We start from the raw sequence: 225,000 nt of genomic DNA on the forward strand, positions 1-225,000 counted from the left end.
TCCCAAATTTCCCTGATGGAATTAATTTCCCTGATGGGATTTGGGCTCTTTTTCCTGATGGGATTCATTTCCCTGGTAGGATTCAGGATGGTGCCCAAATTTCCCTCATGAGATTCACTTTCCTGCTGGGATTTGGGATGGTTCCCAAATTTCCTTCATGGGATTTATTTCCCTGAATGGGCTCATTCTCCTGGTGGGATTTGGGATCTTTTTTCTCATGGGATTCATTTCCCTGCTGGGATTTGAGCTGTTTTTCCTGGTGGGATTCATTTCCTTGGGATTTATTTTCCTGGTGAGATTAATTCCCCTGGTAGGATTTGGGATGGTTCCTGAATTTCCTTAAAGGGATTCATTCCCCTGGTGGGATTCATTTCCTTGGTAGGATTCAGGATGGTTCCCAAATTTCCATGACGGGATTCACTTTCCTAATGGGATTTGAGATCTCTTCCCTGATAAGATTCATTTCCCTGGTGAGATTCAGGATAGTTCCCAATTTTCCTTGAAGAGATTCATTTCCCTGGTGGGATTCGGGATGGATCCCGAATTTCCCTCATGGGATTTATTTCCCTGGTGGGATTTGGGCTGTTTTTCTTTGTGGGATTAATTTCCCTGGTGGGATTTGGGATGAATCCCAAATTTCCCTGGTGAGATTCGGGATGGATCCCAAATTTCCCTCATAGAATTCATTTCCCTGGTTGGATTCGGGATGGTTCCCAAATTTCCCTGGTGGGATTCACTTCCCTGGTGGGATTTGGGATCTTTTCTCTCATGGAATTCATTTCCCTGCTGGGATTAATTTCTCTGATGGGGATTAATTTCCCTGGGATTTATTTCCCTGGTGGGATTTGGGATCTTTTCCTTCATGGGATTTAATTCCCCTGCTGGGATTTGGGCTGTTTTCCCTGGTGAGATTAATTTCCTTGGGATTAATTTCCCTGATGGGATTTGGGATGGATCCCAAATTTCCCTGGTGGGATTAATTTCCCTGGTGGGATTCGGGATGGATCCCGAATTTCCCTCATGGGATTTATTTCCCTGGTGGGATTAATTCCCCTGGGATTTATTTCCCTGGTGGGATTTGGGCTGCTTTTCCTGGTGGAATTAATTTCCCTGGTGGGATTTGGTATGAATCCCAAATTTCCCTCATAGAATTCATTTCCCTGGTGGGATTCAGGATGGTTCCCAAATTCCCCTGATGGGATTCACTTCCTTGGTGGGATTTCTCCCAGAAAAAAATGGGATTTCTTTGGGGAAAATGGGATTTCTTTGGGGAAATGGGATCTCTCCCGGAAAAATGTCATTTCTCCCAGGAAAATGGGATTTATCTTGGGGAAAATGGGATTTATCTTGGGAAAATGGGATCTCTCTTGGAAAAACGGCATTTCTCCCAGGAAAATGGCATTTCTCCCAGAAAAATGGGATTTATCTTGGGAAAAATGGGATTTCTCCCAGAAAAAAATGGGATTTCTCCCAGAAAAAAAATGGTATTTCTCCCAGGAAAAAAATGGAATTTCTTTGCGGAAAATGGGATTTCTTTGGGAAAAATGATATTTATCTTGGGTAAAATGATATTTATCTTGGGAAAATGATATTTATCTTGGGTAAAATGATCTTTATCTTGGGTAAAATGATATTTATCTTGGGAAAATGATATTTATCTTGGGTAAAATGATATTTATCTTGGGAAAATGGGATTTATCTTGGGAAAAATGATCTTTATCTTGGGAAAAATGGGATTTATCTTGGAAAAAATGTTATTTATCCTGGGTAAAAATTATATTTATCTTGGGAAAATGGGATTTCTTTGGGGAAAATGGAATTTCTCATGGGAAATTGGGATCTCTCTTGGAAAAATGGGATTTCTCCCAGGAAAAAAAAAGAGATTTCTCCCAGCAAAAAAAAAAAAAAAAAAAAAAAGGGATTTCTCCCAGGAAAAAAATGGTATTTCTCCTGGAAAAATGGGATTTATCTTGGAAAAATGGGATTTCTTTGGAGAGATGGCATTTCTCTTGGGAAAATGGAATTTCTCTTGGAAAAATGGAATTTCTCCCAGGAAAATGGGATTTCTCTTGGGAAAATGGGGTTTCTCCCAGCAAAAAAAATGGAATTTCTTTGGGGAAATTGAGATTTATCCTGGGAAAATGGGCTTTATCTTGGGAAAAATGATATTTATCTTGGGAAAAATGATATTTATCTTGGGAAAAATGATATTTATCTTGGGAAAAATGGTATTTATCTTGAGAAAAATGATATTTATCTTGGGAAAAATGATATTTATCTTGGGAAAAATGATATTTATTTTGGAAAAATGATATTTATCTTGGGAAAATGGTATTTATCTTGGGAAAATGGTATTTATCTTGGAAAAATGGAATTTCTTTGGGGAAAATGGTATTTCTCCCAGGAAAAAAATGGGATTTCTCCCAGAAAAAAATGGGATTTCTTTGCGGAAAATGGGATTTCTTTGGGAAAAATGATATTTATCTTGGGGAAAATGATATTTATCTTGGGAAAATGATATTTATCTTGGGAAAAATGCTATTTATCTTGGGAAAAATGATCTTTATCTTGTGGAAATGTACTTTTTGACCCCGTGTCCCCCAGGTGCAGGCACAGCATGGCTGCCACGGCCGCCGTGAGCCCCAGCGAGTACCTGCAGCCCGCGGCCTCCGCTCCGCAGGTGAGACACCACACGGGTCTCATTGGGGTGGGCCAAGGAACAACAAAGAAGTAGGAGAATATTTTATTTTTTAAATTAAACAAATCTAGATTCTTATTTTTTTAATTTTTAATTTTTTTTTTTAAATTTTTTTAATTTTTTAATTTTTAATTTTTTCTTTATTTTTTTTTTAATTTTTTAAATAAAAAATAATATTTATAATGTTTTAAAATGTTTGTTTTTTCAATTTTTGAATATTTTAAAAATTTTAATGCTTTTTAAAATTTTAATATTTTTTTATTTTCGATAAAAAAAATTTATTTTAATTTCTTAAATTCTATTCTTAATTTCTATTAAAATTTTATTTTAATTTCTAATTTTTAATTTTCAAAATTTTTTTAATTTTCATTTCTGTTTTTAAATTTTCAATTTTTTATTTTTTATTTTAATTTCTAGTTTTTTAATTTCCAATTTTTAATTTTTTTAATTTTAATGTTTAATTATTTTAATTTTTTTTATTTTCAACTTTTAAATTTTTTAATTTTCAAAATTTTGAATTTTTTAATTTTAATTTTTTAATTTTAAAAAATTGTATTTATCTTAATTTAATTTTTTTAATTTTTAATTTTTAATTTTTAAAATTTTCAAGCTTTAAATTTTTAATTTTATAGTTTTTAAATTTTAAATTTTTTAGTTTTCAAATTTTTAAATTTTTTGTTTCATTTTAAATTGTTTTAATTTTTAAAATTTTTAATTTTTTAAAAAAATCTAGATTTTCAAAATTTTTAATTTTTTAAAATGTGAAAATGGTAAGATTTCAGGCTGGGAATGGGAAGATTTCAGACAGGAACTGGGAAAATTTGGGTTTGGAAACAAGAAGATTTGGGGTGAAAATGGGAAGATTTCAGGCTGGGAATGGGAACATTTGAAATTGGAACTGGGAAGATTTTGAGGCGGGGAATGGGAAGATTTGGGGATGGAAATGGGAAGATTTTGGTGTGAAACTGGGAAGATTTGGGTCAGGAAACAAGAAGATTTTGGGGTGGAACTGGGAAGATTTTAGGCTGGGAATGGGAAGATTTGGGGGCTGGAACTGAGGAAAAATTGGGGCTGGAAACGAGAAGATTCCAGTCTGGGAAAGAGAAGATTGTGGGGTGAAACTGGGAAGATCCTGAGGCTGGAACTGGGAAGATTTTGGGCTGGAAACGAGAAGATTTGGGGCTGGGAATGGGAAGATTTCAGGCCGGAACTGGGAAGATTCGGGGCTACAAACAAGAAGATTTCAGTCTGGGAATGAAAGATTTGGGGCTGTAAACAAGAAGATTTGGGGTAAAACTGGGAAAATTCTGGGCTGGAAACAAAAAGAAGGTTTGGGGCTGGAAACAGGAAGATTTTGGACTGGGAATGGGAAGATTTGGGGGTGAAACTGGGAAGATTCTGAGGCTGGGAATGGGAACATTTGGGGCTGGGAATGGGAAGATTTAGGGCTGGAAACAAGAAGATTTTGGGGTGGAACTGGGAAGATTTGAAGTTGGAACTGGGAAGAATTTAGGCTGGAACTGGGAAGATTTGGGGCTGGAACTGGGAAGATTTGGGGTGAAAATGGGAAGATTTCAGGCTGGGAATGGGAACATTTGAAATTGGAACTGGGAAGATTTTGGGGCGGGGAATGGGAAGATTTGGGGATGGAAATGGGAAGATTTTGGTGTGAAACTGGGAAGATTCTGAGGCTGGAACTGGGAAGATTTGGGTCAGGAAACAAGAAGATTTTGGGGTGGAACTGGGAAGATTTTAGGCTGGGAATGGGAAGATTTGGGGGCTGGAACTGAGGAAAAATTGGGGCTGGAAACGAGAAGATTCCAGTCTGGGAAAGAGAAGATTGTGGGGTGAAACTGGGAAGATTTTGAGGCTGGAACTGGGAAGATTTTGGGCTGGAAACGAGAAGATTTGGGGCTGGGAATGGGAAGATTTTGAGGCTGGAACTGGGAAGATTCGGGGCTACAAACAAGAAGATTTCAGTCTGGGAATGAAAGATTTGGGGCTGTAAACAAGAAGATTTGGGGTAAAACTGGGAAAATTCTGGGCTGGAAACAAAAAGAAGGTTTGGGGCTGGAAACAGGAAGATTTTGGACTGGGAATGGGAAGATTTGGGGGTGAAACTGGGAAGATTCTGAGGCTGGGAATGGGAACATTTGGGGCTGGGAATGGGAAGATTTTGGGGTGGAAACAAGAAGATTTTGGGGTGGAACTGGGAAGATTTTGGGGTGGAACTGGGAAGCTTCCAGGTTGGGAATGGGAAGATTTGAAGTTGGAACTGGGAAGATTTTAGGCTGGAATTGGGTAAATTTGGGGCTGCAAACAAGAAGATTTCAGTCTGGAAATGGGAAGATTTGAAGTTGGAACTGGGGAGGTTTCAGGCTGGAACTGGGAAAATTTAGGGCTGTAAACAAGATTTTGAACTGGGAATGAGAGGATTTCAGGCTGGGGATGGGAAAATTTGGGACTGGAAACAAGATTTGGGGCTGGGAATGAAAAGATTTGGGGCTGGAAACAAGATTTGGGGCTGGGAACAAGAGGATTTGTGGCTGAAACTGGGAAGATTCTGGGGCTGGGAACAAGAAAATTTTGGACTGGGAATGAGAAGATTTTGGGGTGGAACTGGGAAGATTTGGGGCTGGGAATAAGAAGATTTGGGGCTGAAACTGGGAAGATTTTGGGGTGAAACCGGGAAGATTCTGAGGCTGGGAATGGGAAGATTTCAGGCTGGAACTGGGAAGATTCGGGGCTACAAACAAGATTTCAGGCTGGGGATGGGAAGATTTGAAGTTGGAACTGGGGAGGTTTCAGGCTGGAACTGGGAAAATTTAGGGCTGTAAACAAGATTTTGGACTGCGAATGAGAACATTTCAGGCTGGGGATGGGAAGATTTGGGGCTGGAAACATGAAAATTTTGGACTGGGAATGAAAAGATTTTGGGGTGAAACTGGGAAGATTTTGAGGCTGGAACTGGGAAGATTTTGGGCTGGAAACGAGAAGATTTGGGGTAAAACTAGGAAGATTTCAGGCTGGGAATGGGAAGATTTCAGGCTGGAACTGCGAAGATTTGGGGCTACAAACAAGATTTCAGGCTGGGGATGGGAAGATTTCAGACAGGAACTGGGAAGATTTGGGTCAGGAAACGTAGAAGATTTGGGGTGAAACTATAAAGATTCCAGGCTGGGAATGGGAAGATTTGGGGCTGGAAACAAGAAGATTTTGGGGTAGAACTGAGAAGATTCTGAGGCTGGAACTGGGAAAATTTGGGGCTGTAAACAAGATTTAGGACTGGGAATAAGAAGATTTCAGGCTGGGAATGGGGAGATTTGAAGTTGGAACTGGAGAGATGTGAGGCTGGGAATGGGAAGATTTGGGGTGGAACTGGGAAGATTTGGGGCTGAAACTGGGAAGATTTCAGGCTGGAACTGGGAAGATTTGGGGCTACAAGCAAGATTTCAGGCTGGGAATTGGGGAAAATTTCAGTCTGGAAATGGGAATATCACTAAAAATTAAGCAAGGAAGTCTGCCTCAGGGTGCCCAGCACTAACCCCCCGCTCTCCCGCAGGACTCCCAGCCCTCTCCCCTGGCCCTGCTGGCCGCCACCTGCAGCAAGATCGGCCCCCCGGCCGTGGAAGCCGCCGCCGCTCCCCCGGCCCCTCCGCAGCCCACCCCCCGCAAACTGGTGCCCATCAAACCCGCCCCTCTGCCCCTGGGCTCGGCCAAGAGCGGCAGCATCGGCATCCTCTCCTCCAAAGGGAACCTTTTCCAGATCCAAGGATCTCAAGTCGGGGCTTCCTACGCGGGAGGGCAGCTGGTTTTCGCCATCCAGAACGCGGCCGTGCTCAACAAAACCTCGCGCTCTTCGTCGTCTTCATCTTCCTCCTCCTCGTCGTCTTCTTCTTCCAACATCCAGTACCAGGCGGTGCCACAGCTGCAAGCTGGAGGTGCTCAGACCATCCAGGTGCAGCCCAACCAGATCCAGATCATCCCAGGCACCAACCAAGCCATCCTGGCTCCTTCTTCATCATCCTCATCATCGTCTTCATCCTCACACACCAAACCTGTGCCCATCAAACCGGCGCCGGCGCAAAAAACGGCGTCGCCGGGGACGGGTGGGGTGGTGAAACTACCCGGAGGTGGCAACGTCACCTTAACTCTACCCGTCAACAACTTGGTGAGCTCTGAAGGGACGGGACAAAACCAACTACTCACAGACAGCCCTTCCAAACCGAGCAAAAAACCACGGAAAAAACCAGTATCGCCCACCCAAACAACCGCCGTGACCGTGGCCGAACAAGTGGAGACGGTGCTGATAGAAACAACAGCTGAGAACATCATCCAAGCTGGAAACAACTTGTTGATTGTGCAAAGCCCGGGCTCGGGGCAGCCTGCAGTGGTGCAGCAGGTGCAGGTGGTGCAGCAGCCCAAGCAGGAGTCGCAGGTGGTGCAGATCCCTCCGCAGGCGCTGCGCGTGGTGCAGGCGGCCTCGGCCACGCTGCCCACCGTGCCCCAAAAACCTTCGCAGAATTTCCAGATCCAGGCGGCCGAGCCCACCCCCACGCAGGTAAAGAGTCACCTTTGGGGGTTTTTTTTTGGGTACTTGGGGTTTGTTTTTTTTTTTTTTCCCAGTGTTGGTTTTTTTGTTTGGTTTGGAGAGATCGCGGTGGGTTTTTTTTCTCATCTTGATTTCTCCGTTGTTTGGGTTTGGAGGGATCAGGGGTGTCTTTTTCTCCCCCCTGTTTTTCTCCCCCCGTTTTTCTCCCCCTATTTTTATCCTCCTTTTTTTTTCCCTTTTTTCCCTTTTTTTTCCTTTTTTTTTCCTTTTTTTCCCCTTTTTTTTTCCCTTTTTTTTCTCCTTTTCTCCCCTTTTTTTCCCTTTTTTCCCCTTTTTTCCCCCCCTTTTTTCCCCCCCTTTTTTTCCCCCCCTTTTCCCCCCCTTTTTTCCCCTTTTTTTCCCCTTTTTTTCCCCTTTTTTTCCCCTTTTTTTCCCCTTTTTTCCCCCTTTTTTCCCCCTTTTTTCCCCTTTTTTTCCCCTTTTTTTCCCCTTTTTTCCCCCTTTTTTCCCCTTTTTTTCCCCTTTTCCCCCCCTTTTTTCCCCCCTTTTTTTCCCCCCTTTTTTTCCCCCCTTTTTTTCCCCCCTTTTTTTCCCCCCTTTTTTTCCCCCCTTTTTTTCCCCCCTTTTTTTCCCCCCTTTTTTTCCCCCTTTTTTCCCACCCTTTTTTTCTCCCCCTTTTTTTCTCCCCCTTTTTTTCTCCCCCTTTTTTTCTCCCCCTGTTTTTTCTCCCCCTGTTTTTTCTCCCCCTGTTTTTTCTCCCCCTGTTTTTTCTCCCTCTTTTTTTCTCCCCCTTTTTTTCTCCCCCTGTTTTTCTCCCTCTTTTTTTCTCCCCCTTTTTTTCCCCTCCTTTTTCTGCCCTTTTTTCCCCCCCTTTTTTCTCCCCCTTTTTTCTCCCCCTTTTTTCCCCCCTTTTTTCCCCCCTTTTTTCCCACCCTTTTTTTCTCCCCCTTTTTTTCTCCCCCTGTTTTTTCTCCCCCTGTTTTTTCTCCCCCTGTTTTTTCTCCCCCTGTTTTTTCTCCCCCTGTTTTTTCTCCCCCTGTTTTTTCTCCCCCTTTTTTTCTCCCCTATTTTTCTCCCTCTTTTTTTCTCCCCCTTTTTTTCCCCTCCTTTTTCTGCCCTTTTAAACACAAATTGTCCCATTATGAAATGACATAATTTCATAGGTCATCATGAATACATATGAAATGTTCATATATGTTCACATATGAAATTATTTACTGAAACATATCAATAAGTAAATTATTTTTTACTTTTAACCCAATAACCAACCACTCCGTGGCCCACAATGGGGATTTTTCTGCCCAATTACAAAAAAAAAAGAAGGTGAAAAAGAAACAGCTCAGCCTATACCCTAAATCCTCCATCTCACTTTATATATGTATTTATATATATGTATATATATATATAAATATAAAACCTATATATATATGTGTATATTTTATATATATTCTAAACTCTTAAACTATATATACTCTAAACTCTATATATTCTAAACTACATATATTCTATGTAAGAATATATATATATTCTATGTAAGAAAAAAAAAAAATATATATATATATATTCTTAAACTCTGAAGTTTTCCACCCTGTGATATCACACACTTCCATTCAAACCACACACTCATAATCCCAGTGCTGTCACTCAATTTTGGGAACCTATTCCACAACCTCAGGTCAAATTCAGTGTTTTCTTGGTCAGCACAAGAAATGTTTACATTACGTGGCAGATATAGATTTATTTTTACATTATAATATGTATATATATATATATAATATTAAAAATATAGATATTTTTATATAATATAGAATATTTTACATTATACATTATTATTTACATATTGTTCACATTTCATGGCAGAGAGAGTTTTTTACATTATTATATATTATATAAATGTATGTATTTTATATATTTTTATATATTATAGATAATATAGATTATTTTTTCATTATGCATTATTATTTACATATTGTTCATGTTACATGGCAGATAGAGATTACTTTTTACATTACAATATATATTTTATATATCTACATAACATAAATATCTATATATTTCTATATTTTATATAATGTAGATTATTATGATATTATACGTTATTATTTACATATTGTTCACATTACATGGCAGATATAGATTATTTTTTACCTTATAATATATATATTTTAATATATTATATAAATATACATATTTTTGTGCATATATATAATATAGATTATTTTACATTATACATTATTATTTATATATTGTTCCCATTACATGGCAGATATAGATTATTTTTACATTATAATACATTTTCTATATATTATAAATATATATATTTTTTACATATACATAATATAGATTATTTTTACATCATACACTATTATTTACATATTGCTCATATTACATGACAGATACAGATTATTCTTTACATTATAATATATATTTTATATATGTGTGTGTGATATAAATATACATCTTTATTTTTTTAATATACTATATATTATATATATATATTCTATATATAATATAGAAAGTATCATGTCCACATCATCCCAATATTCTCTTAAATGCCAACAAAATAAAACCCCAAACCCCTCACTGTTCCAACCCCACCTCTCTCCCTTTCCTCCCCTCCAGATCTACTTCAAAACCCTTCTGGTGACCTGCAGAACGTTCTGAAAAGTTTTCCTTGGGCAGAGCTCAGAAAATATCCCAGTCCACGTAATCCCAATATTCTCTTAAGTGCCAACAAAATAAAATCCCAAAATCCTCAGCGCTCCAACCCCACCTCTCTCCCTTTCCTCCCCTCCAGATCTACTTCAAAACCCTTCTGGTGACCTGCAGAACGTTCTGAAAAGTTTTCCTTGGGCAGAGCTCAGAAAATATCCCAATATTCTCTTGAGTGCCAACACAAGAAACCCCAAAATCCTCACTGTTCAACCCCACCTCTCCCTTTCCTCCCCTCCAGATCTACTTCAGAACCCTTCTGGTGACCTACAGACTGTTCTGAAAAGTTTTCCTTGGGCAGAGCTCAGAAAATATCCCAGTCCACGTAATCCCCATGTTCTCTTGAGTGCCAACAAAATAAAACCCCAAAATCCTCAGCGCTCCAACCCCACTCCTCTCCTTTCCTCCCCTCCAGATCTACTTCAAAACCCTTCTGGTGACCTGCAGAACATTCTGAAAAGTTTTCCTTGTGCAGAGCTCAGAAAATATCCCAATATTCTCTTGAGTGTCAACACAAGAAACCCCAAAATCCTCACTGTTCAACCCCACCCCTGTCCCCTTTCCTCCCCTCCAGATCTACTTCAAAACCCTTCTGGTGACCTACAGACTGTTCTGAAAAGTTTTCCTTGGGCAGAGCTCAGAAAATATCCCAGTCCACGTAATCCCAATATTCTCTTAAGTGCCAACAAAATAAAATCCCCACTATTCCAACCCCACCTCTCCCTTTCCTCCCCTCCAGATCTACTTCAAAACCCTTCTGGTGACCTGCAGAACGTTCTGAAAAGTTTTCCTTGGGCAGAGCTCAGAAAATATCCCAATACTCTCTTAAGTGTCAACACAAGAAACCCCAAAATCCTCACTGTTCAACCCCACCCCTGTCCCCTTTCCTCCCCTCCAGATCTACTTCAAAACCCCTTCGGGCGACCTACAAACCGTCGTGCTCCAAGAAACCTCCTCCCTTCCCGTGGCAGCTCCGTCCTCGTCGGGCACCTCGGGGACCCCGTGCAGCAGCCCCGTGTCGGTGTCGGTGTCGCGCAGCCCCGGGCGCAAAGCCGGCCCCCGCAAGGAGCGCCCGCTGCCCAAAATCGCCCCGGCCGGGGGGATCCTCAGCCTGAACGCGGCACAGCTGGCGGCGGCCGCACAGGCAGTGCAGACCATCAACATCAACGGCGTGCAGGTGCAGGGAGTGCCCCTCACCATCACCAATTCGGCAGGTGGGTAGGTGGGGTGGGGGTTTTGGGGGGTTTTTGGGGGATGTGGTGAGGGTGAGGTGGTGATGGAGTAGGGTGAATGGGGTTTTGAGTGGTGGGGAGGGAGTGGGCGGCTCGCTGAGTGTCTTGAGGATGGGAATGTGGAGTGGAATCCTCTCCTGATCAGATTAAATAGGATCCTGAGTGCTCCTGAGAGAGTGGGCAGCTCACTGAGCATCCTGAGGATGGGAATGTGGAGTGGAATCCTCTCCTGATCAGATTAAATAGGATCCTGAGTGCTCCTGAGAGAGTGGGCAGCTCACTGAGCATCCTGAGGATGGGAATGTGGAGTGGAATCCTCTCCTGATCAGATTAAATAGGATGCTGAGTGCTGGTGAGGGAGGACAGGGACAGTGGGCAGCTCCCTGAGCTTCCTGAGGATGGGAATGTGGAGTGGAAGACTTTCCTGATCAGATTAAATAGGATCCTGAGTGCTGGTGAGTGTGGGCGGCTCCCTGAGCTTCCTGAGGACGAGAATGTGGAATGGAATTCCCTCCTGATCAGATTAAATCAGATCAGATTGGATTCCTTGTGCTGCTGAGAGGACACAGGGACAGTGGGCAGCTCCTGAGCTTCCTGAGGTTTGGAATGTGGAGTGGAATCCTCTCCTGATCAGATTAAATAGGATGCTGAGTGCTGGTGAGTGTGGGCGGCTCTCTGAGCTTCCTGAGGATGGGAATGTGGAGTGGAATCCTCTCTTGATCAGATTAAATCAGATCCCTCATGCTCCTGAAGGAGGACAGGGGCAGTGAGCAGCTTGCTGAGGATGGGAATGTGGAGTGCAATCCTCCCTGGATCAGATTAAATCAGATTCCTCGTGCTGCTGAGAGAGTGGGCAGCTCCCTGAGGAGGGGAATGTGGAATGGAATCCTCTCTGGATCAGATCCCTCGTGCTCCTGAAGGAGGACAGGGACAGTGGGCAGCTCCCTGAGCTTCCTGAGGATGGAATGTGGAGTGGAATCCTCCCCGGATCGGATCAGATCAGATCCTTCATGGCCCCGAGGGGTTTTGCAGTGTCAGCACCTTCTGCAGTCACTCCAGCAGTCCAGGAGTGTTTCCCAGAGTGTCCTTTGGGTGATTCCCAGCACATCCTGGAGAGCTGTGGGTAACTGTGCTGGCTGCGTGTCCAGCCAAACTGCAGGAACACCTGAGCTTTCCTGGGAGCCCAGCCCAGCCCTGTCCAAACCCTTGGGATGCCTTTTTCCCAGAGAACTGAAACCCAGCCAGGCAGAGGGGCACGATTGTCCCTCCTCCTGCAGCCACCCCTGGCACGGATCCCATTCCAGATCCTCATCCCAGGGCTGGAACTTCTCCCTTGGATCCCATTCCAGATCCTCATCCCAGGGCTGGAACAGCTCCCTTGGATCCCATTCCAGATCCTCATCCCAGGGCTGGAACATCTCCCTTGGATCCCATTCCAGATCCTCATCCCAGGGCTGGAACATCTCCCTTGGATCCCATTCCTGATCCTCATCCCAGGGCTGGAACATCTCCTTTGGATCCCATTCCAAATCCTCATCCCAGGGCTGGAACATCTCCCTTGGATCCCATTCCAAATCCTCATCCCAGGGCTGGAACATCTCTCTTGGATCCCATTGCAGGTCTTTATCCCCTTGGATCCCATTCCAGATCCTCATCCCAGGGCTGGAACATCTCCCTTGGATCCTATTCCAGATCCTCATCCCAGGGCTGGAATATCTCCCTTGGATCCCATTCCAGGTCCCAGTCCCAGGGCTGGAACATCTGCCTTGGATCCCATTCCAGGTCCTCATTCCCTTGGATCCCATTCCAGATCCTCATCTCCCTTGGATCCCATTCCAGGTCCTCATTCCCTTGGATCCCATTCCAGATCCTCATCTCCCTTGGATCCCATTCCAGGTCCTCATTCCCTTGGATCCCATTCCAGATCCTCATTCCCTTGGATGCCATTCCAGGTCCTCATTCCCTTGGATCCCATTCCAGATCCCCATCCCAGGGAACATCTCCTGTATCCTCTGGGAACGAGGAACTCTCCCAAGTTCCCAAACCTCAGAGAGACACATTCCCAGCTCTGTTCTCCCAGCTCCATGGCCAGGGATCACCATTCCGGGGAGTGAACCCCTGATTCCAGAGATCACCATTCCGGAGAGTGAATTCCTCATTCCAGGGATCACCATTCTGGAGAGTGAATCCCTCATTCCAGGGAGGGAATCCCTCATTCCAGGGATCACCATTCCAGGGAGTGAATCCCTCATTCCAGGGAGTGAATCCCTCATTCATTCCAGAGAGTGAATCCATCACTCCAGGGAGTGAATCCTTCACTCCAGGATCACCATTCCAGGGAGTGAACTCCTCATTCCAGGATCACCATTCCAAGGAGTGAAATGCTCATTCCAGGGAGTGAATCCCTCACTCCAGGATCACCATTCCAGGGAGTGAACCCCTCATTCCAAGGAATGAACTCCTCATTCCAGGATCACCATTCCAGGGAGTGAACCCCTCATTCCAGGGATCTCCCTGAACCCCCAACCAGCCCGACACGACCCCGGTGCTCCCAACCCCAGGAACGTCACGTCCCTGTGGCCACCCTGTCCCCGTCCCACGGCCCAGCCCTTCCCTTGGAGGCTCTGAGGGCAGGGAGCCGTGTCTGTGAGGAGTTTTATCTCCCTCCTGAGCCAGCCAGACCTGCTGCCTGCCGTGGTTTGGGCGCAGGGAATTCCAGCTTTGGCACAGGGAATCTCCTGCTCCTCCTTTGTCAGCACAAATCCCATCACGGCGCGGTTTCCCCTTCTCCCAGGATTGGCTTTTGTGGAGGAAGGGGGATTAATTAAAGCCCCTAATTAACATTTTGGAGAGGACTGGTAGGACCTGCTGCCCACGGGGGTGAGTGTGAGTTTGTGCCAGGGCTCAACCACAACATTCCCACCTCCTCCCAATCCCTCCAGCTTGGCGCTGTCCCTGCTGCCTGCTGCTCCCTCCCTGCTGCTCTCTGCTCCTCCTGCTGCCAAATCCCATTGTTTTTCCCTTCCTCCTCCTCCTCCTCCTGCTGCCCTGGGAGCAGCCATCCCAATCCCAATCCTAATCCCAATCCCAGCCCCGCTTGCTGACGCTGACCCCGTCTTCTTCTTTCCAGCCCCCGTCACGGCTGCCAGGGACTCCCGAGCCTGGAGCGGCCCTTAGGCTGCGGGGTAAGTCCCTTTTTTTTTGCTCAATATATTGCACGTTTTTTCAAAGTTTCTTTTTTTTTTTTTTTTTTTTTTTTCCCTCTTCGAGCCTTTTTTTTTTTTCCCCAGCCCCTCCCTTTTTTTTTAAAAAAAAAAGGGTCAAAAAAAACCAAACAAAACCCAAAAAAAAAACTTTTGAAAACTTTGAAAAACCGCACAGTATATTCAGAAAAAAGGGACTTACCGGGAGCGGCGCGTGGCAAAAAAGGGGGCTGTGTGTGCTGCATGCAGGGCTGGATAAATTTGGGATAAATTTGGGATAATCCCTGCTCCAAAGGGTCCAGTGGGAGGAGCGTGGATGGATCTTGACCTCCCCTTTCCCCTCCCCAGGCCAGCAGCAGCTGACGGTGCAAAATGTGTCCGGCAACAACGTGACCATCAGCGGGCTGAGCCCCACCCAGATCCAGCTGCAGATGGAGCAGGCGCTGGCCGGGGACGTCCAGCCCGGGGAGAAGAGGAGGAGGATGGCCTGCACCTGCCCCAACTGCAAGGATGGGGACAAGAGGTGAGTGAAAGGGGTGGGGAGGGTAAATCCTGATTGGATGTGGCTCTTCTGGAAAGGTTTGTCCTGCTTGGATCTGCCCATCCTGCTGGATCTGCCTTTTCTAGAGAGGTTTGTCCTGCTTGGATCTGCCCATCCTGCTGGATCTGCCTTTTCTAGAGAGGTTTATCCTGCTTGGATCTGCCTCTCTCAGAGAGGTTTATCTCGCTTGGATCTGCCCATCCTGCTGGATCCGCCTCTTCCAGAGAGGTTTATCCCGCTTGGATCTGCCTATCCCAGAGAGGTTTATGCTCCTGGATCCGCCTCTCCTGGAGAGGTTTATCCTGCTGGATCCGCCTCTCCCAGAGAGGTTTATCCTGCTTGGATCCACCTATCCCGGAGAGGTTTATCCCGCTTGGATCCGCCTCTCCCGGGATAAGTCAGAGCGGTTCATCCCACTTGGATCCGCCTCTCCCAGAGCGGTTCATCCCTCCAGATCCACCTCTTCCGGAATTACCCGGAGCGGCTCCTCCCGCTTGGATCCGCCTTTCCCAGAGAGGCTCATCCCCCCTGGATCCTCCCATCCCGTTTGGATCCGCCTCTCCCGGGCTAATTTGAATCTGTTCGTCCCACTTGGATCCGCCTCTCCCGGGATAACTCAGAGCTGTTCATCCCACTGGATCTGCCTCTCCCTGAGCGGTTTATCCTGCTGGGATCCGCCTCTCCCAGAGAGGCTCATCCCCCTGGATCCGCCTCTCCCTGGGGCTCATTTAAATCATTTTATCCTCTCCAGTCTCACCCCTCCTCTCCCCGCAGGCCAGGGGGTGATCCGGGGAAGAAGAAGCACATCTGCCACATCCCCAAAAACTGTTTTATCCCCCCATATCCACCTCTCCAGGCTAACTCCTCCTCTCCCCGCAGGCCGGGCGATCCGGGGAAGAAGAAGCACATCTACCACATCCCCTAAAATCATTTTATCCCCCCTGGATCCGCCTCTCCCGGGGGCTCATTTAGATCATTTTATCCCTTCCATATCCTCCTCTCCCTGGGGCTCATTTAAATCATTTTATCCCCTCCGGTCTCACCCCTCCTCTCCCCGCAGGCCGGGGGGCGATCCGGGGAAGAAGAAGCACATCTGCCACATCCCCAAAAACTGTTTTATCCCCCCAGATCCAACTCTCCAGGCTAACTCCTCCTCTCCCCGCAGGCCGGGCGATCCCGGGAAGAAGAAGCACATCTGCCACATCCCCTAAAATCATTTTATCCTCTCTGGTCTCACCCCTCCTCTCCCCGCAGGCCGGGTGATCCCGGGAAGAAGAAGCACATCTGCCACATCCCCGAGTGCGGGCGGACGTTCCGCAAGACGTCCCTGCTGCGGGCCCACGTGCGGCTGCACACGGGGGAGAGGCCCTTCGTCTGCAACTGGGTCTTCTGCGGGAAGCGTTTCACCCGCTCCGACGAGCTGCAGCGGCACGCCCGCACCCACACAGGTCTGTGAGACCCCCTGAAGGGGCTGGGGGGTCCCTGTGGGGTCCTTGGTCCTGGGCAGGGGTCTCAAATGGGTCTGGGGTGTCTTAGGGTATCCCTCATTCACAGGGCACAACCCACAAATGGGTCTGCGGGGTCCTTGTTTCCTGAGCAGAGCACCCAAATGGGTCTGGGGTGTCCCTGCAGGGTCCTTGTTCCCTGGGCAGGGCACCCAAATGGGTCTGGGGTATCCTAGGATATCACTCATTCACAGAGTGAGGCCCCCAAATGGGTCTGGGGTGTCCCTGCGGGGTCCCCGTCCCCAGGGCAGGGTTCCCAAATGGGTGTGGGGTGTCCCTGGATATTCCCTGTTCCTTGGGCAGGACTCTCAAATGGGTCTGGGGTGTCCCAGGGTATCATTCATCCCCAGGGCAGAACCCCCAAATGGGTCTGGGGTATCCCAGCAGTGTCCCTGTTCCCAGGGCAGAACCCCAAAACTGGAGGATTTTGGGGGGTCTCTGCTGCTTTGGGGTTGTCCCAGTGACAGAGGTGTCACAAGAAGGGGATGGGGACATCAAGGGGACGTGTCCTGGGGGTGTCATCACCTTGGGATTCTGGTGGCACTGGAGGATTTTTTGGGGTCTCTGGTGACAGAGCTGTCACAGGAAGGGGATGAGGACATCACGAGGACATGTTCTGAGGGTGTCACCACTTTGGGATCCTGGTGGCACTGGAGGATTTTTTGGGGTCTCTGGTAACAGAGGTGTCACAAGAAGGGGATGAGGAGGATTAATGGGGACATGTCCTGGGGGTGTCACCACTTTGGGATCCTGGTGGCACTGGAAGATTTTAGGGGGTCTCTGGTGACAAAGCTGTCACAGGAAGGGGTGGGGACATCAAGGGGACATGTCCTGGAAGGTGTCACCACCACCTTGGACACTGGAAGATTTTTTTGGGTCTGGTGACAGAGCTGTCACAGGAATGGGATGGGGACATCAAGGAGGACATGTCCTGGGGGTGTCACCACTTTGGGATCGTGGGGGCACTGGGAGATTTTGTGGGGTTTCTGCAGCTCTGGTGACAGAGGTGTCAGGGTAAGGGATGGGGACATGTCCTGGGGGTGTCACCACATTGGGATCCTGGGGACAATGCAGGATTTTTTGGGGTCTCTGGTGACAGAGCTGTCACGGGAATGGGATGAGGGGAATTAACTGGGACATATCCTGTGGAATTGTCACCACCTCCATTCAGCCTCTTGTCTGGCACTTTAGGGTGACACTTTAGGGCTTGCTTTGGGCTGTCCCAAACCCCACAAGTGCCACCCCTGAGTGTCCCCTGTCCCCTTTGTCCACAGGTGACAAACGCTTCGAGTGCGCGCAGTGCCAGAAACGCTTCATGCGCTCTGACCACCTGACCAAGCACTACAAAACCCACCTGGTCACCAAGAACTTGTAGGGCCTGTGGGGGGGAAACTTCCCTCCCTCCCTTCCCTCCCAACCCCACAAAAATCCCAAATTCCCCAAATCCTGGAGCACCGCAACACTCCCAGGAGGGACTTTGGGGACGTCCCCAACTCTCCCGACAAAAGGGGCAGGGGGGTTGTCCCTGTGACCCCAAAGGTTCTGTGACCCCACAGGTTTAGGGGGTTGTCCGTCTGACCCCAAAGGTTCTGTCACCCCACAGGTTCAGGGGTTGTCCCTGTGACCCCAAAGGTTCAGGGGTTGTCCCTGGGGCCCCAAAGGTTCTGTCACCCCACAGGTTCAGGGGTTGTCCCTGTCACCCCAAAGGTTCAGGGGATCTCTCTGTGACCCCAAAGGTTCTGTGACCCCACAGGTTCAGGAGTTGTCCCTCTGACCCCACAGGTTTAGGGGGTTGTCCCTGTGACCCTAAAGGTTCAGGAGTTGTCCCTGTGACCCCAAAGGTTCTGTGACCCCACAGGTTCAGGGGTTGTCCCTGTCACCCTACAGGTTTGGGGGTTGTCCTTGTGACCCCAAAGGTTCATGGCTTGTCCCTGGGACCCCAAAGGTTCTGTGACCCCACAGGTTTCGGGGTTGTCCCTGTCACCCTACAGGTTTGGGGGTTGTCCCTGTGACCCCAAAGGTTCAGGGGACCTCTCTGTGACCCCACAGGTTTCGGGGTTGTCCCTGTCACCCTACAGGTTTGGGGGTTGTCCCTGTGACCCCAAAGGTTCAGGGGATCTCTCTGTGACCCCAAAGGTTCATGGCTTGTCCCTGTTACCCCAGAGGTTCAGGGGATCTCTCTGTGACCCCATAAGTTTAGGGGTTGTCCCTATTACCCCAAAGGTTCAGGGGATCTCTCTGTGGCCCTACAAGTTCAGGGGGTCTCTCTGTGACCCTACAGGTTTCAGGGGGTTGTTCCTGTGACCCCAAAGGTTCTGTGACCCTACAGACCCTACAGATTTTGGGGTTGTCCCTGTGACCCCAAAGGTCCAGGGATTGTCCCTGTGTCCCCAAAAGCTCAAGGGGGTGACCCCAAACCCCCCCAGGATATGGGGCAGGATCCGGGCAGAGAAAGGAGCGGCCCCACAGCACATTCCTACTTTATATTTAAAGTCTATAAATAGCTATAAATATCTATATTGACCCCCCCTTTGGAGGAAAAAAAACCACAAAAATCCCTTTTTTTCTATGGAGATCGTTGCCTTACACTCCCCTTTTCTCCTCCCAGATCCCTGTGGATCATGAGTGCTTTTTTTATTCTATTTAATCCCTTGGATTTCTCTCCCAAAAATCGATTTTTTTCCCCCTTTTCGTGGTAAATTCCTCTTTCCTAATTTTTGTTTCTGAGCAACGTTGGTGTTTTCCCTTTTATTTTTTATTTGTTTCTTTTTGTTTGTTTGTTTGTTTTGGTTTCTTGGGTTGTTTTTTGGGGGTTTTGGGGGTTTTTTTTAAGTTTTTTTGTTTGTTCATTTTGGTTTTGGGGTTTTTTTTTGGTTTTTTGTTTGTTTGTTTTGAAGTTTTTTTGTTTGTTCATTTTGGGTTTTGTTTTTTTTTTTTTTTTTTCTTTGTTGTCGTTGCTTTTTTGTTTTTTTGTTTTTTTGTTTTTTTCCCTGGATTTTCAGGACTTCACCCCGAATTTTTTATTTTATTTTTCCCCTTTTTTTCCTTTTCCCTTTTTCTGGAATTTCAGGACTTCACCCCAATTTTTATTTTTTCCCTTTTTATTTTTTCCCTTTTTTTCCCTTTCCCTTTATCTGGAATTTCAGGACTTCACCCCAATTATTTTTATTTTTTCCCTTTTTATTTTTATTTTTTCCCTTTTTTCTCTTTCCCTTTTTCTGGAATTTCAGGACTTCACCCCAATTATTTTTATTTTTATTTTTTCCCTTTTTATTTTTATTTTCCCCTTTTTTCCCCTTTTCCCCACGTGTGTGAATCCCCCCTGTCCTCGTGTACAGTGTACATTGTATCATAGATTATATTGCTTTGGAGCTTTTAAATTAAACAAAACAAAGACAAAAAAAACCCAAAACAAAACAAAAAAAATCCACTTTATTTTTTAGGTTTTTTTTCCCTGGATTATGTGATGGATTTGTTCCCGTTTTTTGTTTGTTTTCCTTGCTAAAAAAAAATAAATTTAGTCACCAGAGGCAAATCCAGGCTCCCTTTTTTAATTTTTATTTTACTTTATTTATTTTATTTTTTCTCTCTTTTTATGTTTTTTTTTCTGGGAATTTCCTGGGTGGGAAAAGTGGGATTGGTGAGTGGGAATGTCCCAAAAAAAAAAAAAAAATCGATGGGATTTGAGTTGTTTGGGGGAAATTTTGCTGCTGTGCTGAGGATGGTTCTGGTGTCCCTGTTCCAAAAATCCCAAATGTCCCAAATGTCCCATTTGAGCTTTCCTGTCCCCAGTCTCCCCAAATTCCTGTTCCTTGTCACAGCATCCCAAATGTCCCAAATATCCCATCCCAAATGTCCCAAATATCCCAAATGTCCCATCCTGACTGTCCCATCCCAAATATCTCAGATGTCCCGTCCCAAAAATCCCAAGTATTTCATCCCAAATTTCCCATCCCAAATGTCCCGTTCCCAACTTCCCTGTGATGTCCCCAAATCCCTGTCCCTTGTCATGGTATCCTGAATGTCCCATCCCAAAAATCCCCAATGTCCCACCCCAAATGCTCCATCCCAAATAACCCAAATGTTCCATCCCAAATATTCCATCCTGACCATCCCATCCCAAATATCTTAAATGTCCCATCCCAAAAATCCCCAATATTTCATCCCAAATATCCCATTCCCAGCCTCCCTGTGATGTCCCCAAATCCCTGTCCCTTGTCATGGCATCCTGAATGTCCCAAATGTCCCATCCCAAAAATCCCATCCACATCTTCCTTATGCCCAGTGTCCCTAAATCCCTGTCCCTACATCTCCCTGTCTCTTGTCACAGCATCCCAAATGTCCCAAATGTCCCAAATATCCCAAATTTCCCATCCCAAATGTCCCATTCCCAACTTCCCTGTGATGTCCCCAAACCCCTGTCCCTTGTCACAATGTCCCAAATATCCCACCCCAAATGTCCCAAATGTCCCATCCCAAATATCCCCAATGTCCCACCCCAAATGTCCCATCCCCACCTTCCCTGTCCCCAATGTCCCCAAATTCCTGTCCCTTGTCACGACATCCCAAATGTCCCATCCACATCCTTCCTGTCCCCAATGTCCCCATCTCCCTGTCCCTTGTCACTACCTGGCCCAAGTGTCCCATTGACACTGTCCCCAATGTCCCCAGATCACTGTCCCCACATCTCCCTGTCCCCAATGTCCCCAAATCCCTGTCCCCACCATCTCCCTGTCCCTCTCCCTTGTCCCAAATGTCCCATCCCCACCTTCCCTGTCCCCAATGTCCCCAAACCCCTGTCCCCACATCTCCCTGTCCCTTGTCCCAATCTCCCTTGTCCCAAATGTCCCATCCCCACTTTCCCTGTCCCCATTGTCCCCAAACCTTTGTCCCCTCATCTCCCAGTCCCTGTCCCTTGTCACCACCTGGCCCCAATGTCCCATTGTCCCCAGTGTCCCCAGTGTCCCCAAACCCCTGTCCCCACATCTCCCCGTCCCTCCCCGTTGTCACTACCTGGCCCGAATATCCCATTGTCCCCACAGTCCCCAAATCCCTGTCCCCACATCTCCCTGTCCCTTACCCCAGTCTCCCTTGTCCCAAATGTCCCATCCCCACCTTCCCTGTCCCCAATGTCCCCGAACCCTTGTCCCTTATCCCAATCCCCCCACCCTACGCCCACTGTCCCCAATCTCACCTGTCCCCTCATGTCCCCACTTTTTGTCCCCGATGTCCCCAAATCCCCGCGTCCCCCCCCACGAGGTCGTTGCCCCTTTAACACCACCTGCTCAGCCTCAACACTACTTCCGGGTCTCTCCACCACGCCCCTTCCTCCTCCTCCAATGAGCTGCCAGCTCTTCGCTCTTCTCCTCTTCCTATTGGTTAGTGATGAGGGGGCGTGGTCATGTTTAGCCCCGCCCCCGTTGCGGTGGGGGCTCGGCGGGGCCGCCATGGAGCTGGGGGACCTGCGGAAACGCTACCGGGGGGACACCGAGGTGGGGACACGGCGACACCGCGACACCGGGGGCTGCTGGCACCGCGGGGGCCCCCCGGGCTGTCCCCAAGGCTCCGGGAAATGCCTCGGTCCTGCCCCGAGCCAGGAGAACGTCCCACGCGGCCGCTTCGCAGCGTTTGTCGCCGAGGGTTGGGGACAGCTCCGGGGTGTCCCCAAGGGTTGGGGACAGCTCCAGGGTGTCCCCAAGGGTTGGGGACCTCCCCAGTGTCAGAGTGACCCCCCAGGATGTCCCCAAGGCTCAGGGACTGCCCCAGGATGTCCCCAAGGTTCGGGGACACCCCTCACAGCCAGGATGACCCCCCCAGGATGTCCCCAAGACTTGGGGTGGCCTCCCCAGGATGTCCCCAAGATTCTGGGACCCCCTTCCCAGGATGTCCCCAAGACCTGGGGGTGGCCTGTCTTGCTGTCCCCAAGACCAGGTGTGATCCCCCTGAGACTGTCCCCAACCCTCCCGACAGTGTCCCCAGACACCCCCTGACTGTGTCCACGTGTCCCCAGGCGTTCCAGGAGTGTCACCTGGTGTCCCCAAACCCCCTGACAGTGTCCCAGTGTCCCCAACCCCTGAGAGTGTCCCCCAAGCACCCCTGACAGTGTCCCCCATGTCCCCAAACCCCCTAAGCAGTGTCCCCAAGCCCCCCCGACAGTGTCCCCGTGTCCCCAAACCTCCCTGACAGTGTCCCCGTGTCCCCAAGCCCCCTCAGCAGCGTCCCCATGTCCCCAACCCCCCCTGACAGTGTCCCCAGACCCTCCTGACAGTGTCCCCGTGTCCCCAAACCCCCCTGACAGTGTCCCCGTGTCCCCAGGCATTCGAGGAGTGTCACCTGGTGTCCCTTGACCCCCTGGAGCAGTTCCGGGCCTGGTTCCAGGAGGCGCTCGAGTGTCCCGAGGTCGGCGAGGCCAACGCCATGTGCTTGGCCACCTGCACCAGGTGACACTGGTGACACTGGGGGGTGACACTGGGGGTGACACTGGGGGTGGAGTGTCCTGACATCCCAACGCCATGTGCCTGGCCACCTGCACCAGGTGACACTGGTGACACTGGGGGGGATAGGGGTGACACGGGCACTGGAGTGTCCCGACATCTCAATGCCACGTGCCTGGCCACCTGCACCAGGTGACATTGGTGACACTGGGGTGACACTGGGGGGTGACACAGGGTGACAGGGGTGACACAAGGGGGTGACACAGGGAGTGGAGTGTCCCAACATCCCAACGCCATGTGCCTGGCCACCTGCACCAGGTGACACTGGTGACACAGGTGACACAGGGGGTGGCACAGGGAGGTGACAGGGAAGTGACAGAGGTGACACTGTCACTCACAGGGGCAGGAAGCCCTCAGTGCAGATGGTGACACAGGGGGGTGACACAGGTGACAATGTCCCCGCAGGGACGGGAAGTCCTCTGCGCGGATGGTGGTACAGGGAGGTAACACTGGGGGGTGACACAGGAGGTGACAATGTGACACTGTCTCTCACAGGGACGGGAAGCCCTCGGCGCGGATGGTGACACAGGGGTGACACAGGTGACACAGGGAGGTGACAGAGGTGACACTTCCCCTGCAGGGACGGGAAGCCCTCAGCGCGGATGGTGACACAGGGGGGTGACACAGGTGACACAAGGAGGTGACACAGGGAGGTGACAATGTGACAATGTGACACTGTCCCCGCAGGGACGGGAAGCCCTCGGCGCGGATGGTGACACAGGGGGGTGACACAGGGAGGTGACACAGGTGACACAGGTGACAGAGGTGACAATGTCTCACAGGGACGGGAAGCCCTCGGCGCGGATGGTGCTGCTCAAGGGTTTCGGGCCTGACGGGTTTCGTTTCTTCACCAACTACGAGAGCAGGAAGGGCCGGGAGCTGGTGAGGGAAAATCCCCAAAATATCCCAGAAAATCCCAAAAAAATCCTGAATTTCTGGAGCTGGGGGGAGAATTTGGGGGGAAAATCCTGATAAATCCCAGATTTCTGGAGCTGAGGGAGGGAATTTGGGGGGGAAGATCCCAATAAACCCCAAATTCCTGGAGCTGGGAATGGGAATTTTGGGGGAATCCCAATAAATCCCGGATTCCTGGAGTTGGGGAGGGAATTCGGGGGGAAATCCCAGAAAATCCTGAATTTCTGGAGCTGGGGGATGGAATTTTGGGGGGGAAATCCCAATAAATCCCAAATTCCTGGAGCTGGTGAGGGCTGGGGGGAAAATCCTGGAAAATTTCAAATTCCTGGAGCTGTTGGGGGGAATTTGGGGAGAGAAAATGGGGGAGAAATTGGGGAATGGGGGAAAAATTTGGGGAAAATTCCAAATTCCTGGAGCTGTGGGGGGGGCGGGGTGGGTGTGAATTTGTGGAAGAAAATCCCAATAAATCCCGAATTCTTGAATTTAGGGGGCAAATCCCAATAAATCCCGAATTCCTGGAGCTGTTGGGGGGAATTTGGGGAGGGAAAATCCTGATAAATCCTGAATTTCTGGATCTGGGAAGGGAATTTGAGGGAAAATTCCAAATTCCTGGAGCCGGGAACGGGAATTTTGGGGCAAAATCCCAATAAATCCCAAATTCCTGGAGCCGGGAATGGGAATTTTGGGACAAATCCCAATAAATCCCAAATTCCTGGATGTGGGATGTGCCCACACCTCCCTCCTCTCCCTCCCAGGATTCCAATCCTTTCGCTTCCCTGGTTTTCTATTGGGAGCCGCTCTGCCGCCAGGTGAGGAAAATCCTGGGAATAAATCCTGGGAATAAACCTCAGGAATGGGAATTTGGGGTCAGGAGTGGGAATTTGGGGCCGGGTGGGGTCAGGGCTGTGGGTTTTTTTGGGGGGTGGAAAAGTTCAGGGAATGAGGGTTTTTTTTGTGTGTGTTTGGGGAAAAGGTTTGGAAGGAAAAAAAAACAAACTTGGGGATAAAACTTCATGTCATGTGTGATCCTGGGATTTTTTGGGTGGAAAAGTCAGAAAATGAGGTTTTTCTGGGCTGGGAGCAACTTTGGAGCCACTGGTCAGATCCTAAAGGATGGTGGACCCCACCAGGAATGTGATCCTTGCAATTTTTGGGTGGAAAAGTCAGGAAATGGGATTTTTGTGTGCTCGAGGACATCTTTGGAGCCGCTGGCCAGATCCTAGAGGATGATGGACCCCACCAGGAATGTGATCCTTGCAATTTTTGGGTGAAAAAGTCAGGAAATGAGGTTTTTCCAGGCTCAGGAGCACCTTTGGCTCCACTGGCCAGATCCTAAAGGATGGTGGTCCCTCATTTTGGGGTGGAAAAGTCAGGAAATGAGATTTTTCCAAGCTCAGGAGCATCTTTGGAGCCACTGGCCAGATCCTAAAGGATGGTGGTCCCTCATTTTTGGGTGGAAAAGTCCAGGACTGAGGTTTTTTCCATGTTCAGGAACTCCTTTGGAGTGGCTGGTCAGATCCTAAAGGATGGTGGACCACACCAGGGATGCAATTTTTGCATTTTTTGGGTGAAAAAGTCAGAGATGGAGGTTTTTCTGTGCTGGGAGCACCTTTGGCACCACTGGCCAGATCCTAAAGGATGATGGACCCCACCAGGAATGTGATCCCGGCATTTTTTGGGTGGAAAAGTCAGGAAATTAGGTTTTTCCCGGGCTCAGGAGCACCTTTGGCACCACTGGCCCAAGCCCAGGGGATGTTGGACCCTGAATTTTGGGTGGAAAAGTCAGAAAATGAGGTTTTTCTGTGCTGGGAGCATATTTGGCACCACTGGCCTGATCCCAGGGGATGGTGGACCCCAGCAGGAATGTGATCCCGGCATTTTTTGGGTGAAAAAGTCAGAGAATGAGGTTTTTCTGTGCTGGAAGCACATTTGGAGCCACTGGCCAGATCCCAGGGGATGGTGCTCCCTGAATTTTGGGTATAAAAATCCAGGATTTGGGGCAATCCCATCCCAGAAGCCATTGGCCAGACCCCAGGGGGTCGCGATTTCTGAATTTTGGGTGGAAAATTCCGTGATTTGGGGCAGTCCCATCCCTGGGAGCCACTGCCCAGACCCCAGGGGATGGTGATCCCTGAATTTTGGGTATAAAATTCCAGGATTTGGGGCAATCCCATCCCCAGGAACCACTGGCTGAACCCCAGGGGATGGTGATCCCTGAGTTTTGGGTGTAAAATTCCAGGATTTGGGGCAATCTCATCCCAGGAGCCCTCGGGAACCATTGGCCAGACCCCAGGGGATGGCGATCCCCGAGTTTTGGGTATAAAATTCTGGGATTTGTGAATTTTTGGAACCTGCCTGCCCCCCAGGTGCGCATCGAGGGCTCGGTGCGGCGGCTGCCCGAGGAGGAGTCCGAGCGCTATTTCCAGTCCCGCCCCAAGGGCAGCCAGATCGGGGCCCTGGTCAGCCGGCAGAGCTCCGTCATCCCCGACAGGGAGGTCAGTGGGGCCGGGGGATCGGCCATGGGACCCCCGGTTATCCTCCTGTTCCCTTTGGGATTGGCCATGGGACCCCCGGTTATCCTCCTGTTCCCTTTGGGATTGGCCATGGGACCCCCGGTTATCCTTCTGTTCCCTTTGGGATTGGCCATGGGACCCCCGGTTATCCTTCTGTTCCCTTTGGGATTGGCCATGGGACCCCCGGTTATCCTTCTGTTCCCTTTGGGATTGGCCATGGGACCCCTGGTTATCCTCCTGTTCCCTTTGGGATCCTGGGTCACCCTCCTGTTCCCTTTGGGATCGGCCATGGGATTCCTGGTTATCCTCCTGTTCCCTTTTCCTTTGGGGATTGTCTATGGGACCCCCGGTTATCCTTCTGTTCCCTTTGGGATCGGCCATGGGACCCCCGGTTATCCTCCTGTTCCCTTTGGGATCAGCCATGGGATTCCTGGTCATCCTCTTGTTTCCTTTGGGATCAGCCATGGGATTCCTGGTTATCCTCCTGTTCCCTTTTGGGATCGGCCATGGGACCCCCGGTTATCCTTCTGTTCCCTTTGGGATCGGCCTTGGGATTCCTGGTTATCCTCCTGTTCCCTTTTCCTTTGGGATTGGCCATGGGACCCCCGGTTATCCTTCTGTTCCCTTTGGGATCCTGGGTCACCCTCCTGTTCCCTTTGGGATCAGGCATGGGATCCCCTCTCATCCTCCTGTTCCCTTTGGGATCGGCCACGGGATTCCTGGTTATCCCCAGTCATCCTCCTGTTCCCTTTGGGATCCCAGCTCACCCTCCCCTTTTCCTTTGGGATTGGCCATGGGGTCCCTGGTTATCCTCCCCTTTTCCTTTGGGATTGGCCATGGGATTCCTGGTCACTCTCGTGTTCCCTTTGGGATTGGCCATGGGATTCCTGGTTATCCTCCTGTTCCCTTTTGGGATCGGCCATGGGACCCCCGGTTATCCTTCTGTTCCCTTTGGGATCGGCCATGGGACCCCCGGTTATCCTCCTGTTCCCTTTTGGGATCGGCCATGGGACCCCTGGTTATCCTCCTGTTCCCTTTGGGATCGGCCATGGGATTCCTGGTTATCCTCCTGTTCCCTTTTCCTTTGGGGATTGTCTATGGGACCTCCAGTTATCCTCCTGTTCCCTTTGGGGTCGGCCATGGGATTCCTGGTCACCTCCTGTTCCCTTTTGGGATTGGCTATGGGGTTCCTGGTTATCCTCCTGTTCCCTTTAACTTTGGGATCACCATGGGATTCCTGGTCATCCTCCTGTTCCCTTTTCCTTTGGGATTGGCCATGGGACCCCCAGTTATCCTCCTGTTCTCTTTGGGATCGGCCATGGGATTCCTGGTCACTCCCGTGTTCCCTTTGGGGTTGGCCATGGGATTCCCCGGTTATCCTCCCCTTTTCCTTTGGGGTCAGCCTTGGGATTCCTGGTTATCCCCAGTCATCCTCCTGTTCCCTTTGGGGTCAGCCATGGGGTCCCCGGTCATCCCCCTGTTCCCTTTGGGATCACCATGGGACCCCCGGTTATCCCCCCCTTTTCCTTTGGGGTCGGCCATGGGATTGCTGGTTATCCTCCTGTTCCCTTTGGGATTGGCTATGGGATCCCTGCTCACCCTCCTGTTCCCTTTGGGATCCTGGCTCATCCTTCCCTTTCCCTTTGGGATCGGCCATGGGGTTCCTGGTTATCCTCCTGTTCCCTTTTCCTTTGGGGTCGGCCATGGGATTCCTGGTTATCCTCCTGTTCCCTTTGGGATTGGCCATGGGAGCCCCTCTCACCCTCCTGTTCCCTTTGGGATCCTGGCTCATCCTTCCCTTTTCCTTTGGGATCGGCCACGGGATTCCTGGTTGTCCTCCTGTTCCCTTTGGGATCACCATGGGATTCCTGGTTATCCTCCTGTTCCCTTTTCCTTTGGGACCGGCCACAGGATCCCTGGTCACCCTCCCCTTTTCCTTTGGGATTGGTGATGGAATTCTTGCTCACCCTCCTGTTCCCTTTCCCTTTGGGATCCCCATTCCCTTTGGGATCCCCATTCCCTTTGGGATCCCCGTTCCCTTTGGGATCCCTGTTCCCTCTGGGACCCCGCTGACTGTCCCTGTTCCTGTTGGGGCAGTTCCTGAGGAAGAGGAGCGCGGAGCTGGAGGAGCGTTACCGGGACAGCGCCGTGCCCAGGCCGGACTATTGGTGAGTCTGGGGGGCTGAGACCCCCTGAGCCCCCCAGAGCCCCCAAAAGCCCCCTGAACCCCCCAGAACCCCCTCTGAATCCCCTGAGCCCCCCGACCCCTCCCAGCCCCCCCCCCCCGAGTCCCCTTCTGAGTCCCCTGGGATCCTCCAGAGCCCCACAAAGCCCCTTCAAAGCCCCCGGAGCCCCCCCAGAGCCCCTCTAGGACCCCCAGAGCCCCACTCAGCCCCCCTTTAGACCCTCCTGAACCCCCCAGAGCCCCACAAAGCCCCCAGAGCCCCTCCAGAACCCACCAGATCCCCCTTCAAGCCCACCAGAGCCTCCCAGAGACCCCAGAGCCCCCCAAATCCCCTCTCAGCCCACCCAGACCCTCCCAGAGTCCCCTGAGCCCCTCCAGACCCTCCCCAGACCCCCAAATCCCCACTCAGCCCCACCAGAGCTGCCCAAATCCCTCCTCAGCCCCCCCAAATCCTTCAGCCCCTCCTGACCCTCCCAAAGCCCCCCAAATCCCCTTTCAGCCCCCCCAGAGTCCCCCCAATCCCCCCTCAGCCCCCCCAAATCTCCCTTCAGCCCCATCGGAGACCCCAAATCCCCCCTCAGCCCCCCTAAATCCCCCCTCAGCCCCACCGGAGACCCCAGATCCCCCCTCAGCCCCTGCAAATCCCCCTTCAGCCCCTCCCAACCCTCCCAAAGTCCCCCAAATCCCCCTTCAGCCCCCCCAGAGTCCCCCCAATCCCCCCTCAGCCCCACCAGAGACCCCAAATCCCCCCTCAGCCCCCCCAAATCCCCCTTCAGCCCCACCAGACCCCCCCTAAATCTCCCCTCAGCCCCACCCAGACCCTCCAGACCCCCCCAAAATCCCCTCTCAGCCCCTCCAGCCCCCCTGACCCCCAGTATCCCCTGTCAGGGGGGCGTACACGGTGGAGCCGGAGGTGGTGGAGTTCTGGCAGGGTCAGACCAACCGTCTGCACGACCGGATCGTGTTCCGGCGGCTGCGGGACCGCGGGGCACCCCTGGGGGCCATGACCCACCCCGGACACGGGGACTGGGTGTACGAGCGCTTCTCCCCCTGAGACAGCCCCTGCTGCCACCCCGAGGGTGTCCCCATGGTCCCCATTGCCCCCATTGTCCCCTCGGTGTCCTTTGTGGGGTGGATTCGGAGCTGCCCCTCAGTCCCCAAATCTGTCTGCAACCACTCCTGGTGGTTAATTAATTGTGTTAATGATCGTGCAGGGTCTGGTTGTGACCCCCAGTGGTGTCACTTTCCCTGTCCCTGTCCTTGTCCCTTTACCTGTCCCCTGTCCGTGTCCCCTGTCCCTGTAATTAATCACGTTAATAATTGTGGAGGGTCTGGCTGTGACCCCCCTGTCCCTGTTCCCATCTCTGTCCGTGTCCCCTGTCCCTGTAATTAATTGTGTTAATGATGTGGAGGGTCTGGCTGTGACCCCAGTGACTCTCCTGTCCCATCCCTGTCCTTGTCCCAGTCCCTTTCCCTTTACCTGTCCCCTGTCCCATCCCTGTCCCTGTAATTAATCATGTTAATGATTGTGCAGGGTCTGGCTGTGACCCCAGTGACCCCCCTGTCCCAGTCCCTGTCCCTGTCCCTTTACCTGTCCCCTGTCCCATCCCTGGCCCTGTAATTAATCATGTTAATGATTGTGCAGGGTCTGGCTGTGACCCCAGTGATGTCCCTGTCCCTTTACCTGTCCCAGTCCCATCCCTGTCCCCTGTCCTTGTAATTAATTGTGTTAATGATTGTGCAGGGTCTGGCTGTGACCCCCCTGTCCCTGTTCCCATCCCTGTCCCTTGTCCCTGTCCCATCCCATCTCTATCCATGTCCCCTGTAATTAACTGTGTTAATGATGTGCAGGGTCTGTGACCCCCCTGTCCCTTGTCCCTGTCCCAGTCCCTATCCCCATCCTTTTACCTGTCCCCATCCCTGTAATTAACTGTGTTAATGATGTGCAGGGTCTGTGACCCCCCTGTCCCTTGTCCCTGTCCCAGTCCCTATCCCCATCCTTTTACCTGTCCCCATCCCTGTAATTAACTGTGTTAATGATGTGCAGGGTCTGGCTGTGATCCCAGTGACCCCCCTGTCCCTGTCCCGTCCCAGTTCCTGTCCCATCCCTGCACGTGTCCCCTGTCCCTGTAATTAATCGTGTTAATGATGTGAAGGGTCCACCTGTGACCCCAGTGACCCCTCTGTCTCTTATCCCTGTCCCATCCCTGTCCCGTCCCTGTCTCTGTCCCCTGTCCCATCCCTGTCCCGTCCCTGTCCCTTAATTAATCATGTTAATGATGTGCAGGGTCTGGCTGTGACCCCAGTGACCCCCCTGTCCCTTTACCTGTCCCCACCCCATCCCAGTCCCTGTCCCATTCCATGTCCCCATCCCTTTACTTGTCCCCTGTGCCTGTCCCATTCCTGTCCCTGTAATTAATCGTGTTAATGATTGTGCAGGGTCTGGCTGTGACCCCAGTGACCCCCCTGTCCCTGTCCCTTGTCCCAGTCCCTTTACCTGTCCCTGTCCCACCTCTGTCCCTGTAATTAATCATGTTAATGATTGTGCAGGGTCTGGCTGTGACCCCAGTGACTCCCCTGTCCCTTTCCCTTTCCCTTGTCCCAGTCCCTGTCCCTGTCCCAGTCCCTGTCCCTGTCCCTGTAATTAATCGTGTTAATGATGTGAAGGGTCCAGCTGTGACCCCAGTGACTCCCCTGCCCTGTCCTGGGTGTCACCCCAATGACTCCCCTGTCCCTGTCCCTGTCCCTGTCCCTGTCCCTGTCCCGCCACCTCTCCCTCTCCATGTTTCACCTGGAATTGTGGAACGTGCTCAATTCCCAATCCATTCCTGCCATTCTTTAATTACCTTCAATCCTGTCCTGGCCTCTCCCAGGGCTGTGAGACCCCAACCCTCACCTCGTTCCCTCCTCCAAAAAAAAATAATAATATATATATATATTGGAATGCTCAGAGAAAAATAAAATAAATTGAGATTTGTGCAGAGGCCTGAAGGCTCCAGGTTAATAAACACCAGGTTAAAATTGGATTAAAATCGGGTTAATGTTTACCCAGGCAGGGCTGGGCTCTGCTGGAGCTGCAGGAAATCCCCAGCCTTGACCAAACCCATCCCTAAAAACCTGCCCCGGTTCCGGGAAATCCTGGCCCTGACCAAAGCCATCCATAAAAACCCTCCCCGGTTCCGTGTTTGCCGTCCCGGGATTGTCCCTGGGGGGTGACACCGGAGCTGTCACAGCCTTGGTGGCACTGTCACAGCCCCCCGAGGGGCTCTGTCCCCTCCCTTGGGAGGGGGATGTCGCAGGAAGGGACAGCCGGGTGTCCCAAATTCCAGGGGGAGGGGGATAAAGGGACAGAGGGGCTCTGCTGGGACAGGATCCCAATGGGACACGATCCCCATGGGACACCAGGACATGATCCCGATGGGACACGATCCCTCTGGGAGAGGATCCTGCTCTGGATAAATTGGGACTGGGACTGGGGAGAGTGTCCTCATCCCAGTACAGACCAGTCACTGCTGGAATCCCGCTCCTCCCTGAGCTTTATCCTGGTTTATCCTGGGATAAATCCCATCCCGACTCCTCTCTCTGCTCCTGCAGATCTCTGTCCCCAAAACGGAATGGGATACATTGGGAATGGGATTGGGAATGGGATTGGGATTGGGAGAAACTGAGAATGGGATTGGGGGGAGTGTCCTCATCCCAGTACAGACCAGTCACCACTGGAATCCCACTCCGCTCTGAGCTTTATCCCGGTTTATCCCGGGTTTATCCAGGGATAAATCCCATCCCGACTCCTCTCTCCGCTCCCGCAGATCTCTGTCCCCAAAATGGAATGCGATTGGGAATGGGATAAATTGGGATAAATTGGAAATGGGATTGGGATTGGGAATGGGATAAATTGGGAAAGGGATTGGGAATGGGACTGGGGGGAGTGTCCTCATCCCAGTACAGACCAGTCACCGCTGGAATCCCGCTCCTCCCCAACCTTTATCCTGGTTTATCCTGGTTTATCCTGGGATAAATCCCATCCCGACTCCTCTTTCCACTCCCGCAGATCTCTGTCCCCAAAACGGAATGGGATAAATTGGGAATGGGATTGAGAATGGGATTGGGATTGGGAATGGGATTGGGAATGGGACTGGGGGGAGTGTCCTCATCCCAGTACAGACCAGTCACCGCTGGAGAATGGGAGGGAAATCCCGCTTCACCCTGAATTTTATCCCACTTTATCCCGGGATAAATCCCATCCCAACTCCTCTCTCCTCTCCAGCAGATCTCTGTCCCCAAAATGGAATGGGATAAATTGGGAATGGGATTGAGAATGGGATAAATTGGGAATGGGATAAATTGGGGATGGGATTGGGAATGGGATTGGGGGGAGTGTCCTCATCCCAGTACGGACCAGTCACCACTGGAATCCCACTCTGTCCCGACCTTTATCCCGGGATAAATCCGGATAAATCCCATCCCAACTCCTCTCTCCTCTCCAGCAAATCGCTGTCCCCAAAACAACAACAGGATGGAGAAAAGGAGGCCACACGTCCCCCAAGGGTGTCCCTTGTCACTGCTCCTCCCCATCCCCGGCCCCGCAAAGCTGCGGGTGCTCAGCCAGAGTCGCCCGGACTTTCTTCTTCTCCTTGAACCTCCCCGAGTGCGAGACTTTGACGTGTTTGCCTTTGGTGCTTTTGTCCACCAGTTTCTCCAGGCGGGCGGCGAAGGCCGGTGTCCCCTCCGGGCCTGTCCCCTCGGGCTCGGGGCTGTTGTCACCTCCCGGTGTCCCCTGTTGTTGTCCCCCCTCGGGGCTGGGGTACAGCAGAGCTGTGGGTGTCGCCTGTCGCTTCCGCAGGAAGGTCAACTTCCACCAGCCGTGCCCCTCCGACATCCCTGGGAAATGGGGGGTTTTGGAATTTTGGGGGAGTTTTGGGGATTTTCTGGAGGGTTTTGGAATTGAGTGTCCCCAGAGTGTCCCCAAGGGGGGTTCTTGTGTCCTCAGAGTGTCCCCAGAGTGTCCCCAGAGTGTCCCCTGGGGGTTCTCATGTCCCCAGAGTGTCCCCAGAGTGTCCCCCTGGGGGGTTCCTGTGTCCCAGAGTGTCCCCAGAGTGTCCCTGGGAGGGTCCCACATCCCCAGCCTTGTCCCCAGAGTGTCCCCAGAGTGTCCCCAGAGTGTCCCCGGGGTCCCCAGCACAGACCCCTCATCCCAGTACCTGCTCCTGTCGTGGCTGGGGGTCCTGGGGGTGTCCAGGGGTGTCCTGGGACCTCCTGGGGTGTCCTGAGAGTGTCCTGGGGGTGTCCAGGGGTGATGCAGGAATGTCCCAAGAGTGTCCTGGGGGTGTCCCAAAATGTCCTGAGAGTGTCCTGGGGTGACCCAGGAATGTCCTGGGGGTGTCTAGGGGTGTCCACAGATGTCCAGGGCTATCCTAGGGTGTCCTGAAGATGTCCAGGGGTGTCCCAAAATGTCCTGCAGGTGTCCTGGGGTGACCCAGGAATGTCCCAGAGGTGTTCTGGGGGTGTCCTGAGGAAGTCCCTCGATGTCCTGAGGATGTCCCCCGATGTCTTGGGAGTGTCCTGAGAGTGTCCCAAGGGTGTCCCAAGGGTGTCCCGGGGTGACCCAGGAATGTCCCAGAGGTGTCCTGGGGTGTCCCCAGATGTCCTGGGGGTGTCCAGGGGTGTCCCAAGGATATCTGGGGGTGTCCTGGAGTGACCCAGGAATGTCCCAGGAATGTCCTGGGGGTGTCCCCAGATGTCCTGGAGTGTCCTGAGGAAGTCTCCCGATGTCCAGGGGGTGTCCTGAGGGTGTCCTGAGGGTGTCCCTGGATGTCCTGGGATGTCCTGGGGTCACCTGGGGGTGTCCAGGGGTGTCTCCGGATGTCCTGGGGTGTCCCGGAGTGACCCAGGAATGTCCCGAAGATGTCCCCTGATGTCCTGGGGGTGTCCTGAGAGTGTCCAGGGGTGTCCAGGGGTGTCCCAGGAATGTCCAGGTGTATCCTGGGGGTGTCCTGAGTGTGTCCCGGGCTGTCCCGGGCCCGCAGTGCGGGGCAGGTGCCGCTCTCTCTCACCTGCGGCCCTTCCAGGTGTTCCCGGTCAAGGTGAAGCCGCTCCCAAACCCCTCCCGCGGGAGCAAACAGCGGGGCCGGGCCGGGCACGGCTGAATATTCATGACAGGGAGCGGTGCCAGACCCGGCCGGGCAGCCACGGGTGGCTCTGGGTGGCTTTAGGTGGCTCTGAGTGGCTTTTGGTGATCTTGAGTGACCTTGGGTGGCTTTGGGTGGCTTTTGGTGACCTTGGGTGACCTTGGGTGACCTTGGGTGGCTTTAGGTGGCTTTGGGTGACCTTGGGTGACCTTGGGTGGCTTTAGGTGGCTTTGGGTGACCTTGGGTTGCCTTGGGTGACCTTGGGTGACCTTGTGTGACCTTGGGTGGTTTTAGGTGGCTCTGGGTGGCTTTGAGTGGCTCTGGGTGGCCCCGGGTGGCTTTTGGTGGCCCCAGGTGGCTTTGGGTGGCTCTGGGTGGCCCCGGGTGGCTTTTGGTGGCCCCAGGTGGCTTTGGGTGGCTCTGGGTGGCCCCGGGTGGCTTTTGGTGGCCCCAGGTGGCTTTGGGTGACTGTCTCCCAGGGGTCCCCAAAGGGCTGAGATTCCTTTTGGGGTGGCTGATGAGGGTCCCAGGGGGGTCCTGGGGCACCCAGTGGTTCCCAAGGGATCCGGGATCTGCTGTGGGGATCCCTGAGGGGTCTGGGATCCGCTCCGGGGGATGCTGGGGATCCCTGAAGGGTCTGGGATCTGCTCTGGGGGATCCCTGAGGGGTCTGGGATCCGCTCTGGGGGATGCTGGGGATCCCTGAGGGATCTGGGATCTGTTCTGGGGGATCCCTGAGGGGTCTGGGATCTGCTCTGGGGGATCCCTGAGGGATCTGGGATCTGTTCTGGGAGATCCCTGAGGGGTCAGGGGGGATCTGGGATCCCCGCAGGGATTCAGATCTGCCCGGGAACCTCCCGAGGAGTCCGGCTGGGGGGGAATCCAGGGGATTGAGACCGGGACTGGGCAAAAACCGGGATTGGGATCAGGTTTGGGATCAGGTTTGGAATAAAGTTTGGGACCGGGACCCCCAAATTCCCACCGCCCGCACCCATTGGTCAGAACCGCCACCGCCCCTTTCCCCTCCAGCCAATCGAAACTCCGTCACGTGGCGCTTCCTCCGCGGCGCCGCCATCTGATTGGTGGGAGGGCGGGATCTCTGCGGGGAGCGCGCTTTCATTGGCTGAGGCGCTGGCGCTGAGGCAGCGATTGGCTGGGGTGGGGATAAGCGGAAGTGGAGAGGCGGCGACGGCAACGATGCAGGTGAGGGATGGGAACGGGGACGGGAGCGGGGAGAGGGAACGGGGACGGGGAAAGGGAAGGGGACGGGAGCGGGGAAGGGGACGGGAATGGGGACGGGAGAGGGACTGGGGAAAGGACCGAGAGAGGGAACGGGAGCGGGGAAGGGACGGATAAGGGGCTGGAACCGGGACCGGGATAGGGATCGGGATCCGGACCGGGAGAGGGAAAGGGACCGGGATCAGGTAAGGGGATGGAACCAGGAGTGGGACCGGGAGCGGGACAGGGATCGGGATCCGGACCGAGACCGGGATCAGGGAATGGACCGGGACCGGGATGGGGATTGGGACCAGGACTGGGATCAGGACCGGGAGCGGGTCCGGCCCAGGGGAGCGGGGACAGCAGCGGAGCGGGGGGTCCCAAGTGCCGCCCCGGTTCCGGTGCCGGTTCCTGTCCCGGTGCCGGTCCCGTTCCCGGCCCGGCAGCCCCGGTGCTCCCGCAGGTCTCCCCGCAGGACTATCAGAATGTGCCCATCGACATCCAGGCCGGGAAACTGCTGGGTACGGGACCGGTCCGGGTCTGGGCTGTCCCCGCTCCGCCAGACCGGGGAGGAAAAGGGGATTTGTTCCGGTTGTCCCAAACCGATCCTCCTGTCCCTCCAAATCGTGTTCCCAGGTTTTGGAGGGTGTCCCCGTGTCCTCAGAGCCCCGGTGGTGTCCTCCAGCCCGTGTCCTGCACCGTCCCCGTGTCCCCCAAGCCCACATCCTCGTGTCCCCTGCCCACATCCCTGCACTGTCCCCATGTCCACATAGGCCTGGGGAGTGTCCCCCACCCGGTGTCACCCTGCTGTCCCCATGTCCCCAGAGCTGGGGGACATCCCCAGAGCCTGAGAGTGTCCCCAGAGCCTCGGGGTGTCCCTCAGCCCATGTCCCCTGCTGTCTCCTTGTCCTCACGCTGTCCTGTGTCCCTGTCCCCAAGTCCCCGCTCTGTCCCCACACTGTCCCAGTGTCCTTTACCCCATCTCTCCATGTCCCTCACCCCATGTCCCCTGGCTGTCCCCCGGCTGTCCCCTGTCCCTGACCCCCTGTCCCCATGTCCCCTGGCTGTCCCCAGACTGTCCCCTGACCCGGTGTCCCTGTGTCCCCCGGCTGCCCCTGGCTGTCCCCGTGTTCCTGACCCCATGTCCCCTGGCTGTCCCCTGGCTGTCCTGTCTCCCTCACCCCATGTCCCCTGGCTGTCCCGTGTCCCTGTCCCCATGTCCCCTGGCTGTCCCGTGTCCCTGACCCGGTGTCCCCTGTCCCTGACCCAGTGTCCCCTGGCTGTCCTGTGTCCCTGTCCCTCACCCCGTGTCCCCTGGCTGTCCCGTATCCCCGACCCGGTGTCCCCTGCACTGTCCCCTATCCCTGAGCCAGTGTCCCCCAGCTGTCACCGCTGTCCCGTGTCCCTGACCCAGTGTCCCCTGGCTGTCCCCTGGCTGTCCTGTGTCCCTGTCCCCATGTCCCCTGGCTGTCCCCTGGCTGTCCCCTGCTGTCTCCTGGCTGTCCCCTGACCCGGTGTCCGTGTCCCCAGACTGGCTGCAGGACCGGCGGCACTGCGGGCGGCGCTGGCAGGGGCAGGTGCAGCAGGTGCGGGAGCGGATCCAGGCGGCGCTGGGGGACATGCCCGAGCACCCCGAGATCACCGAGCTGCTCCGGGGCTCCTGTGAGTGTGTGGGGTTTGGGGTTTGGGGTTTGGGATCACCGAGCTGCTCCGGGGCTCCTGTGAGCGTTTGGGGTTTGGGGATTGGGGTTTGGGGTTTGGGGTTTGGGATCACCGAGCTCCTGCGGGGTTCCTGTGAGCGTTTGGGGTTTGGGGATTGGGGTGTGGGATTGGGGTTTGGGATTTGGGATCACCCAGCTGCTGCGGGGCTCCTGTGAGCGTTTGGGGTTTGGGGTTGTGGGGTTTGGGATCACCGAGCTCCTGCGGGGCTCCTGTGAGCGTTTGGGGTTTGGGGTTGTGGGGTTTGGGATTTGGGGTGTGGGATTGGGGTTTGGGGTGTGGGATTGGGGTTTGGGATCACCGAGCTCCTGCGGGGCTCCTGTGAGCGTTTGGGGTGTGGGGATTGGGGTTTGGGATTGGGGTTTGGGATGTGGGATTGGGGGTTTGGGATCACCGAGCTCCTGCGGGGCTCCTGTGAGCGTTTGGGGTGTGGGGATTGGGGTGTGGGATTGGGGTTTGGGGTGTGGGATTGGGGTTTGGGATGTGGGATTGGGGGTTTGGGATCACCGAGCTCCTGCGGGGCTCCTGTGAGCGTTTGGGGTTTGGGGATTGGGGTGTGGGATTGGGGTTTGGGATTTGGGATCACCCAGCTGCTGCGGGGCTCCTGTGAGTGTTTGGGGTGTGGGGATTGGGGTATGGGATGTGGGATTTAGGGTTTGGGGTGTGGGGTTTGGGGTATGGGGTGTGGAGTTTGGGATCACCGAGCTCCTGTGGGGGTCCTGTGAGTCTGGGATTGGGGTATGGGGTTTGGGGTGTGGGATTGGGGTGTGGGGTTTGGGATCACCAAGCTGCTCTGGGGATCCTGTGAGGACTGATTTGGAGTTTGGGATTTGGGGTTTGGGGTCGCCGAGCTGCTCCAAGGGTCCTGTGAGTGTTTGGGGTTTGAGGTTTGGGGTTTGGGATTGGGGTTTGGGATCACCGAGGGTCCTGTGAGTCTGGGATTGGGGCGTGGGGTTTGGGATTGAGGTTTGGGGTTTGGGATCAGAGAGCTGCTCCGGGGGTCCTGTGGGAGTTTGGGGTTTGGGATGTGGGGTGTGGGGTTTGGGATTTGGGGTTTGGGATCATCCAGCTCCTCCAGGGATCCTGTGAGGGCCACTCTGGGGTTTGGGGTGCAGGATTGGGTTTGGGGTTTGGGGTGTGGGATTGGGGTTTGGAGTTTAGGATCACTGACCTGCTCCAGGGGTCCTGTGAGTCTGGGGTTTGGGATTGGGGTGTGGGATTTGGGGTTTGGGATTTTGGGGTTTGGGCTTTGGGGTGTGGGATTGGGGTTTGCAGTGTGGGGTTGGGATCACTGAGCTGCTCTGGGGATCCTGTGAGTGCAGGATTGGGCTTGGGGTGTGGGATTTGGGGTTTGGGATTTGGGAAACTTCCTGGGAACCCCCCAAAACCACCTGGAGATGCCCCAGAGTCCCCTTGGGACCCCCCAAGGCCCCCCTGACCCCGTTGCTGCCCCCAGACCTGCACTATTTCCACTGCCTGCGCATCGTGGAGATCCTGCGGGGCACCGAGGCCAGCACCAAGAACCTCTTCGGGAGATACTCGTCCCAGAGGATGAAGGTGGGAACACCTTCCTCTTCCTCTTCCTCCTCTTCCTCCTCCTCTTCCTCTTCCTCTTCCTCTTCCTCTTCCTCTTCCTCCTCTGCCTCCTCCCCTTCCTCTTCTTCCTCCTCTTCCTCCTTGTCCTTCTCTTCCTCTTCATCCTCCTCTTCCTCTTCTTTCTCATTTTCCTCCTCATTCTCCTCATCTTCCTCATTCTTCTCTTGTTCCTCCATCCCCCTCTTCCTCTTCATCCTCCTCTTTTTCCTCCTCCTTCTTTTCCTCCTTCTCCTCTTTCTCTTCCTCCTCTTCCATCTCCATCCTCCTTTTCCTCCTCCTTCTCTTCATTCTCCTTGTCCTCCTCTTCCTCCTTGTCGTCTTCTTCCTCTTCCTCCTTTTCCTCCTCCTCTTCTTTCTCCTGTTCCTTCTCATCCTCCTCACCTTCCTCATTTTTCTCCTCTTCCTCCTCTTCCTCCTGTTTCTCTTCATCCTCCTCTTCTTCCTTTCCATCCTCTTCTTCCTTTTCCTCCTCTTCTTCCTCTTCCTCATTCTCCTCATCTTCCTCATCCTCCTCATCTTCTTCATCCTTCTCTTTTTCCTCCTCCTCCTCCTCCTGGTCCTGCTGACCCTCCGTGTCTGTCTCCAGGACTGGCAGGAGATCGTGTCCCTCTACGAGAAGGAGAATGCCTACCTGGGTGAGGGGTGGGGATGGGAATGGGATGGGGATGGGGATGGGAATGGGATCGGGAATGGAATTGGGAATGGGAATGGGTATGGAACGGGGAATGGGAATGGAACAGGAATGGGAATAGGGATAGGAATGGGAGTGGGGATGGGAATGGAACGGAATGGAGTGGAATGGAATGGAGTGGGATGGGATGGAGTGGAATGGGATGGGATAGGAATGGGAATGGGAACGGGAGTGGAAGTGGGATTGGGAATGGAAGTGGGAATGGGAGTGGGAATAGGGATAGGGATGGAAATGGAATGAGAATTGGAATGGGAATGTGACTCAGGATGGGGATGGGGATGGGGATGGGGATGGGGATGGGATAGGACGGGAGTGGGATGGGAATGGGAATTCCCCGAGGTGTCCCAAATAACCCCATGGGTGGGTGGAATTCACTCCCCAACCCGGGATGGGATGGACTGGGATGGGAAAGGGGAATCCACTCCCCAAACTGGAATGGCAAAGCCCAGGATTTATGAGCACCCCAAACCCCATCTGGGACAAGCCCCCTGGGCTGTGTGTGACCCCCAATCCCCTGTGCTGTGTTTGATCCCTGGGATGTGTGTCACCTCCATCCCCCTGGGCTGTGTGTGCCCCCCTGGGCTGTGTGTGACCTTGATCCCCCCAGACTCTGTGTGACCCCCTGGGCTGTGTGTGACCCCTGGGGTGTAATGTCACCCTCAGACCCCTCTGTGTGACCCCAATGTCCCCCCAGCCGAGCTGAGCAGTGTCCTGTGGCGTGGGGTGAGCTATGAGGTGCCAGCCCTGAGGAAACAGCTGTGTGTGACCCCAATATCCCTGGGCTCTGTGTCACCCCCTGGGTTCTGTGTCACCCCCTGGGCTGTGTGTCACCCCCTGGGCTGTGTGTGACCCCAGTCCCCCCAGAGTCTGTGTCACTGTCACCCCTGGGCTGTGTGTGACCCCAGACCCCTCTGTGTGACCCCAATGTCCCCCCAGCCGAGCTGAGCAGTATCCTGTGGTGTGGGGTGAGCTATAAGGTCCTGTCCCTGAGGAAACAGCTCTGTGTGACCCCAATATCCCTGGGCTCTGTGTCACCCCCTGGGCTGTGTGTGACCCCAGACCCCTCAGGGTGACCCTGGTGTCCCCCCAGCCGAGCTGAGCAGTGTCCTGTGGCGTGGGGTGAGCTATGAGGTGCCAGCCCTGAGGAAACAGCTGTCCCGGTGCCAGCAGACACAGCAGGAACTGGCCCGGAAAGAGGACGAGACTCAGCTCGGGGCCAACGAGCTCCGGGAGAGGTTCCTGAGCTCCTGCCGCCAGTACGGGATCGCTGTGAGTGACAGGGGTGAAAATAACCCCAAATGGGGATGGGGTGACCCCAAATGGGGATGGGATAACCCCAATGGGGATGGGGTAGGGGAAACAGGGATGGGGTGACTCTAAATTGGGGTGGGATAACCTCAGTGGGGATGGGGTAACACCAAATGGGGATGGGGTGACTCCAATGGGGATGAGGTGACCCCAAATGGGAATGGGGTAACACCAAACAGGGTGAAAATAACCCCAAACGGGGATGGGGTGACCCCAAACGGGGATGGGGTGACCCCAAATTGGGATGGGATAACCTCAGTGGGGATGGGGTAACACCAAACAGGGTGAAAATAACCCCAAATGGGGATGGGGTGACCCCAGTGGGGATGGGATAACCCTAAACAGGGATAGGGTAGAAGAAACAGGGATGGGGTAACCCTAAATGGGATGAAAATAACCCCAAACAGGGTTGGGATAAACCCTAAACAGGGATGGAGTAACCCTAAATGGGGATAGGATAACTCCAGTGGGGATGGGGTGACCCCAAACAGGGATGGGATGACTCCAGATTGTCCCCAGGGCTAGGGCATGCACCAGGAGCTCCTGGCTGTGTCACCCCTCATGTCCCCAGGGTGTCCCCAAGTGTCCCCTCAGTGTCCCAACATGTCCCCTCGGTGTCCCCACGTGTCCCCTGGTGTCCTCAGGGCAAGGACGTGCACCAGGAGCTGCTGGCTGTGTCACCCCCCATGTCCCCAGGGCATCCCCAGGGTGTCCCCACGTGTCCCCTTGGTGTCCCTAAGTGTCCCCAGGGCGAGGACGTGTGCTGGGAGCTTCTGTCTGTGTCACCCCCCATGTCCCCAGGTTGTCTCCAAATGTCCCCGGTGTCCCCAGGGCAAAGACATGCACTGGGAGCTGCTGGCTGTGTCACTCCCTATGTCCCCAGGGCGTCCCCTCAGTGTCCCTAATGTCCCCAGGGTGTCCCCAAGTGTCCCCTCAGTGTCCCCAAGTGTCCCCCGGTGTCCCCAGGGCGAGGACGTGCGCCGGGAGCTGCTGGCTGTGTCACCCCCATGTCCCCAGGGTGTCCCCAAGTGTCACACCCCATGTCCCTACGTGTCCCCTGGTGTCCCCAAGTGTCCCCTCAGTGTCCCCCCGGTGTCCCCAGGGCGAGGACGTGCGCCGGGAGCTGCTGGCTGTGTCACCCCCATGTCCCCAGGGTGTCCCCAAGTGTCACACCCCATGTCCCTACGTGTCCCCAGGGTGTCCCCAAGTGTCCCCTCAGTGTCCCCCCGGTGTCCCCAGGGCGAGGACGTGCGCCGGGAGCTGCTGGCCCAGGTGCAGGCTCTGCCGTCGCTGCTGTCCCGCGTTGGGGACGGTGCCAGCGCCCTCGGGGACGCCATCGAGCTCTACCAGGCCTGCGTGGCCTTCGTGTGTGACAGGTGGGGACATGCCCTGGCACCCCAAAACGGCCCAAACCCACCCCAAAACAGCCCCTAAATATCTCCCACATCCCAGAAACAACCCCCAAATGGCCCCAAAACAGCCCTGACAGCCCTGTCCCCATGTCCCCCATATTCCAAATATCCCCAGTGTTTCCATGTCCTCATGTCCCCATGTCCCCATATCCCTGTGTCCTCCTGTCCCCATGTCCCCATCCCTGATGTCCCCGTGTCCCCATATTTCCATATCCCATATCCCCATGTCCCTCATGTCCTCATGTCCCAATGCCCCTATGTCCCCCATATCCCAGTATCCCCATGTCCCTATGTACCCGTGTCCCCATATCCCCACATCCCCATGTCCCTGATGTCCCTATGGTCCCAATGTCCCGGTGTCCCCAGGACTGATGTCCCTCTATCCCCATGTCCCAATATCCATGATATCCCTGATGTCCCCATATCCCCATGTCCCCATCCCCAATATCCCCATGTCCCCATGACTGATGTCCCCCTTGTCCCCATGACCCATGTCCCCATCCCTGATGTCCCCATCCCTATGTCCCCATGTCCCTGATGCCCTCATCCCCAATGTCCCCATATCCCCATATTCTTGATGTCCTCATCCCTGATGTCCCCATTCCCATATCCCTGATGTCCCCATCCCCATGATCCCGATGTCCCTGATGTCCCCATGACTGATGTCCCTGATATCCCCGATGTCCCCATGTCCCCATCCCCAATATCCCCAATGTCCCTCCCCATGTCCCAATGCCCCCATGACCAATGTCCCTGATGTCCCCAATATCCTCATGCCCCCATATCCCCGTGTCCCTGTCCCCATGTCCCCAATGTCCCTGATGTCCTCGTGTCCCCATGACCGATGTCCCCATATCCCCATGTCCCTGATATCCCCAATGTCCCGATGTCCCCATATCCCCATGTCCCTGATATCCCCCATGTCCCGATGTCCCCATATCCCCATGTCCCCAATGTCCTGATGTCCCCGATATCCCCCATGTCCCCATGTTGCCATGACCGATGTCCCTGTCCCCATGTCCCTGATATCCCCCTGTCCCCATATCCCCATGTCCCTGATGTCCCAAATATCCCCATGTCGCTGTATCCCTGATGCCCCTGATGTCCTCATGTCCCCATGACTGATGTCCCCATGTCCCATATCCTCATCCCCATATCCCCATGTCCCTGATGTCCCCAATGTCCCCATGTCCCTGATGTCCTGATATCCCCAATGCCCCCATGACCAATGTCCCTTTGTCCCTATGACCAATGTCCCCAATATCCCCATGCCCCCATGTCCTCATATCCCTGATATCCCCCATGTCCCCATGACCGATGTCCCTGTGTCCCTATGACCCGTGTCCCCAGTATCCCCATGTCCCCATATCCCTGATATCCCCCATGTCCCCATGACCGATGTGCCCGATGTCCCAATGTCCCCATGACTGATGTCCCTGATGTCCCCTTGTCCCCATGACTGATGTCCCCAATGTCCCAATGTCCCGGTGTCCCCAGCCCCGGGTCCGAGGTGCTGCCGTTGCTGCGGTTCGTGGCGTCCCACGGGAACTGCTCCGTGTTCCGGTGGCGGACGGGCCGGGACCCGCTGAGCCTGGAGCGCCCCGAGCTGCGGGAGGAGCCAGAGCCACCCCGGGAGGACACGGTGAGACCTGGGGGGACATTTGGGGACATTTGGGGACATTTGGGGACATCTGGGGACATGGCCGGGTGGTTTTGGGGTCGGGTCAGGGCTGGACCCGCTGAGCCTGGAGCGCCCCGAGCTGCGGGAGGAGCCAGAGCCACCCCGGGAGGACACGGTGGGTCCCAGAGGGAGCATTTGGGGACATGAAGGGGACCCTTGGAGACATGGAGGGGACATTTGAGGACATCTGGGGACATGGGGACATGGCTCTGCCGGGCAGTTTTGGGGTCGGGCCGGGGCTGGAACCACCCCAGGAGGACACGGTGGGTCCTGGGGGGGACAGGAGGGGACATTTGGGGACACGGAGGGGACATGTGGGGACCCCAAAGTGTCTCTGCTGGGCAGTTTTGGGGTTGGGCTGTGGCTGGAGCCACCCCAGGAGGACACAGCAGGTCCCAGAGGGGACATTTGGGGACCCGGGGGGTTTTGGGGTCGGGCTGGGGCTGGATCCACCCCAGGAGGACACGGTGGGTCCTGGAGGGGACATTTGGGGACCCCAAAGTGTCTCTTTGGGCGGTTTTGGGGTCGGGCTGTGGCTGGAGCCACCCCAGGAGGACACAGCAGGTCCCAGAGGGGACATTTGGGGACCCGGGCAGTTTTGGGGTCGGGCTGGGCTCAGGCTCTTTCCCCACAGATCGATTGGGGCGATTTCCCCGCGGAGCCGCCCCAGGGCGGGGACATCGACTGGGGCATCACCGTGGAGGACAGTGCCCAGGTGGGTGACAGCCCTGTGTCCCCAAACCCCCTGTGTCACCCAGTGGCACCTTTTGTTCCTCAGGGGGATGGTGGTGTGGAGTGGGGCAATGTCCCTGTGTCCCCAAACCCACTGATGTCACTTTGTCACCTTTTGTTCCTCAGGGTGACAGTGGCATCAATTAGGGTGATGTCCCTGTGTCCCCAAACCCACTGATGTCACCCTTTGTCACCCTGTGCTCTTCAGGGGGATGGTGGCATCGATTGGAGTGATGTCCCTGTGTCCCTGTGTCCCCAAACCCACTGATGTCACTTTATCACCTTTTGTTCCTCAGGCTGACAGTGGCATCAATTAGGGTGATGTCCCTGTGTCCCCAAATCCCTCCTGATGTCACCATTTGTTCCTCAGGGTGACGATGGCATTGATTGGGGTGACGGAGAGAAGGGACAGGAGGGGACAATCCCAGCAGAGCCCCGTGCCCAGGTTTGTGACACCGCCAGGGCCAGGAGTCTCCCTGTGTCCCCAAACCCCCTCTGATGTCACCTTTTGTCACCCTCTGCTCCTCAGGGTGACGATGGCATTGATTGGGGCGACGGAGAGAAGGGACAGGAGGGGACAATCACTGTGGTGGAGGCTGGAACTGAGGGTGAGCAGGGCTGGGCAGGGGGTTTTTGGGGGCCCCCATCATTTGGGGTGATGCTGAGATGGGGTTTGGGGTGCCATCCCTGTCCCCTCATCCCTGGACACCCCAGAGGGATTTAGAATGAGGGGGAAGTTTTTTGGTGCCCTGGGGTGACACTGAGCCCCCTTTGGGGTCCCATCCTGGCCCCTCTCATTCCCCTGGACACCCCGGAGGGATTTGGGGATTTGGGTGCTGGGCAGGGGGTTTTTGGGGGCCCCCATCATTTGGGGTGATGTTGAGCTGGGATTTGGGGTCCCATCCCTGTCCCCTCATCCCTGGACACCCCAGAGGGATTTGGGATGAGGGGGAGGTTTTTGGGTGCCCTGGGATGATACAGAGCCCCCTTTGGGGTCCCATCCCTGTCCCCTCATCCCTGGACACTCCAGAGGGATTTGGGGATGGGCAGGGGTTTTTGGGTGCTGGGCAGGGGTTTTTGGGTGCCCCCATCATTTGGGGTGAGCTGGCTTTGGGGTCCCATCCCTGTCCCCTCATCCCTGAACACTCCAGAGGGATCTGGGGATGGGACAGGGATATTTTGGGTACCGGGCAGGCATTTTTGGGCACCCTGTGGTGACACTTTGTGACCCCACCCTCAGCCCCCGAGGACGTGGCGCGGGGCTCGGACGCGCTGACCCTGCTGGAGAACACCGAGACACGGAACCAGTTCATCGACGAGCTGATGGAGGTCAGGGGGGACACCCTGGGGACACCCTGGGGGCACCCAGGGGACACCCTGGGGACACCTAGAGTACATCCAGGGGACACTCAGGAGACAGATACCCAGGGGACACCCGGGGGACACCCAGGGGATACCCAGGGGACCCCTAGGGGACACCCAGGAGCCATCCAGGGGACACACACCCAGGGGACAGCGGTGACACCCAGGGGACACCCTGGGGACACCTAGGGGACACCCAGGGGACAGACACCCTGGAGACACCCAGGGGACAGATACCCAGGGGACACCCAGGGGACACCCTGGGGATACTCAGGGGACAGGCACCCAGGGGACACCCAGGGGACAGACACCCTGGAGACACCCGGAGGGCACCCAGGGGGACAGACACCCTCAGGACACCCAAGGAACAGCGGTGACACCCAGGGGACAGCGGGGACACCCTGGGGACCCAGGGGACACTCAGGGGACACTCAGGGGACACCCAGGGGACACTCAGGGGACAGAGGGGACACCCAGGGGACAGACACCCAGGGGACACTCAGGGGACAGACACCCAGGGTGGAGACACTCAGAGGACACTCAGGGGACAGAAACCCAGGAGACACCCAGGGGACCCCTAGAGGACACCCAGGGGACACCCAGGGGAGAGACACCCAGATACCCCCAGGGGACAGACACCCTGGAGACACCCAGGGGACACCCAGGGGACAGAGGTGACACCCAGGGGACACCCAGGGGACACCCTGGGGACAGACACCCTGGGGACACCCGGAGGGCACCCAGGGGACATCCAGGGGACACACACCCAGGGGACAGCGGTGACACCCTGGGGACAGCGGGGACACCCTGGGGACAGCGGGGACACCCTGAGGACACCCAGGGGACACCCAGGGGACACTCAGGGGACAGACACCCAGTGGACAGACACTCAAGGGACACTCAGGGGACAGCGGTGACACCCAGGTGACACCGGTGACACCCAGTATGACCCGTGTCCCCCCTGTCCCCACAGCTGGAGCTGTTCCTGGCGCAGCGGCTGCTGGAGCTGGAGGACGAGGCCGACGTGGTGGCCATGAGCCAACTGCAGCTGGCCCCGGCCCTGCTGCAGGGCCAGAGCGGCCCCCGGGTGCGGGCACAGCTGGCCACCGCCAGGGAGCTGCTGGCCCAGCTCTGCTCCCGCAGCGTGCAGCACCTCTGCATGATCCTGGCCTCGCCCAGGTGAGGGGAAGTGTCCTGAAAATTATCCCCAAAAGGATCCCTGAAATAGCCCTAAACAGGCCCCAAACGGCCCCAAAAGTGTCACAATAATTATCCGTAAAATAGGTCTAAAATAGACTCAAAACGGCCCCAAACAGTTCCAAAACTACCCCAAAAATATCTCCTAAAATGGGCCTAAAATAGGTCTAAAACAGCCCCCAACAGCCCCAAAACTGCCCTGAAAATATTCCCTAAAAGTAGCCTAAAATAGCCCCCAAACTGCCCCAAAACTGCCCCTAAAATGTCCTATAAATAGGCCTAAAATAGCCCTAAAACAACCCTAAAATAGGCCTAAACCAGACCTTAAATAGCCCCTAAAATAGCCCTAAAACCATCCCTAAAATAATACCCCAGGTGACGGCACTGCCCTCGAGGTGACCCCACAGACCCCAAGGTGACCCCACTGTCCCCAAGGTGACCCTGCAGTCCCCGAGGAACAGTGCTGTCCCCAAGGTGATGGCACTGTCCCCGAGGTGACAGTGCAGTCCCCAAGGTGACCCTGCCATCCCCGAGGTGACAGTGCTGTCCCCGAGATGGCAGTGCTATCCCCAAAGTGACAGTCCTGTCCCCAAGGTGACGACACTGTCCCCAAGGTGACGGTGCTGTCCCTGAGGTGCCCCAGGGGCGAGGTAACCGAGGTGACAGTGCCATCCTCGAGGTGGTAGTCCTGTCCCCAAGGTGACAGTCCTGTCCCCAAGGTGACGACACTGTCCCCAAGGTGACAGTGCTGTCCCCGCAGTGACTGTGCAGTCCCCAAGGTGCCCCAAGGGCAAGGTCACCGAGGTGACAGTGCCATCCTCGAGGTGGTAGTCCTGTCCCCAAGGTGACAGCACCATCCCCAAGGTGACGGCGCTGTCCTCAAGGTGACGGTGCCATCCCTAAGGTGACAGTGTCCCCGAGGTGACAGTGCCATCCCCAGGTGACCCCGCTGTCTCCAGGTACGGGGAGCGGGTGACAGCGCTGTCCCCACGGTGACAGCACTGTCCCCGAGGTGATGACCCCGCTGTCCCCGAGGTGACAGCACTGTCCCCGAGGTGATGACCCCGCTGTCCCCGAGGTGATGGCACTGTCCCCAAGGTGACGGTGCTGTCCCCAGGTACGTGGAGCGGGTGACGGCGCTGCTGAGGCAGAAGCTGCTCCAGGCCGAGCTGCTGGTGGCCAAGAGGGACACGCTGGCCCAGAAACGTCACCAGGCCCTGGCCGAGCAGGCGGCCCTGGAGCCCAAACTGCAGCAGCTGCAGGACAGGATCAAGGAGCTGCAGAAGCTGGTGAGGGACACCCCAAAAAACCCCAAAAAAGACCCCAAAAAAACCCCTGCCTGGTCCTGAGCCCCTCCCGGTGTCGTTGCAGATCGAGGCCGACATCTCCAAACGCTACGGGGGGCGCCCGGTCAACCTGATGGGGGTCAACGTGTGACACCCCCAGAGGGACAGGGAGGTCCCCAAAGGGGTCCTGACCCTTCTGTGACCCCCCCAGAGGGACAGGGGGGGTCCTGAGGGGGTCCTGACCCTCCCAGAGGGACAGGGGTGTTCCCAAGGGGGTCCTGACTGTCCCCAAGAGGGTCCTGTCCCTCCTGTGACCCCCTCAGAGGGATAGGGGGTTCCCCAAAGGGGTCCTGACCCTCCCAGAGGGGCACGAGTGTCCCCAAAGGGGTCCTGTCCCCCCCCAGAGGAACAGGGGGGTCCCCAAAGGGGTCGTGCCCCTCCTGGGACACCCCCCGGAGGGACAGAGGTGTCCCCGAGGGGGTCCTGCCCCTCTCACCCCCCCGTGACCCCGTGGGCGCTGTCGGGTTTGGGGGTGTTGGTGAATAAAAACGCCAAATTGTGTCTGAAATGGAGCTGGGGATGAGCCGGGGGAGGGGACGGGGACAGGGACATGGGGACAGAGATGGGGACAGGGACACAGACAGGGATGGAGACAGGGACATGGGGATGGAGACACAGGGACGGGGATGGGGACGGGGACACGGACACAAGGACAGGGACACGGGGACAGGGACACGGGGACAGGGATGGGGATGGGAACGGGGACAGGGATGGGGACACGGGGATAGGGAACAAGGGACAGGGATGAGGACAGGGACATGGGGATAGGGACATGGGGACAGGGACGGGGACAGGGACAAGGACACGGGGACAGGGACACGGGGATGAGGACAGGGATGGGGACAAGGATGTGGGAAAATTTGGATCGGGGATGGAAGGAAACTGGGATTGGGGATGGGGGAAATTGGGGTTGGGGATGGGGGAGATTGGGATCAGGGGAAGGGAGAAATTGGGATTGGGGAGAATTGGGGTTGGGATGGAGGGAATTGGGATCTGGGATGGGGGAAATTGGGATTAGGGTGGAGGGGAATCGGGAACAGTGGATGGAGAGAAATTGGGATTGGGGATCAAGGGATGGGAGAAATTGGGATTGGGATGGAGGGGCCATGGAAAGAGGGGACACGGACCAAAGGGACACCTGAGTGGACGGGACAAAGACCGGGGGGACACGGAGGGGACAAGGACAGGAGGGACAGAAGGGACAGACAAGAGGGACAGGAGGGACCCACAGTCCCAAAAACCCGGGATCCCCCCCTGTGTGTCCCTGTCCCTGCTGTGACTGTCACCAGACAAAGGGATGGGACAGGACGGGCAATGGGGACCCTGGCGGTGTCACCTCCCCCCTGCCAGCGGTGTCACCTCCCCCCCAGCAGTGTCCCCTCCCCCCCGGGCCCGCTGCTGTCCCCTCCCAGCTGCCGGGGCTGATTTAATGACCAATTAATGTGGCTCCATCTGTGCTGTCCCCGTGTCCCCGCTGCTGTCGCATCGCGCCCGGAGCCGCTCTGGGGCCACCCCCGCCAGCTGCGGGCCGGCTCCTGCTGGCCCCGAGTGTCCCCAAGTGTCCCCGAGTGTCCCCAAGTGTCCTCGCGGCCACCCGGCCCTGCCTGTGCTGTGCGCTCCCTGTCCGTCTGTCTGTCTGTCCGTCCATCCCTGGGTCTCTCCAGCTCTCCTGGCATTGTTTCCTGCATCCCTCTGTCCATCCCTCTGTCCATCCCCTCTGTCCATCCCTCCATCCATCTCTCTGTCCATCCCCCTGTCCATCTCACTCATCCCTCCGTCCATCCCTCCGTCCATCCCTCTGTCCATCCCTCTGTCCATCCCCCTGTCCATCTCTCTTATCCCTGTGTCCATCTGTTCATCCATCCCTCCCTCCATCTCTCTGTCCATCTCCTCTGTCCATCCCCTATCCATCTCTCTCATCCGTGTCCATCCCTGTGTCCATTCCTGTGTCCATCCCTCCCTCCATCTCTCTATCCATCCCCCTGTCCATTTCTCTGTCCATACCCCTGTTCATCTATCTCATCCCTGTGTCCATCCCCTCTGTCCATCCCCCTGTCCATCTCTCATCCCTCTGTCCATTCCCCATCCATCTCTCTCATCCCTGTGTCCATCCCTCCCTCCATCCCCCTGTCCATCCCTCTGTCCATACCCCTGTCCATCTCTCTCATCCCTCTGTCCATCCCCTGTGTCCATCCTCCTGTCCATCTCTCTCATCCCTCTGTCCATCTCTCTGTCCATCCCTCTGTCCATCTCTCTCATCCCTCTGTTCATCCCCTCTGTCCATCTCTCTCATCCCTGTGTCCATCCCCTGTGTCCATCCTCCTGTCCATCTCTCATCCCTCCGTCCATCTCTCTGTCCATCCCTCTGTCCATCCTCCCCTCCCCGATCTCTCCCCGCTTCCCTCCCCACACCCCCGAACCCCAATCCCCTCTCCCCCTCCTCACCCTCTCCATCCCCTCCCAACCAAATTTTCCGGCTCAATCAAACCCCTGCCATGTCCCCGGCGGGGTGGGTTCAGCACAGGGACCCCCCAGCCCTCCCCTCCCGCCTGTCCCCGGGGCAGACGCTGCAGCTGCTCCGCGGATTCCAAATTTCCTCGTTAAAACAACGCGGAACGAGGCGACAGCTGTCCCCGGTGTCACCCAAGGGACCCGTGTGTCACCCGGGCCGGTGACAGCTCTGCCCGCCCGGGGGGGACACGCTGGACGCCGGCCCAGCTGGAGCCGGTTGGGGGGTCCCTAATGCTGGGGGGTCCCTAAAGCTGGGGGGTCCCGGGTTTTGGGGGGTCCCCAATGCCAGGGTTGGTCCCTTGTGGAGCAGGGTCCCCAATGCTTGGACACCCTGGAACAGGCACCCAAAACCAGCCATCCCAAAATAACCATCCCTAAAATGGGCACCCCAAAACAGCCATCCGAGTATGTGGATCCCAAAAGAGCCATCCCGGAATGGGCACCCCAAAACTGATACCCCAAAAGGGGCACCCCAAACCCCTGGTGCCCCGCCCTGTGACCCCCGGCACCCCCAAACCCCGTCCCCGCTTTGCTGTGGGGTGTGTGGGGCCGGTGTCCCCTCCCCGCTCGGTCCCTTTGTCGCCGGCAGCGGTGCCTTTGTCCCCGTGTCACCCGGGGGGCACCGGCTGTCACCGCCGGGGCCTTCCCGCTCCTCCTGCTCCTCCTCTTTGTTCTGCGGAGGGGACACGGGGGGGACCCCCGGCCATCCCAGGGACAGAGAGGACACTGGGGGGACACCCTGGGCCATCCCCGGGGACAGAGGGGACACTGGGGGGACACCCTGGGCCATCCCTGGGGACAGAGGGGACACTGGGGGGACACCCTGGGCCATCCCCGGGGACAGAGGGGACACTGGGGGGACACCCTGGGCCATCCCCGGGGACAGAGGGGACACTGGGGGGGGGACCCTGGGCCATCCCCAGGGACAGAGGGGACACTGGGGACACCCTGGGCCATCCCCAGGGACAGAGGGGACACTGGGGACACCCTCGGGCATCCCCAAGGACAGAGGGGACACTGGGGGGACACCCTGGGCCATCCCCAGGGACAGAGGGGACACTGGGGGACACCCTGGGCCATCCCCGGGGACAGAGGGGACACCCTGGGCCATCCCCAGGGACAGAGGGGACACTGGGGACACCCTGGGCCATCCCCAGGGACAGAGGGGACACTGGGGACACCCTCGGGCATCCCCAAGGACAGAGGGGACACGGGGGGGACCCAAAGTCGCTACCCCGAGGGACAGAGGGGACACAGAGCCCCCCCAGGGATGGGGACAGCAGGGGACGGAGTTGGGGTTTGGAGGTCCCCCCGCCACCACCGAGAGCGGGTTTGGGGTCAGGGGTGCCTTTGTCACCCATGGAGGGGGTGACATCCAGGCCAGGGGACACCCAGGGGACACACAAAGGTTTTCTTGGGGGTCCCAGCTGCGGTCGGTGACATCTGTGGGTCCCCCTGGGGGGACACTGAAGCTCCGCCCGGCCCTGGGGGGCTCCCAGTACCCCCAAACCCCCCAGATCAGGGCAGAGTTTGGGGGGTCACTCGTGGTTTTGGGGTGCGGGTGAGCACAGGGGGGGTGTCCGTGGTTTGGGGGGTCCCGAGGGGGTCACCAGGTTGTTGGGGGGTCCCAAAGGAGGAGACCCCTGCGATTGAGGGGGAGTCCCCAAGAGGAGCCTTGTGGGAACCCCAAGAGGGAGTGGGTTTATTTGGGGCAGAGTTTTGGGGGGTCTCAGGCAGGGGGGTGGTCCTGGGTTGGGGGGGCTCAGAGAGAGCGTGAGGGGAGGGGTCTGGGGTTGAAGGGGGCCCAGAGGGGGTCCGGGATTGGAGGGGGTCAGGATGGGGTGTCAGAGGGGGTGTCCGGGATTGGGAGGCTCAGGGTGGGGGTTCCAAAGGAGGGGTCCGGATTTGGAGGGGTCAGGACGGGATTTCAAAGGAGGGGGGGTCCTGGTTTGGGGGATCAGGTAGGGGTGTCAGAGGGGGTGTCCGATATTGGGGGTGTCAGGAAGGGGTCCCAGAACGGGGGGTCCGATATTGAGGGGTCAGAAAGGGGTCCCAGAGCGGGGGGTCCCTGTTTGGGGGTGTCGGGACAGGACCCCGCGCACTGCCCAGAGCCGCCGGCAGGTGGCGCTGCAGCACAGCGAATGGGCGACAGGGGCGGGGCACGAGGGGGCGGGGCTAAGGCGGGGATGGGCGTGGTCTCGTACCTTATAAGGGCGTAAGGGCGTAACAAGGGGCGGGGCTATGCAAATAAGAGCTCGGTATCGCAAGGAGCATTGGGAAAGAAGCGGCTTTGGGCGGGGGGGGGGGGGGGGGGGAGCAGGGACGAATTTTGGGGTCCCCTTGGAGGGTTGGGGGGCCCTGTCCCAGCCCGGGGGGCTCTGTAGGGTTGGGGTTACCCGGGTAAGGGGCAAAACACAAATGGGTGGGAGTTCCCAAAAAAGGGGGTGGTCCCAGTTTGGGGTGGGGTCTGTCGGGTTGGGATTCCCTAATGAAATGGGACGGATTTTGGGGTCCCATGGGGGGTCTTGGGCAGGCTGTGCCAGCCCAGGGGGCTCTGTAGGGTTGGGGTTACCCAGGAAAGAGGCAAAACCCAACTGTTTGCGGGTTCCCAAAAAGGGTGTGGTCCCAGTTTGGGGTGGGGTCTGTAGGGTTGGGGTTCCCTAATGATCCCAATGTGGGGTGGGGTCTGTAGGGCCAAATAATTCCAACCCTTCCATGTCCCTGCTCCCATTCCCTGACCTCTCCCAGCCTGGAATTTTCCAGTGATTCGCTCCTTGCACCCAAATTTTTCCCTTGTTTGCTTTAATTTTTGGGGCTGCAGCATTTTCCTGGGGGAGAGAAAAATGGGGAAAGGGGCTCCAGGATCCATCCCAAATAATCCCACTCCCTGACCTCTCCCAGCCTGGAATTTTCTGGTGACTCACCCAAATCTTGCCTTGTTTATTTTAATCTTTGGGGCTGGAGCGTTTTCCTGGGGAGATAAAAACGGGGAAGGGGCTCCGTGCCCACCTGAATGGCACGAGGTGGGCACAGGGACAGGCCCAGCTGTCCCCACACCGTCCTGGGGGACACTAAAAATAACCCGGGAGGGACAGCCCGGCTCGAGTTCCCGGCTGGAAACTGCCCAGAGCCCTGGGGAGGCTCGGGAGGGGTTTGGGGGGGCTGCCAGACACCCCCTTTGCCCTGATGGGGGGAGTTAGGGTGGAAAAGAACCCCAAAATACAACTCAGGGAAGTCTTAGGGTGGAAAACAGCTCCAAAATCCAACCCAGGGAGGTTTCAGGGTGGAAAACAACCTCAAAATACAACTCAGGGAAGTTTTAGGGTGGAAAACAGCTCCAAAATCCATCCCAGGGAGAGTTTGGGGTGGAAAACACCCCCCAAATCCAACCCAAGGAGGTTTTAGGGTGGAAAACAGCTCCAAAATCCAACCCAGGAAAGTTTTAGGGTGGAAAACAACCCCAAAATCCAACCAGATGGGTAATTCAGGGTGGGCATCACCCCTAAAATCTAATCCAGGGCGGTTTAGGGTGGCAACACCCCTAAATCTCCACCCTGGGGGGGCTTTGGGGTGGGTAACACCCCCAAATCTCCAATTTAGAGGGGCTTTAAGGTGGAAAATACCCCTAAATCTCCATCCCAGGGAAGGTTTAGGGCCGAAAACAACCCCAAAATCCAACCCAGGGGGGTTTAGGGTGGAAAACACCCAAAAATCTCCAACCTGGGGGGGAGCTTTGAGATGGGCATTACCCCAAATCTTCCACCTGGGTGGGTTTAGGGATGGGCAAATACCCCCCAAATCTTCCACCTGGGTGGGTTTGGGGTGGGAAATACCCCAAAATGTTCCACTTGGGTGGGTTTGGGGTGGAAAACTGCCCCAAATCTTCAGCCTGGGTGGGTTTAGGGTGGAAAAGTCCCCCAAATCTTCAACCTGGGTGGGTTTAGGGTGGCAAATACCCCCCAGATCTTATACTTGGGTTGGTTTAGGGTGGAAAACAGCCCCAAATCTTCCGTTCCAGCTGCTGTGGGCTGAGGGGCAGCTCTGAATTCGGAAGGTTTCTCTCCTGCCAGGGCAATTCCTGGCTGTGGCAATTCCCGGGCACGCCCAGGCTCCAGAGGGTGTTCCATGGGCTGATTTCCAGCAGGAGATTAGGGAGAGGCAGCAGCTGGAGCAGAGCAAAGCTGTAACTCAAAAAATCCCAGGGATTTGGGGACTTCCAGCCTCCCAAAACCCTTCCCTGGAGTCCCTGGATTCATCCCTGAAGACATCACCCCTAAAATCAAACCCAGGGAGGACTTGGGGTGGGAAACAACCCCAAAATCCAGCCCTGGGGGGGTTAGGGTTGAAAACACCCCCAAAATACAACCTGGAGGGGCTTTAGGGGCTTTATTTTGGAAAATACCCCCAAAATCCAACCCAGGGGGAGTTTAGGGTGGGTAACTCCCTCAAATCTTTAACTTAGAGGGCAAGACCCCTAAATCTCCATCTCAGGAGGGTTTGGGGTGGAAAACACCCCCAAATCTTCAACCTGGGTGGGCAAGACTCCCCAAATCCAACCCAGGATGGGTTTAGGGTGGAAAACACCCCCAAAATCCAACCCAGGGAGGGTTTGGGGAGGGCAAGACCCAAAATCTCCAAAATCTGGGCACTTCCAGCCTCCCAAATTCCTTCCCTTTTCTCCCTGGACTTATCCCTGCCTTCCTGGATCTCTCCAGTTTTTTTGGGGGGGCACAAACAGCCTGGAAAACCCTGGGAAAACCTGGCCAGGCTCACCCTGCTGCAAGGTGTGGGGATCCCACGCCGATTTTTCCGTGTTGTTTTTTTATTTTTCCCCTCGGATGAACCATCCTCTGTGGCATCCTGTTTGTCCCGGCAGGTTTCTGGGGCAGGGGAGAGGTGTCTGGGACGGGCAGGAATGGCAGGATCTGGGTGGTGCTGCCCAGGAGCCTCCCAGGGCTGATGGAAAGGGTTTGGGATGGGCAGGAATCCTGCAGGGATCCTTGGGGGAAGGGGTGAAGGGGCAGGAATCCCACAGGGAGAGGAATGGGCAGGAATCCCATAGGGATCCTTGTGGGAAGGGGAAAACAGGCAGGAATCCCATGTGGATCCATGCAGGAAGGGGTGAAAGGGCAGGAATCCTACATGGATCCATATGGGAAGAGGTGAAGGAGCAGGAATCCCATAGGGATCCTTGTGGGAAGGAGGAAACAAGCAAGAATCCTGTGTGGAGCAGAGAGGGGTAGGAATCTCACACAGATCCATGTGGGAAGGGGAAAACAGGCAAGAATCCCACAGGGATCCATGCAGAAAGGTGTGAAGGAGCAGGAATCCCACATGGAGAGGGATGGGCAAGAATCCTGCAGGGAAAGGATGAAGGGGCAGAAATCCCACAGGGTTCCATATGGGATGGGGAGGACAGGCAGGAATCCCCCTTGGATCTATGCAGGAAGGGGTGAAGGGGCAGGAATCCCATGTGGATCCATGTGGGAAGGGGTGAAGGGGCAGAAATCCTGCAGGGATCCATGTGGGAAGGGGTGAAGGGACAGGAATCTCACAGGGATTCTTGTGGGATGGGGAGAATGGGCAGGAATCCCACTTGGATCTATGCAGGAAGGGGTGAAAGGGCAGGGATCCCACAGGGATCCGTGTGGGAAGGGGTGAAGGGGCAGGAATCCCAGAGGGATCCATGCAGAAAGGTGTGAAGGAGCAGGAATCCCACATGGAGAGGGATGGGCAAGAATCCTGCAGGGATTGATGTGGGAAAGGGTGAAGGGGCAGAAATCCCACAGGGATCCATATGGGATGGGGAGGACAGGCAGGAATCCCGTGTGGATCCATGCAGGAAGGGGTGAAAGGGCAGGGATCCCACAGGGATTGATGTGGGAAGGGGTGAAGGGGCAGGAATCCCACATGGAGCAGGGATGGGCAGGAATCCCGTGTGGATCCATGCAGGAAGGGGTGAAGGGACAGGAATCTCACATGGATCAGTGCAGGAGGGGGTGAAGGGACAGGAATCCCATAGGGAGAGGAATGGGCAGGAATCCCATAGGGATCCTTGTGGGAAGGGGAAAACAGGCAGGAATCCCATGTGGATCCATGCAGGAAGGGGTGAAAGGGCAGGAATCCTACATGGATCCATATGGGAAGAGGTGAAGGAGCAGGAATCCCATAGGGATCCTTGTGGGAAGGAGGAAACAAGCAAGAATCCTGTGTGGAGCAGGGAGGGGTAGGAATCTTGCACAGATCCATGTGGGAAGGGGAAAACAGGCAAGAATCCCACAGGGATCCATGCAGAAAGGTGTGAAGGAGCAGGAATCCCACATGGAGAGGGATGGGCAAGAATCCTGCAGGGATCCATGTGGGAAAGGGTGAAGGGGCAGAAATCCCACAGGGATCCATATGGGATGGGGAGGACAGGCAGGAATCCCGTGTGGATCCATGCAGGAAGGGGTGAAAGGGCAGGGATCCCACAGGGATTGATGTGGGAAGGGGTGAAGGGGCAGGAATCCCACATGGAGCAGGGATGGGCAGGAATCCCGTGTGGATCCATGCAGGAAGGGGTGAAGGAGCAGGAATCCTACATGGATTCATACGGGAAGGGGTGAAGGAGCAGGAATCCCGCAGGGATCCATATGGGATGGGGAGGACAGGCAGGAATCCCGTGTGGATCCATGCAGGAAGGGGTGAAAGGGCAGGAATCCTACATGGATTCATATGGGAAGGGGTGAAGGAGCAGGAATCCCACAGGGATCCATGTGGGGAGAATGGGCAGGAATTCCCTGTGGAGCAGGGATGGGCAAGAATCCTGCAGGGATTGATGTGGGAAGGGGTGAAGGGGCAGGAATCCCATGTGGATCCATATGGGAACGGGTGAAGGGGCAGAAATCCTGCAGGGATCGATGTGGGAAAGGGAGAAGGGACAGGAATCCCACAGGGATCCATGTGGGACGGTGAGAATGGGCAGGAATCCCACTTGGATCTATGCAGGAAGGGGTGATGGGGCAGGAATCCCATCTGGAACAGGGATGGACGGGAATCCCACAGGGATCCATGTGGGAAGGGGTGAAGGGACAGGAATCTCACAGGGATTCTTGTGGGATGGGGAGAACGGGCAGGAATCCTGTGTGGAGCAGGGAGGGGCAGGAATCCCACAGGGATCCATGTGGGAAGGGGTGAAGGGACAGGAATCCTGTGTGGATCCACGCAGGAAGGGGTGAAGGGACAGGAATCCCACAGGGATCCATTCAGGAAGGGGTGAAGGGACAGGAATCCCGCCCGGATCGATGCGGGAACGGGTGAACGACCCGCGACAGGTTTGAACCCTGCTCCGCGCTGGTTTAATTGGGTTACGGGGTTTTCAGTGCGATCAGGGGTTGATGACCCTTGGAAGGGAAGGGAAGGGAAGGACAGGGCTCGATGCCAGCGGGGCTTTTCCACCGCTTTTCCTACAGATCCAGCGGGGGATCCCGGCCTGGGGCAGATCCTGAGGTGGTTGGGAAGAGCCACAGGCTTTGAGCACCCAAAAGTCACCAAAATCGCTCCTGGCCGAGGCTGGGCTGTCCCTGTATCCCCCCGGAGCCCATCCAAGTGGCATCACCCCCAAATCTTCCCACCAGGGAGGGCAGCGACCCCAAATCTCCCTCCCGGGTGTCCCCAGGTGTCCCCAGGGGGGGACGGGCGACGTTCACACCATCGCCATCCCCAAGGCCTGTGGCGGCCCCGGGTGGGCCCCGCGGTGCTCCGGAGGGAAACAAGGCAGAGGAGCCGCCCGGGAAGCGCCTCCCGGCCGCGCCCCCCGAGCCCCGCCGGGGTCACCGGGCCCGCCATGGCGGCCTCGCCCCGCTGAGGGCCCGGGTCGCCCGTTGCCGTGGCAACCGCTGCGGAGCGAAGGGGCGGGGCCGCCGACCTCCAGCGATTGGTGGGCGCAGCTGTCACTCAAGCGCGCGGACCCTGCGCTTCATATCATTGGTTTATGTCATGTCACTCAGTGAAGGCTTTGCGCGCCATTGGACGGCCGTGCTGTCAATGAACCGCGCAGCGAGGCGAGCCGCGCTTCCCCGCTTCTCATTTCCCATTGGCTCAGCCGCGCCGAGCTCCAGGGCCGCCCGCGCCTCCTCGCGCGTCCATTTGTCAGTTCGCCCGCCAATCAAAGCGGCGCCGGGAAGGCGGGACCACCTCTCGGCCGCCCACTCCCTATTGGTCCGCGCCTCGCTCCCGCCTCCCTTCGGCGGGCGGTGATTGGCGGGGGCGCCGCGGGAGGCGGGCGGGGAGGTGGGGGGGGCGGTTGGGCCGGGGCGGGGAGCGGGAGCGGCGGCGGCGGCGGCGGGGCCGGAGCGGCGGCGGCGGAGCCCGGCGGGTACCGGCGGGGGCGGATCTGTGGCGGAGGCTGTTGGTGGGGGAGGCGGGGGGGTTGTGTTGGAGTGCGGTGGCGGCGGCGTGCGCGGGGCGGGGCGGGGCGGGCGGCGCTGAGGGGAGAACGGCGGTGAGGCCGCGGGAGCGCGCGCGGGCGGGGCGGGGTCACGTGGCCGCGCGCGCGGCCCCCCCCCCGAGGTCACGTGGGGTCTTAAAGGGCCCCCCCCCCCCCCGAAAAAAGGGACACAAATCCCCCACTGGGGGGACCCCCCCACCCCAAAATCCTGAAACCCCAAAAAAACCCTCCTCGGGGCACCCCCGGGATCCACCAGTTTGGGATTCCCCCGGAGCCGGCGGGAGCCGCCCCGGCGCTGCGGGAGGAGGGAGCGGGGCGGGCCCGGTGTTTTGTGTGCGGTAAAAAAACCCCCGGGCCCGGCGGCGAGCCCAGCACGGGCAGCCGGATCCCTGCAGCCGCCGGGGGAAGTTGACGCACCGGCCTAAGAATAGCTCGGGCTATTGGAGGGGAAACACGGACAGCGTTGTCACCGAAGGTAACTCGGCCCAGGCAGCAAAATCGGCAATTCCACCGAAATTCTCTCGGTTATTTTTTTTCCTGGGAGGGGAGAAGGCGCTGCCTGTGCGGGCAGGGTGGTGCCCCGGCGTTACCGTGTTTGCTCTCTGGTTACATTTCAGCCGCTGATGAAATCGCAGCCGGGAGCGGAGGAGTCTTTGGACCTTCCCATGCTCGGGACCTTTGACTCATAAAAGGCTCCTTCAAAAAAGCGTCGGGGGAGCAGAAGAGGGGAGAGGAGAGGAGCCGGAGGAGGGGAGAAGAAGGAGCAGCAGAGCCGGAGCGTGGGCAGCTGCGGGGGGACAGAGGAAGGCGCTGCATGTGGAGTTTTCGGACAGTAAGTCACATGGAATTCCTCCTCTCCGCGTGGTCTGCGGGATAAAAACAAAAGGGAAGGCGAGGGTGGAGCTGCCGGGGAGTTCCCGGCTTTAAACTTTGATTTTCTCCGCTTTTCCACGCACCGATTTCCTGACTTTCCAGAGGAAAAAAACGAGCCTTGTTGAACAAAAACCCTCTTGAGCGTTCTTTAAACTTTTATCCCGAGTTTGTAGCCCTGCCCTGAACGGCAGAGACGGGTCTGGTGGAAAGTGGGGCAGAGCAGGGCCAAACCCACCCAACCTGTTGTGTGGAGGCTGCAGCCTCTGCCAGCTCCTCCTGTGGATTCCTTGGGGTGGATTCCCAGCCCTCAATCCTCATTGTGAATTCCTTGGTGTGGATTCCCAACTCTCAATCCTTGAACCTTCAATCCTCGGGGTGGATTCCCAACCCTCAATCCCTGAACCCTCAATCCTCAGTTTGAATTCCTTGGTGTGGATTCCTAACCCTCAATCCTTGAGCCCTCAATGCTTGGGGTGGATTCCCAACCCTCAATCCTCAGTGTGAATTCCTTGGTGTGGATTCCCAACTCTCAATCCTTGAACCTTCAGTCCTCGGGGTGGATTCCTCAGTGTGGATTTCCACCCCTCAGTCCTTGGTGTGGATTCCCAAACCTCAGTCCTTGAGCCCTGAATTCTCAGTGTGGATTCCCAACCCTTAAAATCCTCAGTGTGGATTCCCAACTCTGAATCCTGAGTGTGGATTCCCTGCTCCTTGGTGTGGATTCCCACCCTCAGTCCTCAAACCCTGAATCCTCGGTGTGGATTCCCACCCCTGAATCCTCAGTGTGGATTCCCAACCCTTAAAATCCTTGGTGTGTATTCCCACCCCTCAATCCTTGGTGTGGATTCCCACCCTGAATCCTTGATATGGATTCCCAACCCTTAAAATCCTCAGTGTGGATTCCCAACCCTCAGTCCTTGAACCCTCAATCCTCAGTGTGGATTCCCAACCCTTAAAATCCTTGGTTTGGATTCCCATTCTCAATCCTCAGTGTGGATTCCCATTCTCAATCCTCAGTGTAAATTCCCACTGTGAATCCTCAGTGTGGATTCCCAACCCTTAAAATCCTTGGTTTGGATTCTCACTCTCATTCTTCAGTGTGGATTCCCAACCCTTAAAATCCTTGGTGTGGATTCCCAACCCTCAATCCTCAGTGTGAATTCCCACCCTCAATCCTCATCGTACTTTCCCATCTCCTCTCTGCAAATCCTCACCTCAACCCTCTCCCTCCCCACCCTATTTTTCCCCCCTTTTTCCCCTCCAGAAATGCTCTCTCTGAAGAAATACTTCACGGAAGGCCTGATCCAGTTCACCATCCTGCTGAGCCTCATCGGCGTGCGCGTGGACGTGGACACCTACCTGAACTCCCAGCTGCCTCCCCTGCGGGAGATCATCCTGGGCCAGAGCTCTGCCTACACCCAGACCCAGTTCCACAACCTGCGCAACACCTTGGACGGCTATGGCATCCACCCCAAGAGCGTGGAGCTGGACTATTACTTCACTGCCCGCCGCCTGCTCAGCCAGGTGAGGGCTCTGGACAGGTTCCAGGTGCCCAGCACCGAGGTCAGTGCCTGGCTGGTGCACAGGGACCCCGAGGGCTCCGTGTCCGGGGGACAGCCCGGGGCTGACGGTGCTGGAGGAGAAGGTGGAGTGAGGGAGAGCGGAGCTGAGCAAGGATTTGGGGAAGAGCTGGAGGATTTAGGAGCTGTGGCGGCGCCTGGGAATGGAGATCTCACCAAAGAGGTAGGATATATATTTTTTATATATATATTTTTTTTTTTTTTTTTTTTTTTGGCGTGTTTTAAGGGAGGGGTTTTGGCCTCCCGACCAGCAGAACTTTGGATGTTCAGTGGAGATGTCGCAATCCTGAATCACGGCTGGGTTTCAGCGCTCCGGGGCTCATTCTGAGGTGCTTTTCCCTTTTTGTCTGCTCCCTCCTGGCTCCTGAGGAGCAGTGAAAGGAGGGGGAAGGAGCCAGGGGGGCCCCTCGTGACTCTGGGGATTGGGAAAGCCACCGGCCCAGCTGGGGAATAAACAGGAGTGTTGGGAAACAGCCCCGGCCCAGGTGTGGAGCAGGTGGTTGGGTTGCTGGGCTGGAGCTCAGCCAGGAGCCTGTCCCTTGCTCGGTTTTCCTCTCTGGACCCTGTCCCTTGCTCAGTTTTCCTCCCCAAGAGCCTGTCTATGCTCAGTTTTCCTCCCCAAGAGCCTGTCCCTTGCTCAGTTTTCCTTCCCAGGAGCCTGTCCACGCTCAATTTTCCTCCCCAGGAGTCTGTTCCTCTCTTGGATTTCCTTTCCAGGATCCTCTCCCTCTCTTGGTTTTCCTTTCCAAGAGCCTGTCCCTCTCTTGATTTTCTTTCCCAGGATCTAGTTCCTCTCTCGGTTTTCCTTCCCAGGATCCTGTCCCTCTCTTGGTTTTCCTTTCTAAGAGCCAGTTCCTCTCTCAATTTTCCTCCCCAAGAGCCTGTCCCTCTCTTGGTTTTCCTCCTCAGGATCCCATCCCTCTCTCAGTTTTCCTCCCCAGTGGCTGGTCAGAGCTGGACTGGGAAGGGGTTTTGGTTTTCCTGCTTGAGCCCCAACCTTTGGGAAGGTCAAAGGGTGCAATTCCAGGCCCTGGGAGCTGCTGCTGTGGTTTTGGCAGGGCTGCCTTTGCCCCGGCACAGCCCGGGCTCTGTGGGGGCTTGGGGGATGATCCACGGCCTTGGGTCCTTCCAGGGTAAAGGAATGGGGCTGTCAGTGGTGGTTTCATGGCTTTGGGTCCTTCCAGGGTCAGGGAATGGGGCTGTCAGTGCTGATCTGTGTGCTCAGGTCCTTCCAGGGTAAAGGAATGGGGTGTCAGTTGTGGTTTCATGGTCTCGGGTCCTTGCAGGATAAAGGAATGGGGCTGTCAGTGGTGATTCCATGGCCTCAGGTCCTTCCAGGGCTGTGGAGAGAGGGTGTCAGTGGTGGTTTCTATGGCCTTGGGTCCTTCCAGGGCTATGGAATGGTACTGGTCAGTGCTGATCCGTGTCCTCAGGTCCTTCCAGGGTCAAGGAATTGGAGTGGTCAGTGATGATTCCCAACCTCAGGACCTTCCAGGGTCAGGGAATGGGGGTGTCAGTGGCAGTTCCACATCTCAGGTCCTTCCAGAGTTAAGGAAGGGGGGGTGTCAGTGGTGTTTCCATGGCCTTGGGTCCTTTCAGGATCAGGGAATGGGCCTGTCAGTGCTGATCCATGCCCTCAGGTCCTTCCAGGGCTGTGGAATGGGCCTGTCAGTGGTGGTTCCCAGCCTTGGGTCCTTTCAGAGTCAGGGAACAGGGGTGTCAGTGCTGATCCGTGTGCTCAGGTCCTTCCAGGGTCAGGAAATGGGCCTGTCAGTGGTAATTTCCAGTCTCAGGTCCTTCCAGGGTAAAGGCATGGGAGTGATCAGTGCTGATCCATGCCCTCAGGTCCTTCCAGGGCTGTGGAACAGGGGTGTCAGTGGTGGCTCCATGGCCTTGGGTCCTTTCAGGGTCAGGGGGTGTCAGTGGTGGTTCCCAGCCTTGGGTCCTTTCAGAGTCAGGGAACAAGGGTGTCAGTGGTAATTCTCAGTCTCGGGTCCTGTGGAGAGAAGGTGTCAGTGCTGATCTGTGCCCTCAGGTCCTTCCAGAGCTGTGGAATGGGACTGTCAGTGGTGGTTCCACATCTCAGGTCCTTGCAGGTCTGTGGAATGGGGGTGTCAGTGGTGGTTCCACGTCTCAGGTCCTTGCAGGGCTGTGGAGAGAAGGTGTCAATGCCGATCTGTGCCCTCAGGTCCTTCTACGGCTGTAGAACAGGGGTGTCAGTGTTAATTCTCAGTCTCAGGTCCTTGCAGGGCTGTAGAGAAAAGGTGTCAGTGCCAATCCGTGCCCTCAGGTCCTTGCAGGGCTGTGGAACAGGGCTGTCAGTGGTGGTTCCATGTCTCAAGTCTTTCCAGGGCTGTGGAATAGGACTGTCAGTGGTGATTCCCAGCCTTGGGTCCTTCCAGGTCTGTGGAATGGGGGTGTCAGTGGTGGTTCCATGCCCTCAGGTCCTTGCAGGGCTGTGGAGAGAAGGTGTCAGTGGTGGTTCCGTGCCCTCAGGTCCTTGCAGGGCTGTAGAGAAGGTGTCAGTGCCGATCTGTGCCCTCAGGTGCTCCCGGCGTGGCTCTGCCATCCCCAGGCCCTGCCTGGCTGGGGCTGGGGCTGCAGGAGTGCCAGGAGCACTGCAGAGACACAGCTGGAGGTGCTGAAGGAGGCTCTGGGAATTCATTCCCGCTTTTCCCTGCGGCTTTTCCAGGGATTTCCGGGGGGAAAATCTCACACCGGGTCGGCAGCAGCGACCTTGGAGGTGCCGGAGGCCCCACCCTGTGCTGGTCCCTGGGATCCCCAGGGAGGCGATTCCGGCCTCGGGAACGGCCAGGGGGGATCAGGAGGATCCTTGCCCTGTGCAAGGTCACTCCTGGGAGGATTTGGGATTCCTGGCTCTGAGGAGCTTTTCCCAGGGCAGGGATGAGATTTTGCGGGAATTCAGGGTGGGAGAGAGGCCGGGAGCTGCCGTGTTCCAGAGACCTCCATGGGCAGGGAAACCGGGGTCAGATTTTGGGGAAATTGGGGAGGAGAAGGGCCAGGAGCTGCCGTTTTTCCAGAGGTCTCCATGGGCCTGGATGTTCTGGGAGTGGATCCCGGGCTGGGAATCAGGGCGGGCTGGGTGGGGGAGAGCAGCGGCCGCACCTTCCCCAGTCCCGGCTCTTCTCCATCCCTGCTCATCCTCAGGGCCCTGATTTCCATAATATCCCCCCGATCCCGGCCCTTCCCACATCCCTGCTCGTCCTCAGGGCCCTGATTTCCATAATATCCCCCCGATCCCGGCTGTTCCCGCATCCCCTCTCACTCCCAGGGTTCTGTTTTCCCTGATTTTCCCTAAACCGTGCCTGGACAGGAGGGCTCTGATTTCCCTGATTTCCCCCTAAACCAAGGCTGGTCAGGAAGGTTCTGATTTTCGCTGATTTCCCCCAAACCGTGGCCGGACAGGAGGGCTCTGATTTCCCTGATTTATCCCCAGACCGAGGCTGGTCAGGAGGATTCCGATTTCCCTGTTTTCCCTGATTTCCCCCAGTCCATGGCCAGTCAGGAGGGCTCTGATTTCCCCCAGCCCGTGTCCGGACAGGAGCAGAGGCCGCTGTCGCTCCAGGAAATCCCGTCTGGCTCCCACGTCACTCCTCAGCCCATCCCGGCTCCCTCCTCCTCCTCCTCCTCCTCCTCCCCCAACTCTCTGCTCCCACATTTTGGGCTTTTTTTTTTTTTTTTAAATTATTATTTTATAATTTTTAGGGTGTTATTTTTCACCCTTCTCCTTGAAAAACGCGGAGCAGCCGCAAATCTTTTCCCCCTGGGAAGCTCCCAGGGCTCTCCCCTTGCCGGGCCGGGCGGGGATGGAGCCGCAGACGGTTCCAGGGGCCGGGCTGGAAATTTTTCCATGACTTTTCCTGGCACATTGCGACTCCCGGTGGGTTGTGCTCGGCCCAGGCGCGACCTTGCCCGGGGAATACGGGCGATATAAATAATTTTGGGAAGCTGGAACTCGCTCCGGGAATGCTGTGCGGGATTTTTTTTTTTTTTTTTTTTTTTTAATTTTTTTTTTTTTTTGGGCGTTGCAGCACCAGGAGAGCGGGCGGGGCACAGGGAGGGGGAGGACAGAGGTGGGGGTGGGTCAGGGGAATTATGAAATCCACTTGATTTTTTTTTTTTTTTTATCCGTGGGATAAAAAAAAAAAAAAAAAAAAAAAAAAGGCACATTTTGAGCCGGGGCTAAAGACAAATCTGGGATTAAATCCCAGCGCTTCCCTCTGCAGCATTGGGGGTGGGGAGGGCGGCGGAGGCTCCGTGCCCGGGGCCGTTTCCACAACACCGGGATAAAAATACATGCGGGGCATGTGATGAGCTGCGGGGGCTCAGCGCCGTCACCCCCGCCCCGGTGCGGGGATCTCCTTACACTTGGCCGCGGTTACCGGGCCCGGGGCGTGCCCGGGGCCTGCAGCCCCGCGGGGAGGAGACCCCCGGGGGTCGGGGGGCTGTCCCGGGGGCCAGGGCCAAGGTGACCCCGGGCTGTGCCCGTTCCTGGCCGGGGGGTCCCGGTGTTTCCCCCCCCCATTCCCCGTTCCCCATTCCCGGTGCGGGCGGGGCCGGGGGGGGGTGGGGGGGCGGCCCCGCTGCGCCAGGGCGGGGGCGCGGCCCGGTGGGCACCGCGCGGGCGCTGATTGGCCGAGCGGGCGGCCCCCGCCTGCGCTGATTGGTCAGGGCGGCGGCCCCCGTTGGCGCCGATTGGTCGCGGCCACCGCCCGGGGCGGGGCGGGGCCATCGGCGGAGGGGGCGTGGCCCGGGAGCGCCGCATCCCGGCGGGGAGGGGGCGGGGCCCGGCGGAGGGGGCGGGGCTTGGCGGCCGCCGCAGCCGGGAACGGCGGGGGGAGGGATTGGGGGGGGGGCGGCCCCGCCGAGCCCCTCCCGGTCCCTCCCGAGCCCCTCCCGGCCCCGCCAAACCCCTCCCGGCCCCGCCCGGGGGCCGCCGCCGCAGCCACAGCAGCATCCGCCGCACCGGGGGCGGGGGCGGCTGCTGCTGCCGCCGCAGCGGGGCCGCGCGGGCACCTGTGGCCGGTGGGGCGGAGCGGAGCGCGGCTCCCCCCGCCGCCACCGCCGCCGCCGCCGCCGCCCCGGCCGGCGATGCGTGCGCGGCGCCGCGCCCCGGCCAGCCCGCCCCGCCGCCGCCTCCTCCTCCTCCTCCTCTTCCTCCCCCGGGGACCATGATCGGCGTGCGCCGCGGCCCGGGCGGCAGCTGGGGACATGAGAAAGGTACCGGGGGGCGGCGGGGAGGGGGAGCTGCGGGCAGCGGGCAGGGGGGCCCGGCGGAGGCTCAAGTTGCATCAGGTGGGTGGGAATGCGGGGATTTTCCTGCCACCCCACCCCTTATGCAAATGGCCGGGATGGCACCACGGGCTGATGCAAGGCGGGCACGGCGCAGCCACCGCCGCGACGCGGGCCCGGGCGGCCCCCGGCGGCGGGCGGGCGGCCATGGGCGGCGGGCAGGGCAGCGCCGGCCATGCGGAGCCCGCAGAGCCGCTCCCGGCCGGCCCCGGCCGCTCCCGAGCCCCGGCACGGGCGGAGCACCGGGGGCGCCCCGCGGGTGGGCTGCGGGCCGGGCGGGGGGTCCCCGGGGAGGGAGGGGCCGCTGGGTGGGGACTCCCCCCCCTCCTCCCCAAAGCTCCAGCAGGGCAGTGCGGGGGGCTGAAGGAAATGTGGTCTGTCTTGCAGGACATCGATTTGATTGACATCCTGTGGAGACAGGATATTGATCTCGGCGCTGGGCGAGAGATTTTTGACTACAGCCACCGTCAGAAAGAGAGCGAAGTGGACAAAGAGCTGAGCGATGGGAGGGAGCGCGGGGACAGCTGGAGGAGTGCAGGGAATGAGGTCTTGGATAGAATCCCGCTAGTTGATGGAGAGACCGGGGAGAGTTTCCCAGCGCAGGTAACACCCCTGGGCCGGCCGGGCTGGGGGCCCTCGGGCTGTGCCTGTGCCTGTGCGGGGGCTGTTCCTCCTCCAGCAGCAGCAGCAGCAGCAGCAGGGTTTGCCCAGGAGGGCAGCAGGATTTGGGCAGGGCCAGCAGAGTCCCCCCCGGCCCCAGGGGACAGCAGGGGACAGCAGGGACAGGAGGCTGGGCCGGGAGCGGCGGCGTTGGCGCTTTCCCGTCGCCCGGAGCGGGAGGATGGAGCCGGCACAGGAGCACTGGGTGGGGCTCTGGCTCTTTTTTGGATGCGCTGTGCTCCAGCCCTGCTGGAAGGGAGCTGATTCCTCCTCAGCAGCACCTCCCAAAGCCCGCGGCTCCCACCCCCCGTCTGCTCTCCCCGCAGGTGCCCGGTGCGGAGGATCAGACTGCGCTGTCCCTGGAGGAGTGCCTTAGGCTGCTGGAGGCCACCTTCCCTTTCGGGGACAATAACGAGGTGAGCCCGCAGCAGCAGCAGCGCCCCGAGGCTCTCGATGGCATTTCAGGGGCCTCCACGCAGCAGCAAATTGGGTTTGGCTGCTCCAGGAGGCTCCAGGAGGCTCCAGGCATCCTGAGAAACCACCCCGGGAGGGGGGGCTGTGATTAATTAAAGCCTCCTGGCTTTGCTCCTCGTTAGTTGGTGGGAAGGGCGTTGGGCTGGGGGGGTGGCTGCATCCCTGAGAATCCCTGAACATCCTTGAGAATCCCTGTGCATCCCTGTGTGTTCCTGAACATCCCTGTTTGTTCCTGAGCGTTCCTGAACATCCCTGTGCATCCCTGAGTGTCAATCCCCGAGCATCCCTGAGAATCCCTGTGCATCCCTGTGTGTTCCTGAGCGTTCCCGAGCATCCCTGAGAATCTCTGAGCATCCCCGAGTGTTCCAGAGAACCCCTGAGTGTCATTCCCTGAACATCCCTGTGTGTTCCTGAGCATTCCCAAGCATCCCTGAACATCCCCGAGCGTTCTGGAGAATCCTTGAGCGTCCATCTCTGAGTGTTCCTGAATGTCCCGAAGCATCCCTGAGAATCCCTGAGTGTCCCCAAGTGTCACTGAGAATCCCCGAACATCCCTGTGTGTTCCTGAGCGTTCTCAAGTGTTCCTGAGCATCCTTGATCATCCCTGAGTGTCCCTGATCATCCCCAAATGTCCCTGATCATCCCTGAGAATCCCCGAGCGTTCTGGAGAATCCCTGAGTGTCTGTCCCTGATCATCCCTGAGTGTCTCTGATCATCCCTGAGTGTCCCTGATCATCTCCGAGCATTCTGGAGAATCCCTGGGTGTCCATCCCTGATCATCCCTGAGAATCCCTGAGCGTTCTGGAGTATCCCTGAGTGTCCATCCTTGAGCATTCCCGAGTGTCCCTGAACATCCCCAAATGTCCCTGACCATCCCTGAGTGTCCCTGAACATCCCCAAGTGCTCCTGATCACCCCCGGGTGTTCCTGAGCACCCCCAAGTGTCCCTGATCATCCCTGATCACCCCTGGCCATCCCCGAGCTCCCATCCCTGACGGGTGCCATGCTCAGTTCCCAGCCGCGGATGTCTCCGCCCTGAGCGAGGCCGTTCCCGGGCAGAGCCGTGCCCCGGGTGGCTCCCCCAGCCTGCTGTCCCCTCTGCTGGCCGAGACCGAGTCCCCCTTCGACCTGGAGCAGCAGTGGCAGGACCTGATGTCCATCATGGAGATGCAGGTGAGCTCCGGGAGGGGCGGGGAGGGTTTTGTCCCTCCAGGTGTGGCCTGGCTCACTGTGGTGACACCGTGGGGATGCTGTGGCACCTCAGAGCTCCATCCCCGGGCTCTGGTGATGCCGTGGCACCTCAGAGCTTTGTTCCCAGGCTGTGGTGATGCTGTGGCACCTCAGAGCTCCGTCCCCGGGCTGTGGTGATGCTGTGGTGATGCCGTGGCACCTCAGAGCTCTGTCCCCAGGCTGTGGCAGCGCCCTCAGCTCTGGAGCTCCTGCAGCGAGCCGTGCCCGTGTCTCTTGCAGGCCATGGAGGTGAACAGCACCGGCGCCGAGAGCCTCTACGGCGGCAGCGGCGGGGACCTGCTGGCCTCCAACTACAGCCTGGCCCCCGGCACGCCCATCAACCAGAACGTCAGCCTGCATCAGGCCTCGCTGGGCAGCTGCTCCCAGGACTTCTCCCTCTTCAGCTCAGACATGGAGAGCCCCTCGTCCATGGCGGGCGGCTCGGCCCTGCTGCAGCTGGCGCCCGACAACTCCACCGGCCTCAACAGCACCTTCGGCTCCACCAACCTGAGCGGGATCTTCTTCCCGCCCCAGATGAACAGCACGGGCAACGAGACGGCCGGGCCCGAGCTGCCCGACCCACTGGGAGGGCTCCTGGACGAGGCCATGCTGGATGAGATCAGCCTGATGGACTTGGCCATCGAGGAGGGCTTCAACCCCGTGCAGGCCTCGCAGCTGGAGGAGGAGTTCGATTCCGACTCAGGTCTTTCCCTGGATTCCGGCCACAGCCCCGCGTCCCTGAGCAGCTCCGAAGCCTCGTCCTCCTCATCCTCTTCCTCTTCATCCTCCTCCTCCTCCTCGTTTTCCGAGGAAGGCGCCGTGGGCTACAGCTCGGACTCGGAGAACGTGGACTTTGAGGAGGCCGAAGGGGCGGTTGGCTACCAGCCAGAGTACAGCAAGTTCTGCCGCATGAGCTACCAGGACCCGGCTCAGCTCCATTACCTGCCTTACCTGGAGCACGTCGGCCACAACCACACCTACAACATGGCCCCGGGCGCCCTGGACCCCGAGGAGCCCAAAGCTCCCGGCGCTGGCAAGAAGAGCGGCAAGGAGAAACCGTCGGAGCTGCTGGACAAGCAGCTGAGCCGCGACGAGCACCGCGCCAGGGCCATGAAGATCCCCTTCACCAACGACAAGATCATCAACCTGCCCGTGGAGGAGTTCAACGAGCTGCTGTCCAAGTACCAGCTGAGCGAGGCGCAGCTCAGCCTCATCCGCGACATCCGCCGGCGCGGCAAGAACAAGATGGCGGCGCAGAACTGCCGCAAGAGGAAACTGGACACCATCCTCAACCTGGAGCGCGACGTGGAGGAGCTGCAGCGCGACAAGTCCAAACTGCTCAGGGAGAAGGTGGAGTTCCTCAAGTCCATCCGGCAGATGAAGCAGAAGGTGCAGAGCCTGTACCAGGAGGTGTTTGGGCGGCTGAGGGACGAGCAGGGCCGGCCCTACTCGCCCAGCCGCTACGCGCTGCAGTACGGCAGCGACGGCAGCGTGCTGCTGATCCCCCGCGCGCCCGCGCCCGCCGAGCCGCAGCCGCGCCGCCAGGAGCGCAAGCAGAAGGACAGGAGGAAGTGAAGGGACGGACGCGGGAGGAGAGGCCCGGAAGGGAGAGCTTGGGATGAGGAGCCGAGCCTGGAAAAGTGCTTGAGGACGGGGTGGGGGAACTTTGATGCCTTCTTATCCGATTCTTGTCTTCTCGAAACGCGGCGCCGGCGGCGCGCGCCGGGGACTCTGCGGGAGTGGCCGTCCCTAAACGGAACAAAAAAAAAAACGTGCGAGGGGGGAATGAGGAGTTTTGGAGCTTTTCTCAACCCTCTTAGCAAAAGCCCAGCTGCCTCCGGATCCATCCATCCATCCCCGGGATGCTGGGAGAGCAGGGACGAGCTGGCATCGCTGCTGGGGAGGTTGGCACGAGGTGGATTTAAAACAAAAGGAAAAAAAAAAACCACACACACAAAAAAAAATAAACTACTGTTAGGAACTGGCTTTAAGTAAGAGAAAAAAAAAACACACTCAAAAAAAATCCAAGAAAAAAAAAAAAAGAGATTTAAGAGAATGGACTTGAAACCAAGTTATAGGAGAGACGTTTTTCTGAACTTCCAAAGTTCTGTGATTTCAGGTAGTTGGTTGTTTTTATTATTTTTTTCCCTTTGTTTTGGTTCTTTTTTTTTCTTTTTTTTTCCCTTTTTTTTTTTTTTTTTTTTTTCTCCTTTTTTTTTTTCTTTTTATCCCGACCCCGTTTTTGCCATCGGTGTGTGTGAGATATTCCGGATTTCTCCTTCCTGGATCCCAGATCAGAGCAGGGCACACGTCACTTCCATTAACCCTCCGCAGCCCGAGGGAAGCTCAGAGCCAGGGGACAAATAAAAAAAAGGGCCAGAAAAACCATCCTGGGAGAAAAGATCAACGAGGAGGGATCCACACAGAGCTTTGGGATGATGATGATGATGGGGCTGGAGGAGCAGCAGGATCCCTTCCTGCTTCTCCTGGGAGATGTTTGAGGAGGGATTTGGGGTCAGGGAGAGCACAAGGGGAGCGCTGGGACCCCAATCCTGACCCCAGTCCTGAGCTCGGGGTGCCGCAGGTCCCGTCCCGTAACCGCGCTTGGGTTTTTTGGGGGGATTTCCAGCCTTGATTTGTTTTTTTTTTTTTTTTTAATTTTCCTCTTCCCCCCACTTTTAGGGTCTAGAAGTGCTTGTGTTGAGTAAGAACAAAACTAAACAAAATTTAAAAAAAAACACACAAAAAAATTTACAAAAAAAAAAAAAGACAAAACCAAAAAAAAAAAAACAAAACAGAAAAAAAAAAAAAAGGGAGAAGCCCAACCGTTGAAAAGCTGCTCAATGTTCTCTTTGCCATAAAAGATTCCGTGTAACCGTGTGATCACATTATAGGATTCTCTTCTGTCCCTAGAGGTGTTGGTCTGACTTCCTTTGTTTGTTTGTTTTTTGTTTTTTTCTTCAGGAGGGGGGTGGGGGTAGTGCCTTGATCACTGTCAGGTCTCCACACCTCGGAGACCATCCTAGAGCTGTATTTCCATATAGCACAGCTGGGAGTGTTCTGACTTTACCAGCAACCAGAAAACAAAACAAAACAAAAACAAAAACAAAAATAGAAACGAAAAAAAATAAAATATATATATAGAAATGAAAAAAAAAAAAAAAAAGAAAGAAAAAAAAAGGCAAAAAAAAAAAAAAAGGCTTAAAAAAATTTAAATAAAATAAAAGAATGGCTTTTTCCAAGCCAGTCCTGTGCACGGGATCCAAGGAGGATTCCAGGGTGGTCGTTCCCACCTGGAAAAGCAGCAGGGAAGGCCCGTTGGCAAGATGTGTGTGGGTTTGTGGGAATGTTTTCCAGGTTTGGTGGGGATTTTTTTGGGAATGCTTGGAGCTGGGAGTGGCTGGTGGGAGCCCCGAGGCCCCTCCAGCTTCCCGGGAATGAAGCACAAGTTGGGATTGTTGGGGAGGTTGGGATGGAGAGAGAGCCCTGTGCGTGTGGTTTAAATTATTATTTTTGTTTTTCCTTTCTTAGAAAACTTTTTTTTTTTTTGATTTTTGAATGATCTGTGACCTGTCAGGGAGAGAAGAGAGATTGTTGTGAGCACAGGACAAAAAAAAAAATAATAAAAAAAATAAAAACGGCTTATTCACTGTACCAGCCTCGGCTCCAGGGGTTTTATTTGGGATTTGAGGGGAGTTTTGGGGTGGGATTATGGGAATTCAGGGATTTTCTCCCACTGCAGCAGCTCCAGATCCAGCTTGGATGGGGAGGGAGTTGTTCCAGCCCTGCAGGGGATGGAGAAGAAGGAAAAGGAAAAGAAAAAGAAGAAGCAAAAACTCCTTTGTGGGAACAACCAGCTGGGTTTTTTTTTTCTTTTTTCCTTCTCAAATCCAAGGAAAAGCGAGTTCCTGGGTGAATTCCCAGCTCTGGGGGGTCCCAGGTGCTGCAGGCCCAGATCCGTGTGTTGGGAATTCCGACTCCCAAGGTCCAGTTCCACACATCCTGGAGTGGATTCCATCCTCAGGGTGGAATATCCCAAATCCCTGGGGGATAAATCCTGCACTGGGAGTTTTTCCAGCGCCTCAATCCCACCTGGATTTCCACTGGAAAGCAGCTCCAGGCTCCTCTTTGAACAAGGCAAGGATGGAAAACTGCTCCTGGGAATTCTGTGGGTCCAATCCTGGATATTTCCATGGTTTTCTCCAGGGAGTTCATCCCCATCATCTCCCTCGGCCAAACCCAACTGGGAGATCCACCCCAAATCCCAGTGCCAGCTCCAGCCGTCCCCAAAATCCCTTTTCCTTGGGGTGGGAAGGGGCTGATCCCACTCCCAGCGCTGGATCTGGATCTGAGCTCAGCCAAGGGGATGTGGGGCCTGAAATCCACACTGGATTCACAATAAATCCACAATAAATCAAAACTGGTTCTACGTTAGATCCACAGTGAATCCACACTGGACCTACACTGGATCCACAAGAGATCTACAATAAATCCACATTAGATCCACATTGAATCCACAATAAATTCATATTGAATCCACATTGAATCTACACTGGATCCACAATAAATCCACATTGGATCCAAGGCAGTTCCTGTTCTCCTCCTGGGTGGTTACTCCAGATCTTCCTTAGGGCCTGGCTTAGGGTGGGATCCCAGCTGGCAGAAAATCCCACAAGGATTCCCTGGGACGGTGCTGGGAGCTCACAGAGAAGGGATCCACTGCTCCTCCTGGGATCTCTGCTCCTTCCAGGATCTCTTTTCTCTGGAACAGGATCCACTGAAGGATCTGCTGCTCCTCCTGAGAGCTCTCACAGCTCCTTCCCTGTGCCCAAATCCATCGGGAAGCTCCAGGTGATCCTGGGGCCTTTGGAGCCTGAGGAAGGTCTGGCTTCCCATCATCTTCCTCCAGGAACCATCATCTTCATCCAGGAGCCATCATCCTCATCCAAGAACCATCATCCTCCAGGAACCATCATCCTCATCCAGGAGCCATCATCATCCTCATCCAGGAGCCATCATCCTCATCCAAGAACCATCATCATCCTCATCCAGGAGCCATCATCATCCTCCAGAAGCCATTCCCCTCTTTGTCCTCCAAGAATCCTCTTCGTTGTCCTCCAACAACCCTCCTCCTCCTCCGAGAGTCCTCATCCTCCTCTTCCTCCTCCAGGAACCACCATCCTCCTCCTCAAAGAGCCCTCATCCTCCTCTTCCTCCTCCAGGAACCCTCATCCTCCTCTTTCTCCTCAAAGAACCCTCATTTTCCTCCTCCAAGAGCCCTCATCCTCCTCTTCCTCCTCCAGGAACCATCATCCTCTTCCTCCTCCTCCTGCTGCCCTCCCCTGCCCTGGGGGCCGACAGGAGCCCCCTCCATCCCCCCAGAGCCCCAAAGCTCTGCCAGATCCCCCCAAGTCCCCCCCAGCCTGGGCAGAGAGGGGAAGCAAAGGTCACTTACCCTCCTCAGGCGCTGGAATCCCCTCCAGGCTCCCAGGCCAGGCCCCGGGGCTCTGCCTGAGCCTCTCTGCTGCAGCTGGAGGCCAAAACAACCCCAGAACCTGCTCCAGAACCTTCTCCAGAGCTCTAACCTGGCTCAGGGCTCACTTTCCCTCCGTGTCCTGCTCTACCTGGGCACTCATTGCTGGAGGAAAAGGGAGCAAGGCAAAGAAAAGATTAAAAAAAAAAAATTCAAAAAACCAATTTTTTTTTTTTAAAAAATTAATTTAAAAATCAGGATTATAAATCTAAAATTTTATTGAGACCAAAAAACAAACAAAAAAGTCAAGACAAAAAGAAAAAAAAAAAAAAACCAAACAACAAAATCAAAATAAAAACTGGACAGAGCTCGGTATGAAGTTAAAATCCAAACACGAACTTTTACATTTGCACACGGAGTTTTTTGCACAGGAACCCAAACACATGCTCATAAAAAAAGGTTTGTACAATGATGCACGTCGAGATATCCCACCCCTGGAGTCACTTAAATAGTTCAGGATTTGGGAAATAAATCTGATTTTAAAAATCAAAAAACTCCCCCCCCCAAGAGGTTTTGGGAAAGCAGTTCCCAGCCTGGCTTTGGGGAGGAATTGGGATTGATTGGATTTTTCCTTGTGCTGCTCTTGTCCCTCCCACATTCCCGCCCTGCTGGCTGGGCAGGAAAATCCAGGGTGGGAAAAGGAACCAGTGGTCAGAAATTCAGGAAATCTCCTTTTTTTTTTTTTTTTTTTTTTTTTTTTTTTTTTTTGGGAGGGATTATTTTTCCCCCTCCTAATTCGGAGAAATAGCACCTTAGAAGGGAAAAGAAAAGGGGTTAAAAAGGCAATAAAAGGGTAAAAATTCATCCCCCCCGTCCCCATACAATGCACGTGTCAGGAGTGGCAGTTCTGCTGCAGGACGATACAGAATCACAAAGTTGCATTTTCACAAAGTCTCCCCTTTGTTCCCCCTCCCACCCCAAAAATTCCCTCCCCTTTTTCCCACCCTTCCCTCCCCCAAAAAATTCCCCCTAAAAATCGCTCGAGGATCAGCTCTGGAGATTTTGGACATTCACAGTTTCAGTGTCTCTGTCCCCCAGTTCTGGGATCTTCTCCCTTTCTCCCTTAATTTTTTTTAAATCCACCAGAATTTCTTTGCTGAATTCAGTTTGTTTTTTTTTTTTTTAAAAAAAAAACAACTAAATTCAGGTTCTTTTAAAAAAAAAAAAAAAAAATCTGGAAATGATCTGGGAACGTCACCAGACCTCATTTCCCTCCTTGATTAAAAGAGACCGAATTGCCCCCCGCCAAAAAAAAATCCCTCCCCTCCCTTCCCAAAGGATAACACCAGGAAATAGCAAAAGAAAAAAAATAATAAAAAAAAAGAAAACAAACGAACAAAAAAATAAAAGGGAAAAATAAAAATCCAAATTGAAAGACCTACACACATGCTACGCCTTAAAAATGCAGAGTGAACACTGTTGGGAACAGGGCTGGGGCTGCTGGGATGGGTGTGGAGGGAAAAGCAGGATCCATCTGCATTCCCATTCCCAATCCCAACCCCATTCCCAATCCCCATCCCGGTGAGTCCTTCATGGGAGGGGCTTTGCTCCCTCTCCCACTGATTGCTCTGAGACCCCTCCCCGAATTCCCAACTGACCCCAAAGGTTTGTGTCCCCCCCACCCCCCCAAATCCTCCCTCCCCCCCAATTCTCCGATGGAATGTGGAATTCCATGGATTCTGCTGGAACCTGGGCACGGCAGGGAGCGGCTGCAGGGCACACACACACCGGGCTGGGGCTCCTCCTCCTCCTCCTTTGCTCAAACACCCCACAAAAGTTCCGATCGTCTTCCCAAAAAACAAAACCACCAGAAAAAAAAAAAAAACAAAACCCGCCGAAGGGCGCCCGGAGAGGGGCCCCAGCAGGGTTTAGTTCTTGTCCTCTTTCTTGTCATCGTCCTCTGAGGGGTACGAGTGCCATGTCAACCTCTCCTCGTAGAAGGAGATCACCACCTGCGGGCACTTGATGTTGGCTTCCTTGGCGGGGACCAGGTCGGCCTCGTCAGAGTTCTTCCTGCAGGGGGACAGGACAGGGGTCAGGGAGGAATCCTAACCTTAACACCAACCCTGACCCTAAACCCCAATCCCTGACCCTGATCCTAAACCCCTAACCCTGACCCTAAACCCCTAACCCTGACTCTGCCCCTTGGCGGGGACCAGGTCGGCCTCGTCAGAGTTCTTCCTGCAGGGGGACAGGACAGGGGTCAGGGAGGAATCCTAACCTTAATATCAACCCTGACCCTAAACCCCAATCCCTGACCCTGATCCTAAACCCCTGACCCTGACCCTAAACCCCTAACCCTGACTGCCCCTTGGCGGGGACCAGGTCGGCTTCGTCAGAGTTCTTCCTGCAGGGGGACAGGACAGGGGTCAGGGAGGGGGAAAGGGAGAACCCTGATCCTGACCCTAAACCCCAACCCCTGACACCGACCCTAACTCTGATCCTGACCCTAAACCCCTGACCCTGACCCTTGGCGGGGACCAGGTCGGCTTCGTCAGAGTTCTTCCTGCAGGGGGACAGGACAGGGGTCAGGGAGGGGGAAAGAGAGGAACCCTAACCCTGATCCTAAACCCCAACCCCTGACACTGAGCCTAACCCTAAAATCCTGACACTGACCCTAAAACCCTAACCCTGACACTAACTCCTGATCCTAACCCCTGATCCTTGGCAGGCACCAGGTTGGCCTCATCAGAGCTCTTCCTGTGGGACAGGACATGGGGTCAGGGAGGAACCTTAACCTTAACACCGACCCTGACCCTAAACCCCAACCCCTGACACCGACCCTAACCCTGATCCTGACCCTAAACCCCTAACCCTGACACTAACCCCTGACCCTGATCCTGGCCCTAAACCCCTAACCCTGACACTAACCCCTGCCCCTGCCCCTTGGCGGGCACCAGGTCAGCCTCGTCAGAGTTCTTCCTGCAGTGGGACAGGACACGGGGTCAGGGAGGAATGGGGGAAATGGGGGAGCAGAATGGAATTCCTGAGGGGCTCAGGATGTCCCAGAGAACCCTGACCCCAATCCCTGACCATGACTCTGACCCTTGGTGAGCACCACCACTGACCCTAAGCCCTTACAATAAACCCCAACCCTTTACACTGACCCTAACCCTAAAACCCTAACAGTGACGCTAAAACCATAATGCTAACCCCTGACCTTAACACTAACCCTGACACTGACCCCTGAACTTGACCATAACCATAATCCCTTACCTTAAACCCTGACCCTGACCCTAACCCCTTACCCTAAACCCTGACCCTAAGCCTAACCCTAAACCCTGACCCTAACCCCTTACCCTAAACCCTGACCCTAAGCCTAACCCTGATCCCAGCCCTGACTCTGACCCTTAGTGGGCACCAGGTTGGCCTCGTCAGTTCTTCCTGCAGTGGGAGGAGAGACGGGGTCAGGGAGGGGGGAAAAGGAGGAATGGGGTAAAATGGGGAGCAGAAAGGGAGTAGAATCTTTGAGATGTCCCAGGGAACCCTAACCCTAAAACCCTGACCCTAACTGCTGACCCTAACCCTGATCCCAACCCCGAATCCCTGACCCTGACTGTTCCCTGGGAGCAGAGCCTGACTCCCTCCCAGCTGTCCCCTCCTGTCAGGGGCCTCAGATGGTCCCTCCTGATCCCCCTTTTTCTCCAGGATCAACATTCCCACTCCCTCGGCTGCTCCTGGAGCTCCAAACCCTTCCCTGGCCCTGCTCCAGCCCCTCCATGTCCTTGGAGTGACCCTGGAGTGGACACGGCACAGAAGAACAATCCCTGTCCTGCTCCAGCTCCCACACAATTCCTGATCCAGGAGCAACATTCCCACTCCCTCAGCTGCTCCTGGAGCTCCAAACCAAACCCTTCCCTGGCCCTTTGTGAAAATCCAGAATTCCCCTCTGATCCCCCTTTTCTCCAGGATCAACATTCCCACTCCCTCGGCTGCTCCTGGAGCTCCAAACCCTTCCCTGGCCCCATTCCAGCCCCTCCATGTCCTTGGAGTGACCCTGAAGTGCCCATGGCACACAGAGACAATCCCTGTCCTGCTCCAGCTCCCACACAACTCCTGATCCAGGAGCAACATTCCCACTCCCCCAGCTGCTCCTGGAGCTCCAAACCAAACCCTTCCCTGGCCCTTTGTGAAAATCCAGAATTCCCCTCTGATCCCACTTTTCTCCAGGATCAACATTCCCACTTCCTCAGCTGCTCCTGGAGCTCTAAACCTTCCCCTGTCCCTTGGGATCAGAGCCCGATGTTCCCTTCTGGGCAGATCCAGAATCCCCCTCTGATCCTCCTTTTCTCCAGGATCAGCATTCCCAGCTCCCTCAGTCACTCCTGGAGCTCCAAACCCTTCCCTGTCCATTGTGGAGATCCAGAAGGTCCCTCCTGATCCCTCTTTCCTCCAGGATCAACATTCCCACTCCCTCAGCTGTTCCAAACTCTTCCCTGTCCCTCTAGGAGATCCAGAATCCCCCTCTGATCCCTCTTTTCTCCAGGATCAACATTCCCTCCTGCAGCTGCTCCTGGAGCTCCACACCCTTCTCTGTCCTTTTGTGAACATCCAGAATCCCCCTCTGACCCCTCTTTTCTCCAGGATCAACATTCCCATTCCCTCAGCCACTCCTGGAGCTCCAAACCCTTCCCTGGCCCCATTCCAGCCCCTCCATGTCCTTGGAGTGACCCTGGAGTGGACACGGCACAGAGGAACAATCCCTGTCCTGCTCCAGCTCCCACACAATTCCTGATCCAGGAGCAACATTCCCACTCCCTCAGCTGCTCCTGGAGCTCCAAACAACCCTTCCCTGTACGTTGTGCAGATCCAGAATTCCCCCAGTCCCATTTTTCTCCAATCAACATTCCCAGTTCCTTCACCTGCTCCAAACTCTTCCCTGTCCTTTTGTGCAGATCCAGAATGCCTCTCTGACTCCTATTTTCTCCAGGATCAACATTCCCACTCCCTCAGCCCTTCCCTGGCCCCGCTCCAGCCCCTCCCTGGAGTGACCCTGCAGTGACCACGGCACAGATGACCAACCCCTGATCCCAATTCCCGACCCCGTGGATCCAAGGGAAGGATCCAGCAGCTCCTTCCCCTCCCTGGGAAGGTGGTCAGAGGCTCCAGGCCCCCCTGCAGCCCTCACCACTTCATCAGGAACATCAGCTCCCCGCTGGAGTCCGTGGCTCCGATGATCCGCTCCGGCTCGAAGCCTCGGGCGAAGCCGCGCGGTTTCTCCGACTGGGAAAAGGGGAAAATTAATTTTTTTTTTTTTTAAGGGATAAAATTCCATTTGGGAATTCCCAGAGTGATATTCCCCGGCTCTGGGATGAGCAGGGAAGATCAGGGTGGAATTTTAGGGGTGTGGGAGTGAGCTGAGGGCTCCAGGAGAGCTGGGGATGTTCAGCTGGAGAAGGGAAGGATCCAGGGAGGGCTGGAGAGGGATTGGGATGGAGGAACAGGAGGCAGGGACTGGGTAAACTGGGATCAGACTGGGAACAGGACTGGGATCAGACTGGGAACAGGACTGGGATCAAACTGGGAACAGGACTGGGATCAAACTGGGAACAGGACTGGGATCAGACTGGGATCAAACTGGGAACAGGACTGGGATCAAACTGGGAACAGGACTGGGATCAAACTGGGAAACCAAACTGGAAAACCAAACTGGGATTGAACTGGGAAACCAAACTGGGATGCAGAAAACAGACTGGAACCAGACTAGGAGCCAGACTGGAAACCCAAACTGGGAACTCGGCCTGCAAATCCTTTCTGTGCTCTTTTCCCGACCATCCCAGAGCATCCTGAGGAAATTCCCACCCCACCTCCTCCCTCCCCTCTCCAAGAAGCAATTCCTGCCTCCTGCTTTCCCACCTGGAGGAAAAGCTGGGATTTCCCACTTTTTACCTCCCTGGGATGGGAAATCCTTGGGAATACTGGGATTTTCCAGGATTTACTCTGGGATGGGAAATCCTTGGAAACATTGGGATTTTCCAGGATTTACCCTGGGATGAGAAAACCTTGGGAATACTGGGATTTTCCAGGATTTTCCCTAGGATAGGAAATTCTTGAAAACATTGGGATTTTCCGGGATTTTCCCTCCCTGCCCTGCTGGAATTCCCTGGGAACACCAGGAATTTTCCCTGGGGATGGGAATTCCTTGGGAACACCACGATTTTCCCTGGGGATGGGAATTCCTCGGGAACACCAGGAATTTTCCCTGGGGATGGGAATTCCCTGGGAACACCAGGAATTTTCCCTGGAATGGGAAATCCTTGGGAACACTGAAATTTTCCCTGGAGATAGAAATTCCTTGGGAACACCAGGATTTTCCCTGGGGATGGGAATTCCCTGAGAACACCAGCATTTCCCCTTTTTTCTCTCCCTGCCCTACCAATCCCAGCTCACCCATCACCTCCCCAACTTCCCAACGCTCCACCTTCCCATTCCTTGTGAAAACCCCCCCTTGAAACAACATTTCCCACGGATTTTACTCAAAATCCTCTCTCCATTATCCCATTGCAGCCTCACCTCCTCCTTCTTTTTCTTTGGTTTGCTCTCCTCCCCCTTGTCCTCCGTGTCTGACTCTGCCTTGCGTTTGCTGCCCTCGGATTTCTCGCTCTCGTGGGCGGTTTTCTGCGACTGCAGGAACTCCGCGATCAGGTCGGGGCAGTCCAGGTTCTCCTCGGGCTCCCAGGTGTTGTCCTCGCTGGCAGAAAACACAAATAAATCTTTTTTTTTTTTTTTCCCCAGATTTTCAAAGTTTTTCCAGCTTTTCCCAGTTTTTTCCAATTTTTTCCCCAGTTTTTTACCAGCTTTTCACCATTTTTCCCACCTTTTCCCCCATTTTTTTCCATCTTTTCCCCCAGCTTTTCCCACTTTTTTCTCAGTTTTTTCCAATTTTTCCACCAGCTTTTCCCCAGTTTTTTCCAGCTTTTCCTCCCATTTTTTCCAAATTTTCCCAGTTTTTCTCCCCATTTTTTCCAGCTTTTCCCAGATCTTTCCCAGCTTTTCCCAGTTTTTTCCATTTTTCCCAGCTTTTCCAATTTTTCACACCTTTCCCCAGTTTTTTCCAATTTTTTCCCAGCTTTTCCAATTTTCCCACCTTCCCTAGTTTTTTTCCAATTTTTCCCACCTTCCCCAGTTTTTTCCATTTTTTCCCACCTTTCCCCAGTTTTTCCCAGTTTTTTCCCCCATTTTTTCCAGATTTTCCCAGTTTTCCCCCAGTTTTTTCCATTTTTTCCCCAGCTTTTCCAATTTTTCCCACCTTTTCCCAGTTTTTTCCAATTTTTTTCCCACCTCTTCTCCCATTTTTTTCCAGCTTTTCCCCAGCTTTTCCCCAGTTTTTTCCAGCTTTTCCCCCCATTTTTTTCCAGCTTTTCCCCAGTTTTTTCCCTAGTTATTCCCACCTTTCCGGCAGTTTTTCCCCAGCTTTTTCCAATTTTTTCCCAGCTTTCCCCACAGTTTTTTCCCAGCTTCTCCCACCTTTTCCCAGTTTTTTCCTGCTTTTTCCAATTTTTTCCCACCTTTTCCTGCCCTTTCCCAGTTTTTTCCCATTTTTTTCCCAGTAAAATACCCAGGTGTGGCAGCACCGGGATTTTGGGAATTTAAGACATGGACTTTGGGATGTTTGGAGTGATCCAGGTGGGAATGCTGGAGGGAAGGGAGGTTATTCCCTTCCCAGGAGAGAATTCCTTGGATCCCACACTGAGTTTGAGAGGGGAAATCCCTCCTGGATCTGTTTCCGGATCACAATGGGATTTCCCACCCTGGAACATTGGGATTTTCCAGGATTTTCTCTCCCTCCCTGCTTGGGGATGTGAAATCTTTGGGAACACTGGGATTTTCCTTGGGATCACTGGGATTTTCCAGGATTTTTTTTCCCTTCCTGCCTGGGGATGGGAAACCCTTGGGAACACTGGGATTTTCCAGGATTTTCTCTCTCTCCCTCCCCAGGATAGGAAACCCTTGGGAATACCAGGATTTCCCTTGGGAACACTGGGATTTCCTTTGGGATCATTGGGATTTTCCAGCATTTTCTCTCCCTTCCTGCCTGGGACAGGAAATCCTTGGTAACATTGGGATATCCCTTGGGATCATTGGGATTTTCCAGGATTTTCTCTCTCTCCCTCCCTAGGACAGGAAATCCTTGGGAATACCAGGATTTTCCTTGGTAACACTGGGATTTTCCAGGATTTTCTCTCTCTCCCTCCCTAGGACAGGAAATCCTTGGGAATACCAGGATTTTCCTTGGTAACACTGGGATTTTCCAGGATTTTCTCTCCCTCCCTCCCTAGGACAGGAAATCCTTGGAAACACCAGGATTTTCCTTGGTAACATTGAGATTTTCCAAGATTTTCTCTCCCTCCCTGCTTGGGGATGTGAAATCTTTGGGAACACTGGGATTTCCCTCAAGAACACTGGGATTTTCCTTGGGACCATTGAGATTTTCCAGGATTTTCTCTCTTTTTCTGCCTGGGATGGGAAACCCTTGGGAACCCTGGCATTTCCTTGGGATTTTCCAGGATTTTCTCTCCCTTCCTACCTGGGATGAAAAACCCTTGGAAACCCTGGCATTTTCTTTAGGATCATTGGGAATTTCCAGGATTTTCTCTCTTTTCCTGCCTGGGATGAGAAACCCTCGGGAACACCAGGATTTTTTTTAAGATCACTGAGATTCTCCCCATTTTCTCTCCCTCCCCACCACAACAAACCCCCCACCACCTCCAATATCACTCCCCCACTTCCCATTTTCCCAAAAAAACCCCTTTCCAGGGCTGACTCACTCAGAGAATCCCTTCCACTTGAGCAGATATTCCACTTTTCCCTTCACCACGCGCCGGTCCAGGACCTTTTCCACCACGTACTCCTCCTCCTCCTCCTCCAGCACCTCTTCCACCTTTTTCTTGTTCTGCTTTTTTCCCATTGTGCTGGCCAGCTTCTCCGCTTTCCCGGGCTGCTGCAGGGGGGAAAAAATGGGAAAAAAAACCCGCTGAGATTGGGAATTACATTCCCAAAAATATCCTGGTGGATTTACGCCACGATTTTGCCACAAAAATTTTGGATTTTTGGTTCTTTTAATTCAGCAATTCCATGTGATTTTTTTTTTCCTTAAAAGCTGCTCCAGGTGGGCTTTTTTGTTGTTTTGTTTTTTTTTTTCAGTTTTTCCCAATTTTTTTCCAGCCTGTTTCTGAACACCCAGAGCTGCCCCTCAAAAAAAAAAAAAAAGGATTTTCCCATTCAAGATTTTTTTCTCCCTTGGCTGGGATGAAAAACTCTCAAGAAAATTGGAAATCTTCCATTTTTCTCTCCCTGACAAAAACTAGGAAAACTCTGGATTCAGAGCTGAGAGTATTCCGGATTCCGAGCCAGGAAATTTCTGGATTTTGAGCATTTTGGGGCATTTTTTGGGTCCATTTTGGCCATTTTTTTCTTCATTTTGAGGCATTTCTGAGTCCATTTTTCCCAGATTCCCACAAGGAATTCCCAGGGGATGGAGGGGCCTCATTCCAAGCCCATTCCCAGGTTTTTTGGGACATTTCCTGGCAGCTGGAGCAGCCTCAGCTGAATTCCCTGGATTCCAGGATCCTGACCTCTCCCCTCTCAATTTCCAGAGGAATTTTGGGATTTATCCCTATTTTATTTTTTTTTTCCTCACATTTCCAGCCTCTTTCACAACAAAACCTTGGGATTATCCCACCAAATTCCCAATTTTCCCTCCTGGCATCCCTCAGTTTTACAGGAATCCTTTCCTTGGGATCCTCCCTCAATCCACATTCCAAAAGTTTCCCCACCCAAAAAAAATTCCCCCAATGGGGAAAATTCCCGGAATAACTGAACCATTCCCAGCTCCAAATCTGAATTTTTTTTTCCCAGGAAAAACTTTCCCCATGTCTTTCTCCAAAAACATAAAAATCCCAAATTTTTCCAGGAGTTTTGGCTCCTCCAGCTCTAAAAATTCCAGCAGAATTTTCTCCCCAAAAAAAGTAGTTTTTCTTCCCATTCCCAGCCCCGGCTCCACCCTGAATTCCCCAATTCCTGTTCCAGGTCCAGATTCCCGGGATTTTTTTTTTCCCGGGATTTTTTTCCTGAGATTTTTTTCCCGGGATTTTTTCCCCAGATTTTTTCCCCGGGATTTTTTTTCCCGGGATTTTTTTCCCGGGGTTTTTTTTCCCGGGGTTTTTTCCCGGGGTTTTTTCCCGAGATTTTTTCCCCAGATTTTTTTTCACGGGTTTTTTTCCCGAGATTTTTTTCCCGAGATTTTTTTCCCCGGGATTTTTTTCCCCGGGGATTTTTTTCCCCAGATTTTTTTCCGGGATTTTTTTCCCGGGGATTTTTTTCCCGAGATTTTTTTCCCCAGTTTTTTTTCTGGGATTTTTTCCTCAGATTTTTTTCCCGGGTTTTTTTTTTCCCGGGATTTTTTTTTCCCCGGGATTTTTCCCGTTTCCCGCCAAAAGTTGTGGTTTGTCCCTCCCCCGATCGGGTCCCGCTGGGCCCTTTCCTCTCATACCGAGGGGGTTTTAAGTCCTGTCCTGCAAAATTCCGCTTTTTTCCTCATAATTCCTCTTTTTCTTTCACAAATCCCACTTTCCCCCTCACAATTCCCCTTTTCCCCCTCACAAATCCTTCTTTTTCACTCGCAATTCCCCTTTTTCCCCTCACAAATCCCACTTTTCCCCTCATAATTCCCCTTTTTCCCCTCACAAATCCCACTTTTCCCCTCACAATTCCCCTTTTCCCTTCACAAATCCCACTTTTTCACTTGCAATTCCCTTTCTTCCTACACAAACCCCACTTTTTCCCCTCACAAATCCCACTTTTTCCTTCACAAACCTCACTTTCCCCCTCACAAATCCCCTTTTCCCCCTCACAAATCCTTCTTTTTCCCTCACAATTCCCCCTTTCCCCCTCACAATTCCCCTTTTTCCTTCACAAATCTCACTTTCCCCTCACAAATCCCACTTTTTTCATCCACGAATCTCACATTTTCCTTCAAAAATCCCCCCTTTCCCCTCACAAATCCCACTTTTTCCCCTCACAAATCCCATTTTTTCTCCTCTCAAAATCCCTTTTCCTCGCCCCCCAAAATCCCCTTTTCTCCCGCACAAATTCCACTTTTTCTCCCCCTAAAAACCCACTTCCACCCCACAGTTTCCCATTTTCCCAACTCCTTCCTCTCTCTCCTCTCTCCATGGGGTCTCCCCATCCCAAAACTCCGAAATCCCAAAACTCCAGGACCCCAAAACTGTCCTTTTTCCCTCCTTTTTGGGGGGCACAGCCCCAGAACCCCCATCCCAAAATTCCAGACATCCCATCCCACTGATCCCCCTTTCCCAGCGCCCCAAAATCCATCCCTGCACTGACCCCAGCCCCAAAATCCATCCCTGCACCGACCCCAGCCCCAAAATCCATCCCTGCACTGACCCCAGCCCCAAAATCCATCCCTGCACTGACCCCAGCCCCAAAATCCATCCCTGCACTGACCCCAGCCCCAAAACCCCAAATCCCTGCACTGACCCCAGCCCCAAAATCCAGCACTGACCCCACTGCTGCACCCCAAATCCCTGCACTGACCCCAGCCCCAAAATCCATCCTTACACTGACCCCGTTCCTGCACCCCCAAATCCATCCCTGCACTGACCCCAGCCCCAAAATCCAGCACTGAGCCCATTCCTGCACCCCAAATCCCTGCACTGACCCCAGCCCCAAATCCATCCCTGCACTGACCCCAGCCCCAAAACCCCAAATCCCTGCACTGACCCCAGCCCTGCACCCCAAATCCCTGTACTGACCCCAGCCCCAAAACCCCAAATCCCTGCACTGACCCCAGCCCCAAATCCATTCTTACACTGACCCCGTTCCTGCACCCCCAAATCCATCCCTGCACTGACCCCAGCCCCAAAACCCCTCCTTGCACCCCAAATCTCATCACTGATCCCTTCTCTGCACCCCAAATTCCTACTCTGACCTCAGCCCCAAATCCATCCCTACACTGACCCCATCCCTGCACCCCAAATTGCTACACTGACCACCCCCGAAACCCTGCACTGACCCCATTCCTGCACCCCAAATCCCTGCACTGATCCCTTCTCTGCATCCCCAAATTCATCCTGCACCGATCCCAGACCCAAAACCCATCCCTGTACCTCAAATCTCTGCACTGACCCTATCCCCAAACCCCTACACTGATCCCATCCCCAAATACCAAACCCCTCCCTACACTTTCTCCAGCCCCAAAACCCATCCCTGCACCCCAAATCCCTGCACTGACCCAATCTCTGCACCCCAAACCCCTGCACTGACCATCCCTAAATCCCTACAGTGACCCCATTCCTGCACCCCAAATCCCATCACTACATCCCCCAAACCCCCTCCCTGCACTGATCCCAGCCCCAAACCCCAAATCCCTCCTTACACACTGACACCAGCCCCAAAACCCAGCCCTGCATCCCAAATCCCTGCACTGATCTCTTCTCTGCGCCCCCAAACCCCTCTCTGCACTGACCCCATCCCCAAACCCCTCCCTACACTTTCTCCTGCCCCAAAACCCAATCCTGCACCCCAAATCCCTGCACTGTTCCCTCCTTGCACCCCAAACCCCTGCATTGACCCCATCCCCAAATCCCAAATCTCTGCACTGACCCCATCCCCAAACCCCTCCCTACACTTTCTCCAGCCCCAAAACCCAATCCTGCACCCCAAATCCCTGCACTGACCCAATCTCTGCACCCCAAACCCCTGCACTGACCATCCCCAAATCCCTACAGTGACCCCATTCCTGCACCCCAAATCCCATCACTACATCCCCCAAACCCCCTCCCTGCACTGATCCCAGCCCCAAACCCCAAATCCCTCCTTACACACTGACACCAGCCCCAAAACCCAGCCCTGCATCCCAAATCCCTGCACTGTTCCTTCTCTGCACCCTAAATCCCAAATCCCTGCACTGACCCCATCCCTACACCCCAAATCCATTACTGACCCCATCCCTGCACCCCAAATCCATTACTGACCCCATCCCTGCATCCCAAACCCCTCCCTACACTGACCCCAGCCCCAAATCCCTGCACTGATCCCTCCCTGCACCCCAAATCCCTGCACTGACCCCATCCCCAAACCCTAAATCTCTGCATTAACCCCATCCCTGTACCCCAAACCCCATCACTGACCCCCTCCCCATCTCCCCTCCCCCTCTCCGCACCCCCTTTCCCCCCTCCCCTCCCCCACCCCCCTCAGCACCTCCCCTCCCCCACGGCCGCCCCGCCCCCCTTCACCCCCCTCAGCCCCGACCCCCCCCCGGCCCCAATCGCCGCCGCGGCCCCCCCGGCGCCCGGCGCGCGTTCCCCGCTGACCTCGCACAGCCCCGCCGCCGGTGTCCGAGGGAAGGGGCGCGGGGGGCGCGCTCGGGGGTCGGGGGGGGCCCGGGCCTGGCCGCGCTCCGTCCGCCGCCCTGAACAAAAGAGCCCGGCCAGCGCCGCTGCCCGCCGCCCGCACGGCGCCTGCGCCGCGCTCGCGCGGGGGGCGCTGGGAGGTGTAGTCCGCGCCGCCGCCGAGCCCCAGGGCGTTCCGTTTGAGGGGGCGCGGGGGGTGATGGGAGGTGTAGTCCGTGGGGAAAGGCGGGCCGGCGTGCGCGCGGGGGGTTGTGGGAGGTGTAGTCCGCCGCCCTCGCGGGGTGTGATGGGAGGCGTAGTTCAGGCGTGGTCCAGGCCCCTTCCGTTATGCGCGCCGTTAATTGAATAATTAAAAATGAAACAAATTTATTTAATAACTTAATTATTAAATAATTAAATACGAAATAAGTTCAACTCATGTAATAATTAAATTAAATTAAATTAACTAAATCATTAAGTCAGGAAATCATTAACGGCGGGAAAGACCTCGCAGGTCTTTGAGTCCAAGCCGTGCCCCAAAACCCCCTTGTCCATCAGGTCAGAGCCTCGAGTGCCCCCTCCAGTGGGCTGTGCCCGCCCTGTGCTCCATAAATGATCTTATTTAGGGAATCCTGAAGTAGTTCAGGCTGGAAAAGCCCTCTGAGGTCACCAAGCCCAACCTTTGCCCTGGCATTGCTAAGCCGTGTCCCCCAGTGCCACCTCCACGGGGTTTTGGGGATGGGGACTCCAGCACCACCCTGTTGTCAGTGTTAGATCCTCCTTTCCATGGAGAAATTGCTGCTGTGTCCAGCCTGAGACAATCCCTGTGATCACAGCCCAGCCAGGCTGTCCCCTCCTGTCAGGGACTTGGGCAGATAGAAAGTCCCTCCTGATCTCTCTTTTTTCCAGGACCAATGTTCCCACTCCCTCAGGGGATCCAAACCTCTCCCTGTCCCCCCTCCAGCCACTCCACGGAGTGACCCTGGAGTGGACACGGCACAGAAGAACAATCCCTGTCCTCCTCCAGCTCCCACACAATTCCTGATCCAGGAGCAACATTCCTACTCCCTCAGCCGCTCCAGGAGCTCCAAACCTTCCCCTGTCCCTTGGGATCAGAGCCCGATGTTCCCTCCTGTGCAGATCCAGAATCCCCTGCTGATCCCTCTTTTCTCCAGGATCAACATTCCCATTCCCTCAGCCTCTCCTGGAGCTCCAAACCTTCCCCTGTCCCTTGGGATCAGAGCCCGATGTTCCCTCCTGTGCAGATCCAGAATTCCCTGCTGATCCCTCTTTTCTCCACGATCAACATTCCCAGCTCCCTCAGCCGCTCCTGGAGCTCCAAACCCTTCCCTGGCCCTTTGTGCAGCTCCAGAATCCCCCTCTGATCCCTCTTTTCTCCAGGATCAACATTCCCATTCCCTCAGCCGCCCCTCGAGCTCCAGCCCCTCCATGTCCCCCCTCCTCCTTCTCCCGGTGCCCACAGCGACGTCGAACTACAACTCCCATCATGCCCCGCACCGGAACTTCCGGCCCCGCCCGCGCCATAAACCCGCGCGCCTCCGCCGCCGCTTAAAGGGGCCGCGCTCTGTGCGAGGTGAGGGGACCCTGAAGGGAGGGGACCGATTTGGGGGCGTCCCTTTGTCCTCTCGGGGTCTCTGCGTGGTCTCCATGTCCCGTTGGGGTCTCTGAGGGGTCTCTTTGTCCCCAAACCCCCCGAGAGGAGGGGGCGGCGCTGGGCTGGGCCTCAGCCCCGGTCGCGGCCTCTCCCCGGGCCGGGCTCGCCCTCAGCGCCCTGAGCTCGGCCTGGGCTCCCATTCCCGTCCTGAGGAATCTTTTCCTTCCCTAGAAAGACGAAACAGCCTCGGGGATTCCCCCCGCGGCGTGGGAAAGGAAGAAGTGGAATTCGTTCCTTTTTTTTTTTTTTTTTTTCCCCCCAGGGTTTTGGGGCTCCTTGTGGTGCGGGACGTCCCTGGGAAGGGGAAATGGGGTGGGGTGAAAATCCTGGAAAAAAAAGACTTTCAGTTTGTTTTAGAGGCGGCTGTGTCCAAGGAAAATAGGGAATAAATGGGATTCATGAGTCAGGAATTCAGCTGCAGCAGGGAAAATCAGGAATGAATGAGATTAATTTCCGTTTTTCTGGCTCTGGAGGGTTTTTTCCATGGATGGGGATGGGGATTCTCTCTGTTCCAGAGGGTTGGGAAAGGTTCTTAGGGATGGATTAGGATAAAAGATAAGGAGGCTGAGATAACAGTGAGCGCTTTCCCTGGCAGGAATTTCCCTGGAAATGAGGAATTTCCCTGGAATTCTCTCCCTGAACTCCGATCCCGGGCAGGTGAGAGGCAGCAGAGCCTTGGAAAATCCCGAATTTGGGAACAAAAAATCCAAAATGGGAATCCCAGAGCTCCTTAAATGGAGGCTTTTCTTAAATTCCACTATTTATACTGGAAATTTGGGATTTCCACTATTCCCAAAAACTGCAGGATCCCAGAATTCTGGGGAATGCAGAATCCACGGAAAACCCAGGGAAAGGATTTCTCTTTCCAAATTCCCGTTTTTTATTTTGTTTTCCCAGATGTTTCCTGCTGGGCTCTGGCTTTAGGATGTTGGAGAACCGAGAGGAAGTGAGGAACATTCCTGGTTCATTCCCAAATCCCGGAATTTGGGCGGGTTGGGCTCTTGGGAATTCCATCTCCACGGATAATTCATGGCAGCTGAGAATGGGAATGTGGGAATGGGAATATCTGGAGGTGTCTGTGCCATTCCCAGAAAGCTGGAAAAGCAGGAATGGGGGTGGATCCCAATTTTTGGAGCTCCCTCATCCTATTCCTGGGAAGCTGGAAAAGCAGGAATGGGAATGGGAATGGCTGGAGGTGTCTGGAAAAGCAGGGATGGGAATGAGAATGTCTGGAAAAGCAGGAATGGGGATGGATCCCAATTTTTGAAGTCCCTGATCCTTTTCCTGGGAAGCTGGAAAAGCAGGAATGGGAATGGGAATGGCTGGAGGTGTCTGGAAAAGCAGGGATGGGACTGAGAATGGCTGGAAAAGCAGGAATTGGGGGTGGATCCTGGTTTTTGGAGCTCCCTGATCCTATTCCTGGGAAGCTGGAAAAGTGGGAATGGGAGTGGGAATATGGGAATGGGAATGGCTGGAGGTGTCTAGAAAAGTAGGAATGGGATGGGGGTGGATCCCTGTTCAAGAAACCCTGATCCCATTCCTGTGAAGCTGAAAAGCAGGAATGGGAATGTCTGGAAAAGCAAGATGGGGATGGGGATGTCTGGAAAAGCAGGGGTGGGGAAGGGGAATGGGGAATGGGAATGTCTGGATGTGTTTGTGCCATTCCCAGGAAGCTGGGAAAGCAGGGATAGGAGTGGGAACGTCTGGAAAAGCAGGAATGGGGAATGGGAATGTCTGGAAAAGCAGGGGTGGCAATGGGAATGGGGAATGGGAATGTCTGGAAGTGATTGTGCCATTCCCAGGAAGCTGGGAAATGGGGATGGGAATAGGGAATGACTGGAAAAGCAGGGATGGGAGTGGGAATGTCTGGAAAAGCAGGAATGGGGAATGGGAATGTCAGGGACTCAGGGATGCCATCCCCACGCCCCCACAGGAGCTGACCACGGTGCGGGTGCAGGATCCCCGCGTGCACAACGAGGGCTCCTGGAATTCCTACGTGGATTACAAGATCTTCCTGCACGTGAGCCGGGATTGGGGTTGGGATTGGGGTTGGGATTGGGGTTGGGATCAGCCCTGGGAGCGGCTCCAGAGTGGGATCATCCTGAGCTGTGGAGGGGAATCATCGGGATCATATCCCGGATTAATCTGGGATCTGGCATTGAGGAGATCCTGCAGTGACTGAGATCCTGGTCCTGGATCCCACAGAGGATTCCCAGGGAGAATTCCCATCCCGGATCCTCAGTAACCGAGATCCTGGTCCTGGATCCCAGAGAATTCCCAGGGAGAATTCCCATCCTGGATCCTGCAGTGACTGAGATCCTGGTCCTGGATCCCACAGAGGATTCCCAGGGAGAATTCCCATCCCGGATCCTCAGTAACCGAGATCCTGGTCCTGGATCCCAGAGAATTCCCAGGGAGAATTCCCATCCTGGATCCTGCAGTGACTGAGATCCAGCCCCTCAATCCCACAGAGAATTCCCATGGAGAATTCCCATCCTCGATCCCTCAGCCCTCAATCCCAAGGATACTTCCCAAGGATAATTCCCAGGAATAATTCCCATCCTGGATCCCTCAATGACTGAGATCCACCCCCTCAACCCCAGCAATAATTCCCATGGATAATTCCCAGGAATAACTCCCAGGGATAATTCTCAGAGATATCTCCCAGTGATAATTCCTAAGGATAATTCCCAGGGATAATTCCCAGGGGTAATTCCCATGGATAACTCCCAGGGATGATTCTCAGAGATATCTCCCAGTGATAATTCCCAACAATAACTCCCAGCGATAATTCTCGATGATAACTCCCTTGGATAATTCCCATGCATAACTCCCAGGGATAATTCCCTTGGATAATTCCCATGGATAATTAACTCCCAGGGGTCATTAACTCCCATCCCGTGGATTTTCCCAGACCAACAGCAAGGCTTTCACCGCCAAGACCTCGTGCGTGCGGCGCCGCTACCGGGAATTCGCCTGGCTGAGGAGGCAGCTCCAGAAAAACGCCGGATTGGTGTGAGAATTCCCGGGATAAACCCCAAAACCTGCCGGGATTTGGGATCCTGGGAGAGCCAGTCCTGATTTTGTCCCAATTCCTGCAGGCCGGTGCCGGAGCTGCCGGGAAAATCCGGGTTTTTTGTGGGAAGCAGCGATGAGTTCATCGAGAGGCGCAGGCAGGGCCTGCAGCAGTTCCTGGAGAGGTGGGGTTTGGGGTCTGAGGATTGGGGTTTGAGAGTTGGGGTTTGGGGATTTGGGATTGGGAGTTGGGGTTTGGGAGTGGGATTTGGGATTTGGAATTTGGGAGTTGGGGTTTGGGGTCTGGGGTTTGGGAGTTGGGGTTTGAGAGTTGGGGTTTGGAGATTTGGGGTTTGGGGGTGAGGTTTGGGGTCTAGGGATTAGGGTTTAGGAGCTGGGGTTTGGGAGTTGGGGATTTGGGAGTGAGGTTTGGGGTTTGGGAGCTGGGAGTTGGGGTTTGGGGTTTGTGAGTTGGGGATTGGGGTCTGGGATTCTGGATTTGGGGTCAGGGGTTTGGGAGTTGGGGTTCAGGGTTTAGGATTTGGGGTTTGGGGTCACATTTGGGGTTTGGGGTTTGGAGTTTGGCATGTGGGGGCTGGGGTTTGGGGTCAGGTTTGGGATGTGGATTTTAGGGTGCAGAATTTGGGGTTTAGGGTGCAGGGTTTGCATTTGGAGTCAGGTTTGGGGCTGGGGTCTGGTGTTTTGGGTTCAAGGTGCAGAATTTGGGATTGGGGTTTGGGGTACAGGGTCTGGGATTTGGGGTTTGGGGATTGGGGTTTGGGACGGGCCGAGGGGAGGGGACAGCACCCAGGAGTGGCCGGGAGGTGACAGCAGGGAGGGCTGGGTGACCCTGCTGTCCCTGTCCCCTCAGGGTGATGTCCTCGTGTGCCCAGGGTGGGAGGTGACACGGTGACAGCAGAGTGACCGTGGGGAGGAGGTGACAGGGTCACAGCAGGGTGACTGTGTACCCAGGGGTAACAGAGGGTGCCAGCAGAGGTGACAGGGTGACAGCAGAGTGACCGTGTCCCTGTGTGTCCCCAGGGTGGGAGGTGACAGAGGGTGACAGGGTGATGACAGAGGTGACAGGGTGTCCCTGTGTGTCCCCAGCACCTGTCTCTGCAGAGCCAGTTCCCTGTCCCTGCAGGGTGGGAGGTGACAGCAGAGGTGACAGAGGTGACAGCAGAGGTGGCAGAAGGTGACAGGGTGCTGGCAGAGGTGACAGGGTGTCCCTGTGTGTCCCCAGGGTGGTGCAGAGCACTGTGCTGCTCTCTGACAGCACCTGTCCCTGTGAGGTGGGAGGTGACAGAGGGTGCCAGCAGAGGTCACAGGGCGCCAGCAGAGGTGACAGAGGGTGACGGAAGGTGACAGGGTGTCCCTGTGTCCCCAGGGTGGTGCAGAGCGCCGTGCTGCTCTCCGACAGCACCTGTCCCTGCAGGGTGGGAGGTGACAGAGGGTCACAGGGTGCCAGCAGAGGTGACAGAAGGTGCCAGGATGATGGCAGAGGTGACAGAAGGTGACAGGGTGTCCCTGTGTCCCCAGGGTGGTGCAGAGCGCCGTGCTGCTCTCCGACAGCCGCCTGCACCTGTCCCTGCAGGGTGAGAGGTGACAGAAGGTGACAGAGGTGACAGGGTGGTGACAGGGTGTCCCTGTGTCCCCAGGGTGGTGCAGAGGCCGTGCTGCTCTCCGACAGCCGCCTGCACCTGTTCCTGCAGAGCCAGCTGCCCGTGGCCGCCATCGAGGCCTGTGTGCAGGGCCGGGGGCCGCACTCGGTCACCGAGGCCATCCTGCACTACGCCATGGGACACCGCGGGGACAGCCCCGCCCTGGCCTGGGGACAGCGCGGGGACAGCCCCGCCCCGCCCGGAGCCAGGTAACGGCACGGGGAGGGGCTGGGCGGCCCGGGGTGGGGTCTGTGTGACGGGAAAGGGACCTGGGACAGCCCCGACTCATCCTTGTGGATCCCAGGGTGGGATCTGTGTGACAAGAAAAGGACAGGAGACAGGAGGAGCAGCCCGGGACAGTCCCAGCTCATCCCTGTGGGTCCCAGAGTTGGTTTGTGTAATGGGAAAGGGACCTGGGACAGCCCCAACTCATCCCTGGGGTGGGATGTGTGTGACAGGAAAGGGACAGGAGAGAGGAGGAGAACCCAGGACAGCTCCAGGATCCCAGGGCAATCCCAGCTCCTCCCTGTGGATCCTGGAGCAATCCCAGGGCAATCCCAGCCCCTCCCTGTGGATCCCAGGGCAATCCCAGCCCCTCCCTGTGGATCCCAGGGCAATCCCAGCCCCTCCCTGTGGATCCCAGGGCAGAGGATCCCGGGCAGTGGGGCTGGAATTCCCATCTCTGGGTTGGGAATTTCCCCCTTTTCCAGCTCTGCTGGGATGAGGCTGTTCCAGGAATTCTGGCCATTCCCTGGATCCCTTTTCCTGCTCTGTTTTCCCAGCTGTGCCCTGGAGAGTTTCCCCTACTGGGGTGACTTTGGCATGGACGAGACACGTCCGGAGAGCCCGGAGGGTCCGGCCGGACACAGAGTGACCCCTCTGGACAGCCCAGAGTGTCCGGCCGGACACAGAGTGACCCCTCTGGACAGCCCAGAGTGTCCGGCCGGACACAGAGTGACCCCTCTGGACAGCCCAGAGTGTCCGGCCGGACACAGAGTGACCCCTCTGGACAGCCCAGAGTGTCCAACTGGACACAGAGTGACCCCTCTGGACAGCCCAGAATTCCCAAAATTGCCAACTGGACGTGGAGTGACCCCTCTGGACAGCCCAGAGGAGCCCCAGGATGTCCGGCCAGACAAGGAGTGACCCCTCTGGAGAGCCTGGAATTCCCAGCTGGACACGGAATGATCCCTCTGGAGAGCCTGGAATTCTCAGCTGGGCATGGATTGACCCCTCTGGAGAGGCCAGAATTCCCAAAATTCCTGGCTGGACACTGAGTGACCCCTCTGGAGAACCCAGAGTGTCCAGCCAGACAAGGAGTGACCCCTCTGGAGAGCCTGGAATCCCTGGAATTCCCAACTGGACGCTGAGTGACCCCTCTGGACAGCCCGGAATTCCTGTCTGGATGTGGAATGACCCCTCTGGAGAGCCTGGAATTCCTGTCTGGATGTGGAATGACCCCTCTGGAGAGCCTGGAATTCCCAGCTGGACACTGAGTGACCCCTCTGGACACCCCCAGGCCCCACAGCCCTCGCTGGGAGAGGGATCAGCTCAGAGCCACTGGGACTGGCTGGACTGGGACGCACTGGGACACACTGGGACACACTGGGAAGCACTGGGAGACACTGGGAGACACTGGGACACACTGGGAAGCACTGGGAATGCAGCCCCAGCCATGTCTGAGCTCTCTCCCAGCAGATTCCTGATATTCCTGATATTCCCAGTAGTGTTTTCCTTGCTCTGCTCCTGGCTCAGATCCCTCTGGAATTCCCAAACTGGGCTCAGATCCCTCTGGAATCCTCAGACTGGGACAGTCAAATTCCTCAGGAATTCTCAGACTGGGACACTCAAATTCCTCAGGAATTCCCAGACTTGGACACTCAAAGTCCTCAGAAATTCCCAGACTGGGACACTCAAATTCCTCTGGAATTCCCAAACTGAGACAATCAGAGCCAAACTGGGAAAAAGGAGGGATGGGGTTGGAATTTGTGTCCCCTTCCCACTGAGGCTGTTCCAGGGATTTATTTTTTTTTTTTGGGAAAAGCAGGAACAGCCCCGGGTGGATTTAGTGTCCTCCCCTCCCTCAGCACTTGGTGTGAGCAGGAAATAAAAAACAAATAAAAAATGGAAATAAAAATAAAAATGAAAATCAAACTGAAGTGCAGGAGACTTTTCTGGGTTCTGGTGGGCTCAGGGGTGGGAGAAGCACCGGCAATTTCAGGAATTTGGGGAGGTTTTGGCTCCGGGAATGTCGAGAATTCCTTGGAAGGACAAGGAGAATTCCAGGAGTTGTTCAGGACTCCAAGCAGGGCTGTGATTGGCTGAGTCCCTCATGAATATTCAGAAATATATTTAATATTAATGAGTGTGCCACTGGTGCAGGAGTTCCAGGGATCCACCCAGAATCCAGGGATCCACTTGGGATCCAATCCCAGCCCAGGGATCCCCTCCAGAGGGATTTGAGTTGACCTTGGGAATTCCAGAGGGATCAGAGCCCGGTTTGGGAATCCCAGAGGGATTTGGGAACATTTTTTGGGAATATGGGAGGGATTGGAGCCCTACCACCATCTAGCGGCCCTAAAGCCAAGTGCGGGAGGGGAGGGGACCCGGGAAAAGCAGGAAAAACAGGAAAAAACAGCAAAAAACAGGAAAAACAGGAGGAGGATGCGCTGGATTCACCTTCACACCAAAGGGGCCATTCCCAGATCATTCCAGATCATTCCCAGATCATTCATGATAATTTTCAGATCATTCCCGGCTATTCCTGATCATTCCCAGATTATTCCAAGATCATTCCCGGCCATTCCCAGAGCAGCCAAACTCGGAGTGGAAAAAGGGATTTATTGAAGGGAAACACCTGGATTTGGGATGGGGGAACCCCTGGATTTGGGATGGGGGAACCCCTGGATTTGGGATCTCCAGGGAATTTGGGTTTTTTGGGAAGAGCAGGATGCGTGCCTCAGTTTCCCCATGGAATGGCTCCAGGAGGGATTTTTGGGATAAATCCACTCGGTTCCAGCGCTGGGTCCGGCAGAGGCGGCCGTGAGTGGATCTACCTGGGGAATCCTGTGGGATTTCTGGGATTTCTGGGATTTGGGATCCAGGGAATGCCGTGGGCTGGTGATGTTCCCACTGCTGCTCCTGGTCCCGCCTGCTCCAGGGAAAACGGGACATGGAGACACCACGGGGTGTGACCCAAACCCCAAAACCCCAAATCCCAAACCCCCAAACCCCAAAATCCCAAATCCACACCCTGTTCCCAAACTCCAAACCTGACCTCAAACCCCGAATCCCAAACCCCAAACCCCATGTCCCACACCCCAAACCTGATCCCAAACCCTGCACTCCAAACTGCAAACTCCAAACCCCAAAGCCCAAACCCAAAACCCAAACCCCAAACCCAATCCTGACCCCAAACCCCACACCCTAAACCCCAAATTCTGCACCCCAAGCTCCACACCTCAAACCCCAAACCCAAAACCTGACCCCAAACCCAAACCCCAAACCCAAACCCCAAACCTGACCCCAAATGCAAACCTCACACCCTAAACCCCAAACCTGACCCCAAACACAGACCCCACACCCTAAACCCCAAACCTGACCCCAAACACAGACCCCACACCCCAAACCCCAAATTCTGCACCCCAAGCTCCACACCTCAAACCCCAAACCCCAAACCTGACCCCAACCCCAAATCCCAAACCCCCAACCTCACACCCCATGCCCCAAACCTGACCCCAAAGCTGACCCCAAACCCCACACCACAAACCTGACCCAAAACCCCAAACCCAAAACCTGACCCCAAACCCCACACCCTAAACCCCAAATTCTGCAGCCCAAGCTCCACACCTCAAATCCCAAACCCAAAACCTGACCCCAAACACAAACCCCAAACACAAACCCCAAACCTGACTCCAAAGCCCAAACCCCAAAACCTGACCCCAAACACAGACCCCACAACCCAAACGCCAAATTCTGCAGCCCAAGCTCCACACCCCAACCCCCAGCCCCCAAATGTGACCCCAAAACCCCAGATGTGACCCCAAATCTCACCTGTCCCGTCCCGTTCACCCGTCCAGGTCGAAGGCCGGCATCAGGAAATCCTTTGGGACGATCCCGATTTCCTGGCGGAGCTCCCCGACCCACCAACCGCACCCCGGGTACTCCTGTGGGGCCAGGACTGGGCTCAGAGCCCAAACCCCACAGAGATACCCCAAATACTGCAAAAAATACACCAAATCCCACCCAAAATACCCCAAATACTGCAAAAAATACCCCAAACCCCACAGAGATACCCCAAATACTGCAAAAAATACACCAAATCCTACCCAAAATAGCCCCAAATCCCACAGAAATACCCCAAATACTGCAAAAAGTACATCAAATCCCACAGAAATACCCCAAACCCCACAGAGATACTCCAAATACTGCAAAAAATACTCCAAATACTGCAAAAAATACACCAACCCCCACAGAAATACCCCAATATTGCAAAAAAAATACACCAAATCCCACCCAAAATACCCCAAATTCCACAAAAATACCCCCCAATACGACAAAAATACCCAAATCCCACAAAAAATACCCCAAATCTCCCCCAAATGCCCCAAATCCCAATTCCAATTGAGCAATCCCAGTTTGAAAACTAAAATTCCCTCTCTGCTGCGTCTTGGGGTAAATCCCAGGATGTTTCAGCCTCTAAGGGGATGGAAAAAAAAAAAATAATCCCAAACTCCAGGTGGATTCGGGATCCCAATTTATCCCTAAATCCCAAATTTATCCCTAAAATATGAATTTATCCCTAAAATCTGAATTTATCCCTAAAAACTCATGGGCCAAACTGTGCCTTGGCCGTTCCTCAATCCCATTCCCAATTTAAAAAATAAAATAAAATAAAATAAAATTCCTTTTCTGATGAATCTTGGGATAAATCCCAGGATTTTTCCTCATCTGGAGGGATGGAATAAAACCCCAAATTCTGGGGGGGGATTCAGGATCTGAATTTATCCCAAAAATCCGAATTTATTCCTAAATAAATCAATAATAATAATAATAAAGGCTGAGCTGCTCCTCGGCCACTCCACAGTGTCAAGAATGATTTTGCAATCCCAATTTAAAAAATAGAAAATAATTCTTTCTCTGTTGAATCTCGGGATAAATCTCAGGATGTTTCAGAATCCAAAGGGATGGAAAAAAAAAAAATCCCAAATCCAGGGGGATTTGGGGTCTGAATTTATCCCTAAAATCCAAATTTATTCCTAAAATCCGAATTTATTCTTAAATAAATAACAATAAAGGCTGAGCTGCGTCTCGGCCCCTCCACAATCCCAATCCAAATTTTCTATTTAAAAAATAGAAAACAATTCCTTCTCTACTGAATCTCGGGATGAATCTTGGGATAAACACGGGATAAATCCCGGGATAAACTCGGGATAAACTCGGGATAAATCTCGGGATAAACTCTGGATAAATCCCGGGATAAACTCGGGATAAACTCAGGATAAACTCGGGATAAACACGGGATAAATCCTGGAATAAATTCGGGATAAACTCGGGATAAACCCCGGGATAAACTCGGGATAAACTCGGAATAAACACGGGATAAATCCCGGGATAAACTCGGGATAAACTCGGGATAAACTCGGGATAAATCCCGGGATAAACTCGGGATAAACTCAGGATAAACTCGGGATAAACACGGGATAAATCCTGGAATAAATTCGGGATAAACTCAGGATAAACCCCGGGATAAACTCGGGATAAACCCAGGATAAATCTCAGGATAAACCTCCGGATAAACACGGGATAAATCCCGGGATAAACTCAGGGTAAATCCCAGGATTTCTCCTCCTCCCGGGCAGGATCCAAACCCGAACTCCAGCGGGATTTGGGACCTGAATTTGTCCCTAAAATTCAAATTTATTCCTATATAAATAAAAATAAAAGCTGAGCTGCACCTTGGCCACTCCACAATCCCAATCCCAATTTAAAAAATAGAAAATAATTCCTTCTCTACTGAATCTCAGGATGAATCTCGGGATAAACTCGGGATAAACTCGGGATAAATCCTGGAATAAATTCAGGATAAACTCGGGATAAACTCGGGATAAATCTCGGGATAAACCTCGGGATAAACTCGAGATAAACTCAGAATAAATCCTGGAATAAATTCGGGATAAACTCAGGATAAACTCAGAATAAATCCCGGGATAAACTCAGAATAAACTCGGGATAAACTCAGAATAAACCCGGTATAAACTCGGGATAAACTCAGAATAAATCCCGGTATAAACTCAGAATAAATCCCGGGATAAACTCGGAATAAATCCCGGAATAAACTCGGAATAAACCCGGGATAAACTCGGAATAAATCCCGGGATAAACTCGGGATAAATCCCGATATAAACTCAGAATAAATCCCGGTATAAACTCGGAATAAATCCCGGTATAAACTCGGAATAAATCCCGGGATAAACTCAGAATAAATTCGGGATAAACTCAGAATAAATCCCGGTATAAACTCAGAATAAATCCCGGGATAAACTCGGAATAAATCCCGGGATAAACTCAGACTAAATCCCGGGATAAACTCGGAATAAATCCCGGGATAAACTCAGAATAAATCCCGGTATAAACTCGGGATAAATCCCGGTATAAACTCAGAATAAATCCCGGTATAAACTCAAAATAAATCCCGGTATAAACTCGGGATAAATCCCGGTATAAACTCAGAATAAATCCCGGTATAAACTCAGAATAAATTCGGGATAAACTCGGAATAAATCCCGGTATAAACTCAGAATAAATCCCGGTATAAACTCGGAATAAATCCCGGTATAAACTCAGAATAAATCCCGGGATAAACTCAGAATAAATCCCGGTATAAACTCAGGATAAATCCCGGTATAAACTCAGAATAAATCCCGGGATAAACTCGGAATAAATCCCGGTATAAACTCAGAATAAATCCCGGTATAAACTCAGGATAAATCCCGGAATAAACTCAGAATAAATCCCGGTATAAACTCAGAATAAACCCAGGATTTCTCCTCCTCCGGGCAGGCTCCAGCGCGAACTCCCGGCAGCTCAGGCGTCATTTCTCTTTCCCCCCGCGCGTCTCGGGGATGAATTAAAAGCGCATTAAAGCGGCGGCAATAAACGCTTCGCTCCTCGTTCCGCGCTGCCAAATTGCCCCGCGCCGCCTCGCGCAGATGTTCGTTAATTATGTTAATTTTTATTAAAGCCATTAACGCCCCAGCCCCGGCACTGAACTCTGCTCCTGCTCCTTCCCCGGAATTCCTGGGATTTGGGGGGTTTTTTTGGGGATGGAGGAGGAGGAGAGCGGGGATGGGGGTTTTGTTGTTGGGATTTGGTTAATTAAGGCCTTAATGAGGGGAGGGAGTTTCAGAGGGGGTTTATGGGAAGGGATGGGAAGGGAAGGGAAGAGATTCTCGGGTGGGAAATGTGGGTGGGTGTGGGGAGGACTGGGAGGAACTGGGAGCACTGGGAATACTGGGATAACTGGGAATGCTGGGAGCACTGGGAATAATGGGAGCACTGGGAAGACTGGGAAGACTGGGGGCACTGGGAGCACTGGGGACACTGGGGGAGCACTGGGGACACTGGGAGCTCTGGGAGCACTGAGGACACTGGGGGACACTGGGAATACTGGGAGCACTGGGGGCACTGGGAGGAACTGGGAACACTGGGGGCACTGGGAATACTGGGAGTACTGGGAACACTGGGAGCACTGGGAATACTGGGAGTACTGGGAACACAGGGATGGCACTGGGAAGACTGGGAACACTGGGGACACTGAGGGCACTGGGGGCACTGGGGGCACTGAGGGCACTGGGGGCACTGGGGGCACTGGGAAGTGGAGCAGTGTCCTCCCCATTCCCAGGGATCAGCAGGAATCAGGAAATTTGGGATCTGAGGCCTTTGCAAGTTTGGGAATTGGGTTTGGAGTTGCTGGAAATTTGGATTTGGGGTCAGCCCAACTCCATCCTCCCCATCCCAGGAATCCTCAAACTGGGAATCCCGTCCCATCCCACCAGTATCCGTGTGTCCCATCCCAGGAGGGTCCAGGTCTCTCATCCCACCAGGATCTGTCCCATCTCACTGAAGCCTCTGTGTCCCATCCCACCAGGATCAATCCCATTCCAGGAGGGCCCAGATGTCCCATCCCGCCAGTATCCAACTCATCCCAGGAGGGTCCAGGTGTCCCATCCCAACAGGATTTGTCCCATCCCGTTGGGGTCTCCATGTCTCATCCAGTCAAGATCCATCCCATCCCAACAGGATCATCCATGCGTCCTATCCCAACATGATCCATCCCACCCCCGGAGGGTCCAGGTATCCCATCCCAATAGGGCCTGTCCCATCTCACTGGGGTCTCCGTGTCCCATCCCAACAGGATCCACACATCCCATCCCAACAGTGTCCATCCCATCTCACTGGGGTCTCTGTGTCCCATCCCAATAGGGCCTGTCCCATCTCATTGGGGTCTCTGTGTCCCATCCCAACTGGATCATCCATGTGTCCCATCTAACCAGGATCCACAGATTCCAGGAGGGTCCAGGTGTCCCATCCCAACAGGATCTGTCCTATCTCATTGGGGTCTCCATGTCTCATCCAAATAGGATCCAGGTGTGCCATCCCAACAGGATCTGTCCCATCCCAACAGGATCAACTAGGTGTCCCATCCCACCAGGATCCATCCCATCCCAGGAGGGTCCAGGTGTCCCATCCCAACAGGATCTGTCCCATCCCATTGGGATCTCCATGTCCCATCTCATTGGGGTCTCCGTGTCCCATCCCACTGGGGTCTCCACATCCCATCCAACCAGGATCCAAGTGTCCCATCCCAACAGGGTCTGTCCCATCCCAGTGGGGTCTCCATGTCCCATCCCAATAGGATCAACACATCCCAGGAGGGTCCACATGTCCCATCCCAAAAGGATCCACACATCCCAAGGATCCAGAATTTATCTAATTAACGATTCCCCTTAAAACACCCAACTACAACCACCCCACCCCACCAGAGGGACACCGAAGGGACACAAACACCATCCCCGAGCCCTCACCAGCTTTGAGCCGAGCCCAAACCCCCGCCAAGGCCTCGGATTCATCTTTATTCCGAGGCCGAGGCAGCAGCAGCAGTGAGCGCGGAGCGCGGCTAGGGGACGATGTGACAACGGAAATGTCTCATCTGCCGGGCCTGGCTTTGGCCTCGGCCTGTCCCATCCCATTGGGGTCTCCATCCCAACAGGATCCATCCCATCCCAACAGGGTCTGTCCCATCCCATTGGGGTCTCCGTGTCCCATCCCACCAGGATCATCCACATGTCCCATCCCACCATGATCCATCCCATCCCAACAGGATCCATCCCATCCAGGTGTTCCATCCCAAAACGACCTGCACATCCCAAGGATCCAGGATTTATCCAGTTAACGATTCCCCGTAAAAACACCCAACCAGATTCCCAGGATTTATCCAATTCATGGTTTTCCATAAAAACTCCCAACCACAGCCCTTCCACCACCCCATCCCAGCCAAGTGACCCCCAGGGTGACACCAAAGCGACACAAACACCATCCCTGAGCCCCCACCAGCTTTGAGGCGAGCCCAAACCCCCGCCAAGGCCTCGGATTCATCTTTATTCGGCGGCCGAGCCCGAGGCAGCAGCAGCAGCGAGCTGGGGGACGATGTGACGGAAATGTTTCATCTGCCGGGCCCATCTGTGCCGCGTTCCTGCCGCTCGCCCCGAGAGAGGCGCCGCCGCAGCTCCGCATCGCCTTTAATATTCTCCTAAATCACCTCCCCGGCGCGCTTCAAGGGCCATTGCCGCCGGTTCATCTGGAGTGCACGGCGGAACGGGGGCACCGGGAGGACACGGGCAGGACACGGCCCAGGGGGTCGGGGGGATTCCCGGTGGTTTGGGGGGTCCTCAGGTCTTTGGATTATGGGGGGAGAGGATGTGTGAAAAAATGAAAGAGGAGGCGCGCAAAAAATAGAACCCAAAATTTGTGAGAAGTTTCTGGGAGGGTTTGGGGGTTCAGGGATGTTGGGTTTGGGGGGATGCTCAGGATCCTGGGATGTTTGGGGTCTAGGAGGATCTGGGGAGAGTTTGGGGTTCAGGGGGGATTTCTGGGGATTTGGGGGTCCTCAGGTCCTTGGATGGCAGGGGGAGAGAGGAGGTGTGTAAAAATAAAATGGAAATAAAGAGGGAAGTTGCTGGGAGGGTTTGGGGGTTCAGGGATGCAGGATTTGGGAGGATGCTCGGGATGCTGGGATGTTTGGGGTCCAGGAGGATCTGGGGAAGGTTTGGGGTTCGGGGGGATTCCCAGGGATTCAGGGGTCCTCAGGTCCTTGGATTGCAGGGGGAGAGAGGAGGTGTGCAAAAATAAAATGGAAATCAAGAGGGAAGTTGGTGGGAGGGTTTGGGGGTTCAGAAATGTCAGATTTGGAGGTGCAGAGGTGCAAGAATTGGGAGGATGCTCGGGATCCTGGAATATTTGGGGCCCAGGAGGATCTGGGGGTGCAGGGAGGGTTTGGGGGGTCATGGGATGAGCAGGGAGCAGGGGGAATGTGTGGGATCCATGGGATTTGTGGGCTCAGGGATGCAGGAATTGGGGAAAACCTGCTGGAATTGGGGTGAAATGAGCAGGAATTGGGGCATTCCCAGCTCCAGCTGCACCCAAGGCCCTCAGCCACAAACTCGGGGATTTTGTGGAGTTTTAGGGATTCAGGAATTGGGGTGAAATCTGCTGGAATTTGGAGTGAAATCTTGCCAGAATTGGGGAGTTCCCAGCTCCAGCAGTACTCAAGGACCCTGGCAATGAACTAGAAGATTTGGAGTTTCAGGGATGCAGGAATTGGGGTAAAACCTGCAAAATTGGGGTAAAAACCTGCTGGAATTTGGGATGAAACCTGTTGGAATCAGGGCTCTCCCAGCCCCAGCAGTACCCGATCCCTTGGCCATGAACTTGGAGAAATAGAGTTTCAGAAATCCAGGAATGGAGGTGGAAGTCAAAAGGTGATGGAATTGGGATAAAACCTGCTGGAATTTGGGGTAAAACCTGCCTGAATTGGGGTAAAACCTGCTGAAATCAGGCTGTTTCCAGCCCCAGCAATACCCGATCCCCTGGCCATGGACTTGGGGATTTGGAAGTTCAGAGATCCAGGAATTGGGGTGAAATTTGCCAGAATTGGGGTAAAACCTGCCGGAATTTGGGGGTAAAAACCTACTGGAATTGGGGGATTCACAGACTCAGTCGTCCCCCATCCCCTGGCCATGAACTCGGGGATTTGGAAGTTCAGGGATGCAGGAATTGGGGTAAAACCTGCAGGAACTGGGGTGAAAACTCCAGAATTTGGGGTAAAACCTACAGGAATTGGGGCTCCCCCATCCCCATCCGCCCCCCATCCCCCGGCCATGAACTGGGGGATTTGGAGTGTCAGAAATCCATGAATTTGGGGTAAAACCATCCAGAATCGGGGCTCCCCCATCCCCATCCTCCCCCCATTCCCCTGGCCATGAACTCGGGGATATGGAAGTTCAGGGATCCAGGAATTGGGATGAAAATTGCCAGAATTGGGGTAAAACCAGCCGAAATTGTGGTAAAACCATCCAGAATCGAGGCTCCCCCATCCCCATCCTCCCCCCACCCCCTGGCCGTGAACTCATGAATTTGGAGTTTAAGGGATGCAGGAATTGGGGTAAAACCTGCAGAAATTGGGGTAAAAACCAGCCGAAATTGTGGTAAAACCATCCAGAATCGGGGCTCCCCCATCCCCATCCTCCCCTCACTCCCCGGCCATGAACTCGGGGATTTAGAGTGTCAGAAATCCATGAATTTGGGGTAAAACCATCCAGAATCGGGGCTCCCCCATCCCCATCCCCCCCCCACCCCCCGGCCATGCCCTGGGGTCTCTCCCCCTCACTTTGGGGACCCCTCACTTTGGCTCGGCGCATCCCCCGCTGTTGTCATGGAAACGGGCCCGGCGCCCCCCGGGCCTGGGGCGGCTCCACCTGCGGCCCCGGCGGGGTCAGCGCGGGGTCGGCGGAATTAATGAAGGCGGCGTTAATGAGGTGGCGGCGGCTGTTGATGCTCTCGCCGTGTGTCGGGGGCACTCGCATTTCCCGAGCTCATTATGGGCTGCAATTAAAGGCCTGCTAGGTTTTTTTTTCTTTTCTTTTTTTTTTTTTTTTTTTTTTTTTTTTTTTTTTTTTCTTTTATTCTTTTATTCTCTCTCTTTTTTTTTCCCCTTTTATTCTCTCTTTTTCTTTTTTTTTTCTTTTATTCTCTCTTTTTTTTTCTTTTATTCTCTCTCTTTTTTCTTTTTTTTTTCCCTTTTATTCTCTCTCTTTTTTCTTTTTTTTTTTTCTTTTATTCTCCCTCTTTTTTCTTTTTTTCTTTTATTCTCTCTCTTTTTTCTTTTTTTTTTCCCTTTTATTCTCTCTCTTTTTTCTTTTTTTTTCTTTTATTCTCTCTCTTTTTTTCCTTTTATTCTCTCTCTTTTTTTTTCCTTTTATTCTCTCTCTCTTTTTTTCCTTTTATTCTCTCTCTTTTTTTCTTTTTTTTTTCTTTTATCCTCTCTTTTTTTTCCCTTTTATTCTCTCTTTTTTTCTTTTTTTTTCTTTTATTCTATCTTTTTTTCTTTTTTATTCTTTTTTCTCTCTCTTTTTTTTAATTCTCTCTCTCCTTTTTTTTAATTCTCTCTCTCCTTTTTTTTATTCTCTCTCTCTTTTTTTTTCTTTTATTCTCTCTCTTTTTTTTTATTCTCTCTTTCTTTTTTTTCCTTTTATTCTCTCTTTTTTTCTTTTTTTTTTCTTTTATTCTCTCTCTCTCTCTTTTGTTTTTTTTTTTTTCTTTCCTATTTTTTTCCTATTTTTTTTCCTTCCCTCCTCTGTTTAAATTAGCATTTTAATAACGCCGCTGCCGAGCGGGGAAAACAAGGAAACAACACAGGCACACACACAAAAAAAAGAAAAAAAATAAAATAAAATTGGTCGTTTTTCACCGGTAAAAACTTGCCCGGCTCGAGGTGAGACTTTAATGGCAAAACGAGGGGAGAAAAAAAATGAACCTTTCCCAGTTTATCCCGGCGGGGAGAGGGAAAAAAAAAATAATAATAATAAAAAAATAAAATGGAATAAAATAAAAAACCGGGAGTGATTTTTATTTGGTTTATGACACACTTTGTTTTCTGGAATTTGCTCCGCGGCCGAATATTTTAATTTTTTTTGCTTTAAAATGGTGGCAGGGAGGATTTGGGATAATTCCATCCATCCATCCCGAATCCTAAATCCCAAATTCTCAAAAAAGGGAGAAAGTGCCGGTTCTGGGATGGATCCGATCAAAAATCCCATTTAAAATCCCATTAAAAAATCTGATCTAAAAATCCGATTAAAATACCAAATAAAATCAGAATAAAAATCCCATCAAAATCCTAATTAAAAATCCCATTTTAAATCCCATCAAAATCCTAATTAAAAATCCCATTTAAAATACCATCAAAAAATCTGATCCCAAATCCGGTCAAAAAAATCCCATTAAAAATCCCATCAAAAATCTGATCCAAAATCTCTTTAAAAAATCCGATCCAAAATTCTGATCCAAAATCCTGATCAAAAACCCCATTTAAAATCTCATCCAAAATCCGATCCAAATCCAGTTAAAAATCCCATTTAAAATCCAATCAAAAAATCCCATTAAAAAAACCTTCCCCTTTTCTTCCCGGATTTTCCCCCAAATCCCAATCCCAAACTCTTCCTTTTCCAACAGAATTCCTGATCCCGGTTCTTTGGTGATCCTAAATCCCAGGGATTGGGAATTTGAGGGAAGAAACTCGTTTTCTTCCCAAATTTTTGGTCAAATCCCAATTCCAGACCCCAAAGGGGATCCCAATTATTGGGTGATCCCAAAGCCTTGGGATTGGGAATTTGGGTTTTTCCCTTGGGATTGGAAATTTTGGTGGTTTTTTTTTTTTTCACTTGGGATTGAGAATTTTGGGGTTTTTTCCCTTGGATTTGGGAATTTTGGGTTTTTTCCCCCTTGGGATTGGGAATTTTGGGGTTTTTTTCACTTGGGATTGGAAATTTTGGGGTTTTTTTCCCTTGGGATTGAGAATTTTGGGGTTTTTTTCCCCTTGAGGTTTGGAATTTTGGTTTTTTTCCCCCTTGGGGTTGGGAATTTTGGGGTTTTTCCCTCGGGGTTGGGAATTTTGGGTTTTTTTCCCTTGGATTTGGGAATTTTGTTTTTTTTTTTCTCTTGGGGTTGGGAATTTTGGGTTTTTTTCTCTTGGGGTTGGGAATTTTGGTTTTTTTTTTTCTCTTGGGGTTGGGAATTTTGGGGTTTTTTTTTTCATTCAGGGTTGGGGATTTTGGGGTTTTTCCCTCGGGGTTGGGAATTTTGGGGTTTTTTTCTCTTGGGGTTGGGAATTTTGGGGTTTTTTTCCTCGGGATCACTGTGGGGGATGTGGGGAAAGGGGGGAGGGCACCCATTGGGGATGGGAGAGGGGCCGGGACTGGGAGAACTGGGAGAACTGGGATTGGGGAATTGGGAGAACTGGGATTGGGGAATTGGGAGAACTGGGATTGGGGGGAACTGGGAGAACTGGGATTGGGAGAACTGGGATAACTGGGATTGGAGGGAACTGGGATAACTGGAACTGGGGAAAATTGGGAGAATTGGGATTGGGAAATTGGGTTTGAGGGGAACTGGAGAACTGGGGAGAACTGGGTGAACTGGGATTGGGGGAAATGGGAGAACTGGAATGAGGGAACTGGGAGAACTGGGAGAACTGGAAAACTGGGATAACTGGGATTGGGGAATTGGGAGAACTGGGGAGAACTGGGAGAATTGGGATTGGGGGAACTGGGAGAACTGGGATTGGGGGAAATGGGAGAACTGGAATTGGGGAGAACTGGGATAACTGGGATTGGAAAAATTGGGAGAACTGGGATTGGGGAAAATTGGGAGAATTGGGATCGGGAAATTGGGTTTGAGGGGAACTGGGAGAACTGGAGAACTGGGATTGGGGGAATTGCGTGAACCGGAATGGGGGAAACTGGGAGAACTGGGAGAATTGGGATTGGGGAAAATTGGGAGAATTGGGATCGGGACAATCCAGTTTGAGGGCAACTGGGATTTGGGAACTGGCAAAACTGGGACTGGGGGAACTGGGAGAACTGGGATTGGGGAAAATTGGGAGAATTGGGATTGGGAGAATCAGGTTTGAAGGGAACTGGGATTCGGGAACTGGGAGAACTGGGATCTCCCATCCCACATCCCAGAACCCCAAATCCATTGGGGAACACCCCAGGAAGAGCAGGAACAGGAATCTCCTCCTGATCCATGAATTTCCTCATCCCGGGATTCCTCAGGGTGAATTCCCGAGGGTTTAATTAAATCCCAAATTCCCTGGATGAATCGGGAATTCCAGCCTTATTTCGGGATCCCAAATTCCCATTTTTCCCTCCCATAAAACCGGGATCTTCCTTCATTTCCAGCTTGGAAAATGGATTTGAAAAAACCAGGAATAAAGGACGGGATCAGCGGGATTTGGACCTGGAGAATTCCCAATTTTCCCCCAAATCCAGACTCCCTTCATCCCAAATTTCCCCTCCTCAGATGTTTTTTGGGATCATCTTAAATTTAAATTCCAGGAGCAGGAATTACGTGGATTCCAGAGGGAATTCCGAGCCCAGGAATTTCTGGAATTTCCGCCGGGATTTGGGATCAGCACCAGGAAAAGGAGCCCAGAGATTTTTGGGATTTTTGGGATTTCTGGGATTTTTGGGATTTTTGGGATATTTGGGATTTTTGGGATTTCTGGGATTTTTGGGATATCTGGGATTTTTGGGATATTTGGGATTTTCTGGGATGTTTCATTCCTGGTTTTTTTGGTTTTTTTTTCCTGCAGTTTCTGTGTTTTTCCCTGTTTTTAATGGAAAAATTCCCAAATCTGTGGGCAGGGGTGGGTGTGGATGGAAGGAATTGAGGTAGGAGAGAGAAAATAATAAAAAAAAATCAAATATCAAATGTAAAAAAAAAAAAAAAAGTTTTAAAAATGAAAATATAAAATATGAGCTATAAAATATAAAAAATTAAAAAGTATAAGGTATAAATTGAAAATGAAAAATATAGAAAATAAAATGTAAAATGTAAAATGTAAGATAGGACAGAAAATAGAAAAAATTAAATTAAAAAATAAATAGTAAAAATAAAATAATGAAATAGAAAAATATATAGTAAAATAGAAAAATTAAAATACAAAACAAAGTAAAAAAGGTAAAAAAAAAATACAAAAAAATGCAAAATGTAAAATATAAAAATTAAAATACAGACTATAGAGTAAAAAAATGTGAAATGTAAAAATTAATATTTAAAATGTAAAATATAAAATGTAAAATTTAAAATGCAAAACAGAAAACTTAAAAATTAAAATATAAAATTTCAAATTTAAATTGAAAAATAGGAAGTGTAAAATACAAAGTCTTAAATAGAAAATGCAAATTATAAAAAATTAAAAATCAAAAAAAGAAATGGAAAAATCTCCAATAGGTAACAGCCATTTTATAGGACACAATTAAATTAAAATTAAATTAAAATCCGTTCCCAAATCCCGAATTTATTAATTTATAATAAATTGTTTAACTTTTATTTATTAATTTATAAGATATTAATTCATATTTATCCACCTGTTAATTTATTAATTTATAAGGAATTTATTAATATTTATTTATCTCTTTGTTTACCTGTTTATTTAGCAATTTAAAATGAATTATTTAATATTTATTTACCTGTTTGTTTATTAATTTTACATGAATGAATTAATATTTATTTATCTGCTTATTTAATAATTCATAATGAATGAATTAATATTTATTTACTTCTCCGTTTACCTGTTTATTTATTAATTTATAAATGATTTATTTCCCTGTTTATTTATTAATAAACATGAATTTACCTGGTTTTACCTGTTCCTTTATTAATTTATAATGGATTTAAAGACCTGTTTATTTATTAATAATTCACATTTATTCGCCTGTTTGTTTACCTGTTCATTTATTAATTTATAATGAATTAATCAATATTTAATTACTTAATCCACCGATTTGTTTACCTGTTTATTTATTAATTTATACCTGATTCATTTCCCTCTTTATTTATTAATAAACATGAATTTGCCTGTTTATTTATTAATTTATAATGGATTTAAATACCTGTTTGTTTATTTATTAATTAACCCTAATTGACCTGTTTGTTTACCTGTTCATTTATTAATTAATAATCTATTTACTTCCCTGTTTTTTTATTGATTAATTAATATTAGCTTACCTGTTTATTAATTGATTAACATTAATTTCCCTGTTTATTTATTAATTTATAATAAATTTCTTTCCCTGATCTTTTATTAATTGATCATTAATCCACCTCTTTATTTAATAATTTAGAAATAATTTTAAATAGCTTCATTTCCCTAAAATTTGCACCAAAAATTTGGGATGAAGCAGCAAAAATTGGGATGAAGCAGCAAAAATTTGGGATGAAGCACCAAAATTTAGGATGAAGCACCAAAAATTTGGGATGAAGCACCAAAATTTGGGATGAAGCACCAAAAATTTGGGATGAAGCACCAAAATTTGGGATGAAGCACTAAAAAATTTGGGATGAAGCACCAAAAAATTTGGGATGAAGCACTAAAAAATTGGGATGAAGCACCAAAATTTGGGATGAAGCACTAAAAATTTGGGATGAAGCACCAAAATTTGGGATGAAGCACTAAAAAATTTGGGATGAAGCACCAAAAAATTTGGGATGAAGCACTAAAAAATTGGGATGAAGCAGCAAAAATTTGGGATGAAGCACTAAAAATTTGGGATGGAGCAGCAAAAATTCGGGATAAAACAGCAAAATTTGGGATGGAGCAGCAAAATTTGGGATAAAACAGCAAAATTTGGGATGGAGAACCAAAAAATTTGGGATGGAGCAGCAAAAAATTGGGATAAAGCAGCAAAATTTAGGATGAAGCAGCAAAATTTGGGATGAAGCACCAAAAATTTGGGATGGAGCAGCAAAAATTTGGGATGAAGCACCAAAAATTTGGGATGAAGCACTAAAAATTTGGGATGAAACAGCAAAAATTTGGGATGGAGAAGCAAAATTTGGGATGAAGTAGCAAAATTTGGGATGAAACAGCAAAAATTTGGGATGAAGCAGCAAAATTTGGGATGAGCAAAAATTTGGGATGAAGCAGCAAAATTTGGGATGAGCAAAAATTTGGGATGAAGTAGCAAAAATTTGGGATGAAGCACCGGGATGTGAAGGTGAGGCTGGATGGGCCAAAATTTGGGATTTGGGATCTGTGGATGAGGGGCTGGGAATGGGGGAAAAGTTTGGGATTTGGGATCAGGAATGTGCAGGTGAATCCCTGAGGGTTGGGGACAATTTGGGATCAGCCTCGTCCTTGTCCCAGTCCCTGTCCTGGGGGGTGACCAGGAGTGACCAGGAGTGACCAGGGGGTTACTGGGGGTGACCAAGAATGACCAGGGGGTGACCAGGAGTGTCCTAGAGGTGATTGGCGGTGACTGGGGGTGACCAAAGATGACCAGGAGTGACCAGGGGGTGACCAGGAGTGACCAGGGGGTGACCAGGAGTGACCAGGAGTGACCAGGAGTGTCCTAGAGGTGATTGAGGGTGACTGGGGGTGACCAAAGATGACCAGGAGTGACCAGGGAGTGACCAGGGGTGTCTGGGAGTGTCCTAGAGATGACCAGGGTGTGACTGCAGGTGACCAGGGGGTGGCCAAGGGGTGACCAAGGATGACCAGGAGTGACCAGGGAGTTACTGGGGGAGACCAAGGATGACCAGGAGTGACCAGAGGGGTGACCAGGGGTGTCTGTGGGTGATCAAGGATGACCAGGGGGTGACCAGGGGTGACCAAGAGTGACCAGGAGTGACCAGGGGGTGACCAGGAGTGACCAGGGGTGACCAGGAGTGTCCTAGAGGTGGTTGGGGGGTGACTGGGGGTGACTAAGGATGACCAGGAATGACCAGAGGATAACCAGGGGATGACCAGGATTGACCAGGGGATGACCAGGGGGTCACTGGGGGTGACTGAGATGTCTGATGGGTGACCAAGGATGACCAGGGGGTGACCAGGGGAGTGACCAAGGGGTAGCCAAGGGGTGACCAAGGATGACCAGGGGTGACCAGGGGTGACCAGAGGGTGACTGGGGGTTACCAGGGGGTAAAATGAGGGTGACCAGGGGGTGACCAGGGGGTTACTGGGGGTGACCGAGATATCTGATGGGTGACCAGGGGATGACCAGGAGTGACCAGGGGGTGACCAGGGGAGTGACCAAGGGGTGGCCAAGGGGTGACCAAGGATGACCAGGGGTGACCAGGGGTGACCAGGAATGACCAAGGATGACCAGGGGTGACCAGGGCGTGACCAGAGGGTGACTGGGGGTGACTGAGAATGACCAGGAGTGACGGGAGGTGACCAGGGGGATGACCAGGAGTGACCAGGAGGTAAATAAGGGTGACCAGGGGGTGACCAGGGGGGTGACCAGGAGTGACCCGGGGTGACCGAGGGGTGACCAGAAGGTAACTGGGGGTGACCAGAACATGACCATGAGTGACCGGGGTGTGACCGGTGGATGACTGGGGGGTGACCGGGAGGTGTCTGAGGGTGACCAAGGGGTGACCGGTGGATGACCAGGGGATGACCAGGTGTAACCAACGTGTCTGAGGGGTGACCAGAGGTGACCAGGAGTGCCCTGGGGTGTCCAGGAGGTGACCGGTGAATGACCGGGGGGTAACCGTGAGGTGTCTGAGGGTGACCAGGGGGTGACCGGTGGATGACCAGGGGGTGACCGGTGGATGACTGGGGGGTGACCGGGAGGTATCTGAGGGTGACCAGGGGGTGACCAGAAGGTAACTGGGGGTGACCAGAACATGACCATGAGTGACCGGGGTGTGACCGGTGGATGACTGGGGGGTGACCGGGAGGTGACCGCGGGGTGACCGCGGGGTGAGCGCTGCCTCCCAGCTGTCCCATCCCATCCCATCCCATCCCATCCCCTCCGGGCCCAGGGGGCCCATTCCGGCTCCGGGCACAGCTGAGCCCGCCCGGGCCCATCACCCGCCGCCCCCGGGGGGGACACGGGGCGGGTCGGGTTTGTCACTGTCCCCAAATGCGCGGAAAGGCCGCTAGATGTCACCCCCAGCCTTCGGCTGAGCGCGGGAGACGGGAATTGGATCCTGGTAATTCCCTATCCCGCTTTTCATGGGGAGGGATGGAGGGAATGAGCCCAGCCAGGGTTTAGCCCAGTGGGAAAAAGGGAAAAGGGAAAAAGGGAAAAGGGAAAAAGGGAAAGGGGAAAAGGGAAAAAGGGGAAAAGGGAAAAGGGAAAAAGGGGAAAAGGGAAAAAGAAAAAAGGGAAAAAAGAGAAAAAAGGGAAAAAAGGAAAAAGAAAAAAAAGGAGGAAAGGGGGAAAGGGAAAAAGGGAAAAAAGGGAAAAAGGAAAAAAGGGGAAAAGAGAAAAAGGGAAAAAGGGGAAAAAGGGAAAAAAAGGGAAAAAGGGAAAAATGGAAAAGGGAAAAGGGAAAAGGGAAAAGGGAAAAAGGGAAAAAGGGAAAAGGGGGAAAAGGAAAAAAAGGGAAAAGGGAAAAAGGAAAAAGGGAAAAAGGGAAAAGGGAAAAAAGAAAAAAGGGAAAAAGGGAAAAAGGGAAAAAGGGAAAAAGGGAAAAGGGGGAAAAGGAAAAAGGGAAAAAGGGAAAAAGGGAAAAAGGGAGCGGGGCCAGGAACAGGGATACGGCAACGGGGTTTCCTTGGGATTATGGAATTCCGGGATGGGAATTCCGGGTGGGTGGGAAGAGGCTCAAATCCCATCCCAATTCCAGCCCTGCCACGGGCAGCTCCCCCTGTCCCGGCCCAGCCCGGCCTTGGACAATTCCAGAGATGGGAATTGGGGATGGGAATGGCCCTTCCCTTTTCCCAAATGAATTCCCGATGTTTCCAGCCAGGAATTCCAAAGGAAAGCCGGGAATATCCCGGAAATCCTGGGAATTCCAGCCCCAACACCTTCTGCATTTGTGGGATTGGTGGGATAAGGAATGGATGGAGTTTATCCCAGAATTCCTGGAAGTGTGGAAGGAATTCTGGGTTTTCCTGGATGGGATTTATCCCAGAATTCCTGGAAGTGTGGAAGGAATTCCAGCTTTTCCTAGGTGGGATTTATCCCATGAATTCCTGGAAGTGCAGAAGGAATTCTGGGTTTTCCTGGATGGGGTTTATCCCAGGAATTCCTGGAAGTGTGGAAGGAATTCCAGCTTTTCCTAGGTGAGATTTATCCCGGGAATTCCTGGAAGTGTGGAAGGAATTCTGGCTTTTCCTGGATGGGATTTATCCCAGAATTCCTAGAAGTGTGGATGGAATTCCAGCTTTTCCTAGGTGGGATTTATCCCATGAATTCCTGGAAGTGCAGAAGGAATTCTGGGTTTTCCTGGTTGGGATTTATCCCAGAATTCCTGGAAGTGTGGAAGGAATTCTGGGTTTTCCTGGTTGGGATTTATCCCAGAATTCCTGGAAGTGTGGAAGGAATTCTGGCTTTTCCTGAGTAGGATTTATCCTGGGAATTCCTGGAAGGAATTCCAGCTTTTCCCGGGTTTTCCCAGTGTTTTCTCCCAGCAGAGATTTTGGGAATGAGCCGTTGGCACCCCTGGGGTTCTCACCCTGATCCAGGAGGCCCAAAATCCCTTGAAAACCATTCCTGGGATTCCTGGGATCACAATTTTCTGGGAATGTCCTGGGATGGGGGTCGGTTTCACACCCAGACCTTTTCCAGCCTGGACAATTCCCTGATTCCCTGACCCCATCCCTCTCCCGGGTCGGTTTTTCCCGGGAATGTCAGGCCGGGAAGGCGCCAGATGGGATTTTACAGGAGCCGCCATCGCACGGCCGGAGCCGAGATTAATTCCGCGAAATTAATTGGGACAAGATTGAAAAGGAAATTAAGGCGCAGCTGAGTGAACATTCCCAACCTTTTCCCTCCTCCTCCTCCTTTTCCCATCGCTGCCTCTCCCTCCTCATCCCACATCCCCAATTTACCAGGGAAAAGCCCTCGGGATCCATCGGTTCCGAGCCAGGAATTCGCCGCTGGAATTCCCAACGGGATCCCCCTGGATGAACACGGCCTGGGGGAGCCCAAATCCCAAATTTGGCCCCAAAAAAGAGGAATTTGTGGTTTTTCAGAGGGGGGTGTAGGAGGAGGAGTGGGAAGTGCTCGTCCAGTCCCAAATCAAGCCCCAGAGTGGCCCCAAACCCAGTAAAAACCAGTAAAGACCAGTGAAAATCCAATAAAAAACCAGTGAAAACCAGAAAAAACAGTGAAGACCAGTGAAAACCAGTAAAAACCCGGCGAAGACCAGTAAAACCCCAGTAAACCCCACTAAAAACCAGTGAAAATCCAATAAAGACCAGTAAAATCCAGTGAAAATCCAATAAAAACACTAAAACCCAGTGAAAATCCAATAAAAACCAGTAAAAACCAGTGAAAAGCAGTGAAAAGCAGTAAAACCCAATAAAAAACAGTAAAGATCAGTAAAGACCAGTAAAAACCCAGTAAAGACCAATAAAAACCAGTGAAAACCAGTAAAAAACAGTAACCCCCCCTCCCGACATTTATTTTTAAATCTTATTTTTGAGAGATTTTAGCTCCTTTTTGGCCTTGAAAATGAGCTCAAACCCCCCAAAAAATCTGGATTCTGCCTCGCTGAGGTTGTGCTGGTGGAAATGGGAAATGAAATGGGAAACAAGCCAAAGTTCCCAAATGAATTCCAAAAAAATTCCAAAAAATTCCCCAAAACTGCCCCCAAAATTCCCAAGAAATTCCAAAAAAAAAAAAAAAAAAAAAAAATCCCATAAAATTCAAAAAAAATTTCTGGATTCTACCTTGCTGAGGACATGGATGAGGTCACCCCATTGGGAATGGGAAATAAAATGGGAAATGAGGCAAATTTCCAAAAAAAATTCCAAAAAATTCCCCTAAAGATTCTCCCCAAAAGATTCCCCCCAAAATCCCAAAAAAATTCCCAAAAATTTCCCAAAAATTTCCTCAAAAATTAAAAAAAAATAATTGCAGCTCCTACCTCATTGAGGATGTGGTCGAGGTTGCCCCATTGGGAATGGGAAATAAAATGGGAAATGAAGAAAATTTCCGCAAAATTTCCGCAAAAAATCCCCAAAAATTCCCCAAAAATTCCAAAATAAATCCCTAAAATTCCAAAAAAAAAAACTCCCAAAAAATTTCCAGGCCCTACCTTGCTGAGGATGCGGATGAGGTCGCCCCGTCGGAAGGAGAGCTCGTCGGGATAATCCCCGTGGCAATCCCACAATCCCTGGTAATAATCGGAGTAATCCCCCTCCAAAATTTCTGGGAAAAAATGGGAAATTCAGGGTCAGGGAGGGGAGGGATTTGTAGGTCCAGGATTAGAAAGGTGGTTCTGGAGCTCCAAGTTCTCCTGGAGCTCCTCTGGGATGGGAAAGGCTCCAAATCCATGGGAATGTTGGAATATTGGGGTTGGAAAATGCCAGGAATTCCATGGAATTCCATCACAACCGAGGGAATGAAAGGAAATCATGGAAAAATCTTCCTGGAGGTGATTCTGGAGCTCCAAGTTCTCCTGGAGCTCCTCTGGGATGGGAAAGGCTCCAAATCCATGGGAATGTTGGAATATTGGGGTTGGAAAATGGCAGGAATTCCATGGAATTCCATCAGGGACTCTCTGGTCGAGGGATTTGTGCCTTTTTTCCAGAGTTTTGTCCCAGTTTTCCCTCCTTTCCCAGGAATTCTCCTTTCCTGTTTCTCAGAGGGACAGGAGGGCATTGGAGCATCCTGGGAAAATCCAGTGGGATCCATAGGGGTTGGATCAGGAGGATCCATCCCAGAATTCCTGCAGGATCCATCCCAAAATTCCTGCAGGACCCATTCTTGGCCTTTTAGGGATAAAAATCCCATTTTAAAATCCCAAACTCCTCCTTTATCCCAGGAATTTTGGGAGATGCCTCCGTATCCCATCGAGAAGAGTCGTCCCAACTGGAATTCCATCATTGCCAAGAGTTTCACTCGTCAAATCCCAGGAATTCTCCCGTTCCCCACAGCTCAGGATGGTCCAAAGTGGCCAAAATCCCAAAAATATTCCTCCCATTCATATCCCGGAAATCCTTTGGATTGGGATTTTACCTTCCCAGCTCCCGAAATCCTCCTCGTCCTCCGGGCACGGCGGCTCCAGCTCCTCATCTGGGGAGGGAAAAAACAGTGGGAAAATCAGGGAAAAACAGCAGGAAAATCAGAGAAAATCTGGGAATGTCACAGCTCTGGCAGGCCCAGGGCTCCGAGAGAATCCTGGGAATCAAAAAATTCCCGGATTGATTGCGGAGGGAGAAGATTTTCATGGAAAACGGGAATTGTTGTGGATATTGGGAAAAACAAATCCGTGAATTTTGGGTGTTCCCGTGGGAAGAGGAAGGAGATTCCAGAGGGGAAATTCCAGGCTGGAATTTTCTGGAATTAATTCTGATGGATCCAGGGGTTTCCTGGAATTAAGATGGATCCAGGAGTTCTCCAGAATCGGGCCTGGAAGTGAAGTTCTGCCTTCGCAATCCCAGCCAATATTTGGATTTTCCAGGATTGAGTCGAAGGAAAAAGCTGGAAAATCCAGGGATGGGATCCATGGGGACAGGACCAGCCCCTCTCAACTATCCAGAAGTTTTCCTGGAATTAAATCTGATGGATCCAGGAGTTTTCCTGCAAATGAAGCTCTGCCTTCCCAATCTCACCCAACACTTGGATTTTCCAGGATGGGACCAAAAGAAAAAAAAAAAAAAAAAAAAGCTGGAAAACTTTGGGAAATTCAACTTCTCCCTCCCAGTTCCACTTCTGGGATCCTCATCCCGGGGGTCCGGAGCCGCCGGCGCATCCCGAGAAGCTTCGGAATCTCAGCGGAGCCGAGTTTTTAATGGAGCAATTTGATTCAATTTTCCAGTCGATAAAATTCCCCGGCAGCGCTCGGCGCTTCCGAACGGACACCTTCACTCCTGATTTAACATTCCCATCCAATCCTTCCCGGGAAATTGGAAAAATTTATCACCTGTGAAATTTTATTTGGCCTCGGCCGCGTCTGTTTTTGTAAAACTTCATTAACGCCGAGGAAATTATCTCTCCGTGGCTTTTCCTGGAATTTTTTTTTTTTTTTCATTCCCGTCTCCCGGGGTTTTGGGTTTTTTCCGTGATTTTTTGGTCAGGAGGTAAAGGAGGAATGGATTTGGGATTTTTCCTGAGGTTTTTGGGAGGTTTGGGATGAAGGAGGATCCGTGAGGTGGGTTAGCCCAGGAAAGACAGGAAGTCTAATCCGTGGAAATCCATGGAAATCCATGGAAATCCATAAAAACCCATAGAAACCCATGGAAACCCATGGAAACCCATGGAAACACATGGAAACCCATGGAAACCCATGGAAACCCATGGAAACCCATGGAAACACATGGAAACCCATGGAAACACATGGAAACCCATGGAAATCCATGGAAATCAATGGAAACTCATGGAAACCCATGGAAACACATGGAAACACATGGAAACCCATGGAAATCCATGGAAATCAATGGAAAATCATGAAGTCCCATGAAAATCCATGGAAATCAATGGAAATCAATGGAAATCCATGAGAATCCATGAAAGCCATGAAAAATCCAGAGAAATCCATGGAAATCCAGAGAAATCCATGGAAATCCAGAGAAATCCATGGAAATCTAGAGAAATCCATGGAAATCTAGAGAAATTCAATGGAAATTATAGAAATCCATAGAAACCCATGAAAACCCATGGAAATCCAAGGAAATCTGTGAAAACTCTGAGAGCTGCTCAAGCAGAATTCCTGGATCTGAAATTCCCAGAAAAACAAGGTTTGGATTTGGGAAGTCCATTAAAAAAAAGCAAAAAACCCCAAAAAAACAAAACAAAACAAAACAAAACAAAAAACAAAACAAAAACAAAAACAAAAACAACAACAACAAAAAAAACCACCAAAAAAACAGAATAAAGAACTGGGATAAAAAATGGAATTTTGGGTGGGTTAAATGTGGGAAAGGCTGAGGTTTCCTCATGTTTTTCCAAGGAAAAGTTGGGAATTTGGGAGCTCACCTGGCACCACCTCGTAGATGTCCTCGCTTTCTGGCTCCGGCTCCTCGGGATTCAGGGTGGAATTTTGGGAATTGTTCATGGAATCGGAGCTGTCCCGGTCCCTGGAGAGCTGCTCCACCTCTTCCTCCTCCTCATCCTCCTCATCCTCATCGCAGGGAATGGTCAGGGAGCTCAGGTCTGCCAGGAAACAGGGAAAACGGGATGGAAAAGTGGGAATTCTCCTGATTCCGGAGGGGTGGGATCGAGATCCAAATCCTCCGCCTGAGAAGGGACAAAAAATTTAAGGAAAAACTCGAAAGATGGGAAAAATGTCCAAGGAAAGATGGAAAATCCCAGGGAATAACACCAAATTCAGGGATGAATCCTGAAGGGATGGAGCCAGGGGAGTTCCAGAGGTTCTGGAAAGTTCCAGAGGATTCCTGGAATTTTCTCAGTCTCCAACTGGAGCAACTCCACACAAACCCAGCTGGGAGAGAGGGAAAACGGGAGGAAAAGTGGGAATTCTCCCAATTCCAGAGGGGTGGGATCGAGCTCCAAACCCTACACCAGAGAACTGGGAAAAAAAACCGAAGGAAAAACCCAAGAAAAGATGGAAAATCCCAAGGAATGACCCCAAATTCCACGGGGGCCTGAAGGGACGGAGCCTGAGGGGATTCCAGAAAATTTCTGGAATTTTCTCCGGTCTCCAGCCGGAGCAACTCCCCTCAAACTCGGGTGTGGATGGATGGAAATCCCCGATCCGGGTGGGAAAACCTTTCCCAAAAATCTTAAAAACTGGGAATGGTTCCAGGCACTCACCCCTGAGGAGGAACTGGATCTGCTCCACCCAATCCTGGGCCTCGGCCGGGCTCGGAGCTGTGAACTGCCGGGAGAATCCGTTATCCCGGGATTTGGGGTTTGGGGTTTGGGATTTGGGGTTTGGGATTTGGGATTTGGGATTTGGGATTTGGGGTTTGGGGTTTGGGGTTTGGGATTTGGGGTTTGGGGTTTGGGGTTTGGGATGAGGGGACAGCGATCCAACATTCCCAACCCCAGGAATAGCACAAGGAAATTCCAGGATTTATCTCACAGCTCTGAGTGGGAGCGGAGCACAACCAGGATATCCCAGGAAAGATGGAAGGCCTAATCCATGGAAATCCATGGAAACTCATGGAAACCCATAAAAATCCATGAAAATCCATGGAAATCCATGGAAATCCATAAAAATCCATGGAAATCCATGGAAACCCATGAAAATCCATGGAAATCCATGGAAACCTATAGAAATCCATGGAAATCCATGGAAACCCATGAAAATCCATGGAAATCAATGGAAATCCATGGAAACCCATGAAAATCCATGGAAATCCATGGAAATCCATGGAAACCCATGAAAATCCATGGAAATCCATGGAAATCCATGGAAACCCATGAAAATCCATGGAAACCCATGGAAACCTATAGAAATCCATGGAAATCCATGGAAACCCATGAAAATCCATGGAAACCCATAAAAATCCATGGAAATCCATGGAAACCCATAAAAATCCATGGAAATCCATGAAAATCCATGGAAACCCATGGAAACCCATGGAAACCCATAGAAATCCATGGAAATCCATGGAAATCCATGGAAACTCTAGCCAGCCCATCCCAGGAAAGCTCCCAGGCCTAATCCATGGAAATCCATGGAAATCCAGGCAATTCCATCAAAATCTACGAAAACCCATGAAAATCCATGAAAATTCACGAAAATCCATGAAAATCCATGAAAATTCACGAAAATCCATGAAAATCCATGGAAATCCATGGAAACACTAGCCAGCCTATCCCAGGAAAGCTCCCAGGCTTAATCCATGGAAATCCATTTCGCCTCCGAAATTCCCATTTCTCCCCCAAAATTTTCATTTTTCCTCCCCAAATTCCCATTTCCCCTCCCAAATTGCCGTTTCTCTCCCAAAATTCCCTTGTTTTCCCCTGAAATTCCCATTTCCCCTCCAAAAAATTCCGGTTTTCCCACCGTTTCCCACCTCGTAGGAGCGTTTTCCGGGGCAGAGCAGTTGGAAGCAGCATTTTTTCCGGGAATCTTTCCGGAGTTGGGGATCCATACGGGCCTGGTAGCGCTCGATGGGGAAGGAACCTTTGGGCTGTTTGCCTGGGAAAAGGAAATTGGGAGAAATTTGGGATTTTCCAGCTTTTTTCCGCCTCTGGATACGGCACAGGGGAGTTTATCCATGGAGGGAAACGGCTGGAAAATTCCGGGAAAAGGGAATGTCCTGAAAATTCTGGGAAATTGAGATGGGTGGGAAATTTTGGGCAAGGAAAATGGGACACAAAATTCAGGGAAAAGGGAAACGGCTCTGAAATTCTGGGAAAGGGAAATGGACAGGAAATTCTGGGAAAGGGGAAATGGCTGAAGAATTCCGGGAAATGGAAATAATGGAAATAATGGACATAATGGAAATAATGGAAATGGAAGGAAAATTCTAGGAAATGGGGAAATGGCCAGGAAAAATCTGGGAAAGGGAAATGGCTCCAAAATTTTGGGAAAGGAGAACGGGCTGGAGAATTCTGGGAAAAGGAAAATGACCAGAAAAATCCAGGGAAGAGGAATGGCCAGAAAATTCCCTTTGCTCCAATGGAAAAATCCCAAATCCAGCTGGGATTTCCCCTTCCAGGAGCTGGGAATTTTGGTTTTCCATGCTCAGATCCCTCTTTTCCTCCCAAAAGTCGGGAATTCTCTTTCCCCACTCACTTTTCTCGTTGGCGTAGTAGAGGAAATTCCGTTGGGTGAGGACGCACCAGCGCTTGTGCCACTCGGAGCTGAAAAAGCTGGGCTCTGGAAAACGGGAAAAAAATGGGAAAAAAATTGGAAAAAAATGGGAAAAATCAGGAAAAGTGAGAAAAATCCTCCTTTTTATTCCTTAGGGACGCGTTTCTTATGGATTCGATGCGGCCAGGAAACGCGTTTGGGGTTAAATCCCTGGAAAATGTCGTCGAGGTGGAGATTAGTGGGATTTAAGCCAGGCCTAACCCCCAGCTCAGCTCAGGGGAAAACCAGGAGCTGTTTCTGCCTCTTCCCATCAATAATTCCCCAGAAAATCCCATTAGGGAAGGGAATAATTTGTGGCTTTCACGGGAAAAGGGAGATAAGGCCGAGGATGATTCCGAGCCCCGCTCTTATCTCCGCATTAAATGTGGGATGATCCCGAATCCCTGGAGCTTTTCCCGGCTTTTTCTCCTCATTAGTTCTGCCCTCCAGGCCTGGGCCGGGCTTAATTTAATTCCAGGATTTAATTTGGATGCTCTGGAAAAGGGAATGAGCCCAGCAAGGCGTTGGAAAAACCTGGAAGCTCCTGCGGGTGGAAATCCATGGATTTCCTGTGTTTTCCTGGGGTTTTTTTTAGGCTGGGAATTTGGGATTTTCACAAATTTGGAGGTGGCAGCCCATGATTTTCTCCTGGAATTCCAGGTTTTACCTCGGGATCTCTTCTCCAGGTATCCTTGCTTCAAAATATTCCCGGAATTCTGGATGGGCCTTGGGATCTCCTCCAGGCCTGCAGGGAGCAAAGCAAAGGAAAATCTCGGAATTTGGAATTCCCGTTCCCACATTCCAAATTTTTCCAGCCCCTTCCTTTGGGGAAACAGGATCGGGAGTGGAAATCCCAGTTTATCCCGATCCTGATGATATTCCCAGGATTGGGAATAGGGAACAGGGTCTTGGAATTCCAGGATTCAGTGGGATGAGGCTGGAGATGCCCTTTTTCCCTGGAATCTGGTGAGGTTATGGACACGGAAAATCCCAATTTCCATGGAAAACCCAATTCCCATGGAAAACCCAATTCCCATCATGGATCACGGCTCTGCCCGTGGAATCTCATTCCGGAGCCTGGAAGGGCTCGGCCATTCCCAGCTCATCCCAAAAACCTGGGAATCTTGGGATAGTGGGAGGTGACCCTGGATGAGCTTTAGGATCCTTTCCATCCCAAATTATCCCATAATTAATCCATCTAAAAGTGAAAAATGCGGAAATAAAAATCTTTAAAAAGATAAAAATAAGGATCCAAAACTTTAAAAAAATCCCTGGAATTCTCTCCCTGTTCCCTCTCACCCCCAATCCCAACACTCCGAGCCCTCCCCGATCCACGACGAGCTGGAAAATCCTAAATCATTCCCTAATGGAGCGTCCGTCCCATCCATCAGCGGGCGGGAATTCATCCCCATTAATTCCCTAATCCATGATAAACTTCCCGTCCTTTCCTGTCGGCGCGGGGACTCCGTAAATCCCGACTTTTGCTCCGGCTCCACCGGAGCGTTCAGGTGTGCCCCGACCATTCCTCGTTAGCCCGACGGCCTCATTGTCCCGGGAATGGCCTTGGAGGCCTCGTTTTCTGGGAATGTGAGGCCTTGGAGGCCCCGTTTTCCTGGGAATGGCCTTGGAAGTCTCGTTTTCCCGGGAATGGCCTTGGAGGCCTCGTATTCCCTGGAGTGGCCTTGGAAGTCTCATTTTCCCAGAGGAAAATGGAGGCCTCATTGGAGGCAACAAATTTGGGAATTCCAAAGGCAACAAATTTGGGAATTCCGGAGGCAGCAAACTCAGGAATTCCAGAGGCAACAAATTTGGGAATTCCAAAGGCAACAAATTTGGGAATTCCGAAGGCTGCAAACTCAGGAATTCCAGAGGCAACAAATTTGGGAATTCCAGAGGTGGCAAACTTGGGAATTTCGGAGGTGGCGAACTTGGGAATTCCAAAGGCAACAAATTTGGGAATACTGGAGGAGCAAACATGGGAATTTCAGAGGTGGCAAACTTGGGAGTTGCTGGGGCAACAAATTTGGGAATTCTGGAGGCAACAAACTTGGGAATTCCGAAGGCGTCAAACTCGGGAATTCTAAAGGCGACAAATTTTGGAATTTGGGATGTGGCAAAGTCGGGAATTCCAAAGTCAACAAACTTGGGCTAACTCCCCGCAGCGGGGTAAATCCAGGGGATATCCAGAATTTCTTGGAATTCTATCCAAGACGAGCTCAAGCAGAGCTGAGGAGCAGCTTCCATCAATCCCGGCTCATCCCGGGAATCCTCAGAACTCCGGGATCTCTCCAGCCCCCTCATCCGGAGCTCGACCGCGGCTTTTCCCCCCGTCTCCCTGATAAGGAGCTCATCCATCAGAGCGGAGAAAGGGCGGGAAGGGGGTTGGATTTATCGGGAATGTGTCATTCCCTCCACACGCCCCGCGGGATAAATGGATCCTCCATCATCCCCCGGCCGCTCCGCACCTGCGGCCGCGCGCGCTCCGGGACCAGCCCGGCCCGGAGTTTGATGGATTTTTTGTTCCCCCCCGGCTTTAATGAACGTAAACAAACAAAGGAGAGAGAGAGAAAGAGAAAGAGAAGGGGGGAAACATCAAATAATTCCCGTGACAGGTCCCAAAAGGAGCCGGGAGAGCGGGAAGGGCTTCCCGAAGGGAGCCGCGTTTGATGTGGGATCGGGATTTGTAAACAGCGGCAGCTCCGGATCGCGCCTTATCCAAATATTTCCCTTTCCCAGCGCCGGCTGAAAGTCGGGATTGACGGCTTTGGACTCTTCAACTTTCAGCTTTCACCCCGCGGCTCCGGAGGGAGGGAGGGAGAGGGGGGAGCTCCCTCCTCGTTCCCGCTGGGATTTGTTCGTGGTTTTCCCCTTGGAAAAGCTGATATGGGGCACCTGGAGATAAAACTCTCAGTGCTGCTTTTTCCCCCCAACATTCCCGGTTTTCCAGAGGGTTCCAAGCCCCTCCAAGGACCTCTCAGCCTCAAAGGAGGAGGGAGGAGGGAGTAACCCCAATTCCTGCCGGGATTTGATCCTGAATTTCCCCTTGGAAAAGCTGATATGGGGCGCCTGGAGGTCAAACTGGTCCCACTCCTCCTGCTCATTCCCGGTTTTCCAGAGGGTCCCCAGCCCCTCCAAGGACCCCACGGCCCCAAAAAGAGCGAGTGGAGGAGGGAGAGAGGGAATGGGAGGGATGAGCCCCGTTCCTGCCGGGATTTATTCCCAATCTCCCCATGGAAAAATTGATGTGGGGCACCTGGAGATCAAACGGGAGCTGTTCATTCCTGTTTTTCCAGAGGGTCCTGAGCCCCTCTGGGGACCCCTCTGGTCACAGCCCTCACCCATCCCATCCCCTTATCCCATCCCATCTCATCGATCCCATTGATCCTATTGATCCCACTGATCTCACTGATCCACTGATACCATTGTTCCCATCCCAACCCATTGATCCCATCCTGTTATCCCACTCCATCTCATTGATCCCATTGATCCCATCCCAACCTATTGATCCCATTGATCCCACTGATCCACTGATACCATTGATCCCATCCCAACCCATTGATCCCATCCCGTTATCCCATCCCGTTATCCCAGCCCATCTCATTGATCCCACTGATCCCACTGATCCCATTGATCCCATCCCGTTATCCCATCCCATCTATTCTCATTGATCCCATTGTTCCCACTGATTCCATCCCAACCCATTGATCCCATTGATTTCACTGATCCCACTGATCCCATTGATCCTATTAATCCCATTGGTCCCATCGGTCCCATTGATCCCATTGGTCCCATTGATACCATTGATACCACTGGTCCCATTGACCCCATCCCATTGATCCCATTGATCCCATTGATCCCATTGATCCCATTGATCCCATTGATCCCATTGATCCCATCCCATCCCATCCCATCCCATCCCATTGATCCTACTGATCCCATCCCTTTTTCCCAGGGTCAGGAGCCGTCCCTCAATCAATCCCAGAGGGACGAAGCTCCCCTGGCCATGGATAAACAGGATTTGGGATGTTGAACCATGGGAACAAATCCCAAATCCCACTGGGATCCTCCTGCCTGGCTGCCTCTTCTCCTTATTCCCATCAGGGGCAGCAATCCCAGTGAAAATCCCAAATTTTGGGGAGCTGAGGGTGTCACAGAGCGGGAATTCCAAATTTAACCCCGAGTGGCAACAGCGCTGAAATTCGGGAATAAAAAGAAGGGAATGACAGAACCTCCCGGCCATAAATATCCCGGGAATTCCCACCCGGATCCCGGGGTTACATCCTGGCTCTTTAAAAACTCATCCCAAGAAAATCAAGCACCTCCATCACCTCCCCGGGAATATTTACGGCCCTCGGGAACAGAATTCCCACTTGGAATTATCAAGGAGGCGGCAAAGGTCAGCGCAGGGATGGACGAGGCTGAAGGATTTCCCTCCCGAGATTCCCAGGCCGGGAGATCCCAACCCCGGAGCTGCTCCCCAGGGATTCTCCCGGGCTTTGGGGTCGCGGCCCGGGGCAGGAATTCAGGGAAGAGCCGCGTCATTCCCAGATTTTGCCACAAGGAAGCAGCAGAAGCTCAGGATTGGAGCCGGGAGCGGGAGCGGCAGCGGGGGGCTGGGATCCCCATTCCCAATTTTCCCATCCCAAAAAGGGGCTGGGATCCCCATTCCCAATTTTCCCATCCCAAAAAGGGGCTGGGATCTCCATTCCCAAATTTCCCACCCCAAAAAGGGGGCTGGGATCCCCATTCCCAAATTTCCCACCCCAAAAAGGGGCTGGGATCCCAATTCCCAAATTTCCCATCCCAAAAAGGGGCTGGGATCCCAAATTTCTCATCCCAAAAAGGGGCTGGGATCCCCATTCCCAAATTTCTCATCCCAAAAAGGGGCTGGGATCCCCATTCCCAAATTTCTCATCCCAAAAAGGGGCTGGGATCCCAATTCCCAAATTTCCCAACTCTAAAAGAGTCTGGGAACGCTGGATAGGATCCCAATTCCCAAATTTTCCACCCCAAAAAGGGCTGTGCTTATCCCTAAAATCCCCCGTCCCTGTTCCTCTCCCCATCCCTGTCCCTTTCCCAGGGGTTCCAGACCTCCCCTTTCCCCCGATTTTGGGGTGGCAGCTCCGTGTCTCCCATTCCCACTGGGAATTCCGAGTGAAGTGGATGGTGGTTGGTAGGTCCCTGTCCCCATTCCTGTCCCTTTTCCTGTCCTTGTCCCTGTCCCTGTCTCTCCAAACCCTTTTCCCCCCCATTTTAGGATGGCAGCTTCATTCCCACTGGGAATTCCAAGGGATGGGGGTTGGCAGGTCCTTGTCCTTGTCCTTGTCCTTGTCCTTGTCCTTGTCCTTGTCCTTGTCCCCATCCCACCTCTGTCCCTCCAAACCCTTTCCCCATTTTAGGCTGGCAGCTCCCTGCCCCATTCCCACTGGGAATTCCGAGAGAAGTGGATGGGGTTTGGCAGTCCCTGTCCCTGTCCTTGTCCCCATCCCTGTCCCCATTCATGTCCCTGTCCCTCTAAACCCTTTTCCCATTTCAGGCTGGCAGCTCCCTGCCCCATTCCCACTGGGAATTCCGAGGGAAGCAGATGGGGATTGGCAGTCCCTGTCCTTGTCCCCATTTCTATCCCTGTCCCTGTCCCTCCAAACTCCTTTCCCCGTTTCAGGCTGGTAGCTCGGTGCCCCATTCCCACCGGGAATTCTGAGGGATGGGGATTGGCAGGTCCCTGTCCCTGTCCCCATCCCTGTCTCTGTCCCCATCCCTGTCCCCATTCCTGTCCCTGTCCCTCCAAACCCCTTTCCCCATTTCAGGCTGGCAGCTCCCTGCCCCATTCCCACTGGGAATTCTGAGGGATGAGGATTGGCAGTCCCTGTCCCCATCCTTGTCCCCATTTCTATCCCTGTCCTATCCCTGTCCCTGTCCCTCCAAACTCTTTTCCCATTTCAGGCTGGCAGCTCCCTGCCCCATTCCCACTGGGAATTCCAAGAGAAGTGGATGTGGATTAGCAGTCCCTGTCCCTGTCCCCATTTCTATCCCTGTCCCCATTCCTGTCCCTCCAAACCCCTTTTCCCATTTTAGTCTGGCAGCTCCCTGCCCCATTCCCGCTGGGAATTCCGAGAGAAGTGGATGTGGATTGGCTGTCCCTGTCCCTGTCCTTGTCCCCATCCCTGTCCCTATCCCTGTCCCTGTCCCTCCAAACTCTTTTCCCATTTTAGTCTGGCAGCTCCCTGCCCCATTCCCACTGGGAATTCCGAGAGAAGTGGATGTGGATTGGCAGTCCCTGTCCCTGTCCTTGTCCCCATCCCTGTCCCTGTCCCTGTCCCTGTCCCTGTCCCTGTCCCCATCCTTGTCCCCATTTCTATCCCTGTCCCTATCCCTGTCCCTATCCCCTCCAAACTCTTTTCCCATTTCAGGCTGGCAGCTCCATGCCCCATTCCCACTGGGAATTCCGAGGGATGGGGATTGGCAGGTCCCTGTCCCTGTCCCCATCCCCATCCCTGTCCCCCAAACCCTTTTCCCATTCCAGGCTGCCAGTTCCCTGCCCCATTCCCACCAGGAATTCCATGGGAAGCGCCAGCCCCGCTCCCTCCCTTTCCCTTTCCCTTTCCCTTTCCCTCTCCTGACCTCATCACTTTTTTCCCCCCACTCTCCAAAAGTGCTGAACAGCAGCTTTCCTGGGAATTATTTATCCGAGGGAGAAATGATTAAAAAAATTATTGGGAAAAAGAAAAAAAAAAAAAAAAAAAAAAGAAAAAAGAAGAGATAAAACAAAACATCGATCGCTGCGGCCGCTGGAAAACGCTGGGAAGTGACAGCGGATAAAGGATGGAGGGACGGAAAAACAGGGAAATGCTTTTTATGGCAGCTCAAATTCCCATAAAGTCATAAATCTGGGATGTTTATGGATCGGGAGCTCCTCGGGAAAAGCTCCTAATGCCGTGGGGTTTGGGGGATTTTTGGATAGAAATCCAGGTGGGATCAGGGGTTTGGGATCCAGGGGGAACGTTCGGCCCCCGTCCCAAAAACCAGGAGGGATCAGGAGTCCAGGACCCCAAAATCCACGTTGGATCCAGGGGGATATTGGGACCTTATCCCAAAATCCAGGTGAGGTCAGGGTTCTGGGACCCCCAAAATCCAGGAGGGATCAGAGCTCCAGGAGCCCAAAATCCCAGTTGGATCAAGACTCCAGGACCCAAAATCCCGGTTGGGTCAGGGTTTAGAGATCCAGGGGGGACATCGTGACCTTATCCCTAAATCCAGGAGGGATCAGGGCTCAGAAACCCAAAATCCCAGTTGGATCAGGGTTTGGGGATCCAGGGTGGACATTGGGTTCCAGATCCCAAAATCCAGATGGAATCAGAGCTCCAGGAGCCCAAAATCCAGGAGGGATCAGAGCTCCAGATCCCAAATTTAGGAGGGATCAGGGTTTCAGGATCCAGGGCGGACATTTGACCCTTATCCCAAAATCCAGGTGGGATCAGGGCTCAGAAACCCAAAATCCAGGTGGGATCAGGGTTTTGGGATCCAGGGCGGACATTTGACCCTTATCCCAAAATCCAGGGATTTGGGATTAAACAGAACCCCAGGACACTCCTCCTATGGGATTGGAGCCTCTCCCCAGCCCGGATTTGATCCCAAACTTTCCCCTGGGGCCGTTCCCTCATCCCCTGATCCGCTGGGAAGGGAGGGATGGGAACACGGGCAGGAATTTGTAACCCCGCGCGCGGCGCTGACATTTATGGGGGCCCTAAATTGGAAAAGCGAGGATTTGATTTTATTGCTCTCTCTGTCAAAAAAAAAAAAAACAAAAAACAAAAAACAACCTCCGGCTCCATCCGAGGCCCGGGAAAGGCAGGATCGATATCCCGGCCTTTAATATCATCCCAGAAAACAACCCCAAAAATCATTATCCCGTTATTTTTATGATGGAATTACGGCTGAAAAATGGGAGCTCCGGGCGGTTTCCATTTCCTGGCTGATTCCTGAGGAGCTTTTTTCCTTTCCCCCTCTGGATCAAATCCCGCCAGGATGGGAAACGGGATTTGGGTGGGGAGGGGAAGGGCCTGGCTCTGCTCCGGGATGGGAATTTGGGAACCCCAAATCTCTGGGATGGGATTTTGGGAGCCCCAAAGCTCTGGGATGGGAATTTTGGGATCCCAAAACTCCAGGATGGGAATTTTGGGATCCCAAAACTCCAGGATGGGATTTTGGGAGCCCCAAAGCTCCAGGATGGGATTTTGGGAGTCCTGAAGGTCCAGGATGAGAATTTTGGGACCCCCAAAACTCCGGGATGGGAATTTGGGTGCCCCAAAACTCCGGGATGGGAATTTGAGGGTCCCACAGCTCTGGATGGGATTTTGGGAGCCCCAAAGCTCCATGATGGGATTTTGGGAGTCCTGAAGGTCCAAGATGAGAATTTTGGGACCCCCAAAACTCCAGGATAGGATTTTGGGAGCTCTAAAGCTCCAAGATGGGAATTTGGGAGTCCCAAATTTCCAGGATGGGATTTTGGGAGTCCTGAAGGTCCAGGATGAGAATTTTGGGACCCCCAAAACTCTGGGATGGGATTTTGGGAGTCCCAAAGCTCTGGAATGGGAATTTTGGGAGTCCCAAAACTCTGAGATGGGGATTTTGGGAGTCTCACAGCTCTGGGATGGGAATTTTGGGAATCCCAGATATCCCCACAGCTCTGAGATGGAGATTAGAGAGTCCCACAGGTCTGGGAAGGGATTTTGGGAAGCCCAGAGACCCCCAAAGTTCTGAGATGGGGATTAGGGAGTCTCACAGCTCTGGGGTGAGGATTTGGGGATTTCCAGAGATCCCCCCAGGTCTGGGATGGGGATTTGGGAGTCTCACAGTTCCAATAGGGGGATTTTGGGAGTCCCAAATCTCCACGATGGGAATTTTGGGAGCCTCAGGCCCCTCCTGACCCTCGGGAAGACAAATTCATCCCCACCAAATCCCAGATTCCCAGCGGGAGAGAATTCCCAATGTCCCACTGGGGCCATGGTGGTGTCACCTCCTCCTGTCCCCAAATCCCTGCCAAGGCACCGGAGGATTCCCGGGATTTATGGGATGGGGGAAGACGGAGACAAATCCTCAACCTCACTTTGGAACCGGGAATGTGACGGATCCGGGCTGGTTCCTTGGGATCCATCCTGTTATCCCATCTCCTATTCCAGCTCTCAGGGATGGATCCAGTGGCCTCCTTCCCAATCCCAGAGACATCCTGGCACATCTGGATTCCCAGGATTTATGGAACATGGCACCAACTCCTCCACCTCACTCTGGAACCAGGAACGAGATGGATCCAGGCTGGTTCCTTGGGATTTGTCCCATTATCCCACCCCACATTCCAGCTGCTGGGAGGTCAGGATTGGGAAAATCCCAGCCTGGAGCACACCAGCACATCCAGGACATCCTGGAACATCTGGATTCCTGGGATTTATGGGATGGGGGAATACAGAGCCAAATCCTCAACCTCATTTTGGAATCAGGAACGAGACGGATCCGGAATGGTTCCTTGGGATCCATCCCATTATCCCACCTCCTATTCCAGCTCTTTGGGATGGATCCAGTGGCCTCCTTCCCAATCCCAGGGACATCCCAGCACGTGTGGATTCCTGGGATTTATGGGATGAGGGAAGATGGAGCCAAATCCTCGACCTCACTTTGGGATCAGGAATGTGACGGATCCAGGATGGTTCCTTGGGATCCATCCCATTATCCCAACTTTTCCCAGCTGTTGGGAGGTCAGGATTGGGAAATCCCAGCCTGGAGCACACCAGCACATCTGGATTCCTGGGATTTATGGGATGAGGGAACACGGACCCAACTCCTCCACCTCACTCCAGAACCAGGAACGAGACGGATCCGGGCTGGTTCCTTGGGATCCATCCCATTATCCCACCTTTTCCCTGGGGGTCCCTCCAGCGCTCGGAACGTCGGGATCGGGGCGATAAATCCCAGCCTGGAGCAGCATCCCGGCAATCCCCGGGAATCCTCTCCGTGCCCTCCTCATTATCCCATTCCCAGCGGGAAGTTCTGAGCTCCTTCCCGGCTCCCGCTATAAAAACGTGATGGATGGTCGGGAAAGCTCCGGGAGTTCATCCATTCTCCCATTAAATTTTCCTTTAATTGGTCTCCGAGTCAATCAGGAACTCGCCGGGCAGTGAATTAAGGAAAAATAAAAAGAGGGGGAAAAAAAAATCCACGGGGCTGAAGGGAGGGGTCTTTGTGCTGTTGGTGGATTTGAAAAAAAAAGCTGGATTTGCTTCCAGAGGGGCTGGAATTCCACACTGGGAGAGCCCTGAGTGGGTTGAGGGATGTCCAGGAGAGGGGGATCAGCCAAATAACCCAAAAATCCTTGGAAAACACCAGGAAATTGATGAGAGAGGGAGGAATCCATGGAATTTCCTGGCTGGGATCCATGATATCCATGGATTTTTTTCCTGGGATTGGGACAGAATTCCCGAGGCATGGAAAGCTCTGGGAATTCCTGGATTGGTGGCCAGGTGGGAATGACTCAGGGCAAAGCCAAGAGCGACACTTGGGGAACTCCTGGAGACCCGTCCCGAGTTTTCCGGACCAGTTTACCACGGAGAATTCCTAAAATTCCACTGGAAACCTGGAGAGGGAAAAGTTGGGATGGGATGACCACGGGGATGTGGGGACAGCAGGGACATTCCATGGACATTCCATGGACATTCCAGGGCCATTCCAGGGCCATTCCATGGACATTCCAAGGATATTCCAGGGATATTCAAGGGCCATTCCATGGGAATCCAACTCCTTGATCCCTTTGGAATGGTCTAAAGTTTGGGATTGACACATCCCAACCCCACCCGAGCCAGGGCAGGGTCTTCCCTCCCGGAATGTTCTTCTCTTCCCCATTTTCCCCCTTTTTATGGAATTTCAAGGAGAAGAATCAATCCACGTTTTCCCCTTCCCCATTTCCCCCTTTTTTATGGAATTTCAAGGACCAGCATTAATTCATGTTTTTCTCTTCCCCATTTTCCCCATTCTTACAGAATTTCAAGGAACGGAATCAAACCGCATTCTCTTCCTCACTTTCCCCATTTTTTTTTGGTGGAATTTCAAGGACGAGAATTAATTCATGCTTTTCTCTTCCCCATTTTCCCCATTTTTCAATGGAATTTCAAGGAACGGAATCAAACTGTGTTCTCTTCCTCACTTTCCCCCTTTTTTTTTTTGGTGGAATTTCAAGGCCCAGAATTAATTTGTGCTTTTCTCTTCCCCATTTCCTCCCCTTTTAAATGGAATTTCAAGGAGCAGAATCAATCCACATTTTCCCCTTCCCCATTTCCCCCTTTTTTATGGAATTTCAAGGACCAGAATTAATTTGTGCTTTTCTTTTCCCCATTTTCCCCATTTTTCGACGGAATTTCAAGGCATCCAACCTCCCCCTGCCCCACATCCTCCCCTCTCCACCCTTTGGGGGGCTCACCCACCCCTTCCCACCCCTTTGGGATCCCCAGGAGCATCTCCATCCCTCGGAAACCCCGTGAACGGCTTCGTTCCCCCCCGTTTTTTCCCCGGGAGCCCTAAATCTCTCCCCGGCGGGAGATTTACGATCCCCATTCCCGTCCTTTAGTGCAAATCCAATCGGGCAGTAATGGTGGAACACGGGAGCGCCGTCACCCAGGGCTGATGGCTCCCATAAAACCCGTGTCATTCCAAACGGATGAGTTTATAAACGGGAACAAACCCTCGGCGCTGACAGGAACATGAAACACATTCACCATTTAAACACTTCCCATTTTTTATTCCCTTTCTCTCCCCCAGCCGCCGTTCCGAGGATCCGCGGCTGACGGGGATTGCTGAGGGTGGAAGGGATGGGATTGGAGGCCTAAAGCCGGGCTTGGAGTCCTAAACTGGGTTTAAAATTACCCTGGAGCTGCTCAGCATCCAGCAGGATTTATCCCCTTGACACTTTGGGAAAGCTCCCAGTGATCCCAATGGTCCCCAAATCCTAAAACCAGCCCTAAAGCCAACCCTAAACTCCCTTCGATCTGCTCAGTGTCTAGCAGGATTTATCCCTTTGACATTTTGGGAAAGCTCCCAGTGATCCCAAGGTTCCCAAAATCCCAAAATCAGCCCTAAAGCCAGCCTGGACTTGCCCAGCATCCAGCAGGATTTATCCCTTTCCCACTTTGGGAAAGCTCCCAGTGATCCCAATGTTCCCCAAATCCTAAAACCAGCCCTAAAACTAACCCTAAACTCCCTTCGATCTGCTCAGTATCCAGCAGGATTTATCCCTTTGCCACTTTGGAAAACTCCCAGGGATCCCAAATTATCCCAAGATTCCCAAATCCCAAAACCAGCCCTAAAACCATTCTGGATCTCAGCATCCAGCAGGATTTATCCCTTTCCCACTCTGGAAAGTCTCCCAGTGATCCCAAATGATCCCAAGACTCCCAAAATCCCCAAATCAGCCCTAAAACCATCTTGGCTCTCAGCACCAGCAGGATTTGTCCCTTTCCCACTCTGGAAAGTCTCCCAGCGATCCCAAACTTATTAAAATCCTAAAACCAGCCCTAAAACCATCTCGGATCTCAGCACCAGCAGGATTTATCCTTTTCCCATTTGGAAAACTTCCAGGCACTCCAAGATTCCCCAAATCCCAAAACCAGCCCTAAAACCATCTTGGCTCTCAGCACCCAGCAGGATTTATCCCTTTGCCACTTTGGAAAATCTCCCAGCAATCCCAAGGTTCCTAAAATCCTAAAACCATCTCGGATCTCAGTATCCAGAAGGATTTCCCACTTTGGAAAAGCTCCCAGAGATCCCAAATGATCCCAAGACTCCCAAAATCCTAAAATCAGCCCTAAAACCATCTCGAATCTCAGCACCAGCAGGATTTGTCCCTTTCCCACTCTGGAAAGTCTCCCAGCGATCCCAAACTTATTAAAATCCTAAAACCAGCCCTAAAACCATCTTGGCTCTCAGTATCCTGCAGGATTTGCCTCTTTCCCACTCTGGAAAAGCTCCCAGAGATCCCAAATGATCCCAAGACTCCCAAAATCCCAAAACCAGCCCTAAAACCAGCCTGGCTCTCAGCACCAGCAGGATTTGTCCCTTTCTCACTCTGGAAAACTTCCAGGCACTCCAAGATTCCCCAAATCCTAAAATCAGCCCTAAAACCATCTTGGCTCTCAGCATCCAGGAGGATTTATCTCTTTCCCACTCTGGAAAGTCTCCCAGTGATCCCAAATGATCCCAAGACTCCCCAAATCCTAAAATCAGCCCTAAAACCATTTCAGATCTCAGCACCAGCAGGATTTGTCCCTTTCCCACTCTGGAAAGTGTCCCAGCCATCCCAAACAGTCCCCGATTATCTCCATGGTGACGGTCGGGGGTAAATCCGGCTCCAGGTGTGTTTGGATTGTTCCTCCCGGAGATTTTTCCGCCCGTTCCGGGGCTCTTTCGGCACCTCCTCATTTCCCCGAGCAAATATTTATGGAATATTGTCCTGGAGCTGAGAGAGGGGGGAAAAGGGGGAGCAGCTCCAGCTGCTCCCAGAAATCTGTGAGGTTTTATTTCTGGGAGGTTTTTTGGCCGGAAAAACAGGGGAAAAAAAAATCCAAATTGGGAATCGTGGAGTGGTTTGGGATGGAAGGGTTTTTAAATTTCATCCCATTCCACGGGTAGGGATAATTCATGTTATCCCAGGGTGTTCCAGCCTGGCCTGGGGGAATTCCAGGGATTTCTTCCCAAAAATCCCACCTGAATTTCCCCCTTTTCCATTTGGAATACATTCCCTTGTGTCCTGCAATCCCAATTCCTGATGAAAATATCCGGGATATTCCCCCAAGGATGGGGAATGTCCCTGCCTGAAGTGGGAAAATCCTGTTTTTCCTCTCCAATGATGGATTTTTTCCTTCTGGAAAACCAGGAAAACACCAGAGAGCTTTTCCTGGGAAGTGCCTGTTGATCCTCAGTGCTGGTGGGAAAACGGCCGGAATATTTTTCCTGGTTATTCCAGGAATTAGGATGGAAATGAAAATTACTGGAATTTTATTCCAGGAATTCGAATGGGAATGAAAACAGCCAGAAATTTCCCAGTTATTGTAGGAATTAGGATGGGAATAGAAACAGCTGGAATTTTATTCCAGAAATTCAAATGGGAATGAAAATAGGAGGAATTTTCCCCAGTTATTCCATAATTAGGATGGGAATGATCCTGGATCAACCAGATCCAACTTTATTTTTTCCTTGGGAAAAAGGAGCTGGAATATCTTTGGCTCCTCCAGCCAAATCCATGGGAGAATTCCTTTGGAATCGCGATCCCTGAGGATCCACGGGATGGGAGAGACCTCAAAGCCCAAAATTCCAGGAATTGCGAATCCTTGGGGACCTCATTCCAAACCCTCCCTCCATTGATCCATGGGAAAAAGAGAGGGGAAAAAAAATTCCCATGAAAACATCCTGGATGTGACTTTTCCGACCCTCTCCATCCCAAATCCCGGGGCGTTCCCAGTGCCCGCGGATCCCACCAGGATCTCCTCCCTTCCCTTCCCTTCCCTTCCCTTCCCTTCCCTTCCCTTCCCTTCCCTTCCCTTCCCTTCCCTTCCCTTCCCTTCCCTTCCCTTCCCTTCCCTTCCCTTCCCTTCCCTTCCCTTCCCTTCCCTTCCCTTCCCTTCCCTTCCCTTCCCTTCCCTTCCCTTCCCTTCCCTTCCCTTCCCTTCCCTTCCCTTCCCTTCCCTTCCCTTCCCTTCCCTTCCCTTCCCTTCCCTTCCCTTCCCTTCCCTTCCCTTCCCTTCCCTTCTTTTCCTCCTTCCGAGGCTTTGGCTCCTTCCTTGTTTTTACTGGGGAATGGGAGCAGCATTCCCTAAAAAAAGGCATTCCCATCCTTTCCCTAAAAATAGAATTCCCTAAAAACAGCGTTCCCTTAAAATGGAATTCCCTAAGAACAGCATTCCCAACCCTTCCCTAAGATCAGAATTCCCTCAAAACAGAATTCCCTAAAAATGGAGTTCCCAATTCTTCCCTAAAAATGGAATTCCCTAAAAGCAGAACTCCCTAAAAATGTAATCCCCAATGCTTCCCTAAAAATGGAATTCCCTAAAAATGGAATTCCCAATCCTTCCCTAAAAATGGAATTCCCTAAAAATGGAATTCTCAACCCTTCCCTAAAAATGGAATTCCCTAAAACCCAGAATTCCCTAAAAACAGCATTCCCATCCCTTCCCTAGAAATGGAATTCCCTAAAAAAAGAATTCCCATCCCTTTCCTAAAAATGGAATTTCTGTCCCCCGAAAAACCAGGAAAAGCTGGAGCAGCCCCTGGATCCTTCCCAGAAAAACCTCTGGAATATTTGTAGCAGGGATCCCAAAATTCTGGCATTAAATAAACCCCCTCATTAATAACAATTAATTAATGCCAGGCCGCCATTAATTAGGACAAGAGGCCTCTACTTCCAACAGTTTTCCAAAGATTTTTCATGTCCTGCCCAGGGAATGGATGTCCTGGAATGTTTTTGGCTGGGATTTGGAAGGATTTGGGATAAAAACTGGGAATTTGGAGGAGGATTGGGCTGAAATCTGGGATTTGGGATGTTCCAGCTCCTCCCCAGACTGCAGGAACACAGGAATTTGGGAATCATCCCCAAATCCCATTTTTCAGGGATTGAGATCCCAGTTTTCCCACCACCATCTGGAAACACCACAAAAACCCTTGGGAATCATCCCAAAATCCCTTTTTTGGAGGAATTGAGGCCCATTTTCCCCACCACAAACCAGGAAAACCCAAAAAAACCTCAAGAATTTTCTCTAAATCTCTTTTTTTTTTTTTTTCAGGGAACTGAGGCCCAGTTTTCCCACCATAAACTGGGAACACCCCCAAAAAAACTTGGAAATCCTCCCTAAATCCCTTCTGGGAATCCTCTGTAAATCCCATTTTTTTGGGAACTGAGGCCCAGCTTTTCCACCCCAAACTGGGAACACCCCAAAAAACTTGGGAATCCTCCCTAAATCCCTTTTGGGAATCATCCCTAAATCCCTTTTTTTTTGGGGACTGAGGCACAGTTTTCCCACCCGAAGCTGAAAACAACCCCCAAAAAACTTGGGAATCCTCCCTAAATCCCTTTTAGGAATCCTCCTTAAATCCTTTTTAGGAATCATCCCTAAATCCCATTTTTTAGGGAATTGAGGCCCAATTTTCCCACCAGAAGCTGAAAACAAACCCCAAAAAACTTGGGAATAATCCTATTTTGGAATCATCCCTAAACCCCTTTTAGGAATCAACCCTAAATCCCCTTTTTTCCCCAGTTTTCCCACCCCAAACTGGGAACACCCCCCCAAAAAACCAGGAATTTTTCCAGCCTCATCATCGGACTGTTCATCCAAACCATTTTCCCAGGAAAAGCTCCAACCCCAGGGACGGATTTTTCTCCTTTTCTCGACTCCGATGGTTTTTTTTCCCCAGGATAAACAACCCGAGCCTGGAACTCTCCGTTGTATTTTTTTTTTTTTTTTTTTCCCCAAGCTTTTCAAATCCCACTAAATTTCCCTTTCCCTGGAAGAACTCCGCAGAATCCCATAAAAGATGATTTATCCGCCTGCGTGAGCCGCACGGAACCGCCGTTTCCAGGATAAATGCCGGGTGTAAATTGTGGTTTATGTCGGATTCCGACTGTCTTTACGAGTTTTCACCCAGAAAAAACGGGATCTTCCCGGATTTATTTCTCCCCATCCCATCCCAAGCCTCTCTTGCTCGCACAGAAACTCTCCAGATTCAGGGCTTGGATGGGGTTTTCCCTATTTTTTTTTTTTTTTTTTTTTTTTCCAGGTGGGAATTGTTGCAGTTCTGGGATTGGTTTCAATCAGGGGGATTTAAGGGAATTTGGGGTCGTTCCTGAGGTTTTAATTTGAGGATTGGCTGGAAAATCCTGGTTGGGAAAAAAAGCTGGTTCCCATCCGAAGTTTGGATGCAACAAAGGGAGAATTCCTTGGGAATCTGGGGTGGGAAAAATTCCCGCTCATTCCCAGCCTCGTTCCCACTGGAAATCTGGGCACAGCAAGTGGAGAATCCCTCAGGAATTTCTCTGGGAGAGAAAAGTCCATTCCCACTCAAATCCAGTCCCAGAGATGGGAGAATCCCCTGGGAATTTGCGTCTGGAGATCCATGAGGGTGCTCCAAGGTACATCCCTAAATTCAGTCCCAGCGGAGAATCCCTCGGGAAAAATCTCTCATTCCCACCCAAAATCTGGTCATAGCAAATGGAGAATTCCTTGGGAATTCCCTGGGAAAAACTCCTCATTCCCACCTAAAATCTGGCCTCAGCCAATGGAGAATTCCTTGGGAATTTTCCTGGGGAAAATTCCTCATTCCCACCCAAAATCTGGTCACAGCAAATGGAGAATTCCTTGGGAATTTCCCTGGGAAAATTCCTCATTCCCACCCAAAATCCGGTCACAGCAAATGGAGAATTCCTTGGGAATTTCCTGGGGAAAATTCCTCATTCCCACCCAAAATCTGGTCACAGCAAGTGGAGAATTCTTTGGGAATTTCCCTGGGAAAAATCTCTCATTCCCACCCAAAATCTGGTCATAGCAAATGGAGAATTCTTTGGGAATTTCCTGGGGAAAACTCCTCATTCCCACCCAAAATCCGGTCACAGCAAATGGAGAATTCCTTGGGAATTTCCTGGGGAAAATTCCTCATTCCCACCCAAAATCTGGTCACAGCAAATGGAGAATTCCTTGGGAATTTCCTGGGGAAAATTCCTCATTCCCACCCAAAATCTGGTCACAGCAAGTGGAGAATTCTTTGGGAATTTCCCTGGGAAAAATCTCTCATTCCCACCCAAAATCCGGTCATAGCAAATGGAGAATTCCTTGGGAATTTCCTGGGGAAAACTCCTCATTCCCACCCAAAACCTGCCCCCAAAGAGCAGAGAATCCCTTGGGAATCTTCCTGGGATGTCCAGATGGGAAATGAAAAGGGACAAACCCCAAGAAATCCAGGGAGAAGCAAATCCCAAAATTTTCCACACCATGGGGACAACATCCAGGGATGGGAAATAAAACGGGACAAACCCCGAGAAATCCCAGAAAAAACAAATCCCAGAAACTTCCATGCCATGGGAATGAGGTCGAAAGATGGGAAATGAAATGGGACAAACCCCAGGAAATCCCAGGAAAACCAAATCCCAAAATCTTCCACACCATGGGAATGAAGCCAAGAGATTGGAAATTAAATGGGACAACCCCTAAGAAATCCCGGGAAAAGCAAATCCCGAATTCTTCCATGTCATTGGAACGACAACCAGAGATGGGAAATGAAACAGGACAAACCCCAAGAAATTCTGTGGAAAACAAATCCCAAATTCTTTCACACCATGGGGAATGATGATTGGAAATAAAATAAGAAAAACCCTGAGAAATCCCAGAAAAAACAAATCCCAAATTCTTCCACACTATGGGAACGACATCCAGGGATCGGAAATGAAATGGGACAAACCCCGAGAAATCCCAGAAAAAAACAAATCCCAAAGAAATCCTGGGAAAAGCAAATCCCAAATCCTTCCACACTCAAATCCCAACAAACCCTTTCCACGGGGCCCCCCATCCATCCTTTCCCCACTTCCAAAGGGAAAGAATCCAACCCATTCCCTGGATTTTCTCCCAAAAAAATCCCTCCCCACCACCAGCAGCAGCACAACCCCCTCAAAAAAACCCCAAATCAACTTTTCCTCCAGCAGAAAAGCCGGGAAAAGGTCAGGGAGCGGGAAAAATAATAAGATTTTCTAACGGCTTCCTTCGGAGCAAAATATTATCAGTTCTCCCGCTTTTTTTCACGCTTTTTATGGAAGGAGATTCTGCCAATTCCAAAGAAAAAGGAGGATTAAAATGAGCTTCTGCACCTTCGGGGGCCCATTTGGAAGTTTTACTGTACGGAGCTGACAGGAAAAATCGGGAATTAATATCCCGGAGCCGCTTCCGAGCTGCAATAGCAATTATTGGACTCCGTGTCCCTGGATAAATAATGGGGCCATTCCGCTAATTAGCTCCGACGGTCCCGGCGCCGCCAGATCCTCCTCCCCTGCAAAAACAACGCCGGGAGTTTGGGGATGGAGGGCTCTTCCCACCCGGGAAAACCGTGCAAAAATCCAGGAGTTGTTCCCAGGAAAAAATGGGGGAAAATGGGGAATGTTAATTGGGAATTAAAGATGTTGTTCCTAATAAATTATTCTAGTAATTTTCAGCTCCATGGAATTCCTCCCTCCCCTGCCAAAACAATGCTGGGGTTTTGGGAATGTTGGGTTTTTCCCATCTGGGAAAACCGTGGAATAATCCAGGAGTTGTTCCCGGGTTTGGGTGTAGAACAGGAGGTGGTGTCGGAAAAATTGGGAATGTTAATTGGGAATTAAAAATGTTACGGATTGCAATTATTTCTAATAAATTGTTTGGGTGGTTTCCAGTCCATGGAAATCCTCCCCCACCTGCAAAAACAATGCCGGGATTTTGGGGATGGAGGGCTCTTCCCACCTGGGAAAATTGTGGAAAAATCCAGGAGTTGTTAATCCAGGAGTTGTTCCCAGGAAAAAATGGGGGAAAATGGGGAATGTTAATTGGGAATTAAAAATGTTGTTCCTAATAAATTATTCCAGTAATTTCCAGCTCTGTGGAGACACTTTCCTGCCTGGAAAACAACCCTGGATTTTTGGGGATAGAGGGTTTTTCCCACCTGGGAAAACCGTGGAAAAATCCAGGAGTTGTTCCCGGGTTTGGGTGTAGAACAGGAGGTGGTGTTGGAAAAATTGGGAATGTTAATTGGGAATTAAAAATGTTTCCTCATAAAATTATCCCCGTGATTCCTGCTCTGTGGAAATCCTCCCCCACCTGGAAAAAGAATTCTGGATTTTTGGGTTTTTTCCACCTGGGAAAATCGTGGAAAAATCCAGGGGTTGTTCCCAGGAAAAAATGGGAAAAAATCAAGAATGTTAATTGGGAATTTAAATTGTTATTTCTAATAAATTATTCCAGTAATTCCCACTTAGTGGAAACATTTTCCTGCCTGGAAAAACAACCCTGGATTTTTGGGAATGGGAGGTTTTTCCCACCTGGGAAAATCGTGGAAAAATCGTGGAAAAATCGTGGAAAAATCCTGGAAAAATGCTGGAAAAAACCTGAGTTTTCCCCAGGTTTGGGTCTAGAACGAGAGGCATGGTTGGAATAATTGGGAATATTAATAGGGAATTAAAAATATTACTTCTAATAAAATTATCCTGTTAATTCCTGCTCCCGTGCGACTCCATTAATTCTGGAGGGGTTCACTGGGAGCTGGGCTCGGAATTAATTAATCAATTAATCAATCAATCAATCAATCAATGTTCCGGGATGGTTTTCCCGCTTCAAATCCTGGGGTTTTTTTAAAAAAATTATTCCCTAATTATTTTCCAGCTTTGGGATTGCAACAGGAGCTGCTGTTCTCTGGAATATCCCGATTTATCCCAAGAGAAAACGGGATTTCCGTGTCCAGCCCATCCTCAGCCCCCAAATTCCCGGGATTTCTGCCTCATCCCAAAATATTCCAAAATTCAAATATCAAAACCTGGGATTTTTTCCAGATGTTAAATCCCTTTTTCCCCACTTTTTTTTTTTTTTTTTCCCACATCTTGCCCATCCCGGATTTTCCATGGGATCAGATCCCACTCCAAACGCTCCTTGAGATTCTTGGGATCGTATTCCAAGCTCCCTGAATTCCCAAAAAATCCGCTGATCCCAGAGATTATCCCAAATCCACCTTTTCCAGAGGGTTTGGAGCAGGGAAACAAAACTTTATCCCAGAATATTTTTTTTTTGTTTTTAAAACCTTGATGATCCAAGAAATTCCTGAAAAATTCCCGTCTTATTCCACGCTGGGAATTCCAGCATTCCTTATTTCCTTCCCAGCCCATCCAGATCTGCCAAAATCCCGGGAATTCTGAAGAGAATTCTGGGGTTTTTTAAGGGTTGTTTTTTTTTCCCAGGATTGTTTGGGAATTAATGGGAGTGATAGGAATGAAATGAGAATATTCAACTAAAAATTGGGAAAAACAATTGGGAAAACTCCCCACATCCTAAATCCCAAATCCTGCATCCCAAATCCCAAATCCTGCACCCCAAATCTCCCATCTCAAATCCTCCATCCCGGATTTCTCATCCCAAATCCCAAACCCCAAATCCCTCATCTCAAATCCCTCATCCCAAATTTTTTTTCCCAAATCTCTCATCCCAAATCCCACATCCCAAATCCCTTATCCCATATCTCAAACCTACACCCGTTATCCCCAGTCTGGAGACCCACATCCGTTATCCCAAATTCCTTATCCCAAATCCCAAATCCTGCATCTCCCATCCCAAGTCGCACATCCCAAATCCCTCATCCCAAATCCCTCATCCCAAATCCCTCATCCCAAATTTCTTATCCCAAATCCCTTATCCCAAACCCAAACCCTGCATCTCCCATCCCAAATCCCTCATCCCAAATCTCTCATCACAAATCCCTTATCCCAAATCCCAAACCTACACCCCTTATCCCAAATCCCAGACCCACATCCATTATCCCAAATCCCTTATCCCAAATCTCTTATCCCAAATCCCTTATCCCAAATTTCTTTTCCCAAATCCCTCATCCCAAATCCCTTATCCCAAATCTCTTATCCCAAATCCCTTATCCCATATCCCAAATCTCAAACCCACATCCCTTATCCCAAATTTCTTATCCCAAATCCCACATCCCAAATCCCTTATCCCATATCCCAAACCTACACCCCTTATCCCAAATCTCAGACCCACATCCCTTATCCCAAATTCCTTATCCCAAATCCCCGATCCCAAATCCCGCTCCAGGCTCGGCAGGCAGGGGGCAGTGGCGCCATTTCCCATCCAACATTCCCAGCTGGAATCTCCAGAGCGGGAAGAGGAGAAGGGGAAAGAATTCCCGGGAATTAACCCCTCAAAAATCCTGGGAATTCTCTCCACAAATCCCCCAAAAAAATTCCCTCTGCGGGGCAGGGGATGGAGCCAATCCCTGAAGAAAATTCCCTATTTCAATCCCATTCCCAGAAAATGATGGATCAGGGGATTTGTGCCTCAAAAATTCCCTCCCAGCCCAAGAATTCCTCTGGTTTTCCCCTTGGAAAATCCCACAAATCCCTGGGGTGAGGATTCCTGGGATGAAATCCTGTTGGAAAAGCTGTTCCCGCTCTGATATTCCAAAGAAATTAAAATCTTTGGGAATAACTCTGGAATTCCCAGGAATGGGATTCTCTGGAGTTGGAATTCCCAGAAATAACATTCCTTGGAATTGGAATTCCCATGAATTACAGTCCCTGGAGTTGGAATTTTCCAGGAATAGAATTCCCTGGAATTGGAATTCCCAGGAATAGAATTCTCTGGGGCTGGAATTCCCAGGGATAGAATTCCCTGGAATTGGAATTCCCAGGAAAGGCATTCCATGGAATTGGAATTCCCTGGAACTGGAATTCCCTGGAGTTGGAATTCCCAGGAAAGGCATTTTCTGGAGCTGGAATTCCCAGAAATAACATTCCTTGGAATTGGAATTCCCAGGAATTACATTCCCTGGAGTTAGAATTCCCAGGGATAGAATTCCCTGGAGTTGGAATTCCCAGGAATAGAATTTCCTGGAACTGGAATTCCCAGGGATAGAATTCCCTGGAGTTGGAATTCCCAGGAAAGGCATTCCCTGGAGTTGGAATTCCCAGAAATAACATTCCCTGGAACTGGAATTCCCTGGAAATGGAATTCCCAGAAAAGGAATTTCTTGGAGCTGGAATTCCCAGGAACAACATTCCTCATTCCATGACGAAAATTCCCTGAATTCCTTCTCTCTCCTTATCCAGAAAACCAGGAATTCATCCCTGTGCTGGGCAAATTTCCCGGGATTTATGGCAGAAAAACACGGAAAAAGTTCCATTTTCCATGGAAAAAAAAAAAAAAAGCGGGAATTTTGAGCTTTAATCCCATTCCAGAAAAAGGGAAAAACCAGGAAAAGTCATTCCCAAAGATTCAGCCCAAGGCAAGGATTGGATATTCCCAATCCCGATCCAAAGGGATGATCCAACGGTGCCAAAATTGTTGGGATGGATCTTGGAAAAACAGGAATAACACCGGGATTGGGAAGAGGGAAAATTATCAGGGAATTCCGGATCCTCCAGCAGGGATGGAACAAAATCCATGGGATTTTTAGGGAGAGAATCCCAAATCCTGAGGGTTCAAGAATTCCCGAGGATCTTGAAAATTCCAGATCTGGGAGGTTCAAGAATTCCTGAGGATTTTGGGAACTTCCCAATCCCAAATCCCAAGGAATTCCCAGGGATGTCGGCACCTTTAGAATCCCAAATCCCGAAGATAAAAGAATTCCAGGAAAATCTCATTTCAGCCTTTCCCAGAAAACAAAATCCAGGATTTTTCCCACCCCAATCCCGTCTCCTTCCCCAAATCCAATGTGGGATTTTTTTCCCCTTTCCCAAAAAAACCTTTTCCCTTAAAAATTCCTCTGGAAAAAGAGAGGAAAAAGTGGATTTTCCCAAGTTTTTTCATGGATTTAATCCCTTATTATTATTATTTTTAATCCCATTTTAATTTTATTTATTTTTTTTTTATTAATCCTATTCCTGTGGGATTAGGGCTGGAAAATCCCATGGGATTAAGGCTGGAAAATCCCATGGGATCAGGGCTGGAAAATCCCATGGGATCAGGGCTCTCCCTATCCCAAACTCAGCAATTTTTTTGTCATTTTATTCCCATTTCCCACCAGAATTCCACAGATTTTAATGATTTTTCCCTTAAAACCCTTCCCGACATTCCCAAATTCCCCCATAAAAAACCAGACTGGGATCTGCAGTTGCCAAGGAAAAGCTCTGGGTGTTCCCAACCCTTCCTAAAATTCCCAAAAAAAATAAAAATAAAGAAATAAAAGCCGAGGCCATGAACTCCCGTCGGAGGAGGCGGGAATTGGGAATGGCCTGGAATTGACCCCGGAGTGACCCCGACGGACACCGGCAACGTCCCTTCTTTTTTTTTTTTTTACAACATTCCCTGGTTTTTATTTTCCTTGGAAAACTCTGACCTTGCCCCCTGGGAATTCATCCTAAAGAAAAAAAAAAAAAAAACAAACGAGAAAAAAATTCTCTTTTACAAAATTCCCGAATCCTGGGAGAATCCAGGGGGAAAAAAATAGAGGAAAAGAGGATGGGGATGTTAAAAATGTGTCTTATATAATTTTTTTTTATTTCTTCTGTTGATAAAGAAAATGAGCTCGGATGTGTTTTCCCGTGTGTTCCCAAAGGAATTCGGCTCCAAAATCTTTCCAGAATTATCTTCTCAAAATTTTCCTGCTTTCCCAGAGGAATTAAACTCCAAATTATTCCCTAAAATTTCCCCACATTCCCAAAGGAATTTGGCTCCAAAGTTTTCCCAAAATTTCCCCACATTCCCAAAGGAATTTGGCTCCAAAGGGTCTCCAAAATCTTCCCACATTCCCAAAGGAATTCGGCTCCAAAATCTTCCCAGAATTATCTTCTCAAAATTTTCCTGCTTTCCCAGAGGAATTAAACTCCAAATTATTCCCAAAAAAATTTCCCCCTTCCCAAAGGAATTCGGCTCCAAAATCTTCCCGGAATTATATTCCCAAAATTTTCCTGCTTTCCCAGAGGAATTAAACTCCAAATTATTCCCCCAAAATTTCCCCACATTCCCAAAGGAATTTGGCTCCAAAGGGTCTCCAAAATCTCCTCGTAATTCCAGAGAAATTCAAGTCCAAAGTGTTGCCAAATTTTTTCTGCATTCCCAGAGGAATTCAGTTCCTCAATATTCCCAAATTTCCCTCCAATCCCGGAGAAATTCAGCTCCAAATTCTTCCCAAAATTTTCCTGCATTTCTAAAGAATTTCAGCTCCTAAATAATCCCAAAATTTTCCTGCATTCCCAAAGAAATTCAGCTCCAAAATATTCCCAAATTTCCCTTCCATTCCCAGAGGAATTTGGCTCCTGGGGGTCTCCCAATCCTGGGGATTTCCCAGGTTTTTTTTGCCATTCCCAAAATCCCGGCCCACAGAATTCCCAGCTCAGCCACGGAATTAAACCCTCACTCCCTTCTCCCAGAAAAATCCAGGAGATTCCCAACTCTGGGATCTTCAATTCCCAAATTCCCGACATCTCCATCCTCACATTCCCACAATCCCAGCCCAGGAAATTCCCGGATTTTTGCCGAGATTGAATCCCCATTCCCCGAGCAGCTTTTCCCAGATTTGGTTTTCCTTGGATTTTCCTCTTTTCCCAGGCTGGAAAACCCAACGCTGAAATTCCAAAGTGCAGGAATTTTCCAGGGTCCTGCTCCCAATTCCCAGAGGGAGGAATTGAATTCCCAAATTTTCCTTAACAGGAATTTCATGGGTTGAATTTAAGCTCCAATCTCTGGAATCTGAGGGAGAGGGAGGGTCGGGCTTTGCTCCAAGGGAAGGGATTTTTCCCAAATTCCCAATCCAAATCCTTCTTTTCTTCCATCCCAAAATTTCCTTGAACCCCTTCCCAGGCTTTGCTCTGAAGGAAGACATTTTTCCCAAATTCCCATTTTTTTCCCCAAATTCCCATTTTCCCCTAATTCCCAATCCAAATCCTTCTTTTCCAGCCTAAAATATCATTTTTTCCCATCCCAAAATTTTCCTTGGACCCCATTCCTAAGCTTTGCTCTGAGGGAAGGGATTTTTCCCAAATTCCCTTTTTTCCCAAATTCCCATTTATCCCAAATTCTCATTTTTCCCCCTAATTCCCAATCCAAATCCCTCTTTTCCAGCCTAAAATATCATTTTTTCCCATCCCAAAATTTTCCTTGGGCCCCATTCCCAGGCTTTGCTCTGAAGGAAGAGATTTTCCCCAAATTCCCATGTTTTCCTCTAATTCCCAATTAAAATCCCTCTTTTCTCCCATCCCAAAATTTTCCTTGGATCCCATTCCCAGTGCTCTGGGAAGGGATTTTCCCCAAATTCCCATTTTTTCCCCCTAATTCCCAATCCAAATCCCTCATTTCCAGCCTAAAATCTCTTTTCTCCCATCCCAAAGTTTTCCTTGAATCTCATTCCTGGGCTTTGCTCCGAGGGAAGGAATTTTTCCCAAATTCCCATGTTTTCCTCTAATTCCCAATTAAAATCCCTCTTTTCTCCCATCCCAAAATTTTCCTTGGACCCCATTCCTGGGCTTTGCTCCGAGGGAAGGGATTTCCCCAAATTCCCATTTTCCCCCCTAATTCCCAATCCAAATCCCTCATTTCCAGCCTAAAATCTCTTTTCTCCCATCCCAAAGTTTTCCTTGAACCCCATTCCTGGGCTTTGCTTTGAGGGAAGGGATTTTTCCCAAATTCCCAATCCAAATCCTTATTTTCTCACATCCCAAAATTTTCCTTGGATCCCATTCCTAAGCTTTGCTCTGAGGGAAGGGATTTTTCCCAAATTCCCATTTATCCCAAATTCCCATTTATCCCAAATTCCCATTTTTTCCCCTAATTCCCAATCCAAATCCCTCTTTTCCAGCCTAAAATATAATTTTTTCCCATCCCAAAATTTTCCTTGAACCCCATTCCCGGAATTTTCCAGGAATCTGCTCCCGGGGTGGGATTCAGAGCTGGGCCAGGTCTGGAATTCTCTGTGGAAAAAGGAGAAAAATGTGGGAATTCCCCGGGAATGCCAAAGGTCCCCTCCCAGATGGGAAAAAAATGGGCAATAAAATCCCGGGATTTATCCGGAAAAGCAATTCCAGAGTTCACCGAGGCAAAGGTCCCAAAAAAATGGGATTTTTCCCATTGATCCGGGAGGTTTTTTTGTCATATTTCACATGAAGGAATTCCCGGCTCCTGCACTGTGACCTGGCGGGAAATGAAACATCCTTTAATTTTTATTCCTGACATTAATCCAGGCTGGGAAAAAAAAAAAAAAATCCATTTTCTCTTTATTTTTTTCAAAGAAAAAAAAAAAAAAAAAAAAAAAAAAAAAAAAAAAAAAAAAAAAAAAAAAAGTGAATTTTCCAGCAAAAGGGAAAAAAAAAGGGTTTTTTAATGGGTGGGAATTGGCTTTTTTATAGGTGGAGATTTTTATTTTAATTCAAAAATCCCGGGATTTTCAGTAAAATTCATCGATAAAACAAAATTCCTATAAAATTAAAACAAAATTCCTATAAAATTAAAACAAAATTCCTATAAAATTCCTATAAAATTCCTACAAAATTCTAACAAAATTCCTATAATGAGCCCAGTTAAAAACTCGGATCATCCCAACAATTCCTTGGGAAAAGGATTTTTTTTATTCTGGTTGAATTTTGAAGGGAAAAACTTGGATATTTTTGCTGGGAAGGTGATTTTTATGGAAAAATAAATGATCCAGAGGGGTTTTCCCTGGAGCTGGAACATCCCCAAATCCCAAATTGTTTGGAATTCCAAAGGTGGGATTGGACATCCACGGATGGATCCCAATTTCCCAGGGTTGGGATATCTGAGTTCCTAAAGGGAATTGTGTCAATCCAAGGGATTTATTCCTTCCCTTTTCCTCTTGGAATTGCACAGAAATCCAAGGAAATCCAATCCTGGTGAACAAATTCCATGGAATTTATCCCGAATCGGCCAAGAGGGGGAAAAACCAAAACGATGAAGGCGCCAAAACCCTCAGAAAATCCGGATAAAACCCAAAATTATGGAATTTCTCCCAAACTGGAGGTGGAAAAGCCAAAACCCTCAGAAAATCCAGATAAAACTCAAAATTATGGAATTTCTCCCAATCTGGAGATGGAAAACCCAAAGCGACGAAGGCACCAAAACCCACAGAAAATCTGGATAAACCCCAAAATTATAAAATTTATCCCAAATTGGAGATGGAAAAACCGAAATGGTTGGAAAATCCAGATAAGAGCCAAAATTATGGAATTTCTTCCCAAAATTCCATGAAAAACCAAAATTTGGAAAAACCAAAGCGACGAAGGCACCAAAACCCTCAGAAAATCCGGATAAAAACCAAAATTATGGAATTTCTCCCAAACTGGAGATGGAAAACCCAAAGCGATGAAGGCCCCGAAACCCTCAGAAAATCTGGATAAAAACCAAAATTATGGAATTTATCTTAAATCGGCCAAGAAGTGGAAAAACCAAAATGACAAAGGCGCCAAAACCCTCAGAAAATCCATATAAGAGCCAAAATTATGGAATTTCTCCCAAATTGGAGATGGAAAACCCAAAACCCTCAGAATATCCAGATAAAACCCAAAATTATGGAATTTCTCCCAATCTGGAGGTGGAAAACCCAAAGCGACGAAGGCACCAAAACCCTCAGAAAATCCGGATCAGAGCCAAAATCATGGAATTACTCCCAAATTGGAGATGGAAAAACCAAAACGCTCAGAAAATCCAGGTAAAACCCAAAATTACAGAATTACTCCCAAATTAGAAATGGAAAGACCAAAGCGACGAAGGCACCAAAACCCACAGAAAATCCGGATAAACCCCAAAATTACGGAATTTCTCCCAAATTGGAGATGGAAAAACCAAAACCCTCAGAAAATCCATAAAAGAGTCAAAATTACGGAATTTCTCCCAAACTAGAGATGGAAAACCCAAAGCGACGGAGGCAACGAAACCCTCAGAAAATCCGGATCAGAGCCAAGATTATGGAATTTCTTCCAAATTAGAGATGGAAAAACCAAAACCCTCAGAAAATCCAGATAAGAGTCAAAATTACGGAATTTCTCCCAAATTAGAGACGGAAAACCCAAAGCGACGAAGGCGCCGAAACGCACAGAAAATCTGGATAAAAACCAAAATTATAGAATTTCTCCCAAATTGGAGGTGGAAAAACCAAAACCCTGAGAAAATCCAGATAAAACCCAAAATCACGGAATTTCTCCCAAACTGAAGGTGGAAAAACCAAAATGACAAACGCACCAAAACCCTCAAAAAATCCGGATCAGAGCCAAAATTATGGAATTTCTTCCAAATTAGAGATGGAAAAACCAAAACAACGAAGGCACCAAAACCCCCTCAGAAAATCTGGATAAAAACCAAAATTATGGAATTTATCCCAAATTGGAGGTGGAAAAACCAAAACCCTCAGAATATCCAGGTAAACCCCAAAATTTAATGGAATTACTCCCAAATTAGAAATGGAAAGACCAAAGCGACGAAGGCACCAAAACCCACAGAAAATCCGGATAAACCCCAAAATTACGGAATTTCTCCCAAATTGGAGATGGAAAACCCAAAACCCTCAGAAAATCCATAAAAGAGTCAAAATTACGGAATTTCTCCCAAATTAGAGACGGAAAACCCAAAGCGACGAAGGCGCCGAAACCCACAGAAAATCTGGATAAAAACCAAAATTATAGAATTTCTCCCAAATTGGAGGTGGAAAAACCAAAACCCTGAGAAAATCCAGATAAAACCCAAAATCACGGAATTTCTCCCAAACTGGAGGTGGAAAAACCAAAATGACAAACGCACCAAAACCCTCAAAAAATCCAGATCAGAGCCAAGATTATGGAATTTCTTCCAAATTAGAGATGGAAAACCCAAAGCTACGAAGGCACCAAAACCCTCAGAAAATCTGGATAAACCCCAAAATTATAGAATTTCTCCCAAATTGGAGGTGGAAAACCCAAAACCCTCAGAAAATCCAGATAAAACCCAAAATTATGGAATTTCTCCCAAACTGGAGGTGGAAAACCCAAAGCGACGAAGGCACCAACACACTCAGAAAATCTGGATAAGAGACAAAATTCCGGAATTTATCTTAAATCGGCCAAGAAGTGGAAAAACCAAAATGACAAAAGCACCAAAACCCACAGAAAATCCAGATAAGCCCCAAAATTATAGAATTTCTCCCAAACTGGAGATGGAAAACCCAAAACCCTCAGAAAATCCAGATAAAACCCAAAATTATGGAATTTCTCCCAAACTAGAGATAGAAAACCCAAAGCGACGAAGGCACCAAAACCCACAGAAAATCTGGATCAGAGCCAAAATTCCGGAATTTATTCCGGGCAGGAACCCAAACCTCGAGATCCCCCGAGGGGGAAAAAACCACCAAATTCCGGCGGCTCAAGGGAGCGCGGAAAACCGGGATGGAGGCCACGGAACGACCCCCGGGGAGGCCCAGGAATGTCGCCGCGGTTCCACCTGGAAAAATCCATCAAAATTCCGGCCCTGAGGAATGCGGGGCTGGGATAATCTTTAACCAAACACCCCCTGGAAGGTTTGGAAAATTCCCAGGAGTTTTTTTAGGGTTGTTTGGGAGTCACCAGGGCTGGGAAAAGGGGAAGGATCCGTCGGGAAGGAGCCGGAATTCTGCGGTTCCAGCCGGAATTTGCTGCTCCAAGGTCAGGAGGGACGCGGGAATAAATGGGGAATAAAGGGAGAGGAGGTGAGGAGAAGGGATTGGGAATCTGGGATTTGATGGGGAAAAGAGGAAAATTGGGAAAATAATCCTGGATTTTGGGTGGGGATGGGGAAGAGGCCTCGGCCTCACCAGGAATTCCATTGCTTTGAATCCCTGAATTCCAGAATTCCTGAAATTCCTGAAACCCTGAAATTCCTGAAATTCCTGAATCCCTGAAACTCCCGAATCCCTGGAATTCCTGAATCCCTGGAATTTGCAAACTCCAAAATATTTTTGGGGAAACCAGGGAAGTTTCAGGCTCTGATTTTAGGGAAAAGCTGTTCCTGCTCTCCCTTCCCAGGGCCCAGCCTGGAACTGGGAGCACTGGGAATACTGGGAACTCTGGGAATACTGGGAATACTGGGAACACTGGGAATACTGGGAATACTGGGAATACTGGGAGTACTGGGAATACTGGGAATACTGGGAATACTGGGAACATTTGGAATACTGGGAATACTGGGAGTACTGGGAATACTGGAAGGAACTGGGAATACTGGGAATACTGGGAATACTGGGAACTCTGGGATCCCCCAGCCCTGGGCACATCCAAGGTCAACCAGCCATGGAAAATGGGAAAATTAAATGGATAAAATTTAAGGAGAGGGGCCTGGGATGCTCCTGGAAATGTGGGATTTGTTGGGAAAAGAAATTCAGGAAACTTGCTGAAACCCTGGAATTCCAGAATCCCCGGATTCTGTAGGGTCTCAAAATAGCTTTGAGGGAAACAAGGAAGGTCCAGATTAAAAAAAAAAGGATTCAAAAAAATTTTGGATTCAATAAAATGGGATTCAAAAAAAATTTGGATTAAAAAAATTGGGATTCAGTCAAATGAGATTCAAAAAAAATTGGGATTCAAAAAAATTGGGAGTCAAAAAATGGGATTCAATTAATGAGATTCAGTAAAATGGGATTCAGTAAAATGGGATTTTAAAAAATTGGGATTCAAAAAAATGGGATTCAAAAAAATGGGATTCAAAAAAAACGGGATTCAATGAAATGGGATTCAGTAAAAAACAGGATTCAATAAAACAGGATTCAGTAAAATGGGATTTTAAAAAATTTGGATTTAAAAAAATGGGATTCGAGAAACTGGGATTCAATTAATGGGATTCAGTAAAATGGGATTCAATAAAAAAGGATTCGGTAAAACAGGATTCAGTAAAATGGGATTTCAAAAAATTTGGATTCAAAAAAATGGGATTCAAAAAAGGAATTCCATCCCCATCCCAAGCCCCTTCCTGCCTTTCCTCAACTCCAAACCCTTTGGAATATCCACCAAATCCAGGGGGAAAAGGGATGGGAATAAAGAAATTCCAATTGGGAATTGGGATCCTCCATGGATCCCACTCGCTGGGAAACCTCAACATTCCCATTCCATTAAAATTAAATATTCCAATTAAAATCAAATATTCTGTGAAAATCGAATATTCCATGAAAATCAAATATTCCATGAAAATCGAATATTCCATAAAAACCAAATATTCAATAAAAAATCAGACAGTCCCTAAAAATCAGATATTCCATGAAAACCAGATATTCCCTGAAAATCAAATATTCCATGAAAATCAGCTATTCTGTTCCCTGAAAATCAGATATTCCATGAAAATCAGATATTCCCTGGAAATTAAATATTCCATGAAAATTAAATATCCCATGAAAATCAGATATCCCATGAAAATCAAATATTCCACGGCACAGGTGTCCCCGTTTGGAATGAGGAGAAGTTTTCCAGCTGTTCCAGAATTCCCTCCCTGGGAGCAGAATTTTGGGAATTTGGAATTTATTTATTCCTGGAGTTGGGAATGTGGAAAAAACGGGGATGGGAATTATTCCGGATTCCTGGGATGGGGGAAAAGTTGGGAATTTGTTTTGAGCTCCAAGGAAATGGTTTGGGGAGTGGGAAGAAAGGTGGGAAGGGCAAAGGATAAAATAGAATAAAATAAAATAAAGTAAAATAAAATAAAATAAAATAAAATAAAATAAAATATGATGAAATAAAATAAAATACGATGAAATAAAATAAAATAAAATACGATGAAATAAAATAAAGTAAAATGAAAAGGAAAGGAAAGAAAAGAAAAGGAAAGGAAAGAAAAGAAAAGAAAAGAAAAGAAAAGAAAAGAAAAGAAAAGAAAAGAAAAGAAAAGAAAGTAAAATAAAATGAAAGAAAAATGAAATAAAATGAAGTAAAAATGAAATATAATGAAGTCAAAATAAAATAAAGTAAAATAAAATAAATGAAAATAAAAATAAAAATAAAAATAAAGTAAAAATAAATAAAATAAAAATAAATAAAACAGAAATGAAATTAATTGAAAACAAAACCTAAAATTAATAAAAATAAGATAATTAAAATAAAATAAAATAAAATAAAATAAAATAAAATAAAATAAAATAAAATAAACAACTCCTAATTTTACTGGATTTTTTTTACAATCCAAATTTTTAACTTTCAACCTCTTTTCACTCCAGCATTTTTTGCTCCAGAAAAAAAAAAAAAAAAAAAAAGGGAAAAATCTGGGAATCTCCAGGGCTAAAAAAGGATTTTTTTGGGAACATCTGTCACTGTAAAAATATAAAACCAACACAAGAGCCACAAATTCCCTTTTTTTTTTTTTTTTTATTATTCCCTGCTCTGCCACGGCTGAAATTCCCTCTTTGTAACTTTCCCTCGGAGGTTTTTCCCAGCCTGGATTTATTTTGCTTTTTTATCACTTAAAAAAAAATAATTTTGATTAAAAATAAAACACAGAAAAACAGGGGAGAGAGTTGAGAAAGAAGATGCTTTTTATCATTAGGAAAAAATAAATTTTATTTTAAAAAAAAATTAAAAAGGGGGGAAAGAGTTGAGAAGAGAGGAGGAAAAGAGGAAGATAAGCAGGAAAAATCAGTTTCTGGGGAAGAAAAAGGGAAATTTTTTTCATGGATGAGGAAGGGGAAGAAAAGAACGCTGGGAAAAATCAATTTCTTGGGAGAAAAAGAGAATTTTTCCTTGGATGAGGAAAGGGAAAAGGAAAACGCTGGGAAAAATCAATTTCTGGGGAAGAAAAAGGGAATTTTCCCGTGGATAAGGAAAGGGGACAACACTGGGAAAAAAATCAATTTTTGGAGGAGAAAATTTGAATGAGGGAAGGAAAAGGGACAACACTGGGAAAAATCAATTTCTGATGAGAAAAGGGAATTTTTCCATGGATAAGAGAAGGGGACAACGCTGGGAAAAATCAATTTCTGGGGAGAAAAGGGAATTTTGTCTGCGGATAAGGAGGGAAAAGGGCCAAGAGCGGCTGTTTGCACCGGGAGCCATCTGGCAGCAGAGATATAATAACAATTATCCCGCGGAGATTCCGCCGAGGAATCGCGGCCCCGTAAATCAAATTAATTCCCCCTCGACCGACCCCAGCACGAGCCTTTTCCCGCTTTTCCCGTCCCTTCCCCTGCTCCCGTTTAACCCCGGGAACGCTCCCGGACGAGGCTCTTCCCCCCTTTCTCGTCATTAGGAATTGATTTTTAATTTATGGCCCCGTAATTCCGCCTCGTGTGTTTACGCCGAGATTTGTGTTCTTCCCAAATCCCACTTTTATTTATTTCCCTTTTTTTTTTTTTTTTTTTTTAAATTATTATTATTATTCTCCTCCCCTCCTTTTTTTTTTCTCTCTCTCTCCTGGCGTGGAAATATCCGATATCCTTCATTAGCTCGATTACATGGGATAAGGGGTTTATTCCTTTAAATTATTTAACCTTGGGAGAACCCGCTGGGACCCCATAAATTCCGGCCCCGCTAATGAAAATCATCCGTTAGGGCCGTTCCCCGAGACAACGGGAAAAAGGGATTAAAACATCACGGAAAATCAACTCCTTTCTTTCTTTCTTTTTTTTTTTTTTTTTTTTAATTTATTTTTTATAACCTTAGAATCCGACAGATTGGATCATTCACCAAAAATCTCCCTTTTTTTTTTTTTTTTCCCCATCTCGGAGCTGATCCCAAAACTTTTTATTTTTTATAAAATAAATTAAAATTATTTAAATTTTTTTTTTTGTAGGATATCCAATTTTTTTTCCTGGATTTTTGGAGCCCTTGGAAAAGCCCCTTTGGAAGGAGAGAAGGCCCTGAACTCCCTTTTTTAAGCTGAATTTGGCAGAATTTAGTTCCCAAATTCCAGAAATGCATTTTTTGGGGTTTTGCCCAAAGCTGGAATTCCGATCCGTGTGGAAATTCGAAGGGATGGAGCTCGACCCCAAAAAAATTCCACTAAAAACTCAATCCAGGGCACAGAAAAAAAGGGGAGAAAAAGCAAAATTCGGGAGTTTTGCTTCTGGTTTTGATCTATTTCAGTAATTAATAAACTAAATAAATTTAATTTAAGCTCCCACCCACAATTGGGACATTTTTAGGATCCAAGTCCCTCTGATGGGAGATGTTGTCCCATAAATTTGGCTTTTTTGCCTTTTTTGGTCCTTTTTTTTTGGTAAAATGGGGATTTTACTCATTTTTTGGGGTCTGGGGTTGGCAAAGCTCCACACAAGACGAGCACTGAGGATTTTTGGGAAGGTTTGAGGAAAAACAGTGGGAATTGGGGTGGATTTTCAAGAAAAAAAAGGCCAAAAATGCATCATTTGCCCTCTTTTCCTCATTGGGCACTTTTTGTTTATTTGGGGGATTTTCAGGGGGATTTTGAAGCAGTTGAGAAGAGTCAAAAAACCCCAAAATTGATCCTAAAGTCGGATCTGGGCATGGAATAAATCCTGAATTATCTGGAACTCTCTGATTTTCCCATGGGACGGGAATTCACCAGGATCAGCCAAAGATCTCGGAGGAGCCACCAGAGCGAGGAAAACCAACCCTGCCCTTCCCTTCCCAACTCAAAGCACAAAAAATTAAAATAATTCCAGATTTGGAGACGGAAAAATCCCATTTTTTCTGTAGTGCAGCCGCGAGTTGCCGGATTTGTGGAGCTCCGGAATTCCATGGAGGCACCAGGAAGGACCTGCCCACCCTTGGGCCACCTGTGGCCACCCCAGACTTCTCCAAAATAATCCTTAAATTTTTGTAGGATTTGCCCAAATTTGGGACAACTCCATGGGGATAAAACCAAGGGAAAAGTTCAGGATGGATTCCAAATGGGAACCGAAGGCTCTGGGTCTTTATTTTTCCCTGGATCCTCTTTTTTTTCCCTGGATCCCATTCCTGGGGTGTGTAGGAACACGACTGCCCTGACCATGATAAAATCCCAGGTTTAAGGTCTGGATTTGAGGGCGGCTCCTCAATTTCCCAGCCCCAACAGATTCCAGTCCCAGCACTCCTGCTCCAGTCTGGATCAACTTCACCAGGATAAAACCTGAGCCAAGAGTTCAGGACGGGCTCCAGGGAAGGATCCGAGGCTCTGGATCCTCCTTTTTCCCTGGATCCCATTCCTGGGGTGTGTAGGAACTCGACCACCCCTGACCCCGATAAAATCCCAGGTTTAAGGTCTGGATTTGAGGGCGGCTCCTCAATTTCCCAGATCCAACAGATTCCAGTCCCAACCTTCCTGCTCCAGTCTGGATCAACTTCACCAGGATAAAACCAGAGCCAAGGGAAGAGTCCAGGATGGATTCCAGGGAAGGATCCGAGGCTCTGGATCCTCTTTATTTTTCCCCTGTATCCCATTCCTGGGGTGTGTAGGAACTCAACCACCCCTGGCCACGATAAAATCCCAGGTTTAAGGTCTGGATTTAAGGGCGGCTCCTCAATTTCCCAGCCCAACAGATTCCAGTTGCTCCAATCCAGAGCAACTTCACCGGGATAAAACCAGAGCCAAGGGAAGAGTCCAGGATGGATTCCAGGGAAGGATCCGAGGCTCTGGATCCTCTTTATTTTTCCCCTGGATCCCATTCCTGGGGCGTGTAGGAACTTGACCACCTCATACCACAATAAAATCCCAGGTTTAAGGTCTGGATTTGAGGGCGGCTCCTCAATTTCCCAGCCCAACAGATTCCAGTCCCAACCCTCCTGCTCCAGTCTGGATCAACTTCACCAGGATAAAACCTGAGCCAAGAGTTCAGGACGGGCTCCAGGGAGGAATCCAAGGCTCTGGATCCTCCTTTTTCCCTGGATCCCATTCCTGGGGTGTGTAGGAACACGACTGCCCTGACCCCGATAAAATCCCAGGTTTAAGGTCTGGATTTAGGACTGCCTCCTCAGTTTCCCAGCTCCAACAGATTCCAGCTGCTCCAATCCAGAGCAACTTCACCAGGATAAAACCAGAGCCAAGAGTTCAGGACGGGCTGCAGGGAAGGATCCGAGGCTCTGGATCCTCCTTTTTCCCCGGATCCCATTCCTGGGGTGTGTAGGAACTCGACCACCCTGACCCCGATAAAATGTGGATTTGAGGGCGGCTCTCCAATTTCCCAGCCCCAAGAGATTCCAGCTCCAACTGTCCTGCTCCAATCTGGGATAAAACCGGAGCCAAGAGTTCAGGACGGGCTCCAGGGAAGGATCTGAGGCTCTGGATCCCCATTTTTTGCTGGATCCCATTCCCAGCCCTGACCCCAGTGAAACCCCACATTTCAAGGAGGTTTAAGGGTGGCTCCATTTCCCAGCCCTGACAGATTCCAGCTCCAGCCCTCCTGCTCCAATCTGGGATAAAACCGGAGCCAAGAGTTCAGGATGGGCTCCAGGGAAGGATCCGAGGCTCTGGATCCCCATTTTTCCCTGGATCCCATTCCCAGTGTGAACATGGCCATGACCCCAATGAAACCCCACATTTCAAGGAGAGTTTGAGGATAGTTCCATTTCCCAGCCCCTCCTGCTCCAGTCTGGGATAAAACCAGAGCCAAGGGAAGAGTTCAGGATGGGCTCCAGGGAAGGATCCGAGGCTCTGGATTCCCATTTTTCCCTGGATCCCCATTATTCCCTGGATCCCCATTTTCCCCGGATCCCCCTTTTTCCCTGGATCCCATTCCCAGGGATTCCCATTCTCCGGATAAAACCGGAGCCGAGGGAAGATCCAGAGAAGATCCAGAGGCTCTGGACCGTCCCCTTTCCCCAGATCCCATTCCCAGGTGGTGCAGGAACACCCCGACCCCTCCAAAACCCCCCAAACCTCTCAAGGCCGGGCTCCTCCATCTCCCAAACCCTCCTGAAAAAGAACCAAACCCAATTTTCCCTGGGCCTTTAATCACCGCGCTGGCTTTGTCTCAAAGCCTTTTTCTTTGCCTTTCTCTCCCTTTCCTCTTCCATTTATTTCTCTTTTTTTTTTTTTTTTTTTTTTTTTTTTTTTTTTTTTTTTTTTTTCTCTCTCTCTTTATTTTTTTTTGTGCTAAACGCGTAAAAGGCGCCGGGCCGGGAGTTCATTTGGAGCTGATAAGGCATGACAAAGCACGGTGGAAGCGCTGACAGCTCTGCCCGGCCGCGATTTGCCTTCCAGGGCTGGAAAAAATACAAAAAAAAAAAAAAAAAAAATCCCTGCACACGCAGCATGCAAAGAAGTTCCGAGTGCGTTAAGAGAAAAAAAAAAAAAAAAAAAAAAAAAGGAGGGGGTGGAAAAAGAAAAAAATAATAATAATAAAAACACCCCTTATGGAAGTGGAGAAGGGCGGGCGGCGCTGGGAGAGAGGAGAGAGAAGCGCAGATCAATCATTTATAATTAACAAAAATCCGATTGGGGCTTTAAATAGAGATCAATGAGCGGCGGGCTGAGTGGATTGCGAGCGTGTATTCACCTTGTCGTAACTCTCCTGGCGAGCTGTCACACCTCCCCAGCCCCCATTTGTTTTGTTAACAAAGCTTCAGGGGGCGCCGGGCTCCCATTGAAATTTCATTAATCTAATGGAGTAAAGTCCTGCAGAGGGGGGAGACGGAGAAAAAAAAAAAAAAAAAAAAAAAAAAAAGAGAAGGAGAAAAAAAAAAAAATCAAATTCTCGTCGTTGGGCGAGATGGTACCTGGGAAAGATAACCTCTGGTTGAACTCCCCGCCTCGGCGGGCTCTGCCATCAGTCTGGGCCAGACAGCAGCGGGATGATTGCAGCCACCGGCCGCAGATCCTTCTTCTGCTTCTGCTGCTTCTGCTGCGGGTCCTGCTGCCCCCCCGAGCCCCCCGCCCCAGCCTGAGCCCCCCGCCCCAGCCCCCCGCGCTGAGACCCGGCGCCGCCGGCCACGGGCTGGGGATGGGATGGGATGGGGTCATGGCTGGGACGGGTCAGGGGTAAAACCATCCTGGGTTTGGGTTTGAGACTGCAGTGGGGTCACGGCTGGGACTGGGATGGGGTCACGGCTGGGACGGGTCAGGGGTAAAATCATCATGGGTTTGGGTTTGAGACTGTAGTGGGGTCACGGCTGGGACTGGGATGGGGTCACGGCTGGGACAGGGTCAGGGCTAAAATCACCCTGGGTTTGGGTGTAGAACTACAGCAGGGTCATGGCTGGGATGGGTCAGGGGTAAAATCATCCTGGGTTTGGGTTTGAGACTGTAGTGGGGTCACGGCTGGGACGGGTCAGGGCTAAAACCATCCTGGGTTTGGGTTTGGAACTACAGCAGGGTCATGGCTGGGACTGGGATGGGGTCACAGTTGGAACAGGGTCAGGGGTAAAAACACCCTGGGTTTGGGTGTAGAACTGCAGTGGGGTCATGGCTGGGACGGGGTCAGGGATAAAATCATCCTGGGTTTGGGTTTGAGACTGTAGTGGGGTCACGGCTGGGACTGGGATGGGGTCACGGCTGGGACAGGGTCAGGGCTAAAATCACCCTGGGTTTGGGTGTAGAACTACAGCAGGGTCATGGCTGGGATGGGTCAGGGGTAAAATCATCCTGGGTTTGGGTTTGAGACTGTAGTGGGGTCACGGCTGGGACGGGTCAGGGCTAAAACCATCCTGGGTTTGGGTTTGGAACTACAGCAGGGTCATGGCTGGGACTGGGATGGGGTCACAGTTGGAACAGGGTCAGGGGTAAAAACACCCTGGGTTTGGGTGTAGAACTGCAGTGGGGTCATGGCTGGGACGGGGTCAGGGATAAAATCATCCTGGGTTTGGGTTTGAGACTGTAGTGGGGTCACGGCTGGGACTGGGATGGGGTCACGGCTGGGACGGGTCAGGGGTAAAACCATCCTGAGTTTGGGTTTGGAATCACAGAGGGGTCACGGCTGGGACGGGGTCAGGGATAAAACCATCACAGATTTGGGTCTGAAACTGCAGTGGGGTCACGGCTGGGACTGGGATGGGGTCAGGGCTAAAATCACCCTGGGTTTGGGTTTGGAACTGCACCGGGGTCACGGCTGGGATTGGGTCAGGGCTGAAAACATCACAGGTTTGGAATCACAGAGGTGTCACGACTGGGACGGTGTCAGGGCTAAAATCACCCTGGGTTTGGGTTTGGAGCTGCAGCGGGGTCATGGCTGGGACTGGGACAGGGTCAGGGCTAAAATCACCCTGGGTTTGCATCTGGAGCTGCAGTGGGGTCACGGCTGGGACGGGGTCAGGGCTAAAAACACCTTAAGATTCATTCTGGAACTGCAGCGGGGTCACGGTTGGGATGGGGTCAGGGCTGAAACCATCCTGGGTTTGGGTTTGGAGCTGTGGTGGGGTCATGGCTGGGACTGGGATGGGGTCACGGCTGGGACGGGGTCAGGGCTAAAATAACCCTGAGCTTCATTCTGGAACCACAACACGGTCATGGCTGGGACTAGTACAGGGTGAGGGCTAAAATCACTTTAAGATTCATTCTGGAACTGCAGCAGGGTCATGGCTGGGATGGGATCAGGGCTAAAATCATCCTGGGTTTGGGTTTGGAGCTGTGGTGGGGTCATGGCTGGGACTGGGATGAGGTCAGGTCTAAAATCACCCTGGATGACCTTGACCTTCATTCTGGAACTGAACCGGGGTCATGGCTGGACCACTGCCTGGTCCGTTGGCCAGAGGTTTGGGTCTAAAATCATCACAGGTTTGGGTCTGGAACCGCAGTGGGGTCACGGCTGGGCCTGGGACAGGTGTTTGGGTCTAAAATCACCCCAGGCTTGGTTCTGGAACCACCCCAGGCTCAGTTCAGAACAACCCCAGTCTCAGTTCTGGAACTGGACTCGTCCCTCCCAGGTGTCCCCTCACGGAATCCCGGAGCTGCTGAGGTTGGAAAAGCCCCCAGGGTCATGTCCAAACCCCAGCCCAGCACTGCCACGGGATCATGGAATGGTTTGGGTGGGAAAGGACCTTAAAGCCCATCCAGGGACATCTCCCCTATCCCAGGGTGCTTCAAACCCTGGCCTGGGACACTTCCAGGGATCTGGGGCAGCCACAGCTGCTCTGGGAATTTGTGTCCCCACTCACCCACGTCCCCAAGTGCCACCAGCACTGCCCTGGGCAGAAAACAGGAGGATATTTTGTTTTTTGGGATTCCTCCCTCCAGCTAAAAATCCCAAACTTCCTTCTCTTCCCCTCCCACTCCAACCCTCAACTTCTCACAAAACCCTCGGGGATTCTGAGGAGGTTTCCAAGGGAAAATTCGGTTTCAAGGGAAAACTGAGGGGTTTTTTCTCCTGAAAAACCTCCTCGTTCCTCCCGCTGCTGGATCCGTGACCTTCCCCCAGCAGCTCCCGCTAATTTTTCGGGGACGTTGCATTCAGAATATTCCAGGAATCCCAACAACTGGAGTAAGTCACGGAGCCACAGGAGACTCTCAACTTTCACTTCACGCTCCCGGCAAATCCCTGGTCCCCCCCCAGCTGTGGGAAAGAGCACGAAACCTGAATCCGAGCGAGGAAAGAGCGTTGAAAATAAAAAAAGGAGGAAATCTCACGGGTTTCTCAATGCCTGGCACGGCGGGAAGGGCAGGAATTTTTTAGGAAAACTCCGGGAATTGGAGCGAAGGGTGATAAAGCTGAGCACAGACACCTGCACGGCCCCATTCCGCTCCAGCAGATGCGGTTATTGCACAAACCCCGCTCGATTTATTGGGGAAATGAAACCGCCCGTTCCCCCTGCTCCCAAATCCAGGTGGCGGATAAAATCCAGCTGCAGTTTTTATTTGGGATAATCCCAGGCAGCTCCAGCTGTGGATGGTGGTGCCGAGGCCTTGGGCACCACCCCAAATCCTGCCTTGGTTTCCCAATTAAAGGAGCTCCCGATCCTGCAGAAATCCAGGAAATCAAACCTGGAATATCCCAATTAAATCCATTTAATGGCCCTGGTGGGGTCACGGTGACAGGGCCCAGCTTGTCCCCAGGTGGTGGCTCAGGGGTGGCACAGAGGGGACACAGGGGTGGCACCAAGGGGACACAGAGGGGACACAGAGGGGACACAGAAGATCCAAACCCCCTTCAGGACATCCCTGTGTCATTTTTTGGCTTTTTTTCCCCCTCCCCTCCTTCCTGCCCTCCAAGGTCGTTCTTCCTCCAGTCCTGAGGTTTCCAAGTTTTTCCCCTTTTCCAGCTCTGCGTGTGGTGGGTGGAGAGAGGGACAAATCCCAGGAAAAATGGGATCAGTGATTCCATGGGACCCTCGTTTCCTTCGCCCACTCCACGGGAACCTGGATTTGTAACCCCTCACGATGGGATTTCCCTCAGGGATGGAATTCCCAGGGGATCCGTGGCTGCCCCATCCCTGGAATTGTCCCTGGATGGGATTGGAGGGGGTTTAATGTTCCATCCACCCCAAACCACTCCAGGATTCTGGAATGTTCACCTGGCCCATCCCAAATCCCTCCTTCCAGCTCTGGGTTTCCCAGGCCACGATTCTGCCGGAGAACTCGGGATCAGATGGAAAAAGAGATGGAAAAACTCAGATGGAGGAAGGAGGAGTGGGAGGGCAGCAGGGCAGCCAGGACAGAGTGACCCTGCTGGACAAATGGGCACAGCCAGGACAGAGTGACCCTGCTGGACACAGGGACACGGCCAGGACAGAGTGACCCTGCCAGGACTGAGAGACCCTGATGGACACAGGGACACGGCCAGGACAGAGTGACCCTGCTGGACAAATGGGCACAGCCAGGACAGAGTGACCCTGATGGACACAGAGACACGGCCAGGACAGAGTGACCCTGCCAGGACTGAGAGACCCTGCTGGACAGAGGGACACAGCCAGGACTGAGTGACCCTGCTGGACAGAGTGACCCTGCTGGACACAGGGACATGGCCAGGACTGAGTGACCCTGCTGGACAAATGGACACAGCCAGGACAGAGTGACCCTGCTGGATACAGAGACACGGCCAGGACAGAGTGACCCTGCTGGACACAGAGACACGGCCAGGACAGAGTGACCCTGCTGGACAAATGGGCACAGCCAGGACAGAGTGACCCTGATGGACACAGAGACACGGCCAGGACAGAGTGACCCTGCTGGACAGAGTGACCCTGCTGGACACAGGGACATGGCCAGGACTGAGTGACCCTGCTGGACAAATGGACACAGCCAGGACAGAGTGACCCTGCTGGACAACTGGACACAGCCAGCGAATCCCAGCCCAGAACTTTCCCAGGAGCAAAAACAGGGATTCTGGCACATTAACACTGATTCCTCCATGGCCACAGCCCCAAAAATTCCATTTCTTTTGGGCAGAGAGAACAGAATTCCCAGAACATCCAGGGAGGACGGAGTGAGGGATTCAGGGAGAGGGCAACACCGAGCCAGGAAAAGGAATTCTGGAGCTGGTGCTCACCCTGACATCCCACAGATATCCCACAGATATCCCACATTCCCAACCCTCTGCTTTCCCTGGAAATCCTCTCTTGGCCCCACACAGACCATGGCGATCCCAAATTCCCACACCATGGGACCATGGTGATCCCAAATTCCCAACCCCTCAGTTTTTCTTGGATCTCCCTTCTTGGCCCCACATTGACCACGGTGATCCCAAACTCCCAACTCCTCTTGGCCCCACACTGACCATGGGTATTGGACATCCCCACCCTGACCATGGTGATCCCAAATTCCCACATTGACCACCACAATCCCAAATTCCCACCCTGACCATGGGGATCTCAAATTCCCAATCCCACAGTTTTTCCTGGATCTCCCCTCTTGGCCCCACACTGACCACGGTAATCCCAAATTCCCACCCTGACCATGGTGATCCCAAATTCCCACATTGACCACGACAATCCCAAATTCCCACCCTGACCATGGCGATCCCAAATTTCCAACCCCTCAGTTTTTCTTGGATCTCCCTTCTTGGCCCCACATTGACCATGGGTATCCCAAATTCCCACATGGACCATGGGTATCCCAAATTCCCAACCCCTCTTGGCCCTACACTGACCACGGGTATTGGACATTCCCACCTTGACCATGATGATCCCAAATTCCCAATCCCTCGGTTTTCCCTGGATCTCCCCTCTTGGCCCCACACTGACCATGGTAATCCCAAATTCTCACCCTGATCACGGTATCCCAAATTCCCATCCCCTCTGGGGCTGCCTCTTCCCACAGTCTCCACCTGTGGAATCCTCTCCCGTCCCTCCCCGTTTATCCCATTCCAGCCCTTCTCCAGAATCTCCTTTCCCTTCCTGAACTCGCTGGGATAAAGGACGAGCAGAGAGAGAAGAGAAACCTCTTCCCCAGAATATTCCAGATGGGATAAAAATATTTTTAAAATTACTTTTTTTTTTTTTTTTTTTTTTTTAAGCATGGCACCTTTTTTGGGGGGATCCATGCGGGAGCAGGGGAAGGGAGGAAATCTGTGAACGAGGGAGCGGCACCGATTCCAAACACGCACACGGATGAGCCTTGGGGGAATTGGGTGAACTTTTGAACCAGAGCTGCGGAGAGACAGAGCCGAGAGCCTGTTCCCACTTTAATAAACAATTCCCTCTCTCTTTCTTTTTTTCTTTTTTTTTTTTTTTTTTTTTTTCTCCTCAATTAATTAAGGTTTGGGAAGGAAAAAAAAAAAAAAGAAGAAAAAATGGCAGGAGAGGAGTAATGGAGCAGGCGGCGCGTTCCTTACAGATGGATCCTACCTTTGGCTGCTTATTAAATCTCTGCATGATTGCGCTGCAGAAAATTAATCGCATTGTTTTCCCTTTTTTTTTTTTTTTTTTTTTTTTTTTTTTTTCCGAGGGCTTTGCAAACAGCTCGGCTCCCGCTCCCTGCCCCCAGTTCCCGCATGGAAAACGGGGCTGGGATTTGTGGATCTGCCCCAGATCTGCCCCAGGGGGTTCTGGGGTTTTTTGGGGGGATTTGGGGTTTTCAGGTTTGGGTGAGGAAGGAAAATAAGGGAAGGGTTGGGAGGAAAGTGTGGGGAGGTGGGTGGGGGATGAAGGTCAGTGAGGTGTTGGGTGCTGGGGATGGAGCTCAGCTCCGGCCTCCTCTTCCTCATCCTCCTCCTCCTCCTGGTTCTCATCCTCATCCCCATCCTGATCTTTATCCTGATCCTCAGCCTCTTCCTCTTCCTCCTCCTGGTCCTCACCCTGATCCTGATCTTCATCTTCATCCTGATCTTCAGCTGCCTCCTCTTCCTCTTCCTCCTCCTGGTCCTCACCCCGATCCTGATCTTCATCCTCACCTTCAGCTTCCTCCTTCTCTTTCTCCTCCTCCTCCTGGTTCTCATCTTGATCTTCATCCTCATCCTGATTCTCATCCTCCTCCTGATCTTCATCTTCAGCCTCTTCCTCCTCCTCCTTCTCCTCCTGATCTTCATCTTCATCCTGATCCTCAGCTGCCTCTTCCTCCTCATCCACATCCTGGTCCTGATCCTCATCTTCATCCTCATCCTGATCTTCATCTTCATCCTGATCCTCATCCTGATCCTAATCTTCATCCTGATCCTCATCTTCCTACTCCTCCTCATCCTGATCCTCACCCTGATCCTCATCTCAATCTTCATCCTCATCCTCATCTTAATCTTCATCCTGATCCTCAGTTGCCTCCTCCTCATCATCCTCCTCCTGGTCCTCCTCCTCCTCAGCCTCAGTCTCCTGATCGTCATCCTTATCCTGATCCTCCTCCTTTTCCTCAACTTTTCAGGAACACATCCCGAAATTCCTCCCTGGGAGGGTGAGGAGGGGCTGGGCTGGAATTCCCAGATTTGCTGTGGCTGCCCCGGATCCCTGGGAGTGCCCAAGGCCAGGCTGGAGCACCTGGGACAGTGGGAGAGGCCCCTGGATGGGGCTGGATGGGATTTAAGGTCCTTCCCACCCAAACCATTCCATGATATTCCTTGGATTTTCACAGCAAAACCAGCCCAGGGATGACAGAAATGCCATTCCTGTGCCTGATTCCCGGGAATTCCCCTTTCCCAGACCTCTCCTGGTGCTCCTGAGGCAGAGATTCCTCACCCAACCTCATCCCGAACCTCCAGCTTCCCACACGGAATCTCGGGATGGGAATGAATCCCTTCCCGGGCACAAAAAGCTGCAGTTGGATGTCGGACTCCGAAATTCCCCAGGATCCCGAATTCCCAACCACCAAATCTCCCACTCTGGAGCCTCCAGCCCATCATGAGCTGGATTCCAGCTGGAATTTTTAGGATTTTTGCCTTCCCTAAGGCCAGGAACAGCAGGAAGAGCCCTCAGTGCTTCCTGTCCAAAATCCCAACGGATGAACTGGGAATGTTCCCACTGCAACCCCAATGAATCTGCCCCAAAGGATCTTTCCTGGAGGGATGACGGGGAAACTGAGGCACGAGGGAGAGCAGGGAGTTCTGATCTGAATCCAGAACTGGGAGTGCTTTTCCTTCTCTGCTGCCCCTCTTTTCCCAATCCCTTTTTTCCTTCCCTACCCCTCTTTTCCTTCCCCATCTGCCTTTTCCCATCCCTCATTTCCTAATTCCTCTTTTCTTGTCTCTCTTTTCCTTCTCCATCCCTCTTTTCCCACCCCTAATTTCCTTTTCCCCATCCCTCCCAACCCTTAAAACAACCACCCCAAAACACCCCAAAACTCCCCTCAGAACAACCACCAACACCCCAAAACCCATCCCAACCTGACAAAAAAACCCCCCTAAAACTCCATCAGCCGCAGGGTCTCAGCTTGAGGGAAAAAACTGGGAAGAGGCAGCTGGGAATGATCCCGGGATGATCCAGGGACGTTGCCAGAGCTGCCATCCCTCCCAACCCTTGGTGCCACCACCCCAAAACACCCCAAACTCCCCTCAGAACAACCAAACCAACACCCCAAACCCAACACAAAAAACCCAAAAACTCCGCGTGCCAAAATCCCGCGACTCAGGAGAAGAAAACGGGGAATAATCCTGGGGATGCTCCCGGGATGATCCAGGGCCGTTGCCATGGCTGCCATCCCTTGAAATGACCACCCCAAAACACCCAAACTCCCCTCAGAACAACCATCAACACCCCAAACCCAACACAAAAAACCCAAAAACTCCGCGTGCCAAAATCCCACGACTCAGGAGAAGAAAACGGGGAATAATCCTGGGGATGCTCCCGGGATGATCCAGGGCCGTTGCCATGGCTGCCAACCCTCCCAACTCATGAAACCATCACCCCAAAACACCCAAACTCCCCTCAGAACAACCAAATCAACACCCCAAACCCATCTCAGAGTGGAAAAAAGCCCCTGAAAAACTCCATCAGCTGCAGGATCGCGGTTTGGGGGAAAAAAATGGGAATAATCCTCGGGATGCTCCCAGGATGATCCAGGGCCGTTGCCATGGCTGCCATGCCTTGAAACCACCACCCCAAAACACCCCAAACTCCCCTCAGAACAACCATCAACACTCCAAACCCAACACAAAAAACCCAAAAAAACTCCGCGTGCCGCAATCCCGCGGCTCGGGAGAAGAAAATGGGGAATAATCCTCGCGATGCTCCCAAGATGATCCAGGGCTGTTGCCATGGCTGCCATCCCTCCCAAACCTTGGTGCCACCACCCCAAAACACCCCAAACTCCCCTCAGAACAACCAAACCAATGCCCCAAACCCATCCCAGAGTGGAAAAAAACCCCAAAAAACTCCTTGTGCCGCAATCCCGCGGCTCGGGGGAAGAAAACGGGGAATAATCCTCGGGATGCTCCCGGGATGATCCAGGGCCGTTGCCATGGCTGCCAACCCTCCCAGCTCATGAAACCATCACCCCAAAACACCCAAACTCCCCTCAGAACAACCAAATCAACACCCCAAACCCATCTCAGAGTGGAAAAAAAACCCTAAAAAACTCCATCAGCTGCAGGATCGTGGTTTGGGGGAAAAAAATGGGAATAATCCTTGGGATGCTCCCAGGATGATCCAGGGCCGTTGCCATGGCTGCCATGCCTTGAAACCACCACCCCAAACCACTCAAACTCCCCTCAGAACAACCAGCAACACCCCAAACCCATCCCAGACACAAAACCCCCCAAAAAAACTCTGTAAGCCGCGGGATCGCGGCTCAAGAGAAGAGAACGGGGAATAATCCTTGGGATGCTCCCGGGATGATCCAGGGCCGTTGCCATGGCTGCCATCCCTCCCAACTCATGAAACCACCACCCAAAACACCCAAACTCCCCTTAGAACAACCAAACCAACACCCCAAACCCAACACAAAAAACCCCCAAAAACCCAACACAAAAACACCCAAAAAACGACGTGCCGCAATCCCGCGACTCGGGGGAAGAAAACGGGGAATAATCCTGGGGATGCTCCCGGGATGATCCAGGGGTGTTGCCATGGCTGCCATCCCTTGAAACGACCACCCCAAAACACCCAAACTCCCCTCAGAACAACCAAACCAACACTCCAAACCCAACACAAAAAACCCAAAAACTCCGCGTGCCGCAATCCCGCGGCTCAGGAGAAGAAAATGGGGAATAATCCTGGGGATGCTCCCGGGATGATCCAGAGGTGTTGCCATGGCTGCCATCCCTCCCAACTCATGAAACCACCACCCAAAGCCACCAAACCAACACCCCAAAACCAACACAAAAAAATCCCAAAAACCCAACACAAAAACACCCAAAAAACTCCGCGTGCCGCAATCCCTCGGCTCGGAGGAAGAAAACGGGGAATAATCCTGGGGATGCTCCCGGGATGATCCAGGGCCGTTGCCATGGCTGCCATCCCTCCCAACTCATGAAACCACCATCCAAAAGCACCCAAACTCCCTTCAGAACAACCATCAACACTCCAAACCCAACACAAAAAACCCAAAAACTCCGCGTGCCGCAATCCCGCGGCTCGGAGGAAGAAAACGGGGAATAATCCTCGGGATGCTCCCGGGATGATCCAGAGGTGTTGCCATGGCTGCCAACCCTCCCAACTCATGAAACCACCACCCAAAGCCATCAAACCAACACCCCAAACCCAACACAAAAAAACCCCAAAAACCCAACACAAAAACACCCAAAAAACTCCGCGTGCCGCAATCCCGCGACTCGGAGGAAGAAAACGGGGAATAATCCTGGGGATGCTCCCGGGATGATCCAGGGCCGTTGCCATGGCTGCGGGGTGACCCCTCGGAGCCGCGGCCGCACCAGCCGAGGGGCAGCGGGGTCAGCCCGCGACCGCTCCGACCCCCGGGGTGAAAAGTTCAGTCAGCGCAGGAAAAACCAATATACGGCCCCGCCGGAGCCGCTTCCCGATTTATTTCCATTCCCAGCAAGCCATGCATAGAAAATCCAGATAAATCCCATTCAGCTCCGCCGGGGGATCCGACACCCGATGGATGCAAACAGATTGTCCGGAGGGGAGCGGGGAGGGGCCGGGCCTGCCTTTAATATTTATTAATAATTCCTATTAATTCCGCCCCTTTCGGGAAAAAAGAAAAATTCCTTTTGTTGTTTAAAAAAACTCAGCTTTTAATTCCTCTGGAATTTTTTTTTTTCTAGGAGGGGGATGTTTGGTTGTGTTTTTTTTTTTTTTTAGTTTTTCTCTCCTCTCTGTTGTGTTTCCCAATCTGGTGTCAAATTAGGGGAGATAATGAGTATTTACAGCGCCGTTAGTGCCCCGATTTATTTCCCGATTTATTTCCCTGGATTCCTCCCGATGGATAAATCCCGTTGATTTCCCGGCCTGGATTATTTTTTTTTTCCCCTCGTTGTTATAAATGTATATTATAAAATTGGCTTTTTTTTTTCTCTACAATTAATAAGTTTGTGGTAAAGGATAGAAGTTTTAATTTCTGCTGTTAATAAAGAAAATCAGGAGTAGTTGATGGAGTAATTGCTTGAACTCTGTGTTTGACCAAAATAACATCCAATAAACATGAAAAAACCCTGCTATTGATATTAAAAATATTAAAAATATGCTTAAAACTGTTTGATCAAAATAACATCCAACAAATGCGTAAAAAAACCCTGATATTGATATTAAAAATATGCTTAAAACTCTCTGTTTGACCAAAATAACACCAAATAAATGTGTAAAAAAATCCCTGCTATTGATACACCAAATTATCAGCATTTTCTATCTGAAAAAAGTATAAACCAATCCCAAATTAAAGTGATAATGAAAATAAAGTAAAAAAAAAAAAAAAATGCAGGCTCTAAAAAAAAGCAAATCCAAGAAAGGACCATGAAAAAAGAGTTCCTGGAATATGAAAAAAAATAATGAAAAAAATTATGGAAAAAACTATAAAAATAATGAAAAAAATTATTTCAGAAAAATATGAAAAAAGTGTGAAAAAGTATAAAAATAATGAAAAATTATTTCGTAAAAATATGAAAAAAAATATAAATATTCAACAGATTGATACAAGAGAAAGAATATTTTTAAAAAGCCTCTAAAATAGAAGGTTGGGCCCAAATCCTGCCGAACTTTCCTTTTTGCTTAATTTTATTTCTTAATTTTATTTCTTAATTCCCTTATTTTTTTATTAACATTAATAAACTTATTTCTTAAAATTTAAGAAATAAGTTTAATAATAATTATTTTTTTCACTTCCCTTTGTTTCTCCTTCTTGGAGAAGCTGCCACGAGGTGGCTCCTGAAGCCCTTGAAGAAAATCCGGAATATTCCGAAGGGAAAAAGGGAATTTGTTGTCAAGGAGGGGTTTGGGATGGAGATTTACAGCCAAAATTTATCTTTTTTTAAAAATTTATTTATTGTGGGATGATGGAAAGGGAAAAACAGAAATTATGGGGTTTTATTTTAAAATGTTAAAAAAAGAAACTGTGCTCAAAATTCCCTGGAAAATGGGAATTTTTTTTTGTGGATTTTTTTAAAGGGATGATGGGAGGGGAAAAGCAGAAAATCTGGGATATTATTTAACAAATATTTTTAAAATTTTGGGGTCGAAATTATCAGGAAAAAGGGATTTTTGTGGCTGCTTTTTTTAAAGGGATGATGGAAAGGGAAAAGCAGAAAATCTGGGACATTATTTAACAAATATTTTTTAAAAAAAGATGCCCAAAATTCTCTAGAAAAGGGGATTTTTGTGGCTGCTTTTTTAAAGGGGATGAAGGAGGGGAAAAGCAGAAAATCTGGGATATTATTTAACAAATATTTTAAAAATTTTGGGGTCGAAATTCTCTGGAAAATGGGATTTTTGTGGCTGCTTTTTTAAGGGGATGAAGGAGGGGAAAAGCAGAAAATCTGGGATATTATTTAACAAATATTTTTAAAAACTGGGGTTGAAATTATCTGGAAAATGGGATTTTTGTGGCTGCTTTTTTTAAAGGAATGATGGAAGGGGAAAAGCAGAAAATTTGGGATATTATTTAAAATATAAAAGCCAGCACTGTGCCCAAAATTCCCTGGGAAAAAAAAAAAAAAAAAAGAAAAAAAAAAAGAAAAAAAAAAAAGTTTTTTTTTTCTTGGCTGCACAGCAAAAAAAAAATCCCAATAATCAATTTTTCCTTGATTTTTTCCAACTGGGAAAAACTGGGGAGTTGGAAAAGAGAGAAAAGAGGGAAAATGGGAAAGGCAGAGATTGAATTTTTCCCTTTTCCCTGGATTCAATCCCCAAATGGGAAAAGTTGGGAATTTGGTGCTGGAAAAAAGAACCCACGGGGGCCTGGAGCTGCGGGAGGATAAAATTCCTGGGAATTCCTGCAGCTTTTTTTAGGGAAAATTCTCCAAATTATTCCTAAAATTCCTTTAATGAGACCCAGCCCAAATTTTGGGGGCACTGAGTGAAGGAAAATCCTGAATTCCCACCTCAAATTCCCAGATTTTCTATTTTACCAAGTGAAAACAGCAGGAAAAACAACCAGCAATGAATAAAATCAGAATTAATTTGGTTTTTCTGGTGTTTTTTGGCTCTTTTTGAGCCGCTTTCTACGGTTGGAATTCTGATAATGGATTAATAATTTTCCGCTCATCGCCCCCGTTTTTTCTTCCTCCAGGAAAAAAATGGGAAAAAACTAAAAACCCTTTTCCCAAATTCCCAAATTCTCGCCCTAAATCTGGAGCTGGGTGGAATTCCCCGGCTCAGGACATAAATCCAATCCCGGGATTTCCTCGGAGAGCAATTCCAAGGTCAGGGGGAGCGGGGAAATCTGGGGATTTGATTTGGATTTATCCCAGGATTATTCCAAAGGTTTCGCCCGGCCCGTCCCAGGGAATGATAAAAATGATGATTTAATAAAAAACCCCAAGAAAATCAAAGGAAAAGTGATTGGGATAAAAGGGAATTATTGACCCCGGCGGGGTTGGGATGTTCCTGGTATTCCCAGCGATTCAGGGCAGGGGATTGATGAGGTTTCTGCTCCTCAGGGAGTGAAAAATGAGGGAATAAAACCATTCCAGGGGTTCCATTTCTCCAAGTGCCTCATTTCCATCATCCCTGTCACAAATCCCCGTCCGCGGTTTCAGCCGAGCCTCAGCTGCCTAAAAACATCCGAAAAGCCAAAATTCCATCCCTGATTCCCGTTTTTTGGGGCTGCTTTTCAATTCTTTTTATCATTATTTTATTTTTTTTTCTCTCTTTTTTTTTTTTTTCTTTTTATTTTTTCCACAAAAGGAATGATAAATCCTAAAAAAAAAAAAAAAAAAAAATTAAAAATCAGGATAGGGAGATTCCCAGACTTTTCCCCCTTGGATAAAAAGGGGACATTTCTGGTATCTCAAAAATTAAATAAAGGATAAAATAAAATTAAATTCTTTCTCTTAAAGGGTCAAGTATTTAAATCCCAGGATTTATTACAGATCCCACCCACCAATTCCCAACTTTTCTTCCCGGTTTTCCAGGCTCAAAAAAAACACACATTCAGGAAAAGAGTGGAAAAATTCCGGAATTGGGGATGTGGGGTGGATAAATTGGGGAGGGAATCGGTGTAGGGGGAATTCCTGATGGGGAAACGTTCCCTGGGGGATTTTCCTGGGGGTTTTTTGAGGGAAAAAGTGTGGCTGGGTTTGGAAATGGGGATGGGGGAGAGGGGTGGGGAAGGAAAAGGGGGATGAGGAAAAGAGAGATGGAGAAGGAAAAAGGGAATAGGAAAAGGGGGATCAGGAAGGGAAAATGAACAGGAAAAGAGGGATGGGGAAAGAAAAGGGATGAGGAAGGAAAAGATGGATCAGGAAGGAAAAGCCGGATGTTAAACCTGACCCAGCTCTGCTCCCAGCCCAGGGAGGATTTTTCTGGCCTCGGCTGCTCTTTCCCAGGATCAGGGTCAGGGCTGGGATTGGGGCTGGGATTGGGGTCAGGATTGATGTCAGGATTGGGATCAGGACCAGGACCAGGATCAGAGTCAGGGTCAGGATTGGGATCAGGGCTGGGACTGAGGTCAAGGTTGGGGTCAGAGCTGGGATTGTGGTCAGAATTGAGGTCAGGATTGGGATTGGGGTCAGGACCAGGATCAGGGCCAGGATCGGGATCTGAATCAGGATCAGGATCAGAGTCAGGATCAGGATTGGGGTCAGGGCTGGGATCAAGGTCAGGATCAGGGCCAGGATCAGGATCAGAGTCAGGATCAGGATCTGGGTCAAGGCTGGAATCAGGGTCAGGATCGGGGCTGGGACTGGGGTCAGGGTCAGGATCGGGGCTGGGACTGGGGTCAGGGCCAGGATTGGGACTGGGATTGGGGTCGGGATCAGGGTCAGAGCTGGGATTGGGATCAGGGCCAGGATCGGGATTGAGGTCAGGATTGGGATTGGGGTCAGGGCTGGGATTGGGATCAGGGTCAGGATTGGGGCTGGGATCAGGGTCAGGGTCAGGGCTGGGATTGGGATCAAGGTCAGGGCTGGGATCAGAGTCAGGCCCAGGATTGGGGTCAGGATCAGGATCGAGTCAGGGCTGGGATTGGGGTCAGGATCAGGGCCGGGACTGGGATCAGAGTCGGGGCTGGGATTGGGGTCAGGGCCAGGATCGGGGTCAGGGCCGGGGTCGATCCCTGGTCCCGTTTCCATCTCGGCAGCTCCATCACAAAAGCGCCCCAGAACAGACGGAGGGATGGGATTTGGGGTTTGGGGTTTGGGGTTTGGGATTTGGGATTTGGATGGGGATGGAAGGAGAGCAGAAAAGAGGGAAAGGAATGTGTGGGGTGGGATTGATTAATTCTCTGTTATTTGTTGGGGTGCAGGGAAAGGGAAAAAGGGGAAAGGGAGGAAGGAAAGAAGGAAAAAAGTGAAAAAGAGAAAAAAGAGGAGAATAAAAGCAGATTTTGGGGAACATTTTGAGAAGTTTTTGGGGAGATTTGTGGGAATATTTGGGGGACATTGGAAGAAACATTTGGGGATATTTATGGGAACATTTCTGGACATTTGTGGGGACATTTGGGGACATTTTGGGGGCACTTTTGAGGACATTTGGTCCCTCCCCACCCCAGAGCTTTCCTGCTCAATGAAATCCTATTAAATCCCCCAAAACTGAGGATTTTCCCCCACTCCCCATAACCCAACTGCTTTTTCCTTACAAAATTCCTGGCAGGGAAAAAAAAAAAAAAAAAAAAAAAAAAAGTGGGAATTTGCATCTCCCACACTCCCTAATTTCTTTTCCCTAAAACATTCCCAAGGCATCAAAATCTATTAAATCCCCCCCAAAAATTGAGGATTTTCCCCCACTCCTCACAACCCAGCCCCTTTTCCCTCACAAAATTCCCAGGAAAAAAAAAAAAGGAAATTGCATTTCTCACAATCCCCAATTTCTTTTCCCTAAAGCATTCCCAGTGTGACAAAAATAATCCTACAAAATCCCCTAAAGATGGAGCAGTTTCCCCACTCCTCACGACGCAGCTGCTTTTCCCTCACAAAATTCCTTTTTGGGGGGAGGGAAATAAAAAAAAAAAAAAAAAAAGGGAATTTGCATCTCCCACGCTCCCTGATTTCCATCCAAGGTGGCAGCTCCAAAGGGAAGAAAAAAAAAGTGAGAAAGGATAAAAAAAAAAAAATAAATTAAAAACCTCGACCCCGACCACAACAACACCACCACCACCAAAAAAAAAAAAAAAAAATCCCATTAAGGGAGGTTTTACCCTTCTGCCAGTTAAAAAAAAAAAAAAAAAAAATAAAAGAAAAAAATCCCATTAAGGAGCTGTCAGCGCCTTAATTCCCGTTTTTCCTGCGGGGAATCCGCTGCCATTCCCGTCTCCAAAAGGAGCTGATGGAATTATGAGCTGGTTGAGGTTTTTTTTTTTCTGTTGTTGTTGTGAGGAGTGAACAGGAACTGAACCTTGAACTTCATTTCCCCTTTGAACTCGTTACCTTGAGTTCCCTCCTCCCTCTTCTCCCTCTTCCCGACCCTTTTATTTTTCCCTATTCTTTTTTTTTTTCCCCCGTCTTTCTCTTCTCCAAACAAATTTCATCCCAATTACCGTCCCTTCCCCTGGAGATGGATAATCATGGATTTGACCCAATTACCTGGAGCTTTTCTCTGCAAGGTGGAAGGATTGGCGTGAACAGGCGCTGACCCCGCCGTTCCCCGGATCCCAATTTTATCCCAATTATCCCAGACTGGCTTTTCCATCTTCCTGCGCCCTCCGCGCCCTCCCTTTCCCCTTTCCCCGTTGCCGGGTTGGAGGCGAGGGATGAAAATCCATCCCAAGGGGGGAAAAATGGGATTTGGGGATTTGTTTTCCATTTGGGGCCTTGTTTTCCATTTGGGGGTTTGGTTTTCCATTTGGGGTTTCTTTTCTGTTTAGGGTTTGTTTTTTGTTTGGGGTTTCTTTTTTATTTGGGATTAATTTTCCATTTGGGATTAATTTTCCATTTGGAATTAATTTTCCATTTGGGATTTGTTTTAATGTTGGGGTTTTTTTTCCATTTGGGGTTTGTTTTCCATTTGGGGTTTGTTTTCCATTTGGGGTTTGTCTTCTGTTTGGGGTTTCTTTTATATTTGGGATTAATTTTCCATTTGGGATTTGTTTTAATGTTGGGGTTCATTTTCCGTTTAGGACTTGTTTTAATTTTGGGGTTTGTTTTCCATTTGGGGGTTTTGTTTTCCATTTGGGGTTTGGTTTTCCATTTGAGGTTTCTTTTCTGTTTAGGGTTTGTTTTTTGTTTGGGGTTTCTTTTTTATTTGGGATTAATTTTCCATTTGGAATTAATTTTCCATTTGGGAATTTGTTTTAATGTTGGGGGTTTTTTTCCATTTGGGGTTTGGTTTTCCATTTGAGGTTTCTTTTCTGTTTAGGGTTTGTTTTTTGTTTGGGGTTTCTTTTTTATTTGGGATTAATTTTCCATTTGGAATTAATTTTCCATTTGGGAATTTGTTTTAATGTTGGGGTTCGTTTTCCGTTTAGGGTTTATTTTCCATTTGGGGTTTGGTTTTCCATTTGGGGTTTGTCTTCTGTTTGGAGTTTCTTTTATATTTGGGATTAATTTTCCATTTGGGATTTTTGTTTTAATGTTGGGGTTCATTTTCCATTTAGGGTTTGTTTTCCATTTAGGATTTGTTTTCCGTTTAGGATTTGTTTTAATTTTGGGGATTGTTTTCCATTTGGGGTTTTGTTTTCCATTTGGGGTTTCTTTTCTATATGGGGTTAATTTTCCATTCGGGATTTTGTTTTAATGTTGGGGTCTGTCTTCTATTTGGGATTTGTTTTCCAATGTAGGGTTTATTTTAATTTTGGGGTTTCTTTTCTGTTTGAGGTTTATTTTCCATTTGGGGTTTTATTCTCGTTGGGAATGAGGAGATTCAGCTCCATATTTTTTTTTTCCCGTTTATTTTCTGTTTTATTCCCTTTGGGAATGAGGAGATTTGTGGGATTTTCTCCAGTTTAGGGATCCCCACCAAAATCCCAATTTCCTCCATCCAGGGAAAAGTGTTTGGGAATTCAAATTTGCCCAGGAATGGGAATCCCAAACAGGGAATTGGAGCTGGTTTTCCCTGAGTGAGGCAGGACACAAAGATTTGGGGTCTGGGTGGCCCCAAATCCTCCAAATCCAAGGAAAAATCTCCTTTTTATGGATCCCCCCATCCCAGACCCCTCCAGGGAAGCCTGGGCTGAATTTATGGATTAAAATCTGCCAGGAAATGGGAATTCTGAGCTGTTCCCTGTAATTCCTGAGCGAGGACACAAAGATTTGGGGTCTGGGAGGGTTTTGGGATTTGGAGTTTGGGTGGATTTTGGGATTTGGGGTCTGGATGAATTTTGGGATTTGATGTTCAGGCGGATTTTGGGATTTGGGTTCTGGATTTGGGGGTTGAGCAGATTTTGGGATCTGGGTTCTGGATGCATTTTGGGATTTGGGTGGATTTGGGGATCTGGGGTCTGGATGAATTTTGGGATTTGGTGTTTGGGCAGATTTTGGGATTTGGGGTCTGGATGGATTTTGGGATTTGAGGTTTGAGCAGATTTTGGGATTTGGGGTTCGGGCGGATTTTGGGATTTGGGCAGATTTTTGGGATTTTGGGTCAGGGTGGATTTGAGGATTTAGGGTTTGAGCAGATTTTGGGATTTGGGTGGATTTTGTGATTTGGGGGTGGCTGCCCTGGGGACCAGGCTGGATTTCCCTCCCTTCCCCTTGGTGGAATTCCGGGATCCTCCTCAGGGCCGCTGATCCCAAACCCTCCCTGGAAATCCAGGGATTGGGCCTTGGGAAAGGGGCCGGGATTGGCCCCTGGAATCCCCAGGGAATGGAGGAAATTCCAGCTTTGCCCCTGTCCCCAAACCCCAAAACCCCCCAATCCCACGGGATCCTCCTCCTCCTCCTCCTCCCAGAGATCTCGGATTGGGTTTGGATGTCCCGGAAAAGGAGGAAAAGGGAATCATCCAACACCCCTCGTGTTCCCATCCAGGTGAATTTTCCATCCAAAAACATTGGAGGAATTTTCAGCTGAATTTTTATTCTGCTTTTCAAGGCCTCCAAATATCAAACTAAAGTGGGTTTGATCCATTTATCACAATCGGAATTTAAAAAAATATAAAATTTAACTGGGATTGATCCATTTATCCCAATTGGAATCCCAAAAAAAAAAAAAAAAAAAAAAAAAAAAAAAAAAAAAAATCAAATTTGGTTTTGATCCATTAATCCAACTGGAATTCCAAAAACATCGAATTTAACTGGTTTTGATCCATTTATCCCAATTGTAATCCCCCCAAAAAATCAAATTTGGTTTTGATCCATTAATCCCAACTCTAATTCCAAAAAAAACCCAAATTTAACTGGTTTTGATCCATTTATCCCAACTGGAATTCCAAGAAACTCAAAAATCTTCCACTTCCTGTCGGTTTTTCCCCGAAGATTTTTCCCATTGGGGTTGAGTGGAACGAGGGACAGGGAATTTTTTCCCTCAAATCAAACTGAATTTTACGGAAATTGCGATCAAGAAACCCCCAAATTTTCCCAAATCTTTGATTTTCCTGGAGAAGCAACTCAAGGAAGGGACAAAAACCCAAAGGGAACGAAATCGAAATGGAATCGAAATGGAAATGGAATCAAAATCGAAACGGAATCGAAATCGAATCGAAACCGAAATGGAATCGAAATCGAAATGGAATTGAAATTGAAATGGAATCGAAATTGAAATGGAATTGAAATTGAAATGGAATCGAAATCGAAATGGAATCGAAATCGAAACGGAATCAAAATCGAAAACTTCGACGCGAAGTTGAAAAACCTCAAAAATAACAGAATAAAACTTAAAAAAAACCCCCAAAAAATCAACTTTAAATGAACCAAATCACCTCAGGCGTGGCTGCTCCGAGGAATATCCCGGGATTTTCCTGGGGAGGGATAAAAATTCCCCCTCGGAGGAGCCAAAGCGGACAAAGGGCCGGGTGATAAATGGGATTTGTCACGGCGCTGGGGTTAGGCCGGGGTTTGGGCCCGGATTTATCGGGGCCGCGTAAACAGCCCATTAATCCCGGGGACTCCCAGAGACTAAATTAGGTGGGAATGCAAATATCGGGAGGAAATAATGGCAGGGGACACCGGGAGGTTAAAAACAACACACAAAAAAAAAAAAAAAAAAATGAAAAAGAAAAAAAAAAAAAAAATGAAAAAGAAAAAAAGTGGAAAATGGGATTGGTTTTATCCGGGATGGAATAAAAAAAATGGGGTTTGTTTTATCTGGGAGGGAGGAAAGAAATGGGATTTGTTTTATAGGGGAAGGTGGAAAAAATGGGATTTGTTTTATATGGGAAGGAGAAAAAAAATGGGATTTATTTCATTTGGGTTGGGGAAAAAATGGGGTTTGTTTTATATGGGAGGGGGAAAAGAAATGGGATTTATTTTATATAGGAAGGAGAAAAAATGGGATTTTTTTAATATGGGAAGGAGAAAAAAAAGGGATTTGTATTATTGGGAAGGGGGGAAATGGGATTTACTTTATCTGGGATGGGGGAAATGGGATTTATTTTATTTGGGATGGGGGAAATGGGATTTATTTTATTGGGGAAGGGGAAAAAAAGGAGAATTTTTTTTATCCAGGAAGGAGAAAATAAAGTCAAGGAAGAAAAAAGGGGGGAAATTCAGGATTTGGGGGTTTTGGGACACCCCAAACTTCTCCTGGTTTTTTTTTTTTTTTTTTTTTTTGGGAATTAAAGGTGGGAAAAACAGGGATTCAACTTTTAGGAATGGGAAGCTCAACCCCACTTGGATTCGAAAGGATTTTAATGGGTTTTGAAAGATTTTAAAGGATTTTTAAGGGTTTTCAAGGATTTTTGAAGGGTTTTAAAGGGTTTTGAAGAGTTTTGAAGGGTTTGGAACTATTTTTAAGGATTTTAAAATGTTTTTAAGGGTTTTGAAGGATTTTAGAGAGTTTGGAACTATTTTAAAGGATTTTTTAAAGTATTTTAAGGATTTTAAAACATTTTAAAGGATTTTAAAAGTTTTTAGAGCGCTTGGAGCTATTTTAAAACTTTTTAAAGGGTTTTTAAGGGTTTTTGAGGATTTAAAAAGATTTTTTAAACATTTTAAAGGATTTTTGAAAGTTTTTAGAGCGCTTGGAGCTATTTTAAAGGATTTTAAAGGAGTTTTTCAGTGTTTTTAAGGATTTTTAATGGTTTTAAAGGATTTTCAAGGGGTTTTTAAGAGTTTTGAAGAGTTTTGAAGGGTTTAAAGGGTTTTGAAGAGTTTAAAAGGGTTTTGAAGAGTTTAAAAGGGTTTTTAAAGGGTTTTGAAGGGTTTAAAAGTGTTTTTAAAGGGTTTTGAGGAGTTTAAAAGTGCTTTTTAAAGGGTTTTGAAGGGTTTTAAAGGGTTTTTTTAGAGGGTGACACGGCCCCCTCATCCCATCCTTCCCGCACACCTCATGCATCAGGTGTTTATCGGGAATTCCGGAGCTTTTCCGGCTTTTTTTGGAAAGAGTTCAGAGAGCACCGGGATCTTCCCTCCCTTCAATTTTCTCCTCGCGGGGCTCTGGTGCCTCCCGAGGCCTCTCCCGACCCTAAAAACGGGGCTGGAAAAATCCCAAAGCCCATCAGTTTCCAGTTAAAATAAACTTCCCGTTTCTCCCCCTCCGATTCCGGGGTTTTGTGGCTTTGATCCTCTGCCGGAGCATCTCCCTTGGAGTGATTAATTAGTGGTTAATTAATGATGGGCCAGGAGGTGTTTGGGGGATATTTGGGATGGTTGGAGATTCCCCTGTCCAGGGCACGGGGTTGGGATTGGGGGATTTTTGGGGTTTTGGGGTTCCTGAGTCATCCACAGCAACATCCGAGGGACAAAATTCCTGAAATCCCGGTCAGTTCTTCCCTCCTGCCCCTCTTGGGTTTGCCAAAAGCCCTTTGGGATTATCCAGGCCGGGAAAATCAGGAAAAATCCCAAAAATCTGCCCAAACCCAGAGAATTCCTGGCAGGGGAGGTGCCACAGTCAGGGGAAAACCCAACCCCAAATCAATCCTGAACTCAAATCAGTCTCAACCCCAAATCATCAATCCCAAACCCAAATCAATCCAGACCCCAAATCATCAATCCCAAACCCAAATCAATCCTGACCCCAAATCATCAATCCCAAACCCAAATCAATCCTGACCCCAAATCAGTCCCGAGCACAAATCATCCATCCCAACCCCAAAAGTTTAATCCAAACCCCAAATCAATCCTGAGCCCAAATCATCAATCCTGACCCCAAATTCTCAATTCTGACTCCAAATCGTCAATCCCGACCCCAAATTGTCAATCCCGACCCCAAATCGTCAATCCCAAACCTAAATTGTCAATCCTGACCCCAAATTGTCAATCCCAATGGATGGGATGTGCCTGTGGGATGAGAATTTTTTGGGATGTGTCTGTGGGATTGGCTTGGGATGTGTCTGTGTGGGTTTTTTTGGGATGTGTCTGTGGGATTGGTTTGGGATGTTTGTGGGGTGGGATTGGTTTGGGATGTTCTTTGGGAATGGTTTGTTTGGGATGTGTCTGTGGGGTTGGTTTGGGATGTTTTGGTGGATGTTTGGGATGTTTGTGGGGTGGGATTGGTTTGGGATGTCCCTGTGGGATGGGATTGGTTTGTTTGGGATGTGTTTGTGTGGTTTGTTTGGGACGTGTCTGTGGGATTGGTTTTTTTTGGGATGCGTTTGTGGGATTGGTTGGTTTGGGATGTGCCTGTGGGATGAGAATTTTTTGGGATGTGCCTGTGGGATTTGTTTGAGATGTTTTGGTGGATGTTTGGGATGTTTGTGGGGTTGGTTTGTTTGGGACGTGTCTGTGGGATTGGTTTTTTTTTGGGATGTGTTTGTGGGATTGGTTGGTTTGGGATGTGCCTGTGGGGTGGGATTGGGATGTTTTGGTGGATGTTTGGGATGTCTGTGGGATGGGATTGGTTTGTTTGGGATGTGTTTGTGGGGTTGGTTTGTGGGGTTGGTTTGTTTGGGATGTGCCTGTGGGATGAGAATTTGTTGGGATGTGCCTGTGGGATGGGATTGGTTCTTTGGGATGTGTCTGTGGGGTTGGTTTGTTTGGGATGTGTTTGTGTGGTTTTTTTGGGACGTGTCTGTGGGATTGGTTTTTTTGGGATGTGCCTGTGGGGTTGGTTTGTTCGGGATGTTTGTGGAATTGGTTTGTTTGGGATGTGTCTGTGGGATTGGTTTATTTGGGATGTGTCTGTGGGGTTGGTTTGGGATGTTTTGGTGGATGTTTGGGATGTTTGTGGGGTGGGATTGGTTTGGGATGTGCCTGTGGGATGGGATTGGTTTGTTTGGGATGTGTCTGTGGGGTTGGTTGGTTTGGGATGTGTTTGTGGGATTGGTTTGGGATGTTTTGTGGGATGGATTTGTTTGTTTGGGACGTGTCTGTGGGGTCGGTTTGGTTTAGGATGTGTCTGTGGCAGGATTTGGGGTTTGGGGGCTGGATTTGGGTTGTTTGTTGAGGTTTTGGGATCAAACAAGAGGAAGAAGCGGCGCCTTCACCTGTTCCTGGATGGGCAAATTCCCCAAGCGCCTTCCAAGAATCCCATTCCCAAAATCCCATTCCCAAAGCGCGCTCCCGATGCTCGTTCCCGATGCTCATTCCCAAAATCCCATTCCCAAAGCGCGCTCCCGGGTTCATTCCGGGGCGCGCTCCCGCCCGGCCCCACAAGGGGGCGCTGCAGAATTCCGGAGCCGCTGGAGAGACCGCGGGACCCCAAACACACCGAAATACCCCAAATAGACCCTAAAACCACCAAAATCCCCCAAAATAGACCCTAAAACCACTAAAATCACCCAGAATAGATCCCAAATCCACCAAACACACCAAAATCCCCCCTAAAACCACCCAACTCACCCCAAACAGACCCCAAATACACCAAAATACCTCCAAATAGACCCTAAAGCCACTAAAATCACCCAGAACAGACCCCAAATATACCAAACATACAAAAATACCCCCAAATAGACCCTAAACCCACCAAAATCACCCAAAATAGACCCCAAATACTTCAAATCCACCAAAATCCCCCCAAACAGACCCTAAACCCACCCAAATAATCCAAAACAGACCCCAAATACACCAAACACATCAAAATCTCCCCTAAAACCACCAAAATCACTCAAAACGGACTCCAAATACACCAAAAAACCTTCCCAATAGACCCTAAAAAGACCAAAATCACCCTAAATAGACTCTAAAACCACCAAAACTGCCACAAATAGACCCCAAATACACCAAAATAACCCCAAATACACCAAAATAACCCCAAATACACCAAATAGACCCCGAGTGATCCCCCAAAACCCCAAATCCACCAAAACAAACCCCAATAGCCGCAGGGAGATGCCCCTGAATAATCCCAAATAATGCAAATAACCCCAAATAACAACCCCAAAAGGCCCCAAATATTCAGTGACAGCCCCAAAAATCCATGGACAGCCCCAAAAATCCCTCTCAGCCCCAAATATCGACTGCCAGACCCCAAAAAACACCCCAAAACCCACGGACAGCCCCAAAAATCCCTCTCAGCCCCAAATATCAACTGCCAGACCCCAAAAAACACCCCAAAAACTCATGGACAGCCCCAAAAATCCCTCTCAGCCCCAAATATCGACTGCCAGACCCCAAAAAACACCCCAAAAACTCGTGTACAGCCCCAAAAATCCCTCTCAGCCCCAAATATCGACTGCCAACCTCCAAAAAACACCCCAAAAACTCATGGGCAGCCCCAAAAATCCCTCAATAAACATGGGCGTGCCCCAATATTCACTGACGACCCCAAATATCCATGGGAAGCCCCAAAAAATCCATGGACAGAACCCCAAAAATCGCCCAAAATCCACAGGCACGTCCCGATATTCGCGGAGCAAAGGGAACGGAGGAGTTTCCAAAGGGATTGAGAAGGATCCAGAGGGATAAAGGAATATCCAAGGGGATAAAGGAATATCCAAAGGGATAAATCAATGTCCAAATGGAATAAATCAATATCCAAATGGGTAAATCAATATCTGAAGGGAGAAATCAACATCTAAAGGGATAATAAATCAATATCCAAAGGGATTGAGCAACATCCAAAGGGAATAAAACAACACCCAAAGGGATAAATCAGTATCCAAAGGGAATAAATCAATATCCAAATGGAATAAATCAATATCCAAAGGGAATAAATCAATATCCAAAGGGAATAAAACAACATCCGAAGGGTTAAATCAGTATCCAAAGGAAACAGAGGAATATCCAAAGCAATAAATCAATACCTCAAGGGATAAATCAATATCCCAAGGGAACAGAGGAATATCCCAAGAGAATAAATCAATATCCCAAGGGAATAAAACAATATCCCAAGGAAACAGAGGAATATCCAAAGCGATAAATCAATATCCCAAGGGATAAAACAATATCCCAAGGGAATAAAACAACATCCAAAGGAAACGGGAATATCCAAAGGGATAAATCAATATCCCAAAGGAATAAATCAATACCCCAAGGGGATAAATCAATATCCAAAGGAAACAGAGGAATATCCAAAGGGAATAAATCAATATCCCAAAGGAATAAAACAATATCCAAAGGGAATAAAACAACATCCCAAGGGAATAAAACAATATCCAAAGGGATAAATCAATATCCCAAGGGAATAAAACAATATCCAAAGGAAACAGAGGAATATGCCAAGGAATAAATCAATTCCCCAAGGGACAGAGCAATACCTGGAGCTGCCAAATCCATAAATCCCCAATTCCTAAACCCCTGGAATGCTCCGGGTTGGGAAGAGCCTCAAATCCCATCCCGTTCCCATGGGCAGCGACACTTCCCGTTATCCCAGGGTTTGGACATTCCCAGGGATCCGGGACAGGCAGAGCTTCCCTGGGAATTCCATCCCCAAATCCCACAAAATCCTTCTTTTCCAGCTCCAAACCTTCCACTCCTTCCGTAAAAATTCCATCCCCAAATCCCACAAAATCCTCCCTCTCCAGCTCCATCCAAACCTTCCACTCTTTCCGTAAAATTCCAAAAAATTCCAAAAAATTCCATCCCCAAATCCCACAAAATCCTCCCTCTCCAACTCCATCCAAACCTTCCACTCCTTCCATAAAACCCAACCCAAATTGAGGAATCTCCCAGTTTTTCACCCCAAAACCAGTTTGGAGGAGCTTTGGGAGCCCGGGACATTTGGGAATTTTCTCCCAAGGAATTCCGAGCGTTCCGAGATCCCTCAGGAGCTCCCGGCCCTTCCCGGGCTCCGGCTCTGAGCAAACATTTGCTCCGGGAATTTCTCCGCGGGGAAAATCCTCGGGAGCTCACGGCTCATTGAGTAAAGTCATTCCCAACCCTCTCCGCGGCTCCGCGGAGAACCGGGAATGTTCTCGGATTCCCAGGAGGAATCAGAGCCAGGAAAAAAATTATCTCAGTGGATTTTCTTGAATCCAAACTCCTCCGCCTCCAAAATTCCCTTTTTTTTTTTAATGAGCGTCATTCCAAATCTGATTTGCTCTCGTTAAAATTGGATTTAATAGAGTTGGGGATTCAGGAAGGTGGGAAAAGCACCAGGATCTGATTTGCTCCCGTTAAAATTGGATTTAATAAAGTTGGAGATTCAGGAAGGTGGGAAAAGCATCAGGATTCTCAATTGGAGAGTGGGAAAAAGCCACGGAAATAGGAAAGATATTCCCAAATCTGGACAATTTGTTGACTTTGGGGAAGCTGAAATGTTCCTGCTTTTCCCACAGGGATTTATTTGGGAATTCTGGAATCCAGAGTGTGGAATTTTGGAATCCAGACTGTCCTGGATTTGAAGTGATGGTTTGAACTCCAAGGTGGATTCATATCCATGGGAAAACGGGAATATTGTCGTGCCTCCCAAAAAAGAAAACAAAGAAAATGAGGAGAAAAAAAAAACAAAACAAAAAAATTCAATTAAATCAAAAAAATCTGGGAAAAATTTCCGGAGAAATCCCGAAATCCGTGGATCTGATTCCAATCCTGCGCCTCAAATCCGGCATTCCCAAAGCATCAACTCTTCCCAAAAAATGCTCATCCCACACCAATCCTTGAGGAAACGCCCTCGAATTCCATCTCCTCCCATCTGCACCAGGAGGAAAAACTCCAAATTCCCGAGGTTTATTCACCAGAATATCCAAAAAAATTCCTTTCCGGAGCAAATCCCCGTGAAAAAAACCCAAATTCCGAAGGGCTGGAAGACAAAGTTTCCTAAAAGTGGGAATTTGAGCTCCCAGGAAGGAAAATTCCCCCCAAATCACTCAGGAATTTTGGGAAATCCAGAGTCTTTTTTCCATCACAATCAATCCCAAAAGAAACCAGTGCCGAGAAAAACATGGAATTTCAGGAATATTATCCAGAATTTTCACTTTTAGTGGGAACAGACAAAGCACTAAAAGAAACCCCAAATCTCCTGAATTATGGGACGGGTGGAAAACCAAATTATTCCGGGTTTCTCTTTGATCTTTTCCAGAAAATAAAGTTCCAAGAATTCCAAGAAACATCGGCGACATTCCAGAAACGTCCCAGAATTCCAAGAAACTTCACAAAAAAATAAAATTAAAAATTAAAAAATCAGTGACTCACCCTCATCCTGGAATTCCGCCGGGAACGAGGGCTCGGAAATCCGGGAAGGGGCGAAATTCCAACTGGGATTTTCATCGGAACCGTCCTGCCCGTCGTACTCATCCTCTCCTGGGTGGGAAAATCAAGGAGAGGTTGATTTTGGGGGAAAAATTTTAGGAATTTTTAGGAATTCTTAACAACAAAATTCCCCGCTCGTGTCATGATCCCGTTTCTTTCCGGTTCCTTCCCAAATCCAAACGGATTTTTGTGGGATTTGAGGGGTTTGGGGGTAAATTCGTCACTCGGGGTCGAGGCAGGGAATTCCTGCTGCAAAAAGATTGGGAAAAATTTGGGAATGTCAAATCCTGAGGGCCAAAATTCCAGAGGAAAATCCAAATCCTTGTCCCTGCCCTCGGTCCGTGCCGTAAATCCCGGTGTAAAATAAGGAATTACGTGAAAATGGAGAAGTTTCCTGGGGTTTAGGGGGAAAAAAAAGCTTGGGAATCCTTCAGGAGAGAGGGAAAAATGATAAAAACATGGATTTCCTGCAAAAACAGACAAGAATAAGGATAAAATCATGGATTCCCTACACCAATTTACGGGGATTGGGATAAAAACACAAATTAATTGCACAAATTTCCAGGGATAAGGATAAAATCATGGTTTCCCTACACAAATTTATGGGGATTGGGATAAAAACACGGATTCCCTACAGAAATTTATGGGGATAAGGATAAAATAATGGATTCCCTACACAAATTTCCAGGGATTGGGATAAAACCACGGATTAATTACACAAATTTCCAGGGATAAGGATAAAATCATGGTTTCCCTACACAAATTTATGAGGATTGGGATAAAAACATGGATTAACTGCACAAACAGACAAGAATAAGGATAAAATCATGGATTCCCTACACCAATTTATGGGGATTGGGATAAAAACATGGATTAATTACACGAATTAAGAGGGATAAGGATAAACCCATGAATTAATTACACAAATTTCCATCAATAAGAATAAAAACCCCACAAATTCCCCCCAAACAAACCCCAAGGGCCGGGCGCTGACAGGACCTTTCCTCTCCTCCAAATCACCCTCCCATCGAATTTTTCCAGGGAAATTTCAAGAATAAGGATAAAATCATGGATTCCCTACCCAAATTTATGAGGATTGGGATAAGAACATGGATTAATTGCACAAATTTCCAGGGATAAGGATAAAACCACGAATTAATTACACAAATTAAGAGAAATAAGGGTAAAACCATGAATTCCCTACACAAATTTCCAGAGATCAGGATAAAAACATGGATTCCCTACACAAATTTATGGGAATTGGGATAAAAACATGGATTAATTGCACAAATTTCCAGAGATAAAGATAAAAACCATGAATTCCCTACAGAAATTTCCAGGGATAAGGATAAAAACATGGATTCCCTACCCAAATTTATGAGGATTGGGATAAAAACATGAATTAATTGCACAAATTTCCAGGGATAAGGATAAAATCATGGATTCCCTACCCAAATTTATGAGGATTGGGATAAAAACATGGATTAATTGCACGAATTTCCAGGGATAAGGATAAAAATACGAATTAATTACACAAATTTCCAGGGATAAGGATAAACCCACAAATTCCCTACACAAATTTATGGGGATTGGGATAAAAACACGGATTCCCTACAGACATTTATGGGATAAGGATAAAATAATGGATTCCCTACACAAATTTCCAGGGATAAGGATAAAAACCATGAATTCCCTACACAAACTAAGAAGAATAAGGATAAAATCATGGATTCCCTACACAAATTTATGGGGACTGGGACAAAAATATGAATTAATTGTACAAATTTCCAGGGATAAGGATAAAAACCACAAATTAAATACACAAATTTCCAGGGATAAGGATAAAATCATGGATTCCCTACACAAATTTATGAGGATTGGGATAAAAACACGGATTAATTACACGAATTTCCAGGGATAAGTATAAAATCACAAATTAATTACACAAATTTCCAGGGATTGGGATAAAACCACGGATTAATTGCACAAATTAAGAAGGATAAGGCCAAAAAACATGGATTAATTACACAAATTTCCAGGGATAAAGGTAAAAAAACCACAAATTAATCTCACAAAAAGCGCCGACAGGACCTTTCCTCTCCTCCAAATCACCCTCATATCCAATTTTTTTCCAGGGAAATTTCCTCCCGCTCTCAGATTTTCTGGAGAGGCCACTCAGGGCCAGGTGTGGGGGGAGAATTTTGAACAGAAATCGGGCGGCGCTAAAAGATTTTTAATTCAATATTTGCCCCGAACAAAGCGGCGATAAAAGGGAGGCCGAGGCAGCTGCTCCTCACTCAGCGCCCTCCAAACAATTAAAAAAAAAAAATAATAAATGGAATTTCCAGCTGCTCCTTGGTCGTTTTTCCAGTTCTAATTCCCGATTTTTTCCTGGCAAACATCGGGAGAAGGTTTGGAAAATATTGAGAGTTCAGGTTTTTCTTGAGGACTCGGAAAAGTCTGAATTTTCTATTTGTTGTCCCCAAAAAAATCAGATTTTGGGCAAGTTTCTGATAGGATTTTTGGGATTTATTTTTAGCAGCTCAGTGGTAGAATTTCTCACGTCTCAGGGCACGTTTTTCAGAATTTTTTAGTTCTTCATTCAAAAGAACCGCCAGGAATAAAAGGAGGAATAAAATGCCCAAAGATTTTTCCTCTCCTGGATCAGCTCTGAGCGCAAATCCCAAATTCTGCTGAGATTCCAAGCTAAAATAATAATAATAATAATAATAATAATAATAATAATAATAAATATAAATAAATAAATAAAAAATTGGAGGTTAAAAATACAAAATGAGGGGTTAAAAAGAAATAATTTGGTGTTAAGGAGAAAAAATTTTGGGGGGGAAAATTAAAAAAATTAGGGATTAAAAGTGAAATTTTTGGGGTTAAAATAAAGACATTAACAGGGAGAGGAATAAAAACATGGATTATGTGCAGAAATTTACAGGGATTGGGAGAAAAGCATTGATCCCTTGCAGAAATTCTGGGTTAAAAATGGAAAATTTGGGGTTAAAAATGGAAAATTTGGGATTAAAAATGGAAAATTGGGGTTAAAAATAGAAATTTAGGGTTAAAAATAGAAATTCTGGGTTAAAAATAGAAAATTTGGGGTTAAAAATAGAAATTTTGGGGTTAAAAATAGAAATTTTGGGGTTAAAAATAGAAATTTTGGGGTGAAAACTTTTAAAAATTAAAAGCAGGGAATGAAATCCCCAGAGATTTCTGAAAGTTGAGCTCATCCATGACCTTGGCTGAGCCTTTTTTGGGATTTTTTTGCTCATCCAGGTGTGACAAAAAGACTTTTCCTCCCTCTTTTCCACCTCCTGAAATCCCCTGGATTCCCTAAAAAGAGAGAAATTGGGAATTCCTGGAATTCCCAACACTGGGAATCTCCCTGCCCCACAGGAATTCCAAAAACTCTTCCCAAAATTCCTTAAAAAAGAAGATTTTTGTGGAATTATTTGGGATAACGAGCAGCCTGTTCCCATTTTTTTTTTTTTTTGGAATGAGCAGCTCCAAAGCCTCAGGAAATATTTTGGAACAGGAAATTTTCCAACTGGGAAAATTCCCTGCGGGATCAGGCAGAGGGAGAAGTTGTTCCACACGGATCAGGCCACGGAAAAATCCCCCAAAATTCAGAATATTTATATTATCGACATCAATTGGGGAGGTTTATTTTATTGGGGAAGGGAAATGGAATTCCCAAAATCCACCCAAATAAATAAATAAATTTTGGTTATAAAACCACGGAAATGGAATTCCCAAAATCCAAATAAATAAATAAATTTTGGTTATAAAACCATGGAAATGGAATTCCCAAAATCCACCCAAATAAATAAATTTTGGTTATAAAACCATGGAAATGGAATTCCCAAAAATCCAAATAAATAAATTTTGGTTATAAAACCACGGAAATGGAATTCCCAAAATCCACCCAAATAAATAAATTTTGGTTATAAAACCGTGGAAATGGAATTCCCAAAAATCCACCCAAATAAATAAATTTTGGTTATAAAACTATGGAAATGGAATTCCCAAAATCCACCCAAATAAATAAATTTTGGTTGTAAAACCACGGAAATGGAATTCCCAAAATCCAAATAAATAAATTTTGGTTATAAAACCATGGAAATGGAATTCCAAAAATCCACCCAAATAAATAACTTTTGGTTGTAAAACCACGGAAATGGAATTCCCAAAATCCACCCAAATAAATAAATTTTGGTTATAAAACCACCCGACGTCGATAATTCCCATTTTTCGGGATCGTTCCAAGCCCAGCTGCACCACACAAAAAAATTCCATGGAAACGGAGCTGCTTCATTTTCCTTTGGCACCAGGAAAATTCCTGAATATTCCTCCAGGAGCCACCCAAAACCTCCCCAGCCCCGTAAAAAAAAACCCAATTTCCAACTGGAAATTTCCAAATTCCGTTTGGATTCGCGTCCCGAGGATTCGTCGTGTTTTTTTAATTCCACTTTTTTTTTTCCCATAAAGTTTATGGAGCGGGGAGGAGCTCGAGCAGGAGGAACAATCCTGGGATTGTTGTGATAAAGGAAAAAAAAAAAACCTCATTAACTCTTAATGAAAACACCGGGAATTAAATCCTAAACGGCGCAAAACCCTGGAAAATAATTATCCAACGCTGCTCCGTGGAATCCGCAGCGAAATTCCCGGATTTTTGCTGTTTGGGGCAGGGAAAAGCAGGATTGGAACAAAAGTTGGGGGAAAAAAAATGGGATTTTCCCATCCTGGAGCTGGTTGGGATCCCCTGCAGGGGCAGGAAAAGGAGTTTGGGGGTTTTTTATGGAATTTGGAGAGGTTGGGATTTATCTGGAGAAAATTCCAGAGGAGACAGGGTTTGGAGGAGGAAAAGATCTGGATTTGTGGAAGGGAAAAATCCAGTTTTGGAGGAGGAAAAAGTCTGGATTTGGGGAAGGAAAATCCTGAGCTGGAGAAGGAAAATATCTGGAGTTGGGGAAGGAAAGGATCCGGATCTGGAAAAGAAAAATATCCGTATTTGGAGGAGGAAAAAGTCTGGATTTGGAGAAAGAAAAGATCCGGATTTGGGGAAGGAAAATACCTGGATTTGGGGAAGTAAAAGATCCATATTTGGAGGAGGAAAAAATCTGGATTTAGGAGAAAGGGAAGATCCTGAATTGGAGAAGAAAAATATTCAGATTTTGGGAAGGAAAATATCTGGATTTGGAGAAGGAAAAGATCCAGATTTGGGGAAGGAAAATACCTGGATTTGAAGAAAGAAAAAGATCCATATTTGAAGGAGGAAAAAATCTGGATTTAGAGAAGGGAAAGATCCCAAATTGAATAAGGAAAAGAACTGGATTTGGAGAAGGAAGATATTCAGATTTTGGGAAGGAAAATACCTGGATTGGGAGAAGGAAAAGATCCAGATTTGGAGGAGGGAAATATTCAGATTTTGGGAAGGAAAATATCCGGATTTGGGGAAGGAAAATATCTGGATTTGAAGAAAGAAAAAGATCCATATTTGGAGGAGGAAAAAATCTGGATTTGGAGAAGGGAAAAATCTGGATTTGGGGAAGAAAAATATTCAGATTTGGGGAAGGAAAATACCTGGATTTGGGGAAGGAAAAAGATCCATATTTGAAGGAGAAAAAAAATCTGGATTTGGAGAAGGGAAAGATCCTGAGTTGGAGAAGGGAAAGATCCAGATTTGAAGAAGAAAAATATTCAGATTTTGGGAAGGAAAATATCTGGATTTGGAGAAGGAAAAATCCTGAGCTGGAGAAGGGAAAGATCCGGATTTGGGGAAGGTAAAGTTCCCGAGTTGGAGAAGAAAAATATTCAGATTTTGGGAAGGAAAATACCTGGATTTGGGTAAGGAAAAGATCTGGATTTGGGGAAGGAAAAGGTCCTGAGTTAAAGAAGGAAAAGAAGCAGGAGAGAGAAATTTCCCCCTCTTTTCCAACTCAAACCTCCCCTTAAAACCTCAAAAAAAAAAATCCCCCAAACTAAAATAATTTTTAAATAGAATTTTTTCTCTCTTTCAGCTGCAGCTGCTTCCCATGGAGAGAAAAAAAAAAAAAAAAAAAAAAAAAAAAGGGAATTAATGAATCCCAACAAAGGCGTGGAAAAAGAAAAAGCAATTTCCACGGATGACGGGAAAAAACCTGCATTTCCCGCAGCTTTTTATGGGAATTGCAATTAAATTTCCTTGGCTTTCTCAGGTACCCAGAGCTTCATTAAACATCTCTTAAATCCCAGGAAAAAAATCAACGCCAGGCGAGCTCCGGCCGGGATTTTATGGGGAACGGAAGTGAAATCCCCCAATTCCTTTTTAAATCCAGGGGAAAATAAAAACCCCAAAATTCCTCCTCAAATCCCACCCGGCTCCGTGAATATCCTGAATTTCCAGAGATTCATTTCCCAGAGTTGGAGCTGGGAGAGGATTTGTGATATTGTGGTTTAATATCCAAAAAAATTGGCCGGAATTATGGAAAAATCCCACAAAAAAAAAATGGGAATGGATGGGATTGGAGCTCCTGGGATTTGGTTAAATTTGGATAAATTTAAAATGTGTGGATGGGCTGGGAAATTGAGGAAATTCCTGTTTTTCCAGGGATTTCAAGGCCCCAAAATTTGGATTTTTCCCTGGGAAGAGCCGAGGGTTCATTTGGAATATCTTTGGGATTGAGGCTAAAAACGCTGGGAAAAGGGGAAAAATTGAGATTAAGGCTACAAACACCAGGAAAAGGGGGAAAATCTTTGGGATTGAGACTAAAAACACCAGGAAAAGGGGAAAATATTTGGGATTGAGACAAAAAAAGGCTAAAAACGCAGGGAAAAGGGGGAAATCTTTGGGATTGAGGCTAAAAACGCTGGAAAAGGGGAAAATTTTGGGACTGAGGCTAAAAACGGTGGGAAAATCTTTGGGATTGAGGCTAAAAATGCTAAGAAAAGGGGAAAATCTCTGGGAAAGGAGAAAATCTTTGGGATTGAGGCTGCAAAGGCTGGAAAAAGGGGGAAAATCTTTGGGATTGAGACAAAAAAACACTGGAAAAAAGGGAAAATCTTTGGGATTGAGGCTAAAACTGCTGGGAAAATCTTTGGGACTGAGACTAAAAACACTGGAAAAAGGGGAAAATTTTTTGGATTGAGGCTGAAAATTCAGGGAAAAGGGGGAAAAATATTTGGGACTGATGCTAAAACTGCTGGGAAAGGGGAAAAATCTTTGGGATTGAGGCTACAAACACCAGGAAAAAGGGGAAAATCTCTGGGAAAGGAGAAAATCTTTGGGATTGAGGCTGCAAAGGCTGGGAAAAGGGGGAAAATCTTTGGGACTGAGGCTAAAAACGCCAAAAAAGGGGAAAATATTTGGGATGGAGGCTACAAGTGCCAGGGGAAAAGGGAAAAATATTTGGGATTGAGGCTACAAGCGCCAAGAAAAGGTGGGAAATTTTGGGATTGAGGCTAAAAACACCAGGAAAAGGGGAAAATCTTTGGGAAAGGGGAAAATCTTTGGGACTGAGGCTAAAAACGGTGGGAAAATCTTTGGGATTGAGGCTAAAAACCCCAGGAAAAATGGAAAATTCTCTGTGATTTGGGCTCTGGCGGAGCCTGCAGTGATCCCCGCCGCCAGCAGGTCGGGCTGCAAGGCAGCCACAGCCGGGAACGGGAATTTCTCGGCCTTTCCCCTCCCCCAGACACGGAAAATCCACAAGGAATTCCTTGGGAATGTCCAAACCCAGCGAGGAATCCCGGGAAAGGATGAGGAGGGTAAAACCAGGGGTTTTGGGGGTCGTGGAGGGGAAGAATTGAAAATATTTTGAATATTTTTAAATGTCGATATTGGGGTGTTCAGATATTCCCAGTCCTGAGGTGGGTCTGGGTTTTAGGGGGAATAAACAGGAAAAAATGAATTTTTGGGGGGATTTTGAGAATAATTTCAAAGGAAATTTGGCAGCTCAGGGGTTAAATTATTCCTTGTCACAGGGCAGAGAAATTTTCTGGATTAAAAAAAATGGGAATCTGGAAATGATGAAATCCACTTGGGATTGTCCAGTTGGGATTCTCCGCTTGGGAATTCCCCACTTGGGAATTCTCCATTGGGAATTCTCCACTTGGGAATTCTCCATTGGGATTCTCCACTTGGGATTCTCCACTTGGGAATTCTCCAATGGGATTCTCCATTGGGAATTCTCCACTGGGGATTCTCCATTGGGATTCTCCATTGGGAATTCTCCATTGGGAATCCTCCACTTGGGAATTCCCCACTTGGGAATTCTCCACTGGGAATTCTCCACTGGGAATTCTCCACTGGGAATTCTCCACTTGGGAATTCTCCACTTGGGAATTCTCCATTGGGAATTCTCCACTGGGAATTCTCTATTTGGGATTCTCCACTTGGAAATTCTCCACTTGGGAATTCCCCATTGGGAATTCTCCATTGGGAATTTTCCATTGGGAATTCCCCACTTGGGGATTCCCCACTTGGGGATTCCCCACTGGGATTTTCCACTGGGAATTCTCCATTGGGAATTCTCCACTTGGGAATTCTCCACTTGGGAATTCTCCATTGGGAATTCTCCACTTGGGAATTCTCCACTTGGGAATTCTCCACTTGGGAATTCTCCACTGGGAATTCTCCACTTGAGGATTCTCCATTGGGAATTCTCTATTTGGGATTCTCCACTTGGGAATTCTCCACTTGGAATTCCCCACTTGGGAATTCCCCACTTGGGAATTCCCCACTTGAGGATTCTCCACTTGGGAATTCTCCATTGGGAATTCTCCACTTGAGGATTCTCCATTGGGAATTCTCTATTTGGGATTCTCCACTTGGGAATTCTCCACTTGGGAATTCTCCACTGGGAATTCTCCACTGGGAATTCTCCACTTGGGAATTCTCCATTGGGAATTCTCCACTTGGGAATTCTCTATTTGGGATTCTCCACTTGGGAATTCTCCATTGGGAATTCTCCACTGGGAATTCTCCACTTGGGAATTCTCCATTGGGATTCTCCACTTGGGAATTCCCCACTGGGATTCTCCACTGGGAATTCTCCGCTTGGGAATTCTCCATTGGGAATCCTCCACTTGGGAATCCTCCACTTGGGAATTCTCCATTGGGAATCCTCCACTTGGGAATCCTCCACTTGGAATTCTCCATTGGGATTCTCCCCTTGGGAATTCTCCACTTGAGGATTCTCCATTGGGAATTTTGCATTTGGATTCTCCACTTGAGAATTCTCCATTGGGAATTCTCCATTGGGAATTCTCCACTGGGAATTCCCCACTTGGGAATTCTCCATTGGGAATTCTCCACTTGGGAATTCTCATCTTGGAATTCTCAATTGGAGTTCTCAGCTTGGACTTCCCAACCTGGAGTTCTCAGCCTGGAATTCTCAGCCTGGAATTTTCCACTTGGAATTCTCAGCTCAGAGTTCTCCACCTGAACTTCCCAACCCAGAATTCTCCACTTGGAGTTTTCAATTTGAAATTCTCGTCTTGGAGTTCCCCGCCTGGAACCGGAGCCTTTGGTGGGGCCGCCCCGAGCTCGTTCTCCTCCATCCCAATAACTCAGGGGCTCCTAAAATCCCCAAAATCCATAAAAACCAGCAGCTCCCACCTTCCCTCGGGATTTTCCAGTCCCCTTGGGTCACTCCTGGCTGCTTTTTCCTCCTTTTTCATCTTTTTTTCCTCCTTTTTTCTTCCTTTTCTCTCCTTTTCTTCCTTTTCTCTCCCTTTTCTCTCTTTTTTTCCTCCCTTTTCTTCCTTTTTCCTCCCTTTTCTTCCTTTTCTCTCTTTTTTCCTCCCTTTTCTCTCCCTTTTCTTCCTTTTTCCTCCCTTTTCTTCCTTTTCTCTCTTTTTTCCTCCCTTTTCTCTCCCTTTTCTTCCTTTTCCCTCCCTTTCTCTTCCTTTTCCCTCCCTTTCTCTTCCTTTTTCCTCCCTTTTTCTCCCTTTTTTCTCTTTTTTTCTCCATTTTTCTCTCTTTTTTCTCACCTCCCCCTGTGATCTCCTCCCTCCCCTGGCCATCCTTGGCCCTTTTCCATCCCAAATTTTCCCTCTGGAGCAGCAGCAGCGACTCCAGAAAATCAAACCCAGGCCGGGGACGAGCCTGAAACCCACCCCGGGCCGGGATTCCCACGGGATGTAAACAAATAAACAAGATTTATCCTTTTTTTTCCCTTTTTTATCCTTTTTTTTTTGTGTGTGTGTGAGACACAAAAAGCCTGGCAGGGTTTGTGTTTGTGGGTCCATAAATTCTCTCTGCTCAGGGGAGGTGGCCCGGGCAGGATCCCAACTCCGGCCTCACTCCAGGTTTGGGGCACCAGTTTTTCCTTAAAAAAAACTCTTTGGGAAGGTGGGAAATAATTAATTGATAATTCTGCAGAATGGGGAATAATTAATTAGTAATTCTGGAGGATTCCGGGCAAAACTGGGCAAGATTTAATTAATAATTCTGGAGGATTCCAGGCAAAATTGGACAATAATTAACTAATAATTGTGCAGAATGGGCAATAATTAATTAATATTTCTGGAGGATTGCAGGCAAAACTGGGCAATAATTAATTAATAATTCTGGAGGATTCCAGGCAAATCTGGGCAAGAATTAATTAATAATTCTACAGAATGGGCAATAATTAATTAATGATTCTGGAGGATTCCAGGCAAATCTGGGCAATAATTAATTAATAATTCTGCAGAATGGGCCAGGCTGGATCCAGCACATCCCAAATTTCCACTTTTCCCACCTCAATTCCCAGATTTTTTAATTATTTCAAAGTTTCCTGATAATCAGGGGCTGAGTCTGGTGTTTGAACATTTGCAGCGACCTCAAAATTCACTTTTTGCTTGATTTTTTTCTGTGTATATCGAATTAAAAATGCAGAATTATCCCAATTCAGCCCTTATTAGTAATTCCCTCTGAGATAGGAAATTTTCTCGAGCCAAAAAAAATGTTCTGCCCTCCCAAAATTCAAGAATAATTTATAAACTCCTGATAAAGAATTTGATAAATTGGGAAAACAAAGTTGTGCAGCTGCTCTGATCGTGAAAAACTCCAAACCTGGGAGGGATTTCCATGCAAAAAAAAAAAAAAAAAAAAAAAGAAAAAAGAAAAATTTAAAAAAAAAAAAAAAAAAAAAAAAAAAAAAATCCTGAGGAATTTTGCCAGGATTTAAAAAAAAAAAAAAAAAAAAAAAAAAAAAAAAAAAAAAAAAAAGCAAAATCCCAACCCTGATAAAGGTCACGACGTTAAAATTTGATTTTTTCCAGCCCCATTTCTATTGGATTTGTGGCAACTGTATTTTTAATTAATTAAGTAATTAATTAATTAACTGCAGCACATCCTCAACACCCCTGGGGGATCCTCAGAGCAAAAAAATTGTTTTATTTTCTTTTGTGTTTTGACATTTCCAGATCCGGAGTTTTGTTGTTTATAAACGCGGAGATTCCAATAAATCCCATCAATCCCAAACTTATTTTTTTCTTTATTTTAATTTCTTTTTTTTTTTTCCTGCAGTTTCCAAAAACACTTCATAAATCCCAGCCTGAAGCTCGGCTCGGGCAGAGCCGGAACGAGCCAAAAAAATTTATATATTTTTATATAAATAAAACTTCCTAAAATCACCCGTCACTCCATTAATTCCGGGACACTCCGGCTCCGCTTCAAAGGGAATTTTTTGTGGTTAAAAAAAAAAAGAAAAAAAAAGGAGATTTTATTCTTTTTTTTATTCTTTTTTTGCTGTTTTAATGATTTGCTGCTTGGCCTTGTCATAACTACACAGAGAAAAAAAAAATAAATAATTTTTTTGCATTTGGAACAAAACCCCGGAGCTTTTACAGAGCAGGAATTGAGAGAGAAATTCAGAAATGACAGAAAATCGTTCAGGAAATGTTGGTGGTAAAAAAAGATCCCCAGGCAAAAATTCCCCAGGAAAAAAAATAGGAAAATAAAAGGGATTTTTTTGCTGCTTTTCTTTGTCCAAGAGGCAAAAATATCCTGAATTTTGGGAATGTTGGAATTTTTTAGGATTGGGGGAATTCAGGGATTTCTTAGAGTTGATGTTTTTCCACTTAAATATTGAATAAATGGAATTTTCCATGGAAATGTTGGGATTTAAGGATAACAAAATATGGAGGAAAAAAAATCTGGAGTTGCTTTTCCAGGTGGGGCTGGAATTTTTTTGGGATTCAGGGATAAAACGGAGCAGCCACAGGATGGAGAAAAAAATTCCTTGTGGAATTCAGGAACTATTCCCAAGAAATTCCCAATTTTTTCCCCAAAAAAGGCTTTTCCCTGCCCAATATCCTGAAAATTTTTATCCCTGTGAGCATTTTGGGATTTTCCCTGATTTATTTTTTTTTAACCCAAAGAAAACAATTCCAAAAAATCCCAAATCTTCATCAAAATTCTAAATTTTTTTCCCCAAGGAATCCGTGCTGGGAACTCAGATTTTCTGTGGGTTTTAGAGGGGAAAAAGAGCTCCCAAAATCTGGTTTTAAAGGGGTTTTTTTGGGGGATATTAATCCCAAAAAAAGGAGAGGAGAGGGATGGAGCATCACTGGTTCTCTGCCACGGCTCCAGCACCATCCCGGGAAGGATTTGGAGTTTTATCCCCAGGCAGAGACAAAACGGGATCTGAAAAAATGGATAAAAAGGAGATTAAAGTGATCCCAAAAAAAAAAAAAAAAAAAAAAAAAAAAAAAAAAAAAAAAAAAAACAAAAAAAAAAAAACACCAGGGGTAGAAAAAAATTTTTAAAAATCCTCATTTGGAATGAAGAAAATCCTGAACTCCTGATTGGAGTGGATTTTTTTGAATCCCAGGATTGATTTGGTTCATTCCAGGCAATTCCCACAGGTTGGGAGAACTGGAATTCCTGGGATTTTGCTCTCTGGATTCCCAGCCTTTACCAGATCTGGCTCGAGCTGTGCTTAAATCCTTCAGGAAATATTCCCTAAATATTCCCAAGGAAAATTCTTTGCCTGTTCCTTAAATCCATCCTCCTTTATCCCGGGATTTCCCAGCCCTTTTATCCGGATGTTCAGGCATAAATTTAATTTTATCCCTAAAAATCAACCCAAACTCCACAATTCCCGGGCTCTTTTCCATCCAGGACACCCAAATTCCCACTCCCACCTCTCCTTTCTCCACAGGGATCGAGCTGAGCCTCTTTCTACATCAAATCCATGAGTTTTCCCCTCAAATTTTCCCATTTCCTCAGAAGGTTTTATCCCAACAATATTAATTCCCAAGGGACACATTTAGAGAAGACCTGGAAATTCCAAGGGGGAACTCGAAGCCAGGAATTCTCAGTGGGAATTCCAAACCAGGAATCTGAAACCAGGAATTCCCAGTGAGAATCCCAAACCAAGAATTCCCAGTGGGAACTCAGATGTGGGAATCCCAAACCAGGAAATCCCAGTGGGAATCCCAAACCAGGAATCCCAAACCAGGAATTCCCAGTGGGAATCCCAAACCAGGAATCCCAAACCAGGAATTCCCAGTGGGAACTCAAAGCCAGGAATTCCAAACCAGGAATTCCCAGTGGGAACTCAGATGTGGGAATTAATTCCAAACCAGGAATCCTCAGTGGGAATTCCAATCGAGCCGGGCACTCCTTTCCAAATCCCTCCCTCGTTCCACATCCCGATTTTCCCACTTTTCCTCCAGCTCCCCACTCCATAAAAAGAATATTCCAAGGAACAAAATCCCCCCCATCCTCCTCCTCCTCCCTTAAAATTCCATGAACTTTCCCAATTAAAAAAACCTCATTTGGATCCTTTTATCTGCTCAGACCTTTCCCTCCTTCCCATTTTTTTTTCTTTTTTTTTTTTCTCTTTTTTTTTCTTTTTAATTTTCAGCCCAGCTGTCCCTCGCACTTTTCCAAAGGGTGCCAGATGTTGGATTCATGGGGAAAACAATGCTCGGGGAGCGATGAAAGGCTCAGATGGAAATGGGATAACGCCAAATCCCATTTCAGGGGAGGGAATTCGCCCGGCTGCTGCTGCTGCCCCATTCCCGGCATTGCCCGGGATGGGATGGAGGGAAAGAAACGCCTGGAATTCCTTCCTGGGGAAAAGGAAGGGTTGGATAAATTGGAATGACAGGAAGGGATTTATTCCCAAAGGAAAGGGAGGATTGGATAGACTGGAATGACAGGAAAGGATTTATTCCTGGAGGAAAAGAAGGATTGAAGAAGTTGGAATGACAGGAAGGGATTTATTCCCAAAGGAAAGGGAGGATTGGATGAGTTGGAATGCTGGGAATGAGTTTAATTCCCAAAGGAGAGAACTGGATGAGCTGGAATGCCAGGAAGGGATTTATTCCAAGATTAAAAGAAGGATTGGAGGAGTTGGAATGCTGGGAATGGGTTTAACTCCCATAGGAAAAGAAGGATTGGAGAAGTTGGAATGCCAGGAAGGGATTTATTCCCAGAGGAAAGGAAGGATTGGATAGACTGGAATGACAGGAAGGGATTTATTCCCAGGGGAAAGGAAGGATTGGAGAAGTTGGAATGCCAGGAAAGGATTTATTCCCAGAGGAATGGCTTGGAGGAGCTGGGATACTGGAATGGGTCTAATTCCCAAAGGAAAGAATTGGATGAGCTGGAATGTCAGGAAGGGATTTATTCCCAAAGGAAAGGGAGGATTGGAGGAGTTGGAATGCTGGGAATGAGTTTAATTCCCAAAGGAGAGAACTGGATGAGCTGGAATGACAGGAAGGGATTTATTCCCAGAGGAAAGGATTGGATAGACTAGAATGACACGAAGGAATTTATTCCTGGAGTAAAGGGAGGATTAGAGGAGTTGGAATTCTGGGAAGGGATTTATTCCAAGATTAAAAGAAGGATTGGAGGAGCTGGAATTCTGGGAATGGGTTTAACTCCCATAGGAAAAGAAGGTTTGGAGAAGTTGGAGTGGCAGGAAAGGAACTTGTTCCTGGGGAAAAGGAAGGATTGGAGGGGTTGGAATGCCAGGAAGGGATTTATTCCCAGAGGAAAGGATTGGATAGACTGGAATGACAGGAAAGGATTTATTCCCAGAGGAAAGGAAGGATTGGAGGAGTTGGAATGCCAGGAAGGGATTTATTCCAAGATTAAAAGAAGGATTGGAGGAGCTGGAATTCTGGGAATGGGTTTAACTCCCATAGGAAAAGAAGGTTTGGAGAAGTTGGAGTGGCAGGAAAGGAACTTGTTCCTGGGGAAAAGGAAGGATTGGAGGGGTTGGAATGCCAGGAAGGGATTTATTCCAAGATTAAAAGAAGGATTGGAGGAGTTGGAATTCTGGGAATGGGTTTAATTCCCAGAGGAAAGGAAGGATTGGATAGACTGGAATGCCAGGAAGGGATTTATTCCCAGAGGAAAGGAAGGATTGGATAAATTGGAATGCCAGGAAGGGATTTATTCCCAGAGAAAAGGAAGGATCAGAGGAGTTGGAATACTGGGAACGGGTTTAATCCCTGGAGCAAAAGAAGGTTTGGAGAAATTGGAATGCTGGGAAGGGATTTTATTCCAGGAGCTCCCACCTGGATGGAATTCCAGGAAATCCCCACAGATCCCAACCATTTTTTAAGGAAAAAATGACAAATCCACTAATCTCAGTGCTGTTCCCAATTCTCCAAATCAGGAATTCCATCCCTGGACCCAAAGGAGCTCCAGCTCAGCCCCGAGCGATCCCACATCCACCAACTGTCCTGGAGATCCAGAATTCCCTCCTGGAGACCCTCAGGAATCCCAGGAAGTTCAAATCCTCACGCCCACAATGGAGGAAATGAGGAGCAAAGCCAAAATTTCCCAAATTTTTAACAAGGAATGGTCATTCCCAGAAAATTCTGATCCTGGACTCCAAGCTCAGGAAAACTGAGGGAATATCCTGGAATTTTCCCTCCCAATCAATTCTCCCTGGGAATACGTTGCCCTTTCCAAACTTTTCCAAATTTCTGGAGTTTCTGGAAAATTTTTTCAAATTTTTGGAGTTTCTGGAAAACTTCCCAGCCCAGGAATCGATGCCAAAGCCACAGAAATTCTGGGATTTGCTCTCCGGGATGAGATTCCCTGATATGGGATTTTCCCACCCCAAGAACTGCCCCACAAATCCATAAAAACTCTTTTTTTTTCCTGGAATTCAGCACCGGGAACGTCTCCCAGTCCAACCCTTTCCCAGCTGGACTCACCTCGGGATGGGAATTCCAAGTGGTACCTGAAAAACAACGGGAAAAGAGCCGTTAAATCCCAGATTTTCCTCCAGGATTGTTCCAGCCTGAGGAATGAGGGACAGGAATTCAGGGAATGGGGAAAATGGGAATTCCAAGAGGATTTGGGATGTGCCAGCCCTGGAGAGGGTTTGGAACAACCCGAGATGGTGGGAAGGGAAGGGATTGGATTTAAGGCCCTTCCCACCTGTAATTCCATGGATTTCCATCCATTGGAACAGATACTTCTCCAAACACAAAAATTCTGGTTTTTCTCCCCTCAAACCCTTTAAAAGTCATTTTCAACCTCAAAATATTCCAGGATTTTTGCTGAGCTCATTCCCAGCGAATGGAGAGTGATCCACACTCTGCCCATTCCCAAAAAAAAAAAAGAAAAAAAATATTAAATATTATTTTAAAAATAAATAAAATAATAATAATAATAATAAATAATAAATAAATATTTTTAAAAATCAGGATTCTTTCCTTTTTCCCCATTTTCAGGCAAATCTCGGGAATCATTTGAATCCAAGGGAAATTTGGGAATCCCACCAAGGATTGGGAATGAGGCACAAAGTTCCAAGATGAGCTCAGGAATCCAACGTGGGAAAATCCAATCAATTCTGATCCTCATTAAAAGCTTTCATGGAGAAAATGATTTTTTTTGGGAACATCCGAGTTCCCGGCACGGATTCCTTGGGAAAAAAACCCTGGAATTCCAATGAAGGGTCTGGGAATTCTTGGAATTGTTTGTTTTGGATTGGAAAAAATTCAGGAAAAATCCCAAAATGTGCACAGGGAGAAAATTTTTCAGGATATTGGGTTGGGAAGATCCTTTTTGGGGAAAAATTGGGAATTTTTTGGGAATAGTTCCTGAATTCCACAAGGAATTTTTTTTCTCCATCCCGTGGCTGCTCCATTTTATCCCTAAATTCCCAAAAATTCCAGCCCCACCTGAGGGCAGCTGGAAAAGCAGCTCCAGATTTTATTTTCCCTAATTTTTTAATCCTTAAATCCCAACATTTCCATGGAAAACTCCAATTCTTCAACATTTAAGTGAAAAAACACCAACTCTAATCCTAAAAAAAAAAAATCCAACCTTCCCAAAATTCGGGATATTTTTGTCTCTTGGACAAAGAAAAGCAGCAAAAATCCCTTTTTTAAATTATTTTTCCAGGGATTTTTTGCCTGGGGAGCTTTTCCCGGCCACGTTTTAGCGCCGACATTTCCTGAACGATTTTCTGTCACTCGCAATTCCCTCCCCGCCAAAGCGCCGGGGCTTCGTTCCCGACCTCTGTCATTTTTAATCCCGGGAAATGGCCTAAAAAAAAATGGGAAAATTGAGTTCTGTTCCCTCCCTGAGCAGCTCTGGGAAGGCAGAGGGAAAAGGGAAAAAAAAAAATCTTGGATTTTCCTGCTTTTTTTTCATTTTTTAAGATTAAAAATGGAGAAAAAAATTCCGATTTCAGCTCAAGGATTTGGTTTTAATTCCACTCTTGGATCGTTTTTACTCTGGGAAGGAAAATTTGGGATGAAATGGAATTGGGAATGGGGGGAGGAGAAGTTTTTAGGGAATTTGGAAGGGCCTGGAGCTCGTTCCTGCCTCTGCCAACAGAAATCCTGGATAAATCCCATAAACGCCAAATCTTGGATTCCCAGGAAGTTCCCTCATGGAATTTTGCTCTTTTCCCAATATTTTCCTCAATTTCTTTGTTTCCCTCCACCACTTCCTGCAAAAAAAACTTCACCCCAAAAATTTTTTTCCCAATTTTCCAAGATATTCTTGGATTTTTGGGCTTTCAACACTCAAAAAATGCAAAAAAAAATTGGGCAAATTTTGGTTTAACGGGATTTGAGCAGCTGGAAAATCCCAAAATCCAAACCCTCAGAGCTGGATCCATAAAATCCAGGCAGTTTCCAATCAAATTCCCTTTTTTTTTTTTCCTCATTAATTAAGAGCTGATGGGGTGGGATGGGATATTTGGAGCCGGGATTTGAATGTCTGGGAAAATAAATATTTAAAAAATCGATGTTGGATGAGATTTCTAATAAATATTAAAAAAAAAATAAATAAATGGGAGCCAGGAAAATGGGGTTGGGAATTCCCCATTAGGGAAGAAAAGGATTTAAATTCATTTTTCAGCTCCGTCGAGGCTCTCGGGTTTCAGGTTAATGGCGGATCCGGGAGGAAATGGATGGAAAAGTGGGATAATTCCATCAGCCAGGCTGGGAAAGGCTGGAAAATTCCGGAAAGGAACAACCCAGAAGGCTCCAAACAGAATTAGTGGTGGGACTGAGATTGGGGATAAAAGGAGGTGAAAATGGGATTAATTTAATTTGGATCAATATGAGAAATTCCTTCCTTAAATGACAAAAGGGGGGGAAATTTCTGATTTGGAATAAATGAGGAATATCTGAGAATTCCTTCCTCAAAAAAAAAAAAAAAAAAAAAAAGAGGCAAAAATCTCCATCCTGAAATTTCAGAATAAATCAGGAATATCCAAGAATTCCTTCCATAAGAAAAATGTGGGGGGAAAATATCCCTGTCCTGAAATTGGGGAAACAATCAGGAATATCCCAGATTTCCGTCCTCAGGAATAAGGAGAGGGGAAAAAATCTCCATCCTAAAATCATGGAATAAATCTGGAATATCCCAGATTTCCTTCCTCAAAAATCAAGAGAGGGGAAAAATCCTAAAATTACAAAATAAAGCTGGAATATCACAGAACTCCATAAAAAAAAAAAAAAAAAAAAAAAAAAAAAAAGGAAGGAAAAAAGTCCCATTTTAAGATTGAAGAATAAATCCAGAATATCCCAAAATTCCTTTAAAAAAAGAGGGAAAAATCCCCTCATCCTTCAACAGAAAAAACCCAAACAAAACATCACCCCAGAATTTTCCCATCATCCCAAGCCTGAAACTCAAAAAAAAATTCCAATAAAAAATTCCAAATAAAATCCCAAATCACGGAGGATTTTTTTTTTTTCCACCAGAAGGAGAAATCCCCAAAACCTGGTGGAATTCCAGAGAATTTGGATCAGGGAATTTGGGATAAGAACCGACCTGGTTTGGAGGTGCTGGAGGCGGCGCAGGATCGAGTCCCGCTGCTCCCGGGCCCCGGCGCTGAGCGGCTCCTCCTGCAGACCCCGCGCCAGGTAATCCTGAGCCTCTGGAAAAATGGGAACGGCAGGAAAATCAGCGGGGAACAGCCAGGAAATTATTAGGGAAAAAACGGGTGGGGAAAAGAAAAACGGGCGGGGAAAAGAAAAAAAAAAAAACGGGTGGGGAAAAGAAAAAAAAAAAACGGGCGGGGGAAAGAAAAAAAAACGGGCAGGGAAAAGAAAAAAAAAACGGGCGGGGAAAAGAAAAAAAAAAACGGGCGGGGAAAAGAAAAAAAAAAAACGGGCGGGGAAAAGAAAAAAAAAAAAACGGGCGGGGAAAAGAAAAAGAAAAATGGGCGGGGAAAAGAAAGAAAAACGGGCGGGGGAAAAGAAAGAAAAACGGGCGGGGAAATAAAAACATCAAGGACACGAGGGCTTGGAGAGGAAAAGTGGGAGTGGGATAAGGGCAAGGAAAATGGGAAGGGTGAGGAAATCTGGGCATGGAAAAGGGGTTGGGGAAAGCTGGGAAGGGTCAGGAAAGTTGGAAAGGGTCGGAAAACTGGATCTAGGAAAGGGTTTAGGGAATCAGGGAAAGGTCAGGAAATCTGGGCATGGGAAAGGGGTTTAGGAAAGCTGGGAAAGGTCAGGAAAGACAGGAAGGGGTTTAGGAAACCCAGATCTGGGAAAGGGTTTAGGAAATCTGGGAAGGGTTTTAAGAAACCTGGACATGGGAAAGGGTTTAGGGAATCTGGGCCTTGAAAAGGAGTTGGAGAAATCTGGGAAGGGTCAGGAAACCTTAAAAGAGGTTTAGGATTTAGGAAAGCTGGGGAGGAAACCTGGGCCTGGGAAGGGGTTAAGAAACCTGGAAAGGGTCAGGAAACCTGGATCTGGGAAAGGGTTTAGGAAATCTGGGCCTGGGAAAGAAACCTGGGCGTGGGGAAGGGATAAAAACCTGGGAAGGGGCAAGAAAGCTGGGAAAGGTCAGGAAATCTGGACATAGAAAAAGGTTTAGGAAATCTGGACATGGATCAGGAACTTGGACTTGTGAAGAGGTTGGAGAAAGCCAGGCCTGGGAAAGGGTTTAAGAAAGCTGGGAAGGGTCAGGAAAGCTGGATCTGGGTCTGGGAAGGGGTTTATGGAATGTGGGATAGTGGAAATGTCCTGGATGGGATTTAAGGCTCCTTCATCCCACCCCATTCCAGGATCCCCAGACTCTCCAGCAGCACTTTGGGGAAGCTCCGGGAGCACTGAGGTGCCGAAATTCCCTTTAAAACCAAATTCCCAGCCAGGCATTTCCAAATTCCTGTGAGGCTTTGTAAACTCCAGGCCCAGTCCTGGAATCTTGAGCCTAAATTCCCTTTCCCAGCACATCCCCCTGCAGCTTTCATCGCACACCCAAACTCCAGTCTAGAACAGGCCTAATAAAGCCAAGCTCCAGTTTAAAACAAATCTAACAAAGCCAAGCTCCAGTTTAAAATAAATCTAACAAAGCCAAGCTCCAGTTTAGGACAGGTCTAATAAAGCCAATTTTACACCACTAATAACTGAGAAAAATCCAGAGGATTGTCAGTCCTGGCCCAGGTTTGATCCCCAGCCCTGGGACACCCCATTAATCTCCATTCCCATCCCTCTCCCCCTGTCAGAGCTCACAGGACAGATCTGAAACCTTCAATTAAAAACCTGCAGCTAATGAGGAAATAACCCCTGGAAGGGGCTGTTTTCTCTGAGGTGGCAGCTCAGAACTGTCACGAACAGCACCGGAGAAAAATCCAGGGGAAAAATCCAAACCCAGGGGAAAAAAATCCCAAATCCATCCAGGGGAAAACTCTGGGAATTTGGGAAAGGGTTGAGATGGGATGGGGTGGGACAAAATCATCCTGCAGGGAGAGAGAGAAGTTTTTTTGATGTTTTGGAGGGGGAAGGATGAGCTCTGCGTGGCTGTGACAGGAAATGAAAGGTGAAACCTTAAAAAAAACACCCAAAAAACCCCCAAACAACCCCAAAAGGGGTCCCAGCTGCTTCCTCAGCACCTCCCAAATGTGGGGGTTCCACGGGCAGGAAATTGAATAATCCCTGCTGGGGTTGGATTTAGGGATTTATGGGGACCATAAAGCTTCTTTCCCTGAGCCACACCAGAAAATCCCCACGAGGTTTAGGGTTTTTGGAGATGAAACCCTCAAAATCAGCAGCAAAAGAGACAAAAAAACCCTCAAAATTCAGGGATTCTGAAGCAGGGATGGATGGAAAGATTGGATTGGATTTAAGGATTTATTGGCACCACGGAGTTTCTCTCTCCACACCACACCAGAAAATCCCCATGAGATTTAGGGGTTTTGAAGATGAAACCCTTAAAATCAGCAGCCTTGAGAACCCTCAAAACTCAGGGATTCTGAAGAAATCCCACAGCCCCAAATTCTCTGTGGGATCAGGGACAGGAAGGTCCCACAACCCTCAAAAATTCTTGGTGTGAGGGAGGTCCCACAGGCCCAAAAATTCTCTTTGGGGTCACCCCCAAATTCTCCTTGTGCTCAAGGAGGTCCTCCAGCCCCCAAATCCTCTTTGGGATCAGGGACAGGAAGGTCCCACAGCCCCAAAAATTCTCTTTGGGGTCACTCCCAAATTCTCCTCGTGGTCAAGGAGGCCCCACAGCCCCAAATTCTCTCCAGGATCAGGGACAGGGACATCCCACAGCCCCCAGAAATTCTCTTTAGGGTTACTCTCAAATTCTCCTTGTGCTCAAGGAGCTCCTGCAGCCCCCAAATCCTCTTTGGGGTCACTCCCAAATTCTCCTTCTGCTCAAGAAGGTCTCACAGCCCCCAGAAATTCTTGGGGTCAGGGGGGGTCCCACAGCCCCCAGAAATTCTCTTCGGGGTCACCCCCAAATTCTCCTCATGCTCAAGGAGCTCCCACAGCCCCAAATCCTTTTCGGGGTCAGGGACAGGAAGGTCCCACAGCCCCCCAAATTTCTCTTTTGGGGTCTCTTTGCAACCCTCAAATCCTTTTTAGGGTCACCCTCAAATTCTCCTTTTGCTCAAGGAGCTCCCACAGCCCCCAAACATTCTTGAGGTCAGGGAGCTCCCACAGCCCCAAATTCTCCTTGTGCACAAGGAGCTCCCACAGCCCCAAATTCTCTCTGGGATCAGGGACAGGAAGGTCCCACAGCCCCCAAAAATTCTTTTTAGGGTCACCCTCAAATTCTCCTTGTGCTCAAGGAGGTCCCACAACCCCCAAAATTTCTTGTGGTCAAGGAGCTCCTTTAGCCCTCAAATCCTCTTTGGGGTCAGGGACAGGGAGGTCCCACAGCCCCAAAAAATTATTGGGGTCAAGGGGGCCCCACAAGCCTTGAAACCCCCAAAGCAGCCCAGAAAAAGCCCCAAACCCCTCCCAGCCCCACCCCACGGGGGTTTCCCTGTGGGGCAGGGATGATGATGATGATGAAGATGATGATAAAGGTCCGTTACCTGCCAGGAGCCCCTGGATCTCCTCTGGGACCGGGGTGTCCATGGGGTCCCTGCCCGGGGGCAGAACTGTGAGCTCTGGGTTGGTGAGGAGGAAGCGCAGGGAGGGCGGGGACACCCCAAAAACAGGAGGAGGAACTTTGGGGTTGAGGTTTCTCCTCCTTTTAAACCCCCCCGGGGCCGTTCCCAGCTGGACCCCAAAATTCCAGGTGGGAGAAGCTGCAGGTAAAGAGTCTCACCTGGGCCTGGGGGAGGTTTCCCAGCTGGAATTTCCTCCTGGAGCCTCCTGGGGATGGGATTGTTTTTTTTTTTTTTCCAGGTTTTTTTTCACCCCGAAATTCTAGGGGGAAAGAAGGTGGTGTGTGGATGTTCTGGAGTGAAATTTTCCTCTTTTTTTTCATGTTTTTTGTGTGGATGGAGGGGTTGGAAAAATAAAAATAAAATAGAGTAAAATAAAATAAAAATTAAAAATAAAATAAAATAAAAAATAAAATAAAAATAATAAATAAATAAAATAAAATATAAAATATAAAATAAAATAAAATAAAATTTAAATAAATATAGAATAAAATAAAAAATAAAATAAAATATAAAAAATAAAAAATAGAATAAAACAATAAAACTATAAAATAGAATATAAAATAAAATAAAAATAAAATAGAATAAAATTTAAATAAAATATTAAAATAAAATAAAATATAAAAAATAAAATATAAAATAAAATAAAATAAAATAAAATAAAATAAAAGTTGTCTCACAGCCAAGGTAGGGAAAAGGTGGGAAAAAATCCTGGAAATATGGAAATTTCCACATGGAAATATGAAAAAATATTCCTAAAAATCTGGAGATTTCCACTTGGGAATTCTCCTGGAAATCCAGAGCTGCTCCCCCAGGTGTTTTGGGCCCCCCTTTTCTGGGAAATTAAGTGAAAAAAATCCCATTTTTCTTCCACTTCTCAGCACAACCCAGACAAGGAGCAGTTGCCAGGGGATCCTGAATATTTGGGGTCGGGATTTGGGGTCCTGGAGCTGCAGGAGAAACCCCAAAGCAGCTCCAAAATCCTTCTGGGACCATTTTGGAATTTGAAATTTCCAGGCCAACACCTCAGGGATGTCCCTCCTCAGTGACATTTTCCAAAGAGGGAGATTTGATGGAGAAAAAAACCACAAAAATCAGATTTACAGGACAATTCTCTGCTGAATTTTGGGATTTTTTTTTTATTTAGGGGACAGAAGGAGCACCAGGGGATGGTCAGAAACCTCTGAGCTCCATTTCCAACTCTGGTGTTTCACATCCAGAATTTCCCACCCAAATTTTTTCTATTTTACTCAGATTTTAAACTCAGTTTTTAGGCCGGGCTCAGCTGCAGCTCGAGGTCGGTTTTAGGGCCAAAACAGCCCCGAATTTTGGGGTTTTTGCAGCGGATGCCGAAGCCTCAAAGCACAGGAAACGCTGCACTCGGGGGCCCCAAGAGGAGACGGAAAATAAAAATATCACAGAGGTTGTTTCTCAAATCCCCCAGACAGGTAGGGCCAGGATTTGGGGGATTTTGGGGGCAAAAATGCGGATTTTTCCTTCTTTTAAATTCCCCAGGCGGGTAGAGATTCCTGAACCAGGATTTAGGGAATTCTGAGCCTTTTTGGGGGCCAAAATGTGGATTTTTTTTTTTCCTGTTTACATCCCCCAGCCAGGTAGGGCCAGGATTTGGGGAATTTTGAGGCTTTTGGGGGAGAAAAATGTGGATTTTTCCTTTCTGTAAATCCCCCAGGCAGGCTGGGATTCCTGAACCAGGATTTAGGGAATTCTGAGCTTTTTTGAGGAAAAAAAAGTGGATTTTTCCTTGTCAGTGTCTTCCTTTATATCCCACAGCCAAGTTGGGATTCCTGAACCAGAATTTGAATAATTCTGAGTCTTTTTTGGGAGGAAAATGTGGATTTGTCTCTGTCAGTGTCATCCTTTAAACCCCCCAGGCAGGTTGGGATTCTTGAACCGGGATTTAGGGAATTCTGAGCTTTTTTGAGGGAAAAAAAATGTGGATTTTTCCTTGTCAGTGTCTTCCTTTAAATCCCCCAGACAGGTAGGGCCAGGATTTGGGGAATTTTGAGCTTTTTTGGGGAGAAAAATGTGGATTTTTCCTTTCTGTAAACCCCCCAGGCAGGCTGGGATTCTTGGGTCAGGATTTGGGGAATTTTGAGGATTTTGAGGGGGAAAATGTGGATTTTTTCCTTGTCAGTGCCTCTCGTTAAACCCCCCAGGCAGGTCGGGATTCCTGGGTCAGGATTTGGGTAATTCTGAGCCTTTTTTGGGGGAAAAAAAGTGGATTTTTCCTTCCTTTAGATCCCCCAGGCAGGTAGAGATTTCTGAATTGGGATTTGGGTAATTCAGAGCCTTTTGGGGGGAAGAAAATGTGGATTTTTCCTTGTCAGTGTCTTCCTTTAAATCCCCCAGCCAGGTAGGGGGATGACTCTCCTGAGCTCAGATTTAGAGAACACAAGCCAGGAAATAAAAATAACAGGAAATAAAAATATCACAGGTAGGATCTCAGGAAAAGGGATTTTCCCAATTTCCAGGGAAATAATCTCTTTTTTTCTTTTTTCTTTTATTTTTTTTTTCTTTTTTCTTTTTTTTTTTTTTCCTTTTTTTTTCCTTTATTTCTTTCTCTCTCTCTCTCTTTTTTTTTTTTTTTTTCTTTTGTCTTTTTTGTCTTTTTTTTTTTTTTTTTTCCTTCTTTTTTCTCACCACTTTAATTTCTGGATGTGTGGGCTGGTCACAAACTTGGATTTGGGATCAGCTGGGAAGGACATGGGGGGGAATCCAGCCCCATCCTTGTCCTGCAGCTTCCCAAATTTTTGAGAATTCAGGATTTCAAACCTTCTCCTTGCAAATTCCCACCTGGATCCTGCTGACATCCTTGGGAAATCCAATTTCCCAGGAAACGGATTGGGAGTAACCATGGAAACAGAGCCGGGCGGCCTTGGAGGAGCTCGAGGAGGAGGAGAAGCCTCTTCCAGACAGGAATATCAGGAATATTGGAGGGAAAATTGGAGAGGAAAAGCCCTTTTCCAGTTGGGAATATTGGGGGGAAATTGGAGAGGCAGAGCCCTTTTCCTATCAGGAATATCAGGGGGAAACAGGAGAACCCCTCTGCAGCTGAATTCCTGCCTCTGGAGTTTCCTGGAGCTAAATTCCCAGCTCCTGGGTCATCCCAGAGATAAATTCCTGGCTCCAGAGCCCTCTCAGAGAAAAAATCCCATATTTAGAACCCTCCCAGACCTAAATCCCAGCTCTGGAGTCTCCTGGAACTAAATTCCCACCTCCTGGGCCCTCCCAGAGGTCAATTCCCATCTCTAGATCCCTCCCAGAGCTCAATTCCCAGCTCTGAAGTTTCCTGGAGCTAAATTCCCAGCTCCAGAATCCCTCTGCAGCTAAATTCCCAGCTCTGGAATTTCCTGGAGCTAAATTCCCAGCTCTGGAGTCTCCTGGAGCTGAATTCCCAGCTCCTGTGCCTTCCCAGAGATAAATTCCCATCTCTAGATCCCTCCCAGAGCTGAATTCCCAGCTCTAGGACCCTTCCAGACCTAAATTCCCAGCTCTGAAGTCTCCTGGAACTAAATCCCCACCTCCTGGGCCCTCCCAGAGATAAATTCCCGTCTCTAGATCCCTCCCAGAGCTAAATTCCCAGCTCCTGGGTCATCCCAGAGATAAATTCCCATCTCTAGATCCCTTCTAGGCCTAAATTCCCAGGTCTGAAGTCTCCTGGAACTGAATTCCCACCTCCTGTGCCCTCCCAGAGATAAATTCCCATCTCTAGATCCCTCCCAGAGCTCAATTCCCAACTCCAGAACCCTTCCAGACCTAAATTCCCAGCTCTGGAGTTTCCTGGAGCTAAATTCCCAGCTCCTGGGCCCTCCCAGAGATAAATTCCCAGCTCCAGAGTCTTCTAGAGCTGAATTCCGAACTCCAGAGCCCTTCTATAGATAAATTCCCATCTCTAGATCCCTCCCAGAGCTGAATTCCCAGTTCCAGAGTCTCCCAGAGATAAATTCCCAGCTCCAGAGTCTCCCAGAGCTGAATTCCCAGCTCCAGAGCCCTTCCAGAGATAAGTTCCCATCTCTAGATCCCTCCCAGAGCTGAATTCCCAGTTCCAGAGTCTTCCAGAGCTGAATTCCCAGCTCCAGAGTCTCCCAGAGATAAATTCCCAGTTCCAGAGTCTCCCAGAGATAAATTCCCATCTCTAGATCCCTCCCAGAGCTGAATTCCCATCTCTGGAGTCTCCCAGAGATAAATTCCCAGCTCCAGAGCTCTCCTGGATCTCTCCCTGCACTGGGGTTTGTGCCATTTGCTCCAGGTATTTGAAGGGCCGGAATTGTTGGGATGCAAACCCCGGTGTTGGAGGAAATTCCATTTCTCACTCAGGAATTGAGGATTTATCCATCCCCGCATTCCAGATTTCAAGGAATGAGGAGGAATTACAGCTCCAGGTTGGGGTATATGGAAAAAAAGGAAAATTATCTAAGGAAAAAATTTTGGAAAAGTTGGAAATCTTGTTTTGGAGCAGTAGGATTGAGGATTTGACTGGGGTGGGAAGGACAAGGGCAGGACACAAATCCCATGGAATTTAGGAATTTAGGAATTTAGGAATTTAGGAATTTAGGAATTAATTTCCCATTAGGAATGAGGGAATGACGGATTTTTATGGATACCAAAAATCCCCGAGTTCCATAACGAGCTCAATGCACAAATTCCCTTCCCCATGGAGGAGAATTCCTTGGAAAAGACGAACAAATCCTCCTCCTTCCTCTTCCTCCTCTTCCTCCTCAGCAAATCACAGAATTCCCGTGGACATCAGGAGGCGTTGGGAAATTAAAAACCCCAAATTCCGGATTTTCCAGCTTCCGCCTTTTCACTCTCCTTCCTCCCAGGACCCACCTGGCAGCGGGAAGAGTTTCCACGGCGACGGGATGAGGGTCACAGCCCCTGGAAATGGAATCGGAGCTTGGCGGGATCTTGGGGAGCCAAAGGAGGAGGTGGTTCCTAAATGGGGCCGGAATTTTTGGTGGTTGGGTTTGTTTTGGTTTCTTTTGGTTTGGTTTGGTTTGGTTTAGTTTGGTTTGGTTTGGTTTGGTTTGGTTTAGTTTGGTTTGGTTTGGTTTGGTTTGGTTTAGTTTGGTTTAGTTTGGTTTGGTTTGGTTTAGTTTAGTTTGGTTTGGTTTGGCTTGGTTTGGTTTGGTTTGGTTTGGTTTGGTTTAGTTTGGTTTGGTTTAGTTTGGTTTGGTTTGGTTTGGTTTGGTTTAGTTTGGTTTAGTTTGGTTTAGTTTGGTTTGGTTTGGTTTGGTTTGGTTTGGTTTGGTTTAGTTTGGTTTGGTTTGGTTTGGTTTAGTTTGGTTTAGTTTGGTTTAGTTTGGTTTGGTTTGGTTTGGTTTGGTTTGGTTTGGTTTAGTTTGGTTTGGTTTGGTTTAGTTTGGTTTGGTTTGGTTTGGTTTGGTTTGGTTTGGTTTGGTTTAGTTTGGTTTGGTTTAGTTTGGTTTAGTTTGGTTTGGTTTGGTTTAGTTTGGTTTGGTTTGGTTTGGTTTGGTTTGGTTTGGTTTGGTTTAGTTTGGTTTAGTTTGGTTTGGTTTAGTTTGGTTTGGTTTGGTTTGGTTTGGTTTGGTTTGGTTTGGTTTGGTTTAGTTTGGTTTGGTTTGGTTTGGTTTGGTTTGGTTTTTTTCCCCCGCTTTGGTTTCATTTGAAGAATCTCAGAGCTGGAATATAAAGAAAGAACAGGAAAAGGAAAAAATGGAAAAGGAAAAGGGGGAAAAGGGAAATAAATCTCTGGATATTTGGGGACAAACCCAAATAAAGATGTTTCCTTTAGGCCATAAAGTGGATCGATGTGGCTCCTACTGCAATTCCAACCCCATTTCCCACCTTTTTTTGTGACTGGAAACGGCCAAATTCCCTTTTTCCCAAATTCCCACTGTCCCCTTCCCTGTGGGAGCAAAGAAGGGTGAGAAATTCAAGGAAGATTTTTGCTTTTAAATCCAAATTTCCCAAATTTTGGCCTCTTCTCGCTAGAAAAATCCCAACCCTGAGCCCAGGGGGTGCTCCCAAATCTCCAAAAATTTGGGATCAGGGGTTCAAGCTGTTCCTGGGATTGTCCCACCCCATTCCCTGCTCTGCCCCTGCCAGATGTTCCCCCCAGCCCAGAGGAGAATCCCAGGAATTTCCGGCTCAAAAAACACCCCAATATTGTGGAAAATTAAATCTTTATCAGGACAGAACTCCTGCTCTGTCCCTCATGGAATTTGAGGTTTCCAAGGTGGATTTTTGAGGCCAGAAGTGGGATTTTGATGATCCCTGGGGGATTATTTTATTTTTATTTTTATTTTATTTTATTTTATTTTATTTCATTTCATTTCATTTCATTTCATTTCATTTCATTTCATTTCATTTCATCTCTGAACTTGGAATATTCCGTGATAAAAACCAAAGGATTTTTTGGGGCCAAGAGTGGGATTTTGATGATCCCTGGGGAATTATTTTATTTTATTTTATTTTATTTTATTTTATTTTATTTTACCTCTGAACTTGGAATATTCCGTGATAAAACCAAAGGATTTTTTGGGGCCAGGAGCGGGATTTTGATGATCCCTGGGGGGTCCTCTCTGAACTCGGAATATTCTGTGATTCCGCGATAAAACCAAAGGATTTTTGTCGCCGTGATAAAACCAAAACCTGGTTCCGATTTCTGGGCCTGACTCATCAAAATTCAGCTCGCACTCATCAGAACAACATCAAAAACACTGAATTTTGGAGCCACGCCAGGGCTGGAAACACAAACCTGGGGTTTGGGATTTTTAGGTTTTTGGAAAAGCAGGATCCTGGCTGGAGCAGCCACAGGTGGGAGGTGAGAATTCCCTGGGAATTCCATAAAATTCACAATTCCTGGGGGTTTTTTTTGGAGCCAGGGAAGCATCTGAGAGGTCAGAATTCCCTGGGAATTCCGTAAAATCCAAAATTCCTGGGTTTTTGGAGCCAGGGAAGCATCTGCTCATCCCTGGTGGAGATGAAAATCCATCCCTGGAGCTGAAAGCTTGAAAGCTTCTGAAAGGAAAAAAAAAAAAAAAAAAAAAAAAAAAAAAGATTAAAAAAAGACAAAAAAAAAAAAAAAAGACAAAAAAAAAGACAAAAAAAAAAGGAAAGAGAAGGAAAGAGAAGGAAAGGAAAGGAAAGAGAAGGAAAGGAAAGGAAAGGAAAGGAAAGGAAAGGAAAGGAAAGGAAAGGAAAGGAAAGGAAAGGAAAGGAAAGGAAAGGAAAGGAAAGGAAAGGAAAGGAAAGGAAAGGAAAGGAAAGGAAAGGAAAGGAAAGGAAAGGAAAGGAAAGGAAAAAGAAAAGAAAAGAAAAGAAAAGAAAAGAAAAGAAAAGAAAAGAAAAGAAAAGAAAAGAAAAGAAAAGAAAAGAAAAGAAAAGAAAAGAAAAGAAAAGAAAAGAAAAGAAAAGAGAGGAAAAAATCCTAATGAATAAATATTAGGAAAAAAAAATTCCTCATGAATAAATATCAGGAAAAAAGGGGGAGAAAACTTACAAAAAATAAAAAAGAAGAGAACAAAAGAAGAGGAAGTTCAGGGAGAGGAGGGGGAGACGCCGGGAACTTTCATCTCGAGTAGAAAAAAAAAAAAATATAATTAATTCAACATCTCCCGCAGCAGATCCGGGATCAGAGATAAGGGAATTTTTAGGGAATAAGAAAAGCCATAAAGTGAAATTCCTGCGGTTGGAGGCCGGGGATGAGGAACCCGCAGAATTCCTGACTCAGCTCCCGGGAATTCCCGGCTCCCTTTGATCCCCCGGCCGGAATTCCCGGGGAAAAGGGCACGGAGAAGGGAAAAATGGGTTAGAGGGGAAAAAATGGACATTTTTTGGGGGAAAGGGCTTTTTTGAGGGGAAAAAAGAGCAATTTTGGGGCAAAAAAGCCCATTTTTGAGGGAAAATAGCCCATTTTTGAGGAATGCAATCATTGCTTCTGGCCCAACCCGATCAGATCTGGGATTTTGTGTAAAAAAAACCCCAACAATGACCAAAGCCCAAAGCTCTGGTATCTCCTGCCAGAGCAGGGTCCAGATTTCCTGCCTGAGCAATTCCTGCCCTTATCTCCCCCTCCCTTATCTCTGAGACAGGAGAGATTTGGGGTTTATAAACTCTGGGGGAGGCAGAGATGGATCAAAGGCTGGGAATGGCTTTGGGAATGCTGGAAAAACCCAACAAAAAATCAGGATTGGGGTGGGATATCAATATGGGGGAAGATTTAGGGTGAAAGAGCAGATCCTTTGGGGTTTGTCCCAAAAAATGTGATTTTTTGGGAATTTTCAATCCCTCAGCAGGACTGGGATGGTTCTGATCCTTCAGATTTGGGGTTTTCTCCTTTATCTCTGAGATAAGAGAAAATTTTGGATTTACAAACTCCAGGGGAGGCAGAGATGGATCAAAGGTTGGGAATGGGGTTGGGAATGCTGGAAAAACCAAAAAAAATCAGGGATGAGGAAAGATTTGGGGGAGAAGAGCAGATCCTTTGGGGTTTGTCCCAAAAAAAGGTGATTTTTTTTTGAATTTTCAATCCCTCAGCAGGACTGGGATGGTTCTGATCCTTCAGATTTGGGGTTTTCTCCTTTATCTCTGAGATAAGAGAAAATTTTGGATTTACAAACTCTGGGGGAGGCAGAGATGGATCAAAGGCTGCGAATGGGGTTGGGAATGCTGGAAAATCCAACAGAAAATCAGGGATGGGGAAAAATTTGGGGGAGAAGAGCAGATCCTTTGGGGTTTGTCCCAAAAATGTGAATTTTTTGGGATCTGCAGTCCCTCAGCAGGGCTGGGATGGTTCTGAACCTTCAGATTTGGGGTTTTGTCTCTTATCTCTGAGACAGGAGGAGTTTTGGGGTTTACAAACTCTGGGGCAGCCAGAGATGGATCAAAGGCTGGGAATGAGTTTGGGAATGCTGGAAAACCTAAGGGAAAATCGGGATCAAAGGCTGGGAATGGGTTTGGGAATGCTGGAAAACCCAAGGGAAAATCAGGATTGGGGTAAGGAAAGATCTGGAGGAGAAGAGGCTCCTTGAGAGCAGATCCTTTGGGGTTTGCCCCAAAAAGGTGATTTTTTTTTTTGAATTTTCAATCCCTCAGCAGGACGGAGATGGTTCTGAACCTTCAGATTTGGGGGTTTTTTAGGATTTCTGATGCGATTTCCCTTTCAGGACGGGAAAAGAGGACCCAGGAAGGGCTGGAGGATCCACTAGGGAGCACCTGTGGGCCGGGATATCTGCGGGGGGTTTCCAGTGCCAACTCCCGGCCCTTGGAAAGGTTTCCACTGGAAACATAATCAGGGAACGGGGGGGCTCTTTGTTTATTTAGGCCGAGAGCTCGGAGATAAATGACAGCTCCGAAGATGCTTTTCAGCACTTCATAAATCAACCGCCAGCTGGGCAGCTTCACCTCGGAAATGTCGCCTGGTTTTTTCTTTCCTCCTATTTTCTTTCCTCCTTTTTCATTTTTCTCCTTTTTTTCTTTCCTCCTGTTTTCTTTCCTCCTTTATAATTTTTCTCCTTTTTTCTCTTTCCTCCTTTTTTTCTCTTTCCTCCTTTTTTCTCTTTCCTTCTTTTTTCTCTTTCCTCCTTTTCTTCTTTCCTCCTTTTCAATTTTTCTCCTTTTTTTTCTCTTTCCTTCTTTTTTTTTCTTTCCTCCTTTTTTCTTTCCTCGTTTTAATTTTTTCTCTTTATTTCTTTTTGCCCTTTTTTGCTTTCCTCCTTTTTTCTCTTTCCTCCTTTTTTCTCTTTCCTCCTTTTTTCTCTTTCCTGCTTTTTTTTTCCTCCTTTTTTTTTCCCTCTATTTTTTCTATTTTTCCTCCTAGATTCTCTTTTCTCCTTTTTCTCTCTCCTCTTTTCTTCTTTCCTCTTTTTATCTTTCCTTTTTTTTCTTCTTCCCTCCCTTATTCTCATTCCTCCTTTATTCTTTTTCCTCCTTTTTCCTCCTTTTTCTGTTTCCTCCTTTTCTTCTTCCCTCTTTTATTCTCTTTCCTCCTTTTCTGTTTCCTCCTTTTTCTCTTTCCCCTTTTTTTTCTCTTTCCTCTTTTTTTTTTTTTCCTTTCCCCGTTTTTTCTCCTTCCTTTTTTTCCCTCCCCTCACAATTTTGGAAAGATGGCCCATCTAAAAAAAGAAAAAAAAAGAAAAAAAAAAAAAAAGGAAATAAACATGGAAATAAATATTCCAAAGGAATGACTCTGCTGAGGAATATTGTTCATTTTGAGGAGGGAAATGACTTCACCTTTGGAAATCTGGAGCTGGAGGAGATCCCTGGGCGTTGCCTGGTTGCAATTCCCAGATTTGGAGCCCCGGGAAGATTGGGAATTTCCATGGAATCCTCCCCAGGCGTTTTCCTGCCTCATTTTGGCACTTCCAGGGGTTCACGGGGTCCCTTCCCCTCGGATTCCCGGGAATGTCGGTGCCCCTTTCCTGCCTGGGGGGCGGTGACAGAATTTGGGATCCAGCAGGTTCCATGGGAAGGTTCTGGAATGTTCCACAAGTTCTCACCAGGCCTGGGATCGGGGTTTGGATCCGGGGATTCCGTCTGTGGGTGAGGGAGGTGGGGAAAAAAGGGATGTGGAGGCCTTTGGGTTCTCAGGGAATGGGATTGGGATCCATGGGATGGGATCCATGGGATCCATGGGATCCATGGGATAGGATCTATGGGATTGGGATGGGATCCATGGGAGCGGAATCCATGGGATGAAATGGAGTGGAATGGGATGGGATCCATGGGATAAATGGAATGGGATCCATGGGATGGGATGGGATCTATGGGATGGGATCCATTGGATGGGATCTATGGGATCCATGGGATGGGATCTATGGGATGGGATCCATGGGATCTATGGGATGGGATCTATGGGATGGGATGGGATGGGATCCATGGGATGGGATCCATTGGATGGGATCCATGGAATGGGATCTATGGGATGGGATCCATTGGATGGGATCCATGGGATCTATGGGATGGGATCTATGGGGTGGGATTCATGCGATCCATGGGATGGGATCCATGGGATTGGGATCCATGGGATGGGATGGAGTGGAATGGAATGGGATGGGATCAATGGGATGGAATCAATGGGATGAGATCCATGGGATGAGATCCATGGGATCCATGAGATGAGATCTATGGAATTGGGATGGGGTGGGATCCATGGGATCCATGTGATGGGATCTATGGGATGGGATCCATGGGATCCATGGGATGGGATCTATAGGATTGGGATGGGATCTACGGGATGGGATGGGGTGGGATGAGTTAAGTCAGAAGGGACCCCAAAGTTCATCCAGTCCCTCCCATCACGACCCAGACCCTTCCCACTCTCCCAGGTCGCTCCATTCTGGCCTGGGACAATCCCAGGGATGGGGCAGCCACAGCTCCCCTGGGAATTCCACCCAGCCCCTCACAGGAAAGATTTTCTTCCCAAAATCCCATCCAAATCCCTTCTCTTTCAATTTTAACCTGTTTCTCCTTGTCCTGTAACTCCAGTTCCTGATGGAAAAAACAGGCTCTGGATCTTAAATAGGCTCAGAATCCTAAATAGGATAAAACAGGTTCTGGACCCTAAATAGGCCAAAACAGGCTTTGGATCCTAAATAGGTTCTCAATCCTAAATAAAATAAAACAGGTTCTGGATCCTAAATAGGTTCTGGATCCCAAATAGAATAAAACAGATTCTGGATCCTCAATAGGCCAGAACAGGCTCTGGGTTTGTTCCTGGATGGATAATCCTGCTGTGAATGTGGGGTAAAATACGGAATTTTTGGGGAATCCTAATTTCCCCACAGATGGAGCAGCTCTGGAGCCACGGGAAC

The 225,000-nt window shown here is 49.5% G+C and overlaps 8 protein-coding genes and 2 long non-coding RNA genes across 18 annotated transcripts; 7 read left to right on the top strand and 3 right to left on the bottom strand.

Annotated features, from left to right (window-relative positions):
- The first annotated feature begins 2,494 nt into the window (after positions 1-2,494).
- On the top strand, positions 2,495-20,433 carry SP2 (Sp2 transcription factor). The gene is made up of 8 exons (XM_083877351.1): positions 2,495-2,680; positions 6,261-7,259; positions 10,861-11,176; positions 14,746-14,920; positions 16,193-16,386; positions 17,718-18,075; positions 18,122-18,330; positions 18,841-20,433. Exons 1-6 carry the CDS (start codon positions 2,618-2,620, stop codon positions 17,816-17,818), a joined length of 1,848 nt encoding a protein of 615 aa, XP_083733477.1. The 5' UTR covers positions 2,495-2,617; the 3' UTR covers positions 17,819-18,075; positions 18,122-18,330; positions 18,841-20,433.
- A 1,408-nt stretch (positions 20,434-21,841) lies between these two features.
- On the top strand, positions 21,842-31,249 carry PNPO (pyridoxamine 5'-phosphate oxidase). 3 transcript variants are annotated; one of them, XR_014591735.1, is made up of 8 exons: positions 21,842-21,935; positions 22,759-22,883; positions 23,720-23,819; positions 24,608-24,661; positions 26,219-26,347; positions 28,463-28,533; positions 29,439-29,963; positions 30,990-31,249. XR_014591735.1 is itself a non-coding variant. In XM_083877682.1 (7 exons), exons 1-7 carry the CDS (start codon positions 21,891-21,893, stop codon positions 29,602-29,604), a joined length of 690 nt encoding a protein of 229 aa, XP_083733808.1. In that variant the 5' UTR covers positions 21,842-21,890; the 3' UTR covers positions 29,605-30,077. The 3 variants fall into 3 exon arrangements, 1 of the variants encoding a protein (XP_083733808.1); XR_014591736.1 differs by lacking the exon at positions 30,990-31,249 and adding an exon at positions 30,838-30,874; XM_083877682.1 differs by lacking the exon at positions 30,990-31,249 and having other exon boundaries at positions 29,439-30,077.
- A 248-nt stretch (positions 31,250-31,497) lies between these two features.
- PRR15L (proline rich 15 like) lies at positions 31,498-34,629 on the bottom strand. Of its 2 annotated transcripts, none has more exons than XM_083877693.1 (2): positions 34,604-34,629; positions 31,498-33,431 (listed from the first exon to the last, which is right to left on the bottom strand). In XM_083877693.1, the coding sequence occupies exon 2, from the start codon at positions 33,427-33,429 to the stop codon at positions 33,109-33,111; it is 321 nt and encodes a 106-aa protein (XP_083733819.1). In that variant the 5' UTR covers positions 33,430-33,431; positions 34,604-34,629; the 3' UTR covers positions 31,498-33,108. The 2 variants fall into 2 exon arrangements, with proteins under 2 accessions (XP_083733819.1, XP_083733818.1); XM_083877692.1 differs by lacking the exon at positions 34,604-34,629 and adding an exon at positions 33,752-33,827.
- Positions 34,630-35,818: 1,189 nt separating this feature from the next.
- CDK5RAP3 (CDK5 regulatory subunit associated protein 3) lies at positions 35,819-49,371 on the top strand. 3 transcript variants are annotated; one of them, XR_014591745.1, is made up of 16 exons: positions 35,842-35,880; positions 36,359-36,416; positions 37,426-37,557; positions 39,071-39,171; positions 39,797-39,845; positions 40,992-41,170; positions 42,449-42,585; positions 44,119-44,263; positions 44,937-45,017; positions 45,405-45,479; positions 45,564-45,642; positions 46,275-46,363; positions 47,370-47,575; positions 48,711-48,882; positions 48,965-49,140; positions 49,346-49,371. XR_014591745.1 is itself a non-coding variant. In XM_083877716.1 (15 exons), the coding sequence occupies exons 1-15, from the start codon at positions 35,875-35,877 to the stop codon at positions 49,028-49,030; spliced, it is 1,563 nt and encodes a 520-aa protein (XP_083733842.1). In that variant the 5' UTR covers positions 35,819-35,874; the 3' UTR covers positions 49,031-49,178. The 3 variants fall into 3 exon arrangements, 2 of the variants coding, with proteins under 2 accessions (XP_083733842.1, XP_083733841.1); XM_083877716.1 differs by lacking the exon at positions 49,346-49,371 and having other exon boundaries at positions 35,819-35,880; positions 36,371-36,416; positions 48,965-49,178; XM_083877715.1 differs by lacking the exon at positions 49,346-49,371 and having other exon boundaries at positions 48,965-49,178.
- Positions 49,372-59,758: 10,387 nt separating this feature from the next.
- Positions 59,759-73,661, top strand: NFE2L1 (NFE2 like bZIP transcription factor 1). Of its 2 annotated transcripts, none has more exons than XM_083877352.1 (7): positions 59,759-59,806; positions 60,496-60,710; positions 62,016-62,494; positions 68,032-68,247; positions 68,631-68,720; positions 69,789-69,950; positions 70,248-73,661. In XM_083877352.1, the coding sequence occupies exons 3-7, from the start codon at positions 62,018-62,020 to the stop codon at positions 71,580-71,582; spliced, it is 2,280 nt and encodes a 759-aa protein (XP_083733478.1). In that variant the 5' UTR covers positions 59,759-59,806; positions 60,496-60,710; positions 62,016-62,017; the 3' UTR covers positions 71,583-73,661. The 2 variants fall into 2 exon arrangements, with proteins under 2 accessions (XP_083733478.1, XP_083733479.1); XM_083877353.1 differs by lacking the exon at positions 59,759-59,806 and adding an exon at positions 60,161-60,353.
- Positions 62,503-64,615, top strand: LOC310918488. Its single transcript, XR_014591676.1, has 3 exons — positions 62,503-63,827; positions 63,880-64,176; positions 64,367-64,615. It is a non-coding gene; the product is annotated as an uncharacterized lncRNA (long non-coding RNA).
- Positions 73,662-76,666: 3,005 nt separating the features above from the next.
- On the bottom strand, positions 76,667-88,930 carry CBX1 (chromobox 1). The gene is made up of 5 exons (XM_083877601.1): positions 88,875-88,930; positions 84,309-84,481; positions 82,054-82,231; positions 80,669-80,763; positions 76,667-77,553 (listed from the first exon to the last, which is right to left on the bottom strand). Exons 2-5 carry the CDS (start codon positions 84,446-84,448, stop codon positions 77,409-77,411), a joined length of 558 nt encoding a protein of 185 aa, XP_083733727.1. The 5' UTR covers positions 84,449-84,481; positions 88,875-88,930; the 3' UTR covers positions 76,667-77,408.
- A 1,495-nt stretch (positions 88,931-90,425) lies between these two features.
- SNX11 (sorting nexin 11) lies at positions 90,426-96,663 on the top strand. Of its 2 annotated transcripts, XM_083877694.1 has the most exons (9): positions 90,426-90,486; positions 91,163-91,224; positions 91,465-91,513; positions 92,501-92,587; positions 93,482-93,582; positions 93,669-93,767; positions 94,970-94,982; positions 95,253-95,452; positions 96,026-96,663. In XM_083877694.1, exons 3-9 carry the CDS (start codon positions 91,493-91,495, stop codon positions 96,387-96,389), a joined length of 885 nt encoding a protein of 294 aa, XP_083733820.1. In that variant the 5' UTR covers positions 90,426-90,486; positions 91,163-91,224; positions 91,465-91,492; the 3' UTR covers positions 96,390-96,663. The 2 variants fall into 2 exon arrangements, with proteins under 2 accessions (XP_083733820.1, XP_083733821.1); XM_083877695.1 differs by lacking the exon at positions 94,970-94,982 and having other exon boundaries at positions 95,273-95,452.
- A 1,424-nt stretch (positions 96,664-98,087) lies between these two features.
- SKAP1 (src kinase associated phosphoprotein 1) lies at positions 98,088-213,182 on the bottom strand. The gene is made up of 13 exons (XM_083877825.1): positions 213,128-213,182; positions 209,629-209,734; positions 206,550-206,575; positions 190,332-190,439; positions 124,921-124,998; positions 124,197-124,280; positions 123,472-123,596; positions 122,261-122,324; positions 121,463-121,639; positions 119,504-119,560; positions 118,581-118,693; positions 99,297-99,409; positions 98,088-98,394 (listed from the first exon to the last, which is right to left on the bottom strand). The coding sequence occupies exons 1-12, from the start codon at positions 213,168-213,170 to the stop codon at positions 99,311-99,313; spliced, it is 1,080 nt and encodes a 359-aa protein (XP_083733951.1). The 5' UTR covers positions 213,171-213,182; the 3' UTR covers positions 98,088-98,394; positions 99,297-99,310.
- Positions 154,369-160,648, top strand: LOC310918553. 2 transcript variants are annotated; one of them, XR_014591683.1, is made up of 3 exons: positions 154,369-154,629; positions 158,732-160,158; positions 160,409-160,432. It is a non-coding gene; the product is annotated as an uncharacterized lncRNA (long non-coding RNA). The 2 variants fall into 2 exon arrangements; XR_014591684.1 differs by lacking the exon at positions 160,409-160,432 and adding an exon at positions 160,634-160,648 and having other exon boundaries at positions 154,524-154,629.
- Positions 213,183-225,000: the final 11,818 nt, after the last annotated feature.

Source organism: Zosterops lateralis (genome assembly GCF_965231275.1).
Source record: "Zosterops lateralis genome assembly, chromosome: 24".
Classification (NCBI taxonomy): Eukaryota; Metazoa; Chordata; class Aves; order Passeriformes; family Zosteropidae; genus Zosterops; species Zosterops lateralis.

Excerpts from the sequence above, each read along its gene's own strand:
- PRR15L (XM_083877693.1), bottom strand. The coding sequence starts at position 33,429 with ATGTCGGAGGGGCACGGCTGGTGGAAGTTGACCTTCCTGCGGAAGCGA.
- CDK5RAP3 (XM_083877715.1), top strand. Across the intron at positions 37,558-39,070 it reads CGAGCTGCTCCGGGGCTCCT|ACCTGCACTATTTCCACTGC; the intron begins GTGAGTGTGTGG and ends TGCTGCCCCCAG. Across the intron at positions 45,480-45,563 it reads CAGCAGAGCCCCGTGCCCAG|GGTGACGATGGCATTGATTG; the intron begins GTTTGTGACACC and ends TCTGCTCCTCAG.
- SNX11 (XM_083877694.1), top strand. The coding sequence starts at position 91,493 with ATGTTGGAGAACCGAGAGGAA. Across the intron at positions 91,514-92,500 it reads TGTTGGAGAACCGAGAGGAA|GAGCTGACCACGGTGCGGGT; the intron begins GTGAGGAACATT and ends ACGCCCCCACAG. Across the intron at positions 93,583-93,668 it reads CAGAAAAACGCCGGATTGGT|GCCGGTGCCGGAGCTGCCGG; the intron begins GTGAGAATTCCC and ends CAATTCCTGCAG.
- SP2 (XM_083877351.1), top strand. The coding sequence starts at position 2,618 with ATGGCTGCCACGGCCGCCGTGAGCCCCAGCGAGTACCTGCAGCCCGCG. Across the intron at positions 14,921-16,192 it reads TGCAAGGATGGGGACAAGAG|GCCGGGTGATCCCGGGAAGA; the intron begins GTGAGTGAAAGG and ends CTCTCCCCGCAG. Across the intron at positions 16,387-17,717 it reads GCACGCCCGCACCCACACAG|GTGACAAACGCTTCGAGTGC; the intron begins GTCTGTGAGACC and ends CTTTGTCCACAG.
- CBX1 (XM_083877601.1), bottom strand. The coding sequence starts at position 84,448 with ATGGGAAAAAAGCAGAACAAGAAAAAGGTGGAAGAGGTGCTGGAGGAG. Across the intron at positions 80,764-82,053 it reads CAAAGAAAAAGAAGGAGGAG|TCGGAGAAACCGCGCGGCTT; the intron begins GTGAGGCTGCAA and ends CCCTTTTCCCAG. Across the intron at positions 77,554-80,668 it reads CTGATGTTCCTGATGAAGTG|GAAGAACTCTGACGAGGCCG; the intron begins GTGAGGGCTGCA and ends GTCCCCCTGCAG.
- SKAP1 (XM_083877825.1), bottom strand. The coding sequence starts at position 213,170 with ATGGACACCCCGGTCCCAGAGGAGATCCAGGGGCTCCTGGCAG. Across the intron at positions 124,999-190,331 it reads GGCGGAATTCCAGGATGAGG|GCCTGGAGGAGATCCCAAGG; the intron begins GTGAGTCACTGA and ends TGCTCCCTGCAG. Across the intron at positions 121,640-122,260 it reads GATCCAGTTCCTCCTCAGGG|ACCTGAGCTCCCTGACCATT; the intron begins GTGAGTGCCTGG and ends GTTTCCTGGCAG.
- NFE2L1 (XM_083877352.1), top strand. The coding sequence starts at position 62,018 with ATGCTCTCTCTGAAGAAATACTTCACGGAAGGCCTGATCCAGTTCACC. Across the intron at positions 62,495-68,031 it reads ATGGAGATCTCACCAAAGAG|GACATCGATTTGATTGACAT; the intron begins GTAGGATATATA and ends TCTGTCTTGCAG. Across the intron at positions 68,248-68,630 it reads GGGAGAGTTTCCCAGCGCAG|GTGCCCGGTGCGGAGGATCA; the intron begins GTAACACCCCTG and ends CTCTCCCCGCAG.
- PNPO (XM_083877682.1), top strand. The coding sequence starts at position 21,891 with ATGGAGCTGGGGGACCTGCGGAAACGCTACCGGGGGGACACCGAG. Across the intron at positions 22,884-23,719 it reads TGCTTGGCCACCTGCACCAG|GGACGGGAAGCCCTCGGCGC; the intron begins GTGACACTGGTG and ends AATGTCTCACAG. Across the intron at positions 28,534-29,438 it reads GTGCCCAGGCCGGACTATTG|GGGGGCGTACACGGTGGAGC; the intron begins GTGAGTCTGGGG and ends ATCCCCTGTCAG.